The 208,849-nt window shown below is 34.8% G+C and overlaps 1 protein-coding gene across 1 annotated transcript; it reads right to left on the reverse strand.

Moving 5' to 3' along the window:
* Positions 1-78,085: 78,085 nt before the first annotated feature.
* Positions 78,086-192,431, reverse strand: MBOAT1 (membrane bound glycerophospholipid O-acyltransferase 1). The gene is made up of 13 exons (XM_074272528.1): positions 192,186-192,431; positions 147,347-147,492; positions 145,960-146,037; positions 138,084-138,179; positions 127,319-127,374; positions 122,372-122,426; positions 110,713-110,896; positions 108,082-108,274; positions 101,337-101,440; positions 95,954-96,018; positions 91,244-91,376; positions 86,412-86,563; positions 78,086-78,412 (listed from the first exon to the last, which is right to left on the reverse strand). The coding sequence occupies exons 1-13, from the start codon at positions 192,282-192,284 to the stop codon at positions 78,292-78,294; spliced, it is 1,482 nt and encodes a 493-aa protein (XP_074128629.1). The 5' UTR covers positions 192,285-192,431; the 3' UTR covers positions 78,086-78,291.
* Between the last annotated feature and the right edge of the window lie 16,418 nt (positions 192,432-208,849).

Consider the following 208,849-nt stretch of genomic DNA (forward strand, 5'->3'; position numbering starts at 1 on the left):
TATCTAAATAAAGGAAGCAATTCTCAAAATATATCTAAATAAAGGAAGCAATTCTGTGAGAAGTTTCACATATATGTATGTACATATATTTATATATACATACACATATATGCACATATTTTCTTTTTTTTACATACCACATAGTCGTGTGTGTATATATTTATGTATGTATATATGTATACATACATACATATGTATATACATATGAGGAAACTATTTAGAACAGTGAGTTATCACATCTTATACTCACATGTGCATAGAACACAAGAATATATAGATGGGGGGGTGATTGGCTAACCTTCTACTTGAGGTCACAATATTAAGGGACAGAAGAGACCTGTGAGTATTAGATCATGGGGCTCAGGCTTCATCACCAGGGTAAGATATCCCCTAGAGAGGATGTCATTAACTCTTGATCTAAGACCAAAGGCCAAGACCAAGTTTAAAGGAGTTTGAAAAAACATGTTGATCTGAGAAACTGGACTAGTTCCACGGCTTTTCAAACTCACTTCCTAAACTTTCTTTTGAACTTGTAGGAGAGGAGGGGAAATGGGCCCACTGATCAGAGCCAAGTACTGCCATGTGCTTACAGCATAGCTAATTCAAAGGGGATATGAGAGGAGGATTGGAGTGAGGGAAAACTGGCTCACTAGAAAGAGTTCTCAGAATCAGTGGTGGGTTGGACAGACCTGGGCCTCTGCTACAGAGCCACTTTAATATAATGAATTAGTGCCAGTGTAGAGACTCATGTTAAAAATGACAAAACCAAACCATCTAGCCAAAGAGAAATCAGCAATCAGGGTAGGTAACTAGTCTGAGGTCAGAAACAGGGATCAGAAGCAAAGGCAGCAAATATAAAGATGGCTCAAAAATGTGAAAGGTCTGAGTCAAGCCAAGGTCAAAAGTAAAGGAAATCAGAGGCTGTGGGCAGAACTGGGGAAGCACAAGGGTTCAAGATCACAGAGGGGAAAAGAGGGTGAGAGAGGAAGATCATGAGCAAAGAAAGAAAAAATGGAATGAACCTATTGGATTTCTTTTTTTCTATCTGAAATCGATTCACAAGTTGACGCCTGATTTCACAGTTTGCTTATATTCCTGCAAGATTCTGATATTTTATGCATCCCTCTATAGAGAATTCAAATCAACAAATATTTGCTAAATATTTACTAAATGAATAAAAAGAATTTATTTGGAACTTTTAAGATTTGCAAAGTACTATACATTACTTATTTCATTTGAATCTCATAACAACTTCATGAAGTAGGTATTATTATTATTATTATTCTCCATTTAACAATTGAGGAAACTGATATTGAGATAGGTCAAATTACTTAACTAGGGACAAACCAGTAATAACCAATGCAAGATGCCAACTCAGATCTCCCTGCCTCCAACCGTCTAGCTGCATGGTTATAAGGCATTGTACCAGGCTAAGATGACATAAGTCATAGCCCTTGCCCTAAATGGGTTCACTATCTAATAACATGGAGATAACAGGTACACAGAGAAACACAGACACTAGGTTCTGATTAGTGCAAATAATAAATTCTCCTAAAATTGCCACATTTTCAAATTTGTAGTATTCAAAATTATAATTATGCAAAATATGGCAATTCGTTCCAGCCCAATGGAAATATGCAGAATGAATTCCACTAATGTCATCTTTTCAGGGGAATTCTTTATTCACACCAACTGGCACCTAGATGTATCTGCAGAATATGACAGATTCAAAAGTGAGATTCAGATTTTGCCCTTCCAGAAAGAGGGATCAAGGAAAGTTTCATGGCAGAGGGGGGAATCTGAACTGAGTTTTGGAGAAAGAGAATCATTTCAATAAGAAGAAATGGCGAGATTCCATTAAGGGAAGAAAGGAAGGAAGAAAGGGAAGGAAGAAAGGGAAGGAAGGAAGGAAGGAAGGAAGGAAGGAAGGAAGGAAGGAAGGAAGGAAGGAAGGAAGGAAGGAAGGAAGGAGAGGAGAGGAAGGAAAGAAGGAAGAAAGGGAAGGAAGAAAGGGAAGGAAGGAAAGAAGGAAGGAAAGAAGAAAGGAAGGAAGGAAGGAAGGAAAGAAGAAAGGAAGGAAGAAAGGAAGGAAGGGAAGAAGGAAGGAAAAGAAGGAAGGAGGAAAAGGAAGGAAAGGAAGGAAAGGAAGGAAGGAAGGAAAGGAAGGAAGGAAGGAAAGGAAGGAAGGAAGGAAGGAAAGGAAGGAAGGAAGGAAGGAAAGGAAGGAAAGGAAGGAAGGAAGGAAGGAAGGAAGGAGGAGGGAGGGAGGAAATGTGTTTATTGAGTACTTTCTATGTGCCATACCTAGCTAAGCAAGCCTATTGTAGATTTTAAATCAGACTAAGGTATTTTTCTTTTAACTTCTAAGTAGTGGTTTTGAGGATATGAAAAGGTTTTTTGACCAAGGGCCAGGTCTATGTAGTAAAATGATTTTTGGCAGCTATAAGAAGTTTGGATCATTGAGCACAAAGACCAGATGCTCAAAAGCCAGGAAGAACTCTATTAGAAGGGTTCAAGTGAGAGGCAATGAAGTAATGACTATGTGAATGGAGAGGAGGGAAATCAGTAAAAGTAAGAGAATTCAAGATCTTCTGTCCATACTTTCAAGACAGAAGAATTCTTTTAAAACAAGTTAAGTGGAAGATGGAAGCTAGAAGTAAACTAAGAGATTGGGAGGTTTGATGACTTTGCATTTATAACCTACAAATTATATAAGCAGAGAGTTTAACCTATATTTAGTTTTTCCTTCCATTGATATTTGTGATCTCTGTGAATATGTAACCAGTAAAGAAACAATTGCATTCAGAGATTTTTGTGGTCTTTTCACAATGATTTTACAGAAGGAAGAAACAGATCCAGATCACAGAGCTAGTTAGTGCCAAGATCAAATATTTCCTCAATCAAGGAAATTAGTAAATTTTTATCGTAAGGTTAAGGGTATGCTGATATATACTTAATAGCCAGGACTCTAGTAGAAAAAAAATGCATTCCACTCCTTAATTTGCATTGCAACCTTTTTCCCATCATGTTAGTAAGTCAAGCAATCAACAAAATGACAAATCAAGCCCCGGTTTGTAGCGTGTGATGATTTCTGAGGTAGCAAATCCTGTCACTGAAAATATAGCAGTTGCTTTCCTAGCTAGCATGAGCTAACTCTAGCACCATATCTCTGACTGTACAGCCTACTACAATTTGTCCGAGGTTCATAGAATCAAACAACTTAGAATTATAAGACATCTTAGAGATATCAAGACCAAGTCTATTATTTTCCACATGAAAAAAATGAAGGCTCTGAACTATAAAGTGACTTGACAAATTACGTGTCGGAGGCAGGATTAGAATCCAGATTTTGTACCTCAAAGTTTAGTGCTCTTGCTACTCCATCATACCAAACCAATGTAATTTGGCTGACTTAAATCAGAACGTTGGCTCTACTTCCAAACCAGACTAATCAAAAGTAAGTGACTATTCTTCATAATGGGGCTTAGTTTCACACAGATACTGCTTGCTTCCTTTTAGACATCCAAGGACAATTGACATTGAATAATAAGAACCCGGAGTGCTCAGGTATCTATTTCCTCAGTGTCCAATGAAACTGTTTCCACTGCATACAGCTGATATCCCTTATACAGGGACACACTGATGCTTCCATTGCATTCTCCTTCACACAGCACTATTAGTTTCTCTCTTAAAGGAGAGAAGGGAGGAGGGCTTGAAGATAGAGAAAAGCTTTTAAAAAGAGAGAGAGCGAGAGGCCTAGAAACAAAAGAAAATCCTTCGGCTTTGATAACCAAGGACCTTGTCTGGAGGTTGAGCTAACGTCAGTCAAGGTTTGGGTCTGTCTGGTGTGTGCGTGTGTGTCTGCGTCTGTGTGAGTGTGCGTTTGTGTGAATGTTGGACAGAGTAGCCTGTCAGAGCCTCATTTTCAATGATGCAAGTCTCCCCTAACTGATAACACTCTAAATAACAGGTGAGTGAGTCCTGGCAGGAAGGAGATTGTCTGACCTCATTGTTTGCCTTTTTCCCCCCTCTTTGTTCTTCACAAATAAAGGTTTTTTAATAAACTGAAAGGTCCCCCGCTCCAGCTTGATGATAAAGTGAAAGGAACCAGTGAGGTATGGTACAACGTGGTGGCGGAAAAGGAGAAGCTCATCAGAAAATAACAAAGGTGCAAGTTAAAGATAAGGCAGCTGTCAGAGATTAATCCTGCCCGCCTGATTGTTTTCTTTAATACCGAAGCCTGCAATAGCAAGCGATAAGTTTGCTGAGTAATTTGGTTTTGGGTGAGGAAATAAAATTCAGGTAGGCCCCATAATTGATTTCCTTTTCTTTAGTTTTCTAAACATTAAACAAACAAACAAACAAAAAAAAAATCCCACCCAACCTTGCTTTGACTATTCTCTTTCTTTCTCTCTCTCTCTCTCTCTCTCTCTCTCTCTCTCTCTCTCTCTCTCTTCTCTCTCTCTCTCTCTCTCTCTCTCTCTCTCTCTCCTTCTCTCTCTCCTTCTCTTCTTTCTCCTTCTCTCTCTCCTTCTTTTCTTTCTCCTTCTCTCTCTCTCCTTCTCTTCTTTCTCCTTCTCTTCTTTCTCCTTCTCTCTCTCCTTCTCTTCTTTCTCCTTCTCTCTCTCCTTCTCTTCTTTCTCCTTCTCTCTCTCTCTCTCTCTCTCTCTCTCTCTCTCTCTCTCTCTCTCTCTCTCTCTCTCTCTCTCTCTCTCTCTCTCTCTCTCTCTCTCTCTCTCTCTCTCTCTCTCTCTCTCCCCTTGCTCCCCCTCTGTTTCTCTATCTCTGTTTTTCTCTCTGTCTCTCTCTGTATGTCTCTGTCTCTCTGTCTGTCTGTCTTTCTCTTAATATTTTCTAATCATGTTTCCATTTCTACCTTCCTAGAAGGCCCCAGTGCCCTTGCCCAGGCAACTCCTTCAAAGAAGGAAAAGTTTGCTCATTTCAAGTCTTGGTGCAGCCAGTCAGCTGAAATTGAATTATTTGACTTACACCTGCCTTTAAAATTCTTTTTCCATATGCAACTTTGTGGTCTCAGTGTTCCAGGTTCTTCTCTTCTTTTCTCCTACCTGCTGTGTGCTCACACAAGATGTGGATGACATTCAGAAAATAAAACCAAGACTGTCAAAGAAAGGAGACTTGAAACATCAATCAATAATTTATAAAGCACTTAAGGGGTACCAATTATTGTGCTAAGTGATGGGGGATACAAAACAACACAGAAAAACCAAGGCTGAACTCTATCTGTCCAAATTCCAACTAAAAAAAAAAATGAACCTTCCACAATCCTGCCTCCCAACAGGAATCATGAAACTACCAAGAAATCAGAGCTATCTTCTTCCAAAAGGAAAGACTGGAAATCTTTATTTTTCCCCTTGGAAAAGTACATGTCATTCTCATTTGATAATCATAACAATACATATCTGAGATCATAAGACAATTATACCAAGGCACTTTTCCTCAGAGGAGTGCAGGGCACTCTCCACACACAATCCTACTGATTCTTATCAATAACCTTTCTGTAAGTCAGAAGAGACATTTTGTTTTAACCTTTAGCATCCAGAAACCCAGAGCAACAACCTGAAAAGACCACAAGCTCTACTATGAGTCCGGATCTGGGATTGCATGGCTGGAGCTCCCACTCCCAGGCCAGGAGTTAAGATGGCCAGATCTAGGCCCTCCTCTATAATATGCAGAAGATCCAAGGTTCACTTTAGAGGCCAATAGAGAGGAAGCAGGAAGTTTTATGCCTATTGTCCAAATTCCAAATTCCATCACAGCGAAACCCCATAAATTAGAAATTAGAAAAACTTTCAGATGGATCTGAAAGGAAAACAAATAATTTTTCAGGGATAAAGAAGGCGATGGTTCACAACTGAGAAGGTAGTTTGTGCATGCATGTGTATGTGTGTGATTATGCACGCATGCGTATGTGCTCATGAGAAGCCAGCATCAGCAGAGCCTTATTTATTGTGACAAAATGAACAGCCCCCAGGTTGCTCATCCAGCAGCTAATTTCTCATCTTATCTATTATGTGAATGAGATGGGAAAACAGTTTCCTGTTTTTCACAGATATCGCTAACATGAAAGATACAGAATGAATTCCCTTGAAAGCCATGCAGTCAGACCCATCCACTGACTCATTTGTTTCAAGGGGAGGAATTAATTCCATCAGACCTGCTCTTCTCTGATGGAAAAACTGTCTGGAAGCCTCTTACAAAAGCCTTTCTCTTACCAGCACCCTGAAAAGTGCCTCAAAAGGATGATAGAGCTTTTTTAGTTTTAGTGCTCCATTTACTGGCAGCACTATGGAACATGCTCCCCAAGAGGTCAGCTCTAAGCAATCAGTGGATTTGGTTGAAGCTTTACCAGATTGTTCTCAAAGGCAGAAGCTTGTAAGGATTCCCAGGAGGATAGGCTCCCAGAAGGCTTTTTTTTTTTAACTACACCTGTCCCTAATCTATATCCTCCCTTCCTCACCCCAAACCTTCCACAATCCTGCCTCTCAACAGGAATCATGAAGCTACCAAGAAATCAGAGCTATCTGCTTCTAAAAGGAAAAACTGGAAATCTTTATTTTTCCCCTTGGAAAAGTACATGTCATCCTCATTTGATAATCATAACAATACATATCTGAGATCATAAGACAATTAGATTTAGTTGTCAGAGTCATCAATAGTGATTCCAGCATCTGGGGCAAGTTTAATTCAGTGTTCTGTGTGGCAAGTGTTCTGAGAAACTGGAAAGTCAGAGTATTCTAAAAGGGAAAGTTAAAATGAACTAGACTGTGAAGTAGGCATTCAATTAATTGGGGAGAAGAAAGAGTAGGAGATTCACAGACCCATAATTCAATAAGCATTATTAAACACCTACTATGTAGCAGGTACTATTCCAGGGGAAAGGGCTGTAAAGACAAAAGAAGAAGAAAAAGCCCCCCGCCCTCCAGGAGCTTACAGAAGAAAGTTGATGGTTTCCATTAATTCTAATAGTTTCTGGACTTATCTTTCAGTATCTGTCTTAACTGCAGTCACATTCATGCCACATAAATGTAATGATGGTGTTAGAGGAAGGGTCTGAATGTAACATTGGGGAGTAAATAGCCAACCCCTCCTCCTGGCCTTGTATGCCCGGAACATGAGAAGAGTCACTGATCCGGTGGGGATGCCAATAATAGAGGGACTTCAGAAGTCTAACTCAAAAAGTTTCAATGAAAGGATTGTGAAATGCCAGGGGAAGGTAAGCATGATCACAAAGGAGAATTTCCCAGGAAAGTGGCCCACACCTACATTCTCAGCTACCAGAGAGGCTGAGGTTGATGCACTCTTAATCTCAGGAGTTCTGAACTGTGGATGGTTAAGTCAATCAGGTGTCAGCACGAAGCCTGGCCATATTATTATAGGTTCGTGAAAAAACAGAAGGGGCTTATTAAGTACTTCCTATGTTCCAGGCATTATGTTAAGCTCTAAGGACATATCTAAGCGTCTATGACATATCTAATTATCTATCATCTATCACATATTTTCTATCATTCTTCTAAGTATTTATCACCCCTCTATCATATATCTTCCTACCCATCAAACATCTATCATATATTTATCTATCATCTATTTTCTACTATCTCCGTCTATCATCTGTCTATATTGTCTATTGTCTATCTATATATCATTCTTCTGTCAATCATCTATCCATCTCTAACATGTCTCATTATCTAGCTAGCAAATGATTTATCTTTCTATCTATATATCTCACCCCATGTAATTACTTTTAATTCATGAAGACTGCTATACAATGACTCATTTGCCAAAACACATACTCCCAAATTACATTTCTGTTATTATGAGACCATGTGGAAGCAGGCACTGTAGTAAATACCTAAAATGTTTATGATTCACAGTGGCACCTTTGAAAAGAATTTCATTTTTTTCAAAGCTGGTCTTTTTGATAATACTGTTCTAAGCAGGTTGTTTGTAAATTGCTAAGGTCCTTTCCATGAGCTGCAAAGTGCTGAAGGCCATTCCCATAAGTGATTGGTCAGTCCCATGTGAAACCTGAGAAGAATCTTAATATGTCTAGACTGATTGCAATTATAATCTAAAGTCCAAAATTCTTTCATATCTCTTTGTAGGATAGTATTATGCTCTAACTGAAGTCAGAGAGCTTCCCTTATATCAATACATAGAGGATTAAAGACTAGTAGGATCATGACATGATAAATTGAGGATTGAAAGAAACCTTATTACTCTTCCAGTATAAGTAGAGAAGAATAGAAGCTTTTTAGTTTCTGTCCTTTCTTGTTTCACCAATAGTCTGTGTTTAACAAATATTTATGGGATTTAAGTAAAACTGCTCTAATTAAACTCCCTCATTTTGCAGTGACTTGCCCAAAATCGTATAAATGATTATGACAACATATTTAACCTGTATCAGATTGCTTATTATCTTAAGAAAGGGGAAAGTAAGGGAGGAAAGGAGAGAAATTTTGAATACAAAAGTATGACAAATATAATACTATAAAAATGACTGTGATAAAATCAAGTCCATATCTAAATCCAGGGTACACTTCCATTGCACCACACAGGTAAATAATTGTTTTGTTCATTCTATTGATTCTATTCACTAGAAATGATAATCCCCTCTGGCTGCATCTTACCCTTACCCATCCTTCGGGTTCAACTAAAATTGTCATCTCTCAAGAAGCCTTTTCTGATTTTTTTTCCAGAAACAAGTAATCTTTACTTCCTCTTGTGTGATGCCCCATTGAGAAATGGCCTTATTCAGGCCTTTTACTTCTCCAAGGTACTTAATAGTACTTGCATTTCAAGTGGTATCTAAATTGTGTATGTGTCTTGTCAATCTCACTATTTAGTAAACTTAACACCATGTGTAATTTTTTTTCATTTTTGTATCTACCCACTAGCACAGATTTCTATTTCCAGTAGGTGATTAATAAATGCTTGTTGAATTGAGCTGCTAATCTTCTCAGAACATTTTATCTCTGGAGTAATTTTCGCACGCTGCTCTTATGCCTTACACTAAATTTTATGTTCATAAACTGAGATATTTAAAAGTCTCAGAGGCTACCTAAAATCTGTTATTTCACAGTTGTGGAAACTAACATCCATAAAAGTTAAATAATTTGCCCAGGGCCAAATGGGTAACAAAAATCAAGAAGAGATTTAGATCTAGATCATATGACTCTGAAACCAATACTATTTCTATTCTAACATGTTGGATCCTGTATCACAGATACATACTAAAAGAATTAGTATTTATAGAACACTTTGTGTTTGGAAAATACTTTATGTATATTACCTGATTCTCAAAACAATCCTATGAAGTTGCTGCTATTATTATCCCCTTTTATAGATTAGAAAACTGAGGCTGAGGGTAATCAAGTGACAACCTATAAGTCTGTAAGTACCAGAAGCAGGATTTGAATTTAATTCACCTTCTCCAACACCAGCACTCCATTCTACTGGCATTCTATTGTCTAATACTTGAGGGACAGTCTGATAGTACAGTAGATAGAGCTTGGGTCCTGGAATCAGGAAGAACTGAATTCAAATCCAGCCTAAGACACTTATTGGTTGGTGATTCTGCAAAATTCACTTAACTTTTGTCTGACTCAGTTTTCTGACCTATAAATGAGGATGATAATCACAGTATTTACCTTATAAGGTGGTTGTGAGGATCAAATGAGGCAATATCTGCAGAGCATTCAGTACAGTGCCTGGCACATAGTAAGTATTTTAAAAATATCTATCTTTGCACAACTCCTCTCCACTATTGTTCAGTCATTCAATTGTATTCAACTCTTTATGACTTCATAGCACATCAGCCCCTTCTATCTCCCATTATTTGTTGAAATCTGTCAAACTTGTGTTTGTTGTTTCCATGACACTAACCATTTATTTCATCCTCAATCTTTCCCAACCTCAGGGGCTTTTCCAATGAGTCCTGTCTTCTAATTATGTGGCCAAAGTATTTAAGCTTTTATTTCAGTTTTTGACCTTCCAGTGAGTAGCCTGAAATAATTTCATAAAGGCAAAAATCATCTTTTTTTCTCATCTTTAATTCCCTAAAACACCTATCCACAGTAAGAGCTCAGTTAATATTTGTCTAATGAACAGACAAAGGGGTAAGTAACAACCCTTAGGAAGTAAGACCTTTGGTTTGCACATGCATGCTGTAAGCCCAGAAGCCCTTCATCAGCCACATGTTGTCTCATCTGTGGCTATTCCAGAAGGCTCAATCCAGACTAGAAGCAGATGTCTTCATTATTCAATAAAGGCTGTGAAAAATGCCAGAAAAGCTTCTAAAAAGAGTAGTAAACATCACAGATATACTTAGAAATTTGTCCCACTCTATTTGCAAATCAACACTCCTAAAAGTCAAACGTTATCCCTTCCCTCATAGTCAAGGTCACTAGTTAGAAGAGAATTCTGGTTTTCTTTATATACTATCTGGGTGACTGTGGCCAAGTCATTTCCCTCAGGAAAAGAGCCAGTGGTAATACTCACCAGCAGGGCATGCTCTGTGCAAACACTTACATCAGGCATCAATGGCAGTCAGGTAAGAGACACCTGGCTGACCAACCAGAGCACTAAGCTCAAGGTTCAGCTCTGCCATTCTCCATGCGTGTTCTTGGATGAGGGTCTTAATCTTGCTGAACCTCCAATTCCTTATCTGTAAAATAAGGGCGTTGGACTAGATTAGGTTTCTTTCAGCTCTTAAAAGCCTTTGATTCCATGATCTATATGGGTATGGTGAGGGGAAGGAGGAGGTGAAAGAAGGTAAGATGAAAAGCAAACAGGGTTAATCAAATAAGAAGAAATGAGATGGTGCATTTCTGGTGCAGTGATGCAGCCCTGAAAGGAGAAACTCAGAAGCAGGGCAGAAGTAAACCATTTATGAATACAAGAGTAATGAAAATAAATATAGCTTACAAGTCTAATGAAGAAAATTCCAGAGCGGGTTGAGACCTTAACTGATATAAATGAGGATCATTATCTTCATGGTGCTCTCCTGTTCAGTGTAGGACAAGGACCATGGAAATAGAAGGAGATGAGTAGGGATGAGACCGTGAATTACAGCCCCATCACTAGCAAATTGTCTCTTGACAAGGAAAATTATTTGAACCACTAGCAGTAGAGCCTAGTGAAGACCTTGAAATCCCTTAGCATAGGGAAAGAAAACTCACTTGTTCCCCTCTTTAGGGTGGCCTACATTCACTATTTCAAGAATAATGGTTGGTTTGCTTTTTTAAACTGATATTTTAAAACTTTTTTTAAAAACTTATTTCTGAATCCTTCTTCCCTTTACTGTCTACATCCTTACTGAGAGTTTAGTTGCCAAAATAATGGCCTTTCTTTAGTCCTCATATTCCTTGACTTTTCTGAAACATTTTTTTTTTGGCCAGGTAATTAAAGTTAAGTCACTTGTCCAAGGTCACACAGCTAGTGAGTGCTGTGTCTGAGGTCAGATTTGAATTCATATCCTCCTAATTCCAGTGACAATGCACTCTACACTGTGCCATCTAAATGCCCCTTGCAACTTTTGCTATTATTGATCTTTTTTCATCCTCTAGGTACTTTGTCCTATCTAGGTTTTTATGACACTATTCTGTAATGCTTACTAACCACAACTGTCTTCCAAGCCTCTTTCCTGAACTGCCTACTCCCCTCCCTCTCTCTCTCTCTCTCTTTCTCTCTCTCTTTCTCTTTCTCTCCCTCCCTCTTTGTCTCTCTCTGTATGTATATATATATATATATATATATATATATATATATATATCAGTTCACTTAATTATCTTGCTAGCTTCCATGGGTTTAATTATTATCTCTCTGCAAATAATTCCCAGGTTCATATATCTAGTTTAAACTCTCTCCTTAGCTTCCATCTCATATCCCCAACTAACTCCCTTTCCAACATCTCAATATGACACTATCCATATGATTGTGTTATTGTTTCTCTTATTCAGTCATTTTTAGTTATATCTGACTCTTTGGGACTCCATTTGGATTTTGTTTTTGTTTGTTTTGTTTTGTTTTGTTTTTTTGGCAAAGATACTGAAAATTTTGTCATTTCCTTTTCATTTTCCAGTTCATTTTACACATGAGGAAACTGAGGCAAACAGGCTTAACTGACTTGTCTAAGATCATAGAATTAATGAGTATCTGAGGCCAGATTTGAGTTCAGTAAAGTGAGTTTTCCTGACTCCAATCCCACATCTGTCCACTCAACCTCTACATGTGGTGATCCATAGACATTCCAAAATCAACACATCCTCAACAGAACTCATAGTCTTTCCTCACAATATATCTTCTCTTCTCAAACTTCCTGATATTTAAAGATCACATGATCTACCCAATCCCCTTAGTGTTATCCTTTTCTCTTTACTTGCAATCATTTCACTTATCTAGTCTGTTGTGATTTCTACCTTCACAGAATCCCTTGTAAGCATACCTTTTTCTCCACTCTCACAGCTGCTGCTCTGGTGCAAGTTCTTAATTTTCTCTTGCCTAGATTACTGCAATAGCATTCTGGTTGGCTTATCAGATTCAAGTATTTCTCCATTTTAACCTAACCTCCATTTACCTGTCAAAGTAACCTCTCCAAAAAAGTTCTTATCATGTTACACTCCTCCTCAAAAAATTCCAATGGCTTCTTATTACCTCCAAGATCATATATAAACTTCTCTAACATTTAAAGGCCTTAACAGCCTATTACATTGGACTATTCACTGTTGCTCTCATACAGAACTCGATTTGTCACTTTTCCCTAGCTGCCTAGAATGTTCTCTCTCCTTCCTGCTTCCTCCTAGAATCCCTGGCTTCCTTTAAGACTCAGTTCTCAACCTTCCTTCTGAAAGAGATCTTTCCTTGTCCTCTTCTTCAGTCTCCCACTCACCACTGATAATGCTTTAGATCTGAGATTACCATCCATTTATACTGAATTTGCTTTGTATATACGACAAGGAATGTCCCCTTCAAGTAGCTTAGGAGTGTCATTGTGTGGCTTACAAGGAAACAGAATAAAGATCTGTAGCCCCATCTCCAAGGCAAATTAAATCCTATCAGGAGAAGAAACAGGGAATTGGCTCATCAGAAGAAGTTCCAGAACTAAAATTACATGTATCTTAAATATTGCTTATTTTTCTAGTTGGTCAGTCATTTCAGACTCTTCATGACCCCATTTCAGATTTTCTTGGCAAATATGTAGGAGTAGTTTGCCATTTTCTTCTCCAGCTCATTTTACAGATGAGACAGAGGTAACTAGAATTAAGTGCCCTAGCTGCCCATTTTTGTTTGGGGGTTGTGATTTTCAGGTTTCATTAATAGGGGAAGAAAGACCTCAAGCTTTATATTTATAAATCTGTCTCTCCCTCCCTCTCTTTCTTTCTGGATAGACACATGCATGCATATAGATATATAGATGTATAGTTATATATACATATATGTGTGTATATGTGGAGGTGGATAGAGGAAGAGAGAGAAATAGACAGAGACACTCCTTTCCCACTACATACCAGTTGTACAATGAAGATACATAGGACAAATAACAAGGAAACCTATTTATACAAATTAATAGCAGCAAAAGCTCCCCCCAAAAAGAAATTAGAGAAAGCATGCATACAAGAATATATACCATACAATACAAAAGGGATGAGCTCCTCCACTGGGAGAAAAGTAAGTAATTCAGCTCAATCAAAAGAGAGTCCTAAATCTTACCCAAGTGGAAGTTCCCCAAAGTCTCTAGTGAAGCCTCTTGGAGATAGGGACGTGATGACATCTCCCCCCATGTTGACTTCTTAAAAGAATTGTTTTCTACAGCAACCTGAGATGGGGTGCTTTCTTCCATTGTCTCTTAAAGCTGGAAGCCAGAAGTAACTGTGGCACTGCAGCAACCTTGAAGAGACTTTCTCATGTAGTAGGGCATTGATCTTCAACAATAAGGAAAAAGAGTCCTATGGCAATGGACCTTGAGATGGGGCTTACATTAGTACATAGTTAAAATATTTATAGAATACTTTGTGCTAGGCACTGTGCTAGGCATTGGGAATATTAAATATAAGTAAACAAGATAACTCTTGCCTTCAAGGAACTTGCTTCCTAGCAGTGGAAGACAAAAGGGAGCAGGAAAGTGAAGGAGAAAATAGTGGTATAGACAGAAAGTATCCAAGCACAGAGACAAGTCTGCCAGTAAGGAAGAGCAAGCAAGAAGTCCAGAAAATGTCAAAGTAAAAGTGAAAGGAACATGGCTGGGGCACTTCATTAAATGCTACAACGGCTAAGCCTTTACTAATCCTGAGATGTAGATATTTGGATGCTATTTTCTTCCACCATTACAATATTAGCTCTTTGAGGACAAAGATTTTTTTCCTTTCTCTGAATCATCACCCCTTAGTATTATGACAGTCACATATTATGTCCTTAGTAAATTATTGATTGATTAGCACATAGAAAGCTCTTAATAAATGCTTAGTGAGTGAAAAAGGTTGTTGAAACCAGGAATCCTCAGTACTGCTGAAAACAGAAGGTGCCTTGTAAATCCCAAAATATTTTTTAATATAATTTGTTATATATAATTCCATGCTGCAGGTGAATTTTCTAATTCTGCTCTCAACATTTTACATGTGTAAGAATATATAGAGTTAAGTAAAAGGTTACACAATAACTGGCTAGTAGAGTTGGAAATATTATTTCCATTCTACCTAAAACATTTTAGTACAATTGAAAGATGGCTGAATTTGGTATCAGATGAATTAGGTTCAAATCTTGGCTTTGCTATATGTACAAACTATATCTTTATGCCTTCAACAAGTCATTCTATAGAAGTAGACATCAATTTTCTCTTTTATTAAGTGTTAGACTAGATGACCTCTGTAATACCTTATAGATCTAATATATAATTATATTTCCTCAACCTAAAATTTTTTTCCCTCACATCTATTGAATTGTGGTTTATAGATGATTATGGCCCATTATAAATCCAATTCTTAAGACTATATCTAGACATGATTTATGTATTAGCATTATTTAGAGGAAGGTCTTAGAAGGTTTAAACTTTAGAGTCTGTCAAAGAAGTAAATAATCTCTGAATTCTTTAGTGCCAAAGTTTAATAAACTACTTAAATTTTAATAATAAAAAAGAATTGTCTTATATCAGCTTTATTATTGCTTACTGCCTTAGATAAAGTTGGAGAGAGGAGGAAAGCTTAAGGAAAAAGGAATCTTTTCCATCTTTGGATGGAAACATATAAGCAATATAGTCCTTTAGGGATTAGTTCTTAGGTCATCATTAATTAATATTTTTTAACTATCAACTGGAAGGATGAGTTTTTGGGTGGTGTTGGTCTTTGTTAATAGAAAAATGTTGCTGATAAGATGAAAATAAGAGCTCTAGCAAGGTATCAAATTAGGCAGAAAAGTGATAAACATTTATTTCAGGGTCCACAAGTATGAAGTAATATACTTAAAGAAATATATTTATAAGGGTAATAAATAGCCAATTACTAATTACAGTCCCAGAAAAGAATCTGAGGATTATTGTATAATTCCTTTATTCTTTATCAATCTTCAATTTTATACATGTTGGTACACTATTTTCTAATAAGGATTATAACTTATCCATGCCTTAGTTGATTTTTTGAGAGTTGTTATAGACAAAAAGAATTTCAAAACCTAGTGATTAATATGCTGGTGATGAATCTCTCTGAATTTAGTTGAGTTGGTCCATAGGTAACAGATATACAACTATTCCCAGGTCATTCACAAATACTTTTCATAAGTGTTTGATTTACTAGAATCTGCAATATGATAACAGCTTTTGGGATCCATGAGTAAACTCCATGATATGATAAGGCATCAGAATAGGACTTTAGTTGATGTCTCTAAAGATGTTGGTAGCAAATGTTGATGGGAATAAAAATATTAACATTATCTGGAAATTTTGCTTTAGGAATAGTGGTATAAGTAAAAGAGAAAGTATTTATTCCATTTTTGAATAGTGCCACACCTAAGGACCTGTGGTTTTTGTCAGTGTGGGAAATCTTTCCACAGATTATACTGTGTTTATGACTTACTTACTTGAAGATTATAATGAAATTATTCAAAAGGGTTTTGATTAATTCATGGATGATGATATAACCTGACTCTTTTGAGACTTTTTTTTAGGAGGGTAGTAATATTCATTGTTCTAAAACATCTGAGTTAGAATCCTAGCTATGCGACCACAGGCAAAACACTTAACTGTTTGCCTCAGTTTTTTTATCTGAAAAAAAAATGGGGATAATAATAGCATCTATCTCAGAGGATTGTTGTAAAGATCAAGTGTGGTAATATTAAATATTTGAAAGCTATTATTGTTACTGGGATTATACAGAGTGTGTAAAAAGTCTTAGTGCAGATTTAAGCTATTAAAGTTTGAAGTATACATATATAAAATGTATATGTATATATATACATGCATGTACAAGTAGTTCATCTAGAATCATATGTACATAAAGCAAAGTGAGAGAGAGAGAGAGAGAGAGAGAGAGAGAGAGAGAGAGAGAGAGAGAGAGAGAGAGAAACTGAAAAATTGGAAGCAACTGAGTATCTACCAATTGGGAATGTCTAAACAAATCATATGTTATATAAATGTAATTATATAATTTTGTATCATAAGAAATGACAATTAATTATGAAGAATACAGAAAATCTTTGAAAGGCACATAAAACCCATGCAAAGTAAATAAACAGAACCAAAAAAACCAATTTACACAATGGCCACAGTAATACAAATAAAAACAACTCTAAAAGATAACACAATGCTGATCACTTCAGTGATCAATTTTAACTTCAGAGCAGTGTCTTGTCTACAGAAAGTGTACTATAAGTGAGGTATGAGACATGCATTTGTTATCAGATATGACAAATTTGTTGTCATCAAGCTTAATCACATTCCTTTGATTGATTATTTTATTATAAGAGAATAAAATCAGAGTTTATTAGAAAGTGAAAGTGATGGAAGAAAAGCATTGATAAAATAGTTATTTTTTAAAATTCATTTTCCCCCCAGAATTCATTCCTTGATACTACTTTCAAATACAGAACACTGGACTATACAGATGATAGACTGACCCAATGTGATAATGATTATATGTTTCTGTTAAGAGCCAGAAGATATAATAATGCAATAACAAAAAAAAGGAAAAGAAAAGGAAAAAAGAAAGAAAGAAGAGAAAAGAGAAATAGAAAAGATACAAATCTCTCCCCAACATCTATTCTTGACATGGTACTTATAGGGATAAAAATTCAGCCCCATATGGAAATTAGACATTTGGAGGGAAGATATATATTTTTTTAAGTATTAAGGGAAATCCTCTTGCAATGAACTTATATTGAGGGAAAATCTGTTTATTATAAAGTAAAAGGAAAGTCCCAATTGTTATCATGCATCATGTGTCTGCAAAAAAAAAAAAAAAGTCAATAATGTTCCAAAGTGATTGTATCTAAACTAAACTGCAAAAAGTAGCTTTTTACCATCACATGCAAACGATCTCTGGAAATTAGCCTAGTTTGCATAATTGCACAGCTGTGGGCATTCTGGCTTCCAAAATTCAGGAGGCATCTTGATAGCATGTGTCAGACCCATAAAGGGGTTAATTTCTAAACCAGCCCCTTCTATATACAGATGGAAACAGAGACCCTCTATCAATGTTTAATCAATCAATCATTTATTCTTATGATATCAAGTTTATTGTAGTAACCATCTGGAGAAAAGGAAGGAATAAGAGAGTTTTCAAAGAGTAGACTGGAGGTAGAAGTCTATTCAAGGGTCAGATGAGTTCCCTTTAGTTTTGCCCCAGTGATTTTAGTTAAGCTTAGCGTTTGTTAATCTCTTTTGCTTAATGAAAGCAATTATTATAATTTTAACTCACCTATGAAATTCTTAAACACTTTACACAAGGCACAACACTTTAGGCCATCCTAGGTGATAAGCTAACAAATCTCAGCCTCGGGAGGCTTCTTCCCATTTTCAGAATAATTATCCAGTTAATTGGTGGAATCCATTTCTTGACCAGATCTATAAAATCCCAATCAGCTTTTGTTCTCTACACTCACTATAACCAACTGACTTAAACATCTTGGTATAATCCTGACCCTCGTAGAATTGAGGCATTTGTTTCTCCTTCTCAAATGTGAACATCAGCCAGACAATTTGTTTTCTGCTCCCACTTTCCTAATATGCATCTGTTTTTTTTTATTTGATCACAGCACAGTGAAAATAAAATGATATGATTTTGCTTAACTTTATTTGAAATCCAAGAATTATGCCCCTAACTCAACTATCATGTCAAAAGTGTACCCAATTCAATTGTAATTTCTATGAGGACTGGGACTATCTTATTTAATCTTTAGATTCTTCCCTCACTCCAGTGGCTAGAATAATGCTCTGCACATAGGAGATGCTCAATAAATGTTCAATTGAATTGAATTAAATGGATCAACATGGGAAGCAAACAAAAGAGTGGATTAAATAAACCCAACACTATGGGGAAAAACAATTCAGAGTTTACAGTCTATCGATGGCAGCCAATTCCTGCCTCTTAATGTGTGGACAATAATATATGTGCTCTTGAGCATGTCACTTAACCTCTCTGGGCCAAGATTTCCTCATCTGCCCCTGAATTGCCTTTCTAATGCTAGCTCTATGATTCCATGATACCACTCAGTTATCATAGCATTCAGAGATCCTCACACCATTTTACATGTAGTGTTAGCCTCCCCAACTCTCAAAGTGCCACTAAGCTTTTGTGCTTTCAAAGACTTTCTAGTATCAAATGTAACAAAAGTAAATTATCTATTTATAGAAAATTGAGAGTTAAAGACAGATATTTGAACAGATGGACAGACAGATGAATGATAGAGATACACATACATGTTTATACATTTATATGTGTATTCAAAACACATATATAAACACATGGATGCATATATTTAAATTCTTAAAAATAAATGTGAACATTTTGAAGAAATAGTCATTTCTTAGGTACCTTCCCACCCTAAAATTCCATAATTCTAAATAGCTGGAATGTATTGTCAGTAGCTTCTTCCTCGATCAGGTCAGTCTAGATAGCTGATGGAGTTACCTTGGTCCTCCTTAGTAAAGAAGCAGAAAATCAGTAAGTACTAATAGGAAATGTGAGCTTATTCCCAAAACGTATTATCAACTGGAAGAATTAGCTTGATTTAACAATTTGAACTGTTGTTTATCTACATGCTCACCCTTCTCCACTGCCTGCTATGCAAAATTCCCTCAACGCTCTTCACAGGAGGTAGGACTGCTGTGCAGAACCCTAATGCACATAGCCAGAAGCCAGCTCACACCTGCTGTCTTACTAACATCACTATCAGGAAGTGTTTTATATTACAAAGTTTTACACCACAATATTTTAAAGACAACAAGGATATGCAGGGAAAGAATGGCTCTTAGTTAAGCAAAAGGAAACTTTCTCTTATTAAAACATAAATCTAGAGCTGAAAGAGACCTCAGAGTCTGATTCAGTACCTCATTTTATAGAGAAGGAAACCGAGTTCCAGAAAGGTTAAAGATGATTTGCCCATGGACATACAGCCACTAGAGCACCAGTAAAGAGATTTGAACACTGATCATCTAGATCTAGAATCAAAGCTTCTTGCATCTTGCCATGATACTTCTTGACAAATATCAAAGGGGATTTAAGATGTTGTAATCATTAAACTCAAACACTTCTTCATATTGCTCACCCCACAGAAAAGGAGGGGAAACATATCTTCCAGGCAAAAGAGAAATTAAGGAAAAAGTAAGCACTTTAATTGGGGGAATTTGCTACATCATCTGAACCTGAGTAAATATCCATTAAAAAGGGAATTATTGCTAATTTATTATCTTGGGTCATAACAGGTATTCAAGAACATTTATTAATGATGAACATCAGAGTTCTGTTTGTAGTTTCATTGTGAAAGATGTCATTATATCTTTACATCTTGAAGAGAATTAGCATTTGCAGCAGATATTGACTGTAGTTGAACTTTGGCTACCATGTAACCTATGTCTTTGGTGTTGTAAATTTTGCATTTATTATTTTATACTACTAATAATAATTTTAATTAACTAGAAAAAAATAATCCATTAAAGTTGTAGTAGAGTTTTTTAAAAAATCATTATTTGATGCTGTATGAAGATATATTCTGATGGAAGTGGATACCTTCAACATAAAGAAGATCCAACCCACTTCCAGTTGATCAATGATGGACAGAAATAACTATACCCAGAGAAGGAACACTGGGAAGTGAATGTAAATTGTTAGCACTACTGTCTATCTACCCAGGTTACTTATACCTTCGGAATCTAATACTTAATGTGCAACAAGAAAATGGTATTTACACACATATATTGTATCTGGGTTATATTGTAACATATGTAAAATGTATGGGATTGCCTGTCATCGGGGGGAGGGAGTGAAGGGAGGGGGAGATAATTTGGAAAAATGAATATAAGGGATAATATAAAAAAATTAATCATGCATATATACTGTGAAAAAAATTCTAAAAAAAACTCATTATTTGAAATCATTGAATTTGCTAATAGTTATTCCCTTATAAAGGGTCTAATCTTATCCTATCTTATGCTACCAAATCTATAATTCAATGGAAAGCAAGCTGACATTGTTCAGAAAACCTGGGTTTGAACCCCAGATCTATGCCACATCAGAGCCTGCTCATAAATTAGTGGGGTGTCCTTCAAATCCAAAGCACCTGATGAAGCTAAGTTAGAATACACTGCTCACATTGAGCTAGGCAGCTTAAAGGACAGCAAAATGTCCCAGTAGAATGTTGCATAAGGAACAATCTGAGTTGCTGCTATCCAAGGTTCTGGAGAGTTCTGTAGTATTAGCCATTCTCACACTTCTCAGACTATGACTCCAGAATTCACAGGATCTTAGAGCTAAAAGAAAATTTAGATACCATTAGTATCCATAATTATTCCATAATTTTACAATTGACAAAACTAGGTATAAAAATATAATGACTTTTCCAAGATTTTAAAAAAATAATTTCTTCAACAGAACAGGGATTAGAATTTACAAGATCAAACATAAATTTGTTTGATACTGAAGTCTTTCATAATCTATCTGCCCCACTACTACTTTCTACTTTTCTTAAACCTTACACCCACTCTGTGTACTCTGATCCAGTAACACTGGTTTCTTTGCTGTTTATTAAAGAAGATGTGCCATCTCTTAGTTCCAGATATTTTCTAGAACTATTTTCCATGCCTGAAATGTTCCCCTTCTGGCTACTATTTCATATCTCACAAGAAGTTTTTTCCCATTCCCCCAATCTCATTTGCTTTCTCTCTGAGATTATTCCTAATTTGTACTATTTAAATCTTGTTTATACATAGATGTTTTCATGTCATCTCCCCCATTGGCTTTCTTCATATCCCAGTGCTCACCTTAGTGAAATATAATCAACTTCCAATTATCCATGTTTGACTATGCATATAAAGTTTGCTAAATCATTGCCCTACCACCCAAATAAGTTTGATCTTTCCCCTATAATATATTTAGGTTATCATGAAAGTTTTTTAAAATAACTTTTAATGATGCCTTTTTTTAAAATGTCATAGTCATTTCTGGATTTTCTCTGTGTCAAAATTCTCTCTTTTGTTATTTTTATTTTATTCTCCCAGTCTCCTGGACCTTCTCCAGCAGAGGTTAGTTACCCTGGGACATGACATTTATCTTTCAGCTCTTATCCCCCAAGTCCTTTTTTAAAGCAAGGAACCACCACATTCTCACATATATTCTATATTTCTTTTGCCCCTGACCTTTACTCTATTTCTTATGAAGAAAGACTTTTGAGGCCTCCCAAGACATAAGAAACTATCTGCCCTTAAATTAAATCTTAATGATGGAGGATATTGAACATTTATATCTCTGACTTTTGATACTGTAGCTGGATCAATTCTTCCTCTCCTCCTCTCTATCTTTCCCTCTCTTACACATATAAAGGAATCTTAACATTTAACAAAGGAAAACAAGAAAACAACCACCATCAAAATGCCTAAATCTAACAGCATAGACAGCTCTTATTCTGTATTTCTTCACCTAAGAACTGCCTGCTTATCTCTTTTCTGCAGTTAAGACTAGCATTGATAATTAGCACTTAAGAAATGCTTATTGACTGACTACAGCCTACATCTTGAACACATAGTTCAGTGCTCTTCTCACAATACCATGCTACTTTTTGGAATGTCTCTACTATTTTATTATATTTCCTGGTTTCCACTTGACCAACCAATTCTGGTTGCCTATTTGATTCATCCCATGTTCCCTATATTCCCACTGACCTAAAACAACTGACTTGGGATTATAGATCTGGGAACCATTGGCATAAAGATGATTGATCATTGAGTTTATAAGAGCTGATGAAATCCCCAAATAAAAGAGTATAAAATAAAAAAGAGAAAAGGGTCTAGGACAGGCCTTCAGAGCATCCAGAGTTAATGGACATGGCGTAAATGAAAAATGAGTAAAGGAGAGACTGAGAAAGAGCAGGCAGACAGGAGGAAAAACAGGAAAGACCTGTGTCATGAAAATTTAGAGAAAAAAGTATTCTAGAGAAGATATGAGTGGAAAAGAATGATGTCAAAGGTTAAGAAGTTAAAAATTATGCTGATTAGTAAAAAGCATTAAATTTGGCATTTAAGAAATCCTTGATAACATTAGAGAAAGCAATTTCATTTGAATAAATCAAAATTCCAACTGCAAAGAAAAGAGTGAAAATGGAAGAAGTAGAGAAAAACAGTAGAAATAATTCAGTTGGGGTGTGACAAGACATGATTAGTGATCAAAGACTTTGAAAATAGAGGCTAGAATAGAATTGAATTGCTTTACCAAAGGGTAGAGATCAAATAAAGTTAAGCATGTAGCCATTTCAGGCTTATAGATATCTTAGGGAAGAAGTAAGGAGTAGAAGAATTGGCGAGGGTAAAGAAGTATCTATGTATGTAATGAGTAGGAAACAAAAGAATGGAATGATAAGAACTTGTGATTAAATAAAGGAGTTTATGAATTTGGAAGTGGAATACATACTTGATGGTAAGATCAAGGGTATGATGATCTCTGTGTTAGATGATAAGGAATGAAGGAATATATCATAAGAACTGAATAGATTATAGAACTCTGTAATTAGATCATTTTAAGTAACATTAACATGTATTTTGAAGTGTCATATTATGAGAGTAGGAATTTGAATAGAGAAAAAAGGTATGTCACAAACAGCTAATTAAAGAAAGAAGGAGGGTGTCATGAGAGAAGGGGAGAACCAATAGATAATAGTCATCAGAACCTTTGTTGGTTAATAACTTTGGATGATGTAAACCTCAAAAAGGATAAGTTTTTGCTAGATGATTGTAGAAGACAGATTTGGAAGTGGTGATTTGGGGGCAGCCAGAAGTACTCCAAAATCTCTACTAGAACCCTTGAATCAGGGGGCATGGAAAAAGGAATGACCAGAGAAGCAAATTCATCAGAAGGGGCCCAGTTCTCAATGAATGGTTGAAAATAGGAGAAGATAGAAAAGAAAAGGTTTAAGATGAAAAGAATTTGATTGATTATGGAGCAACATTTCAGAGGGCACAATGGAAAGGCAGGTAAATCTAGAATGGGATTTAGGTGGATAGAACTGAGATGGTTGAGAGTAATAAAGTAGGAAGTTGGGGATAAGGGAAAGGATTTGTTTGTCAGAATTAAGAGACTCAGAATCAGGAAAATAAAGATAATATATAGGAATGGAAGTATGCCAACCATTGGTGAATTGATCCAGCTACAGTATCAAAAGTCAGAGATATAAATGTTCAATATTTTCCATCATTAAGATTTAATTTAAGGGCAGATAGTTTCGTATGTCTTGGGAGGCCTCAAAAGTCTTTCTTCATAAGAAATAGAGTAAAGGTCAGGGGCAAAAGAAATATAGAATATATGTCAGAATATGGTGGTTCTTGCTTTAAAAAAGGACTTGGGGGATAAGAGCTGAAAGATAAATATCATGTCCCAGGGTAACTAACCTCTGCTGGAGAAGGTCCAGGAGACTGGGAGAATAAAATAAAAGTAATAAAAGAGAGAATTTTGTCCCTAAATTATCTTCCTGGGTCCTAAAAGGTACTGGAAAAAAATGACAGCTAAGGTCCCTTTCAATTCTAAATCTATCATCCCATGATATCCTATAAAACAATGCCACAGGACCTCTCTGAAAGATGAAGTCAAATATTTGCTACTAAGTGGCCCAACAGAGCACCCTTATGTCACAATTTAGGGGTCATGGGTGAGTAAGAGGGTATGGTATAAAGAGAAGCTATGATTAATGGTTGAGTTCTTGCAGCAATTATGAATATCATATCATTCTAATTCAAACCTGCCATTGACCTTGAGTGATTCCTAAGCACTGCCATAATTGCAAAAATTAATTAATAAACTTGTCTTGACAGGCATATCAGCAACTAGACTATAAAAGGCCTCCCATACAGAAATTTAGGTTTGGGCTAGAACCAGTCTCTTTTTTTGGTCCAAGGAAGCTTAGACAGAAGAGAAGCTTCAAAAACAACTGCTTTATGTCTAAGTCAGAGATTCTTAACCTGAGCTACATGAAATTGTATTTGTAAAAGATTTGATCTAAAAAATAAAATTAAGGGGTGAGAGAGAAATGCACTGGGAGAATAGCAAAAAGAGAGGTGAAATGGTGTAAATTATCTGCCATAAATGAGGCAAGAAAAAGCTTTTACAGTGGAGCAGAAGAGGAGATTCAGAATTGGCTCAAAGAGGAAATAACATACATACTCAATATGAGTCTAGAAATCTATCTTATCCTGCAGAAAAGTAGGAGGAAAAGAGTATATGGAAAGGTGATAGAAGAGAAGGCATATTGAGGAAGGAGTGATGAAATGAAGGTCAGGATGAAAGGAAAGAATAGAATAAATACAGTTTGTTATAATAATTGGGAAAAGAATTTTGAAGCAAGTTTCTCTGATGAAGGCATTATTTAGCAAATGTATAGGGAACTGAGTCAAATTTATAATAAAAATATCATTCCTTAATTGATAAATGATCTCAAAAGAGATTTTTTAAAAAGGAAAATGACTTATATGTGCAAAATATTTATTCAGGTCTCTTCTCAGAGCAAATAACTGGAAATTGAGGGAATGTCCATCAATTGTCCATCAATTGAGGAATGGCTGAATAAACTGATATGTGATTGTGATGATACATTATTGTTCTGTGGGAAATGATGAGCAGAACTCTCTCAGAAAAACCTGGAAAGTCCTGCATGAACTCAAGCAAAATGAAAGATATTCCCAATGTTATGGGAAGATCAGCTGTGAATGATTTTGCTATTTTCACATGACTACTCTGAAGGACTTATGATTTTTAAAATGCTAGCCATACCCAGAGAAAGAACTGAATATCTCTGAATACAGATTGAAACATTCCTTTTTTATTTTATTTTTCTTGAGGCTTTTTTTTGGGGGGGAGGGAATCTATGTTCCCTCTTGTCAAAAATTTGACAGTCCCCTCAGACTCCTAATGTTATGAGGAATAATTGGGATTTTAAATTATGTTACTCTATACCCAAAAAGCCATAAAACTGTGCATGCCCTTTGATCTAACAGTGTCACTACTAGCTTTGTATCCTGAAGAGATCATAAAAGAGGAAAAAGGGCACAAGTACAAAAATGTAGCAGCTCTTTTTTTGTGGGAAGAGAGTAAATATAATTTTCCTCAATATGCTTGTATATATTTATTTTTATACTAGTAGGTTTTTATTTTTCAAAATATATGCAAAGATAGTTTTCAACATTAACTCTTGCAAAACCTTGTTCCACATTTTTCTCTCTCCCTAACTCCTCCTCCCTCCCTCCCCTAGATAGCAAGTAATCCAATATAGGTTAAATATCTGTAATTCTAAACATATTTCCACATTTATCATGCTGCACAAGAAAAATCATATCAAAAGGGAAAAAAACAAGAAAGAAAAGAACAAGCAAGCAAACAACAAAAAGGTGAAAATACTATTTTGTAATCCACATTCAGTTTTCAGTTCCCATAGTCCTCTCTCCATCACAAGACTATTGGAATTGTCCTGAATCACCTCTTTGTTGAAAAGAGCCAAGTCCATTACAGTTGATCAACACATAATCTTCTTGTTGCTGTGTACAATTTTCTCTTGGCTCCATTAACTTTACTTAGCATCAGTATAAGCAGCTCCTTTTAAAGAAGCAATAAATTGGAAATGGAATGGATGCCCATCAGGGAGGGAAAAATTTGGAACACAAAGTCTTACAAAAATAAATATTGAAAACTATCTTTACATGTACTTAAAAAAATAAAATACTATTGAGGGAAAAAAAGAAAAAGATGATTTAATAACTATATATCAACACAATTGACTTACATTATAATTCTATTAAGTTTATTTATGCATTATGCAACACATAATGTTGAACTTGGACCTGTGGCTCCAAAACTATTAAATTGTGTATTCCTTTTGACCCAGCAATACTACTATTAGATACCTCAGAGAGATCTAAAAAAGACAAAAGATCTCATATATACAAAAATATTTATAACTTTTAGTGGGGTCAAAGAACTGGAAACTGAGGGGATGCCCATCAACTTGGAAGTAGCTAAACAAGTTTTGGTATATGTAAGTAATAGAACACTATTATGCTGTATGAAATTATGAAGTAGTTTCCAAGAAATCTGAAAAGACTTGCATTAACTGATGCAGAATGAATGGGAAAGAAGTAGGAAGGGGGGAAAGATCACACAATGACAACAATAGCATAAAGAGAGAATCACTTTTTCAAAGGTACAGGAATTCTAATCAACAAAATAACCAAATACAATTCTAGAAGACCCAGGATGAAACATAACACCTCCTGATAAAGAGGTAATAAACTAGCAACAGATAAAGAGTTTTTCTAACATGGTCAGTGCAAACATGGGTATTTGTTTTACTTAACTATATATGTTTGTAATAAGGATTTTGTTTTTCTTGCTTTTTCAGTTTGGAGAAAGAAGAAAAGAAAGGAAAGAATGTAGATCAGAAAAGAAAATTTAATTTAAAAATAAAATGATAGTTCAAAAATTTTAAAAGATTATGCTAAAAAGGAGTCCATTATACACATACACACACATGCACTCACACACACATGTACACACACACACACACACACACACATATATATATATATATATATATATATATATATATATATATATATATATACACTGATTAAAATTTTCTGGTCTAGGTAAAGGCATAGAGCTGGGGAAGGTAAAAATATCGGCTTTTCTGAGAGTAAGATTTAATCCTTTTAACTAATTGAATGGTTATATAAAGAGTGGTCAAATATCATATCCTAATATTTGGTTATATACTGAATTCCTATGTTTTTACATTTTTCACATTTTTCTATTTATATGTAAATATCTATATCAAGGAATCTCCAAATCAGAGAAATTAAAATATGATAACATTTGTCTTATTTTAAAATGTAAAATATTCCCCATAGCTATATTTAGTTTGGATCAAATTTTTACTTTCCAACAAGGACAGAACCAGATTATATACAGAAACCCTGCTTCTCCGAGGTGAGATCCCTAGTAGAATAAGAAGTTTATCCTACATCAAATTATCTTCACAGGATGGATGAATGAATGGCTGGATAGATAGGTAGGTAGATAGATTAGACAGATAAATGAAAAAGTTTTTATTAGCCTCTTGCTATGAGCAAAGTACTATGCTAACTCAGGATTTGGGAGTTTGAAGGGACCAACTCATTCCCAAAAGAAATCCCCTCTGAACAACATCTCAGTTTTCTTTTCCAGATCTTGCCTAGATGCATGTTTTCAGTCTTTTTGGCCTCTAAATCTGTTCTTTGCCAACATTGTGACCCCCAATCCCTTCAATGCTCAGTTCCATCCTAGGTTATCATTCCTGGACTGATTTTGCCCTTATCCCTTTCCTATCTTAACCTCTTAGAGAAACCATTCAACTCTATATTGTCCTATCCTCTTGAGTCACTTGTTTTCTTAACCTGTTGGCAAACATGCTCTGTTAAATCCTCTGCTTGGATTACTTCCACCATCTCCAGTCTTTATTTCTATTCTTATGCTAATGAAAAAAAGCTGGAAAAAATTTTAATGAGTTGTGTCCACTACAAATTTTATATGTAATATCAACTGGACAATTTTTTTACATTACTTTAATCAATTTACACTGTCCACAGTAACTTTTTCTCCTCTCATTCAGCTGAAAACTTTCACATTTCAGGGGAGAAAATAGACCATTCATTGAATATTCCCCTTGCCTTCCTTTTTATACATTTTACATCATTCATATAACTTTCCCCACTATTGTTTCCTTCACTCTAGTCTCATCTGAAGAAGTAGCTTTTCCTTTTACAAAGGAAAGTCACTTCCCATGAACAAGTGATCCCATTTTACCCTACTTTCTTCTACAGATTACTTTATTATTCCTACTTTTTCATTGATTTTTAATCTCTCCCTGTCTATTGGCTGTTCCCTAGCTCTCAACAAACATGCTCATGTCTTCCCCACCCTCAAAAATCTTCACTTGATCCATTCATTCCTTCTATGTATTAACCTATTTCTCTCTGCCCTTTCATGACTAAATTTATTTAGAATGCTACCTATAATTGGAGTTTCACTTCCTTTCTTCCACTCTTTTCTTATCATCTTCAGTCTAGCTCATTATTCAACTAAAACTATTTTCTTTTTTATTCTCTTTTTACCAAAACTAATGACCTTTTCCCAATCTCCATACTTCTTAACCTCTGTAATTTTTGCTACTATCTGCTCTTGTCTGAGATAGTTTCTTTTCTCTAGATTTTTGTGACAATATTCTTTCCTGGTTCTTCTATCTGCCTGACTATTGCTTCAGGTCACACTCACTTTTGGGGGGTTTCCCATAAAACTTGATATTGGACCTTCTTCTCTTCTTCTTTTATATTATTTTACTCAATGATCTCATCAACCACCATGGAACCAATTATGCAAAAAATTCTCAAATCTATTTAATTCAGCCATAATATCAAGTCTCACATTTCCAATCACCTTTTGGATATTACAAACTGTCCCATAAACATCTGAAACTCAACATATCCAAAACTCTACTATTTATTTTTCAACCCAAATCCTCTCTTGCTAACTTTCTTATTGCTGTTAAACACTCTCTTAGGCAACCAGTCTTATAACTTAAGTGTTATTCTCAAGTCCTTGCTCTTATCCAATCTACTGACAGCACCTGTATATTTTGCCTTAGAAACATTATTCATATACTTTCCCTTATCTTCTCTGGCCATCCTCATACAGGCCCTTATTTCCTCATACCTAGATTATTTCAATAGACTTATGCTTTTTACCTCAAGTCTCTCCCCATTCCACTTCTATTTTCTATTCTGTTATTGGAGTGATCTTCCTAACGTATAAGTCTAATCACTTTGTTTTTGTTGCTATTGAATTGTTTTTCAGTCATGTCAAACTCTTAGGGGTATCCTTGACAAAAATACTAGTGTGTTTTGCCATTTTCTTCTCCAAGATCTGGTCATATCATCCAATTATTCAATAAACTCCAGAGATTTCCTATTGCCTCCAGGATCAAATATAAAATCCTTTTTTGCCTTTTAAAGCTCTTCATAATTTGTCCCTACCTTTCTAATCTTCATACACACTTCTTCCTTTCACGTACTCTAAAATACAGGACTACTGGTTCTATTACTAGTCCTCTCACAAGAAACTCCTTTTCCCAACTGATTATATTATCATTGGCTGTCCCCCATGCCTGGAACTCTCTCCCTCCTAATTTCTACTTCCTGGCTTTCCTGCTTCCTTCAGGTTTCTCCCTCTTTCTATATGGAGCCTTTTTTGGCCCCACTTATTGCCTTGCTTCTGAAAATAACTTCCATCTACTATTTATATGTCAACTGTACACAATTCAGCCTTCTGAATTAGGCTGTGACTTCCTTGACAACAGAGACTATTTCTTCCTTTTTTTGAACCCCCAGAACAAAGTAGAATGCCTGGCACATAGGAGATGCTTACTAAATGCTTATTGACTAAGGCTTGAATGTTGACTAACTGACTGACTTTCCACTATACTTTTTGGTAACCATTTAACTTCAGCTGTTTATAAATATAAACATGATCACATGGCCCCTAATAAGAGAGACTATTATTTTATAAATGAGAGCCTTTTAAATTTTTCCCACTCACAATCCTTTTTCACCTTATAAAATTTTACATGATCTTGAGCATACAAGTATAGAAATAGGTGTAGAAATGAATCATTTACTGTTAATAAATCATAAGGAAACTTATTTTAAAACAATTCTTTGATAAACATAGTTTTACCACTTATTAAATATGAAAGCAAATCCACATACTAATGAGAAGCATGTACTTTTTCTTTTTACATGAAGAATTAAATCTTGGTGGAATGTTGATACGTTTTGCTATTGCCAATTTTTCACAACCCCCTTATTCAATTATGCAACCCTATATGGGGTCACAACCCACAATTTAAGAAGCTTTGTTATAGACCTTTCTACCTGAACTATTTCCCTATAGAAAGTCATCATGAAGTATACTCATTAATGACCAAAATTTATTTTCCTATTAAAAAGAAAGAAATAAGAGAAAAACAGTCTTCCCTTTTTTTTAATATGTCAAAAAAAAAAAAGGCAAAATAAGACAAGAAGGAAAAGGCAAGTTGAATTATACCTTTTGAAAAGCAATACAAGGTATCCATAGATAAATCAAGAAATTTCCCAAATTATTTAGGAAATATTGCCACCTTCTGGACAATAAGCCCAATTACAGTCATCACAACTGGCTGCCTGCAACCTAACAAGCAAGCATTTTCCATTTATTACTCAATAGAATAGAGTTTTGATTTGGCTATTTCATTTTTCTGATTATAGGTGCATAACCTCAATGTACTTTAGTACGCTGTACATTTAGTACACAAGAGTATTTTAATACTCTTTGAATCAAAATAAAATATTAATCACACTCAATAATCATAGAAAAGAAGGTCATGAAATCAATTACTTGAGTTATTTAGTTAAAAAAAAAACAATCATTGATGACAAAAAATGTCCAGATGTTTTATGTAATTATTATTATTGTCATTATTATTATTGCTAATATTAAATCCATAGGTTTCCTAGTGTCTGTGCTTCTACTCCAAGCAAAACAAATAAGTCTTTAACTTCAACTTTGTGTACTTACAAACAAACAAAAAAAATTAACTTCAACATTATGATCACAACTATCTGATATTTCCCTTAATTTTTTTCTGAATATCAATGATGGTCACATCTTCTAATGTGAATAGATCATGGAATGTAAGATTTCTTTTGCAACTAAATCAGTATAACGTTAAAGTACTACTTCCAGTTTTCTTTGAAGAACACTTCACATGCTTATGGAATAAGTGAATTTTTTCCCTTCATCCAGTGTATTAAATTTATAATGAGAATGAAATTGATCAAGCACTTATTAAGTACTTAATGTATGCAAGGCACTATGGGAAATATTTACTTGCTGCAGCTCCTTTTAAATGGCTTAAATCATATTTTTCTATACTTTCTTTGTGAAATAAGTAAAGTTTCTTTTTGAAATATATCAGTCATTTCCGACTCTTCCATTATGTACCTGTTTCTATATCTACCTTTGCTCTGTTGTCTTTCCTCCAAATTCAATTGCCCAAATTGCCCAATATCTTCTACCTATCCCAGATACTTCCTCTCCAAATCAAATATCTTATAAATTCTAATACCTTGGTGTGAAATATTTGAAAAAGGCACCCTTCTCAGAAAGGTTTAAATGCCTATTAAAAATACAAAGGAAGTGGACACACAAAAAAATGAATCTCTAATATTAGAATTTGGGTGAAAAATGGAGGGTATACTTCAACTTTAATTATCCCTCAACTCACACATATCATAAAACAAAATATGTTCACAAATCTTCACTGGGTGATGAAAAGAGTACTGGCTTAAGACTCAGAGGTCTGAGGTTCAAAACTCAGCAAATCACTTTCTTTCTCCAATTCACAGATTCCTTGCCCTACCTGATCTCCAAGGGTCCTCCCATCTCTTAGTCCTAGTTTTTCTAATAGAAACCTGTCTTTTCCAAAAGCAGACCATGATTGTTGGTGCCTTCATATTATTGGTCCAGCTAGATGGCACAGTGGATAGAGCACTGGGTCTGGAGTCAGGATGTATTAATTTCCTGAGCTCAAATCTATCTTCAGACACTTACTAGTTGTGTGACCCTAAGCAAATCACTTAAGCCTGTTTGCCTTGGTTTCCTTATCTATAAAAATGAGCTAGAGAAGGAAATGGCAAACCATTCTAGTATCTTTGCCAAGAAACCCTGGACAGCCTCATGAATAATCAGAGTGATTTTGAAATTACCTAATTGGTCAGCTACCATCATTGTAGAAAGCTCTCCAATTTCCATCTGTCTTATCACCCATAAAAAAGTATAGCTCCTGATTCTGACCTATCGTGCCATCTCTATTCTGTGCTGAAAGATCCCTTAGAGACCTTCTAGTCCAACATCTTCACTTTACAGAAAAGGAAACTGAGATTTCCTTAACCTTGGGGGTTAAGTGCCTTGCCCATGTACATATCAGCAGCAAGTATCAGAAGTGGAATTTAAACTGATTCCAAAATCCAGCCCCTTTTCCTTCTTCATTTAATTAATAAACATTTATTAAGCACCTACTATGTGCCAATAATGTTAATCCATTTAACTGTAACCAAGACAGATGTGACCATTATACTTGAGTGTCAATCTATGAACCTCCCAGGGAAAGAAGGAATAATGAGAACAGAAGAAAACCCAAATTTTTGGTCTCCTGTCAGTTTTTTTTAAATTCACCAAACAATAGAAAAACATATGTAGAAAATATGGAATATAGAAACAATATAGAAAAGCATATCAAACACTGCCTACCATTCCTATAACCAGAGCAGAGGTAATGCCAGGTCTTTTTTCAAGGACAGCAAGTACAAGGTAGTGGCAGAGGATTGGTCCATCATTCCATAATTCTGATTACTAGATGCCTGCTGACTTTAAAAGCATGGCCAGAAAGGAATACTGACTAGTGGCATCTTGGCAATTTCAGTGGTACCTGGGGGGCTGTGCTGACTGGACCCCAAAGCACAAAAGAAAAAGAAAAGGGTGGGAGAAGAAACAAAAGTGTGTAGATTTTGGAGTGCTTCTCTTTTGAGTTGGCGCTCCTCAGTATAGATATTCTTTCTATACTTGTATTACTGTGGGCCTGGAAGCAATAAACTGATTCACTGTCCTGCAGACACCCAGGGAAGGAGCATCCACAGAACAAATGCATTAATCATAGCTGAGTCTCTGTGCCAACTGGCATAAAGACCATTGTTCAGAGCTGCGCCAAGCCCATGACAGCAACAACCCAACCTTTCCACAGACCACACACAGAAGCTTCTTCCCCAAGCCTCATTCCTTGGTACACCTGTTTGCATGTGCATTGTACATATCTGTCTTCAAAGCCTACTTTAAGTAAATAAATGCATTTATTTATTTATTTGTCATGTGTTTATTAAAGTAGGTATCCAAAAAAGCTATATATGTATACTAATATATATGGTATATGCATGTATATATATATATATACACATAATTTTAGAGCTCTCTATTTTATGAATTTTTTTAAAGATCTCTGGACCACAGTTTTTATAAATGGAACTTCACAACACACATACACACACATACATGCATGCACGCACAAAAGCTTTCAGAGAGAAACAGAAAATAATGTTTTGCAATTACAGTCCACAGCTGCTGCAGTTTCAATGTGCGTGCTCTACACAGGTGCAGCCATTATAACAATGAATAGCGCACATTAAAGGTGCCATCCATAGGGGTAATAATACTAGGGTTGAAAAGGTATTTTCATTTGCAGCCTGATGTTAGGCAGAAAATAAAATAAGGCATTTCACAGCCAGCCTGATGGCTCAGCTGCCACATGGGAGACCCAAGCTTGAGATTAATCTAGGACCCTTATGGGCTCAACTGACAGGTGAAGCCTGCTGATGGCTATGGAGGTGGCCCAACAAATCACTTCCTGTTCTCAGGGGAGCTTCTTGGCTATCGATTCAGGGAAATTGAGTCTCAACATTATTTAGATTATTAGCTAAACGCATCAAGGATCAACTTTAACCTCTACCCAGCATCTGCCAGTCTGTGGTAAAATAAAAACAAATGTTTGGCTGTTGTTGTTATTTTTAAAGAAGAAGAGAAGAATCTACAATAAAATATCTAAGGGAGGGACCCAGGAAGAAAAATGCTGAAATGAACAGGGGGGAAAATGGAACACTCTTTGACACCTTAGTTGATTCTGACATTGATCCTACCCAGTGATATTTAGAGAAGCAAAAACTGCTAAAAGCAAAAGAAAGCTAGCTTTGGCCTTGCATTCAAGGCCCTCTTAAACCTGATCCCACACTGCCTTTGCAACCTAATCTCATACTACTCTCTTTTATGCATACTATTTAACAACTACACCATGCACTATCGCACCAAAATAGACGACTCACCATTACTCACACACTTCTCACATGATCTTGCCAATGTCATCCAATTTCCCCCTCTATGTGGTGAAATCCTTATATCTTTTAAGGATCAAATATCACTTCCTTCATGAAGTCTTTCATATTACTCCCATTTGATAATTCATGACCCTTCCCTCTGATTCTCATGTAAAAGGTTTTTACCTTTCCTATTAATTTACATAAATTTTATATATAGATATCTTTCTTTGTATCATGTATATCTTACTATATTTTATACTTTATGAGGCCATATTTTATTTGATAGATAGATATAGGTATATATAATAATAATTATTATATCTTCCCTGCCCCATCCATACCCTCAGAATTTCTATTGGGCTTTTCTTATAGTAGGTCTTTAATATATATTTATTGAAATTGAAACAAATATTCTTCCCTTTTTTAACATTATTTGTTCTACAAATTTTGAGTTCCAAATTTTTGTCCTCCTTTTCTCCACTTCCCCCCCAGATGATAAGTTATATATAGAGAGAGAGAGAGAGAGAGACACACACACACAGAGAGAGACAGAGAGAGAGAGAGAGAGAGAGAGAGAGAGAGAGAGAGAGAGAGAGAGAGAGAGAGAAAGAGAGAGAGAAAGAGAGACAGAGACAGAGAGAGACAGAGAGACAGAGAGAGACAGAGACAGAGAGAGAGAGAGAGACAGAGAGAGAAAGAGAGACAGAGAGATAAAGAGAGATAGATAATGTGTGTGTGTGTGTGTGTGTGTGTGTGTGTGTGTGTGTGATCTTGTAAAACCTATTTCCATAGAAATATTCTTTTCTTGTCTCCTCACTTAAACAAACACTGCCTTTTGCTAGGGACCGCTATCAAAAATGTTGCCAAGATTGAGAGAGCTTGTTAAATCAACTCTCCTCAGATCAGAACACCTCTGCCTTAAGAAATCCAGCTGTTTGGAGGCAGCTGATTGGTGCAGTAGATAGAGAACCAACCCCAAAGTCAGGAAGACCTGAGTTCAAATTGGTCTCAAGACACTTAACAAGTCCCAATTGTGTGACCCTGGGCAAGTCACTTAACCCCAATTGCCTCGGCAAAAAACAAACAAATAAAAAAAAAAAAAAAAGAAAGAAAGAAATCCAGCTATTTGATGAATGTCTGTGAGAATGCCCAGGGTAAATATAAACAGGATGTAGAGGTTCACAAAGCACTTTCCTCACAACAAAATCATGAGTTAGGTGCTCTTAAGTCTCTCCATTTGTGGTTGAGGAAATCAAAACTCAGAGAGTAAGTGGTGCATTACATAGCTAGACAATTTCAGAACAGGACCCAATCCGATCCAACAAATATTTAGCAAATTCCTACTTGTAAGGCATTGAGGCAGAATGAAAAGTCTCCCATTCCTTCACAAGGTTTACATTCAAACACCCAGATTTTGTGCCTCTTTCAATGACTTCCTTCTACTTTTCCAATACCAAACAGTGGTAGAGGTGAAGGAAAGCTAAAGGCTGGACTTCTATCCTGCTGTTGTCACTCACTACTCTTGTAGCCTAACAGGACTCGAAGGTCTTGTCTAATCCAGGACTCCAGCATTTTCAAAAGTTATATACATTCTTTTCAGCACTCCAGTCAGCTCTAAGTTGAACATGCCAGGTATGCTGCAGAAAGAAGAGATCAGAGAAATCATTTTAATTTTATTTCATTTTAGCAGGGATTCAAAAAAAGAAAGAAGATAAGGAAGATGAGACAGATTTGACAAAGCTGTTTTCTATCAACTCCCACTGGGTTTGGAGTAGGGCAGGAGCCAGTAGGTAAAGCTGAGTCAGGCAAGCTTTCCCAGAACACAGGTGGAACATCAGCTCAACAGCTTGAAAGTCTGAGAGCCCTTTGCCCTGGCACGGGGAAACTTGTTGGGGAAACAGGGAAGTACACAGCACCAGCCAGGCTGAAAAACAGTCCTTGGGAAATGTGATAGTTCCCAGTTCACCAAGGAAGGCAGAAACAAGGCCCTTTTTAGAGGCCTTAAAAGTGAAGAGAGCATTAAAATTAATTTGAAACTTCACAGGAAGCCTGTATAATGAAAACAAAACTCGATTGATGTGCTGGCTGGCACACTCTGATTCTGGAAAAGATCTCAGGCAGCTGAGCTCCAGATAGGCTGAAGTCTGCTAGCAAAACAAATAAGAGAATAATGATAAGGGTTATTTATAAAGACAAATTGCAAAGATGGCCCTAGCTGAGCCTTAGTTTACTCATGTGTAAAATGGGAATAATGATACTTATAATGCCTTTCTTCTGGGGTGGTTATAAGGAATAGATTTTAAAGCATGACTACCATGAAATATCATAGTTTGACAAGGACTATAGATATTTAGAACTGGAAAAGCCATTAGAGATCATCAGTCCAAAACCTTCATTATACAGATGGGAAAACTGAGGTACAGCAAGGTTAAATCAATTGCCATGGGTCACACAGGGGAAGAAATCGGACTTGAAGCTAGGTCATCTAATTTCTACAAAACTATTTGCATTGTTTCATATCACCTTCTCTGTTCTGCACTCTTTTCTGAAAAGTCTCCTTACTCAGAAAAAGCATCAAAGTATAAATAAACATAATAATAATGACAATCACTGACATCTATTTAGTGCTTTTAGGTTTGCAAAGTACTTTATATCATGGTCTTATTTGAGGTTCACAATACCCTATGAGTACTACAGTGAATTATTACCCCCACTTGACATGTGAAAAAAATAAAGCTCAGGAAAGAGGGAGCAAAACTTTCAAAAAAACTGCAAAGAAATTTAGTAGAATAAAGAAAGATCATTGGAGCTAGCAGTTAGAAGATTATCATAGATAGCAGTTTCAATTGCAGAGTGGAGTCAGATATCAGAATAGAAGAGTCTGGAAAGTAAGGTATGTAAGAAATATTTTCTACAAGACTTTTAATAGAAGATATATAGATAGAATAATAGCTTGAGGAGATATCAGTGACAAGGGAAGGATTAAAATGATAGTGGTTGAAGGAGAAGATAAAAAAAAATAGCATCCTTAATATGACAGCCAATCAAAGAAGAATAAAATGATTGCCATACCATAATAAGGGCTCAATCGAGATGACAGAATACATTTGAATGGAAATCAGTTAGCATAGATGTGTTTCTCTGTCCAAGAATTTTTAACAGCAAATGAATAAACTAAAAAGTTAAAAGTGAACTAGAACTGGAATTTGGGAATGACATAATTGGGAAAAGGCAAAGGTTCATGAGTTTCAAGTATAGTTTGTCATGTATGGTTAAACTGGTACACCATAGTGTACGGACTAAAAAGGGCAGAGGGAGAAAAGTTCATAGAGAGGACAAGGAAAAAAAATATGTGTATGTATGTATATATATATATATATATATATATATATATATATATATATATATGGAATGAGACAGAGGAACAGATTGAAAGAAGATAGAAAATTATGGGTAGAAAAGAGGAACTTCATGATTCTAAGTTATGGAAATGGAACATTTATGGGTAGCAACTATATGAAGAGTATAGCCAACTAAGGGTGATTGAGAGGAAATGAAAATGGAAGCTGTAGGAAGATTAAACATTGTGAACTATAAGGCCAGAGTGTTCAGATGATATAGAATTGTGTGATCATTAAAGTCCTCAATAATGAGAGCAGATGATAGGATAAAGAAGATGTCACCAAGCCTAAGTGCTAAGTGCTTTTGGAAAGGAAGGAGAAAATACAGTTGGACTAGGTGACAAAGGATGCTGATGGAGAAAGCATGCTGAGAAATGACAGCAAGAGGAATGAAAGTAGAAATGAGGAGCAAGAATGATGTTTGTCCAGATCAATACTTTTTTCCTTTAATTTCAGAATGCAACTTCAAATTAGTAATCTTTTATTAACATTGTTGTGGGATTTATGTAAATTGCTCATTTGGTTCTATTTATTTTACTCTGTATCAGTTCATAATATTTTCTCAATTTTCCCTTAATTCCTTATATCTATCATTCTCCAATTTATGGGAATCACTTTGTTCCTAGTCTCTTCCAATTACAAAAAGTGTTGCAATGAAAGTGTTTGTATATATGGAATATTATTTCTATTTTTTGCTGTAAAGGGCTGAAACTCTTGAGTCAATGCACTGGGGTGGGACAATTGAGCACTTGAGGCTAATTATCGATTGGACAATACTCTATAGGAATATGCTTGGAAAATGGCTCTCCCCACTATCCTGTGCTGGCCAATCGTTTGGTGTATTCAGAGAATTGTGGGAGGGACTAGGAGGTGCAGAGAGACTAGCCAGGGTCACTTCGAGAGAGAGAGCGACAAAGAAGTGAGGTCACAGAGATCCTACATGTCCACTCTCTTCATTTCTACCTCTAAAGACCAAGAATAAAGACTTGCTTATCCTGGCTCTGGCTGATTCTAAGGTACCCAGGGTGCTAATGCGGTCACCACATTTTACACTTTGGAGTATGAGCACAGAAGTAGGATTGCTGAGTCAAGGACATGAACAATTTCATCATTTTTGTTGCACAATTTAAAATTGTTATCTGGAGTCATCAGAACAAAACACAACTTCACCAACCTAGGGTATTACTGTACAAAATGGACTGTGACATTGACTTCCCATTATTTTGTCATCTTTGCCAATTGCCAAGATATGAGGCAATACCTCATTGTTTTAATTTGTAATTTATTTTGCTGCTAATGACTTAGAATGTGATGGAATTGGTGATATGGTCATTTATAATTTGGCATTATTCTGAAAACCATTTCTTTGCATTTTTGAATACTTTTTGAGGCATACATAAATACTTTTATATATTGATTTTATATATTTATGTCCATTCTTAAAATATCCTGGCTATTCAACTTTTATTCTTGCTGTTTAATACAAATATTTTATTCATCAAACACCCTAATATTCTTGATATTGAGGCATGAGCACAATCACAAGCAATTATAAGTCTATATAGTAGCTGAGAAGTAACTTGATTCATAAACTATTTCTTAAGATTATAGTATGTCCTTTTTTCTCCAAAATTATTTTTTTAAATTAACAATTTTGTTTCTCTTCTTTCACTCTTCTCCCAATAAACAATAGAATTACAAAATACTTCCAACACAAAGTTGAAACAATTGGAAAAATATCAATTGCTCATGAGTAGGCCAACTAATATAATAAAAATGACAATTCTGTCTGAATTGATCTACTTGTTCAGTGTATCAATTAAAGAGCAAAAAAATATGATAGAATTAGAAAAAAATAATAACAGAATTCATCTGAAAGAACAAAAAGTCAAGAGCATTGAGGATTAATGGGAAAAAATACAAAAGATGGGGCTTAGCAATACCAAAACTAAAACTATATTATAAAGCAGCAGTCATCAAAACCATTTGGTACTGTTTAAGAAATAGAGTGGTAGATCAGTGGAATAGATAAAATATATACAAAGGCTATAGTAATGTAGCATTTGATAAACCCCAGCTTCTGGAATAAGACCTAAGTATTTGACAAAAATTGCTGGGAAAATTGGAACATAATATGTCAGAAACTTGGCATAAACCTACATCTCACATCTCATACCAAAATGAAGTCAAAATAACCCAAATCAGGTATAAAGGATGATACCATAAATAAATTAGGAGAGCAAGGGATAATCTACCTATCGATTAGATCTTTTGAAGAAGGGAGGAATTTATGACCAAATAACTAGAGAACATTATGAAAAGCAACTTTGATTACATTAAATTAAAAAGGTTTTGCACAAACAAAACCAACAGAAACAAGATTAAAAGGGAAGTACAAAGTTGGGAAAAAGTCTTTTCAGCCAGTGTTTCTGATAAAGGTCTCATTTCTAAAATATATAAAGAAATATATCAAATTTATAAAAATACAAGTCATTCCCCAATTGATAAATGGTCAAAGGATATTAATAGATAATTTTAAATGATGAAATTAAAGTAATCTATAGATATATAAAAATTCTCTAAATTGATCTTAATTAGAGAAACACAAATTAAACAACTCTGAGGTACCATCTCATACCTCTCGGATCACCTAAGGTGACAAGAAAAGATAATGACAAAGAGGAGATGTGGGAAAATTGGAACACTAATGCATTGTTGGTAGAATTGTGAAATGATTCAACCATTCTGAAGAGTAATTTGGAACTATGCCCAAAGGGTTATCAAAATTATACATACCCTTTGATCCAGCAATATCACTACTGGGTCTGTAACCCAAAGGAATCATAAAGGGAGGAAAAGGACTCACATGTGCAAAAAAGATTTCTTGCAGCTCTTTTTGTGGTATTTGCCCACTAATTGGGGACTGGTTGAATAAGCCATGATAGATAAAGGTAATGGAATATTATTGTTTTATAAAAGTAATGAAAAAGCTGATTTTAGAAAAGCCTGAAAAGATTTATATGAAATGATGCTGAGCGAAACAAGGAGGACCAGGAATACATGACACAAGACTTCATCTTGTGACTCAATACTGGAGCTACTCAGTTCCCTTTCTACTTAATAATGGATCTGGTCCAATTTCTCTCTTGTCAGAAAACATTCAATTGTGAGAATTGCGCAAAAATTTTATTATTTGAACCTAGATCTTGTGTGGCTGGGAATGTGAAGTACCTCTTCTTTCTGTTTAGAGACCACTAAACAAGGACTTAAGTTATGCTGACTAAAAACCCAGTCAGATGCTATTATTGATAGGAATTTTCTCACAATTATACATCTCAAGGAATCCATGTGTCTTATATGAATGCTGTCCCTATACTGATTAATTAGTTATTGTTTCCATGTTCTTTGATTGTTCACAAACACTTTTAGAGGATGAAGTGAGAGTGGAAGAATGGGACATCTATATTTCTGATTTTAGGGAATTTCACTTATTTTTTGCTCTTACACTCCCAACCTGGAAATTCTCTAATCTTTTCTCCAATTAGAAATATTACTTAGTTTTGTATCCAAATTAATTGTTTTCTTTTAATTCATTGGTATTATTTAATTTTTTTAAATATATAAAACATTGTCTCCCTCTGTATTTAGGGTTCAGTCCTAAGCTGAGGAAGGGACCTGGGCCCAATTTGTTAAGTAACTAGCATTCATTACTTAATAAATTGAAATGCTTGGAAACTCAAACCTTTGTCTTCTGTCATTTCATGTTTCCCACGCAGACCCAGTACTAGTAGTATAGTTGGGTCACAGTGTATGCATAATTTTATAGCCCTTTCGGTGTAGTTCCAAATGGTTCCCAAGAATGGTTAGACTAGTTTGCAATTCCAGTACATTGTGTCTTGACAATTCATTAGTGTCTCAAATTTTTTTACATCTCCTCCAGCATTTGTCATTATCCTTTTTTGTCATATAATCCAATATGACTTTAGAGTTGTTTTAATTTAAATTTCTATGATCAGTAACAATTTGGAACATTTTTTCATGTGATTATTTATAACTTTGATGCCTACTTCTGAGAATTTCCTTTTCATATCTTTTTACCAGACCATTTACCAGCTAAGGAATTATTCATTTTAATACAATTTAATTCAGATCCTTATGTATTTAAGAAATGAGGCTATTATCACAAAAAAATTGCTACAAAATTTTCTCCAATTTCCTATTTTCCTCTTAATTTTGACTGTATCAGTCTGTTTGTACAAAAGTGGTTTTTTTTTTTATTTCATGTGATCAAAATTATCTATTTTACTTCCCATAATCAATTCTAGCTCTTATTTGGTCATAAAGTCCTTTTTTGTCCATAGATCTGACAAGTACATTTTTTCATACTCCTCTAATTTACTTCTGATAGCACCCTTTATGTCTAAGTCATTTATCCATTTTGATCTTGGTATAGAGTGTGACATGTTGGTCTACTCCTAGTTTCTGCCTAACTGCTTTCCAATTTTCCAAGCAATTTTTGTCAAATGTTGAATTCTTGTCCATTGGACTTTGTTGTATGTATTGTATGTTGATTAAGTGTGAATGATTTAGCTATTCTCAGTAATGCAATGATCTAAGACAATTCCAAAGGACTTAAGATGAAAAATGTTATCCAGAGAAAGAAATGATGGAGTCAAAATATAGATCAAAATATACTTTTTTGAACTTTATTCAGGGTTTCTTTTTGGTCTGTTTTCTTTCAAAGCATAACTGATGTGAAAATATGTTTTGTATGGCCACATATGATAAGCCATTCCTTGCCTTATCAATGAGGAGAGGAGAAGCCAAGGAAAGAATGTGGAACTCAAAAAAAATTTTTAAAAGAATGTTAAATTTGTTTGCATGTAATTAGGGAAAAATAAAATATTAAATCATCAAGAAAGGCTCCACTGATTCCTATGCTTTCTAGTGTATTTAAAAGCAATGGGCCTTTCCATCAATACTAACAGTATAATACTATATTCCATTATATCCATATATCACAACTTATTTATAACCATCCCCCCATAAGTCCATTCTTTCTTAGTTTTTAGGAAACTTGCTATTATGAAAATAATTTTTATAACATTATTTTCTAAATATTTGCATTCACTCCATATATGCAACCTGTTGTCAAGAGTCATCACTCTAGTTCAGATACTTATTATCTCACACTAGAGCTTAGCATATAGTGCCTGGCACATGATAGGCACTTAAATATTTCTGAATGACTTGGACTAGTACAAGAATTTTCTGGTTGTTCTTCTCTTGTCAAGTCTTGCCCTACTCACTTCATGCTCAACCTCAGATGTCAAAGTGATTTTCCAAACCCAAATATATCTCCCAATTCAATAAACTCTTATGGCGCCCTATTACCACCAACATCAAATATAAAATGTATATGGCATTTAAAATCCTTCATAATCTGGTCAGTTTTTACCTTTTCAATCCTCTTATACTTAGTCCTCCCCACTTTCTTGACAATATTGACACTCTGGCTTACTTACAATTCCTCACAAAACTCATACCTTCTCTTGACTTTCTGCCTTTCCCTGGCTGTCCTTCATGTCTGGAATGCTGTCCCTCTTCAATCCTAGCTCTTATTTTCCCTGGCTTCCTTCAAGTCTCAGTTCAAATCCTTCTGGCAGCCTTTCCAAATTCTTCTCTACTGCCTCCCAACTCCCATTGCTAGTGATTTTCCTTCAAGATTATATTTCATTTACACTGAATTTAGCTTGTCTGAACAGGCATTGTTTGAAACAAATTGAGACTTGGGGAAAGCCTTAACGTAAAAGAGCCAAAATCTCCCATTCTTCCAGAACTCTTGACCTTTTTGTCTTGTCACTGGGACTCTGATGACTCTGAAGGAGAAAATGAGGCTGATATTTTGTGCAGCCCCACCTCCCTTAAATCCAATTCATTCACAAGTCAAAACAATACCCTCATGATGTCATTAGTCCTTTTTAAAAATGACAAAGGTGGTCTAGCTGTACCTGATCTAGAACTGTATTATAAAGCAACAGTCACCAAAACCATTTGGTATTGGCTAAGAAATAGACTAATTGATCAGTGGAATAGGTTAGGTTCACAGGGCAAGACAGTGAATAAAAACAGCAAGAAATTAGGCATGGACCCACATTTAACACCACATACTAAGATGAGATCAAAATGGGTCCAAGATTTAGGCATAAAGAACGAAATCATAAATAAATTAGAGGAACATAGGATAGTTTACCTCTCAGACTTTGATTACACCAAATTAAAAAGTTTCTGCACAAACAAAACTAATGCAAACAAGATTAGAAGGGAAGTAACAAATTGGGAAAACATTTTTACAGTTAAAGGTTCTAATAAAGGCCTCATCTCCAAAATATACAGAGAATTGACTTTAATTTTTAAGAAATCAAGCCATTCTCCAATTGATAAATGGTCAAAGGATATGAACAGACAATTTTCAGATGATGAAATTAAAACTATTTTCACTCATATGAAAGAGTGTTCCAAATCACTATTGATCAGAGAAATGCAAATTAAGACAACTCTGAGATATCATTACACACCTGTCAGATTGGCTAAGATGACAGGAACAAAATAATGATGAATGTTGGAGGGGTTGTGGGAAAACTGGGACACTGATGCATTGTTGGTGGAGTTGTGAAAGAATCCAACCATTCTGGAGAGCAATCTGGAATTGTGCCCAAAAAGTTATCAAAATGTGTATACCCTTTGACCCAGCAGTGCTACTACTGGGCTTATATCCCAAGGAAATACTAAAGAAGGGAAAGGGACCTGTATGTGCCAAAATGTTTGTGGCAACCCTTTTTGTAGTGGCTAGAAACTGAAAAATGAATGGATGTCCATCAGTTGGAGAATGGTTGGGTAAATTATGGTATATGAATGTTATGGAATCTGTAAGAAATGACCAGCAGGAGGAATACAGAGAGGCTTGGAGAAACTTACATCAAGTGATGCTGAGTGAAATGAGCAGAACCAGGAGATCATTATACACCTAAACAATGATACTGTATGAAGATATATTCTGATGGAAGTGGATATCTTCAACATAGAGAAGAGCTAATCCAATTCCAATTGATCAATGATGGACAGAATCAGCTACATCCAGAAAAGAAACATTGGGAATGAGTGTAAACTGTGAGCATTTTTTTTGTTTTTCTTCCCAGATTATTTTTACCTTCCAAATACAATTCTTCCTTTGCAACAACAACAACAAAATTCGGTTCTGCACATATATATTGTACCTAGGATATACTATAAGATATTTAATATATATGGGAATGCCTGCCATCTAGGGGAGGGGGTGGAGGGAAGGAGGGGAAAAATTCGGAACAGAAGGGAGTACAAGGGATAATATTGTAAAAAAAATTACCTATGCATATGTACTGTCAAAAATGTTATAATTATAAAAATTAATAAAAAAATTTTTAAAATTTTAAAAAAGAATATAGGACAAACAATAACAATTTATGTATAATTATTTGTATATTATCTCCCTCTTTTGAATTTGAGCTTCTTGATGACAAGAAGTGTTTTTGCTGTCCTTAATATCGTCAGTACTTGCACAACATATGGAATATAGTAAGTACTCAATAAGTGATTGTTGATCAATGATATGCTCATGAAAACAGTCTTTAAAAATGCAGGCTTTAATAGTTGTCAAGTCAAGAGAATAGGTAGTGTTCAAGGTACAGGACAGGAACACTGAGGACCAATATTCATATTATCAAAACTCATCCCATCATATTCTACAATTCTAATGGTATAACTAAGATGTTCCCATTAAGCCTTTTCTGTACTAGATTTGAGCTGAAGACCATTGTAGCGGAGGAATCTGTGGTCACAAAAATCAATGAAATACTCAGTAATGTATTTATATAATAGCTTACCACTTTGTATAAAGTTTTCAAAATACTTGATACATTTTCAATCACAGTCATATCTTTATATAACAGATCAGGACAAAGATGAATAAAAATCTTGATCTATTTTTTGTAAGCTACTCTGAGCTCGCCATAACAGCTAACTGTTATAGGAAAAGCTGAATATTATTTAAATTCGTCTAAAAGAGCCATGTTTGCTCTATCTCCTTGAGTCTGCCAGCAGCTACAATGTTCCCAATTTTTTTTAAAAAGATGCATACATCTATCTTTGTGTTTAAAGAAGATTCAATAAATGTCAATTGACAAATTCATACTAATTATGTCTGAGTTTATAGTGCTACCAGAGACATGAGGTTTTTTACATGACCTTCTAATTCTTTCTATTCCTCATGCACAACATTCCATTTCCTATGCCTGGAATATACTCCTTCATTATAAATGCCTCATCAAATCCTCTTTTTTTTTAAATAAGACATAGTTTAAGCACTATTTTTTATATAGGGTCTTTTGTATTTCTTCCACAACTACTAAATTCTCTACCTCAATCTTGTTGTTGTTGTTCAGTGATTTTCAATTGTGTTCAATTGTTTGTGATCTAATTTGAGATTTTCTTGGCAAAGATACTGGAATGATTTGTCATTTTCTTCTCCACATTATTTTACATATGAAGAATTGAGGCAAATAGGGTTAGGTGATTTCCTCAGTCTCACACAGTGTCAAAGGATGGATGACTCAAGATGAGTCTTCTTGTTTCCACATCTGGCACTCTATCCACTATGCTATCTGGCTGACTATCTCAAACTATCTTTTATTTAAATATTTTATGTTTATTTTTACTTTTTCTCTTCATATTTATTTTCATATATTTACATAACAGAAGTGCTGCATAATGAGATCATTGGACTACCTAAAACCATGACCACAAAAAATTCCTAGACTTTGTATTTCATTAAATTATAAAAGAAAACTATCACAATCTCTTAGAACTGAAGATCAAATTAGAAAATGAAAGAATTTTTGAGTCATCTGCTGAAAGCAACTCTGTAGTGGGCAACAGACAGCAGGAGAAGGAAGGGAGAAAAATTTGGAACACAAGGTTTTGCAAGGGTGGATGGTAAAGACTATCTGCACATATTTAGAAAAAATTTTTAAAACTATTATTTTTTTTTAAAACTTGATGTAATACTCCAGGATTAAAATGGATTTTTAATGAAAGATAAGACATACAAACATCTCTGATGAAAACAACAGGGTTGAGTAGATACTTGACATACATACAAAGAGTCAAGAGAAATATGAAGAGTTAAACTTAAGCCAGCAAACATAAGGGATTAAACAAGATTAAACTGTTTACATTCTTATATGGTTAGAAATATAATACATGTATATATGTATATTCCTCTGAACACTAATTGTTTTTAAGCTTTGAATGGCTTCAGAAAACAATGACCATGCATAAAGTCATGAAAACTTCACAATTTATGGAGCTTTGTGTAAATTCAGAAAAGCAAAAATGATACATATATGCTTTTCTGAAAATAATGCAATAAAAATTATTCTATAAAGAATTATATTATATTATATTATATTATATTATATTATATTATATTATATTATATTATATTATATTATATTATATTATATTATATTATATTATATTATATTATATTATATTATATTATATTATATTATATTATATTATATTATATTATAAATATAATAAAGAATGTATAGTTCGGGGGAAAATCATGGGAAAATCCACAATTTCATATAAGACAATGATAATTAACTCACTAAATTCTCTAAGAAAAATGCTATATTGTTAGTCAAAAAAAGCAATAACTTTGGTTTTTTCTTTATATATTATTATTATTTCCATTCATTTTTCCTGTCTTATTGCTATAGCTAGTATTTCTAGCACCATGTTGAATTGTAATGGTGATAATGGACTTTTTTACTTTGCCCTTGACCTTATCGGAAAAGCCTTTAACTCAACACTTATCACAGATAATGTTAAGGGTTTTTTGTTTGATTGTTTGTTTTAGATAGATATAATGTATCATTTTAGAAAAAAATTCTGCTAGTTTCTATTCTTTCTATTATTGTTTTTTTTAATGGAATGATTGTTGTAGCTTGTCAAGAGCTTTTTCTGGATCTATTGATTTTATCAAAGAGATAGCTAGCTGGTGATGCAATGAATAGAGCACTAGAACTGGAGTTAGGAAGATGTGAGTTTGAATCTGGCCTTAAACATTTAATAGCTATGTGATCCTGGGCAAGTCAACTCAATTTAACTCAATTTTTTCATCTGTAGGGTTATTGTAAGGATCAAATAAAATTATATTTGTAAAAACATTTAGCACAATGCCTACTAGATCAAAGTTGCAAGATATAAAATAAATACACAAATATCATTTGTATTTCTGTATTTTTTCCAAAAAAAAATCAGAAAAAGAGAAAAAAAATTTTATTTAAAATAATTACTGATAGGATACTTGGAATTTATCTACCAAGACACATTCAGGAATACTATTGAAACAGTTACCAAAAAAAAAACAACTATGCAAATAAATTTATTTAAATAATTGGAAAAATATTAAATTACTTATGGGTAAACTAAGAGATTCAAAATAACATTACTACTTTAATTAATTAATTTATTCAGTGGCTCACCAATCAAACTAACAAAATATTATTTTTTAAAATGAGAAAAAATGACAAAATCTGTGGGGAGAAAGAAGTCAAGAATATTAAGGAAATTAATGAAAAAGGGAGGGGGAGAAAAGGGAGATAGCAGTACCATATCTCAAACTATCCTACAATTCCATAATCATTCAACCAATTTGATAATGGTTAAGAAAATGGTTAGAGAAGTTTATTAATAGAACAGATTTGGTATACAATATATGCCAAAAATAAACAGTGTAGCCTACTATTTGATAAATCTAAAGTCCCAGATATTGTATCAAGAAGTATTATACAAAAAGTTTTGGAAAAGTGGGAAGCAATGAGACCAAAACATATTATAAATTAACATCTTATACCATATATCAAGATGAGTTCTAAATAAGTATGTGATTTAGACATAAAGGGTAATAATACAAATGAATTAGAGAAGCCCAGAAGAAATTTTTTGTCAGTTAAGTAAAAATTTATTGGATGTAAAATTGGCAATTTTTATTACATAAAATTGAAAATATTTTTGCATAAACAAAATCAATGCAGCTAAAACTAGAAGAGAAGCAGAATATTGGAAAGAAGAGGAATCTTTGGAGCAAGTTTCTCTAATAAAGATCTCGTATCTAAGATATGAGGAAAGTGACCCAAATTTATAAGAACAAGAGCCATTCTTCCATTTACAAATGCTCACAGACAATAAATAGATAGTTTTCAGAGGAAGAAATGTGAGTTATAAATAATCATGTGAAGAAAATGTTCTACATCAGACACCAAATATTAAACTCTTTAGAGTGGTTGGAAACAGATTAAAATGTAATTGGGAAATATTTAACAAAATTAATAAAGTTGCAATAAAACAAAGGTAACATTACAGTTTACAAGTAGGTTAATATATGACCTGCAGGATCCTTCTATAGAAATGAATAGTCCACATTTCTATTTGAGTGTCACATCATTGCTTTAAATCACTAATACTTAGAAATTAAAATAAACTCTGAAGTATCTCATGATCCATCAAATTGGTAAAGTTGACCAAAAAGAAAGGCTGACAAATGTTGGTGGAGATATGGAGGAAATAATATATTAATGTACCATTGGTGGATATAAGTCTTTTGACATCTGTTTGAACTGTTATCAATACAATTATCATTCATGATTCCAATCAATGATGAAAATTCCAGACATTGAGAGATGATAGATTTACCGTGCAAAATGAGAAATAAATATTTCCTGCATATAGCCAATGAGGGAATTTGTTTTGCTTGACTTTGAATTTTTGAGAAGGATTTTCTTTTTCTTTTTTCAATGGTGGGGGTAGTAGGAGGAAAAGAAAATAGATTTCTATTACTTAAAATTATTTTATAAAATAGAAAGTTGGTAAATGCTATAGATTTGGAAAGTTGCATATACTTTCAGATGAAGTCACTATATTGTTTAATTAAATTAACTGGGAAGAAAGGGGAAGTGGGGAATAAAGAGCTATGTAAATATTTGGAATGTGAAAATGAAATACATCAATAAAATTTTTTAAAAAGATGTTAAGGAAATAGCTGGTCTAATGATCCTGGAGGCCCATGCTAGATAAGGGGTCATAAACAACACTACTAAATCATCTCAAGCATCTTAGAATTACCCCCATAGAACACTTAGGAGAGAAACAATATTTTGCTACTTGAGCTGAGTGTGTCTTGGCACAGTAATAGACTGTTTAATTCTTTGTATTTGTATATCTAGTGCTTGGCAGTACATAGTAAGAATTGAATTAATGCTTGTTGGTTAATATATGAAAGAATATAAGATACCAAAGATATTGAAAATATTAGACTTTATTACCAAATAAAACACAAGAAAAAATGTGTCAATAAACAGTTAATGCCTATTGCTTCTATATCATTAATATAACCTTTTCATAAGAATAATCTATGTCTGACAAGAGCAATCTTAATGAGGCATCAGAAGAACAAAGCCAGCCTTTTATAAGTGATATGCCATAGCAATCCACATCTGTACCATCATACAAGTAAGAAATATAGCAAACACAAGAACCCCACTTTGCTTATTGTTTGCTGACTATAAAAAAGCCTTAATTCAGTAGCATTAAAAACTCTTTTATCTAACTAGCTGCCTTCCATGGATTTCAAAACCAAGAATCTTTCAAAAATATGACAACAGAGATAATCATGTCTGGGAACCCTCTGATCATTTGAGGTATGAATTATCAGAGACACATACTTACCAAAAATTATTGGCCACTGTCATCAGGGGGATTCAGTATTGAGTGCAAGCTGAAGAAGGTGTAATCTATTAATTTAAATTCATATCACCTTGTTTTACACCCTATTAGATTGTAAGCTCTTTGAGAGCAGGGACTTTGTCATTTGTTTTTCTATGAGTTTTTTTTGAAATTCAAATTCATTGGATAAATAAAATATTTATTCTTTACCTCTTGCTGATTATACACCTCTGCTGCTTGTCATGTGCTAATGACCACTATAAGGACATTTAAGAGTTTGGTCTTTAAAATGAAGAGGAGGAATAAATAGTCAGTTTTCAAACTGTAAAATTTTGCCACCATATAACAGTATATAAAATACAACTGCATTGAAACAAAAAAAATTTATGTCAAAGTATCATGCAAAAATGAAGCACTTAACAAGAAAAACAAATACTTCAGAATAACAGCATATATTAGATTTAATAATTATTTTGATAAACAAATTCATGCTTCTTCTTTCCTATGAACAAGTGATATTTATAATTGCTACTCAAGATATTTCCAATCACACAATGCATCCCTAGCATTCATCAAATCACACAGAATTTATCATGAAACAAATTCTTTTGAGGTGTTTGCCCCAGATACTTAGAAAAATGAATTCCCAATATGACCAAAGGCTTCTACAGTAATTTTCATAGAGGTGACTACCAGACTCATCCAAAACAGAAACCATGACCAAATAGGTAACTTTAAAGTCTGAGCATTTTTTAGCTTCATATTTGAACCTTATTAAAGGGCACAAACACAATATATCCACACAAAATCTCCATTATTGAGTGTTGGGGTGAGAAGAGGCATATTATTTTGAATTAAAACAAGTAGAAATAGAAGGAGCTGATGGTACATGGGGTCCTTTGTTCCCAAAGTTTCAAGACTAGAGAGATAGATTCTGTTCTTGACTCTGCTACTAAGCAAATGTGTACATTTTGATGCAATTCACTTGGGATTCAGTTTCCTGATTTTTTTAATGAGCAAAATGCACTAGATGACCTCCCAAGATTCCTTCTATTCATAAGATTCTATGATTATATGACCACAGCCTTACAAGATTTAATCATCTAGATGGGGCAATAAATCACACATATAAAGACAAGTTATTTCAATTATATGAAGGATTTTCATATGAAGGAAGGATTAGATTTGTCCTGTTTGGCCTCTAGAGAGCAGAGCTAAGAAAAAATGACTGGAAGTTATAAACATGTACATTTAGGCTTGAGGCAAGGAGAATTTTCTTAAAAATCATAGCTACCAAAAGGTGGAATGAGCTGCTTCAATAGATGATGGTTTCTCCTCATTGAGAACTATCAGAGGTTGAACAACAACAATTTGTCTCATATGTCAGAGTAGAAATCTTTTTAGTTCTGGATTGTACTCAATGACTGCTGAGGTACCTTTTCAACTCCGTGGGCTAGTGGACTAACAATACAAAGCAGTGTATGATTGATTGTCAAATTGAGTGATGATGATATCATCTGTAGAAGCTCTGAAAAAAAGAGAAAACAATATAGGTTCATTGATAAACAAGGTTTCATGGAGAGGATGGGAGCTGTTAGACTGAATAATGAGGAAAATTTGGATAGATGAAAAAAGAGGCTGTCCAGGAAGGAAAAATAGTTTGAGGAAGGGAAAGTTAGCATTGATATGTCACTCCAGTTTCCTGCTAAATATATATATTAAAGAGTAGTCATCTCAGACTCATGAGTAAGATGAAACTTCCCACTTATGGACCCTATGATCACCACAACAGATAGTCATCAACCATAAACAAGAAATAAGAGTTGTATGGACTACACATAGAAGGTAAGGGAAAATCCCAGAATTTCAAGCTAATAGGCAAAGGGAATGGCAGACTACTACTGCTATCTCCCTTTCCCTTGTACCCACCTTAAAATATCTGTGCAAAGTGTCATAACTCCTAAGATAGAGGGCAACAGAATTTTTCTCTACACAAACTAAGCCAATGTTAACAATATAACCCTTTTCTTCTTCCCCAGAAATGCAGAGATTAATCAATAAATTGTCTGCTTCATATCACATCATTCATAATGTGAATCATGGATTATATTGATGACTATTTTACAGATAGAGGAATAGAGCCAGAGTAGTTTATCAACTCCATTATGGTCACACAGCCAATTAATGGTGAAGTCAAATTTAAAATCTATTTCCCTTGCCTCCCAATTAATCAATCAACAGCCTTGTATTAAGCATTAAATATGTGCCCAGTATCAGGCTAATCATTCAATACAAAGACAAAACAAATCCCTGCCCTCTTGAATTGACAATGTGTAAACAGTTTCAGGTACACATAAGACAAAGAGAAGTAATATTCAAAGAAACCTGAGAGGGGAAGACACTAGCAGATGAAGAGCCCAGGGAAGGCATCCCAGATTAATTAGCTTAAGTACTCCTCTCTGTGTTTTTCAGTCTTTGTCTCTCTCTGCCACTCTTTCTGCCTCTGTCTTTTTGTCTCTTTTTTTTGTCTCTATCTCCCCTTCTCTTTCTCTGTGCCTCTCCCTCTCCCTCTTTCCCTCTTCCTTTCTCCTTTCTCCTTTCTCCTCTCTCCTCTCTCTGTCTCTGTCTCTGTCTCTGTCTCTCTGTCTGTCTGTCTCTCTGTCTGTCTCTCTGTCTCTCTCTCTCTCTGTCTCTCTCTGTCTCTCTCTCTCTCTCTCTCTCTCTCTCTCTGTCTCTCTCTGTCTCTGTCTCTCTCTCTCTCTCTCTCTCTCTCTCTCTCTCTCTCTCTCTGTCTCTCTCTCTGTCTCTCTTTTTATCTCTCTCTCTCTCTCTCTCTTTATCTCTCTCTCTCTCTCTCTCTCTCTCTCTCTCTCTCTCTCTCTCTCTCTCTCTCTCTCTCTCTCTCTCTCTCTCTCTCTCTCTCTCTCTCTCTCTCTCTCTCTTCTCTTTATATTTCCTATTCTCCACCTACTTCCAACACTAGTTAAGAGCTGCATGAATGCACTTGAATTTTTCACTAACCTTCACACTGGGTTGCAATCTTACATATTGCAAGTTGTTGTTTTTACTTTGGATGTATAAACACTTGACAAACTTAAGTCCATGATTCATAAATATCATTCTTTATTTGGCAAGTAAGCAACAACCAGAGGGTTGGCGAGCTGAAAACCTAAAGGAAGAGGCTTAGCTCCCTTTGGTATTTTAATGCTTTGCAGAAAGGAAATGATCGGCCATGAGCCTGGCTTGTTTCATTCATTCTATCTCCCGAATGCAGTTTTTTCCCCCAATAATTTAATAACATTCACAGGGATATTAGATTAATTGGATTTTAATTCCAAATGACTGTGAAAGCAGAGAAATGAGTCACCAGCCCATACTAATGAGAAGATCTATTAAGGATCCTTCTCTGATAGACACATACAGAGGGTTATAAATATTTCATATCCAATTAATTGAATTTTGCCCCTTATATATGACACTGCCCTGAAACGTCAGTCAAACAAGACCAGAGGAAGCACAGGGGGAAGAAAGAAGAGACAGAAAGAAATTCATAGCTTCTTCGGAATAACAATGACTTTGCCACTCCATTTTCTCCTCCCTCCCTTTCAGTCACCAAAACCTCTAGTCCCTATCCAAGCAGACCCCCTGCCAGTCCACATGGGGCTTGCCGATAGGAGTTGGAAGCTTTTAAACCAACTGCAGCTGGTTCCATACGGTGGGGAAATTAATGTTAATTAATCAGAAAGCAGTTTTATACAAGGCTGTGTGCAGAAGGTTATTTGAGTCCTGCTGCAAATAGATTTATAGGTGTAATTGCCATGTTGAATGACCCTCTGTAAATAGGCTCATTAAACTGGCCATCAGTCAAAAAGTCTAATTGAAGCCCTGCAGTAGCCTGCAATCGGGAACATGTGGCTTTTGATAAACAAAGCTAGCCCACAGCAGCATGCTCTCTGGAAGGCTTAGATAGGACTGCTGGCTATCCTTCAGGTGGACCCAGCTTCTCCTGGCTTCTCCAGTTCATTATCTCTGCAGGAAAGAAGAAGAAAGCTGTCTACCTATCTATATGCCCTGTCCCTCCCTTTCTTTCTGCCAGTTCCATGAGACAACACAGGAAGCTATGCAACAAGCACTACGCTGAAACCCCATGGCTAGAAGGGAAAGAGGATTTGTAAAGAAGTATGAATCACCATGATACAGTGCCATGTTTTATTGCCAACATGGACCTGACTGGGCAGGAACAACAGAACAAACTTCCACAGGGAAGAGAATTGCATAGCCATTTTAAAAATTCTACATACAAAGACAATTCTAATATTACCATCCAACCCACCCTTAATTTAGAACAAAGCTTCTTAAACTGTGGGTGCAACTCTAAATGGAGTCATCTAACTGAATGTGGAAGTCATAAAATTGTGATTTATTATCAGTAATATCTTTATTTATATACCTATTTTCTATACTTATATACCTGTGATAGTGCAAAAATGTCTCAGGCAAAAAGAGTTTGAGAGTGCAAAAAATTTAAGAAATCCTGACTTAAAGTATTCTCCCAAAAATATTCTATTTCTCATCCCAGCTAAGTGTAATTGTCAATTCTCAGTTCTTAGTAAGAGTAACTGAAGAAATGTGAACTGTCTAATGAAACTTTGCTAGCTAAAAGTAAATGGAAGATTTAACCATTATACACCTTTTTTCAGTGCTTTTACCAAGTCTCTCTAAATAGAGCTATTGGTACTGGTAATTGCCACAATAGCTTCCAGGAGAAGGCTTTAACTACTAAGGGTCACTTTGCTCAAAGCAATCTTATCCTTTAATGCCCACATCCATTATTAATAGCAAACTATCAGCACACTAAAATCAAAAGGTTGTCCATAGATAGATGGATTTTTTCTTTTATTTGGCTATAGCAAGCAATAAAATGAACAAAAACTCAGAATGACCTCTTAATCAGTGCATCTCTCTTTTAGTTCTGATTCTGAAAACACAAAGAGAAAAATTCCTGTGAGGAACAAAAGGGAAATCTGATGCTTATGCACACAGAACTAATCATTTAAGATATTTTTTTAATCTATATAAGGGCAGCTATATGGTGCAGCAGATAGAGAACTGGGACTAAAGCCAGGAGAACTCATCTTCATGATTTAATAATTGTGTGCCCTTTTCTATGTCCCTTACCACTATTTGCCTCAGTTTTCTCATCTGTAAAATGAATTGGAGAAGAAAACTACTCCATTATCAAACCCAAGTGGGGTCACAAAGAGTCAGACATGACTGAAAAAAACAACTGGAGGATAGGGGCTATTTTCACTTTTGTCATTGTAGCAGTGTCTAGCACACTTTCTAACATATTGTAAATGCTTAATTAATTTTTTTATTTATTGATCATATATACATGTATAATCATATATAATACATATTCATTAATATTTATATATATGAGAGAGATCATGTACAACATTGAATCAAAACAAAGGAAAACTACTAAGGAATTTTTTCCTTTTTCAAATTTTAATGACAAATAAGGATAGAATACATACAATAGTCTATCCTCCACTAGAATTCAATAACTCATGGTGTGGTGGAGGTGACCTTAGGTTCTCAAAGACATGCAGAGAAGGATAGCACTAGACTGGGTGACACAGAAGATAAAGTGCCTGGTCTGGAATCAGGTATACCTGAGTTAAAATTTGGCTTTAGAAACTTACTAGCTGTGACTCTGGCTTAGCCCCTTAGCCCTGTTTGCATTACTTTTCTCATCCGTAAAAAGAAGTGGAGAAGGAAATGGCAAACTATTCCAATATTTTTGCCAAGAAAGATATCTGAAAAAAATGGCAGAGCAACAACACATAAGGATAGTTAACAGAGAAGGAATATAGAAGCAATTGACCAACAGGTCAAGTTCCAGAGCTGAGAGTGAACTTAGTTGGTAAGGAAAGCTAAGGATGAAAAAGTGGGGGAGTGGAGACAATCATATAGAAAACAGAAAAGTAAAAGAAGTGAGATGATTATAGCTTAGGATGACAGAAGACACAGATACTCAATTTTTACCTTGGAAAACATATTCTTATTTATAGCTAATAAGAAGTTTACTTTGAAGATAATAAGAGAACAACTAACTAATCGTGAATTCAGGATCTCTCACCCAGATGATTTATATCCTTGTGAAGTGAAAGAACTGAAAGATGTTGGTGATGAACCACTGTTAGTTAACAAGAGAGATAATACAGGACTGCAAATGAGCAAAACTTTGGGATATATCCTTTGGGATATGTATGTGTGACCATGTGTTGGGGGTGGGGAGCATGTACACACATATGCAATCACTCCTATAGTTTGAAGGGACACAGTACTTCTATCACCACTACCACTACCACCATATGTGTATGTGTGTGTATGTGTGTGTATGTGTGTGTGCATTAGAATATCTGATGAGCAAACCACCAATGTTCTATAACAATCAGTCACTATACAATATTAGTTCTTCACAAATAGATTTACTAAGATGGCATTGTAAGAACAGCAGCTACAAAACATTTTTCCATAAACCTGGAAAGAATTATCTCATGATAATCCATGAGAAGAGTGATTATAGAGTACAATGAAAGTGTGGTATTCATTTATGTATGTATTTATTTATATAGCATGTGGCCAAAGCTACTTACAATTTTAAAGTGCCTTTCCATTTCTAATAGAATCCTCACAAATCTCCCCAGGTGAAAGGCCCCTTGTTGGGCAGGTTACTCACTGGGCTCCCAGAGTTGCCTCTTCTCCACACTTCAATTTTCAATTGCCAGGCTTATTGCTCTCAGGAGTCAATAGCCACCTTTCTTTTTTGCTTCCTGGGGTCCTGTTCCTTGAAAACACTCAAGACTTTGAATGACTAGATCTCTGAATTTATGTCTAATTTGAGCATTCTTTTACTCCCTTAACTCCTTTGAATGCTCTGAACCTGACTATCCATCTGCTGAATAAACATCTCTTTCTCAATGAGCAGCAAAACTGCTGAAAGCTATGACTGATGAAAAGAATCAGGGAAAAATTCACTTCCTCTTCTATCTCTCCTCAAATCTCCTCTGTAGGCTGTTTTTGTTTGACTACACTTAGTCAAACACTTGAACTAACTCTGGAAGTTGTAAAGTATCTTCTTTTGGGTGAAAAGCTTGGCTCTAGTCAACATGATCAAATAGGGAAAGGGAGGATTGCTCAGGGAAACCAAATCTACTTCTTCCCCCAAAAGAGTAGTTCCATCTCAAGGGCTGAGTTCCTGGCCTGCCAAACTGCCAATTGCTTCCAGGGATTAGCTATTGAAAGACTTACAAGTCCTGCAAGAAAAAGTCTCATTGTCTGTGATTACAATGTATGCCTATATCAACTGAGCTGGTGACAATGAATGTATATATTGTAAAATTCATATATCTTTTCCAAGTATATTTTGAATAGTTATCTTCCTAGTAGAAAACAAGCTTATTGAGACAAGGAACTATGTAATTTCTTTATCTGTATCCCCCAGGACCACCTAGAGGACACTTAATAAATGTTTGTAATATTGCATTTAGAATTTATAGCAAGGCAATTTATAAAGTTGTTCATGCTATTCTTGTGGAAATTATGTAGAAATATGGACTAAACAATAGCACAATTAAATGAATTTGGGCTTGGTTGAATGGATATTAATGGTAGTTATTTATGGCTTAATGCTTAAGAGAAGTCTTCAATGGAACACGCAAGAGATCTAAACTATTTCACATTTTCACATAAATGCATCTCTATGAAATTTGTAGAAGCACATTTTAGGCAGCACCTCTCTCAAAAGTGGCCCACAGTAACAGTCTGAGGGCAAGGTAATTGCAGTGGATGACTTAGTAAACCAAACTTGAAGCTGAATACTACAAGGTTCCACCTAGAGTATGTTCATACATAAGTAAAAGAAAGCCACCACAACTGATCTATACATAACAAAGATCTGTCTATCATGCCCATTTCATAACAATCAGTGCATATTTATTTATCTAAGAGGCACAAAGAGAAAGTACATAGACAATTTTCTTAAGTGACTGGGATAGTTAACCGTCATTTATGATGGAAGGGCTAAATGGACACATTGAGTTGTGAAGAATATATTTTGGAAAACATATTCTGAAATGAATTGTTGAGATATTTTGAGTGCCATGCTGAAAGAAGTGAATAATGTAAATAGGATTCCAATGTCTATGGAAGAGTCAATGAGTCAATAAGCATTTAAGTGTCAACTATATACTAGCATTGGCAGTTAGGTGACTCACTGGATAGAATGTCCAGTCTAGACTCAGGAAGACAGCTATGTACAATAAGAAATAATCAAAGAAGGTCAGAATTCCAATTAAGAGAAAAATTTTAGCAAGTTCATGAAAGAATTCAAGGAAATAAGGAGGTAGATTTGAAGAGAAAGAACCTTTCAGACATGGGAAAACAGCCATAGAAAATACCCAGGACAGAGTGAACTTCAAGGAAGACAGTGTTACTGGATCAAAGAGTACATACAGAGGAGTAGGGTATAAGAAGACTGGAGAATTAGGAAGAAGAGCTAGGTTATGAAGACTTTGAATATAAAACAGAGAAATATGTGTTTGATCCTGGAAGCAATAGGGAGCCACTGAAGTTTATTGAGAAGAAAGGTGACATGAAATATCACTTTGGTAGATGAATAGAGAATAAATTAGAGTAAGAAGCCATTCAGACTAACAAACAGGTTTGTTGCAATAATCAAAACATGAAGAGCTGAAGATATGCACATGGTAGTAGCAGTATCAGACAAAAGAAAAGAATGTGTGTGAGAGCTGTTATGAAGATGAAATGAACTAGCCTTAACAACAGATTAGACATGAAGCAGGAGAAGTTGATGGAGGCATATATAGTGAGAAGTCAAGCATGACACCTAGATTGTAAGCCTGTGGGACTGGGGCATTGGGGAAGTGACAGTAATGGGGAAGTTTGAAAGGGGGAGGGGTTTGGGTTTGGGACATGTTGAGTTTGAGCTATCTACTGGACATCCAGTTCAACATATCTGAAAAATAGTTGAAAGATTGAGACTGGAAGTCAGCAGAGAAGATGGGACTAGATAAGTATATTTGAAAATTTATTAACATATAAATGATCTTTAAATACATGGGAGTTGATGAAATCACCAAATGAAGTAGTATAAATGGAGAGGAGAGAAGAAGCCAAGACAGAGCCCTATGGGATACCTATGGTTAGTGGCTATCAGTTGGGTGAAGATTTAGAGAAGGGGACTGAGAAAAAGTAGCCAGATAGAAGAAGCAGGGAAGAAGGGCACCCAAAAATCTAGAGAGAAGAGAATATCAAGAAGAAAGTGATCTATAGTATCAAAGGCTACAGGTAGAGAAATCAGGAATGAGGATTGAGAAAAGGTCATTGGATTTATCAAGTAAATTTAAAGAGAGCAATTTTGGTTGAATAATAAGGTCCAAATTCAGACTCTAGAGTTTAAAAGAGAGAGAAGTAAAGACAACTATTGTAGACAGCTTTCTCTTAATCACTAAGGACAGAAGAGATATGCAAAAATGACAGGGTTTGAAGGATCAAGTGAGGAGTTTTTGAGGATGGGGTAAATATGATCATGTTTGTGACCAGATGACAATAAGAAATTGAAAATAAATAAGAGTGAGTCTGGTTTTGTGGAAGAGACAAGGTCAAGTGGGATCACTTGTATAGGTAGAGAAGTTTGTTTTGGCAAGGGGTAGAGTAGTCAATGAGGACTCAGTTGAGGTTATATAATATAAATTTGTAGTGGACCCAGAATGGATGCATGATTTCTCTACCTTATTCAGAATTAAATGTGAAGGACTGAAAGCAACAGATGGGGAAAGTGACTTAAAATTCTGATTTGGCAGGGTACAATCAGCAATATAAGGAAGTCAAGACTCAAAAAATACTGTATAATGTTCACCAGGGTGTCAAAATGCAGAAAGGAGGAAAGTGTGGCTACTATAAGAGTGATCACCACAGAGAGAATTGAAGAGTCAAAGGGTTAGAGGTGACAGTGTAAATGAAGAGATTGAGGGAAGGTGGAAAGTCAATAGATCATGATCAGATAAGGACATTTCAGAGTTGAACAGGTAAGTTGGTTCTTCATTCTCAAAGAGGACCAAAATGACATTACTATGTTTGAATCAAGTTAATGTATCCAACTGTGGCTGATAATGCCAATATGAACTCCAACTGCTTTGCCACAAATCAGACACAAATTATGTCTATGAACATTTGGGATAGTTTCTCTAACTTTGGGCATCTTGCGTTTCTAATTCTAATTCAATTCTGCTTTGCTCATAGAGCACAGCATTTCTCTGATGAAGGCATGCCATGCTGGGAGGTCCTATGCCAGTATTTCCAATACCACACAATCAATTCTAAAGTTCTTAAGAGAGACATTGAGAATGTCCTTGTGTCCCTTTTTCTAACCACTGTGAGTGCTGGCCATCAGTGAGTTCTCCATAAAATAGTCTTTGGGGCAAACATTTTGATTTTTGACCAATGTGGCCAGCCCAAAAGAGTTGTGCTCTCCATAATAGAGTTTGAGTGCTTGGCAGTTTAGTTCAAGAAAGGGCCTCAGTGTCTGTTAATTTATCCTACCAGGTGATGTTGAGAATCTAAGACAATTTAAATGGCAGTGATTAAGTTTCCTAGCATGGCGCTGGTAAAGTGTCTAGGTTTCACAGGCACACAACAATGAAGTCAGTACAAGTGCTCTGCAAATCTTCAGTTTGGTAGTCAGTCTAATATCTCTCCTCTCCCACACTTTCCTTCAGAGCCTTCCATGTGTCATGCATGTGTCAACCTCATTATCAGTGTGTACAATCCTAAAAAGTATACTACCAAGGTAAGTGAACTTATCCATATCATTTAAAACTTCTCCATCTGCTGTAACCAATGGTTCCACATATGGATGATATGGTGCTGGTTGATAGAGGACCTGTGTTTTCTTGGTGTTGTTAAGCCAAAATTAGCACAAGCAGCAGAGAATAAATCCGTATTTCATTGCATCTCAGCTCCAGAGGCTGTCCTGAATGCACAAACATTTGAAAATGAAAAAATCATATATCAACACTCCTACCACTTTAGTTTTGAGTTGGAACCTTTTCAATTTGAAGAATTTACTATCAGTACAATAGTAGTCTTTGATACCATGAGAGGTGACTGGCTATAATGTTTCATACAGATGATTCATTATTGCAAGTTTAAATATGTATTTTATATTATCTATCACATTGTTAATAAGTTGTATAGCCAATAGAATTGATCTAACAAGTCTATGAGACTAGAAAGCTAGAAAGAATAGGGAAAGACAGAACACAAGAAAGGAGTACGTACAAGAGAGGGGCAAAGAAAAACTTATGGAAAAAAGTGTTCTCTTTTATTTACAAACTGCAGTGGAGGCTCAGAGAAAATTGGATGAGAGAAATTGTGTATTTATATGAATTTATTAAAATTATATCTGACTATATCACCTTAGAAAGCAGTGAGATTTTGTGTTTTTGTTAACTAGTATACAATGTAGTCTATACAGACCCCTCATACTAGGCTACATGCGCCCTCATCCCTAAACTTGGTATATGTGAGAGCATATGTTTGGAAACTAAATGTTTCTTCTTTCCTACTGGCATTTTCTCTCTTTTTCAAACCTCTCTAATTCATAGAATCATATATATATACACAGAGAGAGAGAGAGAGAGAGAGAGAGAGAGAGAGAGAGAGAGAGAGAGAGAGAGAGGAGAGTCTTACATTGCTGCTGATGAGTAATGATTGTTAGGATTACTAAGTGAGAACTCGGGTTGTCTGGATAGTGACAAGGTGAGAATTCAGGTTGGACAATTACAAGGTGAGAACTCAGGTTGACTTGATGGAAGGAGCAGGCTCATTGGCTGAGGTGGTTCTTCCCAGAAGCCCTTCCATTATCCCACGCCCATTCTCTGGGAGAATAAAAGAGAGGACTCCCAGAGATAGAAGAAGACTCTGCATTGCATCAGGCTTGACGGGGCTCCCTGCAGGAAGGGAAGTCACTTCTCTGGACAAGAGTTAACAGCAACTGCCTGGAGACAACGGTTCATTACAGGAAGAAGAATCTGTCGGAGAGATTTGAGTAGAAGACACAGCAGATCTCTTCCCAGAGAGTGATCCAGCAGCTTCTAGAGACGACAGCTCGTTACAAATGATAGTGTAATAACTTGCATATTTTATTATTTTGTTTGATATATATTAATTGAATATTATTATTTCATTGTTTATTACTATATAAACATTGTTTAATGCTTAACTTAGCATTTTTGGTTTGATAAGAATAATTTTATGTCATAAATCTCAAAAAATAGAGGTTGACTTAGCTAATATTATATTGTAAGACAATGGAACTTTAAATTTATCACAGTCTCTTGACGTATCTACTCTTAATATTAAGACAAGGATGTTATATGATTGTTTAACAGAGATGAAAATAAATTAGTTGGATAGGTGTAGAGTTATAACTAGCAAAATAACAGGGAAAACAATACAATTAGTATTTTGTGAATTGTCAGGCCCAACTGATCATTCAAAATTTCTTGGTACAGTGATAGTATGGAATAGTATCCAGAAACTGGTCCCTAAACTAAGGGAAAGGAAAAAGTGGGAGAGTTAGTTTTAGAATTGAAAGATTTTTCTTCATGTAGAAAGATAATTTATCAATGGAAAAACTGAGAGGCATGCTAAAATTGGAGAAATGTTCTTGGCACAGAGATAGTCCTAAGGAAGGACTTCCTTTGATAGGTCTATGTTCCTACCAATTGGTCTCAGACCAATTCTTTTTTTTTTTTTTTTATTCTTTCTTTCTTTTGAATTATTTCTTTTTCTTTCTTTCTTTCTTTTATTGTATTATAGTTTTGATTAACAAAACATATACATGGATAATTTTTCAACACTAACCCCTGCAAAACTTTCTGATGCAAATTTTTCCCTTCTTCCCCCCCCCCACTCCCTCTCTTAGATGTTAGGTAGTCCAATATATGTTAAATCCAATATATGTATACATATTTATACAATTATCTTGCTACACAAGAAAAAATCGGATTTAGAAAGAAAAAAAAACCTGAGAAGGAAAACAAAAATGCAAGCAAACAATAACGAAAGAATGAAAATACTATGCTATGGTCCACACTCAGTTCCCATAGTCCTCTCTCTGGGTATAGATGATGACTCTCTTCATTACTGAACAACTAGAACTGGTTTGAATCATCTCATTGTTGAAGAGAGCCACATCCATCAGAATTGATCATTGTATATTAGTCTTGCTGTGTAGTCATTGTATAGTCAGGCCAATTCTTAATTCGTGTTTGGGCCCTGTTGGCTCAGTTAGTATAAATAGTAATTGTTTCTGTTTTGACCTGAAACCCTAATGTTCTTCCCCTCCCAGATTATATTTTTTTGACTAGGTAAAAGAAGCCCATTTTTGGCTTCAATTCTTACTTATGCTTAATCACTAAATAGCTGTTGCCTCAATCAGACTGAGCCCTGCTAAAGATCATAGCTTATAAAGACGCAGGTCTCCCACTGCATCCAAGGCCATTTCCAATTGTCCTGATCTGTATCTTTCCATTAGATCCAGATGACTCTGAAGGAGATAGTGAGGTTGGTGACTTTGTACAGCCAGTCCACCCTCCTAAATCCAATTCATTTGCATGACCTATCATCACCTCCCTGATGTCATGGCTCTCTTCCAGAAATGAAGGACAAACAACAACAATTATGTTAGAAATATCTCAGGATGAGACCCAGGGACAGGATAGGGAAATAATAGAGGTTTGGACTGAGCATACTACAAAATTATTTGAAAACTGAAAGGTATTAGAGGTACACAAAATGTGTAATTTTAGCCAGAAGCTTCAAACTTTTCCATTTATGTCTCTTAAGACGCATATGCTTGTCTGTCATATTTATCTCTAATACTTAGAGATGAAAAGGAACTTGGAGATAAGCTAAACAGATGAGAGAATCAAAGCTCAGAGAGCTTCTCTTGGATACAAATTTTTCTTTTGTATTCCTGTCTCTTTCTCCCACAGCAAAACTTTTTTTTCCCCCCTAGGCTTCAAGGCTTCTCTTCCAAACTGGAAATACTCATATCATCCCAGAGTCTGAGGCCATCAAGCTAAAAAAGGAGTTCACTGGATGAGAAAGATTATTTCCTATTTGTTTTCTCAATCTATCTCTATGTTCTTTCAGATCTTAAGGTCTTACCCTTATCCTCACCCACCTCAGAGGAGGACTTTGATGCTTGGATTCTCGAATTTCTTTCTTTCTTTTCTTTAACGTATCTTCTCCTTTTTAAAAATTTATTTAGTTTTCATTTTTCCCCAGTTACAAGTAAAAACAATTTTTATTCAATATTAGTTTTAAAAAGTCTCTCCTTTCTCCTTTCCCACCCCTATCACCCACCAATGAGAAGGCAAGCAATTCTATATAGGTTATATGTGTAGTCATGCAAAACATTTCCATATTAGTCATGTTGGGAAAGTATACATAGAAACAAAAAAAAAAAAACCCTCAAGAAAAATAAGAAAGTTCCTTTTAAGGAATCCTTCAATCTGTATTGAGACACTATCAGTTCTTTCTCTAGGTCTGGATAGCATTTTTCATCCATATCCAAGTTGTCTTGTATCGTTGTACTGCTGAGAACAACTAAGTCATTCACAGCTGATCAAGTTAGAATATTACTATTACTTTGTACACAGTAATTTGACTTTGCATCATCTTATGGAAGTTTTTCTAGCTTTTTTCTGAGAGCATCTTACTCATTTCTTATATCATAATATTACTTCATGCTATTCCATAATCACATACCACAGTTTGTTTAACCATTCCCCAATTGATGGGCATCACCTCAACTTCCAATTCTTTCCCATCAGAAAAGAGCTGTTATAAATATTTTTTCTGTTTCTGTTTTTTATCTTTTTTATGGTACAGAATGGTAGTGGTATTGCTAAGTCAAAAACTATGCATATCAACCTATTTTTTAACCCTGATTTACTTGTTTATCAGGCTAGGTGAAAGTGACTGGTTCAGTGCTTTGTGATAAAATGGACTCTTTTTACCTACTATTTTAGACACAGTGGATAGAGCAATGGGCCAGGAGTTAGGAAGACTTATCTTCCTGAATTCAAATAAGACCTTAGATATTTACTAGCTTTGTGACCCTAGGCAAGTCACTTAATCTATTTGTCTCAGTTTCCTCATCTGTAAAGATTAGCTGAAGGAGGAAATGACAAATCACTTTAGTATCTTTGCCAAGAAAACCCCAAACTGGGTCATGAAGAGTTGGACATTACTGAAAACAATTGAACATCAACAATAAGACCATGATCCAAAACCTCGATTATCATTGTCTTTCTATGACCTTGACACCCCTTGGTTTTTCTCAATGTAAGCTTTCCTCCCTCACTGAAGATAGAAAAATCCATATGTCTACTTTCTCATCTTTATCAGTATAATCTACTTATGTATTTATAGTGTCCTTAATGGAAACATGAGAAAGATCATTGCTATGAAGATCCTGTATAGATTGAAATTGAAGATGAGTTCCCTATGAATAGTGAGATCCTTCAAGTTCTCTTTTTTTGCAAATGATATTTTGTTGATTGCATAAAACCACAAAACATTACATCAATGTGATTAGTAGTTACTCCAAATGTTGACTAACAATCCAAATAGAAAATAATTCACAAAAATGGATGAAAAATATTTATTTCTCTATAATATAAATGCTCATAGTTCCTAGATTATGATAGATAAACATAGCCAATTTCCAATCTATGTTGTACTTTGATTAGTGCATATGTTTGGAATAGGTACAGCAAATGGATTCTAGAACTTAATATAAGGAAGAAAATAAGCTGGATATATTTTTAAATTATATGGTAATTTTTTAAATTCCAAGAAAAAAACCCACCTTTTTAGTGTAAATGTTTATATATATGGTGATGCTACATAGCCATGAATCATGAAATGCCACAGGCTAAAGAATTAAAATTGTGGACACCTAAATACGGATAAAAAAACACATATTTGACATAAATATTCTGTCCTATATTTTCAATAATTTACCTGGGAATAAATGGAAAAAGGAATCCCAAATAATTATTTTACTCAACATGCTTCAATACTAGTATAGTGGTGTCTGATAAATGCTTTGGGGAACTCAATTGAAGGCCTGGCTAGACTTGGTCATATAATTCCTCTTGGAAAAAAACTGTCACTTGTAGTTGCTCTGAGGAACCACGAGATGGCATCAATTTACATGTTTTTCAGAGCTTTCATGTAAAAACCACATAAAAATTAAAGGACACAAGTTCAGCTATCAGTCTTAGATTATTTGGCATATTTGGCACCAAAAAAATTTTATTTTCCCACCCAAATTAGTGAAAAGTGGATTTGTTTCTTTCCCTAACTATAATAGCTTTGGAGCCTTTAACTTCTCTCAAGAACTCTGGTCTGGAACAAAAATGCTAGATTTTGTTACTTACAATGAGTTTTTGTTTTTAATTAAAGTATTTTATTTTCAAAACACATGCATGAATAATTTTCAATATTCACCCCTAAAAACTTTGTGTTCCAGTTTTTCCCTCCCTTCCTTCCATCCCCTCCTCGAGATGAGAAGTAATCCAACATATATTAAATATGTGCATTTTTTCTATATATATTTCCACATATCTTATTTTGTACAAGAAAAAAATCAGATTAAAACAGGAAAAAAAGAGAATAAAAGCAAAATGTAAGCAAGCAATTACAAAAAGAATGAAAAAAATGTTGTGATCCACACTCAATTCCCACAGTCCCCTCTCTGGTGGCAGATGGCTGTCCTCATCATAAGACCATTGAAACTGTCCTGAAATATCTCATTGTTGAAGAGAGCCACGTCCAGCAAAAGTTATCATTGCATAATGTTGCTGTTGCCATGTATCATGATCTCCTGGTTCTGCTCATTTCACTCAGCATCAGCTCATGTAAGTCTCTCCAGGCCTCTCTGAAATCATCCTGCTGGTTGTTTCTTACAGAACAATATTCCATAATATTTATATACCATACCTTAGTTAGCCATTCTTCAATAGATGGGCATCCACTCAGTTTCCAATTTCTTGCCACTATAAAAAAGGGCTGCCACAAACATTTTTTGCACATGTGGGTCCCTTTCCCTCCTTTAAGATCTCTTTGGGATATAAGCCCAGTAGCAACACTGCAGGGTTAAAGGGTATGCACAGTTTGATAACTTTTTGAACATAGTTCCAAATTGCTCTCCAGAATGGTTGAATCAGTTCACAGCTCCACCAACAATGTATTAGTGTCTTTGTTTTCCTATATCTCCTTCAACATTCATCATTATCTTTTCCTGTCATCTTAACCACTCTGAGAGGTATGTAGTGGTACCTCAGAGTTGTCTTAATTTGCATTTCTCTGATCAGTCATGATTTAGAGCACCTTTTCAAATGACTAGAAATGGTTTTAATTTCTTTATCTGAAAACTGTCTGTTCATTTTGCATTTTGACCATTTACCAATTGGATACCATTTATCAATTTGACCATTTATCAATTGGAGTATGGCTCGAATTCTTATAAATTTGAGTCAAAACTTTATGTATTTTAGAAGTAAGGCCTCTATCAGAACCTTGAATGTAAATATTTTTCCCAGTTTATTTCTTCCTTTCTAATCTTGTCTGCATTGGTTTGTTTGTACAAAAACTTTTTAGCTTAATATAATAAAAATTATCCATTTTGTATTCAATAATGTACTCCAGTTCTTCTTTAGCCACAAATTCCTTCCTTCTCCATGGATCTGAATGGTAAAACTATTCTTTGTTCTTCTAATTTGCTTATAATATCTACAATGAGTTTTTTTTTTTAAGAGCCAAAAAGCCATGAGCTTTCATATTACCCATAGAAATAAGAAAAATGGAGGCAATGCTGAGAAACTTTTACCCACTAATAAAGTTATAAGATCTCTTATTGCCTGAGAGGCACAGGAAACAAGGAGATAACAACTTTTAGAAAAGAGTATGCTATGGCTTTAGACTTTGTCTTTACTCTACTATATACCAACCAAGTATTGTTCTGGGAAAATCTTACTTGCTTGCTTAATAATAATAGCTCAGGGAGGCCTCAAGTCTTGTTGCATTTGAAAATAAAGGTCATTAGTAAATGTCACCTGTACAATGATTATTCTTTTTGCTAGGCTTTAAAGATTTTCAAACACTTGTTTTATTTTATCCAAATTGTCTATTTCAACTTCATCTTAAGTGGACAAATATTTTCAATGGACCTAGATTTATTTTCCTGAATGAAGGTATTGATCTATAATATTTAATCAACCACAAATCATATTAAGTATCTATATGTCAGATGGAAAGCTAAATGACTCAGTAGATAAGAGTGTGGGACCTGGATTCAGGGAAAAAATACATCTTTCTGAGTTCAAATCTGTTTTCAAACACTTAGTAGCTGTCTGATGCTGGGCAAATTACTTAACCCAGTTTGTCTCAGTTTCCTCATCTGTAAAATGAGCTGAAGAAAAAAATGGCGAACCATTCAGTATGTTTGCCAAGAAAACCCCACATAGTTATAAAGAATAATATATGACTAAAAAACAACCGAACAAATATGATAGACTCTACTAGGAACAAAAAAAAAAAAAAAAACATAAAGAAAACCTGACCTGACAAAAATGCAAGGCAACTGTCATATAGTTGGTTATGGTAGAGTTTTTTAATATTGAAGAAAAGAAATTTCATTAACCCATACAGTATTAAATGGTCTAGAACTTTTCCTAATCCTTTACCCTTTGTTCTCAACTAATAGTATCTCAGATCCATTAAAAGTGAGTTTATTTTTCCTTTTCACAGTCTGATATTACTATTAATTCTATTACTATTATCCTCCAACCCCCATTTTCTATGTTTCTAATTCAGGGGTTGCCCGAGGTCTGTAAACTTGACTTCCTAAATATTTTCTTCTTTTAGAATTCTATGTATTTCATTTTATGCATTTATAAACAGTATTCTAAGGAGTGGTTTCCAAAGACTTCACTAGACTGCCAAAATGATCTATGATACACACAAAGAACTGGTAAGAATCTATGATCTAATTACACATGATGCTATTGTCAGTGGAAAAAGTACTGACTCTGAATTTGTATTTAAATCCCTTCACTATACCTCACTCTTGTTTCTGTCTAGGTCTTTGTTGTACTAATCATGATCCATTATTCTTCTTCCAACTCTTCCTCTCCATTGGCTTCTTTCCATCTACCTTCTTTTCCATCTAACATGTTCAGGTCTCCAGAAACCTTTAAAAAGAACGGTCAAGTCTTCATTTAAACCTTTTGTCCCAGCTAGCTACAATCATTTTGTCCCTTTTACATTGAATATTCTTAAGAGTGGGGCAGCTAGGTGGGGCAGTGGATAGAGCACCAGCCTTGAATTCGGGAGGTCTCAGACACTTAGTACTTCCTATTTGTGTGACCCTGGGCAAGTCACTTAACCCCAGCCTCAGGGGAAAAAAAAAAAAAAGAATATTCTACCACATACCAAATGTTTCCACTTGCCCTGATCCTCAGGTATTACTTACTCTATATGTGGTGCTTCTCACTATTAGAATGCATAGTCCCTGAGGGAAGGGAGCAGCTTAACTTCTGTATTTGTATCTTCAGTATTTAGCACAATGTTTAGAGCATAGGAAGTACTGGATACATACTCATTAATTCATTCATTCAGTTCTTAGTACTTTATTCTAATTGCTCTCTCAAGTCATCCATGCCTGGTCATCAAATCCACAACATTTTTTTTTCACCTCCTCTACTTCCCCTGCACTCTCTACAGGATTTGATATTGCTAATCCCTCTGGATACTTTCTCCTTCCTTGGCTTCTTATATATTATACTCTCTTGGTTCCCTTGTTAAGCCATATAATGAGAAGACCAAATCAGGCTGCTCACTTGCCTTCCAATTCATGCTCCACCTCCAGTATCCTCTACCTCCACCCTACCTTCCTTGCCATTACATACTTACCTCCCACTCTGCTTTCCAATTCTCTTTGTGTTATTTTTCTCCCATTAAAATACAAATTCCTTCAGAGTAGTAACCATTTTGTTTTCTTATTTTTGCATACCAGGTGCTTAGCACAGTTATCTAACATATAATAACATGTAACAAATGTTCTGTATTACCTCCAATTTACTATTGTACATTCCAACTAAACATCCCAGCAGCATCTCAAATTAAAAATATGCAAAACTATAGTTATTTGTATATGGGTCATAAGCCTCTGCTTATGTCACACTGCTATATAAAGATAGGGATTATCTTATCTAAACTGTTTAACTCCTCTACAGGCAAGCACAGTGCTCTTCAAAGAAAGGATATTATCTTTCCCCCCTCAATTATCTGTGCATTCTTAGTCATCCTTCAATGCCAACTTACTTTTTTTTGGTATAGATCTAGTCATGTCATTGCTCTCTTAAAAACTCTTCAAAGATTCCTGCTGAAATTTAAATTCTTTATCCAGGCATTCAGGCCTTTCACAATCTGAAGCCATCCACCATACACCCTTAATACCTTAATCTCACATTACCAAAATAGTCTTCACAGGTAACCAAAAGCTTCCTAATCTTCAAATCCAATGTCTTGTTTCATACTATCAACATTCTATACTCCAACCGAATAGGATCATTCATTGTTTTCTATAATCACTTCACTTTCCAAATTGTTGTTTGTACTTTTCCCTATATTTGGAATACTTCCTTCTTTGTTGAATTCCTACCTTATCTTGTAAACCTAATTCAAATGGCAATTCACCAAGAAAGCTTTGTCTAATCCTCTACGATGGTCTTTGTTCCCCTCAAACCTCATAAAGGACTTTGTACTTCTTTGCATTTATGATACTTTATTCTCTACTATGGTTATGTGTGTATGAGTCATAAGCCTCTCTTAGTCACACTTATATTAACATAGGAGTTGTGTCTTATCTAAATTTTTTGTATACAGTTGTTATTTTAAAGGCATTAGACATTTTTTAAAAAAAATAATGGAATGGAAAAAAAGAGATCTTAAAGAAGGGAAAGGGACCTGTATGTGCAAGAATGTTTGTGACAGCCCTCTTTGTGGTGGCCAGAAACTGGAAACTGAGTGGATGCCCATCAATTGGAGAATGGCTGAATAAATCGTGGTATGTGAATATTATGGAATATTATTGTTCTTTAAGCAATGACCAGCAGAATGATTTCAGAAAGGCCTGGAGAGAGTTACATGAACTGATGCTGAGTGAAATGAGCAGGATCAGGAGATGATTATATGCTTCAACAACAATACTATATGATGATTAAATCTGATGGACATGACTCTCTCTTCAACAATGAGATGAACCAAATCAGTTCCAATTAAGCAGAAATCAATTGAGCCAGCTACACTCAGTGAAAGAACTCTGGGAGATGACTATGAACCACTACATAGAATTCCCAATCCCTCTGTTTTTGTCCACCTGCATTTTTTATTTCCTTCACAGACTAATTGTACACTCTTTCAAAGTCTGAATCTTTTTATACAGCAAAATAACTATATGAACATGTATACATATATTGTATTTAACTTATACTTTAACATATGTAACATGTGTTGGTCAACCTGGCATCTGGGGAGGGAAGGAGGAGAAAAGTTGGAACAAAAGGTTTTGCAATTGTCAATGCTGAAAAATTACCCATGCATATATCTGGTAAATAAAAACTATAATAAATAAAATAATGGAATGGAAAGGGAGCACATCTTTCTGTTGAGTTGGAGGACAGCAATGAAACTTTTGGTCAAATACTATTTCAAAAGATAGTCTTATAATGGTGTCATAATTTCCTATTCCACATGGAGAATCTTCAATCCCACAGGATTATCATCCAATCAACAGGATAGATAAAAGTGGTATTGCTCTTTAGTGTAATTCTCAACCATTATTGAAGAATCCCATTCTTCCCTTCACAAAAAAAATTATAATAATATAAGAATCAGTTATCTAGAGTTAGACTGGACTTTTAGGCTACATAATTGGCTGATGTTTCTCAGTTTCCAAAATAAACTGCTGGAACTTGTTAAGGACCATGCCTAGGTGAAGGGGAAGGTCAATTCTCCGAGAGCCTCCACAGCTATGGATCATAACATCTGAAGGAGTTGCTTATGAACTGGGAATGAAATAAATTGGAGACAGAGGGATGAGGAGAGAGATCAGACTGCCTCTCAGTCTCCTTGTATCATCATCATTATCATCATCATCATCATCATCATCATCATCATCATCATCATCATCATCATCAACATCAACATGAAAAGATCCATTCTACAGGTCTGAGTTAGATCTCCAGCGGCCACTGGCAGGTGATTCCCGTATCACAACAGGAACCCAAACTGTTCCTTAAAATACTACATAAAACTTTTAGAATTTAATTGGAAAACAATTTTGTTTTTAAAATAACACAATTTTACAAAATTTTAAAGAACAACAATAAAACTTTAATTCACTGCACTTAAATTCACTGCAGGTAGGGTAAAATGTGGGAAATGAAAGAGATTCAGAGAAAGAGATTTGTTGAATTTTGGAATCATGAAAGAAACAGAATGAAATTTAGAGAGGAAAAATTAGAAAGATTTTGAAGAGAACAAGAAAGAAGACACAGGGAGGACTTAGCTGAAGAAAGATGCAAATTGATATACTGAGTAAGAGGCACTGGAGCTATTGTCCATCACTCACTCACTGATTGATAATAGAATTTATACCAGGTTCAGATGTCAATCTAGTGATTGTTCTTACCAATCATATTTCTCAGCTTGACCCCCACCTACTTATCCACTTCCTTTTCTTCCTCAGAGTTCTCAAATGTCTCTATGCTGGAATAATTTTTAGTAAGCAATTCAACCAAATTTAATTTTTTAAAAAAGGATAAAGTGCATTACTTAGTTTCTTAGTTCTGGATTCATGCATTCATTCAATAAGTACTAACTCTGATAAAATAATAAGAGAATAATAAAAATAAATGCAAATTAGAGTAATTCCAAAGTAATTCTGAACAGGGTACCTCTAAAATAACATGGTAGATGTTAGCTGCTATGCTAAGTGTTAGAAACAATGTTGAACTGCATTCCCAAAGTGACTAAACTGTATATAACTTTTAACCCAGCATACTGGTACTGGGCACATAACATATAGTGGTTAAAAATAAAAAGACATGTATGTATAAATATATTTATGATAGAATTTGTTGTTGTTGTAGCAAAGAACTAGAAAACAAAGTAGGTGCCTATCAGCTGAGAAATGGATGAACTAATTTGTGTCATCATGAAAATTAAATATGATGGAATCTGAGAAACCTAGAAAGTCTTTATTAATTGATATAGAATATGAAAAGAACCAGGAGAACAATTTACATGACGATGACAATGACATAAAGAAAGAGAATGTAGCAAGCATATTCAGTCATAGGCAATGTGTTAATATATTTTGTTTGAGTACATTTATTTGTTACAAGGGAGGGCTTCATTTTTTTTGAGAGAAAGAAGCAGTTAGTAGGTACTTAAGAGACATCAATGATTGCACCTGTATAATCTATATCAAACTTCTTACCCTCTCAAAATGGAGGGTGAAGGGTGGAGGAAAAAGGAATCTCAAAAATTATCTCCAAAAATGACTGTCAAAATTGTTTTTACATATAATTGAGAAAAATAAAATAAAAACATTCTTTTAAAAAGAGATATGCAAAAAGAAAAAAGGAGAAATGAACAAAACATTTTAAAAATAAGCAAAAGTCCAAAAGAAAATACAAATAGTGCAATTTTATTATTACTGTTTAATTTAATATATGCTTTTTAAAACTGCATGCAACAGAAGTTTGCCATACAATCTTTGTTTTTCATTGTGTATTAAAATGTTCAATTTATTGATGATGGTATGTTTATAATAAAAATGGAAAAATCAATGAATGTTAATGTACTTTTATGGTTCTAAGTATTCTGAGAGATGTGAAGGTGTATAAACCAATGACCTTGTCCTTTAAGAGCTTATAATTTACCTGTATTGTACTAGAATGTTGTATTCAGTTGGTCAGAGGCCTTAAATGAATCAAAACATATCCCTATTCTGTTGTACTTCATCTCTATCTAGAAGCAGGTCAAAGAGTTGAAAACATAAAATTGGATTTTGGGAGATATAAATTTAGCCCCCATTTCAGAAATGATTCACTGATTTTTCCCTATGTTACCTTTCATCTGGGTAACCCGATTTTTTCTCTTGGAAATGGGACATTTTAATATGTTGCAAACTTGTTATGATATTACTCATTTGTCTATGGATTTAATTAAATTACAGGATCAAATATATCTTCAGTGCAGGAATCATTTCTTCCTCTAGAATTTGAGTTGGTCAACAAACATTTATTAATACCTACCATGTGCTAATTATTGTGGATACAAAGAAAGATAAGGAATCTCCTTTAGTGTGCTTACAATCTGATGGGAAAGACAACCTGAAAACAAACAATTACGTACAACAAAATACATACAGAATAAAAAAAGAAATAAGCAACAGAGAGAAGGCACTGGAATTAAGAGGTACTGGGAAAGGCTTCATGTGGAAAAGAGTATTTTAGCGGGGACTTGAAGGAAGCCTGGGGATAGAGATAAGGAAGGACAATATTCCTAGCATAGGGGAAAGTCAGTAAAAATCATGTCAGGAGATGGATTGTCTTATTTGAGGAACAACAAGGAAAGCACTGTCCTTAGCGTATATGAGAGGGTATGAGGTGTAAGAAAGCTTGAAGGTGGGGAGAGGTTATGAAAGGCTTGGATATAAAATAGAGGGTTTACATTTGATCCTGAAAGTGATAAAGAGCTATTTTAATTTATTTTAAAAGGGGATAGGAGGGTTATCTGGTCAGACTTATGCTGAGTGAAAAACAAACTGGACTTTGAAGAGATTTGAAGCATGGAAGTTAATCAGCAAGTTATTTCAATAGTCTAGGCATAAAATAATATTGGGCCAGAACTAGAGTGATGATGGTATCAGAGGATAGAAAAGGGCATAGGAGAGAGTTCACAATGTTAAATCAATAGGCTTTGGCAACAAATTGGATATGAGAGAGAATGAGAAATTGGGGAAGGGAGATAAGAATTAAGTTGTGAATCTGGGGGACTGGGAAGATGGCAGCACATTCAACAGAAACAGGGAAGTAGGGAGGAAGGGAAGGTTTAGGGGAGAGTAATGAATTTGGTTTGGTTTTAGATATGTTGAAATTAAGATGTCTATACGACACACTGTATGAAGTAGATAAAAGGCAGCTGGAGATGTGAGACAGGAGGTCGGGAGAGAGGTTACGGTTGGATAATAGATCTAAGATTCATGTGCTTAAAGATGATAATTGAATCCATGGGAACTGAAGAGGGACCAAGCTGGAGCCCTGTGGGACACTGTAAAATAAGTATTACTTTTCTCATCTAGCACATTTTTTAAACAGATCTTTCATTAGGTTCACTATCAACCTAACTAAATGGTAAAAATAAATGACAGTATTAGTTAAAGAGAAATCTGAACTCTTCAGAAGAAAGGTACTGCATTCAGAATAAATCATCATTTCAATAATAAAGTCGCATTTTCGTACCAATTTCCATGCCTTCAGATGATTCCCCAAGAGGAAAATACCATAGTAAGGGGCAATATAAAGGGTGGGAAATCAGGAAGTTGTAATATTAAATATAAAGGCACAAGTAAAATCTTATGGGTTTTTTTTTTTGTTGTTGTTGTTGTTGTTTTCTTTTTTTTCCTTTTTTTTTTTTTTTTTTTTGCTAAAAAAAAAACTGTTCTAGTAAATTGAGTCCATTGATATAAACAAAAATAAACTCTTGCAGGTAAAAATGCCTCTTTTAATATGTATAAAGGTATCTTACAATATTCCATGAAAAACTAATTTTCCACTTGTCAACTTAAAAAACCCTTTTTTCCCTGTCCAAACCATTCAATAAAGGTCATACACTTTTGTTGTAAAGTAGTTTATTATTATTATTATCATCATCATTATTATTTTCAATAAACCATAATAGGCCATTTTCTTCTCCCCAAAACAATATTACCCAATAGAGGTTTCCGAAGGGAAAAAAACATTCTCTGAAAGATTTCTATCAAGAAGATGAAAAGAAAATTGTTTGTTCAACCTTTGCTTTCCATCCTGATGATTCAGCTAAAAATAAAGTTGAATTTATTCAGCTCCAACACTTTGGAAATTGAAAATCAACACAGAATATAGCCTTGTTCATGTACAACTCTGACAAATTAAGGGTAAAAAAATTACATTTATAACAACTTGATGTTCTTACCAACCCCTTGGGGGAAAAGTTAACAGGTTAAGAAAAGCTTTAAATTACATAGGTTATTTTTGGTGTTTTCCTTCAAAAATCCATGGCTGCATTTGGTAGAGTGAACATTTGGCCTTCACTGGACTGTCCCTAAGAAACAGTCCTCTCAATTTAAATGACCAATGTTCATACTGTGAGGGAGCTTCAATTCACATGTGGGTTCAGTTCATAATATGAAATCATTACACCCTTGGAAAAAATTGCAGCCTCCTCAAAGCGCAGTCCTGAATCTCCGATCCATAATTATTTTCTGTGGGAACTCTTTGCTGGGCAGAGGATTCTGGCCAAATCCTGTGCACCTCAGTTCTCCCAGGTCCTCTGTCTCCAATCTTCAGTGAAATAATAAAAATGTACCCTAAAACCAGCAGGTGTCACTGCAAGAGAGTCAGAACCTCCAAAGGAATATCCCAGTCCTGAGTGTTTTCTGGCATCAGAATGCCATGACAAGCTGGGATAGCCTTCTCTGCAATCTCCCTCTTCCTGCTGGAGCCCACACCAGTGTTCTCAACATCCAGATTCTTGTGGTCGAACACCATGGCTGAGCCAGGATATGAAGCAATGCCCTAAACAGCCAAAGAATAAACACCCAAAATGGGCTGCCTCTCTAACTCTTGTACTAACACACACACACACACACACACACACATGCACACACACACTCACTTCACACTCATATATCCTATAAAATATCAAAACAAACTATACATATGACTGATTTAAATACATGAAAAAGACTTTATAAAAAATATTCCCTGCTTTTAAAATCAGAAGGCTATAAACCTTGTCTCTCAGCCTTCTGATTGGATCACTGAAAATCACTTAAGCCCAAGGTCTTTTTTAATGTTTCCACATTATAAAATACACACCCCTGTTTCCATTCTGGTACAGGCATTTCACTTGTCCAAGTTTTCTTGTGATGTATCAGGTTTTTTCCTTGTTATGAAAAGAATTCAGAGTCTGAGACTGCCTTTTGGTTTGTGGTTTGATGGGCAGAATTAGAATTATCAGGAGGCTTATGATGTGTAAATGAAAATACAAGGATCTAGGAATAAAAGCACACAAAAAATGTCATCCATAATAGTATAAGTGCAAGAGGGCATACAATATCAACATTATTAGATCACAATTAAGAGAACATGTTGAATAAAGAAGATCCAACTCACTTCCAGTTGATCAATGATGGACAGAAACAACTACACCCAGAGAAGGAACACTAGGAAGTGAATGTAAATTGTTAGCACTACTGTCTATCTACTCAGGTTACTTATACCTTCGGAAGCTAATAATTAATGTGCAACAAGAAAATGGTATTTACACACATATATTGTATCTAGGTTATATTGTAACACATGTAAAATGTATGGGATTGCCTGTCATCGGGGGGAGGGAGTGGAGGGAGGGGGGAGATAATTTGGAAAAAATGACTACAAGGGATAATGTTATAAAAAAAAATTTGCTCATGCATATATACTGTGGAAAAAAAATTCTAAATAAAAAAAAGAGAACATGTTGAGTTTTGTTTTAGTTTTAGTTTTTGTTTTTAATATTAGTGTCATTCATATCAAAAGACCCACTGAGATTAATGGCATGTATTTATGAGACAGCTAGCCATGGCTAGGGCAACAGATTAAAGGCACTGAAGGGAACAAGCCTAACACACTAGTAAGGATATTGATTTAATGGTCTTTACTTATAACCTTCATTTTCAGATCAGGCTAATTAATCACCCAAAAGCTTTTCAAATGATTGGATGAATGAACAAATAAATTAGCTAAAGAGATACCCAAAGTTATAAGCAGTAAGTCCAATGTTATTGAGCTCCAAGTCTGAATGGTCTTTCCCAATCATGAATATATATATACACTATAGTGGTGTGCAAAGTTCAAGTTAGTGAAAGAAAATCAGTAAGAAGCAATTTTGAAAATCTGGTTCTATTGTTTGAAAAAACTTTTTTTAACCATTACTGACAAAAACATTTATCAAGTATCTATCATTGCTCAACTCAGGTATACCACCCACTAATGTTAATTGGAAATATTTGTTCTTTTTCCACCAAGCTATTTTTATTCTCAGTGAAGAATGCCAAAATTCCTTTTTCAGAATTAATTCTGCAAAAATAGTACTTTATACAAATATTCTGGCATGTGAATATTTGCCTATTTGCATAGGCAGAATTTTTAATTTTCCTATTCTTTGGGGGGATTGGAAATGAACAGAATATTGCAATACAGGCATATATGACAAATATACGTGACATATGATAAAGAAAGAATTGATGTCTCTTCAATTAGCTCCTATGATTCTAAAGACATAATGGTACTAAGCAAATAAAATACATTATTTCTTGAAATTCTCATTTAGAAACTCCTACATGGTCCCCCCAAGTTAAATTCTCATAGAATGTCAGACAGCTACTCTATGAATAATTTCTATAAACATAGGAAATATATATGATGTTGTAACTAGGCATTTGCTTAGGTGAGATGAGAAATGCATTCAAGTAGTGGTAACAGTAGTATCATTAATAGTACAAGTAATAATAATTGTGTAATAGTAATAGGGATAGTAGTAATAGTAATAATAGTGATAGTGAAAGTAGTAGAAGTAGTAGTAATAATAATGGTAGTGGTGATGGTAGTTAGTAGCAGTAGTAGTAGTAGTAGTAGCAGCAGCAGCAGCAGTAATAGTAGTAGTAGTAGTAGTAGTAGTAGTAGTAGTAGTAGTAGTAGTAGTAGTAGTAGTAGTAGTAGGAAATTATATTAATTTCCGTGAGGAACAAGAACAAGAGATTCAGAACTGAATATATCACTAGAGATCAAGATCAAATCTTTAATGATGAAGATATTGACATCCAGAGAAGTCCAGTGAGTTCACCATGGTCACAATAGAATTTGAACATCGGCCCTCTAAATCTAAAGCAAATACTTATTATTTTCATCTGTATCTTAATAACAAAAGATATGAAAAGGATTTTTTAAACTAATAGGCAGGGTTAAGGTGAATAAGCAAATAGCTAGCTGTGCTATAAAAAGAAAGATAAATATTTACACCTCTCTTCAAAGTTATTTGGATTAACAAATTATTTCCTAAATCTAGACTTGCACTAAGGAATTATTCCCTAAATTATATTTTATTTTTGTTCATTGGCAGTAATCTTTCTCTTAGCCTAACTCTTCCCAGGAACAATGTCTGTTTCAACCATTTAACTAGCAGTTAAATGCCTGCTATGTGGCAGGCACTGGATTAACACTCTACTTAAATGTCATCTCATTTGATCATCACAATACTTCTGTGAGATAGTTGCAATTATCCTGATTTTACAGTTGAAGAAAGGGATGTAGAGAGTTTAAGAGAATTGCCCAAATTTCCTAGTTAGATAATACCTAATGCAGCTTTAAACTTAAATCATCCTGACTGTAGACCTAAGTACTCTGTTCATTGAACCATCTAACTGCTTCATTAGGGTGCACACAACTGGGTCTTACAGGTTTTTGACTTATCAGAATTCACAGAGGAATTCTACCATAGAATCCAGACAACTAAAAACCACTTTAAGCTAAATGTGGCCACACTACCAACTAATGATGAATTTAAAATAAAAACAAAAGCATCTCTGAAATTAAAATTTAAATTATCAAGCAAGTGGACAATTAATAGAATTTTCTTTTGCAGCACAACTGTTATATAAGACCACTGTATAAAAATCAAACACTGAGAATATTCTGCACCAAACAAGTGACTAGAAATCCAAAAGTAATAATTTACTTGGTATAAAAGTTACCCCTGTAGCTTTTTCAGTTTGATACAGAGACACAAGTCATTTCAACTTCTTTTACTCATCTCGGCTTATCCACTGAAAGACCCTGAAGTCTACTAATTTTGCTTCCCTGTCAGCATAGCCCAGATTAGTTACTTTTAATGACAATATTCGATTAGCAATAGGTTAAAGTATTCTTCATTGTTTGTGAAGTGAAGGTAAAGTTGACAGTATCAGTTTGCTATATTATAAGATCCAGTTTGCCTGGGCACTGTAGTTGGAGTTTGAAAAAAAATTAATTTAACCTCCTTGTAGAGATTGAAAATGTTTAATAAAGATTAGTTCAGTTGGAAAGATATTTTGAGATGTAAATTAACAGATCCAATTCATGCATGATGAGCCAATGGTAGAAAGTGAATGAGGAAGAATCTGGGATCCTCCCTAAGAGGCCTTAAGCTGAAGGAAATGGGGCAGGAAAGTGGCAGGAGGGAAAGGAGAAGAGGAGTTTTGAGGAATCTGCTTCCCCTTGGAGGAAGAGGATAAAGACATAAAAATCACAGTCTGAGAGAACAAAATCTGACCTTGTAGTCCAAGGGTACTTAACCGAAAGCTATGGACACTCAAGGGATCTATAGATACATTTCAGGAGAGAGGGGTCTATGAACTTGGATGGAGAAAAGAAATTAGAGGTTTATTTCAATATAACTTTTCTTTTATAACTCCATAAATCTTATTTTATGCATTTAATAATATTATTCTGTAACCAAAAAGAATCCATCACACACACACACACACACACACACACACACACACACACACACACACACACACACAGGGGTTGCAGATCCAACCCTTTCATTTTACAGATGAAAGAACTAAAACCCAGAAATTAAGTAATTTGGCCAAAGTCATACTAAGTGAAAAAAGTAGTATCTCAATGAAAGTCCTCTGACTCCAAACCTATTTCTTTCCACTCTCCTATGTTGCCTCCACCTTTTGAAAAGAGGTTTTAAAAAGTTTGGATAGGACTTAATAGAAGACCTGAGAGGCAGTGTAGGGCACTCCAAATGAATTCAATTTAGAATTGGAGGAGTTGGGTTCGAATCTCAGTGTTACCACGTACTCCTTACTTGTGAGACATTGGGTATGTCACTTAATTTAAAATAAAGATAGTGGATTAAATGGCCTCTCAGGTCCCTTTCAGTGCTTAAAGTGCTTTAGAAATGCTAGGTATCATTACTATTAGAGTCAATAAAAACAAATTTGATTCTAAAGTATGAGAATTGACCAGGAAGTCAGAGGACAAGAAGAACAGAATATGTTCCAGTTCTTAGTAAAACTTCCTGGAAGTCCAGGATCCCTGCAAATTTAATTTCTCTTGATTTGGTTATTTTAACTCTTCTATATTTCTCTCTGGACAACTAGATGGCACAGTAAATAGAGTGCTGTGTCTGGCATCAGAAAGACATTTTCCTGAATTAAAATCTAGTCTCAGCCTAACTATGTGACTGTACAAGAATGCCTCAGTTTGCCTCAGTTTTCTCATCTATAAAATTAGTAGAAGGAAATGACAACTACTCCAGTATCTTTGCCAAGAAAAACTCCATTTGGGCTCATTAAAAAGTATTACTGTAGTCCTTAGTAGAAAATTCTTTGAAATCCACTTATAAAAAAGGGTTTTGTCCCTTTTTCATGAAACAGGATTACAAAGGAAAGAAGAAATTTGGTATCTTTTTTCCTCAAACCAGGTTGGATAACGAGAAGTCAATTCATTCCAGTGAGGACAGACAATGATTTTAAGATTTCAGAAGGGGGTGAAAGCAAGCTATTGTTATGGGCAACATTACTGGTGGGAAGAATAGGCTTAAAGAAGACATATCCAACTAACACCTCAATTCCAATTCCCAATGCACAGAGACTAGGCAATCTGTGACAAAGAAGAAAAGTCACATAAAAATTACTTCTTAAACTCTTAAATAGTTCCAAATTGAACTTATTCTACAATTATATTTATCTGTGTTTGTCCCTTTCTAGTACCTAATTGACAATATATCAGAGATAGTATGAGAAATGAGAAATACGAGCAAAATACTTTGCAAAACTTAAAGCCTATGTAAATATTAGTGATTATGTAACAGAGGAAATCTAGCTGGCAGATATAGAAATCTTATAGTTTTCTCCCAAAAAATATCCTCACATTTTAGAAGCGCCAAAAAAAAAAATCTAAAGTCTTAAGCAGTTATTTTATTCTTAATTAACTGCTTGAAGGACTTCTTTAAGCACTTCTTCTTAGGTAGTATGTTAGGTATCAAAGATAGAAATACAAGAATGAAATAATCCCTATTCTCAAGGAGTTTCCTTTTAATATCCTGGGCCTGAAGAAAAGAGAACATATACACACATATACATATGAATGTACATAAACTATATTTCTCTGGAAATAATCTTATTTTGATTCATGTTCTTTCTTTTTCTTTAATAAAAATAAAGAAACCTAAATACAATGTTTCCTCATTTACAAAGGGCTTGGATTCTAAAAGGGCATATGTAAGTCAACAGTTTGGAATTCAGAACTTATTTTCCCATAAATACAATGTTTGAAATGGTGGTCAGATTCCTAAGCCAGCCCATAAAACCTTATTTAACCCATCAACAACACTGCTGCAATATTAATAATTAAATAGAAAAACAATTAAGCTGAATAAGAAATGCTTTTTAATTCATGGACAGGGCTATTTGCTGTGGCAGTAGAAATGTAGCTGAAGGCTGAAGCATCGGAGGGGGACTGAGGGGGACTGGGAAGGATGTCTCCAGCCCTCACTCCTAATCAATCTATAGTTAATCAATTTCATTTAAATGCCTGTCACACCTGGATTCAAGAACAGATAAATTCTCCTGAAGGAAATATGTGTCAATGAAGCACTTAACAACAATGAATGGGGAAAAGAACTAATGACTTCTGAATCCTCATCTCAATCCTGTCCTTTTTATATTTTAATTATGTACTTGGTCCTATATAGAAGCTTCTATCCCAAGTACTCTTTCTAGCTCAAGGTAGACAAAAATACATCTCTGTCTGACTCTCCATCTTCTAGGCCCTAGCAGGTAACCTCTGTCTTCTGTTCCACATAATCAAACCAGTTTTCCAGATCAAAATGACTTGTTAATTTTCACTTTCAATGGTGCTCTACAATCACTTCCCTAGAGATTAATTAAGAGAGGGAATGCCTTCTCTATAGAGAGGAAACTAAACAAATAGACATCACCTCTCCCAATTCTTTTCCATAATTAATCTCTTCAATCTTCCCATATGAAAAAGAGGAGGAAGGCTCACCCAATGTCCTGTTGAGAGGTTATATAGAAATAAATGAAATAGAAAAGGAGACACTATGGCATTAATAGAGAGCTGAAGTGGATTCATATCCTGCATTCAACAAAAATGAGATGTGTGATCCTGGGCAAGAAATATACTCTCAATGCCAGAGACAACTCTCTAAAACTATAATTTGCATAAAAAAGTGGTAACCTACAATGGTAGATGAGTTTCTTCCCCTGAGGATTCCCTGTACTAGTAAAATCACAGGTTCAGTACGTAGATCTATCCCACAGTTAAATATTAAGGAATTCAATATTAAGATGCTCATACCTTCCCCTTTCCCATTTTTAACTTCTCCTAATAGGTTTTGGTAGTTGTATCAGTGGTTAAATGACTATGGAGGAATTCTTTTTTATATATTTTGTATTACAAAGCCTCCCCTTTGAGAATTTTGGTTTTTGGATCTTTCTCCTAAATGGGGAAGGCAATAGAAAGAGAAGAAAGCAATTGTATGTCTGCCTAATTTTTGTTTTCCAAAGATCCCTTAGGCAGAGATATCAGTGAAAAATCCTGACCAAGCAACACTTTGAATAATCATGTCACCATGACCTCCACATATCTCTAACATTCACCAAGGAAAGATTTCCCTAGACTGTAAGGGGGAAGAGAAGTGAAAGAGATTGAAAGTCTGAGAAAGAACAGTTAAACAAAACAACCATTTCAGGCTTTTTATTTCTTTTAATGCTTTTAAAATGATGTTTGAACCCTACCTGAGTGTTTAAGAGAAGAACTGTGTTCTGTCCTCATAAAAATCCAGGAGGACTAGAACTAAGAACCAGGAAGCCAAAGTATAGCAGCAGACATGGAGTCAGAATACCTGGGTCTTAGTATTGTGCAGTAGTACCTTCCAACTAGAAAATGGCAGAAGTCCCTTCGGTTCTCAATCTGTTCCCCTGTAATATTTGGAGTTCAAACTTGTATGTGTATTTTCTTTTCTTTCCCTTGGTGTATAAATAAGGATTACCTATCTACATTTCGGGCTGGAGGGGAGAAGTAAATAAAAACAAAAACTTCAAGAATGATCGTCTGGAGTTTAACCCTATATGCTGATTCTGTGGTTACCAGGAATCTCAGAGGGAACGATAAGTCCCAGCAGAGATTTTTGGTAAGAGCCAAACAAGAGGAGGGGCCATGAGGTAATCCCATAGTACACAGAGTCAGGGGCCCTGAGCCATTCATTTTCCTGAGTTCAAATCTGGCTTCAAACACTCAGTAGCTGTGTGGCCCTGGACAAATGACATAATCCTGTTTGCCTTAGTTTCCTCATCTGTAAAATGAGCTGGAGGGGAAAAAAATGGCAAACCACTATAATATCTTTGCCAAGAAAAGCCCATATGGGGTCACAAAGAAGTAGATACAAATGAATAACAAAAACAAGGGGAAAAGGTAAAATGTAATTAGTAGCAATAACGTCAAATTGGAAGGACAAGCAAGGAAGGAGCCTTCAGAAAGAGGATATTGACAAAAAAGAACAATTAAAACGGGGAGGGAAAGAGAGGGCTAAAGGCTAATTTGGCCAATCCAGAAAGGAGGAAAGAATATAGCAGCTTGGAACATTTTCTTCCAGGATTAGAAGTTCTATGAATTATCCTAATATTGAGAGTACAATATTTTGGATTCCAAAGGAATATACTTTTCCCTCCCATCCAATTTATTCTTATTATTTATGATTGATCCAAGTATATTATAAAAGGCTAACATTTTCGGCATTTTTATCTTTCTCAAGTGTTGGGATCTTGGAAACTGTCTCTGATAATACTCCCCAAGAAATATCTTCCACAGAATTCTTTAAAATATCAGCAAATCTGGATCTTACCTTATGGATAGACCTAATTATCTAGCTCTCAAACCAAATGCTGGACACAATCAATGTTTAGAAAACGAAACTCCTAAGAGATGGAAACTTACTTGTACAAAGTGAGGGCTGGTTCCACTGCCAGCATGACAAAAGGTGCCACTGTGTAAGAGACAGCCAGCTGAGTGGAAGCCCACGTGACGACATCATAAGCTGTCTTGAGAGTTTCCGAAGAGAGGAAGAAATGTCTACAGGTGGTCCTCATCTGTATGCATGGAAGAGAAAGGAAAATAAACATTCTTCAAATATTCTAGAGCAATATTATGAAGGCTAACAGAAATAACAGTGGAAGCTGTCAAGCTATCTCATCTCTATGTCCAATCTACCCAATGATTCACTATGAGACATTAGGAAAGAACAGAATTAAGACTAATATAGGGTTAAATTAACTAGGAGGCAAGTTCCCATTCAATATTTCCATTTAATACAAAGAAAAAATTCTAACAATCAGAGCCATTCTATAAGGCTGCCTCAGGAAGTTTTAATGAATTTATTTAGTCCTTTGCAACTTAGTCCAATTACAAAATGTTATTTAACTCATTCTGTTACTTCATCTTGTTTCCTTTCCCCATCCCTGCACTTTGCCTTTCCTCCACCTCTGGCCTTTCTAGATCCCAGTGGGCATCTGATGGAAGATGACTGACTAACCATGAACTTGGCTAAGACAATTACAAGATGGAAAAGCCCCATATATTAACATCTGTCTTGACAATGATACTCCCTGGTACTGTCACGTGACCTTGAGCTTTTTCTTCCACTTTATCATAGCAATTTTGAGACTTCTGGACCTTTTCTATCAGATTTGCAATTGAACATTCTTGCATTTATTCTCTATTTGATAATGAGTTAGTAAGGTCTATCACCTTTTCCTGTTTGTATCCAAATACTTAGCATAGTGCTTGGTTGGTACACAGTAAATGCTTAATACATTTTTCCCTCACTCATTCCTGAATTCATCCATCCATCCATCCATCCATCCATCCATTCTCAAACAAACTTTTGAGAATGGGGAGGGGGCAAATAGAATTTCAGTACTTGGAAAAGATCTTTGATTTTTCCTGTCTCTAATAACACAAAACACAATTCCCCTACATCTCAGAAAACAAGAGTTTCACTGAACTAAGGCTGGCCAGTAAACCACAATCTATTTAACTGCCTAAACCTGAAGTCTTTCCAACTTGGTAAAACATTCAAAGCTCACACTCTGCTGGCACTGTCTTAAAAAGCCAGGAGCTATATCCAAAGCACTATGAGGCATCAGCATAGGCTTTTAGTGGATTTGGTAAATTTAGGTTCAAAAAGGTTACATGACTAGACCAAGGTCACATAGTAAGAGGCAGAACCAAAACTTTAATCCGAGAGCCTGGGAATTATTCACAAAAAGGTTGGATGATCTCTGAGCATCTATGAATGATGCTCTTAAAGATTCTTATTTTAAAAAGGAGATTAGCCTAAGGTTACTTTCATCAATGCCTCCATATGAGAAGCAACTAGGTAGCATAGTGAAGATGTCTAGTTGCTTTGGTTTCCTCTTCTGTAAAATGGAAATAATAATAACACCTCTTTCCCAGGATTGTACTGAGGTTCAAAAGAGATCATATGTATAAAGTGCTTTACAAACTTAAAGCACTGTATAAATACAATTAATGTTGTTGTTGTTAATAATAATAGTAATAATAATAATAATAATAATAATACTGTAGTGTGATGGTTAAAATTCTGAATTTGGCATAAGAAGTCCTAATCCAAATTATATCTCTGATCTTGCTTTCTCTGACCTTGAACCTCTGGCAACTCCTTAAAATTTCTAAAAACTAATTAATTCAGTTGTATCTAATTTACAGCACCAGATAATCATGTATGGAAGCACACCAGTGGGGACTCAAGAGCAATCTAGCATTAGATTAAAAAACCCTCAAATGTCTACCTAGAAGCATAAGAGGGAAAGATAGCCAGCAGCACCATGAGGCAATGCATATATGAGTTAGAGAGCATCTTCAGTACCTTGCTACATTAATGTCAACAATAATATATCATATCACTCAAAGTTGAAAAATTTTAATGTAACATTATTCAACAACTCATTCATTTATGTAATTTTTATGAAAGTAACTGATTGTATAATCTAAAAAACAAAGAGAAAAAGAAAAAAACCTAAAAACAGCTGGCTGAATTGATGCATAGTGAAGGAAGCAGAACCAGTATATGAATGCACATAGTAACAGTAACTGTTAAAAAATTTAGCTACTGTGATCAGTATTCATGACAATTCTAAAGGATTCATGATAAAAATGCTATCCATTGTCAGAGAATGAAGAATTCTGAGTGCAAATTGAAATATAATTTTTTTTCACTTTATTTTTTTGCTTCTTTTGCAATGTGGCTAATATGTTCATATATGTTGCATAATGTCACATGTATAATGGATACCATACTGCTTGCCTTGTCAAGGAGTATGTGAGAGAGACTGGAAGGAGAAAGAGAATTTGGTACTTAAAATTTAAAGAAAAAATGTTAATATATTTTAACATTTAATATGTATGGGACTACCTGCCATCTAGGGGAAGGGATGGGGAGAAGGGGAAAATTTGTAACAGAAGGTTTTGCAAGGGTCAATGTTGAAAAATTACCCAAGCATATGTTTTGTAAATAAAAAGCTTTAATTAAAAAAAAGAAAAACTGTTAAAAATAAATAATAATTTTTCTTTAATAAAGAAAGTAACTGCTCTTCTACATCCAATCTCTCCCTCTTCCCTCCCCATAATGGTGATTTCCCCTAACATAATGTTTTCCCATTAATAAATATTGTTGAGTAAGGTAAGCCTGTAATACTTATTTATCTAGCACTTTTAGAAAATGAGTTTTAGATTAAAAATTCCAAATAAATGAAGTTAATTTCTTAAGGCTTGAGCATACATTATTTTTTATCATTTTCATGAAAAAATTTTAAAAATATGTTAATCAACAACCCTATTAACATGATTAAAATGATTACATGCTTCCCTGAATTATTAAATAGTATACTTAACATCCTTCAATGCTTCATGGATAACGGAGTAATAATGATAAACATTGGGATTACTGAGATGAGCAGTGCTATTTGGCTTCAATCAGTCATTATTTGCCATTTACCTGTCTCCCCAAGTATCATAATTTAGGGTGGTGCTTTTTAATTATCTTCTTATTTTCCTAGCTCCAGTTTATAATCTGATACCTACTAACTTGAGGCTCTCCCAGTTACAGTCCATTCCATATTCAGCATTGACATAATCTTCCTCAAGCATGGCTCTAATTTTGCTGCTTAAATATTTTCAATGACAATCCACTGTCTCCTGAGTAAGATCTAGATAACTTAGCATAGCATGTGAAACCCATACAATCCAGTCCTAGCCTCCACTCTCAGTGTTACCTACTATTTATCTTCCAAAAGTAATGGTTGCTGTTGTTTAATCACTCTCTATGACCCCATTTGGGTTCTGTTGGCACAGATACTTGAGTGGTTTGCCATTTCCTTTTCCAGCTCATATTATAGATGAGAAAACTGAGACAAACAGAATTAAGTGAGTGTCTGAGACTGGGTTTGAACTCAGATATTCTTGATTCCGGCCTGGAACCCTAGCCCCTGGACAGCTCTCTCCCAAAGCTAGAGTTCAACTGATAAGTTTCCTTCAATACTCAAACTCCCAGCCACTTTTTCCAAATGGAATGAAACACACTTTAGCTCAGATATTCTTCCTTCCTGAAGCTTCCCTAATCACCACAGCTGGAAAATCTCCCTTTTCTGAAGATATAGGACTTTATATCTTTGTCTCTCTAGTGGCACTTATCTCAGACTGATTCATATTAGGATCATTTACTACATCTTATAAAACTCTCCTACTAACTTGAGGGCAGAAACTATGTCTAATTCAGCTTTGTCTCCAACCTAGTTCTCAGTAAGTGCTTGGAAAACAATTGTTTAAATAATGAATGAATGCTATAATCAATGCTATAAAAATAAATTCTATAAAAAAACTGGATGTTAGAAGGAGAAACTAAAAAGCTACACTTCTTAAATCAGTAAACTTAATATTACCCAGAATCCTAAATCAATAGACCATGGCCTAAGTATGGCCTAAGTATTTACTCTTCCCCTACAAAGGACATGAGCTCCTGATTATTTATGAGTTCAAAATTGTGTTCCAGAAAATTAAGCCTGCTGTTCTATGTTAGTCTGATCTCCAGATTAATGTAGAGTTACTGTTCTGCCACACCTACTTTAATTAATAGATTGTAATCGTCTGCAATTAGCAGGTGGTTGGTATGCTCTTGGATGCTACTAAGTACTTGAAAACAGTCTGTTCTCTTAATTGAGTCAAGCACTCCTCTTATAAATTCTTTTACTTTGTTTACTTATGAAACTTTTTCTTCATTAATAGTAGTAAGGAAAAACAAATCCTGTTCTTTGTAAGACTACCAGAAATTCCTACTTTGTTGTTCTTAGTCAGAACTGATTCTTTGTGATCCCATTTGGGGTTTTCTTGGCAAAGATACAGAAGTGGTTTGCCACTTCCTTCTGTAGCTTATTGTTTATGGGTGAGGAAACTGAGGCAAACAGGGTTAAATGACTGTCCAGAATGATACTAAAGTTAGTATGTATCTATAAGGTCAGTTAAACTCAAGAAGTTGAGTCTTCTTGACTTTAAAGCTGGAGTTTTGCCCACTGAATCACCTAGCTACCCTTGATTTTAGCATTTTAGTAGAAAACGAAAAATTATTTTAAAGATATCACAAGAACCCAAAAAGAACTAAATAAGTAAATAAAAGAATGCCCCCTCCAACACACACACACACACACACACACACACACACACACACACACACACACACTCAAAAGGACACTTACTGCTCTGGCCGCTAATGTAACCAGGATTCCAGTTAGGAATGTAAAGTAATATCCAGGATAGACACCATGCCACAATGCAGACAGGATAAACGTTAATGCTGTAGGGAAGCAGGGAGCCCGCTCATAGCACACACTGTAATGAGAGTCATGCACAAATATTGCTGCAGGTGAAATGCCCGAGACACAACTATTTACACTTACTTAGAAGTCACTCCTGCACTCATCTTTGTTTCTGAATTCTGGAGGAACTATTTTCAAATTTTCTCTGGGTCTCCTTATTCATCTCTGGGTAGCCAGATAACTATAATGGCAAGGCATGTGCTTACATACTCTTGCAGGGATTTCCTACACAAATCTAGAAATCATTTCATAAAGACTCATAGATTTTTAGAAATAAGGCAATAAGCTTTTATTTAAAACGTATGATATTCTAGGAGACAACTAAGTGACTTAGAGGCTAGAGAGCTGAATCTGGAATGAGAAACACTTGAGTTCAAATCTGATCTCAGAAATTTAGTAGCTGTGTTTCTCTGGGCAAGTTGCTTAACCTCTCTGTTTGCCTTAATTCAAAAGAGAAGGAAATGGCAAACTACCCCAGTATCATTGCCAAGAAAATTCCAAACAGGGTTACAAAGAGCTGGACTAGAGGAATTACAACATATGGCAGGAATTGGACTACACACCTTGCAATTGTTGTTTTAGAGTCTAGAGCTAGAAAAAGAACTTAGACATCCACTCTCTTTGTTTATAGTTAAACATAGCTTAAGTGACTTGTCCAAAGTCACAGGAAATTATTAGGAAATCTGAAAGTAGAATTCAGGTCTTATTTCAAATCTAGTACTCTTCCCATTGTACTATACACATGCTTGGTTCATTTCCTCCAAAAGACCTTTTTTCTTCTTGAACTAGTCAAAAGCAGATTAGGAATTTTATCACATGTTTATTGAAGTACTTTATCTGATATCCATTTAATTGTTTGGCCTACTGTCTCAACCAATGAGGATGAAGCCCCAAGCACAAAGCGAATAGAGTGAATAAATTACAATTGTACACATTGGGAGAAGCAGAATGGGGATGAAGAACAGAGGATAGGATTTTGTTGATGTTCAGTTGTTTTTCAGTCTTGTCCTACTCTTTGTGACCCTATTTAGGATTTTCTTGGCAAAGATCCTGGAGTAGTTTACCATTTTCTTCTCTAGCTAATTTTACAGATGAGGAATCTGAGGCAAATAGAGTTAAGTAATTTGCCCAGGCACACAACTAGGAAATGTTTGATGTCTGAACAGAAATCAGGAAGATGAATATTCCTGATTCCATACCCAATACTCTAATCACTATGCAACCTAGCTAAGCTAGAAAATAGCAAACTAAAATTTAAGAAAATCTCACCAAACTTTGGCTCCAAATACATTTTGTAACTGAGTAGTCTCTAAGTCATTTTATGTTCCATAGTTCAAACACTGAATGAATACTGTAGTACTGTCATTATCCAAATACCAAGAGGTAAAGTGTCATTTTTTGGAAATACTTTTCCAGCAAACCAATACCACTGAGCTTCCCATTAAAAGTTCTTTTTTGCCCTTCTTTTAAAGTGGATATAAAGATCTTTTAAAGTGAATATAACAAGAAATCCCGTTCTTGGTCCAAATATTCACTTTTCTCTCTGTTTATATACTCTCTACATATTGATGGGAGTGACCTTAAACTTCTGTCTTCCTTATTAACCTTCCTACCTCCTACCCCCCAAAAAACTGGAATCATTTTTCTTGCAGAAGTCTTGTACCTCTGTGATTACACAAAGGAGAATGGAAATAAGTTCCCTTCCTGACAGGCTCCAGATCAAAGATACATCTATCTCTTCCATTGCAAGGCATTTACCCAAATAGTACAAAATAGGAAAAAATCCCAAAAGGAAGAAGAAAGCATAAACAGTAACATATCAAACCAATTCTGGCCCATTCAGTTCCCCACCCCACCCCCCAAAAAATATCAGGATGCTACAGTTATAACTTAGGAGCCTCTTGTACTAAAAGCTATTTCAAGTCATATGCATGGATCAGACGAGGAAATTGTTTTGAAACCTATTTTCTAAAAGATATTTGAGAATGAAATTTCTTGTCAATGGAACCAGACCTCAAAGTTCTCAATTTTATGAACTATCCGAGTATATGTATATATGTTCCAATCAATTCTTACTAGATACTCTTGGAAACCATTCTGGTCAATAAATCAGTATTTTTTTAATTCACTTCCAGTTTCCTTCTACTCACAGTCAGTGAAGATATTATTAGATTTATTGGTTGGAGTAAGTGACATTGTTAACAGCTATAAGTCTCAAATAAAATTTCAGTTCCTAAATTCTCTTGACTCATCTGTGAAGTATGATCTGAGTCAAGAGCCCTACATATAACTAGTATGAATCCCATGAAATTTGTTAGAATGAAAGATCTTTAGGAAATGGTCTTTGTATTCCTATATTGAGCATAATAATTACTATTGTTCTGTTGTCATGACCTCTTGGACCATATCATCCATAGAATTTTCTTGGCAAAGATACTAGAGTGGTATGCCGTTTCCTTCCATAATGGATTAAGGCAGAGATTAAATGACTTCTCCAGAATAACATAATTAGTAAGTGCCTGAGGACAGATTTGAACTCAGGAAAATGAGTCTTTCTGACTCCAGACCCCAACTCTAATGTATCACTTCACTTTTTTTAAGAGGAAAAAAAAAAAACAAATAAATCTATTTGCTCAGTAGAAAGAACAGTTTGCCACTACTCCTACCCTACAAAGAATAGTAAGAATTTATGGATAAGTTATGCCCACACTAAAAATTGAGAGACCAGATTAAAGACTTGGAGACAGGATGCCAATAAACTTTGGATAGAAAACACCATCCACAATCAGAGAGACCGACAGAGACTAAATGTGAATCAATGCACGCTATTTTTACTTTTTTCTTTCTCATGTTTTTCCCCTTTTGTTTTGATTTTTCTTTCCTAATCAGACTTATATAGAAATACATTAAATGAATGTACATGTACAATCTAAAAAAGAATTTAAATTAATAAAAACAACAACAGAGGGGAAAATACTTGGAACCAGCATATTATGAATGAAAGAACATTGGATTTGAAAGCAGAAGACCTGCTTGTCAATCTCTTCAATGTCATAGACTAGAATGCCCTAGTATGTCATAAAATGTCATAAATGTCCTTCTGGACCTGCTTCCTTATCTGAAAAATTCCAGGGGTGGACAAAGCACTTTAATGGGATATTATCTATTAACTATTCAGACTCACTATTTTTGTGCGTTGAAAGAAGCATCCAAGAAATGGAAGGTGATCAGATGAACTGCCTGTCCTCTGTTTTGACAATGTTTCTATCACTTTCTCTATATGACCTTGAATAAGTCATTCAACAGCTCAGCAAGTCAGTTTACCCATTTGAGAAAATATGCAATTGATAGTGGTCTCACTTAGAGATCCTATAAGATGCTGTCAACAAACATTTTAGTGATAACTGGCCTAAATATTCACTATTAACATCTATAAGCCTCAAGTAAAACCTCTGCACTAAATTCTCCTGGCTCAAAGTTGCTATGGCAATAAGAGGGACAGACAGGAAAGTAAACACAGAAACACAAAGATAAAAGCAAATCCTAATGACAATTAAAATTAATTATAAAAGGTGATTGATATATGTTGCATATATGTGGGCATTATGCAAGTTCATAGCAGCAATAGTTCATATATGTTCAGTGTTGTGTAGTCATTTAATAAAATAATAGTAAAATAAATATTTACATTATCATGACTTCTAAAATACATAAAAAGCATGCAAAGTCTTCAGGAAAGGAAATTCACAGCATAAGATTGGGGCAGATGAACAAGATTATACTGCAGAAAGACAATCTGTGACATTTGATTACAAGTATCTCTTTTCTAACATCAATCTTAGTGGGCCATCAGAGATTCTGTTTATCAAAAAATGGTTTGCTATTTTATAGATAAATGGGTTTTTAAATCGGTTTTGAAAGTTGTTACTGTAACCCTACATATCATGTGCAGAAAATGTGAAAACATTGGAGTAGCAAAGAACAGGAAAATATCAACAAATTCCTAAAAAGAAGGCATAAGTAAACTAGGCAAAGGCTTGGGATGTCCCACTGCTTTTATAAATACCCATTCAAAATGTAGACTAGCATGAAATCATGGCCTCCTCAAATATTGCCTTTTGTTTAAGTATATATAGACAATGTCCCAAACATTCCACTTCCACTATTAGGCAAGGAAAACCCTGTTTGATGTTAAGAAATTGCCTTTCAAATTAGACAAATGCTCCCTTCCTGAGTTCAAATCTGGCCTCAAATACTTACTAGCTATGTGATCCTAGGCAAGTGACTTAACACTGTTTGCCTCCGTTTTTTCATCTATAAAACAAGTTGGAGATGGAAATGGTAAACCAATCCAAATATCTTTGCCAAGAAAACCATGAATAGGGTTATAAAGAGTCGGAAATGACTGAAACATTATAAAGTTTTAAGGTTGAGGACTATCTTCGCTTTTGTCTGTGTCTCTATTACCTATCACAGTGTCTGGAACAAGGCAGGTATTTAATTAATGATTGCACTTAAAATTCACTTAATAAATGCCATTTAAATATGTCTCAATTCCATAAGTAAAATAAAGCTTTTTATTTTTCTTACCATTTTAGCCAAGCAGCCGTTTGAATATTCCAGTTTTCTATGTACATTTTAAAACTTGTTGCAGTCTAGGAAGAAGAAAGAAATACCTATTATTGGTATTAAAATACACTAAGTAATGCCAATTCTCATCCAATAATACTGACTCCTATTCCAAATGGCAATAACAGTCATTATATTCTACCAGGGATGACTAGCTTCAGTTAAGGTTGACTCAATATTTCCATCACATACACTAAAATTTCCTGATGTTTATAAATGTGGCCAAACTTGCTTTGCAACCTCTCAATTTTTCTTAAAAATTATTTTCAAGTCATGGGAGAAGAGAAGGAAAATGTTGTGGGTTTTCCATCTACTCTTGTTTCAAAGTCATCTGAATTTTAAAATGGAATACATTAGCACAAGATTTATTGCAGGAAAATTTTAATCATGTGAACTTCACGCCCACATGGGTAACAGCTCTAGCTTAACACACAATTCTTTATCATGTGGACAATCCACAAACTAGGTCATCCTTATGGAGCCAATGCCATACTCAGCAACACTGGCTCAAAAAGCATCCATTGCTGCCTAGGGGATTAAGAGATTGCATGCATGAAGGAGTCACAATAAGCAATGTAAATTTTTTTTTAAATCATCCAAGCATGTCAGGAGTGACTCAGGTAAACTATGAATGGAGAAAATCCTGAATTAGACCTCCAATTGTGTTCTCACAGTACATCTTTTATCACTTGGTACAGGGAGAGTAAGCTCCCCCTCCCAAAAAAAATACATAAACACATCAGTTCATAAGTCAAAAGTTACTCTTCTAAGGCTAAAAATCCAGGTAAAATTTCTTTAAACAGATTTTTCATCACCATGGGAAAACCTTATGTTGGCACAAGATGTTGAGTTCAGGAGAGGATTTTCCTTCAAAGGCAATCTGAACATCCATCTATTTAGCTGTGGGTATTTATTTCATAAACTTAATGGTTTTTATTTACCCCCTTTTTTCCTTAGGGTTAGTGGAATGAAAAGCATATCCTCAAGGCAGGCTTATTTACACCAAAGCTGCTTTCCTCAGTTGGCTTGGGATCTCTTCCAGGATTAAATATACAGTGAATACAAGTTTTCTCTTTCTAATCATATTCCATAATAAGTAGGTAAATAAGTAGGTAATTCTATCCCTTTTCATCAACAAATCTCAACGTCGACAGAGAAAGAAAATAGTACTTATCTGGGATCTGGCTGATGTGAACTAAAGGTCACCAAACATAAGGTAGGAATAGTTTTAAGGAAAGAAATATTTTATGGAGTCTTCTGGAGCAACATCCTTGACAAGAAAGAATTTTTGAGAAAGAAGAAAAAGAAGCTAGAGGATTCATATGCTTCCTGACACCATTCAGGTAGAAAAAGGGAGCCTGCCACTTTGACAATAATAGCTAGCATTTTAAAAGAGTAAAAGATGCTTTATATATCCCATTTGATCCTGACAACATCAAAAATTAGGTGCTATTTACCATTCTCATTTTACAGATTAAGAAACCTAGGCTGAGAGTGTTTGGTCACTTGTCCAGGGTCACAAAGCAAAGTTTCTGACAATGAGAAATGAGTTTTTTCCAGATTTCAAGTCCTGCACTCTATCCACACACAGTCAAGCTTAATAAATGTTTATTGAAATGAATTAAATTGAAGTATGACAACTAACAGTCTTTAAAAATGAGATCTCTCCTTGTGGTTGTCATTTGAACATTTAGAAAAGCTCCCTATGAACAACCTTCTCTCTTGTTCTGCTAAGCATAAGTTCACCATTTACTAAAAGCACTATTTTTCTATTTAGTAGAACAGGTTCTGGAAATTACTCACGCCTATGCTAACTAAAACCGTTATCCTCAGCATAGTAGTCCTCAGAAAAGGAAAGGGCAAAGGCACTGCACAAAACACCAGACACTCAGTTGTTGAAAAGCACAGCATTACTGCATAATGATCACAAGCATTCCTGCTTTCTTTGTTCTTGTTGCATGGAACATTCTCAAAAATGGATGGATGGTGGCATTTTTGTTAAAACTAGCACTTGATTGCTGACACTGTACTCTAAGAGAAAAAGAAAAAAACAAGCTTGCCTGCACATTCTGTCATAGTGTATTAGGCAAGCCACTGAGAACTTTCCCTCCCTAGAGGCATTAAGCATGGACTATCAAAAAAAATCAGAGAATTTTTTCCTTAGGCATCCTTTTTGTCATAAGCTCTTAGATCTAGACCTAGAAGTGTCCAAGGAGGCCACAGAATCCCATCTCTTCGTTTTACAGATAAGAAAACTAAGCCTCCCCCCCAAAAAAAATGATTCACCCAAAAGGAATAAAAGTAAGAACTGATATAGCACTTCTTATATTCCAGACATTGTGCTAAGCACTTCACAAATATTATCTCATTTTGATCCTCACAACAGCCCTACTAAGAAGGCACTATTATTATCATCCACATTTTACAGCTGAGGAAACTGAGGCAACCAAAGGTTAAGCGATTTGCCCAGAATCACACAACTAGTGTCTTGAGATCAGATCTTCCTAACGTAGACTCTATCTCTATCTACCATACTACCTAGCTGCCCCTTAAATACCTAACAATTTAAATATCAGAGGCAGCTATGAATCTAAAACTTGATGAGAAAATATACTCTTTCCACTGCATTATGCTGCCTCTCTGAAAATGTGGTCAGTATCTTATTTTTTATGTTTATGTTATCACATGGCTTCCATAAAAGTAGAGGAAGTATGTGGCCACTGGGTTCTTCCCTGATTTCCCTGTAAACATAGACTCTCCTCCATGGTCTGATCCTCTTCTTTCAAGGGATTCTCTTCCCAGTACTTAATAATCAATAAAGCAATACCCACAGGACACATGCATGGATCACTAGCCCTATAGCCCAGAAAGATCTACACAAAAAGTCATCTCCTCGTGGCCATTCAATGGCTGGAGAGAAAAGGGCTCAGGACATGGGAGCTTTGCCACCTATTCCTATTCCTAATTCCAAGAAAGTATGAATGTCACTTAACTAAAGGAAGATAAAATGAAAACACATCAAAAATGATGACTCAAGAATAGAGAGAGTAAAAGAGAAAATACTTTAGAATCTCAGATTTATGAAATGGTAACAGGCTAAGTGATCATCTTGTCTAATGTCAACCTAAAAAGGATTCATCATTAGAATATACCTGAAGACTAGTCCTCCAGGACCTAAATGGTAACCTCCAAAGAAAAACTCTCCACCTCTCAAGGCAGTCCCATTCCACTTCCAAGCAATTGCTGACTTCAGCCAAAGTCACTCTCTTTTATTTCTCAATAAATGTAAACATGATCTTGGTTTAAGTTTGCTGATAGCACCCAGAGAAAGAGAGAGAGAGAGAGAGAGAGAGAGAGAGAGAAAGAGAGAGAGAGAGAGAGAAAGAAGAGAGAGAGAGAGAGAGAGAGAGAGAGAGAAAGAGAGAGAGAGAGAGAGAAAGAGAGAGAGAGAGAAAGAGAGAGAGAGAGAGAGAGAGAGAGAGAGAGAGAGAGAGAGAGAGAGAGAGAGAGAGAGAGAGAGAGAATGCAAGTATAGATATGATATAGGGGAAAACAAGCCTCCCCAAAGGAATTGGAAAAAGAGAGGCAGAAATGTTTATATTTTTGCTATTGCTTTATTTATGCAGTAAATTAGCATACAAAACTAAATTGATGTTAAATGATTAAATGTATCTAAAGTGTTCATTATTAGCAACTAAGAGTGGGAGGATTGAGACAATGGCAACAGAATTAAAACATCCATCAATTCTTTGTAGTACCACCTAAAATATAGCAGATCTCATTTTTAGAAAGAGAACAGACTACATCCACTGCATCTGTGCAACCAGTCTCTTCAAAAAACTGCCATTTTTCCTCATCATCAGAATTGTTTGCATTTTTGTCTTCAGAATTTCATTCTTGAGAATTTTATTACTACACCCATATAACCACAATATTTTTTTAAAAACACATCAGAATTGTTTGCCTTCAAGTCTTCTAAATTTCATTATATAAAGTTTTCTATCTCTCCTGGTCTGAATTTTAGTCTGCAGGATCCTATATATTCTTCCTCTGAACATTTATGAAATTTACTCTCCTAAATTTACTGTAGGGTATATTACAGATTCTTCCAGGCTTTTTTTTCTCCTCTACCACAATTTTAGAGGGTCACCCCCTCCTTAATAAATTCTACTCCAGTAATGAGCTCCTTCCTGTTAGTGAAAATAATATACATAATAGACTTTCCCTGTTATTTCATCCACCTTCTTTTGAAAGGTGAAATTATCTTTAAGATAATTCAAGAACTTATTAGATAATCTGATTTTGGCAGAGAGCTCTAAAGAAATGTCAAACTCATAAACCCATCTGCATAAATCATAAGTGCCGCCTGAACCAGATTAAAATATAATTGGGAAATGTTTGACAAAATAAAATATAATATAATGTTAATTTGTGGTTTTTTAAGTCAATATTCAACCTGCAGGGATCTCTTTGAGTTTGACATTACTGCTTAGGTGTCTGGGTTAACTAGAGATTCCCAGCACTGCCAACTCAAACCTGTACTGAAAGTTTGTGATTTCTTACCTAAATTTACTTATTTCTGTTTTCTGTCCACATGGTCTACCTTAAAATCCAATTAGAAAACTATACCTTTCCTTTTGTCTTCATCTAAATGCTCTCCACTAAACTTCTTTCAGATTTCTGAATCTCTTTATATAAATATATCTTTTTAAAGTGTAATGCAACCCCAATTTATCTCCATTTGACATATCATGCCTTTTGAGTTATATTCTGAACATTGTATCAAGTCTCAGTTATAACAACTGAGAATCTAATTTATATTTTTATATTAGAACCTTTATTTTTATTGTTTGCCATAACATCTTATTGAGCTGAAAAGCAATAGAAATTCTGCACTTGAAAAATGTATAAATCATGCAAAGTTACCTCTCTGGGAATGAGTTTCCTTATTTCTAAAATAAAGTTGAACTAAGGGCTTTCCAAAATCCCTTCTATCTGTGGTTCTAACAAATGTTTCATAAAAAGAAACAAGTATAATTGCTGTTATATAGACTCCAAATCATTGCAGAAGCTTGCCCCTCTTATCTTTTTTAAAAGTAAAATATTTTCACGTAAAGCAATGACTTCTGGTTTTCTGAACAGACAAAAATGGATATTTACAGAAAAATGAATAATTCTTCAACAATCTGCCATATGGCTTTGCTATTTGCCCTTGAGCCACTGTCACTACCAAGAAGTCACCATTCTTAAAATGAGAAGAAAGAAAAAATCTAAACATTAATAACAAGTGCAAAACCTCCCCCCTGATTCTCGATAGAAAAAAAGTTCAAATGCTTAAAATTACCTCAATCTTCCAGATGTTTAGGTTAGAAAGCAGGTTCCAACAGAAATTCCCATTCTTATCAACTCCACTGAAACCATAGCCAGCTGCATTATTGACTGCGTCAGCTGTGATGGAGCATCATTGAGGTTTTTAATGGAGGAAAAAAAAAAAAGAAAGAAAATTAAGAACAAATAAGAAATAAAAACAAAATCAGCTATTGAAAAATATTGTTCAGATGTATTATTGTTATTCAAATATTCTGGTTCAGCTCAAATATAAAATATTTCAATATCAAATAGATATTGAAATCAAAAGATTGATGATATGTTTGTGTATAGATAGCTATACCAAAACAAAAAGGGGGGTTCTTGTCATTATAAATTATGAAAGATGTTAGATTTATACATATTTTACAATTTTACAATTTATGAATTTTACTAATTCAATTATGGAAAACTTTATTTATGTCAGTAAGCCTTCATATTGATAGCAATGATCTTCACCTTAATGCTAGTTTCCATTTTTGTTTAATTCAAATATATATAAACATAATTTTTTAAAAGTTACATGAAATTTCCCCACAAAAATTAATATTTAATTTCTACTCAGTTACTTCACATAATATATATTATCAATTGTGAGGTTTAATTTATTCAGGACATTTACATTATATATTGTCTACCAAATCTATATAATTAATTTTAATCTTTCACTTGCTTTCAAGTTAATTACTCTGAAACTTTCTCATCTAAAAAAATCATGGAATAATTAAATTAAAATCATTAAATTACTGTTAATATGGCTTATAAAAATTGTGTTGTCATTGAGAGGAGAATAAACTGGGACATATAAACCAAAGCTGTGAAAACAGTAGAAATAGAACATAACCGGATCAAAGTATTGGAAAGTAACCTTTATCACAGCTTAAACTAGAAGGCAAAGTCTCTAAACTTAGAACTGTTTTTTATTTTATTTTCATTTATCCTAAAAGGTATTGTTTGATATATCTATAAGATGATTTTAATTAATTTCTGGCCTTACTTTAGAGATAATTGTTGGCTTTTTAAAAAAACTTGAGATGGAGAACTCTAATAATTAGTTTTCCATGGCCAAAAGAAAAGAAAAGAAAACCAATTTAATAATTGTACATAGGTGACTGGAAACCCTTTCATTCAGAAAGGGAGATTTGAGCTGAGTCTTGAAGCCAGAAAATCTAGGAACTGGAGATAAGAACATTGTATGTGATGAACAGCCAGGGTAATGGAGTTGAGATTGAATTAGTAGACCCATGGAGATCTTTAGGTTTCTGAGCAGGGCATCAATATAATCAGATTGCATTAGGAAAATTAATCTTAAAGTGATTTGTAAAATTGTTTAGAAGGGGAAAAGACTGAAATAGAAGACAAGTTGGGAGTTATTGTAGTAGAATAGAAGAAATGTTAAAAAGCCCTATTCTACAGTGGCAGTAGTAAAATGGTTTCGTTCTGATTAACACCAGAGAGAAGAACTAGGAGCAATGGATAAGATTATAGAAGTCAATATAGTTAGGCTTGGTGTCAGGAAAAACTTTCTAATGATTAGAACTCTCCAAAAGTGGAGTGTACTGTATTAAGAGCTAGTGGGTCTTCCCATCTTGGAGAGCTTTAAGTACAGGGAATGAAAAAGAATAATAGAGATATCATGGAGGTAGAATTTGGAATTTGCCAAATAATCAGATTGGGGAATCAGAGGAATAAATCAGTGAAGAGGTAATGAAGGCTTTTCAAGCATTGATATCTGAGAGAAAGGTGGTGTCATTTACAGACCAAGAAAGAGAAAGAAGGAGGAGGAGTTTTGTTTTTTTGTTTTTTTGGGGGGGAAAGATGATGTTAGTTTTGGTACACATTCAAGTTTTTGATACATGTTCAAGTTACCAAAAAGCACTTCCATCTGGGAGGGATATCCAGCAGGCATTTGGACAACTTTAAAGAATGGTCAACAATGGAGATGTAAAACTAAACGTCAACAACTTGGGGAAACAGGAGAGACTTGATCATGATTGTAGGCAAAATAATAATAGATTTTTAATATTGGAAGTTACCTCAGTCCACCTAGTCTAACTCATTCACAAAATTAGTTTGATAAGTAGAAGTGCTACAAAATATGAATACCTTAAGGTAACCCACTTCACTTTTGAAGACTTCTAATCATTAGTAAGTTTTTCCTGACATCAAGACTAAGCTGGCTTCTCTGCAGCTCTTGCCCATTGTTTCTAATTCTAGTCTCTGGGGTTAATTAGAATAAAATCATTCCATCTTTCAAAATCATTTCAGCTTTCAGAACAGCCCTTCAAATACTTGAAGATAGCTACCATTCTTCTGTAAGTCTTCTTTTTTCCAGGCTAAACATGCATGTTTGCTTCCACTGATCATTTGTGTGTGTGTGTGTGTGTGTGTGTGTGTGTGTGTGTGTGTGTGTGTGTGAGACAGACTGAAGGTCCTTCATCCCTAGCTCATCAATGTCCTTTAAACCATGGAGCACAGAACTGAATTCAGTATTCCAGACGAAGTCTGACAGTGTAAAGTACTATGGGAAAATTACCTCTCAAGTCTTTTTGTATTTTTCTTCACATTTACCAAGTTTACATTTGATTTTCTTAGCTATTTCACCTCATTGATAACTCAAACTGAATTTGCAATGCAGTAATACCCCCAGATTTTTTCAGAAAACTGCATAATACTTACGCCTCCTCCATATTATACTTTGTAAAGGTGACTTTCATATTCAAGAACACTTTACAAGTATCCCTAATGAAATTCAATTATTATATTTATTTATTTATTTAGTATATTTAGTTCAATGTTTTAAACTTTCAAGATACTTTTGGAATATGAGTATATATTAGCTATTAGCTATAACACTTTTGTGTCATCTGTCAAATTTAGGCTAATGAGTATGCTGAGTATACTATCTATATGCCTTTATCCAAGTCATTGAAAAAATAATAAACAGGTACAAGCATGGTTCCTTGAAAACCTCCTGCTACACTGACACTGATATAGAAACACAGAAATCACTCTATTCTAAGATAGATATAATTAATAGAATAAAATTTCAGGAATGGAATAATATTAACAGTATGGAAGGTAATATATGTATGGGTCTATTGCTGAGGGGGCATAGGGAAGAGTAGTACAGTCAAAAAAAGAGGTCAACACTTCCTCTGGATTAAAAAAAATGGACAGTATGAGTTATAATAGAGAAACTTTAAGAAATAAAGGATCATTGATGGATCAAATTCTGAGAATTCTCAATGGAACAGGTGATACATGGGGATAGATGTGGGGACTTGAGGACAGTAGAAAAGTTTTAGAACAGTCAGTCTAAATATAAAAAGAAAACATGAATGAGTTGAAGAGGAACTGAATTGAGACATTATAAATTTATGATAGCCTCAAGAAATCAGACTTTCTCCAACAATACTTAGAAGTCTGGAAACAGGAGTAAAGAAATTGCATTGTAAAAATTACATAAGGTTTAGAATCAATATGATGTGAAATAATGTAATGTCAAAGGAACACGATATTCTAGGATGTTGATAAAATAAACTATTAAGAAATCAGGCTTCAGTTAATGAGAAGAGGTAGAAGAAAAAAACACAAAGAAAAGTCTAAGGAGGTAGGGGAGTGAGTTTTGAACAGGATGTCAAAAGTTTTACAAAGTCAAATTTAGAACAGTAAAATGAAAAGGATGAGAATCCAGATTTGCTAGCTTCCAATAGTTCATCAGAACTATTGAAATTTTGGTATCTATCATTGTGCAAGACTTTATTTTTTTTAATTTATTTCAGACTGAGATTGTAACTACTCTGATAAAAAAGATATAATTTTATTTTGTATAACACAAACAAGTGATTAATAAAATCAAATTACCTCAAGTTGGTAGCAGCTCATTTTAATTTGTGATAATATTAACATATGTTTATCTTCACACTAATCTAACTAAAATAAAAGTGAGTAAATTAGTGAATAAAAATCTCACTAATTAGAACTAATTGATGGGGCTGATATGTTAAGTAGAAAATATTTTCAAAGTAATAAATGATTACTATTTCAAATATATTCAGTGACTGAAAGAAACTAGGTTAACAAAGAACTCTCTAGTAGAAATTCTACAAGAGACTAGATTAAAGAATTATATTAAAATTATGCCTAATTGGAAAGTCAATTGTAAATAAATGGATGCTTTCAAGAGTTTGAAATTAATTTTCTATAATTATCATTCTTCTCCCAATATTTATGTGTTTTGAATTACTTAGCAAACCATTTTTCACTACATAATGTAAAGACAACCTTATTTTCTTCCTGGTTTAAAATAACAAATGGAGTCCAAATTAAAGATGTTAGTCTCTACAAAACAAACATAAATTTGACTAAACCACTACATATTAGTCTTAGTCTAAATGACAAAAGGTGAAATAATTCTGGAGAGCCTCTACTTTCTTGGGAAAGTTCCCAGACTACTTCATCAGGTCTGGATCTATGAAGACCTGAGGTACCTTGTTTCTATTTTCCTATTCAAAATTAGAAGTCAATCTAACCTCATCCTGGAATACGAACCAGATGTTAGGGAGTAGAAAGGAACTAGGGAAAAGGTCTTCACAAAATTGAAAGCCCCCATGCCAGGTAGATCTAACCTGTCAGGACCATTATTCTCTGTTTAATCCTCTCTATTCTTATTATTAGTAAACCCCTTGTTTTTCAGAGCTAAAGCCCAGCAAGCAAGCCGTGTCCAGAGCTTGGCATCTTGTGCTTATTTTTTGGATGAACTCTGCTGCAGCTAAATCACAGAACTGGCTCAATGAACCTGACAAGCACCCGAAGGAACCACAATACAGACACAAAACTCTCCTATGAGTAGACTATGTCACCAGGTAAACTTGCCCTATTGTTGTTGTTATACCTCACAGCTGCTGTTACAACTCATTGTAGTTTCCCTCCTACAATGGCATAAAGAAGGCTTTTGCTTATGACCTCTGTGAGCTCTTTGGTATTTTTATTTTTCAGATTGACAGTGGAAAGCTTTTAGCTATAACTTCTGTAAACTTTTTGGTGATTTCTTTCCAGAGTTGGCAAAACTTTTAGAAAAGGAGTTCTTAAAGAATTTTGTATCTTGGATCCCTTTGCCATTCTCAGAATTATGATTTGTTGACTACATTCACAATTAAAGGAAGTGCAATTTCAGACAGAGAATAGAAGAGAAATATTTGTAGGTTTTGTTTTTTTTTCTTTCAAATTCATAGCGCCACTTGAAAGCTATCATAGGACTTGTGGGTCTCAGGATAAGAACCCCTGTTATAACATATACTACTGCAAAATAATAACATTAAATATTCCACTAGCAGAAATATGTCTAATTAATAAAGCAGGGGTCATTTTGATGTATCAAATACTTTAAGACCATTACTGCTGATGGCATCAAGGAAAGGGAAAGTTCAAAGAAAAAATTAAGTTGGTTGTCCGAAAGCAAACAAAAGCATGGAACTAAATCAGCTCCTAAGTAAATTCTGCCGCACTGTCCAATAGCACTAATTTTGTTTAAAAAATACTGTAAATCATTCCAAGAAATGCAAACTATATAAATGCAGCCATGGGTTAGTCACTTTGGTGGATGTTCTAGCCTTTTAAAAAATAAGAGAAAAGCACTTCACCACAAACTTATATTTGGATCAAATGCTTGCAGAAAAAACCTGAAAGAATAAGGAAATAAATCATGTATATAATAGACTCTAATACCCATGGCACTATGCTAAGCTGACTTCATTCCATTGCATATGTAGTCATTGTTATCATCAGTCATCATGCTTTCTTCAAATAAGCTGGTAAACCACGTTCTAGAAATTGACAGATACTTATCAGAAGTCGATTCTCTTCTACTAAATAAATATGGGGCTTTTTTTTTTTACTCTCACAAGACCTTAAATATTATATTTAAGCTTCAAATAATTAAAATGGAAAAGATGAAAACTTAACCCCCAGCTAAAAAAATTGAAGTTTGATTAAAATTAGGATAAAGGGACAGCTAGATGTCACAGTGGATGGAACACTGGCCCTAAAGTCAGGAGGATCTGAATTCAAATCCAGCCTCAAATATTTAATACTTCCTAGCTGTGTGATTCTGGGCAAGTCACTTAATCCCAAATACTGCAGCAAAAACAAAATAGGATATAAATGTGTTCTACACAGTAAGAGAGTAAGAGAGAACAAGAGACAGAGGAAGAAACAGAAATACAGAAAACAAAAGCATTTTCTTCTTGGTTTATGAAATTGAAAAAAATGAGAGCTTTGAAGTTTAAATGTTTAGCCTAAGTCAGGAACATGCTAATTTAATTTCTTTATTAAAGTATCTACATTAATATACATATAATGGGGAGAGGAAGTGGGAAAAAGTCAAATTTTCCAGTTCTCTCAAGGACTGATGGGTAGATATAAAGGCTTCCAAGTTTTGATATCTGTTACTGACGTCAGGTTTAAATAACAGGATAATTTTTACTTTTTAACCACTGATTATTAAATTAGGTTTTTTTGGAGGGAAGGAGTAGAAACCAAGTAGTTTTTGAGTCTTTCAAAACTAGAAAGCAAAAAGAATAGTAATTTACCTCAGTAGTTTTCCATTATGTTATCAATAATTTCAACTAAGTGTACCACAACTTTGTCCTAGCTAAGTCATTTGCAAATTTTATTCTAGTTTTTTTGGTAATCAATTTTGAACCATTCCATCAACTTACCTAATGTCCATGCAAAATAATACTTTGGCTTTGATGCTTGCATAACAATGTATAAGTAGCAAAGTCTGGACAAAAAAGATGCTTGATTGACAAACCAGTCATCAACTAGGCAAGTGACAGGATAGGCCTTTGTAAGCGTCAAAAAAAAGAGGAGAGACACCAGAGTGATACACAGTTTATGCATCACTGCTCCCTGAAACGAAATAAGTATAAATGCAGGCATAAATAATAATGAACAAATAGGGAAAATAATATGTCCGATATGTAAATTTAAGAATAACCTGATAACCATAAACTATTTCACCTTATTTGGTAGAAATAATATGAGCACATCTCATGAACCAACATCTAACTTAAATTAAATCTCCCTGATATTGTTTTTACCTGATCTATTTGTATTTTTCATATGGAATTAAATTTTGGCATTGGGAACTAGTTGTAATCCATAATGAAAGAATAAACATGAACTATCAACTTTTACTATAAAGCAAAGACTAAAAGTTTTCAACACCCAAAGAACAAAATAGATTGGAGGGAAAGGTTTTTCAACATCATGTAGAAATTATTCTTCAGGGAAGAAATAATTGGATCTTTTCCTTCTCTAGAGAAGAAATGAATTAAACTTGTCATAGGAATAAATTTAGCCAGAAACTAAATTCTGATTAAATTTTAATGAAATGATGCAATAATCAGAACCGGTTTCAAAAGAAGTTATGAAGATTTTTTTAATTATTGCCAAAAAATACATATGACATAAGATAGTTTCTCAAAAGTGCTTTCAACCAAATGATTCTTTTCAACTTTTCTGACCATGTATGGTTTTGCCAGAATAACAAAACATTAAATTGTAAAATTATAAAAATGAGCATGATGTGACTATATTGAAAAACTGAGTTACTCAGACAAACTGGGAAAATTCATTCATCTTACAAATCATTCAAACTTTTTTTAAAAAATCTGATCCTATTAACTGGTTTACTAAATTAAGCCAAAAATGCCTTAATAAGATTTAGCACACACATTCTATATAAGAATTTTTATAGAACTAATACTTAAATCAGATATTTGATGATTTCAATAGCATTTCCTCACAAAAAAAAAAAAAAAAGGAAATTTTTTCCTCTGCAACTCAGGTTGTGATTTGACCAAAGTTATAGAGCCAGTATGAGCCAAAAGCAGACCTTGAAATCAAGTCTTTTTGGCCCCAAGAAAGACTTTCTACACAACATGTCAAACTGTCTAATAATTAATAATTCACTTAAATTCCAATTACTATACTAATGTTTTGCATTGATTTTCTTTCTTCCTTTGCAGGCAATAAAGGTTAGGTGACTTACCCAGGATCACTCAGCTAGTATCTGAGGTCACATTTTAATGACTCCATGGCTAGTTCTCTATTCACTAAACTACCTACTTGTCTCTAGCATCAACTTTTTTTTTCCTTTTTTTTCCCTGAGGCAATTGGGATTAAGAGCCTTGCCCAGGGTCACACAGTGTATGAAGTCACATTTGAATTCAGATCCTCCTGACTACAGGGCTGGTGCTCTATCCATTTCACCACCTAGCTGCTCCTTGCATAGACTCAATTGAACTTTTTAAAGTCAACTAACTGAATTTGCCTTTTTTTCCTCCTTTTCCTAATTCATTTCCATTTTCTCAAAATTTTAGTATTTCAAAATTATTATTTCTTTGATGTAGGTATTCTCTTCCCTGAAGCAGATCACAATCTCTCTCTGACTTTGAGAATTAATATGTGTGACCAAAAAAAATTATGGCTCTGCAGCAAATCTGGTAATGAGTCTTCCCAAATTTATTAAACTTCATCCTGTCATCAGATTATCACTGAGAAAAACCTTATTGCAAACATACTGGTTTCCAGGTTGGTAGAAGGTACTGTAAGAAGTAGCTTGTATTCTACTAATAAAGCATTTGAGTGCAGTCATTTCCTCATCCCAATGACTCCCTGGTAAAGAATTTTTGTGCAGGCTCCCAATTACTAAAAATTATTTTTCCCTTCTAAAATTATGGGAAATTTATTTCCAACAAATCTAGCTTAGCTAGATGTAAGCACACAACATACACACATATTTAAATTTTAGAGATGGCTCTTTAAAAAAAAGTCATTGTAAAATTTTTTTTCTATGTCCATAACAAATTCTTTGGCAATCTTGCTTACAACTGTTTATCATTATGACAAGTATTGGTTTTATTCATTTTCTTTGTGACATACATTTTGGCTGTGCTCAAATTCTAATTCATAATGATCAAACCCCCAGAATGTTCCAATTGTTAACAAAGCATCGGCACAGCAGCTGGGTACCAGAGAAAATGCTATTGCAACTAACCATAAATACTTGTTGATTGATTGATTAGCCAGCCTCCCAGCCAATGAGTTGCTCTGTAAAACAAACATATGTTGGTCTAACACACAGAGTGTCTGCCAGCCTTTTTTCCCACCAGCAAAAATACCAGCAGAAATAGCAGTATTTTCACAAAGACACAATGCCAAGCATCCCAGCAGATCTGTCTTGCTTGGCTCCTTATGGAAGACAATCATTAGTGGACTCAACCCTGACACAGCAAAACACTGTTCTCCAGACTTCTGCAAAAAAATTGTATTGATTGACTTACAGTTGGAGAAGGATTAGGAAGACTGCTGTAACCTTTTTGCTTCCAGTTCATTTCCAGCAACTTCATGTGTATGTGCCTCCCCTCAATAAAAGCTACATAGTCCTTGTAACTACTACAGGGCCCAGCTATGACACTCAGGAAATTGAGAAGGTAGCTTATGTATTCCAAGAAAGAGGGTCTGACTCTGTAAATACAAGAAAAATGATAGTGTCAAAAGATGGAAGTTCACCATCCCTTTGTCTACAGCTGAATGGCCAAAATGTAAACACAGATGTTGGTTGGTCTCCTAGATTACATAGTTCTTTGTTTTACAGATGGTAATTCAATAAATGCTTCAACAAGTATTTATTAAGCACTTACTAACCATCAAGCATTGTGCTAAGGGTTGGGGATACAGAGACAGAAACAGTCCCAATCTAGAAGCTTACATTTTAATGGATACAAGCTCTTTGCTTTATTCTGTTTCTCTGAAAATTATTCAAGTAACTCATAATAACTTTTCTTCAATGGGAATTTTTGGTTAAAACTCTTTTCCTAACGATGATTATGTTTCATTAGCATTACAATGAAATGTCAGCTGGGGTTTTCTCCGGTACATCTAGGAAGAGATCCAGCTAGCCTGGAGAATATAAAAGCATAAAAGATGAAATTCTTCAGCTTCTGGAGCCCAGAAAGGCATCTCCCAGATAGGAGAGATAAGAAGACATTAGTCAAACAATACCCTCTGTCATCTACTCTGAATGTCATTCAACTAAAGAATATGCACCTGGAATTTGAAAATCAAATACTAAAATGCTACTCCTATGATAAAAGTACATAACCTTTTTCTAAGTCCTGCACCCTTTTAATTGACCCATTAAAAGATGTAAAGAATGAACACAGGTGTTATTCACTAAAGGAGAAGACAGAGATGGGGAAACAGAGAGATAGAGAAAGAGAGAGACAGAGAGAGAGAAAGAGTGAGAGACAGAGAGAGACAGAGTGAGAGACAGAAAGACAGAAAGAGAGACAGAGAGACAGAGAGAGAGACAGAGAGAGAGAGAGAGACAGAGAGAGAGAGACAGAGAGAGAGACACACACGGGAGAGAGAGAGAGAGAGAGAGAGAGAGAGAGAGAGAGAGAGAGAGAGAGAGAGAGAGAGAGACAGAGACAGAGACAGAGAGACAGAGAGAGAGACAGAGAAAGACAGAGAGAGAGAGAGACAGAGACAGAGAGACATACACAGAGAGACAGAGAGACAGAGAAAGACAGAGAGAGAGAGAGAGAGAGAGAGAGAGAGAGAGAGAGAGAGAGAGAGAGAGAGAGAGAGAGAGAGAGAGAGAGTGTCAGAGACTGAAAATAGAGACAGGGAGAGAGACTGAGACAGGTAAGGAGGTAGGTGGGACAAGTTCTTATATTGAGATACATTGTCTCTGCGTTCTTACCACCAACTCTGGTGACATCAGCCTTGTGTGTTTCAAAACGTTTGCTGATTTCATCATCCTTATCCAAAACCTCAACCATCTCACCTATTGGTTGCTATATTCTATTTCTGAATTTGTCATTCTTTATAAGGATCTTATTGCTGCTTTCATCCTCATTCAATTAACCAGACCATTAATCTGTCCCATTAAATTCTCTGCTTTTCAATTAGCCACTTATGGACATATGAGCAGTTAAGCATATCTGTCATACTAAAAGATTCACCCTTGCCTCAGATCTGTTGCTGCTTATGTCACCCCTGCTATGTTTCCCATTTGTCATTGGGGCCTGCAAAGGGATTTTGTGCATCACTCCTTCCACTAAACTCTGGGTGGCTGAATAATTTTGTTTTTTATGTATTTTTGAATTATTATGTAGATCATTCAAAGCAACGTCATGGAGTTAAATATTCTGGTCTCAATATTTATGTATATCTCCTCATTGATTAGCATTTTACATGTTGCTGAAATTATATAGATCTTCACATCATCTGGTCCATTCTCAATCCATAATATAATCTGCTGAAGTTGATGAGCAAGGAGCATGCAGTTTCCATATATATTCTTAGCTACAGTTACACACACACACACACACACACACACACACACACACACACACACACAAACCCCAATCCACATCCTGCATGCAATTATTGTTATTCCTAAAATACCATTTTCATCATGCACTGTAATTAAAGTTTATTATAATTCAGAATAACTTATATTTATATTTAACTTATATTTATATATATAAAACATATTTAGCTGCAATAATTAATTTTTCTACTTGAATATTCAAAAATATGATTTCATTCATGTGAGTATTCCATCCACCAATGCAAAATAATAGTTTCCTCATGTTTTGATATTTATGGCAAAATTGGTACTATGGTGAATAATTTTCCCCTTGTTGCTTTTCCACGGAGTAAGAATTCTCCCCTCATAGGAGGCACTTTTCAATTTGCTATAGAATCAGAACTTGAGAATGATCCTTTCTCAGATAGAACTCAGGTAACTCTATGAGATGATGAGGTTTCAGAGTAAAATGTTATTAGAGAAATTTACTTTTATAAACTGTGTAAATGATAGCTGGTTTCATGGAAATCCAATATTTTGTGACAAATTAGCTATTCAACCTTGGCACCCCCACTCTTGTATCCATTGCACCTGGCACAATATTTTGCATATAGTGGACACATAAGAAATGTATTTTAAGTTAAAAAACAAAGTCCACAGGCATGTCAAAAAGCAATTTATGGAGTGGTGGCTAATAAAAAAATTTCCATATGGTACAATTAAGTGTTTACATGCAAGAAAACCACTCCACATATATCTTTCCTTTTCTTCTTTTTTTTTTTCCTGAGGGAAGTAACAATACTGCTTCTAATACATGGAAGCATTTCCATACAGCAAATTATTCTGAGAGAAAAAATAAAATATAATATGCTAATTCTGTCAAACAAAATATGAAGTTCCAAATGCATTCTTATATGTAGGAGGTATCCTTCAGACATTTAAAAAACCTTCATGAAAGTGAAGGATGGAGAAAAGAAAAGATAGAGCACAGCTGACTTTCTGTAACATTCTTGGTCTCAAAGATCTTCTGCTGATACATTAGCCACACCAATATCATTACAAAGAGTTACTCAGTTGACTTTTTCAGGTAACAAAGTAGTGAAAGACTGCAGGAAAGTTTGGGCAAACTGCTCTAAATGGCTTCATTATAAGCAAGTTTGAGCCTGAAGATTAAAAAAAGAATGTATTCAACTTCTTCTGAAAAAAAAGACACTTCTGGAATGTCATTGACAACGACAGAAAATGCCTAATGACATGAAGTTTCTAAATACTTATTGTATTGAATCAAATTAAATAAAAATCACTCAGATCATCAGACTGCTTGCCCAATATGTCATCTGAGTAATTTGTCTTTTGAGTCAAAATGCAAGCGAGTAGTGACATCTAGGCAGGAAAAAAAATCAATGAAGTCTAGTGTTTATAATACTTGCAGATAGATGGGAAATTACATAGGAAGAAGAAACCTTAAACTTTGTTATAATATCTCAACCAGTTTTTTAGAGAAGTCCTAAAGTGAAAATGACTGAATAGCATATTATTTTATCTATCTATCTATAGAATATAAATTACTATAGAAGATAGTTAGCTACAGACAGATTAAATGTTTTACTTTGATGAATGACAATGAAAGTAATATTAAAGTAACATAGGAAGTGATAATGGATAAATGTTCACATCTTTCTGCAATAGGATGGGCAGCTCATAGACCAAATTTGTTAATCTGTGATAATATGAAGTTTGATACTCTGGAAAATAGCAAATGATATAATAAAACATGAAAAAGATACTCACTCTGTAGATGTTATCATCAGGAAACAAGAAGAAAAGAATGCAAAAACAGAAAAACCCTGTATTAAAACTCAAAGGGCAAAGTGATAACAAATCTCCCTAGAAACTTTATCAAGAAACAAAAGATGTTTTTAAGAAACAGTGAAAGTGAAACTCTTACTATGAATGTTTCATTCTATTTGATATGTCTTTTTGCATTTAACTACACAACACACTAAAAATCATAAAGCCAATTTTCAGCCATTATTATATTGGGATAATAAAATGTAGAACATAAACTCCTTAAAAACAAATCTAACTCAGTTTTTGTCTTGTATCTCTAGGACTGAGCCCAATGCAGACACATAAGAAATTCTTATTGAGTTGAATTAACTGGATAGATAATCTTTACCAAGCAAGTTTGTTCAAGTAGGGAAGAATATAAAATAAAAGACTATTAAGAAAAAGGAAGAATGTTGAGGTTAGCCAACTATTACTGCAACAACTCATTTGAATTCATGATTCAAAGGCTGGAATACAAGTGAATAACTACTACTACATTTGACTAGATCTTGGAAATTAACAGTTTAGCTACAAATAGAATTTGAAAAGCAGTATCAAATATGACAGACTACTGTGCATTTTCACATGCCTGTTCCTCAAGAAAGGGATTTAGGATTCTGTCAAGAGTATCTCTAATGTAACATTATTTCAAAGCTTTGGTACAAATCAGGCTTGGACTCTTACTTTTTTTTAGACTCCACAATATCTATAGCCATTTCTATAGCCATCTGTGGATGGATCACAATCAGCTAAGAATAGCTGGGAAGGCCTATCTCAATCTGAATCATGATAATAAAATTGAAGTATTAAAAACTGCTGATAGTGATGGCTCTGAAAATAAAACTGATTAAATTTCCTTTTGGCAGTTTAAAAAAAATATTACCTCCTTTTCTGAAAACTAATCCTTTCTGTATCTGCTCAAAAGACACAAAGCACAATGTGTTTCTTTTTTTTCTGTCATGTTGATGGCTTCTTTTTTTCTTAGAGTTTGTGTTTATTTCTCATGTTAGCAGAAACTAGGAGATTCTAGATTCCTCACAAATCAGTAATTTATAGTGTAACTTGAAATGAAAATTTAAAACATTAATAAAAATTATAATGTATGAATTCACAATTATAATCTAAAATATTAACTTTATGGTCTAAACAAATTACACATGGAAGTACAAAGTCAATAGAGGTAAAAGCAAACTTAAATCATCACTAGCACTTCTTTATATACAAGTGAAGAGAGGTGATTTTTAAATTAAAATTCTTGGTTTTCCCCAAAATTACATGTAAATTTTACATGTAATTACATGTCAAAATTGTAATATTATTTTTTTATTTCAAAAACCAAATTATCTCCTATCCATCCTCCTCCCCTCTCTTGAAAAGGCAAGCAATTTGGTATAGGTTATGCTTGTGCAGTCACGCAAAATATTTTTATAGTTATGTTGTAAAAGAAAACAGAGACAGAAAAAAAAACCAAAAAAATAAAAGTATATTTCAATCTACATTCAGACTTCACCAGTTCTTTCTCTGCATGTAGACTACATTTTCCCTAGAGTCCTTTGGAACTGTCTTAGATCATGACAATATTAAGAACAAATAAGTAATTCATAATTATCAATTGAACAGACAATATTGCTGTTATTGTGTACAATATTTTTCTGGTTTTGCTCACTTTACTTTATATCATTTAATATAAGTTCAGCAATTTTTCCAGATTTTTCTAAAGTCTCCTGCTTATTATTTCTTATATAACAATAATATTTCATCACAATCAGATATCACAACTTGTTCAGCAATTCCCCAAACAATGGACATCCCCTAAATTTTCAATTCTTCACCATCACAAAAAGAGTTGCCATAATATTTTATACAGATAAGACTTTTTTTTCCTTTTTCCTTGATCTTATTGAGAAACAGACATAAGAGTGATGTATTGCTGGATCAAACCTTTTTGGACCTTTATGGACACAGTTCAAAATTGCTCTCCAGAATGGTTGGATCATTTCATTAATTCTACCAACAATGCACTAGTGTTCCAATTTTCCCACATGCCCTCCAATAGATTTTCTTTTTCTGTTATATAAGCCCATCTAATAGCTGTGAGATAGTAAATCAAGGATTTTTTAATTTGTATTTCTCAATCAAAAGGGATTGAGACCATCTTTTCTTATAACTACAGATACCTTTGATTTCTTCATTTGAGGTCCTTTAATATAGAAGCTGACAAATACTAATCCTAATAGTGATTCCATAATATTTAAATTATTTTCTTCTGGCTGTTTGTAATATTGTCTTGCTGACTTGGGAGATTTAGTATTTTGTTAAAATATTACTGGGAGTTTTCATTTTAAAATCACTTTCAAGAGTGATCAGTGAGGTGATTCTTTCAGTTTCTGGTTCTAGGATATAGGACAGCTTTCCTTGATAATTTCTTAAAATATGATCATATTTCCTTGATCATGGCTTTCAGGAAGTCCAATTTTTTTTGTAAAAAGCATTTTATTTTTTTCCAATTACATGTAAACCTAGTTTTCAACATTCATTTTCATAATATTTTGGGTTTCAAATTTTTCTCCCTCCTCTTCCCTCCCCAAGATAACAATAGCAAGCAAGCTAATATAAGTTATACATGTTATACATGTACAGTCATGAAAATATATTTGCACATTGGTCATGTTATGAAAGATGAAACAAAAGATGAAAACCTCAAAAAATTAAAATAGTTAAAATATTATGCTTTGATCTGCATTTAGATTCCACAGTTCTATCACTGGATATGAATAGTTTTTCTTTCATGAGTCTTTTGGGATTGACTTGGATTATCTTTTTTCCTATGAAATACATTTTTTTATTTTTTAAAAGCTTTTTATTTTCAAGACAATAAAATAAGATTTTATTGTCAGACAAGACAAAGATTCAAGACATTTTCAAAAAAGCATAGATAGTTTTCAACATTCACTCTTGCAAAACCTTGTGGTCTAAATTTTTTTTCTCCTCCCCCTTCTCTCCAACCTCTCCATTAGTCACCATATAATCTAATATATGTTAAACATGTGCAGTTCTTCTATACATAATTCCATAATTATCATGCTGCACAAGAAAAATCAGATCAAAAAGAAAAAAATGAGAAAGAAAACAAAATGCAAGCAAACGTCAAAAACAAAAGTGAACATACTATGTTGGGACCTGTACTCAGTCCCACAGTCCTCTGTGGGTACAAATGGCACTCTCCATTACAAGACTGTTAGAACTGGCCTGAATCACCTCATTTTTTGAAAAGAGCCCCTCCACCAGAATTGATCATTATATACAATCTTGTTGCTTTGTACAATGTTCTCTCGGTTCTACTCACTTCACTCAGCATCAGTTCATGTAAGTCTCTCCAGGCCTCTCTGAAATCATCCTGCTGATAGTTTCTTATAGAACAATAATATTCCATAACATTCATATGCCATAAATTATTGAGCCATTCTCCAAATGATGGGGATCCACTTAGTTTCCAGTTCCTTGCCATTTCAAAAAGAGCTGCTACAAACATTTTAGGCCCAGTAAAATACTGCTGAATCAAAGAGTATGTACAGTTTGATAACTCTTTGGGCATGTTCCAAATTGCTCTCCAGAATGGTTGGATTAATTCACAATTCTACCAACAATGTATTAATGTCCCAGTTTTCCCACATTCCCTCTAACATTCATAATTATCTTTTTCTGTCATCTCAGCCAATCTGAGAGGTATGTAGTGGTACCTCAGACTTGTCTTAATTTGCATTTTTCTGACCAAAATTGATTTAGAGTATTCTTTCATATAACTAAAAATGTCCAATTTCTTTGTCTGAAAAATGTCTGTCCATATCCTTTGACCATTTTGCCTTGGATTATTGTATTGCTAAGAAGAGTTGTCAATCAAAGTTGATCATCACATGTGTTATTCTTACTGTCTACAATATTGTCCTGGTTCTACTCACTTCAGTCAATTCGTATAAGTCTTTCCAAGTTTTTCTGAAATCCACCTGCCCACCATTTTTTATAGCACAATATATATTCCATTACATTAATATACCACAATTTATTCAGCTATTCCTCAACTGATGGAAACTCCCTTAATTTCTAATTCTTTGCCATCACAAAAAGAGCTGCTATAAATATTTTTGTACATGTAGGTCCTTTTCCCTTTTTTTAAAATCTATTTGGGATTTAGGGATTTGGGATCTCAGAGATAGTAGTAGTATTGCTGGATCAAAGGATATGCACTGTTCAATTGCTCTTGCTCTTTGGGCATAGTTTGAAATTGCATTCCAATAATTCTTAAATTATTTCTCCTGGATCTAATTTCCAGGTCAGTTGTTTTTTCAATAAGAAATTTCACTTTTTTCATTTTTATTAATTTTTTGATTTTGTTTATTGTTTATTGTTTATCTCATGACATCATCAGCTTCCACCTAATTCTAATTTTTTAAGGAATGATTTTCTTCAATAAGATTTTGCACTTCCTCTTCCACCTAACTAATTCTACTTTCTATGGAGTTCTATTCTACAATGAATTTTATACAACTTTTTCCATTTAAACAATTCTGCTTTTTAAGTTCTCTTCAGCGGAATTTTGTGCCTCTTTTACTTTTTGGCCTGTTCTTAAGATGCTATTTTCTTCAGTCTTTTTTTACCAAGTTGTTGACTATTTTCTCATGATTTTCTTTTTACAATTTTTCCTCTATCTCTCTTATTTGAGTTTTTAATTCCTTTTTCAGCTTTTCCAAGGCCTGGCACTAATTTACATTTCTGGCTCTGTTTGTCTATCTTTGATATCAATGTCTTCTGGGTTTTTGTACTTACTTTCACCGTCACCATAGTAATTTTTATATACTCAGGTGTAGTTTTTTTTGTTCTTTGTTTATTTTTCTAAACTATTTCTTAACTTTAACTTTATGCTAAAATTAGCCTCTGCTACTAGAATGAGGTACTGATAAGTAGGTTTTATGTGTGGCTCCTTTCAGAGTTGGTTTTGGGAGTTCTATAAGTTTTCAGTACTTTCAAGGTGTTATGATCTAAGGAGATTTGTGATCATTATTTTCCCAGCCTGTATTCTTGTCTATAAGTAACCACAGGCAACTCTTCTCTGCTCTGGAACTTTTCAGAGTCTCCATTCTTGCTGGTACTCTTCTTTGCCCTGGAACTGTGGCCCTAAACCACAAATGAGAAAGACAACAAAATACCTGCATAGGGTCCCCTGTAATCTCCTTCTGATCAGTTGTCCAACCCCCTTACCTCTGGAAGTCCCTGGTAATTTAGTCACCTCCTCGCCTGCTGCTGACTTATTGGACATGACTTGTGCCAGCAAAGCTTATGCTGGACTGTGCTCCCAATAAGACAGATCTTTCCTTCCAATCTTCTAAGTACCCTTAATCTGGAAAATTGTTTCAGCCTCTCTTTTTACTGTTTCTGCCACAGAATTTGTTTTTAGGTGTTATTTTAACATTGCTTGGAAGGGAACTTGGAAGAGCTCAAGCAAGTCCCCGTCTTTACATACCATCTTGGCTCCACCTCTCTCCTAGAATGATGTTTTTAAAGTTACTCAACTAATTAGTGAGAAATCTAAGACTAGAACCCAGATATCTCAATGCTTAGTTCAATATTCTTATGCCTGGACCATGTGCTACAAAGCTCACAAAAAACCTTTAAATTTATAGTATGCTAAAATTTTTCATCTATTACAAATGATACAGCTATTTCAGTATTTTCCTGGTGCTTCCAAAGTAGCAGAAATTTTAAATCTCTCCTTATCATTCTTTTGTCTTTATCAGTACAGTGATTAATATGACATCATGGTATATCAAACAGACTGCTAGGTTTAGAGTTTGACAATCATGAGTCAAGTCCTACCTTAAACACTTAAGCCCACTGAGCCTCAGAGACAATAACAGCATCTATATCATCAAAATATCATTAGGATCAAATGAGATGTGCATACATTGCAAAACTTAAAAGTGCTATAAAAATGGTACTAATTTCTACTATTAGTGATTTGGGAAAATGCTTTCTTAACACCAGAATTTGTTTTTTGCTAATATACATGTTCAGTTCAAAGACTAATATGTGCAAATTTTTCTCAGCAGAAAATAAAGATAAAAGAGAAAGAGTGATAATAAAACTATGCTCTTAAGGCTAATAAAGGTTTTTATCCCAAAGGACTAGAAACATTTTCTCAAATAAATTTTTAGCTGTCTTTGCAATATCCCTATGACTCTGAGATGAGCGAGCTCGTCGCCTTGTCAACAGATGATAAAATAAAATGCAAAAGAATTATATGGCTTGCTCAAAGTTTCATTTAATTACTTGAATTAATATAATAGAAACCAAGACTCTTGACTAAACTACAATATTCAGTATAGACATTGTAATGGAAAAGAGCTGAGTTTTGTCCAAAGGAAAAGCCAAGAACAACAAAAGTGAATCATACTTTACTTCTATTCAATTCCTGTGCTGAATCTGATGACCCTTTTATTTTCTCCCTGCCTCCTAACAATGCCGGAGAACATTTACTTGAGGATAATCCATGGTTTCAAAATTGGCCCATAACTGCTCAATTCTAATGGATCTAGTTAAAGCCATTTAAATATTATCATCTACAACCATGTAGTCAGGTTTTTCTCTATGTTTCCAGATATATTGAAGAAAATAACACAACTTCCTTTGTCTTGTGTAAAGTGTGAAAGAATGGCAGTGGTTAAGAATTATTTCTTAGTCATTTCTATCTATAGTTTGTTGAAAGTTAAGAATTAGTAGTCCCCAGACTTCAAAAAAAATTCAAGTCACCATTCCATTTTTGGTTTGTTTTTTTTTTTCCAGTTCTATCTTCTCTCCCAATTTAAATACACATATAAAGATTCAACAACTACTTCTATGCTCTATGAATGTTTTCTCTAATACCAACTTAAAGTGCTTAGTAAAATCTTTTCCCAATTTTATCAGAGTGGTTGCTATTTACAAGCAGAGGTTCATAAGGGCATAGAAAATAGAATTCCTTAGGATATACTTTAAGATATTTAATATGTATGGGAATGCCTGCCATCTAGGGGAGGGGGTGGAGGGAAGGAGGGGAAAAACTTGGAACAGAAGGGAGTACAAGGGATAATGTTGTAAAAAAAAAATTACCTATGCATATGTACTGTCAAAGAAAATGTTATAATTATAAAAATTAATAAAAAAAAGAAAGAAAATAGAATTCTTCATCCCATTGTGCCCAGGCAGGCCTCTCCCAGGGAAGAAAATGAGCTTTGCCTTTTCAAGTAATCTTTGACACCTCCTTTGCATGATATCTTTCCAAAGAACAGGTTTGCAGAATCTGAATTCCAAATGCTACTTTTTATTAATAATGAGGATAGTGATAATCATGATATTTACATGAAAAAGTGCTTTACATATGTAAGAGAATTAGTACAATAAATGTTTAATGCATGGAGTTTCACATACCCTTTATCCCCCCCCCTTACATATGGCTTTAAATGATTAAAGTGTAAAACTGCACTAAAACTTTTGGAAGACACTGTATTATCTCATTTGATCCTCAACAACACTGTGATCTAGGTACTACAAGCAATACTGTGCCTAATTTTATAAATGAGATATATACATACATACATACATGTGTATGTATATAAATATATGTATTCTAGTATACGTATATACTATATACACACATTCATACATGAATATATGTGTGTACATATATGTATTATGAATGTGTGTGTGTGTGTGTGTGTGTCTCAGAGGCTTGATAATGTTTAGGAAAATAAGAAACTTACTTTATAGCAAGTCGAAGTTGCTCAGGAGTGAGGTCCTCAGTTTTTCGGCCCAATCCTAGAAAGAAAAATATTATAAAGATGAATGAATGAAGTTGTCATAGTCTGTCTTCTTGGATGAATGCTTCCTTTTATGATAATACCATGGGAGGCTGAAGGCTGACTCTTTAGAGAACATGTCAGTTAACAAAATTCAGGACATTTCCTCTTCAAAACTAGTTCTCTTTGACCTAAAAAAATCTGATCTTGCCACAATTTGCTCCAACAATCCACAGGGCTGAGATTTCTATTTTCCCCAACCAAAATACATAGGAGAAACCACTTGGCTCTAAACACTAGAGAATAGGTATAACTGGTCAGACATGAGTCAAAAATATGACGGAACCTCATAACCACTGCTAGTGTGATAGTTTCCATTTGACCCTAGTTTAAATTTTTGAGCCATAAATTACTTTGGATCAATATAATTTTTCTACTTTCGACTTTTCTACTTTCAGAACTAAGTGAATTGGGCTAGTTTGAAGATTTGAAGATCACCTGTCTCAGACACTGTTTTAAAATATTCCTTCTTCTAATTATTAAAAATGATTATTATTATCATTGCTAGCATTTAGAAAATGCTTTAAAGTTTATATATATTATCTCATTTAATATCAACAATACCCCTGTCAGGTAGACACCATTATTTTCATTTTACATATGAGGAAACTGAGGCAAGAATAGGTTCAGTGGCTCACCCAAGATCACGCAGCTAGTAAGTGCCTAAAGTGGGATTGAATTTAGGGCTTCCTGACTTCAAATCCAGGACCTATGCATTACAACTACAAAACAATTATAATTATAAGCAATTATAAACAGTTTCTCTGTTGATTGGCTGAGCTACTGGTAATATTGTGCCTTAGTATATATATATATATAGTCACTCTATATGATTATTGTCCTTGAAAGCACATAAAGGGAAAGAAATATCAATGGTGCTTCTTAGAGAATTGGTCAGTGTTTGGGGGTAATACCTTCTGTGTCATGTTCACTGGAGGACTCGGCTTCCCATTGCTAAGCAGAACACAGCTCCCATTTTTTTAGTCAATAATTATGGAGTAGTCCCAACTGATAAATGGTCAAAATATATGATCTGTGCCTAGAGGGCTATAAATTCATGCATATCCTTTGACCTAACAAACCACTACTTGGAATGAATACCAAAAGAGATTCAAAAAAAAAAAAAAAAAAAGGAAAATGACCTATATGTACAAAAAATATTCCTAGTAACTCTTCTCAGGAAAAAAAAAAGGAAACTGAGGGAATTACCCATCAATTGGAGAATGGCTCAATAAACTGTGGTGTGTGTTTATGATGGAATATTATTGTTCTATGGAAAATGGGAAGCAAGCTGTTCTCAATGAAAAAACCTAAAAAGTCTTCCATGAACTTAAAAAAGGTGAAATGTACTGTATACTAAGTAATAGCAATGTTCTGAGATGACCAACCTTGAATAACTGCTATTCTCAGTAGTACAATCATCTGTGACTACTCGGAAGGACTTTTTATGAAAAATCCTAACCAAACCTAGAGAAGGAACTGATTATGTCCAAATATAGATTGAAGCATTCTCATTCTCTCTCTCTCTCTCTCTCTCTCTCTCTCTCTCTCTCTCTCTCTCTCTCTCGCTCTCTTTCTCTCTCTCGCTCTCTCTCTGTCTTGTTCTCTCTTCTCTCTCTTTCTTTCTTTTATACTTAATTTTTCTTGAGAGTTTTTATTTTCATTAGGTTGAGATATTTATGGTTTTTTTGGTCACAACTTGACTTTTATAGAAATGTTTTGCATAACTTCACAAGTGGCTTCTTAATTGTGGGTGAGGATAAGGGAGACAACCTAGAACTCAAAAATCTTAAAAACGAATGTAAAAAAATTGTTTTGAGTATAACGGGAAAATATTGAATAAATAAAAATTTTAAAACAATGAAAACTACTTATGAAGTATGGCAGAAAGAATCTTGAACTGAACATAGGACTTGAGTTTGAATCATGATTATTTCACTCAGTACCTATATGACTTTATATAAGTCATTTAACCTACCTAGTCCTTAGTTCCCTTGCCTATAAAATGAGGAATTTTGATTAGATGATCTTTAAGATCCCTTCCAGCTTTAGATTTATGACCCTGTTTTTATTAATCTCTCTCTGTCTCTGTCTCTCTTCTGTTTTGAATGCTAGACCCCAGGCTTCTGTCCACTGCACTGGCGTTAGGGAATGCGAGAGGAAGAATGAAGAAAAGATACCCTTAGTTCCTATATCCAATCACCCATAGAAATCAAGAAAGAGAAGTTTTGTTTTAATCTTCACATATTCTGTTTTGAAAAAGTTGAAGTATGCCTTGGCTTTGTTAATTTTCCAATCAGTGAGTCAAAAAACCAAACCTCATGAAGAAGAGCTTGATAGAAATTTGTATAAAAGTTAAAAGAAAAATGTGCAAATCTTTCTTTCCCTACAGGAGAGCAATATTCCAGGCATCTCCTTTAGTCCCATTTTGTGAAATGAAGCATAAAAACCACCACAGTGACGGCACAGAGAAAGAACGCTCTCTCCGGAGTTAGGAGACCTAGAATAATGCCTCAGTTAAGACAATGTGTTCTGTGGCAAATCAATTAATTTCTTGAGTATTTCTTTCCTTATTGATAAAATGAATATAATCATCTTTTAAGCCTAAATTAAGAGCCCTGTAAACACTAAAGGCAGCTACATGGCATGGTGGATAGAGTGGCAGGCCTAGAGTCAGGAAGACTCCACTTGGTGAGTTCAAAGCCAACCTCAGACACTTCCTAGCTGTGTGATCCTGGGAAAGTCACTTAATTCAGTTTGCCTCAGTTCCTCATTTGTAAAATGAGCTGGAAAAAGAAATGGCAAACCACTCCAGTATTCTTGCCAAGCTAAAATAGAGTCATGGAGAGTCAGACATGACTGAAAACCACTGAACAATAAATTAAGACTCTACATAAATGTGAGCTATAATTATCTTCTCTCCCAGTTGTGATGGTCCTCTAGGTCCTAAGAGAACCTAAGAGAAGAAAACTCAAAAATAGTCCTGGCTACCTTCACTAGAAGGACTTCTTTGGCACTGGGCACACAAAGAAACTTGGTTGGTATAAAATGAAGACATGTTGGAGTCTGGGGAAATATATCTCCCACCATGCAAAGGAAAACCAGCCCAACTCAGGGTCATTGCACATTAATACATAAATGCTTGTCAGACAAATTATTAACTAAATCTCCATTTGTATTATTTGTGTGTACAAAATGCACATGTTCCTCATTTAGAGTCCTGAAGTCCGTTAAACTAATAGCAAGTCCTTATCATGTACAGAAAATCAAGAGCTGCCGCTCTAGAAAATGTATTATTAACTTGACCTCAAAGTAGTCACCAATTATAAGGGTAATTAAAAAAAAATCCAAAAAAAGGGCAGAAAAAATATTTTCCTCTTACTAGAAGAAAAAAGGAGAAACATTTTATTGCAATAGCCAATGAAACAGGACAAAATGGACAGAAACATATGCAAAGAATTCATTATTTCCAGACTCAAAACTGGAAGGAAAAAAATCTTTAAGAGTAAACCTATTCTTTGCTTGAATTCATCCAATACTTATTAGGCAAATAGCAGGGACTGAATCTGGTCGTGAATTTATTTTATGTTGTTAATTGCATGGCTAATCTATTGCCAAAGGGAGTTAACTGTAAACTAAGGCACTAAATCTAGCTATTTTGAGTACCTCAGTCTAAATATCAAAATCATCCAAAAAACAGCTAGAGCAGAGATATGGATTAAAGATACTAAAGGTTACAAATAAATTAAATTCATTCCCAAGCTTTTGAAAAAGAAATAAGAAATATGGCTATGAGACAACATCATTTTTCTTAGCTTCTTAAGTAGAAAATTCAGCAGGTTAAAAACTATCAAATCAGTGTGTATAACTATTAAAAAGAACTTTTCAAAGGTGAACTAGCTTTGTGCTATACTAACAAGAACACAGAGTGCAAAGGCCTGACCAGTTGTATAAGCTTTAGATAAGTCATTTAATTTCTACAAGTATCAAATAAGTTTCCTCAACAATAAAATGGAATTACAACACTGGTACTACTTAGTCAACAGACTTGTTCTGAGGAAAATATATTTGTTTTCATGTAAGTTATTATTTTTGAAAAAAAATATAAGTATGATAAGGCTGATAAGATTATTTGCTTAAATCAGAAGCCCCCACTTTTGAGATTGGGCATTTGAACATCCCTGGACTATATTTCCTAACTTGTAAAAGGAGAGTCTTGACCTAGATGCCTCAGAAGTCTCCTCTTGCTTGCCATCTATAATTCATTTGTTGGAGCCTAATAATAAAACTTGTTCCTCTCCTAAAAATAGATTAATGAGAAGAAAATATCTATTTGTGTGCACTTAGAAGTACCTCTTCCAATGTTTTACACCATCTTACTATTCCCATTCAAGTCATGTGTCAACTAATGATAGGGAAAGAGAGATGGAGAAAGCTAAAATATTCCTTTCTAAAATGTTTAACAGTTCAGGTAAATATCATCATCTAACAATATCAAATGGTGCTTAATTTTTTATTATTTCTTAACTTTCCTGGAATTTGAATGAAGCAAAGAAAGTACCACTTTTCTTTAATAGCACTGATAATAAAAGGAAAAGAATGTCACTGGAGAGATTCAAATCTTATCAAGATAAAGAGAAAAATCTCTCCTCTCAGCAAAAATATTGCAGCAAATTTAAAGTACTGTCTCAGGAATCAAGATGCTGAAGGAGTTAAGGCTAATTTTGGGGCAACACAATTACCAATAAGATGAAGATAAAGCTCTCTCTACTTTCTACTGATGATCACCAGTACAATGTAAGAAAAAGGGAGCCTAATGGCAATGTGGCCGTAAGGAGAATATTTCCTCACCATCATGAATTTGAAACGCCAGGGTTGTGATCTTCTGGGTCACAATCATCAGTGGCCTACAAAGTAAAGATACAGAAGATGTAAGCCTTTTCACACATAGATGGAAAACTAATTCTAATTATAGTATGTAATAATAGTTATTATAATAATTTTCAACTCCAAAACTTAAAATAATGAATTTGTATATCTCATGCAAAATAACTTTTATAAATACTTATATTATGGTCATATAATAACACATTCACAAACAGTAATTAATATTCTTCCACAGATCCTTTAGCTGTGCTTTGGATATTTTTCTGACAACAAATGATAACAAATGATTACAGAAGATTTATTTTAAAATAATCTCAACAGCTACAGATAAACCATAACCAGGCACATTTAGTGACAAGAAAAAAAAGTTCAGATTGGCTTGAGGCCAAAACACATCAAAGACAAAAAAGTGCTTTCTTTTTTTCTGATTATCTTTAAATAAATATTCATGTGTGAACTGAAGTCATTTGCTTTTCCACAGGTTATTTCATCTTTTGATTCCATCTTAATTTCCCATTTTCTAGCCTTTTAAAAGGGCAAATCTGTGATAAAGAAGTAACATTAATTTTAAAAGATAATTACTTAGGGACACTAGCAAACATTCACCAATAACTCAAGACCTACTTGAGAGGTGAGATAAATCCAAAAGTCCCAGGATCAGACTGTAATCAGATTCTAACAATTCAATTGCAGCAACAAAATGATTAGCCAAAAAATTACCTAATGATTCCTGCATTATAAGGTTCTTTTTCTCCCATCTTCATTCTAATGGCTATTATGGCCCTAGGCAAAAAAATTTTGAACATTTTGAAAAAAACAAGAACTAAAAGAAAGCAACTCAAAATGTTCTACAAATTACAAAAGATTATGAGATTTTATATATGACTCTTGGTTGATAGTGAAGCTATCCTGTACATCTTAGGACAAACAACAGTGAAAAGAATGATGGATTTGGAGTGAAATGACAAAGAATTGATTCCTAGCTCTGCTATTTAATACACTTTAACAATGGGCAAATCCCTTTAATGTTCCTGGGGCTCAATTTCTCATTTATAAAATAAGTAGGTTAGAACTCCTTTGAGTTCAAAATCTTGAATCTTGAAAGCCAAGGTAAGTAACTATAGGAACAGCAGCACAAGCAACCTAAACTTTGTACTTTTGCTCTGTAAGATTTTCTAAGGTACCCAGATTCCTAGAATGTTGCCTAATCAACTTAGAATCATCCCTGACATTATTTGCTGATAAAATATTACAGGGTAATTAAAACTGTAATATATTTATCATAGAATGGTTGTAATTAAGGAAGAAAAAAACTAGGTCCCAAGTTTTTTTGTTTTGTTTTGTTTTGTTTTTTGCATTACAGAAGATAATTTCATATTATATAGTTCCCAATGGTCAATGACCATTAAGTAAGAATAATCCTGCTGGGCTCCAGTTCTTACATCTGTGAAATGGGAAAATAACATCTCTCTTCTCTATCACATGGAGCTGTGAGATTTCTAAGGCAATATGTTAAGAACTAATGTCAAGTAGTTTGATTATTGAATTGATTATTGAATAAGTTCAGGGATACAAGGGAAATTTCAGAAGTTCAGGAAGTTTTCAGATTTAGAAACATGAATTCAAGTCTTAGCTTGCTATCTTAGGCAAATCATTTTATTTTCTTAGTTTTCTCATATTTCCATACATTTCCATAGACATATTTCCTCATATGTAAATAGAGATAATATTTATACTACTCACTTCCAAGGCTACTGTGTGATCCAAAAACATAATGTATTTAAAGTACTTCATGTATTTCAGGTAATCATACATACACATATTTGTATGCATAAGTGTCCAGATACAAGATAAACATCAAGTCTAACTAGCTGAAGCAGCAAGGTATTCTGTGGAAAAGAAAAATGACATCCCTTCCACAATATCTCTCAGACATGGATGGAGAATTCCGAAGATCTTGAACCCAAGATTCTGGGAAGAGCAATGTTTTTCAGGCCATCAGTACTGTTTCTAGCCTAGTCTTTCTGATGAGTGGGGATCCTCAATACTGGCTAAATAAGGCCTCGAATCGTGTATGAAACACTAATCCAGAGTAAAATTTATTTTACTGCAAATGTTTCCCCTACTACAAAGATTGTATGCAGGATAAGTTCAAGAGTTGACCTTTAGAGTGAAGCAGCTTCCAACAAGCCACTTATTTTTCCTAGAAACCTAAATGTCTTGAGGGCAAGCCATATGACATGAATTTCTAACTGTGCCCACAGTGAAGCCATATCTTTAATTAGGAAAAATTTGAAATGTATTCTCAGATACCTTGGGTATGAGTAACCCAGGTTAACTAGTGGGTTCATTTCAGTTCCTAATTTAAGTTTGGCTCCAAATGGATAATCAAATGGACCATGAAGCAACACTGCCCCTCTAAGAAGGAAAAAAAAAAATTACTTTCTTCTGTCTTGGATTTAGCTTGACAACATCTCGGGTGCAATCACCCTGTATCCTGCACAGCTGAACAGGATTTAAAATGCTCGAATCAGGAAGGTCTTGACAATTATTCATTGAAGTTGGTAAATGAGTCTTTAAATCTTTACCTTAAAATAAATCTGTTCTAAATTTCATATAATTTAGAAGGGGAGAAGGACAAATAAAACAACTAATAATAGATTAATTGTTGATTAAATTAATTAAAACACCTCTACCATCATGAATTTATAAAAAAAACAGTTGGAGAGAATTCTAGATATGCAAAGGAAGAAAGGAGTGCATTCTTCTTTGAATAGGGGTTCTTAACCATTTTTATGTCATGGACTTTATTTGGCAATCTGGAAAAGAAATCCATGGAAATTCTAAGAACATTTTTTTAAATAATTGGAGGAACTGCTACATTTCAGTTCAAAGTTAATGAAAATTGTACAGGTTATTTTTGTTGTTTTCATCCAATTTCACAAACTTCCTAAAATCTATCCACAAACGCCTCCATGAACCCCCAAAGTAAGAACTTTTGTCTTGGCAGTATGAAAGAAGAAATATGTATTTAAGAATGTACAATAGAAAAAAGTAAAATAAAATAGATTAGGTTAAAGAAAACAATAAAAAGATATATCAGAACATAAGATTCTATGAATCAGAAACTTTTTTTAAAAAAAGCATTAATTTCATTCTAACTTCTTATTTCTTTTTCTTCAAGCATAAAGTAGAATGATGTATAGTAGGTAGTCAAAAAATATTTATTGACTCCTTTTGTCTGCTTACAAACTGTGGCCAAAACTGAGAAACCAACTAATGGTTACTTTCTCTAATGCTTAAAGTCATTATTAATTTTAATGGTCATTATTTCCAGGAGAAAATATATGTACATAGTTTTCAGTAATTATATGATATAAAATGACATATTTATAATATTATAATTATTATATATAAAGTATGCTTTACTAAAAGCAAAAAAAATCTAAGATGATATTTCTAAACCTGAAATGTCAATTTAGGCAAATGGGTGTTCTTTTTATGAAATTATTTCCAATATGTGCATGTGCATCCCACCAGTACAAGAAGGGCAAAAGGAGATAGGACATCATAAATGGCTACTTGATCCAGAATAAGAATTGTCTATAGACAATGAGGCTTTATAATCTGAGCTGAACTCAAATGTTCCACTCCCAAAAGGCTGCATTCTGTCCTTGAATTTGTACACATACAGGGCTCCTAATCCTCAATCATAGCTCTTTCACTTGAATCCATGGGAACCATTTAACCATTTGAAATCAAGAATTTGTATTGGATGTAGGAGGGGTGGTATAATTTCTGAGTTTTTCTGTGGGTGTCATAATGACAATCAAAATAAAAAAGAGCAAAGGCAAAACAAACTTTTTTCCTCTCTCCAGAGTTAATATCATATTTTTAAAGGGTGGAAGAAATAAAAGGGTGAAAGAGGGGACAGGGGCAGAGATGGGGCTGACGCCAAAACAGCTAACTATCCTTTGCAGGTGAGAATCTATCAAAGCAGATCTGACACAGAGGGCTCTTACTATTTAAAAGTGGATTTTTTAGGTTGAACATATTAATGGATTCTTTTATTTACAGTTTTAGAAACTGCTATCATACAAGTTGAGCACTGACTACAAGAAGAAGGCAATAAGGATGAGCCTGGTTGGGTGTGAGCAGAAATAGAACAATGCACTCACTCAGCTTCCCCACTCTAAGACCAAAGGTAAGATGATGACTTAAAAGTTCCCTTGGTGATGAGGTTCTGGGATGGATGGCAGAAAGAGCCTGAAGTACTGATAAAATTACTTCCTGAGGTTAGGAGGGAAAGGTTTGAGGGGAATCAGTTTAACCTTATAATCCCACCCTCTGTGAAGATCCTGGGTAGCCCCACCTTGCTGTGTCCAGCCAGAAATCCAAATTATGTCAAAACCCCAAAGTTCAATTTCCTCTGTAAATCTGTCCCTGGCCCATGACATCTTTGGGGTGTCTTTCCTTTGAGCCCCCACAGCTAACAAACTCTTGTAGGTGCTAAACTCCTCTATGAATTTAGCCTGCTAGTCAATGGAGTACTCCCACACAGAGGAGTATACCCTTTCTCCTGATTAATTGTGAGTTCTACTAGGGAATTTGTCTTTTCTACTGCTGATTGTTAAAACCATTTTGGTGTTTAACTAAAAGCTCTCCCAAATCTATTTAATATTTACTATTCCTGGTGTCTATTGTATCTTTTCATTTTGTCTGTAACTTCTTCTAAATAAATCCTCATTTTGCCAAAGAAAATGGCCGTTGTGAATCTTCACATGGCAGAACCCCAACATTTGGTTCCTACATCAATCTCATCATTTAATGTTAAAACCCAACCACATCATTTGGAACTAGAAACTGCTACCTGAACCCATGCTATGAACCCAAAGGATCATGGTCTGGATCCCCTGCCTTCATGCATTTGGGAGTCATAGATCATAGCAGAAATGGAAAGAGACCATTATTTTGGCCTATTCCCCATACTTAATGACCCATACTTAATGACCAGCCTTGAAGAATGTCCCCTGGCCCTTTGCCCCTCAGTCTGAGAGTCAGAGAATCTTCATCTGACAATGTCAGGGAACTCAAAGCGGTCCAACAAAGGAAGTAACATATTCCCTTAAATCAAAGGTTCTTAACCCTTTATCAATCTTAAAGGTTTTCAGATAGATTTCAGTGGGTCCAGGAAAAAAATATACCTCTATTTCCATTATTATTAGTTTTCCTTTGTAATCCTGTGTATTTTATCATATCCATTTTAAAACATTCTGAGAAGGGAGTACATATACTTCACTACACAATCCAAGGAGTCTGTTATACCAAAGAAAGGTGCCCTAAAGGATTAACTGCGAAACTATGAATACAAAGATAACTCCCCTATGCTCTCTACTTTAACTAAATTCTATACAATAATTCCTGTGTGATCCTATAGAATAAAGAATATTTGGCTATAACTTAACAAATCTTTCCAACTCTAAATCCAATGAATCTCTGTCCTCCTGTTTCAGGGCTAGCCATTACTTTGTTTTGCATTTGTAGGATGTCAGATCAGAACATAATGGGCTAGCACACATGGAAAAAAAGAAAAGAAAAACATCTTTCTAATCCAGGGCATTGTATGTGAATCTGCAAATTCAGCCTCCAAACTATCATACTCAGGGGAAAACAGCAGTCTTTCATTCCAAGATATTTCCACTGTTTAATAGGCTCATTCTGCCAACAAAGTATATTTAACATGCCCGATTCCCACCTCCCCAGATGTAGGTTTGAAATGACTATATATTACCAAGAGACTGGTTGGCAGGATACCGAAGAGGTGTCAGGATTTACACATGAGTCAACGTGAGACCCTCTGAAAAGGCTCCTTTTCAAACGAGACAGCCTGAGTCTTCACAGAGTGAAACTACGATTAAGCAGGGAGAGGATGATTGTCTTCTCCCATCAGCCATGCTCACCTGGGAGCAGCCTTAGAAACCTGTGCAATTACATCCTAGCACCAATAAAGGTGATAATAGAGGTACCAAATCTGACTACAAACTATTGTAGCTAAGTGTCTGCTGCCACGTCTTCCCTTTCTAGAAGTTTGCTATGCTGTTTTGTTTTTGTTTTTGTTGTTTCCAATAAATAAAAAGCTATTGCTATGATTAGTCCACAAATAATAGGAGGGCAATTCTCTGCTTCAATCCAATGCCAGCTTGGTTCAAACAGAGAATCCAAGCAGGGAAGGGGGGAAAGTTTTTATACAGCATCAACTATGTGCCATTATATTACCTACTGTTTTGAGTTATTTCTTCTTTCTTCTCTCTCAACTCCATATTATGAAGGCTAACATTTGAACCAAATATATATAGAACCATATAATACGCACTTCTATATATCAGTTCTTTCTCTGGAGGTGAATAGCATGTTCCTTTATAAACTTTCATAATTGATTTAAATAATTATATTATTCAAAATAGCTTACTCATTCACAATTGGTCTATGAAAAACATCGTTCTTACTGTACACAATGTTCTCTTGATACTACTCATTTGACTCTCTTATTTCATGTAAAACTTTCCATGGTTTTCTAAAACCAACCTGCTCATCAGTCCTTATAGCACAGTAGTACTCTATCACATGATAGTCTATGTTGTTGTTGGGTTTTAGTATTGTCTGACACTAATGACCCCATCTGGGATTTTCTTGGCAAAGACACTAAAATGATTAGCCATTTTCTTCTCTAACTCATTTTATAGATAAGGAAACTGAGGCAAAGACATTTAAGTGATTTGCCCAAAGTAACATAGCTAGTAAAGATCTAAGATTATATTTGAACTCAGGAAGATTATCCTCAACTCTATCCTCAACACAACCTAGTTGCCCTATATTTGTATATACTTATATTTATCTTATTTATTCATAAACATACTTTATATACATGTATTCTTGGTTATATATGTATCTATATATTTATATAGTGTTTCCTGTCTCCCTCATTAGAATGTAAATTCCTTCTGAGTAGAGATTACTTTATTTTTTGTACTTTTATCTATATTGACTTGTCTATAATAGAACTAAATACGTGTTTATTAATTAATTGAGGAAGAAACTATTTTCCAGTAAGACCAAAATATTCAGTTCTCAACTAATTGTCCTAATAATGTTACTGCATTCTGTCTTAATCATTCTATTACTGTTCATTGATCAACCTTCTCTTTTCTACATGGAATAATTTTATCCAATCCATATTCAATTCTTGTTTGTATTATCAATATCTCTTTTTTAATCTTTTGCTGGGTAGAACACATAGATTTCAAGCCTGTGACTATTTCTATAATCATCAACTCTAATAAGTATCAAGTTTCACATGAAAAATCAATAACTGTGAGAATAAAAACAGCCTAATTCCTCTATTGAACAGTCTGACTCTTCATGCTGAATCTGGCAGATAAAAGACAAAGTCTGGCTAAGGTCTTTAACTCCTGAAATCACAGTATCTAGTAATGTCTATAGATGGACACTGACGGAAATGCCAATCATGAGAGGGTCTCTTAGATGATACCATAAGCCCCCTAACTAAAACCTTAGTTTATACAAATAAAATTTATTTCAAGGAAAAATGTAATGTACTTTCCAATATATTTGATGTATTCTCTAAAGAAATATTCTTAGACTCAAGCACATATCCAATCCAATCCAATCCATGATACTGTGTGCAATGTGGTGATTAAGTAGTAACCTTTTAAATATATATATATATATATATATATATATATATATATATATATATATATATATATATATATATATATATATAGGTTTATTACCTTCACAAGAAGAGAAAACCCACTGCACTGTCATCCTTAAGCATTTTATGCATTTAATGTCCAAACAGCACTTCACCTCTCATTACGGGAAAGGGACAGGGGAAAATCATCCTTGATTGCTGAGTATTTTTCAAAACTGCAGCAGTGACAGTAAGTTATTCCCATTCTGAGTAAGAATGCAATTGCTTGCATGCTCAGAAGGAGATTCAGAGATGGGGAAAGAATGACACTTGGTCATTTAAATACTTCAAATCCAACCTCAGACGTTAATTAGCTGTGTGACTCTATGAAAGTCACTAAATCTAAATGCCTCAGTTTCCTCCACTACAAAACATAGATTCTGATGCCTTATCTCACATAATCTTTGTGAGGATTGAATGAGATAATATTTCTACAGGACTTAGCACATTATTTGGTACACAGTAGATGCTTAATAAATGCTTGTTCTCTTTCAACAAAGGAGACTGTAAAGTATAAATTATGATAATGAACTGGTTAAACAGTGGCAAAGTCCACCCCCTGATATTTGTCCATGGAACAATGTAAGTCCCCTTTTTCTCCCAATTTTGAGAATGATCCTATAAATGCTTTTCCTGCCACCCATGGTCAATGACTGAATGGGGATCAAACTAAGAATATGCTCACTCTCCTAATCTGAAATGATGAGAAGAAAGACCATATTTCAATGCTGAGAAGATTGCTAAATACTGTGAAGAACCAAAATAATAATATATTGGTAACTTAGGCAAATGCTCTTAACCTAAGATCAGAGTATCATACTCCTCCAAAACATTGACAAACCAATAGCCTTGTTTGAATGTTTCTAACTCCATCCCAAAGCTACTCTCTATCAATTTCTACTTAAGGACTTCAGCCCAGCAAACCAGGGATTGATTAACGCAAACCAGTAGGTCTGGAGGACATTTAAGATCTAGTGTTCCCACCTTGTCTCTCCCTTAAGCCCCAAGCCTTCCACACTCTATTTTTTACTCAAATCACAGAGTATATTTGTACCACTGAGATAAAGAACTTCATCCCTGGACTTTCTTATTTTCCCTTTCTATAACCTAGAAGTGTATATGGAATTAAATATAATAATTAAATAAATAATACAAATTAAATTAAATAAATAATAATTAAATAAAGAACAGATCAAGAGGAAGTGTTGGCAAGGAGCAGGAAGAGAAAAATGAACTACAGAAAATTTTGCCTTAATAAATATTTTAATATGTCAATCAATCAACAAGCATTAACTAGGCATCTATGTGGCAGATAGTATGCCAGGAGCAAGACATATGATGACAAAAATAAAATAGACCTTGACCCCAAAGAAGTTATATTCTATTTGGGGGGATAACATATACAAATCTTCAGTTTCCATGACCCTAATCTGTCAGCAGCCATCAACACTGAGGCAAACCCCTCCATCATCAAACAGATTACAGCTTGCTGAAGACTCAAATGACAGCAAGTATTTTTAATTAAGGTTTTACTTTTTTGTATACTACTATTGCACACTTAATATCTTACAATACATTAAATACAAATTTTTTTGTGCACTAAGAAATAAAAAAAAATTTCACTTTATTTAAAAATTTGCTTTCTTGTGGTGGGTCTGCACCCAAACCCACAGTATCTCTGAGGTATGCCTGTATCAGTAATGTAACAAAAGTATTGCTTAATAAAAAGAGATCCAAATAATGTCACAATATAAATAGTTCATACCATAGGATAAACAACACTTGGAGAAATGTAGTCATCAGTCTGTGCTCCGGGAGGTGAAAATGACAAGATCAAGACACTGTCTTAGTCCTTCCTTGATGCTGTACCAAAGCCTCCCACACTTGTAAACCCACTGCATTTTCAGCTGTGTTAATTCTTCCCCTTTCAATGACATCTCATGATATGAATTATGCAAAAAAATCCAAGTGGGAAAATGTGGGAAGGCCTGATAGTTTAATGCTTAAAACCAAATGAAGAGGATGGGAACAATTCATTCTCTGAACACTTGAGTTTTAAGTGGTGAAGTTTTTGTTGGCACAGAAGGAAGGGTGCAAAACTCAGATAAATTAGCTATCACTTTACCAGCTCTGTGTCTGTGCTTCAGGAACTTTTAAAGTCCAATGTGATTCAACTTGAGCACTGGAGAAAAGTGGAAGTAAGAGCACTCTCATTGAGACTTACAGACGGCCTAACCAAAGTGAAGTATCTCCCCAGGTAACTTGGAGAAACAATACTGTTGGTCCCCAGTGGTAGTTTTGCCTAACTGGCAATTTCTAAAAGCATGCCAGAGACAGAATTATGCAGTGGGAGGAGCTGAGAAACACAAGGTTTGGGTTCCCAGCTCTGTCACCTAATAGATGAGTTATCCCGGGTCTTAATCTTTCTGGGTCTCAGATCATTCAATAAGGAAATGTGGAAACTGGGTACGCTGATACGCAGCACTTTAAGGGTTACAAAGAAATGCACTCACATCTTGTTTGAGCTTCACAACAGCCCTAAATAATAAGTATTTCAGTTATGTTGAGTTGTTTTCCAGATATGTCCAACTCTTCATGACCCCATTTAGAGTTTTCCTGGCAGAAATACTGGAGGGGTTTGTCATTTCCTTCTCCAGCTCATCTTACAGATGAAGAAACTGAGGCAAACAGAAACATTTGAGGCTGGATTTGAACTCATGAAGACAAATCTTGATGATTCCCGGTCCAGCAATCTACTCATTCCACCACTTACTTGCCTCTATTCCACTTATTATTATTCTACTTATTATCCATTTTACAGATGTGCTGTTACCAAAAACAAGTAATTATTTTTATCTGTTTAAAATTTAAATATTTGAATCTATAAAATACTTCCTAAAATAACTGATGGACTCAAATTTAACAATTATTACTCAGGCTCAAGAAGGTACTCACCCTGAAAAATCTGTTGTTAGAATCCCGTAGTGGAATATGTATATCCGGCTTATATGGCATACTGTGAGATAACCCATTGCAACCACAAAGGAGTACCTAGAAATACAGTTCACAAGAGATATTATCAATTTTTATAATCATCTCCAATAACGGCATCATCATAACAAGATAGAACATCCTATATACTTATAATGGGTTCATAAACTAGCATTTTGTATGTATATCATATGACCAAGAGATTTCTACCTCCATAATAGATCATTGAAAAACAAAAATAAATTCTGCAAAATTATTATGACCAAACTTGACTCTAGAAAAGAATTTCATTGTCAAAAGTAAAAGACCATGGAGATGCAATATTTTACATACTTTAAGTAATAACCATTGTTTGATTTTATGGAATTGCTTTTTTTGTTTGACTTTTTAGGTCTTTTTTTTTAACTAGGGATTTCTTGCTGATGATGGAGAATATATTATGAAATGAATAGGATATAAAAATAAGATGTATCAATGAAACAATAATAAAGTATTGAGGCATAATATGGCATGCAAATTTTGTTCTTAATTGGGAGTCCATGAACTTGTTTTAAAAAATATTTTGACAGCAGTGTTTCAAAACAAATTATTTCTTTTCTGATTTTATGTATTTAATTTTATGCATTTAAAAACTGCTAAAGGAGTACATGAAACAAAAAAAGATTTAGAATTCCTGGCCTAGGTTCAAGATCCATTCCTTATAGATATTCATTATGAGATCCTGGGCAAGTCACTTAACTTCTCAGTTCCCTGTCCAACTCTCTAAGGTGTAGAATAGCTACCTATCTGTAGATCAATGTTCCTATGCCTACTAAATCTGGACCAAAAGAAATTAAAGTGTAATGAATATATCAGATTGACCTAGCTAGTATTACTAGCAATAATAACGAAATTCAGCTAGCAGTTTGTGGCCAATTCACCAAAGTTAGGAAAAGGCAGAATGCAGGAAGACAGAGGTAGAAACATTCACAAATTGTTACACCTGAGCTATATATATGTAGCAAAGTTGCTTATTTTCCTCCTTTTACAAATGAGCTCACAGTCCACGAATCAAAGTAGACTCAACAACTGTAGATGTTACCTGATTATTCTAAGACAAATTATGTGGAAGAAGCTACTTAAGAAGTCTTATTCAGAGGCAATGTGGAGATGGAGTGAGAAATTATAGTTCTCTAGTCCTATTTATTTTCTAAGAATATACCCACCACAAACTCCAAAAGTTCAAGATAGGAATCCAGGGTGGAGTGAGAAGACTATCTCATGCCAAATTCCTAATCTGGAGTCTATAAACTTTATTATTAAATAAATGTCGTTACTTTATTTCAATATAATTTACTTTGTAATCCCATAAATTTTATTTGATGCACTGTGATTCTGAGAAGAGGTGCATGGGCTTCCCAGACTACCCAAGGGATCCATGCTACACTCAGAAACGTTCAGGTCTCCTGACTTAGTGAGACACCCTCACTATGTGATATCTGACTTCTTCCTATGAGCTGCCAGATACAACTCTCCCTGCTGCCCTTTCCTGGCCCTTAAACAAGAGCTCTTCAGCTGCTGCCCTGACCCCTTCGCCTGGCCTCCACTTTCCCATGGGCCAGGAGATTCAAGTCAGTTCAGTCTAAGTGGCTGGTGATACTGACCATTAAAAACAGTGCCAGATGTGAGGGCAGTAGCATCATAAGTAGATTTATTCCCTGGACAAAAGCATCCTTTCAAACTAGATGGGTTCAATCACATTTTCTTCCACCTGGTTTGAATAGGTTGAGAGACTTCCTTTATCTTCCAATTATCTCATCACTGAAGGGTAGAGTCAAGAAGCTCATTGAAATTCCTGACCAACAATGATGAAGGCAAGATTATTTATTTTTTTGTGTATGTTGTTTTCACTCTTACTCCCTTAATAAAAGTCAATATTTATAGTGCTTTAAAAATTGCAAAATGAAATATATATATATACACATATGCATACATTAACACACACACACACACATATATATATATATATATATATATATATATATATATATATATATATTTTATATACTAATATACTCCAAATGGGTTTATCCACATTATTCATTCCATACATTCAATAACATTTATTAATTAGGCATTGTGCTATCTACATATATATACTCACACATTCACACACATATGAATTGAATTGATTTACTTAACAAATGTTGATTTTCTATTCCCTCACCCCCTCATCACCCAACTGACTCAAATAAAGAGAGGGCTGAGACTATGTTTTTGTCTTTGTATCTATTCCCAGTGTTCAACACAGTGTCTGGCATACAGTTAGTGCTTAATGAAAACTTGGATATCATAAGATTTTTGTTTTCTCTGTCAATTCAGATACCTCTAAAGGGGAAGAATATTATAATTTTATTACCTTGTAAGCTAGCTGAGTTCTGTACCTAGTTTATCCATCTGTAACTTTAATTTACTCCCTTCTGTAATATTGGCAACAATGCAAGCAAACAGAAAAAGAACTTACTTTGGCATTTTTGCTTTTTGGAATCATGACATGTCCCTGCATAACCATAATATTATTATGTGGTAAAGCAAAGACAGTCACAGTCTGTCTGCAAAGTTCTAAGATTCATCAGGATCAAGGGACTCCATTCCTGGAAGCTGATGAATACAAGGGGCCTAGACAAGTCACTGACTAGCTCTCTGTCTTAGCAGTCTTTCATCTATCCCATGCCGTTCATCCCATCAGGATCCCAAGGGTGTTGGGCTAATGGACAAATTACCATGTGTAAAGTAATTGGAAATGTGCTGTACAGATGCAGAGAATTATTGATTCAGTCTTCAGCTACATCCAAAGTCAATATGAGGGAAGCCAAACTTTGAAAATAGGTTACTTACAAACACTTTGCATTATTATGTGCAGCATTTCCAATACTTTATAGTTATGCTTTCCAAGGGAGAAAGAGATGAATTACCTAATCACCCATCTGGAACAAATGATAAAATCCCTAGCAAGGAGTATACTTGGAACATAGATTATTTGATTATTGCTGTTCACAGTCAGTCTGGACTCAAAACTAAGTATCTATAAAATCTAAATATAAATAAAACATTTGTTCTACAAATAAGAAATTTATTGCAAGGGACTATGAGTTATAAACTAAAAAAAATTATATTTCCAAGCCTATTATGGGGCAAAGATTAATGTAATTTTTTCATCAAAAATCTTTTTGAAACTGAATATATTTAAATTGAAATATTTAAGAAAAAGGAAGAGACGAATAACTAGATTTATTGCCTCTCAACCTATTTTTAAAAACAATGACGATTTGAAGACAGAAGTAATCTAAAGGGTCAGTTAGGAGGTGGTGCAGTGGACAGAGCACAGAGCGGGGAATCAGGAAAAGTTGAGTTCAAACATAACCTCAGATATTTACTAGATATGTCTTCCTGGAGAAGTCATTTAACTCTGTTTGCCCTCATTTGTAAAATGAGTTGTAAAAAGAAATGGCTCCAGTATCTTTGCCAAGAAAACCTGAAATCGAGGCATGAAGTCAGCCATGACTGAAACAAAAATCATCTAAAGTTTTCTGAGAGAACTTAAAATGGTAGCAGAAGTCATTCCTCATTAGTCTAAGAATTTCAGCATAATAAATTTGTAATAATAATAATGGTAATAGCTAGTATTTATAAAGTGCTTTAAGGTTTGCAAATCTCCTTATATTCTCTCATGTTATCTTTATAAGAACCCTGAGAGTTAGCATCATTATTATCCCCATTTTACAGATGAGGAAACTGAGGCAGAAAGAGATTATGTGAGTTGTTCAGGATCACATATTTATTGTTTGAGCCTAAATTTCAACCCAAGTTTTCCTGATTCCAAGTCTAGTACTCTTATCTTCAATGACACATGTTGCCTTCAAGCTACAACCTGATGGTTTCTTTCTCCCAGAGATAAAATAATAGTAATATTAACAGTGACATCTAATACTTTGATTTCTCTTAAAGAACCTGTGATTTCTTTGGTATGAATACTCCCTCTACTAATACATATAGCACTTCCTATATATCAGGTACTCTGCTAAGTACTTTATAATTATTACTTCATTTGTTTCTCATGGCAACCCTGGGGAGGGAAGGTACTCTTATTATCCCCATTTACTACAAGAAAACAGCTTAAATGATTTGATGAGGCTGACACAGCTAATGAGTATCTGAGACCAGATTTCAACTCAGATCTTCCTGATTCCAGGCCTGATGTTCTATATACTTCACCATGTAGCTGCTCCATCTATAGTAAATACAGTCTTTGAGAAACTTTTGTCCTCAGTACAGCATGATAAGGCAATGGAAGACTATGAAGTCATCTGAATAAAGTAAATAATGAGATGCTCCATATGCATTGTATGTTATATGTATTATTTTTTTAAAAAAGGAAAACTTAGAGAAATCTCTTTTATATAACTTTTCATCTCAAAACAAATCTATATCTGTTTACTAAAAATTTTTTCTGAATGCAGAGCACTTTGCTAGGCTCTCAGAGAGATATAAATTTTAGATAAGACATGGTCTCATCTTTCCTGAAGCTTATAATCTAAATATATACTTTATCATACTACAATAGGTAAAAATAATACAAAATGATGATTATAAGTGCAAAGTGAAAAATGCCACATCAGACCCAAAGGGGAAAGTCGTTACTGACAAATAGAGATTAAGGAGGAATGGAGGTGGCAGTTGTAATTGTATTTCAAACAACAGGTAAAAATTTAACAGGCAAAGAAAAGTAAAGAGGATTATTTAGAAATCAGAAGGGTACAACATAAGCATCCCAGCAGCTAGCACATAGTAGGGATATAATAAATGCTTGTTCATTGATAATGAAATGTTAGAACAAAGAGAGAGTCAAGAATGGGCTAGAGATTTGGGGAAGGGGAGGATAAAGACAGCCAAGTTTGATTAAATATAGACAACAAAAAGGGAATGATATTTAAAAACATGGAAAGATAGGATGGTGAAATTTTGTGATAAGACTTGAATGGAAGGCAAAAGGGTTTAAACTTTACTTATTAGACAATAATAGGAAATCAAAGTTTTCTGAGCAGAGGAATGAGTGACCAAGTATGTACCTGCTAAGTACCAAGCATTCATTCCATGACACCATGGGATAATAAAGAAAAGTGAAATAAAACTAATTTGGCTAGACTATTGAAGAGGATTGAAGTATAATTATAGATACGTATACACATATGTATATAATTATTTGTGATTATATAAATATATTATATGTTATATTAAAACTATTGGATGTAAATATATAATTATAATAATATATGTGTATGTGTGTATAATAAATTCAGTTATAATAAATACGGTAAATAGAAGGCAAATCCTAGAGTCAGAAATAGCTAAGCTGTCATCCAACCTTAGACATTTTCAAAGTCATGACCTTGGGCTAATTACTTCACATTTGTCTGCCTCAGTTTACATATTTATTTATATGTCTACATATTTATATGTTTTAATTAAAATGGCATCCACCTCTCAGGATTGTTGTGAGGAATAAGTGAGATAATATTTGTAAAACCATTAACACCATGTCTAGAATATAGTAGATGCTACATAAAAAAACTCTTATTAAATCTTGAAAGGTTGATTGAGTAATGTAAAAAGCTTCAAATCCCAAACAGAATAATATTTGTTTTTATATATAACAAGAAGTCAACGGGATTTACTTTGTAGGCAATTAACATGGTTAGATCTAATCTTTAGGAAAAACATTTTGTTAGTTTAAAAGAAAATGAGTTAGAATGCTGTGATATAAGGCAGAAAGATAATTAGAAGGTTATTAAAGCAGTATATTTCAAAGGACACAAAGAGTGGAGGGTTGAAGGCTTGCACTTTTCAAAAAGGTCAAATGAATGTCTTACAAGGGCACTGGCAGAAGAGAAAAAGAGGAAGGGAATGAGAAAGATATTGCAAAGATAGAATTCAACATGACCTTATCGTTCAAATATGAGCAATGAAGACAAGGGAAGAGTCAAAGATAATACCAAGATCTCAAACATGGCAGATTTCATAAATGAAATTGGTAATAAAAATGACATCCAAAGGAGGAGAAGTTTTAAGAGGGGAAATAATAAGTTTAATAATAATAATAATAATAAAAGTGTGGTTAGTTAAAAGTAAGAGAAGAACATTCAAATAGAAATTTCCTGAAAATGTTTGGAAATGAGGAACTGAATCTCAAAAGATGTTCAAGATCACAAATACAGATGTAGTATTCATCTGCCTATTTGTGATAATTACTTACTCCCTCCACCTAATGTTTGTGATTTCATCAGTGTAGGGAGCTCCCAGGGAATAAGAACTCCTCCCAATGCAAAAAGGCGCCTGCTCTACAACTTACCAACTAATCAACAAGTATCTGTAAAGCACCTACTATGTGTAAGCACTATACTTGGCACCAGGAATATAAATACAAAGAAAGAAACAAATCTTACCAAAAAGAAGCTCACCTGCTAATGGGAAAAGACATATATAAAAGATATTCACCATAGACATAAAGTGAGTAAGTACAAATATATACAAGCTTATATTTGTTAATATTTGCCCAATGAACCAAAAGGTTAAATGATTTGTCCTAGTCACAGAAATTGGACTTTTTTTTGAGGCTAGGGTTAAGTGACTTGCCCAGGGTACAACAGCTAGGAAGTGTTAAGTGTCAGAGACCACATTTGAACTCGATTCCTCCTGAATTCAAGGCTGGTGCTCTATCCACTGCGCCACCTAACTGCCCCCGAAATTGAACTTTTAAAGCCAGGTTGAAATGACTCCAAATGCAGTTCTCCATCCACTATATCAAATATCTCTCAAAGTAAAGTAGGAAAATTTGGTGTTACTGAAGCCAAGAGAGGAAAGAATAGAAAGGGTAAGTCAGTAGTATTAAATGCTATAAAATTTGAAGATGAAAAATGGAAAAAGGCCATTGGATCTTTTTATTTTACGTTTCAATTTTTCTCCCACCCTCCTAATCCTCTACCACCCATTGAGAAAGCAAGAAATATGTATACATTTTTTTTTCCTTTTTTGGGAGGCAGGGAAAGATAATAAGAGGTAAGTGACTTGCTCAGGATTACAGCTAGTAAGTGTTTAAAGCCAAATTTTAACTCTTTATTCCAGCTAAACTAATCTATTAACTATCCAGCAAAAAAATCCCATTTTTATAAGGTGGGTTATACTCTCTAATTTTATTTAGTCCCTTTCCCATGCCAAGTATGTCATCAAATGCTCTATTCTTCAAAAGAATGTACAAATGTAATTCTTCTATAATCACCCTAAAAATGTGATTACTCTCTCTCCTATGAAATTCTATAGCACTTATAATACATACCATTCATATGTTACACTATGTTATCTCTATCGCATTCTATATATGTCCCAGCTATTCCTGTAAGACATGGTCCTATATGGTAATATATTCTGCTATCATCCCCTAACAAAACAATGTTCTATACAAGCAAAAATTCAAATCTAGCACATACTATAAATCCTTTGATGGCACAGACCATATTATATCCTCTGTGCCCAGTATATATAGTACCTCGTCCATATTTGGTGATTTTAAAAAATTGTGCTGATGACTTGTTGATGACAATGAATCTGCCCAAGTAAATGTGGTCTTAAACTTTCACCATAGTCAAGAGAAGAAATATACCTCGTCAGATCAGAATGGGAAATAACAAGAAGTAAATATAATTGACACTAATCCTTCTTAGAAATGGAAGATAAAGGCCCCACCATCCTGGAGAAAGTATTGTAAAACTTAAAGAGATGTCACTTTTCATCAACAAAATCTCACCTGTGAACATTGTGTGTACTTGAAGTAATCAGGATTCCATAACATATTAACACCAATACAAAGAGGTGTATAGAATACCTTAAAACACAAAGAAAAAAACCAGTCATCCAATACCATAAAGCTTGTGAAATTTCGAGATAACAAGTCTATTATTTACCCATTCCTCCACCCCCAAATCAGCTAACACTTCTTTTGGATAAGTCTGCATTTATTCCAAGGTAAAATAACAAATCAACTGGTAATCATTCCATGAGTTAAAGAAATTGGATTCTAAAATGGCCAAAGGAGCTGGTGTTATTTGTAAAGTCTAGTAATTAAAGTATGAATGATCCAGTGTAGTACCCAGAATCCATAAAGACTCACCACTGTTTTATACAGAATTAATAGTCTAGAAGAGAAGAGAACTTTAATAATGAACAAAGCGTTCTGAGTTAGTAAATAATCAAGACTGGATATCAGGGGGTCTTTCCTTTGTGGCTGTGTCATTATTTTGTCTCTGTATGGCCAATACCAAACACAAGACCTTGCACAAAGAAGGGGCTTCATAAGTATCTGTTGAATTAAACTGAATTGAGATCAATCTTCTTATACCATATGTATTCTGAAAGGGGAAGAAAGCACAGGGCATCTTTGGACAACCTATCCAAGTCCATACGAGTGATATAAAATTCTCAGAAGTGGAATGATCAGAAGTCCCAATATCTCGAATTTCCATTCTTAGGAGTTCTATCAAATAATACTTTACCTGCCCCCCCCAGGCATAAGGCCTTCAACTGAACAAAAAATTATTTTACTGTGAACTTCTTTAATTCAATAACTATAACAAATCCCTTCCACCATATGAGAAGGATATGCTTTGTTTCAGTTAAACCAACTAAGCAATGATAAGAAATAATAATTTGCTTATAAGACTAGATCTTGCCTTGAGCTTAGTAAAAGGGAGGAAAGCAAGACTAAAAATGAGATAATTACAAGAAAAGAGAGAATGTCCCCATAAAAGTAGGTAAAGAAAAAACACTAGGTAAATGAAATCTTTTCCTTTAAAGAGATAGCACTGTATTTCCCTGGATGCCATAGCATTTCAATCTTGGACCAAGATAAACTACCTTAAAAGAAAGATTAACTGAATTTTCTATAATAGTAATTATGCAAAGAATATACAAACAGGAAAAGTAAGTACTAAATGTGAAAAAATTTTAAATGCCACTTTTTTTTTTTGCTTGTTCATATCTGTCTCTATGGAAGAAAATTTTAACAATGTTCCTCTCGGGCTAAAGCAGCTGTCAAACTAGCACAGTAAATTAAATGGGATTTCAGATAAAGTAGGGGCATATAGATAATGATATCCAAACAGGAAATAATGGTATTGATAAGGTTTTATACTCACCATCCAAAGCAAAAGATGACAAAATAGATTCCAAAAATGGCAGCAAAGGCATGACGGATAGCAGAGCTTGTCTTCTCAGGACTCAGGTAGATGCGAAACCAAAAAGCAGCAAGTAAAGCAAAGAGCTGGCATGCCACAAAATTTACCTGGGAAAACAGGGGTTAAGATTAAAGTCCTTCCTTACATGTCTGTGTACGCAGGTAATCATACATCTAAGTATTTTTAGGCTTTAAATGGGATCTCAGAATTAGCCCTCTCTCCCCTCCCCCACAATTTCACTTCAAATGAGTATGAAAGACTGGACAGAAACCATGCTTTATTATACTAGCAGGGATGAGGAATACAGAAACTTTTGGGGTTTTTTCAGCCACTTTATAAAGACCAGTGAAAGTTTCTTTTCTAACTCTACCAAAAGTGTTTACTATTTTGTGTCAAGATGAAATTTAAGCTCCCCATTAAATTAACTGGCTGTTTATTTTAAACAGCAGTCTAACTTACAATTCTGGCTCTGAATTACAGATATCCTAAGCTCCTTTCCCCTAAGGGATGATGACAAACCTCCTTAAATAGTGGTTTCCACATTAGACACTTAATTATTATCAAGTATCACTTTGATCAAATATTCTTCAGACTTTCAGATTGATGGATTGTTTAAGCAACATTTAAATTCAGGTTTATTTCTTTTTAGATTACTTTAGCTTAGAAGCAGATGTTGTGATGCTTTAAGCTTTACATGTCAAAACAATTAAACTATGCAAAATAAATTACTTTTCTTAGAAATTTTCAATGGCCTCCTGTATTATACAGGGGAAAAGGTGAAAATACAAAATAATGTCCTGGACCAGAGAGAAAAGAGTACTTTTATCTAAAGAAAAAATTATCTCATTTTTAAACTTAGAAAAATTAGACTCCCAATACACAAAGCTAACCATTAATTAAAACAAGAAACAGAAATTATCCATTTGTTTTACATAATTGCAATGTTCTTCCTGAATATTCCATCTAAATAGTTCAGATGTGATTCATGTAACGAGTACTCAACCAGAAAGAGAATTAGCAAATGTATAAACATTTGGCTAAATTTAGATACCAACAATGATTTCCAGTGAACTAACTATACCATCATCAGTGTGATTGCCTAACTGGAGAATCCTTTCCCTTAGGGCAGGTCTAGTGAAATATTCCCAGATCGAATCCATTTTTCTACATAGAAACACAGTGTTTCTAACCACCTTTTTTCATGAGTTCAATAAAACCAACAAAATGCTATTCAGAGAATTTGTGGTTCTTTTCAAAGTATTTCTGGACTCATCATCTTCCCACACACAACTGCTTCTCCTCCTCCTCCTCTTCCTAACTTCCCCATTTCTATCAGTGGCACCACCTTTCTCAGACAACCAGGTTTGAAAATGTGGAAATTCAACTATTGATTGAATATAAGGTCTCTTTACTATTTAAGGGGCATACTTTTCCACTCTTACTGCAGTAAAAATGGAAAAGGTGCCTTTAACTCTAATTTTCCCCATCTCTCTTTGGATGACAGGGAATTATCAAAGACACCAGATGAAAAGCCAGGATAAACATTGGTTTCACCTGTAATCATAACTACAGTCTCGATAAGTAGATCTATCAATACTTGTTCAGTTAGGTAGTAACCAAGAGTTGAATCCAGCCAGCAGAAATCCTCTTATGTGTAAACCTTCTGGAGAGTGATCTGATTAGCTGTGTTTGATTCTATGTAAGATTCCTCTCCAGGCAGCTCTTTCTCAAGTTTTAGCTGGAAGATATTTCCAACTTTGGAAAACTGAGCTCATTCCACTTAATGGAAATTCTTTGCTACCGTGTGGTGGCTCTTTGTCCTTGACAATGCTACAATTTGGACTCAGTCCCTTCATGGAATACAAATGGCATAGTCAGTACAAACATGAGTCCCAGGGATGAGGCAAACTTTTTGGAGAGAGGAGTAGGGAAAGGCAATCCCCTATAAACTATAAAAGAGGAAGGTGACATCAAAAAGTGGCACTTGAAGCAACAGACCATTTATTTTCCCCCAGGTGCATGGTGTGGACCTTCATCTTGAGAATGTCCTCACTGCCCTACAAGAACAGAAGCTATTGTGCATCCTCAGGCAATAACCAAAGTGTCTTAGTGGTGCAGGAGTGAGGCAAGGAATTAGAGACTGGGCAGAGCTAAAGGCAGATGGGTATGTACAAGGGGTGCTACTAATTTCACCCAGTCACCCAAAAGACACTTTCCCTACACATAAACCAGGGGTACATAGTAGCAGGAAGATATTGAAGCTTTGAGAGGAGGACAAGAATGCTCTCTGGATAGCTGAATGATTTTTTAATGAAAAGGATGAAGGTGTGCCTGTTAATAGGAAGTAGCCTCTTATATATCATGCTCAGATGATTTTTACATCTGAACCACATCAAGATTACATCCAGGGTAGCTAAGTGAGCATATGCCCTGTAGTCAGGAGGACCAGAGCTTGCATCCAAGCTAAAATATGCCTAATGGAGTTGTGGACCAGGGGTGGAGATTTGATATTCCTATTTAATACTTCAAAAAAACTAATTATAGTTTGAAGAGAAATGGAAAGAACTGAAGCAATCTTCTTAGTGTATCCTCCATCATAAGTTGCCTTTCTGTCTTTGCTGGGGTTTGCTCCAGTGGGACTGGAGCTGGGATATGCCTGAAAACCAATTTCCTACAAAAGTTTTCCAAATTGTCACGAAGTCTTTGTAAATATCCAATCCAGGAGTCTATATCATAGAAAAGAAAAATTATTCAATCTTTGTTCTCAGAGAGACACTTGCAAAAGACAAGGGATTTCCAGAAGTCCTTATAAAGAAAGAGTGAATAAAGGAACTCTCTTGGTTTTTGCTGTTTTTCCAACTGCTGTCTAAAGCCAACAAGCAGCAAAACTATCACCACTTGATCAGCTAGGTGGTAACCCAGCTTGCGCCCTACTGGCCAACAAAAACTTCTTATCAATATTTTCTATAATTATTTAGAGAACTAACGTATTCTCTACATTGTAAACTAGAGGCAGGCTGGAGACAATACCAATGATACAAAAGTTTTCTTACATGTTACTGTTTTGTAGGCTGTTTGCTAGGGCTCTTGCCTGCTGTGGGAAATAGTTACAATTTTTCCCTACTGTTTTGTGGTACTTCCTTCCATGGTGTTCCTTCAATTTGAACTATAATATAAATACAAAATGCTATACTCTAATATAAACACAAAATACACACATACATACACATACTCCCTACTTTAACCCAACTTCAGACATTAACTAGTTGTTTGACTCTGAGCAAACCACTTAACTCCTGTCTGCCTCATTTGAAAAATGCTTAAAATAATAGCACTTTACCCTTGAGCTTTGTTCTGAAGATCAACAATTGTTAATCATTTAGCACAGTTCCTTACAGAGTAATGCTATATAAATGTTAGCTATTATGGAAAAGTTACATATCTTTTTGTTTAATTTAGTCCAACTGAACAACCTGTCTGACTACTTCCATATGACTCACAAAATGGGCTTGAAAAATTATCACTTGGTTAAAATCACAAATCTTGAGGTCAACAGTGAGTAACCCAAGAAAACCATAAATATGTCTAAGTGAACATGAAGTCATTCTTCCAGCCCTGGAGGTTCATGTCAAAAGGTGTAGATAGAGAACAGAGAGGGAAGTTTACTCCACCCAAGGCAAGTCAATCTGCCAATATTTACTGACACCTATTGCATTGCTCACAGCTAGATGACACAGTGGATAGACTTCTGGGTTTGGTGTTAGGAAGCTTTATTCAGGAGTTAAAGTGAAGAGAAATGTATTCCTATAAAAAGGAAAGGGAGGAGACTATGGAAAGTCAGCTTCTGATCACAGTTGATACAAGCTTTAAAGCCAAGTACTTCTTAAGCACATGGAGTTCATAAGGTTTCTTCTCATTAAAAAGAACGGCAAATCACAGAAAAAAGTGACATGGAGAAGAAATGAACAATTACTTCCTGCATAATGTATCCCTTAAAATTCAGGAAAGAAAGTACCTTCAGGCATCAAAGAAAGTGGCCTACAGATGATATGCAATTAATCAATTAACAAACATATATTAAGTGCTTACTACATGCCTTTACTGTGCTCCCACAAGAAAGCATTAACTAACACATCCTAGCTTCTTCCTCTTCTTCCCCAAACCACCTTAAGACACAATCAAGCTAATAACCATAATTTTCCTCCTAGTATTTAGAGTTACTCTTAGATATTGATTCTTCCACACATGACAAAGCCAGAAACAAGGCATCAGGTTATTATATTCCCCACAGACAAGAAGAATAAAGCAGATTGGAATAGATGAAAGAAATCAATTTTCAAAAGCTCTATCCAAAGCAGTTAAGCTGCTCGCAGAGAATGGCAACTTTACTGGAACTCAAAGGGAATGAAAAATGCATACTCTTTTAAAACACTTTACATTTTGGTGTTTTGGGGGACAGAGGGTTTTGGTTGTTGTTTTTTGGTTTTGTTTTTAATACACACATTCAAAGTTTTCCATTTCCACTGATTCACTACAGAGCAGGAGGGTAAAACTATCCTTTTATTCTTGAAATCCAGCAATGTGTCCTGCACAATCAAAGTATTGTTTGGGTATTTGTGCATAAGGAAATAATGCAGCTCAGGACAGTCCAGATGTTTTGCTCAGCCTCCCAAACACAAGCTAGACTGACATAACCCACATTTAATAAAGGACTAAATTTTCCATAAGTCTTATGAGATTTTAAGGAAATAAAACACACATGTTTTTAAGGTTTACCAAAGCATTTAATTTCTTGTTTCTTGAATCAAAGGTGTGATCAGAATATTGTTTTTAACAAAGTTTTTAATTAAAATTTTCTACCCTAATATTATGTGCTGGATTATAACCCATGATCTTACGTTAGTTGGGATTGGTTCTTTTTCCCCTCTCTAATAATCAGTGTTTCAGGAATAAAAGGAACTTTTATATTTACACGCTCCCCTTTGCCTCCAATAAAAAGATGTGGGCACACTGCTTTCAACAAAAGACAAAAATGAATACGACTATGTCTCCTGCTTCAGAAACTCACCAGTGAGGAGCAGGCAATCCTTTCTCTTGGAATGTCTCCTCTGTGAACACTGCCTTATATGTGGTGGATTAGAATAGCTCCAAAGACAAAACTAAACTAATTAAAGAATCTCTTATTTAAACAAGCCATGCTTTTATTGGTGATGGTATCTCCTTGGCAAATAGGAAAAGAGGAAAGTTGAAACTTGAAATTTTTATAAATAAATCTTAATCAAGAATGGAAAAGAACTGAAAACAAACTTTTTTTTTTTACAACTTTTTAATAATTTTATATTGTCTTTCCTGCTGTCACCTCGGGCCACCACTCCACTCTTTATCCATTCTCTTGTACAGTAAATGAATCCTTTGTACATTTTCATTCCAAACTCCTTCAGGCCTGTCAGCAAGAAATGCCTTTACTTCATAAACAGCCAATTTCTTCCATGCACCAGTGGACAAGCAAATATTGAAGACGAAAAAAAAAGTTTCGTGATCAGTATGCATAATTTCTAGCCAAAAGAATCTTCCAATTGACTTATATGTTCAGTTTAATTCTCATTATTTCACAGGGGGAAAAATACTAACAAATGAGGTGACTTTAGCAACTAAATTAAAGTCTTTATTATGATTCATGAAAAAACAAGTTTCACAAATTTCTTGCTCTCCAGGGCAGAAGATAAATGAATAATATTCCCACAGGGAACATTAGAGAATCCTTCCACTACAGAATGAATTATGGCTTACCCCAGCACCATGCCAGATCCTTTGATTTTTTTTTTCTTTTCTTTCCTTTATTTTTTTAAAGAGGGGTCCCACTACACTACATCTATCATCTACCTGTCAAAACTCCCCCATCTAGTAATAAAAAAACTAATTGTAAATGTATACCTTTTAACAATTCAGAGAATTGTTACAAACTACAACTTTTCTTATCTGCATTCCCTATTAGAAGCTTGGTCTTTTATTTTCAAAATGTTATTTATTATTTGGGGGCAGACAAGTGGTGCAGTAGATCAGCGCCAGTCCTGAAGTCAGGAGGACCTGAGTTCAAATCTAGCCTCGGACATTTAACATGGCCTAGCTGTGTAACCCTGGGCAAGTCATTTAACCCCAACTACCTTGGCGGGGAGGGAGGGGGGAATATATGTATATATGTATGTATATAATTTTATTTAATTAAATATTTAACAATTATGTTTAAAAACTTTAACAATTAAGTTCTTTTAAAATTTAATAATATGGAAACATGTTTAAAATATTGTACACATATAATCTATATCAGATTGCTTGCTGTCTTGGGGAGGGAAGGGAATGAAGGAAGGGAGAAAAGGAATTTGGAACTCAAAAATCTTACAAAGATGCATGTTTACATATAATTGGAAAAAATAAAATACTATTAAGCAGAAAAAAAGGGGAAAAAACTATTGTAATGGTCCAGAGGAAAGATGAAGAAGTCTTGAACTAGTACCATAGTTATATGAGTAAAGAAAAGGCAATATTTATGGGAGATATTATAAAATTACAAATTACAGGATTTATCAACTGATTTGATATTTGATTGATATGAAGACTCAAAGTGAGAAGTTGAGGAAGAACACTGTGGTTGCAAATGTTGATAACTGGGAGAATGGTGATTTTTCTTAAAAATAGGGAAGTTCAAAGGAGGGGTGTTTTTTTCTTGGGAAGGAAACAGTTAAATTAAACCAACTAGTAGTTATATTTGTACAGTAATAGAATATCCAGTACCTCACAATTTCTTTACTCTTCCAAGGAATGTAGAGGAGACAACTTTTCTCATTTTTTTTCCAGTAGCACAGTTAATTACAATTGTAACTGTAGCTTTGTTTCCATAGCCATTGTTTATATATCTTATATTCCTAGTTTTGCCTATTTAACTATATATTCATGTTTCTTTCATTGTTTTTATGAAATCTTATATACATGACTTCTAAAGAGCTGTGATATTTTATTATATTCATATATTTCAATATTTTAACCACTTACCAACCAATGACAAATAATGTTGTTTCCTGTATTGCTATTAATGTTACAGTGGTTAACATTAATATATGGCTAGGTACTTTTTTAAAAAGAGAGAGAGAGAGAGAGAGATAAACATAAAGTTTGGAATTCTCCATCCCCTCTTTGAGAAGGCAAACAATTTAACTTGATTATACATGTGAAGTCTGCAGAACATATTTTTAAATTAGCCATTTCGCAAAAGAAAACACCAACAAAATAAAACAATAACATTTTTTAAAAAGCATACTTCCATTTGTCATTAGTTCTATCTCAGGAAGTGGATAGCATTATACATCATGGGTTCTTTGGAATTGTCTTGGAACATTGTCTTGATCAGATTAGCTAAGGTTTTCACAACTGAACACCCTTACTGTGTACAATGATCTCCTGGTTCTGCTCACTTCATTTTGCATCAGTTTACTTAAGTTTTTCCAAGGATTTTTCTGAAATGATCCTGCTCATCATCTCTTATATTATAATAGTAATCCAATACAATCATATGCAACCACTTTGTTCAACCATACAACAATTTACGCATCCTCTGAATTTCCAATTGTTTGACACTACAGAAAGAACTACTATCAATACTTTTGTATAAATAGGCTCTTTTCCCTTTTCTTTGATCCCTTTGGGAAACAGATTTAGTAGTGATGCTGCTGGTTAAAGGATTATATATTCAATTTTGTAGTCCTTTGGATATAGTTCCAAATTGTTCTCCAGATTTACTGAACAAATCCAAAATTCCACCAACAGTGCATTAATGTTCCATTTTTTTACATCCCAAACAGCATTTATTATTATCTGTTTCAATCATTTTAGACAATCTGATAGGTGTGAGGTGACATCTCAGAATTATTTTCATTTGCATTTCTCTATCAGTAGTAGTTCAGAACAATTTATTTCATGTAACTATTGATTGCCATGATTTCTTCTGAAAACTGCTTGTCCATATCTTTAAGCTATTTATCAACTGGGGAATGGCTCTTATTTTTATAAATTTAGCTCAGTTTTCTATATGTGTGAGAAATGAAGCCTTTATCAGAAAAACTTATTGAAATTTTTTCCTAGTTTCTTGTTTTCCTTCTATTTTTACCTGTATTGAGTTTTATTTGTTAAAAAGGTTTTTTTTTAATTTCATGTACTTAGAATTTTTGTTTTATTTTGTGTAATCTTTTCTCTCTCTTGTTTGGATATAAATTCTTTCCTTAATCATATATCTGACAAATACATGTTCCCATGCTCCCCTAATTTATTTATATCACCTTCTATATTTAAATCATTTATCCATTTTGACCTTACATTAGATACAATGTGAAGATGTTGATCTGTGATAAGTTTCTGCCAAACTGCTTTCTAGTTTTCCCTACAATTTTTGTCAGATGTTGAGTTCTTATCCCAAAAGCTTGGATCTTTGTGTTTATGAAATACTAGATTATTGTCATTTACAACTATATATTGGGCATCAAATCTATTCCAATTATCCACCGCTCTATTTCTTAGCCAGTACCAGACTGATTTCATGATTACTATTTTGTAATATAGTTTGAAATATGATCACCTTCCTTAACATTTTTTTCACCGATTCCCTTGATATTCTTGACTTTTTGCTCTTCCAGATGAAGTTTGTTATTGTTTTTCTAGGTCTATAAAATAATTATTTGATAGTTTAATCTGATATGGCACCAAAAAAAATAAATTAACAGGTAGAACTGGCATTTTTATTATAATTGCTTGGACTGCCCATGAGTAATTGATATTTTTTTCCAATTGTTTAGATGAACTTTACTTATGTGAAAAGTGTTTTGTAATTGTGTTCATATATTTCCTGGTTTTGTCTTAGCAGATAGACTCCCAAGTATTTTATATTATCTACAGTTATTTTAAATAGAATTTATCTCTTGCTGCTGAACTTTGCTGGTAATATACAGAAATGCTAATAACTGTGTAGGTTTATTTTATATCCTGCAACTTTGCTAAAGTTGTTCATTATTTCAACTACTTTTTTAGTTGATTTTCTAGTGTTCCCTACATATGTCATCATATTATTTGCAAAGAAATATTTTCTTTCCTCATCTATTTTTATACCTTCAATTTCTTTTTTCTTGTCTTACTGCTATAGCTAATATAATAACTACAAGATTGAATAATAGCAGTGATAAGGGACATTTTTGCTTTACTCCTGATCTTACTAGGAAAGCTTTAAGTTTATCCCTAACACAAATAATGCTTGTTTTTGGTTTTAAATAGATACTCATTATCATTTTCAAGAAAGGCTCCTTCTATTAATTTCTAAGCTTTGTAGTATTTTCAATAGGAACAGATATTGTAATTTGTCAATCTTTTTTGCATTTATTTATATAATCATGAGTTTTGTCATTATTGATACAGTCAATTATGCTGATAGTTTTCTTAATCTTGAATCAATCCTGTATTGCTGGTGTAAATCCCATCTGGTCCTAGTCTATGATTTTGTAATACATTGCTGGAATTATGGAATTTTTTTCATGAAGCTAGCTCCTACTTTTACTTAATAGTTCAATTTTTTTTTTACTTTCAATTTTGTTCATCTTTCCTTTTATTTTCAGGATTTCCATTTTGACATTTAATTGGGGATTTTTAATTTGTTCTTTTTCTAATTTAGAAGCTTGGATTTAAGACTTCATACAGTGAGTCTGGAAGGCATAGCTGAGATTTCTGGGATGGAAAAGTCCTTTAAAATCCTCTCTCTCTGCGTTTCATATAAACACTCTTCTGAGTCTGAATATACATAATACATATCTGCCAAAGCAAGTTGGGCCTGAGTCATCTCTAGGCACACTAAAACAAAGTGAAGAGAAGTTGTGTGTATTCTCAGAGGGAGAATTACATTTAATTTGGTGTAGTTTTTAAACTGATATGAAATGGATTTTCTGCACATATATATCCATTAAATTGAGACAATTAAAATAAAAACTCATACTTAAGTGCTTTAGGGTTAACAAAGTGCCTTCTCCATAATGCCCCTTTTAAGAGGGCAGAGGAAACTAGCATTCTGAGAAATTAATTAATTTGCTTGTGATCACCCAGATAGTTTCTGGGACAGCATCTGGCACTTACCATATATTTGACCTAAAGCAAGTGTCTTAACTTCTCTTGGTCTGTTTCCTCCCTTTCAGCTCTAAATCTCTGCTTCTATTAGTCAAACTGAAGTCAACTATCTCTATTTATGAACTCCTCGCACCTCTAAATAATTTTGCCAATATATCCTACCATTTGGAAGGAGAGATAGAATCAAAACATCATGGAGGATTTAGATTATAAGAGATCTTAGAAATTATCTATTGAAACCCACTCATTTTTATAAAAGAGGAAACCAAGAGCCATAAAGGTGAAGTATCTTTTCCAAAGTCACTCACAGCTAATCAGTGACAAAGTCATGATTACAGCACAGGTGGTTTGTAAGCAAGGGTTTATGGCTCATGAAGTAGATTATCAGTAGGAATAAAAGAATACAAAGGATTAATTTCCAATCCCTAAATGTCCTTCCACCACGTTACTATTTTCTTGTAAAATTCACTAAGAAATGGTTTTATTATCCCCAATTAAAATGTAAACAACCCTGGAAGTTACTCTAGAATCATAGAGTTTTCAACTTCAAAGAGAGCTTGAAGATCATCAAGTCTAACCCTTAATTAAAAGATAATGAAAATGAGACACACAAAGAGGTAAGGCTCAAAGTGATATATCTTATTAGTGTGAGAGGCAGGATTGGATTTGTTGTTGTTGTTGTTCAATTATTTTTCAGTCATATCTGACTCTTTGTAACTCCATTTGGGGTTTTCTTGGCAGAGATACTGGAGAGATTTGCCAATTCTTTCTCCAGCTCATTTTACAGATGAGAAAACTAAGGCAAACTGAGATAAGTGATTTGTCCAGGGGCAAGCTAGTAACTATTTGAGACAAAATTTGAACTCAAAAATGAGTTTTCCTGACTCTAAGTCCAGGACTCTATGCATTGTGGTGTCACCCAGCTGCCTATCCAATTCCAATTTTAGCATTCTAATATATTCTCTCTTATATTTAGCTTGATAATCAATAAGTTGAATTGAACTCAAGATTTATAATATACAATATTATATTACATATAACATATATAATATAATAACATATTTAAGATACAAAGGACATAAAACTTTTTAATGATATATTTCTCTCCCTCAAAAAGTTGGGAGTAAATTGGGACAAAGCAATATAAAATGTACATGGAAAGTATCTCAGAAGTTATCTTGGATCTATTTGTTCCTGAAAATAAAAATGTCATTTACAACATTCTTGGAAAGTGATTTGCCTTTGCTTAGAGACTTCTAGAATGGGAGAACCCTTTTTCTCCTGAAGAGATCTATTATTCTTGAGGAAAACTCTAATTAGGAGGAAACTTTTCCTTACTTTAAGTTTAATTTGCCTCTTTCCCACTTCTACCCATTGCTCTTAGTTCTGCTTCCTAAGGCAAAGAAGAAGAATTCTGGCCTCTCCTTTCCATATAACTGTCTTTCAAATACTTAAAGACAGATATTATCCCCCCACTTAAATCTTCTCCAAATTAAATATTCCCAATTCCTAATTCTTCAGCTAATCTCTCATGGCATGTTCTTAAGGCTCTTCTTGATTCTGAACAGCCTTCAGCTTATCCATGTCCTTACAAGCAGTAGACTTATTTTATTATTCCCAATTTTTTTGGCTTCCAGATCACTCTAGATTTGGTCTGACTAGGGCAGGAGAGAGTAAAGTAAGCCTTTTCCTATTCCTGGATAATATACCTCTTAAAACAGCCTAAAACTATACATACTGCATTGTTCTGAATGCCATATGACACTACTAAGCTGTTGACCCACAGATCTTTTTTTACATTAGTGGCTATGTATCTCTGCCTTTTAAGTCTTATACATGTGAAGTTGATTTCTTATTCAATCAAATTTCATCATATTTATATCTGGCCCAGCCTTCTGATTTAGATATTTGGGATGCTGAGTACTTCATCTAATGAGCTAATTATGTCTCCTAGCTATGTTTCATCAGCAAATGTGTTGAGTATGTCATCTAAAATATGCCACCAATAAGAACAGTAAAATAACATTGGCTAAGAATAGCTCCTTAGAATATTTAATGGAAACTACTTTCCAATTCAATGTCAAACTCCTAATGACTCTATTCTTTGGATCCAGTCATTCCAATAATTCCAAATCTATCTACTATATAATAATCTATAACTTCCAAAGGAAGGAATTGAACATTTTAATCAACTGCCTTGTTCAACTTTATCTATGGTTATTTCCTGATTTATCAATTTAGTATCTTTAAGGAAAAAAAAAATAAAGTTAATCTGTCATAACCTGTCCTTAAGAAGTCATGTTGACTATGTGATTAGCAAGTCCTTTTCCAGAGGTTCACTAAACATCTCTTTAATACTACATTCTAGAACAGAGGTGTCAATCTTGCTCTGAAACAGATTAAAATGTAATTGGGAAACGTTTAACAAAATAAATAACAATATAATACAACATAATATCAATTTGTAGTTTTCTAAATCGATATTCTAGCTCCAATTCCATTTGAGTTTGTCACTACTGTTACAGAATTTGTTAGGAATCAGTCACGCTTACTAGCTATTAAGCTACATATTTGATTTTCTTCCCTTTTTTTGAAAGCATGACTACATTTAGTTTTATATTGTTCTAAAATACTTCTCCCATACTGCACACTTTCAAAGTTTACAACTATGGCTCAACATTCACATATATCTGTACTTTCAGTACTTTACAATGAAGTTCATCTGGTCAGATAACATGAGCTCATCAAGGATGCTTAGCTGTTACTTTTACTATCTTTTTATTTATCTTGAATATCAATATTGTATTGGATATTTTTGCTCTTTCTTTCCCATTCCAATTATCATTCTCCTTGGCAGAGAAAATAATTGAGAATTCAGCAACTCTGTTTTCTCTTTCTCATCTGCCTGATTGTTTTCCTTCCTTTTGTGTCAGGGACATGTGGCCAGCCTGATGATCTCAATGCTATCAAAATCCTAATATATCAAAGAATATGTTAGAAGAAAGTGGAGTAGTTCTCAATTCAATGAAAACCAGAAAAAATGAAAGGGAAGATTACAAAAGATACCTAAACTCTTCTTATTTGTTTATTTCTAGAGGTAGGGAAGTGTTGCAAATATTTTTTCTCAGGCAAATTCTCGAGTCATAAATTACATCTAGATCCACCTACGCTTTGTTGGTACAGTTTTGGAAATAAGAAAAAATTGTGGGGAAATAAAAAATATTGTGGGAAAACAAGAAACAAATTGACCACTTTGACAAGTCTAGGGAAGCCTATATACCCCTTCTCAGCATCATGTTTATAAAAAAATGATAAAATATACAGGATTACAGAGGAAATCAAGTGAAATTGTTGTCTAAATATTTTTAATAAATTCATGGATTCCAGGTTAAAACTCCTGATCTAGTCCAACTCTTTTCTCCCTATTCATTTTTTTTAACTAGACCAATTATTTCATTGGCTATGGTGAAAAGGGTGAAAAGGAAAGGTAGTAGCAGTGAAGAACCACTAGGAAGCATCTGTGAGCCAAGTACTGCAATTTGCTAGTGAAAAAATAAGGGTCTTGGGAAATAGTAGGCACATGGTGCCAAGGGTAGAAAAGACCATAAAGAAGCCAAAAGCCATGGAACAAAGTTGATGAAGTGACTTCCAATAGAGATTTAAAAATCTAAGTTTCTAAGAGGGCAAAATGCATAATAAATTTCTGAATAATTCAAGAGTCAATTTCACCACAGAATCCAATCTGTCCATAAAATTAGCTGTATATTCTTTCCCTCAACTAGTCATGAGTTTAATCCTGTGGTTTTAAAAGGCCAGATATATTAAACCAACATTTAAAATAATTGCATTTCCTGGCTTTATCTTAGATTTATTTAGGCTTTTAAAGCCTCAAGGGATAAGTAAATTTAAAATACAAGTAACCATGAAAAAAAAAAAAAAACAGTAACAACTGATAAAAAGAAAAATTGTGGGGAAACAAATACAAATCGACTACTTTGACAAGTCTAGGGAAGCCTACAAAATCATGGAGAGAGCAAAAACTTTAGAAATCACTTAATCTAACCATCCTAATTGACTGAATAGCAATAGACAGCTTTTGCAATTTGGGTCCCAAATTTCCTGCATCTACCCTGGGACACTAAAGTAGTTAAAATTATAGAATCTCAGATTTGGAATGGATCTTACAGATTATATAATTGAATTTTTACCAAAATGCCAGCTATTTTTACCATACTTAATAAAGACCCACAATTCTCTAGTGATACTGAAAGAAATTTCATTTTCCAAGGATCTAAGAAACTGCTTCACATACATATTATATGATTCAGTTTCATATCAATAGAATGAAGAAAATGCACTGTAGGTATTCTGCCTTTCCCCTGTGGATAAAATGGAATATAAAGAAGTTAAGTGGGTTGCCTAAGGTTACATGGAGAATGGGGATGAGGTGGGGAATGGATTTCCAGCTTGGTTCTCTTTCTACTAAAACCAGCTTCCTCCAAAAACAAAAAACAAATAAATTAATCCTTTTTTTTTTCATAGTGCTCAAACCTCTAAGAAGTTTTTAAAGATAAACAATTCCCACAGTAGCCTTCCAAAGAAATGTGATGATAAAACATCTCTGGGATTAAAATATATCAATGAAATACATAAATGCTTGTCCAGAGAGTTTAGGGATATAGAGTAGAAAATGGGGAAATAGATGTGTGGAGAGTGCAAGGAAAATGGGAGGAAAAGGTTTTCAGGAACAAAATATAAGAACAGGGAATGCATTATGAGGGAAGATGGTCGTTCATCAAAATTAGATCCATAATGTGAAAATAATCCAAAAGGACAGACAAACATAAGAATGATCAAGTATTTATGAGATATGGGCATAATGTAAAAGAATCAGTAGAAATATGAGAAAGTATAGCAAAGAGGAAAGGAGACATACACAGTAGGGAAGAAAAGGTTATTTTGGAAGAATGGGATAGGAGTAGGAATGAAAGTGGAAAGGGAGGGTTAAAGGGATGGGGAGAAAAGAATGAAGCTTCAGTATGCCCAGGACAATTCAAGAGAAAACCAATGTTGCCAGTTTTTAATCATTTATTTTAAAATTATTAGTATCAGAGCCATTGTGGAGTTTTTTTAGATTCCCAACCAGTCTCTCTACCCTTTTCATTAGAATATCAAGGTTATCTAGAGTAAAGCTTCTTAAACTGTGGGGCATGTAACCGATGTGGCAGTGGAAAATTATGATTTTTTTTTATCAATAAGTGTTTTGATTTGTATACCTACACAACCGGAATTGCATAAAACTTTCTTGAGCAAAAAAAGGGTCAAGAGTGGAAAAAGCTTAAGAAATCCTGATTCTAGAATAATTGTTGCCCTCATACTCATCTTGCAGAAAACCAAGTAACAAGAAACAAAAGGGATGGGTAAAAACTCTTTTTATATCCCAAGATGGTGAGAAATGTAACCCAGGTTTGAAATGACTGTATTAATGTTCCCTTGAAACAGTATTTCAAAGACAATTGTAAAATTCTCAAACCAAAATTAATTTTAACTCACTTTAATTTCAAAAGTAAAAACATTGCCACTTTTGCAGGAAGTCAGAAGTACTGATGAAATAATATCACAACTCCAAAAAGTTCAATAATCCTTAAGATTAAACTAAAAAAAGGTGATCTTTACATAACTGTCTTCAAAACATAGACTAACAAAGGATTCTAATATTTAGAATTATTCTAAACAATTGTTAAATAAATGTCTCAAAATATACTTCTTCTAACAATCAAATTCCCAAGTAGCTCTAGACTTCCAGTTAGAATTACTATGCATCCCTTTCTAAGAGAAGTAGGGCCTAAGTTTTACTGCCACACCCCTTTAAAGTATCCTCACTAAAGTTCCACTGTGGGTCCAAATGCCCAAGAACTCTGCCAGAGTAAATAACTGCAAATGCTTCTATTACATCTCTTCTGTTCTGTTCATTGCCTATCCCACTATGCTAATATTCAGTAAAAGCCTGTCTTGGTCTTTCTACTAGAAGATATATCAAATGCCCTCACATTAGTCACTTACTGTCTAAAGCATTTCACTCACACAGCAGTTTGCTATCCAGATCTGTCTTCTCCATTCTTCTCTCCCTTCCCCATCTCTAGTACCCAGTAAATTCCAAAATTATCTTTCTTTCACTCCAATCCAATTAAAATTTCATTTCTTTACCTCAACATGGATCTCAGCAATTTAATTATTTGTCTGAAATAATTCAAGTTGAGATAAATAATCCACAATACTTTCCAAAGGAGAATGTAAATTTAAAAAGAAAAGTTTAACAAACTAAGCTGAAACTCTAAATTTGGTAGAATGTGCAGGAAAAGATAATTTTAACGCAATTTTCCAAGTACCTTGCACATTCTAACTCTTTGTGATCAAAGAGAGGAATTCAAGACACATAGTAGGTGGAATTCTTCACAGTTCAAAGTCTAATACAAACACCTTTGTTATAAATGCCCACCAAGTCTGTTCTCCAAGATTACTTTACAATTACTATCTAAAAAGTGGAGTCCAATTGGATCACCAACATCAAATCATCATGACATAATGTCCTAGTCTAATTGATCTCAATAGTACTCAACATTCCAGCAAGTCAATCAATTAAAAATATTTATTAAAGTCCCCCATTTCATCCAGGACCATTTCCAGTATTGTGATCTATATCTGGCCACTAGACCCAGACAGCTCTGGAAGGGAATGTGAGACAGGTGATTTTGCATAGCCCTCCCTCACTTAAATCCAATTCACTTACATGTCATTGGCATCCAATTCCCTTCCAACAACTTTTCTGCACATTCTACCATATTCAGAGTTTCATCTTGATTGTTAAACTTTTCTTTTTAAATTTACATTCCTCTTTGGAAAGTATTATGGATAATTTACCTCAACTTGAATTATTTCACACAAATAATTAAATTTCTGAGACCTATGTTGAGGTGAAGAAATGGGAATTTTCATTGGATTGGGGTGAAAGAAATATAGTTTTGGAATTTACTAGGGCACTGGAGATGGGGAAGGAAGAGAAGAATGAAGAAGGCAGAGCTGGATAGCAAACTTCTGTGTGAGTGGAGGGTGCTTTGGAAAGTAAGAGACTAATATGAGGGCACTGGATATATCTTTCAGAAGAAAGACCAAGACAGGCTTTTACTAAGTATTACCATAATGGGACAGGCAATGAGGCAATCAACAACCCTCAAGATCCTTTTCAAGAATGAAGGACAAACAACAACAATGAAGTGCCAAACACTGTGCTAAGTACTGAAGATACAAAAGGCACCTGCCCTCAAGGAGCTCACAGTCATTTGTTTGGCACTTGAAGATTTTCGCAACTTGAACCTTTTGTAACTTTCCAGTTTTTTCACTTTGCTCCCCTCTCTGTTTTTTATGATCCAGCCATACTAACCTCCATGCTTTCCCTTGTATATGACATTACAACCCCAAGCTCCCCAATGCATGACATTCTGCCCTTCTTCCTACTGCCTGCCCTCTTTGACTTCCTTTAAATTCCAACTAAAATCCCCTCTCCTACAGTAAGTATTTCCCAAAGGGAAGAGTCTACAAGGGGAGACTTTCATTAGATAATCTGTTCTCGTTGTGCTAGTAGATATACTCTTTCCATTGCTGGTCCCATGATGTATTACAATACTTTCTGCAAACTCTCCATAAAGAAACTACTCAATGTGCTTCCAGCCATCCTCTGATTTCTTTTATAGATGCTAATGTTCTGCTCAGAATACCCAATATCCCTGCTCTCTTGATATATGACTGAATAACTACCTAAAGGAAAAAGATACCATAGGAGAGAAGCAGGAGACAACATATGCTAGGAAATCAAACCACTGCCTCAAACACCACATGCCTTCAGAGCTCAATGATGATAGTCCAGGACTCTGAACTGAGGAGCCTCCTTAGCTATGACTGAAGAAGTACTCATTATGGAGACAGAGCCCACCTCCCTTGAAACAACTAGTAAATAATCCCATACAACTGTATGTCATAATGTGAGCACATGTTTTTCATCTATTGTATTTTGTAGATAGGCCAATCTATTTCAAATGACCCCAGATTTCATTGAGAAGTCTCCAGTGTTTAATGCAGCAAGCACATTATCATTGAACAATTCCATCTTACCTCATCTATTTGCAATCAAGAGAAGGCATCCTTCATGCTTGTGATGAATGCCTTTGATGAGGATGTCTGACTATTTTATACTTCTCTTGATTAAATATCAGATTCGCAATTTGATCTCTGATAGTATAAAAGAATATGCTGGTTTAAAGAAAGTCTTTTAAGATTTTATTTTATTAAATTAGGTACTTTTGAAAGCAATAAAAAAATCAACAATGCAAAAGCTTATACTCTCTGAACTTCTAAGACAGTTTGATGACAGCAAAGATATAGTATTCAGCAGAAAATCATCTTCAAAAGTCTGCCAATTCCCTTCTCCTATTTTAATTAGACATACACTAAACATTCTCCTAGTTCATTCAAGAATTTGTAGAAATGAGAAAGTACAAATAAACATGAGAAAGTAAAGGTGATGATATGGTCTCGGTAGAATTTTGGAGAAGGGATTGGGAAGTAATGATACTTTCCATGATTTTTTTCCTATTCCTTTGGAATTTAAAACTGCACTGCTACCAGCACAGATTTCTTCAAGATGTGTCTAGTCATGCTTCCTGACTCCATCTTCTTAATTTAAACCAAATGAAATGTTATTTTATTGATACAAAAACTCATAAGGAAGATATTATTTTGAATAATCTAAGTCAGCACATCTTTACAATATAGAGTCTCACAGAGTTGTTGAGAATACTGAGTGATTAAATGCCTTGCTCAGGACCACACAGTAATATGTATAAGGGGAAGATCTTGACCCCAAGTTCTCCCCAGCTTTGAGATCTCTATCTACTGCATTGGGCTGCCATTTTCTCACAAAGCAAGTGGGGCACGAAGGTGGCAGATTCAAATTATTCTATATTTGACACAACGACAAAAAATCCCCATAGAAATGCTGGTAGATTTCTGCCATTTTACATGTATATTTCCCCCTAATTTTTTCTACTCTGTCTTAGTGGGTCCTTCACCAACCTCTCTGTTAGATTTTTTTTTTCCCTAAACTGCCTTTTGCAATTTTTTAAAAGTGATAACGTTCATCATCGTTTATCATATTTCTCTTATATTTTTTCAAATGTCTTGGCTACTGTGTATTTGGCTACTGCTTGGTAAGATAAAATGCTACTGGCTAAGGGGCATTTTAAATTCTTTACAAGTACTTTGAATCACTTAAACTCTAAAAAAAATGATAGAATTAGAATTACTTTTTCCATTTGTCTGAGAGGTTAAATTGAAGCATCTTCAATCATACACATTGCCTTTGTTTTGTCCTTCTCTCTAATTCGGTATTGCTCTTGACCTAGTCAGCCAGTCTTATTGCACCAAACTACTCTGAAATGACTTCCACACAATCATATCCTATGAATTCTATCATTTTTGTGCATGACAATGTAGAGTACTCATCTCTTTAGAACCATCTAGTTTTGTACTTGATAATTTACAGACATGATGTTTTTTCTCTTTGTAAGCCCCGGGAGGCCTTCATTTTTTGCTTCTGAACCATATTTTCCAATATAGTATTCACCATTCTCCCCACTAAAGTGATGAAATATAAATATAAATGTTGGCTTAGTCATCCTGTCTAGTTTTTCGTTGAATCCTATCCTCCTCTGCAACAAATATTGATGCTCAACTCCAAGTGTATTTCTGTTAGTCTGTTTACTTATATTTATCAATAGCTCTGTAAATTAAAATGACCACAGAAATGCCTGATGGGCTGGTTGGACTCAGCCCTTTCCCCTGAAACATGAAGACAAACGGCAGAGGAGTAAGGGCACAAGCAAGATAACTATCTATGACTAGTGAACCAAAGAGCCTGATAGAACCTAAAAATGTGAGTATGGATAGAACATATGTACTACTCTACCACATTCTCTCACACCACCTGGGTTTACCATTAATAAAACCATGGAGTCTGATCAGCTTGGGGTGAATGTTATTCTGCTCCATTATCATCCAAATCTGACTACTGAAAATAGTCTTTCAGGCATAGGATGAAATCAACTCCATCAATTCCTTCATTCACCTCCCTAATGAGAATCTATGAATCATCCTTTTATATAGCTACAATATTTTTACGTTTAAGGAAGTTATCTTTCTTTTTCTAACTTTGTTTTACATTTCTGCCCCTCCCATATTCAGGAATCCAGACAAACTGGTATTTTCTCTTTTTTCATACATGGCATGCTATTTCCCATCTTCATTTCTTTCCAGTGACATCTCCTATGAGTAGAATGAATTGTTTTCTCACTTTTGCTTTAACAGAATCTCTCTCTTCATTCGAGCCATAACCAAAGCACTTCCTTTTAAATTAATCACTTTTACTGATTCTCCCCAATTAGTAGTGTCCCTTCTATAACTATCTTAATTTTATTCTCTTTGTGTTTAGTCTAAACAGTTGTATGTATTTTCTGTCTCCTCCATTAGAAGCTAAGCTCCTTGAAAATAGGGATTGTTTCATCACTTTTATTGATATTTCCAGTGCTTAATATGTCCTGATTAATTGATCAAATATCAATATGAGCTCTAGATAATTTTTTCTGTAATAGAATTAATTGGTTAAATGAACATCAGAAGTACCAATTTTCCTTTTTTTCCCCAGAAAGCCATTTTCATTGCACAATGAAGGAAAAAAGAGGAGGAGGAAAAGGAGAGAAGGAAGGAGAAGAAACAGGAGAAAAAGAAAGAGAAGGAGAAAGAGGAATGAGAGAGATATATAAAGCAAAAAGAGAGAGGGAGAGGGAAACAGTAACAGAGGGACAGAGACAGAAAAGAAATGGGAACAATGAGATGAACCAAATCAGTTCCAATAGAGCAGTAATGAACTAAACCAGCTACACCCAGAGAAAGAACTCTGGGAGATGACTATGAATCTCTACATAGAATTCCCAATCCCTCTAATTTTGTCCGCCTGCATTTTGGATTTCCTTCACAGGTTGAATGTACACTATTTCAAAGCCCGATTCTTTTTGTTCAGCAAAATAACTGTATGGACATGTATACATACATTGTATTTAATTTATACTCTAACAAATTTAACATGTATTGGTCGACCTGCCACTTGGGGGGGAGGGGAAAAATTGGAACAAATGGTTTGGCAATTGTCAATGTTGTAAAATTACCCATGCAAATATCTGGTAAATGAAAAATATTAAAAAAAAATTTTAAAAACAGTACCATTTAAAACTTTTAAAGCAAAAAAAATTAAAGAACTAATAAATGTTTATTAAAAAAAAAGAAAAGAAATGGGGAAGGGTTGGAAGAGGAAGACATACAGAGAGACAGATTCAGAGAGACAGATAAGGAAAATGACTAAAAGGCAGTTTTTTACTCAGCAAGCAGAAACTTAGAGGACAGCCTACTTCTTGGAGGAAGAAGACAAAAACAAAAACAGTTGCATGTTACAGAAATCTAGGAATAATGGTGATATCAGCAAAGTTAACATGTCAACTATACAAAGAAGACTAAGAAAAAGACATTAAATTTGGAAAATACATAACTGTTGACCTCTGAGAAATCAGTTTCTATGACATAATAAGGGCAAATACTATATTTCAAGAGGAAGAAAAAAAAGCAGAGTTTTTTCCTACCTTAACTTGGAAGCAAGGATAGGAACAGAATGAAATGGGAGCTTAGATAGTAGAGATAACAGAAGATCATTTTAATATAAACAATGTCTAGAAGTGTCTCCTGCCAAGCTTCCAGCCTCCATGGACTAAAAATTGAATTCAACAGATAAAGGTAAGAAAGGCAAGTTAGACTGAATCTATGACACTCATCACTGTTTATATGTTGTTGTTGTTTTTAATATTCTATGACAGAACTGAAGCCTCATTGGACCTAACTGCAGACCCACATACATTCCACATGGTAAACATAGACATACTACAGACATGACTCTCAACATTGTCAACAGCCAGATATTACACATTGCAGCACAAAGAATTACTGGACCATCACACCCAAACTGTCACTCTTATCTTTTAAGAATTATCCTGCCATTTATTCCCATATTCTCTAAATTATGGAGGACTCTAAAAGTTAGCTACCTTTGATATCTGTAGTCCAGAACTGTCCTCTATAGTCCCTGATCCCACCTAAATATGCTCTCCCTCAAAGCAAGATACAGCTGATCTGATCTCAATCACTAACAGAGAAGCTATGAGCATAGTCATGTAAAGAAGGCAGAGGAAAAAGAAAAAATGAAGATGTAATAGATAAAACAAATTCCCTAAGGAGGAGTAAGGGGATGGATTCAAGATTACAAGGAAAAAGCGAGAACAGAAAGTCTCTAGGACAAGAAGGAAGGAGGAGAGAATAAATGTAGGCACAGAGATTCTGAGTTACAGAGAAAATTACTTCTGTAAAATAACTTGTAAAAGAAAAAAAAGCAAATTAGGGTCTTAAGAAAAATATGAATAATTTGGACTAGCAGCTATTCCATCATTGATGGAAAATAAGAGGGAGAATATAATGAAATAGTGAAGATAAAAACAGACTTTGATATAGGCTATAGTGAAATAACAATACTTATATATGGTCAAATGTCCTCACCTCTCTCACAAAAGAGGACAAATTATTTGGATTTTTCAACTTTTCTTACTAAAGTGGCTAACAAGATAATGAATTCAGGAATTTCTTGCTATCAAATCTGCAATTTTCAAATAATCTGAGCATATATGTCTGTAAACCTAAATTCCAAATGTAGAACACAGGGTTATATATTCAATAGTCATTCCAATACAATTTAAAATTTTCGTACCAATCCCAAAAGAGCAACAACAATTTACCACCACCACCAAAATCAAAGCAATGAGCCATCATCATAGAAGCATCATATAAGAATAAGGCCTATAGACAAGAGTTTAGATATTCCAGGAAGGTTCTAACAGTCACTTTCCTGACATAATTTCAGTGTCCTCTTTGGTAAAAAGAAAAGGGTTGGACTAAATCTCCTAATAACTGCTTTCTAATTCTAATTGCCTATGGCTCTAATCACAAACAGATCAGAGTAGAAAACAATCCTTAAGCTGTAAAACAGTAAAAATAAAGAACCATAAAGAAGGCAAGTGGATAGTTCACATCTATAAGGTAAATCTATGTTTTTGAAAATAGTCTACAAAAAAAATGTAACTAGATAAATGGTAATAGCATTTGAGAATGATAGCAATACCAAATTTTTATTCAGTAGTGATGACTTATTTTGGAAAAATACCTGGAGTGTGATCCAAACATTTAAACTTTTGGCTACTTAATAAGATGGAGAAGTTTAAAGGTTTTTTTAAATACAGCTTTTTGGTTTTCATCAGCAGAGCAGACAGGCCAGAATTCAACTAAGCCTTTAATAGCCCTAGCACCAGCAGCATTGACCAATGCTAATGGAAACCTCTCGATGCCACTGGCAGACCTGATCTTTATGGAAAAGGGAGTAGGGGAGAGGAAGAAGACAAAAGAAGAGACAAAAGAGGAAACCAATAACTAAATAAATGAAGGAAGGAAGGAAGGAAGGAAGGAAGGAAGGAAGGAAGGAAGGAAGGAAGGAAGGAAGGAAGGAAGGAAGGAAGGAAGGAAGGAAGAGATTGAGGGAGGGAGGAAAGGAGGGAGAGAAAAAAGAGAGAGGGAGGAATGGAAAGGGGAAGGAAGAGAGGGAGGAATGGAAAGGGGAAGGGAGGGAGGGAGGAAGGAAAGAAGGACTATCCCTTCCCCCACCTTGGAACTAATAGATTTTATTGTATCCATGGGAGCAGAAGTAATACAATTTTACCTCCATGGGAACTGATGTTCCTGGCCTGACAATTATGATAACCTGCCAACCTTAGGAACTTCCCCATTTTGAGAAGAATGACAAGAATCTTGTGTACTACATGTATCTTACTGCAAACAATACTAATCCCAAAGTATGCTAAATATTTCTTTATAGTCATCCACAGGTAAGAAGTAATAGGGTTTCAATAATAAGTACTACTCAACAACACCACTAGCCTATGTTGTCTGCTCTTGAGACAGACCCTGGATTTGAACTCCAGAATTTTTCTTTTTAGCTTTAGCAATAAAAGACGTGGAATAAGAAAACTGTCCTTTATTAAAAAAAACAAAACAAAACAAAAAAAAAAAAAACTAACACAATTGTGTAGAAGACTGCCACGATTTTTCCCCAACACATTTCAAAAACAAGGGTTTGAAGAGAAAAGGAGAAGCCCAAGTCTTCTGCCACTCCCCACTCATGAGAAGGAAGCAGTTCTACCAAAATACTTGCTGGCACAGACAATGTGAAACTGCATTCTGAGAGAGTCTGGGGAAAGTGATTGTTCTTCCCACTCTGTCCCATCCTATATACCAGGCACTCTGGATGACCCCAATACCAATGTACTGCCCTGAAAGTCAGTCCAGAGGGCAGCAAAGGCAGGAAAGGTATAGAATTAGGCTGAAGAACATGAAATTTGAGACAATTTTGCTGATGTCCTCCTCAATTCCAATCTGCTCTCCACAGTGTGGAGCTATATCATTCATGTCTAACACACATGGCACTGGGCTTCTTTCCCAAATACTGACAGCAAGGACATGGCTTCTGATGACTATTTTCTTTTCCCTCTGTAATAAGAAGGTCAACTAAGAAATATACAGATATCTTCCAGGAAGGAAAGAAGAGCCAAACTCCATGGTTAACAGCTCTTCATTAACTAGATGTACGCTATGTTCCAAAACTACCTGCACCCAACTTACCCCAAATTCCTCTGCCAAATTCCCAATCAAAACTCCCACTCTTACACTAGGCTGATTTTAACTTTCTGATGGAGGAATGCAATCTGACTAAGTTAATTTATAAAATACAAAGAGTCAAGACAGAATGAGTTAACCCTTCTAGAAATATCTATCTGCATTTTGAAGTACAAACCTTATTAAGCCAAAATGTAAATTCTGATTGGGAGAATTTTAATAAGAATGATAAGATAGTAAGGGAAATATTTAGGAGCAGGAGGGTCTGCCTCATACACTAGCTACTCCATTTAGAGTGAGAATTTCTAATGGAAATCCTCAAGAATTACTTAAGCCACAACAAACAAAAGATTTTGAGTGTTAGAACCCGCACCAGATGTAGGAGAAAAAAAATCAACTAGGTAATATTATGGTTAATAGAATTGTTCTTTCTGACTCCTTCACCCACTCACCCCAGATACCCATCCTGTAATCATATTTTTTCCCTTTAAACTGGATGCCAACAGATCTCTAAGATGTTACCTGTTAACTAAAGGTGTTTGCTGATAAAAGACAGTGTAATTTAATGATGGAAAGAATAATGACCCTGGGATAAAAAATCGGGGATATTTATCCCAGTCTCTAATACTTACTATCTGTGGGATCTAATCTTGAGTAATAACTCAGAATCTGCATCTCAGTTTCATGTTTAAAAAAGAGAATATCTGAAGTCAGAAGCTATAAGAATTACTTAAGGTGCATATTTTACTGATGCAAAAGGACAAAACTTAGACTTGACTAAGAGTAGGAATTATATTCAGATATATATACTTATATAAATATATACTCAGAAACACTCTACTTTGCCTACTCAAAATGGCCAAAGTTGTAAAAAAAATATGCTATATGGGAAATGAAAAGGCTGTGTCCACCCTCCCTTTAATATGTGCTCCACTGGCAAAGAACATTTAGTAAGAAACTTCTTTGTCATACTGCAATGACTTGGCTGAAGAATTAACCACAGGGATTACTTTCCCCTCTTCAGATCTGCCATCACTGCCTTTCTCCACATCTCTTCACCTCCAAAAACCACCCACCAAGGAGTAGAACAATGACTTGGTATGATATTTCTGAAAGCTTTCTGGCAGGAACTACAACAAAGCCTTAATTTCAATTTTCAACTGTGTATTCACAGGGAGTCTTTGTGCCTTAACACAGTTACCCAAACAATTCGCTGAAATAGGAATATACATATATTCTTTGATGTAGTTATGAAACATTTAACACCATTATTTAAAATAGGAGAATGAAGAAAGAGTAGGGGTCAGATGTTGCAGTCACCATGGTATGGGAAAAGATAGATAATGACCTATAATTATTATTGTTGTTGTTACTAATTGCTAAGCTATGTTGAATGTAAAGCTTTCAAAATACAGAGGCCTAGCAGAGGAGATAAAAACCAGGTGGGAACAAGAAGAATGCAACTTACCCATGTTGCCGTTTGATACTGGAGTTGTACCAGGGAGTTGTTCCAGCAAGCTTACAGAGAATTAGTTTAGATTTTAATACTTTTGTCCAACTACAAAAAATGTTATTTTTTTCCCTTTCTGTGCAATAGTCCTTAGGAGACAAAAGCATGAAAATGGGAGACCATTCTAAACTGAACTTCAGTGAAAAAAAGATAAGAACATAATATTGCTACAAATAGTTCACAATTATATAGCACATTAAGGTTTTTAAAGTGTTTAATGAAAACTGGATCTAATTTTATTTGAAACATACAAAATTCACATGTACATATATGTGTGTATGTGATGATATAGATATAGATATAGATCATATACCTGTGATTACATAAAGCCATATGTCACATAGGCTATGGACAAAATCTCTCTCTCTCACCTTCAAATCTCCCTGTTATCTTTCTAATTACCCAGATTAAATACCTGGGTTTTATTTTTGGTTCTCTCTTGATCATCAATATCTAAATAGTTACTCAAACAGCTTTAATCCTAGTTTAGGCCCTTATCTGAAATGTTCTTCTAATTGTTTTTCCTGCATCTATCTCCCCTTCAGTCCATCCACCACATACTTGCCAAATTCATATTCTTAAAACCTCAATCTATCCACTTCACCCCATCCTACTAAAAAATTCCTCAATAGCACCCTATTACCATGAGAACAAAATAGAAAATCCTTGAGCTAGTATTAAGAATCCTCTACAATCCAGCTCTCACCTCTCTTTCCAGTCTTATTACATAATACTCCCTTTCACACATTCTCCCAAGCCATCAAACTGGTTATCTAGCTGATCCTTATGCAAAACATTCTAGCTTCTGCCTCCATCTCTTTGCACAAGTTGTCCCTTACACTCCCTCCTCACCTTCACCTTATAGAATTTCTAGCTTCCTTCAAAGCATGGCTCAGACATTAATTCCTACATGATGCCTTTCCTGAATTCCCTCACCCTCTCCAGCTAGTTATTAGCATTCTCATTTTCTTAACACTGCTTGTTCATGTTTTGTACTCAATTGTTGTTACTGTTCAATCATTTTCAATTGCGTCATTTTTTAAGAATTTTTCTTTTTAGAATTCTCTCGGCAAAGATACTGGAGTGGTTTGCCATTTCCTTCTCCAGCTCTTTTTGCAGATGAGGAAACTAAGGCAAATAGGATTAAGGGACTTGCCTACACAGCTAATAAGTATCTGAAATCAAATGTGAACTCAGGAAAGTGAGTCTTACTGGCTCCAAGTCAGACACTGTATGTATGTATGTAACAGATGTGTGACCCATCTGTTACTTTATACTTCCTTGGATACATACTAAGTACATAAGTAGAATATAAGCTCTTAAAGGGCTTGGACAATTTCCTGTTTGTTACCCACATCTAGCATGTGCCTTGCACACAGTAAGCACTTAATAAATGTTCTTTTTAAACTAAACAGCCCATAATTGTGGATAACGATGGGAAGATGGGAAAACAGAATCTGTGGGGTTTTGTCCTGATAAAAAAAAGTTTGGAAAACAGGATCTGACTTGCTTGCTTAAAGAAGCTTTGCTGGACATAGCTAAGCAATTAAGAACTAACACTATACTAATTCAACTGGTCTTTATTCACTTACACTAAATAATAAAGATCTCTTTATCTTTGTCTTGTATACAGATGATATCCACAATATTTACTGAACATTTTTTAATTGAATGGATGACAGAATTATGAATATTTATATAAAGATTAAATAGGATTGTAAATTAAACTAGATGGCTTCCAGAGAGATTGAAAGGAAGACTGGGATTACAGAAGGAAACTGACCATACAGCTCAGCCAATCAAATTAAGGACAATAAGGGAAGAGGAATGTTCTACCTGGGGAACATAATTCCAGAAGCATGTAGGTTAAAGACTAATCTGTGTTGAGTACTTTCCTTTGATCACATTTGCCTTTAACCTCCTTTATATAATTTCTAAATTTACATTTTCTTCCTTTTGTAAATAAACCATTAGATTTTTTAAAAAAAAGAAACTTTTTTTTCCTGCCAAGCTCAGTGATAGATTGACTGAAAAGGAAGAAAAGAAATGGGAAAAGGCACAGTTAAAGTTGAAACTAGAGTACCATAGGAGCAGTGGCAGAAGAGAAAAAGGTAATCAGCCAAAGCAGTAACAAAGATTCTGAACCTCTGAACTCTGACCCTAAAACTAGACTTTCAAAAATAAGTGAAACCTAAATTACATTATCTAGAAATTTCAGTTTCCCTATGTTATGAGCCATGGGGAAAAGTGAGATGCTCAGAATCCAGGCATAGGTCATATCAAGGATAGCGACAACTACATTAAAACTACTATAAGTTCCTCTGAAACATTATCCAAGTCATACCTCCTTTATGGGCTAATAAGCCTGGCACATGCTTCTAAAGTGTTACGCCCATTAATCAGACAAAGCAGTTTCTGACTACCATTAAGGAGTTTTCTTTTTGTTTGAATGTATCTTAGGTGTGAAAGGTTCCTTTACTTCAAAAACCAACTTACTGTGCAGCTGGTAAAAATTATGTGCTGGCAATATATTGGAATGGACAGTTGGTTTTTTAAAAATTAATTCCAAAGACCATCTACTTAGTGATTTATGAAAGTAACCAAGTTAACAACTTCAGTATTTCTATGATAAGGAATAACATTTAAGTGATAAGAAGAATCAATAGAATTCTTTCACACTCCTTGGCTTAATGGCCTCTCATTTTACACAGACTTCACTTACGCTCTTCAATTGTCATTTTTGTTGTTTTTTCACCTTTATTATCTTAATTATCTTTCCTTCTGTGTTGCCTCTTTAACTTGTGTTAACAAAAATTTTTGTCTCTTATTCTTCTTCCCCCTTAAAAAAGAGAGCTTTTCCTAAATCCTGTCATGTTCTTAAATTATTACTGTCTCTATCTCCCCTCCTTTCCTCTACTTCTACTACTATATTTATCTTCTACTACATTTCTAGAAAATGCAGTCTGTAATTGCTGCCTCCATTTCTTTACCTCCCAATCATCCCTCAGTCCTCTTCAATTTGGTTTCTATACCCTACCAGTACCATTGTTGAAATTGTTCTATCTAAAATTACCAGAAATTTCTTCCTTGTCACATCCTATGGCCTTTTCTCAATCACTCTTCTCTTGAATATTATATAGAGTCATTATCTCTACTTATGTTGTAATCTCCCCATTGGCAATCTCAACTATTCCCAAACTTTCAATTAATCCCTTCCATCCAAATAATGTTTATATCCAATCTCAATTTCCGTGTGCCAACATGTCCAAGAACAGGAGCTCAAATTCAACAAGTCTAAAATTGAACTCATCTTCCTCATCAAACCCACACTTCCTCCCAACTTCTTTATATCACTTGATTGGACAACCAGTGACCCAGTCACCCAGGCTTGAAACCTTTGAGTTATGCTTAACTCTTCCCTTTACTTCATCCCCCACCCTCACCCCTACCACAATAAATAAACAAGTTCCAGTTCTACTATGCCAGTATCTCTTGCATTTGTCCCTTCTATTTACTGATTCAGACGTTCATCACATTTCATACGGAGCATCACAATGGCTTCCTAACTGGAATCTTTGCCTTCATTATCTTCCCATTCAGTTCAATTGAGTATTGAAGTCAAGAAGATCTGAGTTCAAATCCTGTTTTGGTTAATTATTTGGTATATGGCTCTGAACAAATGATGTAACTTCCTTCAACCTTACTTTCCTCATCTGTAAACAGATAAAATATCTGAAGCATTTACAATTGAGGGTTGTTGTGAGGATCAAATAAAATTCATGTATAAATCTTTGCAAAAACCATAGAACTAACAACATATAGATTATGATGATGATGTTATGAGGCACTATGCTAGGTACAAAATAAATATTCCAAAAATTGGTAACTGACCTCAAGGAGCTTACAATCAATTAGGGAGATAAAACATATACAAAAATAAAATATCAAAAAAATTGAGAAGAGAAGGAGCATTAACAACTAGGAGATCAGGGAATTCTTCACAGAGAAGATGGCACTTTGATTCTCAAAGAGAGATGAGAAGTTCAGTATTGGAATGAAGGAAGAACTTTGTGAATGCATGAAAGCAGAAGATGGAATGAAGTATAGGAAAGCCACTAATCTTGTGACTGAAAGAACTCATAAAAGAAAGAAATATGAAATAATTTCTAATTCATCATCCATATCATGCCAAAGTAATATTTGCCAAAGTAATATTCTATTGCACTAGTCTAATAATGCTATTGTTCTTATCAAAAATTTTCAATGAATCTCCATACCTCTAAACTGGTACTTACAACCCTATAGATTCTAGCTTCAACTAATTGCTCCAATCGTATTTCATTCTCTTCAAAAGAACTTGAGAGGGAAAGCCTGATGGAGAATATTTAGATAAAGATCAATTCAGGGAAAAGTAGAAGCAAAATTGTACTAGAAATATATTGCAACCAAATCAATGTTTAAAAAAATGGATAAAGATTCTGAATTCAGATCACAAACTGAAGGCAGGAAATTAATGATAAATTGAATTAGTTATATATGTGTGTGTATGTTTATGTTCCAAAACAATCTTTCAAATCAAAATAAATTCCTGACTTGACTTAATGATAATTTTATTTTCAAAAGGTAGAGTAAGCAATGAGAAGAATCACTATTCTAAAACCTGCTTTTGACAAATAATAATTAGTTGCTGAAGTAAAAAAAAAATAACAAGAATCTTTATAAAAACATGAATAGAATGTCTTAAAATACCAATAAATAATGCAGGAAGTTTTCTATATACTCAAATTTCAGGAGAAGATAAATACAAAGAATCCTGAGAAAGAATAAGTAGGGCCCCATTATCTAAAAGTCTATGGAGGAAGTCAACTCACCAGGGATAAGATGTACCAAAGACAACACAAACAGAAATGATTCCAATAAGGAGAGGGGGTAACAGAGTTGGACGAGAAACTTAGCTAAAGAAACAGATTTGGCCATACAAAGAACTCCTCTATCAACTTAGCTTTTTAAAAGACATACACAGAAAAAGAAAGGAAAGACTGGTAATTAAGTATAAATAGGAACAGAATGCTAAAATCTAGGACAAACTTAAACCTTAGCAAGCTAGGGGCGAAATAAAGTTCAAAGGATGAAAAGGACAATTACTCATGGTGAGTAGGCCTATGATAATGATTAGCAAAGAAAAAAATAGTTTTAATTATTTTTCCATCTTCTCTAACAAGGATATTGCTATTTAAATTGAAAAATATAGAATAAATTATTTCATAGCAAATTGAAATTTAATTTTCCATGATGATTTAAAGAAAAAATAGCAAGTTTGGATTAAAATATATCTCAGAGTACTGATAAAGAAAACATAGTGCTCAATATAACAAAAGCATTTAGTAAATGATTTCTAATAAAACAAAAGAATAAACAAAATTATGGATGTTATTGTTTAGCTGCTATTGAAAGTCCTGAAAAACTAGTGGAAAATAAGAGAAATCCCACAGGACTACAAATTGTCCTGATTTTTAAAAAGAATGAAAGGGAGAAGAGGTGGGTTCTTTTATCTCTAAACCAGTGAACTGGACTTGAATTCTTGAAAAAAGTCTGTAATACATAACTGAAGATATTTATCTGTGAGCACTGATTACTAAGAGCCAGCAGAAGACCATAAGGAAGAAGTCTCATCAATCTAAATTCATTTCTTCTTTGGACACGGCAACTAGATAAGAAGAAAGGAGTTATGCTATAGACTAAGTATACCAGCATATTTGGATTTCAATAAGGCAATTCGTCTCACCATATTTTTATTGACAAAATAAAAAGGTGAGCAGCATAATTAAAGAACTCTTTATACTTCAGATTAACAGACTTTCAACAACTTGAATGACTTGACCAGATCCAAAAGATAGTCAATGTTGGATCAATATTGGGCTGAAAAGTGGTATCTAGTGATATATCCAAAGAATTGTCTTTGATCCCATTTTATTTGACATTAGATAGTAGATAGACAGATCTTAAATAAAGTTATGCATAGCATCTGTATCAAATTTGTGGGAGAGAAGGAAGGAAGGAAGGAAGGAAGGAAGGAAGGAAGGAAGGAAGGAAGGAAGGAAGGAAGGAAGGAAGGAAGGAAGGAAGGAAGGAAGGAAGGAAGGAAGGAAGGAAGGAAGGAAGGAAGGAAGGAAGGAAAGAAAGGAGGGAGGGAGGGAGGGAGGGAGGAAGGGGGGGAAGAAAGGAGGGAGGGAAGGAGGGAGGGAGGGGGGAGGAAGGGAGGGAGGGGGGAAGGAAGAAAGGAGGGAGGGAAGGAGGGAGGGAAGGAGGGAGGGGAGGGAGGGAAGGAGGGAGGGAGAGAAGGAGGGAAGGAGGGATGGAAGGAGGGAGGGAGGGAGGGGGGAAGGAAGAACAGAGGCAAGGAGGGAAGGAGGGAGGAAAGGAAGGAGGGAGGGAGAGAGGGAGGAAAGGAAGGGAGGGAGCGAGAGAAGGAGGGAAGGAAGGAAGGAGGTAGGGAGAGAGGAAGGGAAGGAAAGAAGAAGGGAGGGAGAGAAGGAGGGAAGGAAGGAAGGAAGGGAGGAAGGAAGGAAGGAAGGGAGGAAGGAAGGAGGGAAGGAAGGAAGGGAGGGAGGGAGGGAGGGAGGGAGGAAAGGAAGGAAGCAAGGAGGAAGGGAGGGAAGGAGGGAGGGGGGAGGGAAGGAGGGAGGGAGGAAAGGAAGGGAGGGAGGAAGAAAGAAGGGAGGGAGGGAGGGAGGAAAGAAGGAAGGAAGGAAGGAAGGAAGGAAGGAAGGAAGGAAGGAAGGAACGAAGGAAGGAAGGAAGGAAGGAAGGAAGGAAAGAAGGAAGGAAGGAAGGAAGGAAGGAAGGAAGGAAGGAAGGAAGGAAGGAAGGAAGGAAGGAAGGAAGGAAGGAAAGAAGGAAGGAAGGAAGGAAGGAAGGAAGGAAGGAAGGAAGGAAGGAAGGAAGGAAAGAAGGAAGGAAGGAAGGAAGGAAGGAAGGAAGGAAGGAAGGAAGGAAGGAAGGAAGGAAGGAAGGAAGGAAGGAAGGAAGGAAGGAAGGAAGGAAGGAAAGAAGGAAGGAAGGAAAGAAGGAAGGAAGGAAGGAAGGAAGGAAGGAAGGAAGGAAGGAAAGAAGGAAGGAAGGAAGGAAGGAAGGAAGGAAGGAAGGAAGGAAGGAAGGAAAGAAGGAAGGAAGGAAAGAAGGAAGGAAGGAAAGAAGGAAGGAAGGAAGGAAGGAAGGAAGGAAGGAAGGAAGGAAAGAAGGAAGGAAGGAAGGAAGGAAGGAAGGAAGGAAGGAAGGAAGGAAGGAAGGAAGGAAGGAAGGAAGGAAGGAAGGAAGGAAGGACAGAGGGAGGGAGGGAAGGAGGGAGGAATGGAGGGAAGGAAGGAGGGAAGAAAGGAAGGAAGGAAAGAAGGAAGGAAGGAAGGAAGGAAGGAAGGAAGGAAGGAAGGAAGGAAGGACAGAGGGAGGGAGGGAAGGAGGGAGGAATGGAGGGAAGGAAGGAGGGAGGGAAAGAAGGAGGGAAGGAAGGAGGGAGGGGGAGGGAAGGAGGGAGGGAGGAAGGAAAGGAAGGAAGGAAGGAAGGAAAGGAAAGGAAGGAAGGAAGGAAGGACAGAGGGAGGGAGGGAAGGAGGGAGGAATGGAGGGAAGGAAGGAGGGAGGGAAGGAAGGAGGGAGGGAAGGAGGGAGGGGGAGGGAAGGAGGGAGGGAGGAAGGAAAGGAAGGAAGGAAGGAAGGAAAGGAAAGGAAGGAAGGAAGGAAGGAAGAAAAGAAGGAGGTAGGGAGAGAGGAAGGGAAGGAAGGTAGGAGGGGGAGGGAAGGAGGGAGGGAGAGAGGGAAAGAAGGAAGGAAGGAGGGAGAGAAGGAGGAAAGGAAGGAAGGAGGGAGAGAAGGAGGAAAGGGAGGAAGGAAGGGAGGAAGGAAGGAAGGAAGGAAGAAAGGAAGGAAGGAAGGATGGAAGGACAGAGGGAGGGAGGGAAGGAGGGAGGAAGGGAGGGAAAGAAGGAGAGAGGGAGAGAAGGAGGGAAGGAAGGACGGAGGGGGAGGGAAGGAGGGAGGGAGAGAGGGAAAGAAGGAAGGAAGGAGGGAGAGAAGGAGGAAAGGAAGGAAGGAGGGAGAGAAGGAGGAAAGGAAGGAAGGAAGGAAGGAAGAAAGGAAGGAAGGAAGGATGGAAGGACAGAGGGAGGGAGGGAAGGAGGGAGGAAGGGAGGGAAAGAAGGAGAGAGGGAGAGAAGGAAGGAAGGAAGGAAGAAGGGAGGGAAGGAAGGAAGGAAGGAAGGAAGGAAGGAAGGAAGGAAGGAAGGAAGGAAGGAAGGAAGGAAGGAAGGAAGGAAGGAAGGAAGGAAGGAAGGAAGGAAGGAAGGAAGGAAGGAAGGAAGGAAGGAAGGAAAGAAGGAAGGAAGGAAGGAAGGAAGAAGGGAGAGAGGGAGGGAAAGAAGGAAGGAAGGAGGGAAGGAAGGAAGGAAGGAAGAAGGGAGAGAGGGAGAGAGGGAGGGAAAGAAGGAAGGAAGGAGGGAGGGAGGGAAGGAGAGAGGGAGGGAGGAAAAGAAGGAAGGAAGGAAGGAGGGAGGGAGGGAGGGAAGGAAGGAGGGAGAGAAGGAGGAAAGGAAGGAAGGAAGGAAGGAGGGAGAGAAGGAGGAAAGGAAGGGAGGAAGGAAGGAAGCAAGGAAGCAAGGAAGGAAGGAAGGAAGCAAGCAAGGAAGGAAGAAGGGAGGGAGGGAGGGAGAGAGAGGGAGAGAGAGAGAGAGAGAGAGAGAGAGAGAGAGAGAGAGAGAGAGAGAGAGAGAGAAAGAGAGAGAGAGAGAGCACTGAGTATTCTATCGAACTACAAGCACAATGATTAGTTGGCAAAGTCACATTGCAGCCGGCACACATGACAACAGGAACACATGACAAGCTGAATGAGTGAAAACACTATATAGAAAACATTCTATATAAAATGTGAAAGGTGATAAACCTTACTCTGCCCTAGCCAGAGCTCATCTAGATACCAGCTTCTTGGGGCCGTATAACTGAAATGTGGGGCCTGTAAAATTATAATTTATTATCAATAAATGTTTGATTTGTATACCTATTATATACCTTACATACTCATGGTCATATAAAATTTCTTGAGTGAAAAGGGGTTGCAAGTGGGAAAAGTTCAAGAAACCTTGATCTCGGGCATTGTATTCATGTCTAGGAGTCACATTTTAGGAAGAACATTCACAAACTGAAACATGCAGAAAGAACAGCCAAAATGGTGAGGCACTTAAAAATCCTCATTCAAAAATCAATTAAGAAAACTATAATTGTTTAGAAAATTACTATCTTTAAGGAAGAACATAAATGTTTCCTAATATTTGAAAGACTGTCATACATAAGACAGTATTATGGACTGTTTTACTCAACCCAGAGGCCCACAAGAACAGTAGAGAGAAGTCAGAAACAGATTTTTGCTCCATATAAGGAGAAAGCTTCCTAGTAATCAAAGCTATAATGAAACAGTATGGATGGCATGAGGAGCTGGAGTTACCCATCTACCCGATACAGATGCCAGGAGACAACTGGTCAGGCATGTTTCATAGCATATGTGCTGTAATGCAGAGAGGATTTTTAGAATCAAGGACTTGGGTTTTAATGTCAGCTTAACTAGGTATTGCCTGAAAACTTGAACTGGACATGACTGCTTAAGAATTCAGAATCACCATTAAAATGAAGGGATGGGCTAGACCAGAGGTGTCAAACACATGGCCTCCCTACATGTTTAAAAAACAACTAGGAAATATTTAACAAAATACATTAAAATACAATACAACATAAATAATATTGACATAGTTTCTAAGACAATATGTGGCCTGCAGGGATCCTTATATATAGTTTAATGGGCCTAGTTTCTGTCTGAGTTTGATACCTCTGGACTGAATGATCTCAAGGGCCCTTTCCAGTTTAAAGTTTGATATTTATATCCTGTGAGGTAAAGTCCTTCAAGTCCTAGTTTTTCCAGCTAGTTATCAACTAATCCCTGATAATTACTAAGTAAATATTTCTTGGTAAGGCACAGAAAAGGTCAAAGCAGCCCTAATTCATATAACTCTTCTTCATTTCTATTTCCTACTACATTTATTCTTTTCCTTGCTTTTCTCACACCCTCTCTAGATTCACCACAACTTCTTAAAAAATCTATTGATCAAATAAGACAAACACAAATACAATAATTCAGGTTTGAACAGTTACAATCATAATGCTCTTTCATAAGCTAACAGCTGGCCAATTTCTAACTCAACATACTGAATTCTACAAGTTTTTAGTGTGTTCTATTATCAGCTAGCCCTGGTATTTATTCATCAGTTATCCTGCCTAGTCATAAATTATTTCTGAAACTGATAAAGCCCCACCCTTTATCTTGATGAAAAAAGAAATGCCTCTACTTCTTTTGTTCTGCAATTTCATTGTACTTCCTCTATTAAACTGTAGTAATCATGCTGATAATCAGACCAGAAAAAAGAAGTATGGTATATTTGTAAATCACTCTGACAGCTTTAGAGGAAAGATTATAGAAAATTAAGCCAACAGAAGTGAGGATTTGGGGGAATAGGAAGAATAATCAGAAATTAAAATTATAATGTAGAATTGTTTCTGTGTAACATTTCCCTTCCAAAACACATATGTGCACCCCGAAATATATGTATATACATGTATTCCTTCTATCTTCTCCCCCTCACATAATGGAATAAAGTATCTCTGAAGACTGATTTATGTAACTTCTGATTAATGCTTCTACTGGACATGAACTAGAATAATCTTTTCCTATTAACATATGCACAGTAGTACCTAGCATAAGGTCACACATATAGGTACTTAAAGAAAAGTAGTTCTATTGGCAAATGAGATATAAAATGATGAAACTAGATAAGACCCATCACTAATCAATCCTAGTTAATAGTTGAAGGAAAAGAAGGAAAAAAAAATATGTGTAAAAGTTTTATATATCATTTCAAAGGAAGAAACAAGAAAGTAAAGATAGTCACACTCCATTTGGGATGGTCTAGGAAAAAGCAACAAGACGGCTTCAGAATATGTTTTAAAACAAAGTTTCTTAAACTGGAATCCTGTAATTGAATGTGAGAGTCATGAAATTATAATTTATTATCAGTTAATGTTTGATTTGTATGCCGTGTGTGTGTGTGTATGTGTGTGTGTGTATACACACCAGGATTTCATAAAAAGTTATTGAGCAAAAAGAGGTCATCAGTGGGAAAAAGTTTTTAAAAGCTCTGTTTTAAGGGGCAGCTGGGTGGTACAGTGAATAAAGCACCAGCCCTGAAGTCAGGAAGACCTGAGTTCAAATGTGGCCTTAGACACTTAACATGTTAACTGTGTGACCCTGGGCAAGTCACTTAATCTCAATTGCCAAAAAAAGCTCTGCTTTAAAAAGAAATAATATGGTACCTTGCAGTTACTTTAGAAAGATGTTATTCAGTCATATTCAACAAATTGTGACTTGTTTAGGGATTTCTTGTCAAAGATACTGGGTAGTTTGCCATTTCCTTCTCTAATTCATTGTACGGATGAGGAAACTGAGGTACGCTGAGTTAACTGACTAGTGCAGGGTCACACAGTAAGTATCTGAGGTCAGATTTGAACTCATGGAAGATGAGTCTTAGGTTTCACATTGTGCTACCTAGCTGACCAGAAAGAGATTCCTTACAGCTAATCTAAATCCTCCATCCTGCCATTTTTCTAGTTTTGACCTCAATGAAGATGAAATGAGAAAGGCCAGTATAGTAGAGTACTGACATAAATTTTTTATGCTTTTAGGGTTCTGCATACAGGAACTGGGACTGAATATGAAAGAAAAGCTTTCCCCTCAACAACACAAACCACGCCATTTTCACTTAGCTTTGGCGAGAATAGAGTATTTAATATTTTTTAAATGCCACAGAAGCCCTCCCCTCCCCCCCAAAAAAATCAAATAGAATTTCTAGTAAACAGAAAAAAAGAGCCAAATACCAATGATTGTTGGAAAGAACAGTGGAAACAAGGAAGTCTGAATTCAGTGACATTTACAGGTTAAACTGCTTCATAAAATTTCACAAACTAAGTTGGAATTTAGCAATTTCCTGCTAGCCCTTCTCAGTGAATCACTCGCCCCACCCCCTTATGTCTATGAGTGTACTATATTTCAGCCTGGAACTACACAAAAAATAATGGCATCTGATTTCTCTGTATAGGAAATTCCTCTATTCATCAATCTTCTCTGCAAATATTGGTTTTAAGGGAATTTTCTGGGTTATTGGATGAATAAGTGCTCAGGATCACAGTCAATGTGACAAAATCTGAATTCAGATCTTTCTGACTTCAAGTTCTCTTGCCACTACCCTGTTTCTCTTTCTTCTTAGATTGGCAGAATAGTAAATGAAATTACACTGAAAGAAAAATGATACATTTTTCCTCATTAAAATTACTAAAAATTTATGAAAAATCAAGAAGAGGTTTTTCATTAGTACTTCTTTTTCACCAATTAGAAAATATCATCAGTCAAATTTTTTTTTGTATGTACTATGCTTTATAAGCCGGTGAATAAATCTTCCTCTTTTGTATACAATGACATTTGTTGAACCCAATGGGTTCTTTTTAATCATTCAAATCCAGATTGAGTAATTTTCCCTATTGTTTTCTCATATCATATTATTATAAAACATTGAATTGAATTACATTAATACAAATATAGGATATTTCTTGTTTATTGAGAAGTTTTATTTTCTTAAATTATAATCACTTGAGGAACTGGTACCATGGCTTACTTCCTACTGGTGAAGGAACTTTTCTCAATTATTAAATATAAAGAATAAATTAATTACCAAATATACAAAGTATTAATTACTGACATTATAAAGACCTTCAGAAAAGTAATCCTGTTGGGGGAAAAAGATCCGGATGATATAAATAAAAGCCAGACAAGCACTGGGAAATGGGAGGAACCGGTATCCTAAGCTTTGCTTACACACTGAATCCAGAACATAGTATCTCAGCTTTATTAATAGCCTAGGAGTTTAGGCTTTACTAAAATGAAACTTTCATGGGATAACTATAGGATATGCTGGCTTGAATAGGGATGGAAATCAGCCTCCTTTTTTTTTTCCTTCCAGAGACCATATATGGGGAACTCAGGCTCAAAACAATGATAGCATCAAGATTAAAGGCCAGTGCTCTCCAAAATGATGTCTTGTCCCTAAGCAACTCAAGCCCAACTGGATGATGGGAAGTTCGATGGTATCCAGGCTCCCTAATAACCAGTCTTGGAATTTGTCTCCATAATAATCACAACTATCTTTCTCTCCCATTCCTCTATTTTCCTTCCTCCCTAAACTGTGAAAATTCCCAACTTCTTTCCTACCTTCTATGCTGGGAGTCAATCCCTGAAGACACTGATGTAGAGCACAAAGCTCTCTAAACACTAAAGAGAATAAAGCAGCAACTGCTTAGGTGTTATAGGTAAAATTCCCCTTCTCTTCTGGCATTCTTGACCCCCCCACCCCCAATCACCTAAAGGTTTAGCAGGCACCCTTTGGAGAGTTCAGGCTTCATGGCAATGAACAATTGATAGGAGTCCTACCTCACCCTTTTTTCATTTTGGATGAGACAGAATGAGTCACACAGGATGAGTGGGCATGAGTAGGTTGTGTGACCTCTCTTATAGATCTCTTTACATTAGTTTTGCTGATAAAAAAAAAAAAAAACACTTCATTTCCTGAACTTCCTTTTTTTCTGTTCCTTCACCCAGGTCATAATCTTCAGCATGAATTCAGTGTCATCTTTTTGACTCCTTACTCTCCCTAACCCCACAGATCCAATCAACTGCCAAATCTTTTTCTTCTGCCATTTCTTGAATCAGTTCCCCCACCTCAATATTCATAGCCATCCCATAACCTTCTACTTGGACTATGGGCGCATAACTGATCTTTCTCACTCAAACCTACTCTAGCCTCCACATAGCAGCCAAAGCAATTTTCTCAAAGCAAAGGCCTAACCATGTCACTCCCGATTCAGTCAACCCCAGTGGCTCTCTAATCCCTCTTAGACATCATCTGAGCCTTTTAAAATTCCTATTTTGTATAAGATTTATATGATGTATAACAAGACAATATGAACATAATTTTTAAATAAATATGTTGATAAAGGAACATGATCAAAAAAAGTTTGGAGACCATTCTTCTAAGAAATATGTGATCCTAGAACAGAACAGGGGTAAATAAAAGGTTAGAGTAATAGGAAAAAAGTTCATCCCAGAAAAAACACTGGGGACAGACAGGGCAGATCAAGGATGATGCTCATTCATAGAACTTCTAAGAAAAAAGGAGCAACAAGAAAGTAAATGTAATCACTATTAAAGCAGGGCAAGAACACCTGAAACAAAGTGTAGCAATATTTAGATCAGAAGAGGAAGGGTCTTTCTTACCCAGAGAACGAGGAATGAAGGGAAGAATTTAAAAGGCTCAGAGCTATTATTAGGAAATTGAAGTTAATTCCCATGAAATTTTTACAAAAAGGTCTAACACCTCACCAGTTAGATGACACAGTAGATAGTATACTAGGTCTGGAATCTAGAAGACCTGACTTTTGCAACCTTGACAAGTTTACTTCAATTTCCTCACCTACAAAATGAGCTGGAGAAGAAAATGGCAATATCTTTGCCAAGAAAACTCCAATGGGGTCATAACTGAAACAACAGTAATAACAGCTAAAGGAAAAAATGTTTATTAAGATTGCCCCTTACCACATAATTTTTGCCAGGTAAAAACTTTGGTCATCATGGTTTTAGGACACATATATCTACAACCTAGAAATCAAAATAGGAATGTTGTTTTCTTTTTAGATAGTGGGAATACTGATCATCATTGAGTCTGCAACATAATAATATATGTAAACATAGTAATAAATCAAGAAATTCCAGCACAGAGCATTATCCCATCTGGCAAGAAAATTTATCTTGAAATTAAACTTTACCTATAAATAAATTCAATACATTGATAGCAATAGTCAACACTTACATATTTGTCAGGAACTAGTCACCTCCACACCCTAAGGATAAGAATATTTCTTTGGTTTGCCTAGGTGTTAAGGTGCCCTTTCCTGAGAATTGTGTTCAGACCTGTGATTTCATCAGTGTTTGGAAACTCCCAACAGGGAAATTCTCCAATTCAGGCCTTCATTCAATGTGTCTTCTACACAATGGGTATTTAATAAATAAACACTGAGTAAATACCTAAATATGACAGTCTAATATTCAACCCATACAGCTCTGCTCCCACTCAGTAGTCTCATCAATAAATTCACTGAGTACTCATTAGGGCCTATAGCTAATTAGATCCTAATATCAATATGTAGATAAATAATAAATATTTCCAGGTAATAGGATTATTTGATAGCACTCAAAACCACAGATTTAACAATATTGTGCCTTGAGGATCAAATAAGATAATATAGAGCTATTATTATTTTGACTGTGCTATGGGTATCCAGTTGTTACAATCCATATATAAACATCCTGCTAGTTATTTTTTAGGTCACGTCCGACCCTTCATGACCCATTTGGAATTTTCTTGGCAAAAACTCTGGAATGGTTTGACATTTCCTTCTCCAATAGATCCATTTTGTCTGGCACTCAGGGGTTAAGTGACTCACTCCCACTAGGAAGTATTTGAGTCTGGATTTGAATTCAGATCATCCTGACTCTAGCTCCAGAATTCTATCCATTGAGCCCCCACCTATCTCGGTCCTACTAGCAACTTTAATATAATCCATAAAACTAGAAAATTTGTTCTATTTTGCAAACCTAGAAGGCTCAAAAATAAATTAAAGGATAAAGCACATCTTAGTTCTAAGCCAAATTGAGAATAAAAGCAATTATCATTGATAGATACTTTAAGAGGAATATTTTTTATGTGAGTGGCCTAGAAAAGTAAAATGTTGTGGCAAAGTTACACAAATAATTGCCTCCAACCTCTACTTTAGTTGGGGGAAACTCAATACTTCAGAAATGCAGACCACCTCTCAGTGGTATAGGTATAATGATCTATTGATCATTGTGCATGTACCTTTTTATATTCTATTTTTCCTCATTAAAAAGGCTATAGACAGCTCAAGTTTAAACTTGAAGTAATTTTACACTGTAAGACATACATAATAGGTAGGCACTCCAGAAATATTGTGAAATTGAATTGAATTAGTCTTTATTAATCTACTGGAAAGTAGAGTTAATATTTATCATCTTGATATGAGTAAATCTGTGAAAATCATTCCTCTTCTCCCTCCCTCTTCCAATAAAACATCACAGTATTCTGTGTAGTTAACATTGCTTTCCTTGTGAAAGAAAAGAAATTGAGACTCCACCCAGATCACATTCAGATAGTTATTGGAAGAATGAGAAAAAGGAAAAAGAAAGTATAAGAAAAGTATTGAGCTACTCCTAAAGTTGAAGGTAAAATTAAAAACAAACAAACAAACAAAAGTGAAGCTTCAAATTCCCAAATCTATGTTCTAGCCAAGATCTCATTTTCTGTAGAAATTTACTTTACATCTTCCAAATAAACTAAAACATGTCTTTTACTAGCCTGTAATAAGTTTTTTTTTTCAAATTGAGAGTCAACCCTTTTCTACAGAGAGGTGTTAGAGGAGATGCATCAATAAGTTACAGAGAAAGATTTTAGTGTTTCAAAGTGATGTTTAGTAATTGATACAGAAAGCTAACTTTCTCACTCAAAATATTTTCCACTTCCTCTTTCAAGTCTTTTCCCATTCTCCCCTCTCTTTTCACTCCCCAAACTTTCCTAAAATGTCTAAATGATTTACAAGGATATAGAATAAGGTAGAGGCTGATTTGTGGAAGTCTTGAGGGTTGGAGTTAAAGTAGCTACCTTACGGGAAAAAAATCCAAAACTACTACAAACAAATAATATGAATATGCATCTCCTTTTTTGTGTATTCATTACACAATAATTGAAAAATGAAGTTTTAAAAATACTGTTTGTGTGGAAGGAAGGAATTCACTTTAGGAAACAGCTTTATTTTGCCTCAGTCCAGAAGGATGTGACATTCATAGTATTTGTGTCTACCATTGTCTATAAGTGTGTGTCTATTCACTCTCCAAATTACTCCCAGATAGTACCTCATGACTTTAAAAAAAAATGCACACATGAGCTGGCATCTGTTCTATCAGCTAATTTCCTGTCTCTCAGTTTCGGCAATTTTGATGAAGCACTAGTCAGGTGGAGGCTACAGTTAGATCCTCACACTTGTAATACAGTAGCAGGTTGGCTCAGAAAACAATGTCTGAAAAAGGCAAACTTTCAGGTAAGACTTCCTCATTGCTAAAGAAATGCAGGTAGTGAAGCTGTAGTTAGTCATGTTTGAAAAGTGATAGAGTAAGAGATCAGCAAGAGAAAGGGAGGGAAGGAAAGAGACTTGGCCCAAATTCAGAAATACCACATAACAATACACAAAGTACAACGGCATTATTTTTACCTGCCCAGTGGACCCAAACCAACTCACCAGGAATAACAGTAGCATTTTTGACATTTATATTTTATGATTGCCCGATAGCAACTTAACTACCTCAGTATTGAGGAGTCACAGACTCCCAAAGATAAGCAGAAATCAAGCAGAGGCACTCTAACACTCTCAGCATGCCATTCTTTACATATACAGGAAGGGTGTACACACCTACCTGTTTGGGGGAAGAATAATCAATGCCTTCCTTTGCTTCCTAAATTTTTCTACATAGAAAGCACACTTTCTCAGGAAAGTTCCCCTCCATTTAAAAATAAACACGTGCTGCTGCATTGATAACGAAATCAGACATGTCTGACTGAAAGTATATAGGTGATAAGGATCTTAACATTTTAATTCTGAATTAAAGATGGTCCAGGGTTTGTCTTGTTAATATTTTGTTACCAAGGAAGAGATGAAAGGGGGAGGGGCGAGAAGAAACTGTAGGGGCAAATGGGAAAGGGGAGGCAAGAGGTTTAGGATCCAAAAAATTTCAGTTCAGGCTTTAACCTGCCCCTCAGACTACACCCATTTCCTTTCAAAAGTAAATATTCCATTTGCAGAGTAACTTCTCACTGTTGCAAAACAGGCCCATGTGTCTAACCCGTCTGCAGAATCCGGGACGAGTTTAAAAGATAGAACTTTTTCCCCTCTCCTACAGAACACATCTGTCTCTCTCCACCATTCATGCCGCCGCAGAGTGCAATAGTGGACACCGGATGGGTGAGGGAAAAGGGACGAGTTCCCCTCTGTTACCTGGTCCAACGGGATGCCCAGGAGGTCGCTGACCGGGTGCAACAAGGTGGAGCCCGTGGTGCGGTAGGCGAGGCTGGACGGCGACGGTTCTGTTGCCATCCTGCATCTTCGGGGGGGCTGTCGCGTCTGCCCCCTCCCCGAGTCACCCTCCTTAGTGTCTGCCCGACCTGGGGGGGACTGGCCCCCAAAGTGAATCTAAGGTTCACAGTGAGGGGGCTCCGGGAGGCAGCCGCGCAGAGCCGAAGGGAGCAGGAGGGGTCCAGCCCCGGCGCTGGCACTGGCACTGTGGTCACGACAGGAGTACTGGCCGGGTGGGGAGCCCGCTCAGCTTCCCGCTCCCCTCCTCTCCCCTCTTATTGGCCGCAGTGACACGGGACAGCCCCCGGTGGGTGGGTGTCGGGGAATAGAGGGCGGGTATGCGAACAGCCGCGCATTGCCTCCCTCAGGCCCGCCCATCTCTGCCTCCGAGAGGTCCAGAGAGAGACTAGGAGAAGCCTCCGCCCCCGCGGCCTCGCCCTCCTTCTGAGCTGGGCGGGCTGCCGGCGCCCCCGGGTCCTGATCTCCCCACTGGGGCATCTCGTCCAGATCTCCTTCTGGGGCTCTCAGCCCTGCGAGGACTCCACTGTCAAAGCCCCAGTTCTTCCGAGTTCTCCGAACGCAGACTTGGAACGCTTTGTTTAATGCCCTCCTTTTACAGTTGTGAGGAAATTCAGACCCAGACATATGGCTTGCCTAAGTTTACACAGGTAACAAATTTAAACAGAGTAGCTGTCCGAACTTCAGGTTCTCTGGCTCTAAACTGAGTGTTCCTTTCATTACACCATGCTTGTTCAAGGTACCCCTGCATTTTAACACCCGTTCTGTGACTTGCGCCTGCAAAAATCTCTAAAAGTCATCTCCAGCGGCAGGTATTGCTCAGGCATTAGAGGGAGTTAATTTCTGAGTGCTAGGAAGGGGCAAGGCGGGAGCAGGGCTGTGATACTCTGATTTGTATCCTGCTCCTGAAAAGGTTACCACCACTCCCACGCCCCTCCCTCCCAAGGAGAGAGACAGAGAGAGACAGAAAGACAGAGTGATCTAGAGAGAGACAGAAAGACAGAGTGAGCGAGAAAGAGAGAGGAAGGAAGGGAGCGAGAGGGAGGGAGGGGAAGAGAGAAGGAAACACTTTTAGTTCTTAAAGCCATTCCTAGACAGTATGTTTATTTTGAAATCTGGCTTCCCCTTGCTTCCTGGCATTTCTTTACCTTCTCAACTAATTAACTAAGAACCCATACTTTCCCCTGTCTTCTATACTTTGTGACAAAGAAAACCACCAGTTTTTATTTGCTCCCTTGCCTTTGGAGTTCCCCAGTCATGAGAAGAGAAATTATTTATCTGGAAGCCCTATCTTTGATACTGTTAAACTGCAAAATGCAACTCGAAGTCATAAGAGTTTCCAATATTGCTACATTTTTCCAACACTGATGTCTCTACTTCCAGCATTCTTTCTTGCCACTATTTTATACCTAGAAGAGATTGATGTTTCAATGGCAGCACCCAGGATTTGAGGACAGAAAAACTAGATTCAAATCCTGCTTCAAAGTTTCACTAGCCATGTGTAACCCGAGGATACTGACTCAACTTCTCTAGGCCTCCATTTCCTGATCTATGAGATCAGTAGTTGGATCTGATGACCTCTAAAGTCACAGGTTTTGGACATAATCAAAAGTTCTAGAGACAGCCACCCAGTAATTTCTGTATGCTGATGACAGCTCTTAAAGCATACTAATAATGATTGGAAAATATTGTTATCCCATACTAAAAATAAATCCCATACTAAAAATAAAAAATAATATTCTTGATATCTCAACAGATAAGATATACGGGAATCAAAATACTGTCACAGACAAGCCTGGTGCCTATAATCACCTGGACATAACATTTATCCAGAAAAACTTAACAATAATAATATGAATAGCTGTCACCACACTGAACTTTGTAGAATTAAAAAGTTCCAAAATATAAAGACCTAGTACAAGCAATCAAAATCATGTGGGAAGGTGATTATCCCTTTTTTTCTTGACAGCTACTAGAGTTTTCTCAAAGATGCTTTTAGTGAGCTTATAGAAAATGAACTTACATTCAAATGTTTTTATTTATTCAACCTCTACAATAACAAAGAGAACATTAAACATTTTTAAAGGATAGTAATTTGTTTTAAAAGTATTTTTCTCAGTTATTCAAAGAAAGTAATAGTAAGAAGAAACTCAACCAACAATATGTAGACAAAGAAATGGTTGTGAAGCTATTTGCTTACAAAACAGAGAGGCTTTTGATATCAATACAAGGTCAGGTCATTGCTACCAGATACCACAGAAAGCCCATTCTTATGGACTTAGAAATTATAGATCAATGCACAGTTTTTAAGGAAATAGTGAAAATTGGGATATACATCAAGTTGAAATTTTTAGTACCTACTCAATATTAAAAAGGCATAATCAAGTGAACAGAATTATATAAAAGAAGGTACTATTCTTTATAAATTAAAAAATAACAAACTTCAAAATATCCTTAATAATTTAACAAATAAATTATATACTAATCTGAGTAGCATCACAGGTAAAACTATCATCCTTAATCATAAACCTGAGATAAATTCACTCTCCTATCATTATTCTTTTATACTTAATGTCTGGCAAACTATTATGAAGGTCAGTAAAATAATGGATTCATAATTGGATGAAAACATTAAGATGTGTTTTTTTTTTGTAGACTTACTCAACTATGCTATTCTAGTAGCAGACCATACAATACAGCTTTCGCACATTTTCTTGATGCAACAAACATCATTTTCAAAGCTACCCTGCTTTTCTGTGCTTTCTACTAAGTTTTCTTTTGTTCTCTGCTATACACTTTAAAAAAAAATTCTTACTTCCCTCCCCAACCTGCCCTAGAGAAGACCACAATTAAATAAATATATATACAGACATATATATATATATATATATATATATACAAATGTGTACATATACACATACACATATACTTACCTATAAAACCATACTATGCATATATCTATTTATCAATCTTTATCTGAGACAGATGGCATTTTCCTTCATATATCCTTTATTACCTTAGATGAATTATCCATTCAAATTTGTTCTTAAGGTGATGTTTGTTACTGTTTATAATATTCTTGTAGTATTTCTCATTTTACTTTTCATTATTTCATGCAAGTCTTTCCTTGATTTTTTTTCTAAAATAAATCAGCTCATAATTTCTTATAGTATTCTTATAGTATATACACAACGGTATGGAGAATGGATTAGAAAGAGGAAAACCATTGTGAGGAAAATAACTTGACAAGCTAATGCAACATCATATGTGAGGATAACCTGAATGGGGTGACTATAGGAATAGAAAAAAGAATTCTAAGGTGAAATGTACTGAGGACATAAGAGTCAAAAAGATTTCTAACAAAATGGATATGAAATAAGTAGAGGGAGGGGGAAGGATTTGAGAGTAACTAATATTGAGACTCTAGATGAATGGAAAGATGGGAATGTCTTCAACAAAAATAGGGAAGATATGAAGAGGGGAGAGTTTGGGAGGGAAAAGATGATGCTTTTGACATGTTGAGGTTCAGTAATTTAAAAGATATCCAGTTGAAAATGCCCAATAGAAAATTGGTGATGTAGGTCTAGAACTTAGGAAAGGGATAAAGGTTGGATATATAGGTCACTGAGATGACTGGATCTAGTTGATGATAGCTGAATCCATGGAAGCTGATAAAATTATCAAAAGAAAGAAGGTAGAAAGAAAAGAAAAGAGAATACAAAGTCGAACCTTGGGGTATATCCACACATCAAGGAAGTAGTGGAAACTGGAAAAAGAAAATAGCACTCTAAAAAATAAAATTGGCAAAATGGAAAAAAAATCTATACAACAAAACAACTCACTTAAAAACTAAATTGGACAATTACAAAAAGAAATAAAAAAGTAAATGAAGAAAATAATTCATTAAAAATCAGAATTGAACAAATGGAAATTAATGACTCGAGGAGACACCAAGAATCAGTCAAGCAAAACCAAAAAAATGAAACAATGGAAAAAATATCAAATACTTTCTTGGGAAAAACAACAGTCCTGGAAAATAGATCTAGGAGAGATAATCTGAGAATTATTGGACTTCCTGAAAATTTTGATGAAAAAAAGAGCCTAGAAACAGAGGGTTAAAATAGACATTGAAAGAATTCACTGATCACCTACTGAAAGAGACCCCAAATTCAAAACTCCAAGACTAAATGGAGTGACTAAACTTTATGACTAAACTCCAGAACTATCAGACCAAAGAAAAAATACTACAAGCAGCTAGGAAAAAAAATTCAAATATAGAGGAGCCACAATAAGGATTACTCAGGATCTAGCAGTGTCCACTTTAAAGGATCAAAGGGTCTGGAATCTCATATTCCAAAAGGCTAAGGAACTTGGTATGCAGCCAAGAACAACTTACCCAGCCAAAATGAGCATTTTTTCCCAGGGAAATGAGGAAATGTAGGCCTATGGAAGTTGAATCTGTATCCTAGGGTTATACATGACTAGTGAAACTTTGAGATAGTATTTGAATCTAGTTTTTCTCTCCTCAAATCCTGAGTGCTGCCACTGAACCATTTGTTCAAGGGAAGACATAGCCCTGTATTTTAACACCCATTCTGTGACTTATAACATTCTTGTGACATTCTGTTGACAAGATGGACATTCAATGAAATAGGTGAATTACATCTATTTCTGATGAAAAAACCAGAACTAAACAAAAAGTTTGATCTCCAAATATAGGACTCAAGAGAAGCATAAAAATGTAAAAAGAAATCTTGGAAGCTATATTTTTGTTATGAATATACATAAAGAACACATGTATAATGTGATTTTACAATTATAATATAAAAAAAAACTAAAGGTGGAAAAGAAATTGTACCAGAAAAAGGGTACAGTGGGGGTACTACATCTCATGAAGAGGCAAAGGAAATCTATTATACCTGAGGGAAAGAAGGGAGGGGGAGGAATATAGTGTGTATCTTACTCTCATCAGAATTAGCTTGAAGAGAAAAATATTAGACATATTTGACTTACAGAGAAACCTCTCCCACCTCATTGAAAAGTGGGAGGGGAAAAGTGAAAAGGGAAAGAATAAGCTAAGTGGAAGGGAATACAGAAATTGTTGTTGTTGTTGTTGTTTTATTTTATTTATAATTTTTGACAGTATATATGCATGAGTAATTTTTTATAACATTATCCCTTGTTTTCATTTTTCCAAATTATCCCCTCCCTCCCTCTACTCCCTCCCCTTAATGACAGGCAATCCCATACATTTTACATGTGTTACAATATAACCTAGATACAATATATGTGTGTAAATACCATTTTCTTGTTGCCCATTAAGTATTAGATTCCGAAGGTATAAGTAACCTGGGTAGATAGACAGTAGTGCTAACAATTTACATTCACTTCCCAGTGTTCCTTCTCTGAGTGTAGTTGTTTCTGTCCATCATTGATCAACTGGAAGTGAGTTGGATCTTCTTTATGTTAAAGATATCCACTTCCATCAGAATACATCTTCATACAACATTGAAGTATACAAAGATCTTCTGGTTCTGTTCATTTCACTCAGCATTAGTTGATGTAAGTCTCTCCAAGCCTCTCTGTGGGAATACAGAAATTATAAGGGAAAGTGGTAAGAAAAGGGGAGAAATTCTAAGGTGGGGGGAGGGATCCTAAAAAAGGGAGGGCTGTGAGAGGCAAGTAGTACTCGAAAGTTTAATACTGGGGAAGGGGGAAAGGAAGAAAGAAAGGAGAAAAGCATAAGCAGGGGTTAAAAAGATGGCAAGGAACCCTGAATTAGTAATTTTAACCATAATTGTGAATGGGGTAAACTGCCCCATAAAGCAAAAGTAGATAGCAGACTGGATAAAAAGCCAGACTCCTACAATATATTGTTTACAGGAAAAACACTTGAAGCAGGGCAATACATACAGAGTAAAGGTAAAAGAATGGAGCAGAATCTACTATGCTTCAGGTGAAGACAAAAAAGCAGGGATAGCCATCCTGATATCAGATTAAGCAAAAGCAAAAATTGATCTAATTAAAAGAGAAAAGGAAGGGCAATATATCTTCTTGCTAAAAGGTAGCATAGATAATGAAGCAATATCAATATTAAACATATATGCACCAAGTGGTATAACATGTATATATTCTTAAAAGAGAAATTAAGAGAGCTGCTAGAAGAAATAGACAGCAAAACTATAATAGTGGGAGATCTCAACCATGCACTCTCAGAATTAGATAAATCAAACCACAAAATAAATAACAAAGAAGTCAAAGAGGTAAATAGAATACTAGAAAAGTTAGCTATGATAGCTCTTTGAAGAAAACTAAGTGGAGACAGAAAGGAGTATACTTTCTTCTCAGCAGTTCATAGAACTTATACAAAAACTGACCATATATTAAGACATAAGTACCTTAAATTCAAATGCAGAAAGGCAGAAATAGTAAATGCATCCTTTTCAGATCATGATGAAATGAAAATTACATTCAATAAAAAGCCAGGGGGAAATAGACCAAAAAATAATTCGAAACTAAATAATTTCAATCTAAAGAATGATTGGGCGAAACAACATATCATAGACATAATTAATAATTTCACCCAAGAAAATGACAATAATGAGACATCATACCAAAATGTGTGGGATGCAGCCAAAGTGGTAATAAGGGGAAATTTTCTATCTCTAGAGGCCTACTTGCATAAAATAGAGAAAGAGAAGGTCAGTGAATTGGGCTTGCAACTAAAAAAGCTAGAAAAGGAACAAACCTCCAGTCAAACACTAAACTTGAAATTCTAAAAATAAAAAGAGAGATTAATAAAATTGAAAATAAAAAAACTATTAAATTAATTAATAAATAAAACTAAGAGTTGGTTTTATGAAAAAACAAAGAAAATAGATAAACCTTTAGTAAATTTGATTTTAAAAAAGAAAGAGGAAAATCAAATTGTTAGTCTTAAAAATGAAAAGGGAGAACTTGCCACTAATGAAGAGGAAATTAAAGCAGTAATTAGGAGTTATTTTGCCCTACTTTATGCCAATAAATTTGATAACTTAAATGAAATGGAAGAATACCTTCAAAAATATAGCTTGCCCAGATTAACAGAGGAAAAAATAAATAGTAAAAAGTAAATTGGTTAAACAGTCCCATTTTAGAAAAATAAATAGAACAAGCTATTAATCAACTCCCTAAGAAAAAATCCCCAGGACCAGATGGATTTACATTTGAATTTTACCAACCATTTAAAGAACAATTAACTCCAATGCTATATAAACTATTTGAAAAAATAGGGATTGAAGGAGTCCTACCAAATTCCTTTTATGACACAGACATGGTACTGATACCTAAACCAGGTAGGTTGAAAACAGAGAAATAAAATTATAGACCAATCTCCCTAATAAATATTGATGCAAAAATCTTAAATAAAATATTAGCAAAAAGATTACAGAAAATCATCCCCAGGATAATACAATACTATAACCAAGTAGGATTTATACCAAGAATGCAGGGCTATTTCAATATTATGAAAACTATTAGCATAATTGACTATATCAATAACCAAATTAACAAAAACCATATAATCATCTCAATAGATGCAGAAAAAGCATTTGATAAAATCCAACATCCATTCCTCATAAAAACACTTGAGTGTATAGGAATAAATGGACTTTTCCTTAAAATAGTCAGGTGCATCTATTTAATATTATCAGTAAGAATCATATGTAATAGGGATGAACTGAAAACATTCCCAGTAAGATTAGAAGTGAAACAAGGTTGCCCACTATCGCCATTATTATTTGATATTGTATTAGAAACACTAGCATTGGCAATAAGAGTTGAGAAAGAGATTAAAGGATTAGAGTAGGTAATGAGGAAACTAAACTATCACTCTTTGCAGATGATATGATAGTATACTTAGAGAACCCCAGAGATTCTACTAAAAAGCTATTAGAAATAATCCACAACTTTAGTAAAGTTGCAGGACACAAAATTAATCCACATAAATCCTCAGCATTTTTATACATCACCAACAAAATACAACAGCAAGATACAAAGAGAAATTCCATTCAAAATAACTGTCAATAGCATAAAATATTTGGGAATCTATCTGCCAAAGGGAAAGTCAGGAATTATATGAACAAAACTACAAAACATTTTCCACACAGATAAAATCAGATTTAAACAACTGGAAAAATATTAAGTGCTCTTGGATAGGCCGAGCAAATATAATAAAGATGACAATACTACCTAAACTAATCTATTTATTTAGTGCTATGCCAATCAGACTCCCAAGAAACTATTTTAATGACCTAAAAAAAATAACAACAGAATTCATATGGAAGAACAAAAGGTCAAGAATTTCAAGGGAACTAATGAAAAAAACATCAAATGAAGGTGGACTAGCTTTGCCTGATCTAAAACTACATTATAAAGCAGCAGTCACCAAAACTATTTGGTATTGGCTAAGAAATAGACTAGTTGATCAGTGGAATAGGTTAGGTTTACAGGACAAAATAGTCTATATAACTATAGCACTAGTGTTTGATAAACCCCAAAATCCCAACTTTTGAGATAAGAATTCACTATTAGACAAAAACTATTGGGAAAACTGGAAAATAATATGGCAGAAACTAGGAATGGACCCACACTTAACAACATACACCAAGATAAGATAAAAATGGGTTCATGATTTAGGCATAAAGAATGAGATTATAAATAAATTAGAGGAATAAAAGATAGTTTACCTCTCCGACTTGTGGTAGAGGAAGGAATTTATGACCAAAGAAGAACTAGAGATCATTATTGATCACAAAATAGAAGATTTTGATTATATCAAATTTAAAAGCTTTTATACAAACAAAACTAATGCAAACAAGATTAGAATGGAAGCAATAAACTGAGAAAACATTTTTACATTCAAGGATTCTGATAAAGGCCTCATTTCCAAAATACATAGAGAAATGACTCTAATTTATAAGAAATCAAGCCATTCTCCAATTGATAAATGGTCAAAGGATACGAACAGACAATTTTTAGATGATGAAATTGAAACTATTTCCACTCTTATGAAAGTGTTCCAAATCACTATTGATCAGAGAAATGCAAATTAAGACAACTGTGAGATACCACTACACATCTGTCAGATTGACTAAGATGACAGGAACAAATAATGATGAATGTTGAAGGGGATGTGGAAAAACTGGGACACTGATGCATTGTTGGTGGAGTTGTGAAAGAATCCAGCCATTCTGAAGAGCAATTTGGAACTATGCTCAAAAAGTTATCAAACTATGCATACCCTTTGATCCAGCAGTGTTACTACTGGGCTTATATCCCAAAGAAATACTAAAGAAGGGAAAGGGACCTGTATGTGCCAAAATGTTTGTGGCAGCTCTTTTTGTAGTGGCTAGAAACTGCAAAATGAATGGATGCCCATCAACTGGAGAGTGGTTGGGTAAATCATGGTATATGAATGTTATGGAATATTATTGTTTTCTAAGAAATGACCAGCAGGATGAATACAGAAAGGCTTGGAGAGGCTTACATGAACTGATGCTGAGTGAAATGAGCAGAACCAGGAGATCATTATACACTTCAACAACAATACTGTATGAGGATGTATTCTAATGGAAGTGGATATCTTTGACAAAGAGAAGATACAATTCAGTTCCAGTTGATCAATGATGGACAGAATCAGCTACACCCAGAGAAAAAACACTGGGAAATGAATATGGACATTATGCATTTTTGTTTTTCTTCCCAGGTTATTTTTACCTTCTGAATCCAATTTTTCTTGTGCAAGAAGAGAACTGTGTGGATCTACCCACACACATTGTATCTAAGACATACTTTAATATGTTTATATTAATATATGATACTGCCTGCCATCTAGGGGAGGGGATGGAAAGAGGCAAGGGAAAAGTTGAAACAGAAGTGAGTGCAAGGAACAATGTCACCAAAATTACCCATGCATATGTTTTGTCAATAAAAAGCTAAAATAAAAAAAAAATTGAAAGTAATAAACGCTTTAATACTTAAAAGAAGAAGCAATCAGTGTAGATGGTTTTTCCTAAAAGTTTCCCTTTTAGAAGCAGAACACAGGGGTGGGGGGGGTGGTTTATATCCAAAGGCCTCATTTCTAAAATATTTAGAGAATTGACTTAAATTTATTAGACTAGATTAGTATCCACTAGATTAGGATTATTATAAATTAGAAAGAAAGGAAGGATGATTGCAGAGGCAAGCTCCTAGAAGAGAAGGGAGGAGATAGGATCAAGGACATGAGTAGAGACTTTAGCCTATTAAACATCCATACTTTCTAAGCTTCTTTGTGAGAGAGCTTTACCTCTCAATTCGTTTTAACATCTGGCCTCTAGCAAAGTTTCATCACCTAAATTATTACTAAGCATTAACTGGAGTAACAGCCTTACCAATGAGTAAGAGCTGGAGCAGTGAATGCTCATCATGACACCATTTCACTGAGCAGTCTAACAGCAGGATACTGAAACAGCAGCCATGAAATAAACTAAAGTAAGAGGTAATAGTTCAAAAGGCAGATACCATACTCAAGTAGCATGGCTATGAACTGCTGGAAAACCCCTAAGGTTGTGAAGTATATGGAAAAATGTATGAAACAAAAGTTTCAAGCCAAATGTGAAGATCAACAGAGTATGGCACAGTAGATAGAGCACCAGACTTGTCAGGAAGACTTAAGTTCAAATCTGGCTTCAGATACTTACTAGCTGTGTGACCCTAGGCAAGTCACTTACTGATTGCCTTGGTTTCCTTATGTATAAAATGAGCAGGATAAGGAAATGGCAAACCACTCAAGTATCTTTGCCAAGAATACTTCAAATGATGCTATGGAGAGTTGATAATGACTGAAAGAATTGAACAACAAAGGCTAAAAACTAAGAACCATGACCATAAACCTACCAACTTTTCAACTATGCAGTGTAGAGGAAACACTGTTAATTGATCCTGAATTAGTCACTTTAAACCATCCACATGCAGTTTCCTTGTGTCATTTTTACATTATAGATCATCATGGAAAGGCCCAATTATTTAAAGTAAGAAGAGTCCTGGAATCAAATCCTACTTTAATCTCTTACTAATTTTGTGATCATGGATACATTAGTACCTAAGTTTCAATTTTTAAATCAGTTTTCTAATTTATATTTATACAAGAAGTACAAGTTTTTGTAACCTTAAAACACTATCAAAATATGTCATTATTATTATTACTTACACGATAATGTAGTTAAAAGAAAATTAGAAATTCTATTATTACTACAACTAATATTTTCTTTATAATAGTGTTCAAGTTTCTTGGGACAAGCAATAATTTTGATTTAGTTGAATTTTGTGATCATGGTAGTTATGAATCTATGCTTCTACTGTCAGTAGACTGAGTCAAAATTTAAATTTAGAGCAGATAAAGCATAACTGAGCTCATTTTGAATTAGTACTGTTTAAACTGAGTGCTAGACTTCATGCCATAGACATGAATTTCATTGTTCTTTTCTGTAGTAGCTTTAATTCTATAGTTTTTAAGAATGCCTATTACTTCAGAAATGTTATAAAGTTATAGCTCATAAATAGCATATTTCAATAACTTAGTAATATTGAGGTACTTCTTGGTCTGAGAAATTAAGAATTTCAAGCGCATCCAAATTTATAATGAAACAACACTGATAACACTGAAGAGCAAAGGAACATGTGGTTAAAAAATGAAAAATAATTCCCAAACTAGTTGATCAGAAGTACTGATGATACTGTAACATCTGAATGTTGATCAAATTGTAAAATATTCATTTCCCCAAAAAAACTTAGAATTTTTTAAATTTCCAGTTAGTCTGGAAGTCTTGTTCCTAGTTAGTAATGATAAGATCTGATTTTTTATACATATATATGTATGTGTATATACATATATATACACTAATATGCTTTAAAAGAATTATTCCATAGTTACAGAAATTCCCAAAAGTAATTGAAATGCTTCAACATTACACCATGAATCAAGTCATGAAAATCATATTCAAGAGATGAATATACATGCTTTAGTGACTTTGAAATTCACTTGATTTATGCTGCAGATGATGATTAAAAATAACAAAAATATTTATATGGTTCTTTAATACTTGCAATGCTTTATATCTTATCTCATTTGATGTAATTGATTTTTACCCCATTGAACAGATTCTACATCAGATTCTAATTCTATAGATTCTAATCAAAACAAAACTTGAACAAAATTGACGGTTCATCAAATGTATGCTTTATATCCAGTGTGATCAAAATGTTGTTTAATTATGAAGAATTAAATAATATATGTCAAAAAATATTGTGAAATCAATGTTATCATATAAAACACAGTTGTAACAAGAGAATATATAGACTATTTTTAATTTTTAATGTTAAACCTCATAAGATTTATTATGTATTAACAAATTATTTGATTTTGTCCCAAGTAATTTACCGACCATTGTAACTTCTGTTTGATCAAGTAGTACTCTGGTACTATTAGTATTCCAGAATTAGTGCTTGTATCATGACTAATAAATCTATTTAATCTAATAGTTCCAATAACACTAATAACTTTGAACATAGGGCCTAAAAGCCTAAGGATTCATGTGAAGACAAAGTCCAGAGATCCTTTGATTATATAGGTTGGTCAAATGACAGTGGGGGAAGAAAAGCAAAAATTTGCAGCAGGTCAAGGCAGAGCAGATCATAAAGCCTGATGATCCTGCTTTTCACCGAAAGAGATAGAATTGTTGATTCCTATTTCATTTCAACTCTGTGAACCATTAAGCCACCTAAATATGTTGTTCTGGAATAGCCACTTCTGAGGAAAGAATTAAAGGGAGCAAATGTGTTAGATTTGAGTTGGGGAAGAATGCCCAATAATGTCTGGTCAAGGAGATTCAATGTGTTCAAATCAACTTGGTTGGGTTTCCACATCCATTATGTCTATAAAGCTTTGTGAGCCAAGACAACTTTACACTGCAGTTTCCTCAATAATTATGTGGAAACAATATCTAAAGTATGAGAAATTTGTAAATAGTCCAGCATTACATAAATGTAACATTACTATTACTATTGTAATGGAGATACTATGAAGCCTTGCTTCCTGTAGTTGTTGCTGAATAGTGTCTAACTCTTGCTGATTTCATGCACCACTCCATAAAAACCCAGCCAAAGCCCTCTTTTCTCAATGACTACTTCAGGCCATACTGACCTCTCCCTGCTCTGAATTTATACAGCCATGACTTAGTAATACTTCTTTTAGGTTTTTCATTGAGAAAATGAGGATACAATTCTTGATCATTGTTTGATTAATTTTCAGTTATGTTGGACACTTTGTGATTCGATCTGGATATTGCAGTGATTTATTTTATTCTGTAGATCGTTTTACAGATCAGGAAATTGAGGTAAATAGGATTAAGGGACTTACCCAAAGTCATACAGTTAGTGTCTGAGGCCACATTTGAATAGAGGAAGGTGAATCTTCCTGATTCCAGGGTCTGCATCCCATCTACTGTACCACCTGGTTGCCCCAGTAATTTCTACTGAGCCTACTTCATAGGGTTACCATGGAGAATAAATAACATGATATATATAGAAAGTCTGTGGCTGGGTTTTAAATAGTGTTAGTTTCCTAGAACAATCCACTAAAATCTGGATTATAACAAAGATATTACCATATTACCATAATACCATAATATAAATAGAACATTGACTTCTGTTTTACCTGGCTGATTCTGTGTATTCAACCTTTCTGCCCCCTATTGGATTGCTGGAGACAATATATTGGGTGAATTAATCTTGGATAATAATAATAGACAAGTTCCAAGGGATGGGGAGAAAGGAGAAATTGGAACACAAGGTTTTGTAAGGATTAATGTTGAAAAATTATCCATGCATATTTTTTGAAAATAAAAAAGGAAACACTGCTTTTCCAAAGTTTTATTCTTTGAATACTATCTTCTTACAGCCATAATTTTTATGAATTCCATTGGGCTTTCTGGTAACATTTATAGGAAAACCTCAGTGCTGAACTTAAATTCTTTTCTGTTGTTTCAAGAACAATTTTAATTGATGAAAATCAATGCGTGTATGGCTCTGTGTATATATATATATATATATATATATATATGTGTGTGTGTGTGTGTACATATATATGTGTGTATGTATATGCATGTATATACATATATACATCAAATGCATACCAGTGTAAGTTCAAATTCGAACAATGTGTTATTGGAATCAGAAGTATAATTTCAAAGCTATTATATCTAATCCCATCATATCTTATGTTTGCCTCTGCTGAAATCTTCTTTTGATGACTCATAGATGACCCTGAATTCTTGTAGGTTGTGCCAGTAAAGCAGTAAAGCCAGTAAAACTCTGGCAGATGCTTCCATGCTGAAAAGGCCTTACAAATGAATTGTGTGTTTATCATCCCTGAACCAACCTAATTAATTTTATAAAGATTTATTACCAGAAAGATTTTGACCAGAACATCTTGGGAAATCATCTTTTACAGCACAGAAAGACTTTAATCTGCATCAGGAAAGAAAGTACCCACCTTAATGCAAATTTAGACTATTTCCAACATAAAGTCTCAGGCTTGATTATTAGCCATAGTATTTGTCTTGAACTAAAGTTTGGTTTTTTGGTTTTTCAGTCTGGGATTTGGAAGTTCTTCACCTTAATATAAAATCTAACTTGTTGTTTTTTTTTTAATCTAGTAAGTATGTCTAAATTTGTGATTACTAATAATCTGTGCCAGATGAAGTAAGGGAAAACAAATAAATTAATTTCATAACATCCTGCTCTTGTAACTTCCCATGGCATGAAAAAGATTTGGGGTGCCAGAAAACTGTGAGAAAAATTTGGCAAATTCTTCTAACTCTCAAAAATAACTATCTCCTGCCTGACAACCAGACTTCCTAAATATAGTTGGAATTTTCTTGGCAAAGATACTGAAGTAGTCATTTCCTTTTCCAGGTCATTTTACAGATGAGGAACTGAAACAAACAGGGTTATGTGACTTGCCTAGGGTCACACAGATAGTTAAGTGTTTGAGTCCAGATTTGAACTAACTCCAGACTGGTCAATTATTTGACTATGGTAGCCCATGAAAGTTATAGGGGTAGATTATTTTGTTTTGGGGGCTTTGGAGGGATTGTAGAGGTGTTTTTTGGTGTTACTATTTTTTTAAAATGAGGGATTTTATAGTGGCAAGGAACTAGAAATGGAGTGAATGTCCATCAGTTGGACAATGGCTGAATAAATTATGGTATATGAATGTTATGGAATATTATTGTTCTATAAGAAAAAAAATCAGCAAGATGATTTCAGAGAAACCTGCAGAGACTTACATGAACTGATGCTGGGTGAAATGAGTAGAACCAGGAGAACACTGTTCACAACAACAAGAAGACTATACAATGATTAGTTCTAATGGACACGGCTCTTTTCAAAAGCAAGATGATTCAGATAAGTTTCCAATAGACTTGTGATGGAGAGAGCTATCTGTACCCAGAGAGAAGATTGTAGGATCTGAGTGTGGATCACAACATAATATTTTCATTTTTTGTTGTATTTTTTTAATTGTTGTTTGCTTGCAAGTATTTTGTTTTCTTTCTCATTTTTTTCCTTTTTGATCTGCTTTTTTGTGCAGCATCATAATTGTGGAAATATTTATAGAAGAATTACACATGTTTTATATATATATATTGCATTACTTGCCATCTAGGGAAGGGAATGGGAGGAGGGAGAAAATAGAACTCAAGGTTTTGCAATGGTGAATATTGAAAATTATGCATGTATTATTTTGAAAATAAAAAACTTTACATAAAAAATTTTAAATGAAGGAATTGAAACTATAATTGGGAAAGAAGCTGTGATTAAACACAGAGAATGGAAAGTTATAAGAAAAAGAAGCTTGAAATATTCTGACATCACCAATGTAGTATTGCTTTATCCTGTTAGCTGTGAAGTGTTGCAACTATAACCACATGAATATCACACACTTTCCAGCTCATCATCATATTTTCTATTGGCTTGTTCCATACTTGTTCTTAATATGTCTTCATTGGTCATCTTTGACACTTGTCTATATATTTCTGTCATGCCTGTTGCATATTTGTTTAGACGGGAACTAGGGTAAAAATTCCATCTTAATGATCCATTAGATCAATATGTCTAGCAATGGTTATGTATGTTAGCAGTGTTTTTTCCTGTTGAAAGATTTTCTGTAGGCTATCTGAAGAAACATTCTCTGGCAGAATATCTTGTTCTTACAAATAAGGTTGTCGATCTTTTCATCTTGGAAAGCATTCAGAATTGCCTGTTACAAATACTAATCATTACCCCCTCTTCCCCATTTTGCTCTTTGATCCATCCATTACAGCTTTCCCAACACTCTCTTAACTTGTCTCTCCTGCTCCTGAATGCTGTGTTCTTACCAATATTTGAAGTTCTCTTTGCATTTCTTTTCTAAGCCCACATTTTTGGAGATCTAAAAGTCCAACCCCCTTTGAAAAGCTTTCCCTCAATATATGATCAACTCACAAATT

The sequence above is a fragment of the Sminthopsis crassicaudata genome, chromosome 1 (genome assembly GCF_048593235.1).
Source record: "Sminthopsis crassicaudata isolate SCR6 chromosome 1, ASM4859323v1, whole genome shotgun sequence".
Classification (NCBI taxonomy): domain Eukaryota; kingdom Metazoa; phylum Chordata; class Mammalia; order Dasyuromorphia; family Dasyuridae; genus Sminthopsis; species Sminthopsis crassicaudata.

Coding starts and splice junctions, on each gene's coding strand:
- MBOAT1 (XM_074272528.1), bottom strand. CDS start 192,284: ATGGCAACAGAACCGTCGCCGTCCAGCCTCGCCTACCGCACCACGGGC. Junction 146,038..147,346: donor GTCATCTTTTGCTTTGGATG/GTGAGTATAAAA, acceptor TTGTGTTTTAAG/GTATTCTATACACCTCTTTG. Junction 122,427..127,318: donor GGCGTTTCAAATTCATGATG/GTGAGGAAATAT, acceptor TTTTCTTTCTAG/GATTGGGCCGAAAAACTGAG.